Source organism: Ochlerotatus camptorhynchus, unplaced genomic scaffold (genome assembly GCF_037179485.1).
Source record: "Ochlerotatus camptorhynchus isolate MF236.1 unplaced genomic scaffold, CSIRO-AGI_Acam_v1.1 ptg000141l, whole genome shotgun sequence".
Classification (NCBI taxonomy): domain Eukaryota; kingdom Metazoa; phylum Arthropoda; class Insecta; order Diptera; family Culicidae; genus Ochlerotatus; species Ochlerotatus camptorhynchus.
Genome location: NW_027040631.1, coordinates 2,098,789 through 2,387,146, shown reverse-complemented (window position 1 = coordinate 2,387,146; position 288,358 = coordinate 2,098,789). Strand labels below are relative to the sequence as shown.

Sequence of the window (288,358 nt, the reverse complement as noted above, 5' to 3'; positions counted from 1 at the left end):
CCCAACTAAAACCTTATTTACGAAGAATGTGATTGTGAGTTTTATGTATATTTGTCTGTGGTATAGAGTTGATAGTTCCATTAAACGTTGTCCAGACTGAAGAGTTATAACTCTGGATGGGAGCATACCATCAATTACTGTAATTGGTCGAAAGGTACAGTAGCAGCACCTACCCCACCCACATATAGTGTAGAAAACGAGTAAAGGTCAATTTTGAGGATGGCACGAATCGCGTTGATCATTTCCTTTACTAAACTCCCCTGTTGGGGAGGGATTCTGAGGGATATACGTCCAAAGGGACAAGAGGGGGACTTTTGTGGAGCAATTTTCTGTCAAAAGCGAACCAGCGTACGAACGTATAGAAACGCGAGAATTTTTACAACAGGAAATCTATCTTCTTGTATTTTGACAGTCAACCGCGTCACCCATAATGAAATAGTTTTTGCACGGTAGTTTCCGCAAGAGAAGAACAACACGTCACAGACAAAAAGAAGCCAGTTTTCTCCTCTTCCTCTTAGGTTTGTTTACGTTTGATGAACCACCAACTTTGGGCTCCCTCTCCCTTGTTTTCTACATGACTGGTAAATGCTACGTCATTTATGCATCTTCCGTTATCCGAGCAAATATTGTTGGTTGCAACTAAAACTGGACTGCTCCAAAAATGCAAAAAGTGTGATAAAAGTGCACGTTTACGTTAAATCGTTTTGTTGTCTACGGAGCACTTATTTCTTGCTCCATAAGGAATAAGTGCTTTGAAGACAAGGAGGAGGTCACTCTCACATCAATCTTGGGTCATCATTTTTGTCAGTGTGCCACAGGTGTGCCGATTGTGCCGGTCATAGAGCAAGCTGCGATTGTTTGTAAAATACCCATCCCGGCAACCCGGTATTTCTGACACCTTGAATGTTTTTGGTTTGAAATCGCAAGCAAAAATGAGATTGAGTTTGACGCGGGAAGTGGCGGGTTTGCGAAATTGTGGTGTTTTGTGTTCACTGGATAGTAAAAGTCCTGTGTTTTAGGGTTTTATAATGCCTCAAAGGCAGACCAGAAATCTAGCCTTTCATGATGTGAAAAGCAACGGTCTATCATCGACCGGAAAGAGTTGGAAGCGGTGGGGAACATTGTTGGAGACCGACTATAGAGAATGATGAATATGGCTTCTGTAGTTTGTTTTGTGTTAATTGCAGCATTATTTGAATTAAGGGTACTAATGGGGTCTGATTAACTGCCTCTTTCTCTTGAGCCTACTCTAGAACCTACATTTCGTATTTAGATCAATGAGTGAACTGAGTAGTAAACTGCTGGTCGGAGCTCTTCTGGTATTTTCAATTAGAGGATGTTCCTGAATATACAGTCAAACAGTACGTAACGTTATGAAACAACTTCAATGACAGTTTTCCAGCAATGCTCCCATTTTATTTTCAACAATCCAATGACTACGATATTGTGCCGAAGGTATGCCGATGGATGTGCCCAAGCTGTGCCGGATCTAATTTCGGCACAATGTGCTGAGTGGCTTACCCCTTGACCGCAGACAACAAAACGATTTGACATAAAGGTGCCCTTTTATCACACTTTTTAATAAGTGAAAAAGCACTTATTTGTCCAGTTTGGTGGGAAATACGTAATAGCTTTAGCATATTCTCTAATTAGTAGTCTATGGAAATGAGGGCAACGTTAATTTCCAACTGGAACGTAATAACAAACATAAATAAGATGTTTGAATGTTATGAGCTAAAATATTTTTCTTTAAGATTCCGAAGGTTTCAAGAGAGTTAAATTGATGTGCTTAAGATATTTTTAAGAGCTTCTGACAATAATTTTATCCCATCGGCAAGCTTTCGAAGGGACTACGAAAACTGCGCAGATGTATTCCAGATGTAAGCCTACAACCAATCAACAAACAATAAACCACTTAATTCTTAATTCGCCCATCAAGGTAGGCCATTGCTCTCGGTTCGTTCGCCCTGTTCCGGTATGCAACCGCAAGAACATCCGGGTATCATTACGTCCGTTAATGTCAACGATCACTGTACAAAAAGCACAAAGCGAGAAAGCAGTTCTGGCCTCCCTGATCGTAAAATGATCTTAAATGCTACCGCAAAACACAATCAGATTTCGTTGCTACATAAACAAAAATGCCAACCAAGCCCAGCCGAAGCTTATGAAGTTCACAGCTTGTCGGAATGACCGTGACGCCCGGTATAATACGCGCTTGGGTCGGACGATTTTTTTGTTTGGTTCCTGATGTTAATTTGTTTTCATCGATTTTTCAAGAGCCGGAAGAATATATTTTTTCGCGGTAATTGCAATCGCGAGAAAGAGTTGTAGGTTAGGTACACACGGTATGTAATCAAGTCACTCGCTAATACCGGTTTGTTCTTTCAACTGGTGCATACGTCATAAAGGTACATGCTGCTCTCCTCACTAAGATGGCATTGCATTTATCGATCGTCGCTTTTCGTTTGGTTTGCTTTGATTGTGTGTGAAGTGGATTGATTTTATAAGAGTTAACAAGTTGGCCTTGTAGTTCGACAATCGACGGATCCGTAGAAGTGTACTCACGAATATTTTGCAAATTCATGCTCTACGTCTATTCGATAGGTTCTGTAGGGCTTTAACTAGAGTTTCGTCGTCATTATTACTAATCGCAATTAGGGAGTTTGTGTTTTTCAAGAAGTTTCAGGACTCAATTACGGTAGCGAACGGCGGAATCATTGCGAATTTCGCACGATCTCGTTGGCTTTTGTTTTTGAGAGCACTTCTCGGTTCTTGCTGGGTCTGTTCAGTTCAAGTCACAGCAAGCCTTGCCAAGGTCGGCGACTGGCGATGATGGGAAACGAATCATTTGTGCACCGAAGAAACATTATCCCAGCAGGCGAACCGGATTTCGATGGTTCTGGTGGAGCTCAGGCAAAATACCTACCATTGACACAGTTTTCAACCTTGCACCATGACTGCCTACCTGTCTGATGCCGGTCGATGCGCCTACAGCAAGAGAATCGATATCGTAAATATTATTTTCCGACTGCCGAGTGCTTTCTATAGGGCACTGCTGGACTTTGAAGAGCAACATAAATTATTCTTTTTTATTGAAGCATTTCTCATGCAACTCCAATTATGACAATCTGCCTTAAAAAAGTCCGTGTCATTATCACCTCCCTCGCCGATCAGCGGCGGAGGGAACCCAACAGGCCAGCATTTAACGTTTTCAAAAGGGATAGTTTATATATTGAATAGCCGCGTCGTGAATATTGTTTAAACGGACTATTAAGATCCCCTCCCTCAACGTCGTCGTCGTTGCCCTAGCAACGGCGGCGGTCACTCAGTTACATTATGACTCGGCGAGCTCAGCAAGCTGGGTAGGTCAACCACGCTTTATTATTTTACAGGCGTTACAAATTAAACTCTGATCGATCAATTAGTTTGTCGTTTAATAGCGTTCTTACCATAATGCTCGTTTTATTTCGATAGGGACCTTCGAATTAACAAGCCCCAATTACATGGCAATACAATTTGCGCACATAATGGGAGTGTGCGTGGGGCATGAATTTTCGAGACGTTGAGGTTCTCCAATCTGCTAAACACCCCGTTCACACTGCAGTTGTGATATAGGGTGTCTTGACATCAAACGTCATACATATAATTTCCAGTGAAAACTAGATGCAGTGTGAACGGGGTATAAAAGGAAAGGGAGTGTGGGGTGTGCGAGCGATTACAATGATTCATGGTGACTTTGCGTTCGGTACCAAAAAAAAAAGCTCCAAAACAATGATAATCTCTGTTCGGTCGGTGTGCAAAGAGCTGCACGGTTCCATGACATTCACAAAAATGTCATCCCCAAGCCTAATGTGATCACACGTACACGACGAGACAGGGCAAAACGGCAGCGAAAGATTGACGTTTTTTGTTTGACTTGAAACATCTCTACTAAAAAAACCCGTGGATAAAAATGGATGGACAAAAAATTGGGTTCGATCATAAATCCTAACGTAGGACGGAATGTCGTAGACGATGTGGCAGTTGTTTGTGTGTTAAATAGGGTGTAATTATCTTGTTGCACGAGAGGCAAACAAAGGCAGCAACGAGGTGGTAAATGTCACACTAAATAAGAAATATGGCGTGAAGAATTTAATTGTTTTCAGTTTAGTTCAGCAGGGTCAATGAGCCATGTCTTAATTGGATATCGCATAGAAAGGGTTTACTGCACTGAACCACGTAGGCTTGGGAAATTTTCAAACAGGGCATTTCAAGGCTTTTAAAACTTTTCATCTGCTTTCGTCACTATACGCTTGAAATATTGGAACAAGTGTTCGAACAGGAAGCTGCGGTTTAAACATTAGAATAGCATTTACTGCAGCTTAATTGAACCCGTAAAAACCAGGGGTATTCTACAGCTGTCAAACCCCTTATATTCAGTTTGAATCCAACATGAACTTCTGGTACCTATATGAGATTGACGTTTTCGGTACAGAGGCATATTTCGATTCAATGAAGGGGGAATCCTCATGGAATTTTATTTTTCCTGGAAATACCTGGAAGTCTCAGGGAATCTCATTATTACTCAGGGAATCCATTGAACATTGAAGATCCATGACACACATATGAATTTTAAATATTTAAAGGCTTGAAATGTTTTTTTTGGTTATGGAATATGCATATTTCACACACATTTTAAAATTGAACAAGTTTTTGAAATTTTGGACTTAGCTGTGAGAGCCTGAGCATTGACGACCATACATTTCAGTAGAAACTACTCCGTGATTGACCAGATTTAGCGAAATTTGCCATATGAATGGGACTTGGTATTAGCAATCCATTCTCAGTGTGTAAAAATTTCTATACTGGGGTACACTTTGTGAAAACCGAAAATGGAACCTGAAACAAAATTATGAAAGATTTTGAACATTAATAACTCAGCTCCCCTGGACCAATTTCAATAATTTTATCACCAATCGATCAGAAATATTTCTACGCAACAGATGATTTTCAGCACGAAACTATTGAAAAACTGTCAAGCATTGTCCAATGTACAAATAAAAGTGATAATTTTATCACTGTTTTAATGAAATAAACGTTCTTCCCAAACCCAGTCGTCATAATCGAGTACCACTTGGTTGCACATCATTCTGCTTTAACGTGAAAAGATATAAAACAGTGAAAAGAACAGTGCCTAGCCTCACTTCATTTTCGCTTCGGACGCCGTGGTAAGCAGGCAGAAGATAGGGACAGCAGTCGTCTGGCCCGCGGTGGCGGTGTCAAACGTATGTCCGATCTACGAGGTGTGCTGAAGGTGTTCCTGTAAAATGAGATCCATGATGCTGCCACCTACACTGAACACGCCAAGCGTAAGCGGCCATGGATGTGTCATCTACGCTTTGAAGCAACAGAGACGCACTCTGTACCGTTTCGGAGGTTAAATTATCACAAACTTTGGTAACAAACGGCCCATTTCAGGGCCACCAAGCTTATTACAGTAAAGAGTAGGAATGAAATTTATCTACCTGTTTGTCGATATTCAGAACCACACGCCCCCAACAACCACATAAAATGCTCTTGTAACCAAACTTGAAAGCAGGGGTTTAAATGATTTTGATCGATTCTCTTCATCAATTTTCTCTTTGTAAAAAATACCACGAATTTGGAACGCCTACAATTTAAGAAAAAACGGAAAGAGTTAAGATAATCATGATCGATCAATTCAAAACTTTGTCAAGCTTCTGCATTCTGTCTGCACAATCTGTTTTCTAATTGTTCACAGAAGACAGTGCAGTGCAAAACATGTCTGGTACCTCTATATCTGCATTTAGATTAATATTCGAAGTCCCTCCTCTTTTAAACATTCAACACACAAAAAAGCTCACCCCTCACATAATTTTCCGCCGATTTTTTTGCATGGGGCGGGGCAAAAAATATCTTTTGTGCAGAATACTTAAAAAAGGAGGGACTTCGGATGTTAATCTAAATATATATATATAGAGGTACCAGACATGTTTTTTAGTGTCATTAATTAATTAATCATATCGTCCGGCCATTTTCCACAGAGATGGCGCTGTTCCGCTGGTAGAAACAGATAAAAATCCCCGCATATGATTTGTGAGAATTGGGAATAATTCGCTTTCGGTGCATATTCAGGTCAAAAAAAGTGAACGACAACCTAAAGAGATTAGTCAGGGACTTTGTCGTTCAGTTTTTCCCGGAAATTAATGAAAAAAAGATTTTCCCCATACAGCTTTACCTGCTTTACTACCAGTCTCCAGAGAGCTAAAAACATTCAAATTTGAGAGAGAAAATTCTTTCTCACGAGCTCAATCTGTCAACAAGCCATGTCTAAATGCATCTAAATCATGACACTCGATTTGTGATTTTCCTTTCACAGATTACAAAATAGAGTACCTGACACTACAAAACATAGAGGTATCGGATATTCGACGTTAGGCATACGGACGTTAGGCATAATGGACGTTGGGCATTATCTACCCGATGAATTCCAGAAGGATGATAATGGAGACCGTCTATTGATTGCTGACTTCGGTGACAATAATGAAAGAGCCTCATTTTTTGGAACTCATGAAAACTTGCGACGTCTTGGACAGGCAAAGTATTGGGTTACAGATGGTACGTTTGCCACAGTTCCTTGTTTGTTTCGGCAACTCGTCACTATTCATGGAAGTAGCGCTCCCTCACATCAGCAGACAGTTCCGCTAGTTTTCATTCTGATGACAACAAAAACAGAATCGTTGTATCGAAAAGTATGGCAGGAAATCCTGGAAGGAGCAGGTATGTTTTTTTGTTATTGAATGAAAACCACAGAATTCACCATTCTTCATTTCATGAGCTGTTCTTTGAGGAAAACCTTTTCTTCTTTGACAATTGCAATATGTGTGTAAGAATACCAATGTGTGATTTTTTTTTATTTCTAGATGCGATTGATTTCAAGATATAGTTCAAAACTATGCTGAGTTTTCATTGCCAGATTACTTAGCCGATATCGCTACTTACCTTGGATCTAAGTAAATATGTAGTTACGTCACTTATGATATGATAAATAATGGATTCCAAACTGTGCTTATTAAATAAACTATTTTTGTTTAACTTGTATCATTTTTTATTCAACACATAGCCTAATTTAAGCATTGTTTACCATGCTCGAAACAGGCTTATAGAGTTGCACAGCAGCAAGGTATTTTATGCCTAACGTCCATAATGCCTAACGTATATTAAGCCTAACGTCCATTATGCGAAATGACTTTATGCCTAACGTATTTATGCCTAATGGGGTACACTCGAGGTATCAGCTATATATGCATTTAGTTTAACATTTGAAGTCCCTCCTATTTTTCATATTCTGCACAAAAGTTACTTTCTGCCCCGCCACCTCGCCCGCCACATACATAAAAATAGGCGGGAAATTCTTTGAGGGATGAGCAATTTTGTGTGCAGAATGTGAAAAAAGGGAGGGACTTCGAATGTTAATCTAAATGCATATATAGAGGTACCAGACATGTTTTGCTGTCCTCTGTGAACAATTAACGGAAAACAAATTATGTGCAGTTTCCGATTGATGTCACCGCAAATAACAGCAGTGACATCTGATGGAAAATGAATGCAGAAGCTTGTCAAAGTGATTAATTAAAAGAACTAAATGCTCTTCACATTTGTTCTGTGCACTAGCGGTCCTACGTCAAGCTTCCGTTCGTGCCCCTAGACACACACACTTAGATTTTTTTTTTTTTAGGTCAATAACGGCACCGGCCACATCCCTACGGTCATCGGAGAGGGAAAGGACTGTTATTTCGACACCCGTTGTTACTAGAGAGCGAATATACCTCTGCATCTCCACGGTTGTTACGGGAAAGAGGGAAGGGTCAATTAGATCTGGATTCACATTGGAAAGTGATGCGATCTTTTAAAGCCTGGCAAACAAATGACGCCCACAACTAAGTAATGTAAAGGGGCTTGGGTTCTAAACCACAATCTTCTGCTCAGTAAGCAAATACGGTCGCTCTAAGGCCACCGTGCCCCTTACATCATAGCATGCTACGACCGACGATCGTTCAATATCGGTTACAGGAAGCTATAAAAATGAAATGACATCCCCGAAAGCAGTTAACAATGTCTTCCGAACCGGATAAAGCGTACGTCACTTTTGTAAAAACATATGTATTACTTTTCCGAATCGTTCCACCGAGGTCTATTCACGATTTTCTACAATAGAGGCCTGGGATAGATCAACTCCGTAGTGTAACGAGGCTTGGGTTCTAACCCATGATCTTCAATAATCAAAAACGATTGCTCTATAGCCACCATGCCCCTTACATCACAACAATCTACGACCGACTTAACAAAAAGCTATTCAAATGATGTGATGTCCACGAAAGCAATTAACAATGTTTTTCAAACTAGATCATGCATACACCCTTTCCGAGATTCGAAACTCAACATTAGACTGATGCAAAATTTGAAATTTCTGCTCCACAGTGCTCAAACGGTTCCAAATTGGGCCCTGATTAGCCTCCCAAAATTTGAACTCATTTAGTGAGAAACTGACTTGGCACAAACCATTTGAAGTTTGTATGGGAATTACTATACTTCCGATACTCGCATAATTGTCCCATTTTTGCTTGATTTCCTATTAATATGGGACAGTTATGCTTTTATGGGCAGTATAGAGAAACCATAATTTCGGTTCATATCCATCTCAAAATTCACCAGTTCACTCTACTTTAGAAAATGATAGCTGAGCTTGTTGAAAATTTTCTCAGCTACAACTAAGTTGAAGACCACTTTTCGATCAAATGTAAGGAACAAAAATTATTAATGTTTCAAGTTACTGATGTCTTATGATTATGCTCAATCAACTTTTCAGCAGGCAACATTGGTGTTTATGGCGCGTAGAATAGAGGACAGAAATCATGGCTACTATGTCACACTGCAGAATACAGTGTTGCCCACATTACAGTTGCTTAAGCTTACCATAAGATTATCAATCTCTTAAACAATTAATAACTATTTAATTTGACGTTTGGCTGAAAAACGTTTTTCTGCAAAGTTATAGCTGACAAAAATCCCAAAAGAATAGCAATAGATTTTAGTACAATATGTAAAAAGGCTAGAAGACAATGACCAAAAAGTACTTTCCATATAAACTTCAAATGGTTTGTGCCAAGTCAGTTTCTCATCAAATGAGTTTAAACTTTTGGAGGCTAATCAGGACCCGATTTGAAACCGTTTGAACCATGGACCCAAAGGTCAGGACCAATAGCGTGGAAGGAATTTATCGAAAAATCATGGTTCTCGGTAATAGAATGGAAGTGCACGCAGTAGTAGCAACAATCAATACGAAACTAACGATTTTAAATTGGCTCACCACATTAGTAGCCTATTGGTCCCAAGCAAACGATTAACGTACCCTATTCTAGTTGAAATTCTATTACTACACTATGTTTGTTTTGATTCGCTATGAAAGTTTGACAGATAACATCAGGGGTGTGTGGATTCATGCAGAACATGCAGGGGTGAGTGAAATAGCTTGGGACTGCTTGGGACCGTTGTTCTGGTACTGAGTGAGCCAAAAATAATAATGATTTTCTTCGGGACCCAGTGGTCTTAGAGTTACCTCTATGGTAGTAGGTTTTTTAGATTTGTGGGTAGTTATATTTTTGAGTGCATGGGGAATGCTGTCAACATTGCTGTCAGTTTGCTTACCAACAATAGCTGACGTTTTGTTTTAACCTAACTTTTTTCCTAACCTGAACTTCAGAGCAATGCAACGGGACAAGGTTGCAAAGTTGATTGCCCGATCGGGAAGTGCCAATTCCCGGATGAACACAAACACAAAGGCTGACATCACAAGCGATCGGCAGAAATACCTTTCCTACTGTGTTTCGATGTACCTTCCCTTCGGTGTTCGAAATCCTGGAGAAGTACGCTGAGCTATGCATCACACGAACTAGTTGTAAGAACGGAATCAGTCTGGTCAAGCTGGTCGAGATGGTGACTAGCGCTTCGGGTGATCCGTTGGAGTATTTCTTTGTACACATGCAACCCTTGGCCGGGGAGCTGGTGGACGTGATCGGGCAGACCTTGATTACGTTACGAAGCCTCCTGGTCGTGACGCACATTCCATTTGGGGATGCAGAAATGATGCATTTCGTCGGATGCATTCCGAGGTTCCTGTCGCCTCCGCAGAAGATCAAGAGGGACCAGCTGAAGACGTTGACCACTGCAGCGGGTCAGCTATTGGTCAGTGTCAGTGCCAATTTGCGACCAAAGTATCTCGTACAGTTGATAACAGTGACCTGCGGCACCTGGAGCGCCCGGTGGCTTTGACGGTGAGACTGTCCATCTGTAATTGCTTCGTACTACCGTGGGCGGGCTGTAGTGCTGGGGAGCAAAACTTCGAAGGTCGTGCTGCACTTCTACAGGAGGAGAAGATCGTGTCGGTGGCCACAATTATACTTAGCACGTTGCCAGATCTGCTGGAATACTACCAGGAGCAGAGCAGTTCCGTCAAACAGATGCTAGCGGCCGCCTACAGGCCTGTGATAGAGAAAACCCTAGCCATCTATAGTGCAGCCAGCAGTAAGAACTGCGCGCTGATCGAGAAAATCTTCGAATTTTGCATGGGAATTCTCCGGACCCTGCAGGTTCAGTTGGGGCAAGTGTTCCTGAAGAATATCATTCTGCTTTTCCTGGGCAAGACCAAAACGGAACAGATCACTTCGCAGCGTTTCCGTTCGCTGGATATTTTGCTCAAAATGTTCTTTCTGATCGTAGAACAGCCGGGTAATGTTTCCCTTCTGCCGGATATTCTGAACTTTTCGATCGAGCACGTACTCCCGATGGTGTTCTCTTCCGAGTACAGCGGAAAAGGTGAATTAAGTGGCCACGCGGATGTTAGCTTATCGTTGTATCAGCTGTTCAATGGAATACTGCTCCATCGGTGGCAGTATTTCTACAAGTCGAGTGTACTGAAGCAGTTTGCTCCGAGTTCTACGGGTTTAATCCAGCAGCCGCAGTCGGGTCTGGAACATCCGGAGCAGTTTGCGGCCATCATGAACGCATACGGTCAGGCGATCGTATGTTCGAACGATCCTCACGTAACACGTGCCACGCTACAGACGCTGCAAGCGTTGAACGACCGATGGAAGCTCTATCTGAGGGATTTTTTCCGCGAGAATCTACTGCAGTCGTTTGAAGCTGCCATTATCAAGGCGCTGGTGGCTCCGGAGGGCATTTTGCACTACGACCTGTTCCTGGCGGTGCTGTACAGCATGGGAAAGGTGGACATGAAGCGGCTACACGAGACGTTCACCGGAATTGGCTTTCCGGCCGTTTCGCAACAGGTTGAGGAAGTCTGCTTGGTTACGGTAAGGTGCATTTTGAAGCTTCAAGACAATCTCAACTAATACAATTTCACGTCTTCTTTTCTCGCAGGACTACCCAACCTTTGCCCATCGTATGAACCAACTGATTCAGGACACCAAATGCTGCCAAGTGAATGGTTCTTGTATCAGTATCAATACCGATGGTGGAAATATTAAATATTTTAATATGTGTGATATTTGCGAATCTTACACTTAGTCTGACAGTTGTTTTTTTTGTGTTTGACTATTTTTGGTTTAAAGTGTACATTTGACATTCGTTTAATCAAAAATGGATTTCACACGAGAGGCAAGTCATTCCTTGGTGATCTTGCTGGCCAGGGCCACCAAAATCCGCTCCTTGTTCTCATAAATTTGGCATTCTTTGGTAGCTGATCTCAGTGCACATAATCTGGCGCACTTCCGTTCCCAGGAAATAGTCATTAATTTCCACAATCCAATGTTCTGTCCTCCGATGGAACGGGAATCGACTGACTACGGTGCCCCTGTAAACGGAGTCCCATAGTGATGGTTCCGTGGTCGTAATACATTCGCCATGAGCCTGCAATTTGGAGAGATTTGCTGCTGGGGGAACTTGCCTAGTCCAGTACCGTTTTTAACATCAAAAAAGCCGAAGCCGAAAACGATCAGAGCTATCGAAAACAAAAATCTAGGCAAAAATGATGAAACAGAAAGCTGCAGGAACATAAACAACAACGGTGAAACGTCATTGAGTGTATGCGTTAAAGCTACACTGTTATTTTTTTTTTACTTTGTAGCTTTTCACTTAACAGTTAATATCATTAATATTTATACTAAAAACTATAAAAGCTACCAATATGAGCAATTTTTACACCAAATATTACTTCATATCAAGTTGTACTTCCCCTAGATTAGAACCTTTTTACTTATGGTTTGAGAACTTTAATGGTAATGGTTATGGTAGTTTGTAAGGTCCATGAATGGTTTTGTAACATCGATCAACTTTATGTGGAATATATCGCGAATTGGTTGCCTGTAAATGAATGATTATCAATTCACGATATATTCCCCTTAAAGTGGACCGATAATACAAAACCATCCATGGACCTTACTGACTACCATAACCATTACCATTAAAGTTCTCAAACCAAGAGTAAAAAGGTTCTAAAATAGTTCTTTTTCCGAAAATGTATGGAGAAAACAAGAATTTGGAATGCTAATGGTTCTTAACAACCCATTATTTGTAAGGTTCATTTCCAAAATAACCATTATACATAAGGTTAAAACTTTATCACACAAACGTTCATGTAAAGTTCCATAACCATTTCAGTTAAAGTTTAGCAGGGATTAAAATCAAATTTTAACCATTTTCGGTAAGGTCAAGTGATGGTTTGCGTTTATGCTAATACCCCGTTCACATTATAGCCTATATCACGTAATATAGGCTGTCTTGCAATACATCATACATAGGATTTCCAATGAAAACTAGATGTATGAGTGCCCATTGCAAGACAGCGTATATCACGTGATATACGCTGTAATGTGAACGGGATATAAGAGAAGAGGTGACAATACGGGGGCGAAAATGAACCACTTTTCTGTCAAACGTGAACCAGCTCCTGATTGACCGATTTCATGTGCGTAAGATAGAGATAGATAAAGATAGTGATAGATAAAGATAGAGATAGACATAAAAGAGGAAGAAGCCAATTGTCACCTCTTCCTCTTAGCGTTTATGCGGGTTGTCATGCAAACAAGGTCTTCAAGAAAAGATTTTTGTTCAGTGCTCGAAATTCCCAAGCAGCTGTCAGTGGCGGTTGTCAATTTCGGTTGTCAAATATGGCACCAAATGTTAATTTTTCTCTGAATTGGCTATAGTTACTGGATAGTATCCGCACAATATCGGTTGCCGAAAGGGATGGCATCCGGATTATATGTAGTAATGAATTGTTATTTTATATTAAACGAAAATTAAATTAACTATGTTATTGGGCGGCCATCAGGAAAAGTCTCAAATACCCTAAAATATGTTTTTTTTTCCGGAACAGGAACGACGCGTAGATGCCGAAAATCGATATTTGACGCTATTTTGGAAACCAAGATGTAGGCCATAGGGTTCCAGAAAAGTGTTATGGGTATTTTCGGAAAGGGGACACGTAGATGCCGTCGATATCTGACGCCATTTTGGAATACAGGATGGCTGCCATCGGTTTTCAGAAAAAAGTGTAAAATACCCTAAGATATTGGTATTGTCGGAACGGGGACGATGCGTAGATGCCGAAAATCGATATTCAACGCCATTTTTCGGGTATTTGACACTTCTCCTGAAATTTCTTGTATTTCAAAATGGCTGAGGCGATTTTCAGCCTCTTAACGTCATCCCGATTAAAAAAATTCCTGGGTATTTGACAGTATTTCCAACTTTTTTTTAACTGGAAGCCCCATCTTGGATTTAAAATGGCGTCGTTTGTCGTCGTTTGTCGTCGTTTTCGATCTTTAAACGTCAACTTGATTCCAAAACTACCCATATTGATGGGTCGGCATCAGTATTTCCTATTTTTCCGAAATCGGAAGCCACCACCTTGGATTTCAAAATGGCATCGATCATTAATTTCCGGCCTCTAGACGTCATCCCGATTCCAATGATACCCATATTGGTGGGTAAACAAACCACCCAACAGTGATATATTTGACATCCACGTGCACAAATCTATGCGCATCCGCTTAATGAACCGAGTGAGCAATCAACAAAAGTCAATGCGGATGCATCAATGCGAAAGTAAGCTCATTTGACAATGAAAGATGAAATGAACACGAGTCAAGCCAAAACAAACAGCATGAAAACTGATCGAAAGTGGTTCTGTTGAAGGGGGTCTACTCGAAGAGAAGACAGAATTACTTTCATTTGAAAGTGATGGTTGACAGTTTCGTCGACGCTTGACGATTTTCGATTGAAAGTGATTTTGTTGGGCCATGGTGTTTACCATCTGCTAAATATACCTACCAATCGATTCCCAATCACCACCGCGGCTGGATGGAAGAACAGTCGGTCGTGTTTTATTTCAATCTATACAGATTACAACGCAGTACAAAATGGGTCCTACCGTGCGTGGTTCTTCCATGAAACTGTGAAAAAACACGGTCCGGAGGTAAGAAAGATTCGTAACGTAAACATGGGACCGTCGTCTGGAAGATCCTAGCATCCATAGAAGTGATAAATCAATGATACTGATTCTAGACCTCTGTATATATTTTTTAGAATGAATAAGAATGAATTTGGGGTCGTGACATAAACATCGATCCACACAGATTATCTCGGATTCTCAAATCGAAAATCTTAACGTTTTGATTGCAGATAAGTCACAAGACAACATTGTCAAATATGGTGAAATTTGTCTGCCCTAGAAAAAAAAAACCAAGCTTGTAATTACTGTAAAGTTGAATGCGACCTGACATGATCGCATCGTGTGTTCTAGGCTCATAAAACTACATTCAACATTTGCTTAAATCATATCTTGAAAATCTCTAGAACGCCCAACCCTTTATCAGCCATCGTTTGGATCCGGTGATTAGCTCTCGAAACGACAAAAAAAAACCTTTCACTTTACAGCGCCGCAGACTGCATTCGATTAAGACTTACAAAATCGCCGAAGGCAGACAGGACAGGTAGGCCGGTCGTCGCAAGTGCGCACATGGGGGACGAAATTTATGTATCTCACTCTATACGGTGCTGTTGCTGTTGTTACATTTTACATCGTGAGCCGAAAACACGCATGAACAAAATACTAAAACCAGACCCTTCGTGGCCGCCACTTCCAAAGGGGTGGAGAATGGAACAGTTTTTAGTGTCCAAGTTAATCAAGCCCCGCACAGCTCCCAATGACGCCTTAATATGATAATCCAGCAACAGCAGCAGACATACATCATAGTAGGCTTCATGAATGAAACGGCCGTCGCAGCCTGCTGGGATTACGAGCTTTTTGCATCATTCGAAGCAAAGCAAATTCACGTGACCGAAATGGGGGCACCCCTCGGTTGACCGCGTGGGGTCATGTTACAGAGAGAGAGACTTAAACTTGGTGATACATTCCACTCGACATTTCGATTAAGACGTGGCATTAATTTGATAATTTGTTTACCTTTCGTTACTGTGGTCCAAGTGCAGCTTTATATACATTGACGGACTTTGCCGCGATAATATCTGCCGTCGATAATTGCGTTCTTTTGGGTAGCTAATGCTCGGCGAAATCGATTAGCCCTACGGCAGTTTCAAATTAAAATCTGCGCGTACCGGCAAACGTGTCCACAAAGGGGCTTTTGCGCCAAATTGCCCTCCAGGGACGCGGCGTCAACTCCATTGCAAGTGGAATGTATATCCGTTTGCGGACCTCCCGATGGCGGCACGGGAGGTCATCGGAGATATGTAAATCTTGGTTGAGCCACGGGATGTGGCCAAAATTTGATTGCTCTCACTGCCACACTGTGGACATTCTTCAGTGTGGACTTGAAGGTGGCTAGTGCCATACTGGGGTCCTTGAGGGTGTCATGTGCTATCGAGTCGACGGTCGCCTGGCCATGTTTGGGAATGACCAACAAACCAGCCGATGAATCGATCTCATTTGTCTCTTGTCTGTCTTTCGGTGGATTGGCAGATCTTGTTGTTTGCGTCGGGCCAACCTGGTAGACTATATGGGTAGATGTTTTCAGCGGGTAATTTGGAGCTTTATTTAATGAGTATCATAACATGCGGCAGAGCCCCTGCTATGCGTGCAATAATATGGCGCAGTGGGTCACGATTCCAATTCGACACCTGGTTCCGCCGGCCGTCCGTGCGGTAACAATGGGTTGACCTGGTGTCAATCAACAGGCGCCGCAGGGCAGGTGAAGCTTTGATTAATTGTTCACAGACAGGAAACCGAGATTGGAATGATGATGGTGGTATGTCGATGACCATGAAAGTTGCGTGCAGGATTTATCAACGGAAATGGTAAGAAAATATGCAGGTTGGAAATGGGCGGCATTTTTATCCGCTCACCAAAAGTACCTGCTGTTGTGTTCTGTCTTCGTGGCAGTATAACAAATGGTATTGAACATAACACTTATCCCCTTTCATGCTGCGACGCGTCCCTTCAGGTGTGAAGAAGGTGAGACTAAAAGTAAGATATTATCCAATCATAGCACAGCCGACGACTCCTTTCCAGTGATGATTGGAAACTGTAAATCACTTTTTAATTGAATCGGCTCCGATCAGTTAGTGGGCCGCGAACGTTAAGTATCCACTGGTAGGTAGATCAAGTCGATAAACAAATTTTATGTGCTTTCAATTTCAGTCAAGGCCACTGGCTGCAGGACGTTGTTGTGTTATTGCTTATGGCACTCAAATTTGGGTTTAATCCAAGAATTAAGCGATAAATTTTATTGGAATTCATTTCAACGAACTGCCACTTACTTTCGATCCGTATCATTCGCCCACCCATATGCCATGATCGCATTTGAAATGAGGTTCACACGATCTCACAACAAGCTGTTCAGAGGTCATTTCGTTCCCGTAAGAAACGAACGACGACGTCGGCGCGAATGTGCATGTACATGTGCAACCGTCGGACTAAGCTGCAATTATAGCATAAATGCTTAATCGATAGTTTGGCAATCCACGGCACGGCCGAGAAGTATCGAAAGTAAACGTTTCAACCCTCGGAAACATCTCTCTCTCTCTCTCTTTCTCTTGCAGTCAAAAACACCTGTCAGCACTTTCTGTCAGAACCTCATTAACAAAGGTGACCTCACCCCGTTCACCTGTCATAATTCTTGACAAGTAGGCTATGCAATCCAGCGCCTGCTATCCGGCATTCCATGCGACATCATTGCACAAAAACATACTGTTGACTGACTGTCGGACGAACACCACAATTATGTATGCACGGTGGTCAAACCCCTTGTAGCTTATTACCATTAGCAGCGGATTTCTCGGTTTCATGCCCCTGATCGAGCTGGGTCGCCGTTGGCTGGTGAAATAAAATAATAGATTTCCACTGAGTGGCAAAAAAAGCAAGCTCAGCTTGCGTATCGTACTTTTACCACAAGACTAATAGATTGGCTATTTTCTAGTCTAGGGGCGAACTGCGCGCAATGACTCGGCCGACAAGGGGACGACGTGACTGGCAAGTACTTCCACCGCATGGTAAACCTGTTTGGAAAGGAAAGAAGAAGAAGAAGAAGACGAAGTGTTGCCTAATACCTAAAAAGTAAACACTTACCCCGTGCATAAGGCACTTTTCTGCAAGTGTCTCCTAATGGCGTGACGTGGTGGTCATGTGTCTTACCAGTGGAAACTAGTGAAGCTTTATCAGTTTCGAAAAAGCAGGCACTGCCTAAATGCCAAGTTTCTCGTATAAAGCAAATTGCCTCGCGACGATCATTTTCAAATGTAGGACCTTGCTAGTTAAACGTAGAACACGGTCAACTTCTGGACGGAAAGGTCAGGTATGGTTTTCGGTTTAAATCCGTTAAGTGGAATAAAGGGACTAGCTTAACCCCTTTTTTCCCCTTCACCATCCCTCTCCAACTGGGGAGTTCAGTAAAGAAAGATGATTAACCCGATTCGTACCTTCCTCAAAGTTGTCCTTGCTCGCTTTACTCTATATTTTGTTGCATACGTGCGCATTTCATCGATACGTCAAATGACGGCGCGATGTTAAATGCCTGTGCTAATTTGGCAACACTGATGCTATGATAAATATGTCAGAAATATACAGAAACAGTTCCGTTGACTCTGGAAGTCTCTTTTAAACTCCGTTAGCATCCGAAGAAGCCCATCTACTGAAATCAGTCCTCATAGTGGAAACTGTCCTCGATCCGCCCAGTGAAATCGGTCTACTCTCGGTCCGCCCAGTGATTGCCGTCCGGTGAAGCACGGACATAAAAGTTGCGACGATCGGAAAACTTCTTTTTCGCGTGCAGTTTCGGTGGTGAAAATATAGCGGCTTAGTGGGGTATCAGCCATAGCTTATAGCAGCCAGTACGGTAAGCAGCACCCGTCATACGCGCCCTACGTAAGGTTCGTCGATAAATTCCATTCCACGGTGATTATTTCATCACAGGTGTGATTAAATCCGAGCACGAAGGAAGTGCCTGAAACGAAAGAAAGGTTATTTCTGAAGTAGTGAAACCCAGAGCGCGGCAGTAGTGCCTGCGACCACGTTCCGGTGTGTAGAGGTGAATTCAAGAACAATCGTCAGTCTCAAGCTATTTTCCCACAAAATTTACGCCATGAGTTCCTCAAACGTGGCCTTTCCATTGAGCCTTATCGCCGGGGGGCTTCCTTAAGCGACTGGTTCACTCGGTTGAAATATTTCATCCGGGTGAACAAGGTGAAATATGAAGATAAGATGGCTTACTTCATAACGTTAAGTGGGCCAGTAATGTTTGAAGAGATTAAGCTTCTCTATCCCGCGGGTAATTTTGAGGAGGTGACTGGTTTCCAAACTCAAAAGTCGCCTCGATAAAATCGACCCAGATTTGATTCAGCGCTATAAATTTAGCACAAGGGTTCCGGATGAAACCATAGAAGATTTTGTTTTATCACTCAAGCTGCAGGCTGAATAATTTTAAAAAAGTAGCCATTGTGGATCGCATCATAGCAGGGATGAAGGACAAAAATTTAAGACAAAGGCTCTTGAGTGAGGATGAATTAATTCTAGCCAATGCGGAGAAGATAATAGCCACTTGGGAGGTTGCCAAAGCAAATGCAGGGACAGCGGAAAACCGCAATGATGGAGGTTTAGTAGGAGCTATTGGCAAAGGCTATGAATATACATAAGTAGAAAGGACTTATGATTTGGCGAATCAGGAAGCAAGCAGTAGTAGAGGACTAGTAAAGAATCGTCTTGGCTTTGTACCTTACCATACGACACCACAAAGGAATGGAAGTAGGAACCCAACGATGGGGTCAAGCGAACTTCGGTTGGCGCAGAGGTTTGCAGAATGTTGTGAAAAAAATGCTTTAAGCTGAAAAATCAACATCGGGACGCAGTAAATCTGGTAGATTCGTTCAGCGGATAGGCTTATCACGGAACTGCTTGAACGGATGCGTACAAACGAATCGGATGAGGAGGATGATGATTCAGGTACGAGTTGGAAGCGTAAGCGCAATGGCGCATCGTACACAGCTTAGGCCTCACAGGGAGGTGGCTTGGCAGTTCCCAAATCTTATCGTAACGGTGACAACACCGGAGGCGGGGACAAGTTGCGAGCCAGATAACCACACCAGAAGAAGATAACAACGGCAAAGATGAAGAAAAGAGGGCCCCGACGGGGGGAAGGAAAAGAAACCATGAAATAATTAAAGTGGAACCAAGAAGATCGAAGAGAGTCAGGAAAGAGAAGAAGTTTGAAGGTTACTCTTACAATTAATACATTGAATATATAAAGTTTTACGAAGGTAAATTTTTAATTAAATGGGGAAAGACTGCATACGTGCGCATTTCATCGATACGTCAAATGACGGTGCGATGTTAAATGCCTGTGCTGATTTGGCAACACTGATGCCAAGATAAATATGTCAGAAATATACAGAGCCCAGCGGTGCCAGATATACAGATATGTCTGTATTTATACAGATTTTTGAAGCCTCCTACAAACCCAATACAGACTACAGACATTAATACAGATTTTTACCAATTGGTTCTTGAAAGTTAACATAAAATAAACAAAATTATTTTCGAGTGTGTGCATCTTGTTATGATTATGGTACATTTCTAAAAGGTGCAAGCACCTAGCAGATTTTGTTTTACTGATTATGGACCTTTAATCGTTAAACGTTTAATCATCTTCTCTTTTCTAGCACACGACGACGGCGAAGAAAGATTTGTTCATCACTATAATCTATTTCCCTGTTGCTCGTGCATCTTTAATTTAGATTGTGCGGACCGAAAATTCAAAAAGTCTTTTTAAATCTCGTGATTTAAAAAAAAACATGCTTTTTAAGTTTTGACTTCGTACACTACTAAAAATTAAAACTGTTTATTTATTCAAAATGCAGGGTGGCAAGCAAATTCCCATTTTGAAATTCCTGGTTTTCCTGGTCAATGATTTTAAAATTTCATGGTTTTAAAAACCATGTATTTAAAAAACAATTTTTAATAAAAAAAAATAAAGTGAATCCTTGTATGCACCATCATTCTTCGCGCAATGCGGAATTTCACAAACCAAAATAGGTTTTAAGGTTCTTGTGAATGTCCGTGAAATCTTTATCTGATTGTTTGCTGTAAAGAAGCTAGTAGGAAGCCTCGCTACTTCGTCGTATCATGGCGCCTATTTCCGTTCTATGTGCTAAAACTATAATAGCAAAGCGTTTTCACTCATGTTTTTGCAAAAACATCTTTGCTTACAAGATTAATTACGATTGACACTGAAACATTTGCGATAACCCATAAAATGAGCAATTTTAGGGGTGTATGACGAAGAAAAGCTGAGATACGACGGACTAGCGCGGAGCCCTAACTAATGTCTGAAATTTAAAGATCTATAAGCCCCTAAATGTTGAGATTTATGTGTTTGAAACTGCGATTTTTTAACTTTATTATTGAGATTTTTAGCCAACGGGCTAGTTTATCTCAAGGTGAAACACAAACCTTTGCTTCTAACAATTTTACGGATTTCCAGTTTGTTTAAATTTTCCACAAATTGTCAACGATTAAGGATCTTATTTAGCGGAATTTTGATTACAACATGATTTCAAAATCATATGATTAAACTATTTCATAAACAACGCTGGTTTAATAAATCTTATTATTAAAAAGACTGACTGCTGAAGTTCATAGAACTACCCTGAAGCGTTAAGGTCTTTCCTGAAGGGTTCATTGAAGTTTGTATTGCCTGAATTTCATGGGACTTCCCCGAAGTTCGAAGGACTTTTTTAAGATCTTAGGACTTCCCTGAAGTTCGGAGTTTTTAGAAATTCATAGGAATTTCTTAAATATCTTAGAAGTACCACGAAGTTCGTAGAAATTCTCAGAAGTTCGTAAGACTTCCTTCAAGTTCGAAGAATTTTCTCGAAGATCTGAGGACTTCCCTGAAGTTTGAAGGACTTAACTGAATATATGAGGACCCTAAATTTAGAAGAGCTTCCCTGAAGTTCATAAGGCTTTAAATATCGAAGGGTTTCCCAGAAGTTTGTGGGTCTTTCCTTAATTTCTTGGAAATTCCGTGAAGTTTGGAGAGCTCCCGTGAATTTCGTAGGACTACCTGTAGTTAAATCGACTTCTCGGAAGTTCTAGGAACTTTTTTGAGCTTGTAGAATTATGTTCAGTTCAGAGGACTTCCCAAGAGTATTAAAGACTTCTCTGAAGCTCGAAAAAGAAAATCCATAAAATTCATAGGATTATCCTTAAGTTTTAAGCAATGCCTAAATGTCGTAGAAGTTACATTAAATCTGTAGAAAATTCTGTAAAATTCGTAGTTATTCCCCAAAGATTAAAGGACTTCCCTGAAGTTCGTAAGACTTCTCTGAAATTTGTAGAACTTCTCTGAAGGTTCGGAGAGATTTCCTGACCGTCGTAGGTCATCACAGTAGTTCACAGGATTTTCCTGAAACTTATAAGACTTTCCCGAATTTTGTAGAACTTGCATGAAGTTCGAAGGCCTTATATGAAGTTTTTAGAAATAGAACTTAATTATTGAACATGTTGAACAGGTACTTCAAAGTAGTTACGCGTCGGCACTGCTTAAGTATGCTATCAATTAAGCACAAATCATACATACATACAACCTATTTAAATTATACAAACAAGATTATTTTCCTGGTGGACTTATGAAATTCCGACTTTTTCCCGGTTTTCCTGGTTCACTTGCCACCCTGAAAATGTTTGAAGTTTAAAAATGCTTATTTATTCAGTGGCAAGCAATTTTATAGCCAAAATACATGTGGGAAATACGTAATCAGCAATAAGGCGATTTTTCAGACAAATACAGACATATTTTTTGACACTCATATAGACTTTTGAAAAAAATCATTTGGCATCCCTGAAGAACCAGTTCAGTTGACTCTGCAAGTCTAAACGAATAACAAGTCTATTCCGTTAGCATGCGAATAAGCCCGCCTAGTGAAATCAGTTCTCGTAGTGGAAACTGTCCTCGATCCGCCCAGTGAAATCGGTCTACTCTCGGTCCGCCCAGTGATTGCCAGCCGGTGAAGCACGGATATAAAATATTTATTCAATTTTCACACTGCCGTACTCTAACGGAACTATCAACTCTATACTTTCATCTCCTCATCTATCGTATAAAAATGACCACATTAGTCTGTTATTTGAAATTAGCATCTTCAACTATGTAAATAGTTAACTTCAGGTAGAAGTAATACAAACAAAATGGTTAAAGATGTTGTTTAAGAGACACGACCGTAGATATGATGTAGGATTACGTGCTCGGTATCAATATTCGGCGACTGTGTTAGGGAAACAACTTTTTCCCATCACGGAAACACATTGTTTTCTGAATACAAAATTACGCATTTTAGTGCATTTTTGGTTTTTTCAGTGGATGAAAAAAACCGAAAATTGTTGAATGACTTACTAGCTAAAATTTTACAATCATATAAATACGAGATTTTTTTGCTTTTTTCTAGCGTCCTGGAAAAAAACCCTACCTTAATTCGAAGTATTTCTGGTTAATTGACAAGGTCATATGGTATTCGGTCATAGTGATAATTTTTATGTATCACTACAATACTGTAACGCATTTGACCACAAACGTTTGGTTGCTGGGTACATTATCAAGAAGGTTCGGGGGTGATGTGGCTGGCAGCAAGGCGGGCGTACGTTCAATGCAAAAAATTACTCTTAAACAACACAGCGACTCACGAAGAGCTACTGAATCCGATCAGAAGCGGTGCGGCTCCTTCCTCCTTCTTCGGTGAATGGACGCTCATGTGGGCTACAGCTCGCTGCTTGTAGGAAGCCTTTTGTTGTGTATTGCATGTTGAACGCCACGCACCGAAAGCACTGCTGCTGCTGCTGATGACGACCGGACACCACCACACCTTACTTACCTTACCAATCAGGCTAAGGCCTTGTTGTCCTCTGCTGTCCGAAGAAGTCGGCCACACTTCGCCAGTCTCGTAGTCTGCGAAGGGTCCGCAGGTTGCCTTCTACTTGGTCGATCCACCTTGCCCGCTGCGCGCCTCTTCTTCTAGTTCCTGTTCGTCGTCGCCCAATTTTTGCAATGTGGACGATGGATGGTTCTCCCAGCAGCTGGTCCAATTCGTGGTTCATTCGCCTCCTCCACGTTCCGTCATCCATCTGCACTCCACCGTAGATGGTACGCAACACCTTCCGTTCGAAAACACCAAGGGCGCGTTGGTCCTCCACGAGCATAGTCCAGGTCCCGTGGCCGTAGAGGACCACCGGTCTTGTAGACAGTCAACTTAGTGCGGCGGCGAATTTTATTAGACCTGAGCGTTCTCCGGAGTCCAAAGTGGACACGATTCCCTGCCATAATGCGTCTTTGAATTTCTCTGCTGGTTTCATTTTCGGCGGTCACCAGTGAGCCCAAATACACGAACTCATCGACCACCTCGATTTCGTCACCGCCAATCTGAACTCGGGGTGGGAGGCTAACATTTTCTTCCCTAGAACCTCTTCCTCTCATGTATTTCGGCTTCGATGCGTTGATGGCAAGTCCAATCCGCCTAGCTTCAGCCTTCAGTCTGATGTACGTTTCCGCCATCGTCTCAAAGTTCCGTGCCATGATGTCGATGTCGTGGGTGAAGCCAAGAAGCTGGATGGACTTCCTGAATATCGTGCCACTCGTGTCTATCCCAGCTCTTTTGATCACACCTTCTAACGCGATGTTGAATAGCAGACACGAAAGTCCATCACCTTGCCGTAACCCCCTTTGTGATTCAAAACCTTGACCAATCGCGTCAGTTAGTCGGAAATCCGTACTCGTGCATAATCTGCCATATCTGATCTCGATTGATTGTGTCGTATTCGGATTTGGAATCGATGAACAACTGATGTGTGGACACGTTGTATTCACGGCATTTCTGCAGAACCTCCCAAATCGCGAAAATGTGGTCCGTGGTAGCGCGGGCAACCATGAATCCCGCCTGGTATTGCCCCCACGAACTCTCTTGCAAATGGTGACAGACGGCGGCATAGAATTTGGGAGAGTACTTTGTAGGCGGCGCTCAGCAGTGTGATCGCGCGGTAGTTGCTGCAATCCAACTTGTCTCCCATTTTGTAGATTGGGCATACGACACCTTCCATCCACTCCTCCGGTAATATCTCCTCCTCCCAAATCTTGGCAATTACCGAGTGCAGCGCTCTAGCCAGTGTTTCACCACCGTATTTTAATAGTTCACTTGGACACCGCCACACACGGTGATTGAATAAGCACACACTTAGATTGTTTTGCCGAGTAGGGCACCACCGAGCAGCTCGGCAATTTATTTTGCTGGATCTCAGTTAACAAACGGGAATTTTGCCGAGGTCTCAGTAAAAAATAAATGCCGAGCCTGCTGGGTGGTGCCAATCATGGGCAAAAAAATCTAAGTGTACACCGTTCGGCGAGACCGGATGTAATTCGATTTTGAAATCTGTGTTAGGGAAAGCGCTTTTTGCAGGAAATCGGTGATAATTTTGATTACCATTGCAACAGTTGGACATTTGTGTAATTTTCTATAGTGACTTATTGAAAATTGAAAAAGTGTTCATTTGCGCAGATTTGTAGAAAAATTTCCAATCGATTGGCTTGTTTAGAATTTAAATGCATCCGCTATTGCAAGAGTTATAAGTGATCAAAACCTGACAATTTTTCGTAACGGGGTCAATTTTGATTTTCTGAAATTGCACCCCCAATATGTTGCCGAAGAACGTAATTCTACGTCAACAGAAAATTGGTTTAAAAGAGAATTGATTGTATTTCTCATAAGATTTTTAAATCAAAATTGTGTTATTGATTCAGATGATTTTCGGCAAGCATCAGTATCAGAGGCTCATGGGCCTCATAGCCTAGTCAGTAAAGGCACGGTATTACCAAGCCGGAGGCGGCGGGTTCGATTCCCGGTCCGGTCGAAGGAATCTTTCGGGTTGGAAATTTTCTCGACTTCCCTGGGCATAGAGTATCATTGTGCTTGCCACACAATATACAAATTCATGCATTGGTATTGGCATCGAAAGCTCTCAATTAATAACTGTGGAAGTGCATTTAGAACACTAAGTTGAGAGCACGCAATAAGCTAAAATGCGCTAAGCAATAAGCTTGAAATGCGAATAAGAAGAAAGCAGATGAACAGTATCAGAGTTATAGTACTGGTAGCTAAGTTCTGAGAAATTTATGATAGTACAATTTAAAAAAAAAATCGTGAGCCCTATGAAGATCAGAGTATTTCATGACAGTTGTATCAACTTCAAGAACTTTAAAAAAAACTTTCAGAAATATTCCGGTAAGTTTAACGATCTATAAAGAAAGGTTTGAGAGTTTCGGGAAAATTTTGAAAAATTCCGGGCAGTTCCATGAGCATCCGACATTTTTTGGGAACATTTGTGCAATTCCAAAAACTTGAGAACCGTTCGATTAATTAAAAAAACTGCAGGAACTTTACAGAATTGTGGAGGTTGATGAACATCCGAAAAACTACGGGATCCTTAATGAAGTTCCGAGAATTTCAGGAAAATTTTGAAAACTCTATTTTAGTTCCATTATGAGGAAACTTCCCGCCCCCAGAAAAAAAAACCTTTTTGATTTTTTTAACAATATTAAAAAAGTGTTTGCATCGACCTTCTCCGAATTTCATGAAATTTTGCATAATTTTTTGTTACGGGTAATGATTTAAATTTTTGCTTGAATTGGCCCATTTTGGATCTTGTACTATTTTCAAGATGACGCCTTTGAAAAATTTCATAAAATTGTAGCACGGAAGTGGCATTTCTGATCGAAATTACGTCTATCCCATTTGGCGTAAAGTCAATTAGCATAAGGATAATTTATGCCAAACGACCTGTTATGTCAAATCTTTACAACCATCAGTTTGCTACCTCTTTTTTTATTAACTTGTACAAACATTTTTTTTCTGAGTTAAGGCACACCGGGGCAAGTTAAAACGGTTAGAATGTTAAGAGCTTTTCAGGACAGTTCCAGAAACACCCTCAAAAGAATAACGAGAACTTCAGAGTCAACATATGTTTTAAGAACTTTAAGGTGAATCGCTGTGGAAGCCATATTTATGATTAATCTCATTTACACCTCGTAATTTTCAAGAACACAAATGTCAGCTCTCACGAAACATACAAAAATGAAATTTGAACTTAACGTTTGCTGCAGTGCAGTAAACAGGGAGTTCCAATTTCATGAGCAGTATCGCAACAGTGTCCGAGATTTGTGCTCTAGAAAACTTGAAGTTAAAAGGCATATCAGCTGTCATGGCGGCCATCTTTGGACTCTTCAAGGAATCAACTTAACGAAGATCCGCGTAATGAAAGGAATTACTTGGGATTTCGGGAAAATTTCATGGACAGACTGTGGGATAATAAGGTAAAATCTGAGATCTTCTATAAAACTTTGGGCAATTCATGGAAGCTTTCAGAACTTCAAGGTGGTTCCATCAGCTTCATGGAAACTGCAGGAACTTTTAAGAAGTTCCAAGATCGTCAGGGACGTCCAGAAAACTTGTGGATAGTTAATAGAAATTCCTTGTGCCCTTTTTGAGAGAAAACCTCAGACAAGCTAGCTCTTGTGATCTTCAGACAAGCTCAGAGATCTTAAGAGCAGTCCCAATAACTTCAGGAAAATCCAAATTTTTTGGGGAGTTTAAAGACCTGTAAAGTATAATTTCTATAAATTCAGGATAGCTCCGTGAATTATAGGAAAATTTTTAAGAAACACTTAGGTCCAGAGTTGGTTGGAAATGATAACATGAAGCTTTAATGTGATAAATTATAAGCTAGAGAGAAGAGGGTAGGTGGATAGTTCCGTTAGAGTACGGCAGTATGAAAATTGAATAGAAGTTGAAAATGAGCGAAGGGCCATTAATGCGACAGTACAAAGTCAAACGCACACCTTTTGCCTAACCCGTACGATGTACGCGGTGATTTGAAGTATCTAGCGACGTTTCATCACTACACACTTAGATTTTTTGCCGAGATGGGCACCACCGAGCAGCTCGGCATTTTATTTTGCTGGAAATTCAGCAAAAATATGTTTGTTAGCTGAGATCTCGGCAAAATTCCCGTTTGTTAGCTGAATCTCGGCAAGTTTTTCACTGAGATCTAGCAAAATAAAATGCCGAGCTGCTCGGTGGTGCCCATCTCGGCGAAAAAATCTAAGTGTGTACCTAAAGCCCCACGTTGCGAGAGCATTTCCAGTCGATGGTGTGTTATAATGCAATTCTTCTTTACCTAACTATTGTGTTGCTCCAGAGAACTCGTGAAAAAATTAGAAAACTTCATACCTATTTTGGAAACACTACAGAAGTCCAGAAATTTTCTGGGGAAGAACTTTATGAGAACTGCATTAACTTCCGGGTAGCTTCAAGAGCATCAGAGAACCTCAGTGCAGTTTAATTAACGTAATTTGATACTCAGGGAATTTATAAAAAAAACTTCATCAAAGTTCTCAGATCTACAGAGAAGTTATGAGAACTATAGAGAATGTTTGGATGAAGGTTCGTATTTGAAGGATGATAGGAGATCTTCAAAGCGGTTTCTTTAATGAATTGCTGGATGTTCACAAACTTCTGAAAAGTCTAGGCTTTTGAAGATCTTAAAATATATCAATTATCATTGGGGTTTCGATCGAGGGGTTGAGATTTTTAGAGAGTTTTAATAGATCGTAACGGACAGATAAAACCTCAATTGGATTAAAGTATATCTCCTGACTCAGTTAAAACGTGCACGCGTCATAGGTGAAGTCTAATCCCTTCTTGCAAATTAGAATATGTCAGATTTACATCAAATAAGAGCTATTGAAAGTCGTACCAATTATCTACAAAGACAAAACCAAAGACGTTCGCAAAACGAATCAACCCTCGAAATTCAAATGCAACATGTCATTACCGAAAAATCAAACTGCTCCTGATAAATCAGTACAGACACTGGGACAATGCTGCAGCGTGCCATTCTGAACACCTTTGGTGTGGTGGGTAGGGCCAACAACCTATCCAAGCGAACAAATGAGCTCTCGACCAACCACCACCGAGTGTTCCTTCAAAAGGACCGTGTGCCGGGCATGCGTATCGAACGACAACGCACGCTCAGCCAACTGCGATCAAAGCGCACTCTGCCAACTTCGTACGAATGAGACAATCTAGTTGGCCATCGATGGATTGGGGTTCCGCCGCTGCTGTCGATTGAGAATAAATTGAAGCTGAAAAGAAACTGGATCAGATCTTGAGCGAGCGCGCGCACATACGAATACTACGCGTGTCGCTCGACTTGTCCACCCCCCGCGTATGTTTATTTGGGTTAACTTAAAGAATAATTTGAAACTGAAAATGAAATATACACTCAGCTCTTTCAAAGCTCCGCGCCGCGTCTTACTGGGAAGGAGAATGTGCGTTATTTATTTATTTTTTTCAATCAACTAGTTAGTCTGCTGGTTGCGCGGGGGTCTGACTACTACGATCTGGGGAATTTGAATTGGTGTGCAGTAGGCCAGGCCACCACATTTGCTCTGCGTGGACCTCCATGGAAACGCAAGGTTTGACTTTGATCTGACTTTGGTTGGCATGCCCATTAGGGGAGCACTGTAGAGCAAAGAAACTACTTTTTCGACCTTCGGGTAAGGTGGGTAAATTAAAGAGTAATGTTAATGTATTCAGATGAACTTGTCGATTTGATGATAAACGAGATTGGATTGGCAAATGCTGAGTTGGCAAACAATGTTAAGAAGGCGTTTTTTTTTTCATAGAAACCTACTGCAGCCTGATTACGAAATGTCAACGGTACATCGAACGTGACAATCAGTTTCTTCATATACGTAGTTTACTCGGTTCGTTGACACGCGGCCAGACCAGACATGGCGCAGACATTTCGCAAAGGTCTCTCTGTCTCTGCGAGACGAGAACAAACTCGCGAACGAGGACGTCAAAAATTATAATTAAATTAATTCGATCCGTGTTTACCGTGTGCCTTCAACGGCGCAAGAGATCTGCGCCAAACCATAGACCACCATCATCGCAGGTACCTTAGAACGTCTCGTTACTGCTCGCTGTCAGGTTGGCAATCGCAATCTGCACTTCAATTTTCCCCATTAGAAACTGAAGAAAAATGAGCATACAGCCTGTGTAGGTACGCGACACTGCCACGGATTGAGGTTAGAATTAGCATAGGCACTTATACTCGGAACACGTGTTCCAATAGTGAATATTTATTTGATGCAACTTAGTAAGTGTATCGTGGCCGACGGTCGAAAGAAGGTCAACAACATAACAACACTTTCTTCCACCACGCCACAGGTAGTGACGCAACGGACTACTTACTATAGGTGATTCCTTGGAATGACCTCTGGAGGCCACTCCGTCAACTCCCTTCAACAGCCGCTGCAGGGTTCGTCGTCGTGTTGGATTTGAAAGTGAAAAGAATCGGATTACGCAACGAAATTGGATGGTCGATTTTTTGCAGTGCTCTCTTCTCGCCGTACCAGGCTACTATTACTAATCACGCCGTGCTACTTGACCTAACCTGCATCAACAGCAGCAAGGCATGCTTTGTGATGAAGAAAACAGCCTGCAAAATGGAGCGAATTGTAGTAGCTGTCAGAGAGCTGTCAAAAACAGCAGCCGCAAAAACGGACCGTTGCGCTGAGTGGAAAAATAATTACAGTTTATCTACGCCACCGGTCCTGACTGAGTCTTCTCTTTTCATGTAACAAAACGTGTTGCGGCTAATCGAAAATTTCACACAGAGCCCTCCTGCTGACCAGACCTTAAGCAATAGGGTTGTACAGTAAATTATATTTGTTTCACATTTGTCAGAGCGAGTCAAGTGGAGTCGATGCTCAATTCTTCGATTGATGGCAAATTCCCCATTCTGCTAGGTTATGTTAACCAACTCTATTGCCAGTCTCATCCCTTCACACACCGTGCGCTGAAGTCGATAATTCTATTTGCTCGCCCACAGGCGTTTGCTTGTCAATCAGTTTCTGTTCGTTATGCATTTTCATTCAGACCTTTTCTTGTGGATCAAGCTTTGGTCCAACACAGACTCCGCAATCTCTTCATTTGCAAATGGAATAGCAAAAATGGACAGCTCACTTGCGAAATAGGGTGGCCTTCTTTGTTCGACGAACCTTCGCTCGGTTTGGTTACATTTTATAACTAATTCCCTGCGACAGAGTGGAAACCGCAAATCGACAAACTATGGTCGTTTTGAGATGAAAAAATACGCACCCAAGTTGCATGATGTATGGTTAAATTTTGCCATGATCATAAATCAATAAATCGATACCTGTTAAATCTAATTATTATATTCCTCGCTTGCTTCTACCAGGTAACGGCGTCGGTTGTGAACCAGCCATAGTGTGTGGCGGGGAGTGCGTGAATGTTAGCCGGTTTTGCGGTTCCTTTCCTATGGTATCGTTCCGCGGTTGATTTATGGCGGATCGGTCCGATTGATATACGAATCGAAAATCGAGCATTCAGTGATTGGCATTTGTAAAAACCCGTAGGCTTTTTTCCATACTACATTTTATTTGAATAGGAGCTTAGAAGTTAATCGAAGACAATGTATCAAGCAGACAAGCAACTTTGCCAGAATCCAAGCGACAACTGCTTTAACAAAAGTAGAACCAGTGAGTGGCGTGGTATGATGGTGGAGGCGAGGGGGACGGTCCGCTTGCGGGTGACACTCGTGAGAAAAATTAAAATTTGTTTTGTTTAGACCTTATATACTATGCCCTCTCAGATCTGGGATTTCTCGGTTATTTTGTAAATTTCTTCCTTTTTGTAACTCAGATCTGATAGGGTTAACTACCCCATTTCCGGCCTATCAAGCACAACCCACACTTAGTCTTTCTTAATCTAGCGCAGTTTAGCACCAAATGGAATGTTATTATTACTGATGGCTTCCAAATTTATTTACTTTTCCGTACGTACCGTAAGATTTGATAAAGAGAAACCATTTGTTGAGATATTGTCAAAAGTCTAACACTGCTTCTTGACGCCAAACTCGGCCTAAAGCATTGAAACGCAATTGAAATGCCAATGAATTCACTTCGGCCTATCGGATGAAGATAAAACATGATTCGGTCGGAGCGGTTCTTTTGTTTTTCTGGAATAATGGGTGCAAACCTTCATATCACGCGTTCTCATTGACTTCGTTCGGTAGCTTATTAACTAAAGTATCGTACCAAACGCATAATTGACTTGTTAACTCTGAAACCATGGATTAATTTGAAGTTTTCTGCTCGATAGGCCCAAAATGGGCGATTAGGCCGAAGTAGTTCTCTACCCTATGGCTCTACAAATAAGAATGTGAATATTTGTAACGTTTAAACATTACAACTATATCCTTCGTTAAGGATAAACAGAGAGGGAAAGCTAAACTTAATCTAGATGCGCAAACATGCCGTAGAAGTTCGGAATTTTCTCACTACGCGGCGCTAGTGTGCATGAATTAATGATGCCCTTGTTTGTGTGATATCATGAAATCCTTGCCATCTAGGAAGTTGCTTTCTTCGGCGAAGTTGTTTAGTGGATCAAGACCAATATGGATGGAATATGGATATTTTCAGAATCGGGATGACGTCAAAACCCATAAATCGATTTCTGACGCCATTTTGGAATCCAAGATGGCGGCATCCAGTTTCAGAAAAAGTAGGAAATACCGCCAAATACCCTTCAATATGTGTATTTTCGGAATCGGGATGACGTCTAGTGACCGAAAATCGATGTCCAGCACCATCTTGAAATCAAAGATGGAGGCTGCCGATTTCAGAATAAGTGGGAAATACTGCTAAATACCCTTCAATATGGATATTTCCGGAATCGGGATGACGTCTAGAGGCCGAAAATCGATATCCAGCGCCATTTTTAAAATCCAAGATGACGGCTTCCGGTTCCAGAAAAAGTGAGAAATACTGCCAAATACCCTTCAATATGGATATTTCCGGAATCGGAATGACATCTAGAGACCGAAAATCTATGTCCAGCGCCATCTTGAAATCAAAGATGGCAGCTGCCGATTTTAGAAAAAGTGGGAAATACTACCAAATACCCTTCAATATGGATATTTCGGGAATCGGGATGACGTCTAGAGACCGAAAATCGATATCCAGCGCCATTTTGAAATCCAAGATGGCGGCATCCAGTTTCAGAAAAAGTAGGAAATACCGCCAAATACCCTTCAATATGTGTATTTTCGGAATCGGGATGACGTCTAGTGACCGAAAATCGATGTCCAGCACCATCTTGAAATCAAAGATGGAGGCTGCCGATTTCAGAATAAGTGGGAAATACTGCTAAATACCCTTCAATATGGATATTTCCGGAATCGGGATGACGTCTAGAGGCCGAAAATCGATATCCAGCGCCATTTTTAAAATCCAAGATGACGGCTTCCGGTTCCAGAAAAAGTGAGAAATACTGCCAAATACCCTTCAATATGGATATTTCCGGAATCGGAATGACATCTAGAGACCGAAAATCTATGTCCAGCGCCATCTTGAAATCAAAGATGGCAGCTGCCGATTTTAGAAAAAGTGGGAAATACTACCAAATACCCTTCAATATGGATATTTCGGGAATCGGGATGACGTCTAGAGACCGAAAATCGATATCCAGCGCCATTTTGAAATCCAAGATGGCGGCTTCCGGTTTCAGAAAAAGTGAGAAATACTGCCAAATACCCTTCAATATGGATATTTTTGGGATCGGGATGACGTCTAGAGACCCGTAAATCGATGTCCAGCGCCATCATGAAATCAAAAATGACGGCTTCCGGTTCCAGAAAAAGTGAGAAATACTGCCAAATACCCTTCAATATGGATATTTCCGGAATCGGGATGACGTCTAGAGACCCGTAAATCGATGTCCAGCGCCATTTAAAATCCAAGATGGCAGCCGCCGATTTCAGAAAAAGTGGGAATTACTACCAAATACCCTTCAATATGTGTATTTTCGGAATCGGGATGACGTCTAGTGACCGAAAATCGATGTACAGCACCGTCTTGAAATCAAAGAAGTGTACATACCGAAAATATATGTCAGACACCATTTTGTAATCCAAGATGGCGGCTCTCAGATTCAGAAAAACTATCAGATTTTGGTATTTGCGTACCATATGCGTACATCCCGAAAATCGAGGTCTGGCGCCATTTTTGAATCCAAGATGGTGGCCATTGACTTCAGGAAAACTATCAAATCCCCTTTTATATGGATATTTTCGGAACGGGGACGACATGTAGATGCCGAAAATCGATGTCCGACGCCATTTTGAAATCCAAGAACCAGCCAGTGACTTCAGAAAAACTGTCAAGTACCCTATAATATAAATATTTTCGGAACTGGTTCGACGTGTACATCCCGAAAATTGATGTCTGACGCCATTTTGGAATCCAAGATGGCGGTCGTTGGTTTTTGAAAAGCTGTCAAATTCTACGATATGAATATTTTCGGTACAGGACGCATGTAGATGCCGAAAATCGATGTTCGATACCATTTTTGAAATCCAAGATGACGGCTCTCAGATTCGGAAAAACTGCCAAATACTTTACAATATGGGTATTTTCGGAACAAATACTACAATAATCAGACATAAAACGCCATTTTATAATGCTACCTGGATAATGGCTAATGGCGGTGGCCATTGACTTCAGATAAACTGTCAAATATCCAGTGGGATTTTTTAAGACGACATGTAGTAGTTAGTAGTAAGTTTTCTGGCAAATGTTGGGGGTTCGTGAGCATTCCTGACATTTCTGAAAATTATGATAGCATCAGATTGCGGGGTTGCTAGTGTAATAGGATGCTTTATTGTTTGTTCATTAACTCTTGATTGCTTAAAGCTTATGAATATTTGAGGTGGACAAAAAGGCGAGCTAAGAGGTGGACGCCTGAGCTTTTCCACATTTATATTGCTGTGAAGCAACTGTAAACTCTAGAGGGAATTTATACCTGTAACTGAAACCAGTTCGATTTTGTTTGCTAACCTGGTTAAAATGTCATATTTAATTATCTTAAAGATGTCCAGTACAAACCTTTGTAGGGGTAAGAGGTGGGACCATCATCATCATCATCATCATCATCATCATCATCACATGTAGATGCCGAATATCAATGTCCGACGCCATTTTGAAATCCAAGATGGCGGCTTCCGGTTTCTGAAAAAGATAGAAATACTGTCAAATACCCTTCAATATGATGTTGCAAAACGACCTCTGCAGGGACAAAAGCATTGGTCGTACCGGCTAGAGCATGAATGACTACCACAACAAAACATACGATAACATAGTGCAAGCTTTATTTCCCTCCCATGTTACACCTAACTCCTGAGCTCCTGTTCTTCAGAATCGCCTAGCTAGTTCTTTTTTCTTCTTCTTCAATGCTTCATCTCTTCACTGGTGTACTCACTGCTACCGGAACATCCGCACATCCTCTCGTTCACAGCTCATCACCGTCGATCTTCGGACTGTGCCGACGTGGAGGCACCGTGCATGCTCCACCGCGACCGACCTCGAGGGCCTGATGACGGTTGGCGTCCACCTCAAAGCGATCGAGTCCAGATCGTCACCCGCTTACTGGCGATGTAGGTCCGCTTCAGTTCGCACACCTTGCACGACAACGCATCGGCACGTACGGTTCAAGCCAAGTTCCTTTGACGGTGCAGCGCCGACCAGGGGGCGACTCAATTTCGGACCGAGTTCACTCAGCGTTGCCGCTGTACCCTGAGCTGGTCAAACTATTATGTCGCTGATTCTTTCGTCGATTCGAGCTGGAAAACAAAAAGCCTTGAGGCAACAACTCGTTAGCCTCCATCTGTCGGCAGTGTACGCAGTGGGCAACTTACTTCGCATTGAAGGCTTTTATCTTTTGTCTTCCGAGGCTGGCCGTATCCAGCCGCCGTGGCCCACTCGATCGACTGTATGTAGGAGCAGATGCTGGAGGAAGGAAAACGTGTCAGCAATGCCATAACAGTCATGAACATGGAAGTGGCTTACCGCTTTTAGTATCGAATCACGACTTTTCTTCTCCGTTCGACTTGTGGCCGCAGTGAATATCGAGTCCCGAATCCAGCAGTGGTTCACGTGTCCCAAGTTGCCTCACGTGTCTTATGTGCACGATGAATCCCGCAGACTGATGTACAAGATGGCGTCCGAGGTCACAGCGTGAGCGCTCGTCTGTGAATATAATTCACGATAATAGCGGTAATCTTTCCGTGAGGTGACGTACTCGACTTACCGTTTCTCGGCGGTTCTGGTCGATGCCGATGTTGTTGCCACCAGCTGCCTACTTCCCCAAGGCAATCGTGTCGGAATCGAACGTCGCTTCAACCTGCCGACAATGGACTGTCGCTGATACTGCGCGCACCCGTCAAAAGAATCCACTCGCGACGACGGCAAATATGGGCAGTGACTGCAAATGACTTTTCGTGCCGTACTCGGCGCTCACAGTCTCCACAAACTGTCTCGATGGCCTCTTCGAAATGCCGCAGTTGCTTTTGGAGCTATTGCGATCGAATCGCGAAAGTTTTCGCGATTTTCACTACCGCGTCGGCGATGGCCGCCCGAATCAGACCACGCTTTTGCACTTTCTGCTGCTTTGCTGCTGCTTGAGCGACGGGCTTCGTTGCGACGTCATCTGCAGTTGTGTTCGTGTGTTGTTGTCGGAAGTGCTATTATTCCATTCGCCCGTGCGGCGATATCTGCTCAAAAAGCTTGCATCAAATAAAACGTAACAATGAGAATTGTTGGAAAAGGAATGACGTCTAGAGAATGACATCTAGAAATAGAAAATGAGTGTCATGAAATTCAAAATGGCAGCTACAGGATACAGGCAAAGTTCACACTTAATCTAGCTCGGTAAAATCTCCAACAGCCGATTACCTCGGCATTTACTTTTGCTGATATCTCTGCAAAATATCTGATAGGGGAAATGTTGGCTTCGGTAATACCTTAACCTATTATCGTCAGGGGGATAAACAAAGTCCTAGAGCACTCAAATTTGGCCAATAGTTGCTCTTAAACACAATGTATCCACATGCCAAAATTGAGCTCTCAACGCCGTTGTTTACCCCCCTGACGATAATAGGTTAAGGTATTGCCGAAGCCAACTTTTCCCCTATAAAAGCAAAATCATATTTGCTTGCTGAGTCTCGGCAATTGTTTTACTGAATCTCAGAAAAATAAATTGCAGAACTACTCGGCTGTTGGAATCTCAGCGAAAAAATTTAAGTGTGTTGGGTATGTGGGATTCGCGGTGATAGCTACGGCAGAGACGTCGCGTGCCTCATTTGTTTACCTGTGCAACAAACTTTGTTCGTTATAGTTTACCACCACATATTAGTTTTTGTTTTTTTTTTCTATGCTCCATGAATTCGAGGGATAATTCTCACTTACTATATTAAGCACTACCTAACTTAACATTTTTAGGGCCTAGCACCTTGTGTAAACAAAACTTGTATGGTCGTTTTCGCGCCAACCAAAGTAGGAGGAATTGCAAAACTTAACTAGCTCTCGTTTTTATCACAAGGCTAACTCTTTCGACTGAAGTGTAATAAAGAATATCCGTCAAACATTTCCACAAAACAGTGTAAAATCTAGAGAAAATTCAAGAAGTCCCCTGGGTAGCAAACTTGATTATTGAATTATTCAATCAACTCTTTATTCATCAGAACAACACTATCAGAATGAACCAAGGGAAGCTCATAAGTTTTGACAGGCGCACCGGCGCAACCATCGGTAATTGAGAGATTTACAACTGACAAGAGAGTGAGAGCGAGCTTTTCCGCTTTCTTTCTCCTCTACTCTCTTTTCCTGCAATCAGATAACCAAGTGCACAGCGAGAAATGCACGCTTTAGGCACCCATACATCACGAATATTCTTCTAATTTAAACTCACACATTCATACCGGTCTGCAAGTATGATACACGTCCATAGCGTACCAGACTGCTGTTTCCGTGTTGTTCCCATTTGACGCGTGACTACTGAAAGTTTCAATTACAACTAGTGGTGCAAACCGCCATGTATTGCGGAAAATTTGTGGCATGTTTCAAGAGGTGGAAGAAGGTCTGCTTGGCTTACATCAGGCATTTGACCATTCACAAACTTGCCACCCGCCACTCAAAAAAGTTCGATTTTAGGTGCACTATTTAACGAGTTTTGTCATGGTAGTGATATCGACATGCTTAGAAATCAATACATTAGGGATTAGGCAGACCATCCGAATTGAATTTAATCCTTTTTGAAGCAAACCATGGTCGAAGATTTGATTGAGCCACACTATGGTGTATTCATGGTCACTTGTGGTCTGGAGTAAAGAAGTAGGTACAGCTATAATGTGACCATAAAAACTATAAAAATCTAAACGCATTTTTTTTAAATTATTTACACCTGTGTCGTGCACAGGTTGCACATGTGGGCGCGACGCCACTGAGCTACAAACTAGCAATTACTGTCCGATGCCATATTGAATTCCAAGATGGCAGCTTCTGCTTCCATTTATTAACGTCCTTTTAAACAAACCACCTTGAGGAGGTGGAGATAGTTCATTCAGGACGGCCAAGTCGTAACCAGACCCAGTCGGTTAGCATCCCCAGGTAGCGATAATCACAGGCTACTTAGAGTTGGCTATAACCTTTTTGCTCTGTCATCGTCATCACGGGCACTACCGATGTATTGACAATAGTGCTTTGGTGACAACGATGATCCCCCGTTCTTGTTCGCATTACTGACGGCAAATATCACCGCCAGCAACCCCACCGGGCACCGCGTGGAGGTAAGAATCGGAGTTCAGGTGCACAGAGGTCGCAAATCGCCGGTCAGGGCAGAACCCAACAACCATTGATAGGCGTTCTTATGCACCTGCTTTACCCGGCTGGCAGCTTCTGGTTACAGATAAACTGGATAGTAATGTTGAATACCCCCACAACATGGGTGTATTCGGAATGGAGACGATATATAGAGGCTCAAAATCGATGTCCGACGCAATTTTTGAATCGAAGATGGCAGTCCTGTTTTTAAAAAACTGTCAAATACCCTACAATAGACGGAAAATTGCGCGAGGGGTGACTCTATCTGCGATGCAGGAAAATTTTTGATTTGCTGTGGTTAGCTGCGCATACGCTGACTAGATAGAAAGAAGATTGGTGACGATTCTGACGATTTCCTGCCAAAAGACGATGCTCGATGCAAGATGATGCGAAAAATGATAGAAATTTTTTCGATGCCATTTCGGCATTTCAATTTTCGACATCTGCATGTCATCTTTGTTGCGAAAATATCCATATTGCAGAGTATTTACAGTTTTTTCCACTTTTTTCTAAAACCGGAAGCCGCCATCTTGGATTTCAAAATGGCGCTGGGCATTTATTTTCGGTCTCTAGACGTCATCCCGATTCCGGAAATACCCATATTGAAGGGTGTCGGAAATCGATTGATGGGTCTTAGACGTCATCCCGATTCCGAAAATATCCATATTGGTCTTGATCCACTGAACAACTTCGCACAAGAAAGCAACTTCCTAGATGGTAAGGATTTCAAGATATCACAAATTCATGTACACTAGCGACGCGTAGTGAGAAAATTCCGAACTTCTGTCCACCAACCTTTAGGTCTTGATCCACTGAACAACTTTGCCCTTTGCCTTCTATATGTCCAGGATCACGAGATATTCCATGTTGGTCCCTATTAGATCAAATCCCATATGCTACGTGTGCTCACGCTCTTCGGGGGAAAGTTGTATGTGAATATCTTATGGTTTGGGTCTTAAATTAATTGCCTCGCGGTAACACTGGTGTTATCATTCACCGCCTCGTATGAAACTGGGACCATATGGGATAATGCAACCTCTATAGCTGGATGATGATTATCGATAGAAGTCAGTGGTTCGATGGCTTCTGACACCGTACAATAAGGCAAAGCTATGTCATTTGCAAGTATTAGGTCGAGAATGCGGCCTTTTGTATTTGCAATCTGGTTGAGCTGTGATAGTCCATGTAAGTTGAATCCGTCCACCAATGCGCATCTGGGCGAACATTAGAGCCATTTCTCCTAGCTCAAATAGGTTTCAAGCATTAAACCTGCAACCTGATTTTAGTAAAATATGTTCAATAAGTTGATTTTTAAGCGTGGGGCCACATTATCCCTATGACGAAATTGCCCCACTTTCCCCTACCAATAATTGTGCCACTCACTGTATGCGTATAGGATATGGGAATGGATCTACTTAACATTACAATCTGTTGATTTTTGAATTTCAAACATCACTTTTGAATCTCCGTCTACAATTCTGCTTGAATTGACCGAACCTCAACTTGAAATTTAGTTCACAAAAAAAGCTGACCAAGATGCAGATAACTATGCTCGTTAAAACCATCATGTAAGTATTATGTAACCATCATCCTCCTCTAGAGCCGAAAGACCTCGCGGTCGAGGGGTCATTTCGCAAAACAAAAACTGAAGCACTTTGTATCAATCTCGTATTGTGAGCTTTTGGGGCTCATGAACAACGAGATGAATGAATGGCGAAAAAACGTTGCTCAGCACTTTCGTTCGTACTCTCCAAATCAAGTGGCAGGTACGTAGGCTCATAGATAGCACTCCATTCAAACCAACGACAAAGACAATGCGCATCACGATCGTCGCGTTTGGTTGGCAAAGCACTCCGTCCACGCGGTTAATGGTAACAATAATCGGGAGACAGCGAGTAGTGCTACACGTTGGATTGAATTTCCAGACCGTATAGCAACTGAGAAGACCCAGAGTTGAATTGCGGCTCAAAAATTGTCTCATTACTGTTCGTTGTAAATCTAAACAAATCGTGTGGTTATTTCACGCTACTTACCAATTGGTATTGGGGCAACCCTGACGGAGCCAAATAGCAGATGGGTTTAGTCTGATCAGAAGGAGAAGGTTGGTAGGTAACGCCAACATGTGTACATGGGCATGAAGAGTCGAGCGCGCAAATATGCAAAGATATAGGTTAACGATCGACGACGTAGAGCTGTTGTCTTTGGTCGCGTCGAGTATGACAAATTGATTGTTGTTTTGCAAAGCGTTTGTAAATATAGGCATGTCCCGAGCAAAGTCGGTTAACAAAATGAAAGCAAATCGGTAGTAGCGTTTACAGTTCCTATCATAATGAAAACTCACGTTGATTGCAATTGTCTTGACATAAGACTGGTATCATATTGTGCTTTCATAATGCAGTCAAGACTTTTTAAATGAAAGTAACTTAACATGAAGTTATGCTAATCACATCTTGATTAACTTGAGCTATTTGTTTGTGTTACTTCTGCGTGAAGTTAACGATTTACATAGTTGAAGATGCTAATTTCAAATAACAGACTAAAGTGGTAATTTTTATACGATAGATGAAAGTATAGAGTTGATAGTTTCGTTACCATCTTATGAAGCGCGCTGCATGCTCATCAATATACTTCATTTTAATTTTCATTTTCAAGCACAGAAGGGGGCCATAGGGCCAGGTCTTCAGTAAAACATCACTGTCCATACAGCACAAGGGTAGAGGTAAAGATTTGGCACCACAGAATAATTATCACAGGGATTAATTGAATCCTGCTTAAGATGCCGCATAGGGAGGAATAAAGGGTGATACGGTCAAAATTTGGTCAAGGGAAAACGCGTGTAAATCGGTGAAATCGTTTATTTAAAAAATCAAATTAAATTTCTTTTTCAAGTTCAATTAGTATAAAATTCAGGAAAAATATTCAGTTAGGCTTCCGCTTTTCCAAATCCGAATTGCCGGGCCTTACGCTTGACCCCTGCCATCAGATTTTGTACAGCCACCTTGTCCACCTTCTTCGCCGCAGAAAGCCAGTTTGACTTGAACTGCTGCTCGCCCTTAGCAGTTTTTTTGGTCTTCTTTAGGTTCCGCTTGACAATAGCCCAGTATTTCTCAATTGGGCGGAGCTCTGGCGTGTTGGGAGGGTTCTTGTCCTTGGGAACCACCTGCACGTTGTTGGCGGCGTACCACTCCATGGCCTTTTTACCGTAATGGCAAGATGCCAAATCCGGCCAAAACAGTACGGAACAACCGTGTTTCTTCAGGAAAGGCAGCAGACGTTTATTCAAACACTCTTTCACGTAAATTTCTTGGTTGACAGTCCCGGAAGCTATGAAAATGCTGCTTTTCAAGCCACAGGTACAGATGGCTTGCCAAACCAGATATTTCTTTGCGAACTTTGACAGTTTCATGTGCTTGAAAACATCCGCTACCTTTCCCCTTCCTTTTGCCGTATAAAACTCCTGTCCCGGAAGCTGCTTGTAGTCGGCTTTGACGTAGGTTTCGTCGTCCATTACCACGCAGTCAAACTTCGTCAGCATCGTCGTGTACAGCCTCCGGGATCGCGCTTTGCCCGTCGTATTTTGTTTATCATCGCGATTTGGAGTCACTACCTTCTTGTAAGTCGATAGTCCGGCTCGTTTTTTGGCTCGATGCACGGTTGTAGACGATACACCCAGCTTATTTGCGGCATCTCGGAGAGAGAGGTTAGGGTTTCGCTTGAAACTACCGGCAACTCTCTTTGTCGTCTCAGCGGCTTCCGGTTTTCGATTTCCCCCCGATCCAGACTTCCTGGCTGTCGACAAACGTTCCCCAAACACTTTAATTACATTTGTAACGGTTGATTTGGCAACTTTTAGCGATTTTGCCAACTTTGCGTGCGAGTAGCTCGGATTTTCGCGATGCGCGAGCAAAATTTTGATACGCTGCTCTTCTTGCTTGGACGGCATTTTGACAACTGAAGAGTGAATTCCAAAATCAAAATAGGAGCAACATTCTACACACACACACCTTCAAAATGAGGGGTGTTCAGGTTTTTTAAATGCAAAATTGAAAGAAATACGTCAAGTTGATATTGACCAAATTTTGACCGTATCACCCTTTAGTGTTTCAAGTAGGGGATAGTCGGAGTAACAGTAGTATTAGTAAAAGTTGGAAAGTAAATGTACAGAGGACTATGTTTTCCAATACCTGTAATTCTTGATTTATGATTTCATTTACTTGTGTTATTGATTAGTTTAGTGATTGATAATGTACTTACATTTTTTCACCACATCCATCGAATTTCGACAATCGTACATCATCTTCCGTGTTTTCCGTGCTCACGGAATCTTCCGAATCTTCATAGTCAGACTCGATAAGTGCGTTGAATATTTTCTTTGTGGCCGTCTTGTACACGGTTGTATGCCAATTCCCTCCAATGCGCCGCTGTTGTGTTGCTTCTTTCAAAGTCCTGTTTGAGACTCGTTTTCCACGTGAAGCAGGGTCGTCCTAGTTTCTTTTTTTTATGCACGCGGTAATTGAGAGCTTTCCCTAGTATTCCTTGGGATGTGTCCCTTACCACATGTCCAAAGTAGTTTAGCCGCGCCACTCTAATTTTATTGTTGATCGTGTGGTTCCCCAGTTCTCTGACTGCAATATGTTGGGACTGCCTTCTTGCGCTTTGTGAGTCATTGATAACAGTTTGCGATGGCATGCACTTAGGCAAATGGACCTAAGAATTTCATAAGGCTCGACTTATGAACAACATATATGAATTTCATTAGCGTGACAAATGAATGATTTTCTTGTAACATGAGGTAGCTCTTATACGCCTTTAACCATTTCATTTTCCCAAGCGTTGAAAAACGAATGGTCAACACACGGGCCCCCTAACCTCAACGTCTATTTTCCGGGTCCAGTCTGCTCAGATTTTTTATTTTTTTTGCAAACATTATTTTTCATAAGCAAATCAATGAAATTCACACTCATTTCTTCTTCTTCTTATTCGCATTTCAAGCTTATTGCTTATCGCATATTAGCTCATTGCGTGCTCTCAACTTAGTGTTCTAAATGCACTTCCACAGTTATTAATTGAGAGCTTTCGATGCCAATACCAATGCATGAATTTGTATATTGTGTGGCAAGCACAATGATACTCTATGCCCAGGGAAGTCGAGAAAATTTCCAACCCGAAAGATTCCCTCGACCGGACCGGGAAACGAACCTGCCGCCTCCGGCTTGGTAATACCGTGCCTTTACTGACTAGGCTATGAGGCTCCACATTCACACTCATTTCTTATGGCTAAAATTCATAAGTGTTTCTTATGGAATTCTTACGTTCTTTTTCCTGCGTGTGGTTTAGCTTATCGAAGGCAGCTGACAAGTCGGTATATATGACGTATGTTTGAGTTCTCTCTGCCATGCTTTCCGTAAGATACGATGTCAAACATAGTAGATTTGTGGAAGTAGATTGATCGGAAGTGAAGCCGTGTTTATCATCTCTTAGATACGGCTTGCAATGAGATAGCAGAGGCTCCATGATGACTAACTCGAATAACTTCGAAACTGCACTCAACGACGTAATTCCACGATATCCACATCCCGTTTGCTGCCCCTTTTGTGGATAGGAAACATATGTAAGAATTTCCAACAAGATGGAAATGTACCACTCGATATAGACAATCGGAATAGGTGATGCAACGGCATCAGCAAGGTGGCGATATGCTTTTTCAGGAACACGGACGGAACGCCATCGGGTCCTGGACTGAATGACGACTTGAGTTGGGATGCGGCAGTGGAAATCATCTCGACGTTGACAGCCATTGCACCCAATATTTGATCGGAGAGTGGAACATTACTAGCGTGACGTAACGTGTTCGTCGGTTAATCTCTCATTCGAGAAAACACTGGCGAACTTCTCAGAAAACAAGCGGCAGATCAGCTGAGGAGTGGAAGCAACTGTCCTATTCAAGACCATTGAAGGTAGGTCGGATTCCTTGAGGTGCTCAATTACGTAATTCCAGAATTACTTGCGACGCTTGAACTCATAATTGAGCAACGTTGTGACGCTTCAGGAATAGCGGGTGATACTTAGTGAATTTTCTTATTGCGGCTCTCTTGGTCGACTTCAACCTACGCAGTTCACTCGTCTGCCAGGGAGGATGAAAAATTTCACGGTGAACTCTTTTCGTAACGTGTTTTTCAATGACATAAGCCAAGACATGTGAAAATATTTAAGCAGCGGTTTCTACGTGATCAGGATCGAGGATGCTCTCCCAATCTATATAAGATAGCACGTTGACGATACTACGATGATCGGCTTTCCGGAAATCGTATGATATGGTCGAGGAATGTCGTTAAAGACCCGATCGTAATTGTCATCAACAGTGACAACCAAGGGAGGGTGATGATGTACTTGGCTTTACCAGTGGAGAAGGTGCCTTGATCCGATCCGAACGCTGGAAAGCCAAGTCTCGACAAGAACGATAACATCGTAGCACCGGTCCGATACAGCTAGGTGGTAAACGTGAACATCAAAATTCATTCCGCCTACGTTTGGTAGCAGAAAATGATGACATGTTTACTACGCTTGGTGGTCGCACGACGTAAGGCGTTTTCCCTGGAAGTCATGGAAACATCAGGCGGCGAATGGACATTAACAATCTCAAGTTGATACTCGCCACAGTGAGTAGGTTGGAAGACCCCGTCTCCACATCCAACAACAGGCCAGGAACATCTCTGAAGATCGGAGGCGGCAGATGGCAGGACTGGGTTAAATGGATTGATCTTTGATTCACTCTGAAATTCTCTTAAAATTCTGCGTTAGCTGTATTACCAAGGAATTTCGAAAGAATTCTCCTGAAATAACCTCTCCTCAGTATCCACTAACTATCCTCCTAAAATTTCCAAGGAATTATCTTCGGAATTTACTCTAATTTCCACACAGAATTCTCTTGGAGTTGAAATACACCTCACACCTTCCAAGGAACTCTTTTGTCTAAAAATTATTACAGAAATATCGCGAAACTATCATAAGTATTCCTTTAAAATTTACCTCAACGGGTCTAAAATGTTTCCATAAGGTACAAAATTATCAATTGTTACGAAATTCTAAGATCCATTCGAACTTTTTTTTTTCTATGGAATTGCGGATGATGTTTTCTGCGCGATAGGCCCAAAATGGGTGATTAGGTCGAAGTAATTTTTTACCCTACTCGCTTCTTTGAATAATAGAAATACGGAAATTTTTCCTGCTTCGAATATTTACTAAAGAAGAGAATACTAAATATAGGGCAAGGTGGATCAGCTAGTATATTAATTAATTTGTTTGTTTGTCAGTACCAACAGGTTCAATGTAACCCGGAGCAGATTGCTTTTTCGGAACAGCATTTTGTGTATATTGAGTCTGTTGATGTTGGCAATCAAAAAAATAAGTAAACCAAGTAGATGACCCATCTTGCCCCACCATCCCCTACATAAAAAAATTCTAAATGGATTCGGGGTAATATCATAGAGTCGTTCTAGACATGCATTTATTCCTTTTCGGACAAATTTCGGTAGACTTTAGAAAGAAACAAGACAGTTTAGAATCTCATAATTTTAAAGACCTTAGCTTCATTTTCCTACTTATGCCTTACATTAGAACTGTTCGTCTAGAGCAAGCTTAAATTTTTGATTCATTATTTGTTTTAATAATTATCCATGGAAAAGTTATCATAGTTAGCATTATTTGTCCCATCTAGCTGAAACGATTGAATATTACACAAATTACCTACTGCTTTCCGGTAATGTAAAAGATCAAAGTACGTGTCTGTCCACCCACTTTCTATGAAGGTGGAGGTGGAGGGGGTGGCGCACTTAAAAGATGAGCCGGTGGCAGCCCGGTTGGCATGGGTGGCGGTTGAATGAAGCCTGTACCGGGAGCGCCACCTGGGGGTTGCCATGATCCTGGTGGCATTAGAGGTGGCGGGCCACCCGATCCGCTGTTCCCGCTCCAAGAGGGCATTCCGACGGGGGCAGTGCCCGGCGCTAGGGGTTGCGATACTCCCGGGGGTGGTGGTGGATAACTTTGAGGGTATCGAGGCAGAGGAGCTGTGCCTGGAGGGAGCATATCTGGACTACCACCTGGAGGAGGTGGTTGCTGTCCCCATGCCATGAGTGGGGTTACTCCTGGAGGTGGTGGTGGAGGACCAGGAATCGGGGGCATGTTCCATTGGCTCATCTGTGGAGGCAGAGGCATAGGAGCGCTGGTGGTTGGTGGCGCAGGTGGAGCCGGATGTGGGGGCGGCAGATGCGGCGTTTGCATGAGAGGACGTGGAGCTTGTCTGGGTTCGAATAGACCGTAGGATCTGGATGCCTGTGAATTATGCTGGTTGTTCGACTCTGGTGGGGGTCCTTCACCGAGTTCCGCCATCAAACTCATGTATTCTTCATCGATCTTGGCCTGGTTGTTGCTCGCTGGTGGACCACCCTGTCCCGGACGTTTGCTACGACAATCCTTAGCAATATGTCCTGCCCCACCGCACGAAGAACAAACTATATTGTTCGTAATGTTCGGCTTGTCCGGACAAAGCCAGGTCTTGTGCTCGTTGGAGCCGCAGTTGGTACAACGAGGACCGTCCGTTTCCCGCAGAGTTCCATTCAACTGAGCCAGTTCTCGCAGTTGCATTCGCCGGAGATCGTTGTGACCTTCTGGCACTTCGATGCCCTGCCGGATGACATCCTTAATGCGATCGACAGCCTTCTTGACCGCCTCCGGATTGCTGGCAGTGATGAAAGCATGCAACGGTTCATCCTCTCCCGGTAGCGGCTGACCATCCTTGCGTCCAACTTTGCCTTCCTTCACGGAACCCTTGCCACGGATGATGATCTTGGCACCGGTGTCCTTCTCCATGGCCTTCAGGGTGTTTCCACGGGGCCCGATGAGCAAACCGACAAAGTTGATGTCCGGATGCTCTTCCTGGGGGATGAGGACCTTGTCGCTGACGCGAATCACCGGCGGCCTGTGTGGTACGGGAAATTGGGGTAAGCAATTTTATTTATAGCAATCGAAACTTATGAACATAAACCAAGTTGATAAGAGTACTTCCCGAACACAGACATCAAAACCAGGGGTCGTCTGGAAGCACACGCACAGCTCAAAATAATGATGTGCTGTGCACTCGATTTTTTTTTTGAGAGCAAGATAGGTACCAGAGAGAGCACGCAAAAATTTGAGAGACGTGCAATTTGGGTGGGAGCGCACAAGATCCCTTTATAGGGTAAACACTCCTATAGTTGCTGTACGTTAGAAGCGTTGGGTTCTTATAGTTGTGTATGGAGACTCAATGCACAACTATAGGAACCTAACGCTTCTACCGTACCGCAACTATTGGAGCGTTTACCCTAAACATATGCATGTTGCGACCATGCAACGACGCCTTTTTCAACGCGGTTAATGTGAATCGTTTTCGATGCGATATTACAAAATATGTTTCACTGCGCTGTGAAGGAACCTACTTGTAATCCGACGGTGGCTTGAAATCCGGATTCATGCACTGCATCCTTTGGATTAGCAGATGACGTTGTTCTTCCAGCTTCTTCCGGGTGCGGAACTCGCGGGTATTCAACCTCTTGCCATCGCTGCTGTAGATCGGCTCCGGTGACGGTGATCTGTGAATAATCCAGGAAGAAAAGAAAAGAGAAACGACATATGAAAATTCTGCTCTGATAGCTGCCGCGGTGGGTAGAAATAAGAACTTATGGTCTAGTTGATGTTTTGATTATTTTCATTAATAGCTGCTTTTGGTGGAAAAACATGTTCATTAGATCTTTAAGAGTGAGATATGTTTCCTATATGGGAAAAACGATCATTAGTTTGACCTGCTAAAGTTCAAGTGATTATTGTTCTTCATTTTTTTTCAGATTAGCCCGCCTGCTAAAACCTACAAAGTTCAAAGTTTAGGTTACTGCAATTGCAATTTTCGTTAGCTTTTTTGTGTATGAAATGAGCTGTAACGGCAAAAATTTCTATTATTTCCTAATTTGTCTCGCCTTGCAACAACGACGACAACAACACACGGCTGGGAAAAGAGAAAAAGAACCATTAATCACATCACTGTACGGTTTTCTCTCATTACAAAAACAAAGTACGGACGCCATCTTCAGCGGTTTCCACACTACTACCGGTTCCTCTCCCGTTTCACACACACATCGACTGGTTTCAAGTGTCACGAAATGCGAGCCACTATCCACCGGTGCACTTCTGACTTTGCCTCACAACCCGCTCCGCTCTTCTTGCTTTGGCATCATGAGGCGGTTCAACTGAACTTACTTTCACTGTCTGTGGGTGGCAGGTTTCAGAAGAAGTAGAGGCTTAATCTTCCGGGGGGGTGAAGATGCTTATATTTGAGAGGGGGGCCTAACAAAAGTTATCAGTAGTTATGATTAATGTTGGAAAAAAGTTATCTTACGAATGTCGAGACAGCACATGGCAAAGTGCTCAACTCCGAGAAACTCGCAATAATGGTTTTTAAGTCTAAACCTGAAATAGGGGTCAGTTTTTTTTCGTTTCGTTTTTTTTTTTATTAGTTTACCATATCTCACTGCATTGTCTCGTGCACTTGATGACGACAACCGTGATACACGGTGGATCCACAGCTCTAACCGAAATCGCTTCAAATGAAAAACTCATTAGTAATTGTGATTTTTGTTTTGTTTTCAACTAACGTTTAACTGGTTTCCTAATACTAATTCTATTTACCAAAGACTTGCTGGTTGGTTAAAAAGTAGCTAAAGCTACATGATTCAAATTTCTGACTACATGTTACCATATGAATATAGGGTTGGCAACAACATATTCAAACACCAAAATTTGATCACTGCGCAGAAGGTGGTGCTCCTCGAAGCCAATGTATTGTTTGCACAAATTTACTCATTATTAAATGTAAAACCGCTGTGTCTGTAGGGCAAATCACTGGTATTCTATTTTTGCTTTCCGACTAATCAAATCAGATTGCGGAATCGAATGTCTAAATTTTACTAGTTCTACAAGTGATTAACTAACTACCTGAAAAAAGCTTAACAAGTCCGTTAAAAAATCATAGACTTGACTATTTCCTTCATCTGAATTGAAACTCAACACGTATTGGAACAATCTGCAGTGTAAAGAGATGTGCTTGAAACCATTTCACTGCACTTCATTTATGAATCCAGAATATTTGAGGTTAGGTAAAATCCTGAGTTAGTATGAAGGTTCCGGAGTCGATGAGAGTGAAGGCACTCCGGGACTAGACTCTACGGGCTTCCACTGCAAACTAGGAAGTCTTTTGTGGCAGATTGAGGTTTCAAATATGTGCTCTATTTGTCATATGAATTTGCTCTTGAGTTTTTGATCAGTCGGAGTCTGGAGGATTTTTTAACTTGTGCCGAAGATCCTCTGGGTTTGTCCTGAAAATGATGCTTATAACAAAACGATTAGATTGAAATTTATAACAGTACAGACAACCTTCGCTCGTTGGGCTAAACCTGTAGCCCACTTAGTGAAAGGCTTTCGTTAGTTGGGCTGAGCTGTCAGTGTGAAAAATTGTTGAGGGATACACCGATTATTTATTATCATCACTATCCTTTAGCAACTATCCAAACTGTTCATACATGAGCCCCTCGAAGAGGAAACAGCTTTGCCAGAAATGACGTTTGACTTCGATTTAGGTGGGCTACAGCCCAACTAAAACGTAGCCCAACGAGCGAAATTGGACTGTATCGAGCTCTCTCCCTCTCTCTCTCTCTTTCACTAGACGGACATAATGGATGTTAGGTTCAAAATCTGCTTGTTATTTTATATAGACGTAGGACTAGGTCGTTGCCGATAGTATGGGGTTCCATTTCATCGTACCAGCGTCACGAAATCATTTAAGGTTTTAAATGGTTATAACTTGGCTAATTATGGATGGATTTTCACTGTTAATATATCATTTGAATTAGATTTGATGTAAGTCTGACGATTCAATTTGCCTGCTTGTCATGGCTATCGAGTGAAGATAGACTTAGTGGATCGGATAGCGGATCATGGACATGGACTTCAATTCCAGATATCAAAACAAAAACACAAACTTAAATTCAACAACAAACACAAAACTCAAATCTCGTGTAACATTTGAAAAAGGTCTATGTTCAAAATGCAAACAAATCGTTTTTTTAATACCATTCTATAACAACGCTAAATAGCTACCAATCCAGCGTGTCGACTCAATGAAGAAAACCAAATTTCCTGATAATCCCTGATTTTCCAGTAATTAAAAAACCCCTTTTTAACAATCCCATCAGCTATTACTGTCTTCAGTACTATACTAGTGCTTTCTGGACATTTTTTCATGAAATACCACATGGACCTCTAACCGATAAAGAGGGATCCAGCACAATTTCAAATTAAATAAAGCGTTCGATAGAATGCAAATAAGACATAAATTGCGTGTTGCCAAAACACGAAGGCAGCGCATTTTTATAAATACACACCATTTAAACGTAGTAAACGCCAGCTAATCAGTTCAAGCAGAAACCGGGATGTTATGGGCGTGTAAAGGAAACTGAAACCATATCGACATAAATCTACTTTCCTGGATCTTGAATTTGGCTCTACGACACGTTCTAAGTATTCACAATTTGCCTATGAAAATTTACTCAAAACTTAACAGACTTTTTTTGTGTTCTAAAGCATTTCCTTTCACAAAGTTCTTTTCAGAATTCTTCTCAACCTGAAATAAGAGCACTCCACAAAAAATTCTTGAAAGGTTTAATCTGGGAATTCACCTAATTCTTGACCAACAATTGAAAATGGCCTATTAGCATTTGAGAGCAACATTTGTAATCTCCTTTCCCTGCCAACACCATCCAGCAGGGGCAATTCTGCCGTCGAGAATTGTCTTCAAATTTTGCTCAGAATTATCTTGGAGTTCCCCTCTAAGTTCTTCTAGAAATTGTTTGGAACTTTCCTTTAAATTATCTAGTAATTCTTTTCGAAATGTGCATGGAATTATCAGCAGAATTTTCTTTGGAACTGTACCCTCAAAATTCGATTCCCTTGGTATTTTTTTACGAATCCTGAAATTCTCTTCACAATCGTCATTGAATTTTCCAGGGAGTTGCTTAATTATTTACTCTGAACTCACTCAATTGACTTGGGACTTGGGAGTGCTAAAGCCTGTTCCAGTTAGTATTTGGCCGCTTATTTTTCATTACTGTAGCGCCTCTAGTTGTCGTAGCAAGAAACTATTGAAAACGTTTTGATCTGGAAGGATTGTTTATTTATTAGTGAAAAATTCATCAGGATTCATATAGTTGTTCAAAAGTCATCGAAGATGGAACGTGACAGAGTTGAAAAATTCTGCACACTCACATTTTGATGGACGATTAAACTTACGTAAAAATGGACTTTGGACAAATCCCGGGCCAAACATCTTACTTTGCTAAACGTACACGCAGAGAAACAAGGCGTATTAGAATCAAATACATTGCATTTGCATTGCAGAAGAAAAAAAAAATCTTTGTTTCTAATGTATAGCAGGGTTCATTCTACAAAGTTGTTATTAGAAACAAAGACTTTGCTTTTTGATTAAAACAAATCTTTTGGAAATGATCTGATTTTTTGTCTCCTAAATTGACTCCCGACGAAAGTAGAGCAGTTGAGCTACGTTCACTATTTCCGAGTGAACCACAGGTATTTTTTTCGAATGACACTTTTTAATCACTAGTTAAACTAATTTTCAGTCACTCACGCAAACCAACAACATCATCCGGTAGGGGAAACCTTTAACCTTCCGGATGTTGGTTTCCGTGGTGACCTTCGGTTGACGAGAAAAGGGCCAAAGTAAATCATTTTTTTTTATTTAGATACTATAATTTTGTAAGTATTGTTTGACATCCTAAAAATGATTTTATTTTTTGATTTCAGCTAAAATTAAAAGAAACAATAAATATGGAAAATAAATCAAATGTCAGGTTATTTACATCAAATGTTCTTTTTTTTTAGAATCAATAAAATATTATCCCAAGCAAATCGATTAACGTGCCCCATTATAGTCGAAATTCTAGTACTACACTATGTTTGTTTTGGTTCACTATGAAAGCAAAGAAGAATACTAAGATGAAACAGTCGGAAGAAAAACTTTCTATTTTAGTGTCCTCTTTTACGGTCCTTTTCATCCAATGAATACCCCCCGTATGCAAGGTAATTTAGTGGTTTTGCTGCCCCCTCGGTAGAGATGAAATTTTGCGCTCTTTATTATCAAAACAATCACACCAAAATCAGAGATGTCCCATTTTTTAAATTATTCGATTAACATCTAATCGATTATTTTTTGTTCGCTGTGCTTTTTTTCCACCAATGAGAGTGCAGCATATGTTCGAAACGATGGGTGATGATCCTCTGGAGAAGTTACTGTTACGAATGAAAATCAGCCATCACTAAATGAATGTAAAACGCCATTTCAAATTTAAGGCCGTACATAAATAATGATACAATTTGAAAAGGGCCGGGGCTAATCACAAATTACGTCCCCATGGTAACTGAAATAAACACGAGTGCGGACCGGTTGATCAATTCGAAACTAACGATTTTAAATTCGCTCACTACTTGACTAGTCTATTGATCCCAAGCAAATCGAATAACGTACCCCATTCTAGTCAAAATTCTAGTACTACACTATGTTTGTTTTGATTCGCTATGAAAGTTTGACAGATAAAATTCCTATATTTCGAGGGGTGAATCGATTAGCGATTAGATTAGATATGGTACTACCATAGAGGTAACTCTAAGACTTGTAGGTCCCGAAGAAACGTGCTCAACTTTTTGGCTCAGCTCTGGTACTATCTTCGGTCTAAAGCTAATCGATTCACCCCTCGAAACATAGGAAAATCCACGAACCCCTCATTTTATCTGACAAACTTTCATAGCGAATCAAAACAAACATTGTGTAGTACTAGAATTTCGACCAATAGGCTAGTCAAGTAGTGAGCCAATTTAAAATCGTTAGTTTCGTATTGATTGTTGGTACTACTGTGCAAGGCATGATGAGATGTATTCCGCGAAAAGATCGAAAATTCATCCGAAAAGCTGACGAATAATTTTTGTTGTATTTTTCCCTTAAAGCTAAATAAAAATCAAACAAAATGATCTTTAGCGTTTTTGTACTTTATTTCTTCTTGGAGAAATGACCTATTTTGTGCGGTCAAATTCTAAATGGAACAGAATCCCTAAAGATGTTCTCTGAAATCCATTGGTGTTATCTCTAGAATTCATGCTAAAATCTGTTCAAATTTGCGTTGGAAAAAATTCTAAAATCCTCTCACAGTTCTTCGAATTGGCTATATGCTGAAAATCTAGTTCAGTCCAACGGTCTTCAAATATCTTTTTTTTCGAATATAGCTTTCCCGATTTTTCATCGAAATTCAATGGATTTTCCCGGTGACTTCAAATTCCGGCTTCAGTCCAGTTTTCTAGGTTTCCCGGGGACCCCTTCATTTTACATATGAAAAACTTGTCTTTAAGGGGAAGCTCACCGGCCCAAAAATAAAAAATATTTTCGGTACGTTTTTATTTTTCTAAAAATATTGGGAAAAATTATCAAAAATCCAAGAAAATCAGTTTCTTCCTTAGATTTTTGTCAAAAATTACATGCAAAAATTTTTTTTCTATCCCATCATGAAAAAAAAATTGGACTCTCAGAAAAACTGAAAAGTTGATGTTTTGTGGTTTTTTGAGTCCAACTTTATGCCATAATGACTTATAAAACATGTTTTTGCACGTGAATTTTCTTTAAAAAATTAGAAAAAATGTGATTTTTTTAGATTTTTGATACTTTTTTTTTCAATATTTTTAGAAAAATCAAAACGTAATTATTTTTTCGAAGCGGTGAACTTCCCCTTAATAGCATTATTTAGTTTTTCCTGGAGCTCTTTTTGAGACCCAGCTCTGCTAGAAAATTATTCCGGATAATACGCGGGTGGATTAAGGAAATCGTAAAAAAAAACAGCGCTTAAGTTAATTTCTTATCAATTGCAATAGCAGCATCATCACAATACTAAAACTTCACTGAGAAGTTGATTTTACAAGCTAATCAGGTTTACAATGAAGACCTGACTGCCTATGATTGCAAATCAGTCCCATATGGAAAAAGTAGGCATTGAGAAAATGTCAGTCAAAGTTACGAAGTGCAATTCTCATGTAAATATTTGAAAAATCATAGTAAATATATTGATAATTTTTTCAAGTTAAAATCTGTCACAATGAAGCTTGCATGTTTTGTTATATCAAAAATATGCCAATTCGAAAAGCAGAAGTTTATGAACTATGGACGATGAATTTCAGGATGGGACTGATATTCGATTACTTTGCTTGATGGGACAAACTGACTTGATGTCGTTTTCATATTCTTCATGATCAAAGTCCATAGTTTTATCACATAATATGAAAGTAGATACATTCAAAGTGTTTTTATGTTACTTCATACGCGAAGTTTGCGACTTTCAGAGTTGGTTGGAAATGTAACAACTCAAGGCGGGAGTAGCCGTCAACAATGCACGCAACAACCACCTTACTGCTTTCTCTCTGAGATGACCACGTTGGTCATGACGAGAGGAGCAACACAATAGTTGGGTAAACAAGAATTGCATTCCAGTGAATTCTGGCCGAAGGCCGCCCACACAAACTAACATCATCATCGTGTAGATAGAAGTTTCCTCTATCCGATGATGGCGTTGGTTTGCGTGGGTGGCCTTCGCTTCATGAGTAAAGGGCTTTGGAACGGTTTGTTTACAAATGCTGATAGGCCCTTTTCTATTGTTGATCCAGAATTTTTATATTAAAATTCCAGGTTTTTTTCCCGGTTCAAATCTCAAAATATTCCCGGTTTTTAATATATTTAGTAAAAAATAATGATTACACTATAACGCTATTTTCAAGGTATTTACACACTAAGATTATTTCACCGAAATCTCAACAGCTGAACGTTTGGGTAAACAGTTCGGTGATTTTTCACAGATTTCCTGTAATTTTTCACCGAATATCTGTAAAAAATACAGGAAATTTGTGAAAATCACCGAACTGTTCAGCTGTTGAGATTTCGGAAAAATAATCTAAGTGTGTAGAATCAATTTGAATAACTTTTTTTTAGACTCGAGTAAAATACTAGAATTTACAAAGTAACAGAGTTATGGATTTTTTAAGGTCATTATAAACTAAGAAATTGTTTTAAAAATCTTGAGCTCGTTACGGCGCAAGACATTTTTGTAAAGTATCGTGATCTGTACGAATATAAATCTTAAAAACAAATGTAATCTTAAGAAAAACTTTAATTTCTAAGATTCTGAAGCTTAGTTTTTATAGAGTCTTAGAATATGCTATTTTTTTAAATTGTTTTTTTTTTATATCTTTATTAATGAGACTTTCAGCCCTGGGCAGATTGATTGAAATTTGTGACTTATGAAAATCTATCCTCGATTAAGAAGAAAAACAGGATTGGATTTTATTCCAACAATTCTGAGAAAAATACTCAAAATGTGGGATTTTGAAAATGATGCTAGATCCCTGATTTAGATTTTTTTTCGAGATACCAGATTTGGAAAAATACAGTCCCTGGAAAATTCTGTTCGATTGGAAAAGTGTTCAGGGTTTTAATAATTTGAAGAACTTTTTATAAAATTTTGAAAATTCAAGATTCTGAGAAGAACTCGGAGAAAAATTCAACGGAACTCTGACAAGAATCCCAAACTATTTCTACGATTAAGTCCTGACGAACTCGTAGAAGAATTACAAAGGAGTTGTGAGTAGAACTTCAAGGAGAGTTCCTAGCTGAAGAGAATTGTATGGGGTGGTGAATTTTAAGGAGAATTTAAAAAGAAATATAAACATAATTTAAAGGGTTTTCTGATAATAATTTCAAAGGAATACCGAGGAAGATTCACAAGAGAACTTTAAGCAAGACCTGGGAAAAATGCCGAAGTAATTGTATTCTGTGTAAATAAAGAAAAATGTTGAAGAATTTAAATTACATTCTTATGAAAGTGTCAAGAAAATTCAGCGCAGAATTCCAAAGTATTTTAGTGAGGAGAAATTTGCGTAAGATCAAATAATTTCAAAGGTTTAAGATGATTAAGAACTGAATAAACCATTTTTGAGCTGAAGAAACATCTGTTTGCTTGATTAAGCTTAAGCTGTTATTCAACTTTTAATGTTTGTTGCAATATGTTAAGGTTTATTGATTTTTCTCGGTTCTCCCGTCAAATTCCCGGTTTTCCCGGCTGCTTTTCAAATTCCCGGCTATCCCGATTCGCTGGCCACCCTGTGCATTATAACACACCATCGACTGGAAAGGCGGGCGCACACTTTTTGCCTGTAATTTGAAGACATACTTCAAATCTCCGCGTACATCGTACGGGTTAGGCAAAAGGTGTGCGTTTGACTTTGTACTGTCGCATTAATGGCCCTTCGCTCATTTTCAACTTCTATGTTCTCCAGACTTTCCTTCGTATGTTCTCTGAACTTCTCCTCGGATGTTCGCTGAATTTCTCCTAGGAAGCTTTTAACTTCTCCTCGAAAGATTTTTGAACTTCTCGCCAGAAGTTCCTTGAACCTCACCTTGACAGTTCTCTGGACTTCTCCTCGGAAGTACTCTTGACTTCATGTCGGAAGTTCTCTGAACATCTTGTTAGAAGTACTAAGAGCTTCTTGTCGGAAATTCTCTGCATTCCCCGTCAGACAATCTTGGAATTTCTCAACGGGAGTTCTCTGGACTTCTCGTCGGCAGATCTCCAAGCTTATCGTCGGAAATTCTCAGAACCTGTCGTCGGCAGTTCTTTCAACTTTTCAACTTCAGGGAATTTTAATGAAGTTCTATGAAATTTTCGTCAAAAGTTCTGTTTGCTTATAATCGGATTCTGACATCGAAAAATATTAAGAGATTACTAAAGTTAACACAAAATCACAAGTCTAAGGTTTGGCTTAGACATTGTTTAGGAATCTCACTTGAATTATTAAGGAAAATTATCATGATTTTTGGACCATCGCAATTTTTTTTAGATCTCAGACTTACACCGAGGCAAATAGACTTGAGAATTTCATAAGGCTCGACTTATGAACAACACATATGAATTTAATAAGAGTGATTTATGAATGATTTTCGGGTAACATGAGGTAGTTCTTATATGCTTTTAACCATTCCTTTTTCCTAAGCGTTGAAAGACAAGTGGTCATCATGCGGGCGCCATTATCTCAACGGCCATGGTTCGGTTCCAGTCTGCTCCGATTTATTATTTTTTTGTCAACATTATTTTTCATAAGGCAAATCAATGAAATTCATACTGATTTCTTGTAGCTAAAATTCATAAGTGTTTCTTATGGAATTCTTACATTCTTTTACCTGCGTGTAATTGTTTGAATTCCATACTAAGGAAAACTTGAGAATTTCGCTTGCAATTTAATGTTCTTTAAAAGATTTCAATAGATCAAATAAATGGTCGATCGAATATACCATGAACACGGATTAAGGATCTTGAAATGATCCACAACCTTATTTTTTTTTTTCCGATTTGTCATCGAAATTCACGGGCTTTTACGGGTGATTTCGAATTCCCAACTTGTCACCCTGCGCTGTGGTAAAAATTTGTTCACCTACCCTAGTTCATAGGGAAGACTAAACTATCAAACAAAGACTTGTTTTGGGGCCTCTTCTAAATCCGGAGTAAATTACGAGAATAGCGAATCCCAACTGAAAGATTTTTTTGAAATTCAACACTACTATTTCGAAAAGCAAGGTCCACACCATTCTAGAAATTTACCTCCGGAAGTGCAGTATCAACCAAATTTCGGCATTTGAGTTCTGACAAAATGTTCAGGAACCAAAAATATTTTGTTTTCTTCAGAATCGGGGATCAGATTTGGATTCCATCAAAAATCGTTTCAATTAAAGCTTATCTAGAATAAACGAACGTAGAATAACAATAAGCAAACCTTTCTTCCGGATTTTGCGGTATCATCATGTCCCCGGTGCGCAGCTTCCGGCTGATTTCCTCGATCTGTAGTTGAACTAAAAGTGATCCGAAGAAAGAGAGCAGAAAAAGATTAGATCGAGGGTAAACCCCCCGATGTTAGATTATTACTGGTAATTAGCGAGGTTGGGAGTTGGTCAAAATTTCGATCATCTATAATAAGAGAGCTAAAGACGAGAACAGAAGAACATCATCCGTCGTGGATGTTCGAAGGATCCCGAGTAGATCTCGAAGTTTGCTGTGAAGAACTACTTACGGCGCTTTGACACTCGTCTTACAATCGCTGGCTACCACCGGGAACAGCTGCGTTGCGCTACGGTGACTCTGAAACGCGAAAAGCCTAATCGCTTTTATCAAGGTTTTTTGGTTCTTATTTTGGGAGAGAAAGCATGTGTCATTATTGCGCTCTTGTGACTGTTATATTGTTTATCAAAACACGGCTATCCGGAGGAATTTTACAGCAGGTCAAATCCCAGTCGATGCTTCCAATTTGGAGGTTCCGTCAACCTAAAGCTGAAAAGAAATACAATCTGTCGAAACTGCACACTAAACTCACCTAGATATGCTTCCTGCTGATCCTGCGACATTCCGGGCGGCAGAATGGTAGGCATTCCGGGAATGAATGTTTTGTCGTGGTCTCCTCCGGCCCAGCGAGATTTCTTCTTTCTTCGCCGAGCATCACCTTCACCGCCGCTGTTGTTTCCACTGCCACTTGGACCGTCTGTGGATAATTCTTACTTAGGAAAATGTTTTCATTTTGAAATAAGAATCCTCAACTTACCCTTTCCAACATCCGACGATTGACTGTTTTCATTGTGCGCCTCCAGCAGTGCCTTCTGGGCTTGTATCTGCTGCTGTTGTTGTTGAATTTGCTGCTGCTGATTGTAACTATTCAGCAACTCGGCAAAACTTTTCGCATTCGCCGCAGTCGACATCATCGATTCGATTACACTCTGAGTGAACTCGATACCTTTGTAATCGTAAGCACTGTCCTGCTCGCGGGTTTCTCGCTCTCGGTTCGTGCGATCCGAAGCACGGCTAGTGCCCCGATCGTAGCGCTCACGTTCCCGCGAACGTCTGCGATCACGGCTCCGAGACCGGCTACGCCGTCGTTTATCCTTCGATCGGCTTCTGCTGCGCCTCCGATGGTCGCGGTCACGTTCTCGTTCCCTATCCTTGTCACGGTGCCGGCTTCTGGATCTACAGTGAAAACAAACACAGAAAATTGATAACGTAAACAATCCCGAGTCATAACCTCACTTCTGTGAGTAGGCGTTACGGCGACATCCGGACCGAGACCCCGGTGGCATAGCGCTACGCACACGAAATGGGGCCCACCAGTAAACTTACCTGCGACGGTCGCGGTCATCACGTGATTTTCCATGTGAATGACTCGATTCACCATCACGATCCCGATCACGGACCTTATCCTTATGTTTGGACACCATTTTCACTCGAATAGTTGCTAATTTTCACCAAAAAATCACAATTTTCCACCAGCACGAGAAACTTGTGACGCGCACAACCAGGAGGAAAATTTATGACAGCAATGGTGATGGGCGTTACGTGCATGTTGACAGCAGTCGCAGCGTTGGCCTCATCGGCCAATAATGCGGCACGTAAGGAAAGACAGGCCAAAACGGGCCCCTGGGGGTAAAATGGCCCCGCGCGGTTGCTTTTCCGAAAAGAAATAATTATAATATAACAATTAAATTACAATGATTTTTACTGTTATGTTTTGAGTACATTAAAATTTATTGTTAAAATATTGTACGGGAGAAAAAATAGATTTCGATTTTTAACGATACAATGCTCTAACAACGAAAATTAGTGTGATGAGATCAAATTTGTTCGCGAATACCATGATTTTCATTGTTGTGAACCATGAATTTCGTTGTGATTTTATGGTAATGGACAAAAATGTCCAATGTTTTGACAGTAAATATCATGGTTACAATGACAATGAAAATCATTGTATTTTTATTGGATTTTTTTTACGGGTTCCCATTTTATTATTGCGCATTTTGCACCTTATAAGGTATACTGTATACTGGACTCCGCACTTTGAAAGTGCCGGGATGAAATAAGTGCAGGCCATGCGTATGATAGATAGAGTTGTAAAAGTGACTGATTTTTGTTCGGAATCAAAACAACAAAAAAGTGTCTGTTTCGGTTTTTGCTGTTGTACTGATTTCAAGATCTGACACTCTCATTGCATTCTACTCGAAACACGTGTAAAAATAATTTTGCAAAATATTTGCAATTTTGCAAACAATTCTAAATTACTTATTTGTGAACAATTATATGGTTTTCCAAGTATGAATTAGATTGAAAATGATTTTGAGACGTGTTTAAATTCAAATGGTACACCTTTTTTGTTTCCAAATGTGTTAAACTCAATAGCGTTCTAGGCGTGAAATAACCAAAAAGTTCGTTGTTTTTCGTCAGCGTACCATCAAAGTGCGACTCAAAATATTCCCAAAAATCCAGTCACCGAATTTTTTTTAATGTTTAATCACAGACAAACAGACATAACACTCGAAAGTTGTTCATCGAACAAGCATTTAACGGACAATTTAAAAGTATCGTAGTTGGTAGTACCGCCACCTGTGGCGCGCATAGTCAATTCCCTTGCGTTTGACGTTTACACACTACCACCATCTGTTCAGCGTAGTGCCCACCACAGTGTACTCAACAGATGGCGGTAATGTTTTAGCGACGATGTTTTACAGTGAGAAATATTCAAATGTGTTATGTCTGTTTGTCTGAGGTTTAATGTAGAGTTTTCATTTTAGTTTTGCACATGAAAATGTTTTAAACAAACCTGCTATTCCACCAGAACATGTTTTTTGCAAACACCTACTCAAAAATCGGTCGATCAACAACAGAGGGATTTTTGAACGATTTATTTCATTTTTGAAGCTCGTTTCGAAGCGATGGGGACGACTCTATCTACGATGCAGGAAAGATTGTGTTTTGCTGTGGCTAGCTGCGTGCACGCTGAGTAGATAGAAAGAAGATTGACGATGATTCTGAAGATTTCCTGCAAAAAGATGATGCGCGATGCAAGTAGATGCGAGAAATGAAAGAAGATTTTTCGAAGATTGATTCGCTAGTGTGAGATTTGTTGAGCATCTAGACTTTAGATTTAGATGTGTCGCCCCCCTCGTTTCAAAGTGTCAATTTCAAGTGAAAATTCTCCAAATGGAAAACAGTCTTACATTACAGCCTGTATCATGTAATATAGGCTGTCTTGCAATGAGCACTCATACATAGGATTTCCAGTAAAAACTAGATGTATAAGCATAGACGTAAGACCAGAAGGTCCCGAAGAAACCCCTAATAAAAATAACAATAAAAGATAGCTTAACGACGTGTTCGGGGTATCATCCAAACCATTTAAGGGATAGTTTACCAATCCGGGATACAGTTCGTTTATGGTATTTGTTTATTAGGGACGTGCTCAACTTTTTGGCTCAGCTCTGGTACTCTCTTCAGTCCCTAGCAAATCGATGCACCCCTCGAAACATTAGAAAATCCACGAACCCCTCATTTTATCTGTCAAACTTTCATAGCGAATCAAAACAAACATAGTGTAGTACTAGAATTTTGACTAGGATGGGATACGTTAATCGATTTGCTTGGGACAAATCGGCTAGTCGGTTAGCATAGAAGTATAAGTGTGACCATGGATGTGCTCATAATTTAGGCTGTGTTCCATTTGGTGAATTTTCACTTAAATTTGACACTTTGAAAATAAATTATACTCTTCGAAAATCCCTCTCCTGCTGATCATCCCATTTGCGAAAAAGTGTTGGTCAAATTTGAGTCCTGATCTGTCAGAAGAAAGTCTGCTCAAATAGCAGGTTGTAACCGTGCGGGAAAACTTCCTGAGATAATTCTAAACACGGTGGCTTAAGCGCCACTCTCACGAAGAGAGACCACCGGTCGTGTTAAAATTGCCCGACACTTTGAAACTAAAGCTCAGAGGACTCCCGTACGGTACGATTCTCGAAGTACCTCAACGAATCAACCCCGAATTTTCGCTAACGCCTGAGATCTAATGAACACTTTTATCCGCACTTCCTTTTATCACGAAAAACCTGCAACCCCGAAAGGATCCAAAATGCCCGGGACGGGACTTGACAATCCAGCTTCTCACTCTTCTTAATGTTTTTGATGAATGTCCGTCGAAAATTACTGCATGGTGTTTGACGGAGTTGACCAATGATGCCAGGATTGAAAAATGATTTTTCTATTTTAATTTTAATTTGATTCGGAGTTTCTACCAACAATCAATACGAAACTAACGATTTTAATTTGGCTCACTACTTGACTAGCCTATTGGTCCCAAGCAAACGATTAACGTACCCCATTCTAGTTGAAATTCTAGTACTACGCAATGTTTGTTTTGATTCGCTATGAAAGTTTGACAGATAAAATGAGGGGTTATTGGTTTTTCTTATGTTTCGAGGGGTGAATCGACTAGCTTGGGACTGAAGAGAGTACCAGAGCCGAGCCAAAAAGTTGAGCACGTTATTTCGGGACCTTCTAGTCTTAGAGTTACCTCTATGTTTCTACCGCAGCTTAACACCTTGTACATCATTTTTGTTTAACACAATAAAAACAACCATAAACAAACAAGAATATCCATCTCTGAAAGCACGCCCTGGACCCTATTTTCCAACTTTCCTTTCGCAAATATAAACAATTAACAACGCCATTGACGTCAACAATGATTCCGGCATCACTGCCAGACAGATTGATATGATCCCTATGTTCTTTTTATTCCACGATTGCTACTGTCAAATCGACCAATCAGCAACTGGCTCGGATTTGACAGCAAATTGGCTCGAAATCGCTACCCGATTGTCAAGTCCCGTCCCAGCAAAATGCTAAGCTCTATCAGCATAAACACAACGAATCGGGTTAAAAACAAATATGTATGAATAGAGAGAGATCTTACGAATGGAATACACAGTGATGTATGAACCAGCTAAGAGACGCAACGGTAGGAAGGAAAATTATATACTTTACAACAAAAAAACAACCAATTCAAACTATATTCACGTATTTGATAATTACATTCGTGTTGTGTTGGACAAACCCGATAACAACGGAAAAAACTAAATTCTTGGCTATGAAAACAAGAATACGGACATACCTGCGCAGGATTTAGGTTCCGTGAGATGCAATGCGATGCGATGTGATGCAACGGCGACGGATGAAGCGGTGATGGCGACGGATGGATCGGTGATGGCGACAGATGGAGCGATAATGGTGGCCGGAGACCTTACCAAGGTCCTAACGATGGCGACTGTCGACTGTCTCGGAATGGCACCGATCTAGCTGCGGAAATGGCGTGCAGCGACGAAAAGTGACCCGTGTGCGGTATGGCCAAAATTAGAGGTGCGGAGGTAGTGGCGGCTGGACGGAAGGCTTTCGATTTGCTTTCTAGAGAGCTGAGCATCGACGGAGTCGAGCTTTTCCCGGGAGATTCGCTCCGCGGAAGAGAGAGACCAACGTACCGTCGCACGGCTTCACGTACTATGTTTCCGCTTTGACCGCCCGAGATGGAATGAAATCTTCTCCTCTTTGGTTAAAATCCGAACCGAGGTACGCGATTGGCTTCGTAGTCCTACGGTCCAAGCTCTCGAATGTCACGGTCCCCGGGGTTGTAACGGGATGGGGACCTTACCGACGGCTTTTGGCGACCGTCGGGAAACAATTCGCTAAGCAGAAATTTAGCGTCTTCACTCTCCTCCGTTTGACTACCTACGAGAGGCGGGCCTTCGCTGTGCACACGGGTCTGATCCGTCCTTCACGGACGAAAAATGTGGCTTTGATGACGCCACGAAGCCAAAGTTCCGGCGATGATGACTGCCGAACTCGTCAAAAATCCAGCCCGTACAAAAAAGCCCGTTGAACGAGCTGTCCAACGCGAAAAACACGAAATTACAAAAATGCTAATGTTTAAAAGTTTTTTACAAATTACCTTTTTGTACGATAAAACACTAAAAACGCAGATGTCTGCAACGCAACTACTTTGAACAGTACAATTAACCTATACGTACAAAAAACACGTTAAATAACTGAGCTGGCTCAATTAACTCCTTTTATACTAATCACCTTAGAGTACGTAGATTACTTTCACAGAGTCCACTTTACGAACTTAAAAACCGCGTCACACACATCTGCTTTCCAGCCGATTCGTTAGCGAAATGGACGAGATTAGAAGTTTTGTTCCCCAAGAAACCACAGGTTTTCTTCAAGATAAAAGGATCGGATATGGCGCGAAAACATATGTCGATTAGCCATCTTATTTATGTGTTCATTTGAATCCTATCTCTTTCGCGTATTTAGCAATTCTCCTCTTTAGCCATCTTATTTATTGTTCCATAAAAAACGCTAGCTTGCTATAAAACCTTACAAATGTATATACAAAGCTAAATGTAAAACATAGCTTAGACACAAACCAGCTTCTTCGCACAAGATTACAACCTGTATAACAACACCATAGAGGTAACTCTAAGACCACTGGGTCCCGAAGAAAATCATTATTATTTTTGGCTCACTCAGTACCAGAACAACGGTCCCAAGCAGTCCCAAGCTATTTCACTCACCCCTGCATGTTCTGCATGAATCCACACACCCCTGATGTTATCTGTCAAACTTTCATAGCGAATCAAAACAAACATAGTGTAGTAATAGAATTTCAACTAGAATAGGGTACGTTAATCGTTTGCTTGGGACCAATAGGCTACTAAAGTGGTGAGCCAATTTAAAATCGTTAGTTTCGTATTGATTGTTGACAACACGTGTTACCTAATATTTACAACTTATACAACTCATCCCTAATATTTACAAATTCCATTCTTTTCCACAATCTTTACCGCCAACTCAATTGAAAACAAACGCACAGCGTTACAAGGTTTATTTGAAAATTTTCCATTTGTCAAATTTAAGTTAAAATTCACCAAATGGAACCAAGAATGGAATACAGCCTTAGTATAAAAATAATGTTCATGTTCATAGTTCGTCATACAAGCACAGAGAACAGACGTTGAGGCTCGAACTAAATTTCTGAAAAAAATAACTTGTGTAAAGATTCATATTCGACTTAAGGCCCAAGCGCAATGACAGCGGCAACGGCAGCGGAAAAGCCCGATCTGAGTAAGCCTACTTGTCGGATTGAAAACTAGTTACAACCAAATCGACTTCGGTTAGGCATCTTGATGTCATTTGTGACAACTGTCAAACTTTCCGTTTCCGTTCCGCTTCCGCCCACATTGCGTTTGGGCCTTTAAGCGCCACTAACGCCGACTTCCCCACTTAAAAACCCTCTTTGACAACATGATGGCACTGGTGTTGCACAACTTACACTAGACACTAAGTGCCGGTAGCGCCGAGTTGTAATTTTCAACCGAAAATTTATCGATATTTGTAACCTGCGTGTTACAATTTAACTCGTTTTGAGTAGTTTTTCCGCTGAGTGTAATTTAGCCGTGTTTCACATGAGCGTGTGCCATGTTTGTTATGTTATGTTATTGTTGTCATTTCACGGTCGGCAACGTACTCACCGAGGTACTCACCACTCGCTCACCACTATGCCTTCGTGAATAATTTTAATTTGTAAATTTTGCACGTTATTTTATTCAAAAGTTAAAACAATCTACCAAATGGTTCAGAGCCTTAAAATGTATCGTGCCCCAAATAAAATTAGGCTCCAAAAGCTCCTCCCGCTGCAAAAGAAGGCGAAAACATAATCAACATGACAGTCGAGCGTGGCTGGAGGACGAAGGCGGACGAAGGCGGTTTTTTTGTTATTGCGGAAGATTGTGACGTTGTGAACGATAAATGAGAACAATTCGAGCCACGATGGAGTACGGGTGTTCTTCCATAGAGGTAACTCTAAGACAAGTAGGTCCCGAAGAAACGTGCTCAACTTTTTGGCTCACCTCTGGTACTATCTTCGGTCCCAAGCTTGTCGAATCACCCCTCGAAACATAGGAAAAACCAATAACCCCTCATTTTATCTGTCAAACTTTCATAGCGAATCAAAACAAACATTGCGTAGTACTAGAATTTCGACTAGAATAGGGTACGTTAATCGTTTGCTTTTGACCAATAGGCTACTAAAGTGGTGAGCCAATTTAAAATCGTTAGTTTCGTATTGATTGTTGGTTCTTCTGCTCGGAGTCCTATTATCGTTTTTAAGTCCCGAGAAAGTGACTCCAACTGGGAGAAAAATTCCCAATCGCGTCGGGAGTGCAAGTACGCATCTTTCCAGTGCACCGCGAGTGAAAGCCGGCTCCGTGGCTGCGAAGATCACAGTGCTGTGCTGATAAAAACAGTGCTGATAGCACAAACGAAGTGACAGACGGAGCGGCTCGAAAACTTTGGTGACGCACCTGCTATTGCAATTTTTCAGTGTACCACATGGCAACACCACTACTACTGGATTGTAGCACATGGCAACACTACTAATGGATTGTACCACATGGCAAAACTAAATTTACTATAGAATGTTTTGGTTCTATCTCTTTCACTCTACTCTAAACTGAAATGCATAAAAAAATGACAAAATGATACACTCTTTGCACACTGTCAAAGATCATATTGCACACAAAATCAACTATGTTCAAATCAAAACAAAAATACTAGCCTCAGCGTTGCCAGATATACCGATTTCTCGGTATTTATACCGATTTCTAAACTATATACCGATACACAGATAAGGTTCCTCAGAATACCGATTTTTAAAATTTTATACCGATTTATACCGTTTTTTTTAAATAATCCAAATTGCGCTCAAACTTCGGAGAAAATTTTTGTGAGAGACTTGTATCTTTTTGAATACCTCATATTTTTTGAGCCTTCAAAATTCTAAACAATCATCTCTTACGATGCCTTCCCAAGTAACATTGCAAGTTTTATCACGGTGTTAAAGCATCCTACAAGTCTAATTCATAGTCTACAGAACCCTCATAAAACTCTAATTGTTACTTGAGTTATGCTTGCATATGTTATGTTTGCATTTCCTCACTGTTTTTGGCTACCTATCAATCGAGAAACAGTCGATGGCTCTTTCCGGTAATTCCTAGGGAATCGAGAAAATTTCTTTAATTATAATTTAATATATTTTAAACATTATTTAACTTCCGGAAGTTTTTATTCATTTTTAAACTTTCTGAAGTTTCATCCAACTTTCCCTGGAATTTTCTTCGAAATGTAGTAGGCCACGCTTGAAAGCTGACGTGTTTTTCTTTTGCTGCGTATTTTTCGTCACCGCATTGAAAATTTTTTGCTTTAAATTTGTTAATTTGTGTTTTGAAATTAAGTTTCAAGTGTTCATAAAGTTATCATTTAGTGACATATCGTGTTTTGCCTGTGTTTGCCTTGAGTGACTCGGTTGACCTTAAATCTAACCTCCAAAATCTACGACGCAGCTTCAGTTTCATTGTTCGGTGCCGAAAATTGCCTGCTGGGAGCCCGGTTCTCCGAGTTCGGATGCCACATTTTCGACGTGTAGTTCTGTTCTATTGAGAGATTCGTCACCGTGGGCGATTTTGAACCCGGTCGGTTGATGAATTATTCCGGAAACGTGTTGATAAAGTGTCAGCGAGTTTTGGTGGTGATTCGGTGGCCGACGTTGCCGTGAATCAGCAAGTTTTCCGCTTGCAAAAGTGCTCGGCTACTGGTCTCTAGCCGGTGTCGGAGATTGCGAGTAATATGAAAGATGCCTCAGTGCATACGCCCAAGACTGAACGGGTGGTAGATGGCGGCCGCGAAAGGTTCCTGGGGAAAGCACCAGACGTGAACATCCTCCCAGATGACCAAGGCAATGCAAGACAATTTGTGTTCGTTGAAGTAACTATTACGACAAAGATGAATCACAAAATGAGATGCAAAACGTAGAGAAAACTACGGAACCCATGGATTGGAGGATCAAATTAACATGGTGAGACCAGTCCAAATACATTTCACAATTAAAAAAAAAACATAAACTAAATACGTGCCAGGATACTAATATCCAATTGATAGAGGTAATACATACATGCGGGGCTTATTGTAAGTGAAAGCAACCTCAGAATGGGCGTGACTCTCCAGACATTCTGAAATGGGTTGCTGTATCTACAATAGATCTATCACCGCCTAACTCCCGGACTAAAGCTGCCTACAATGACCATAAATGCAACATTGTAGAGAGAGTTCTTCCATAATAACACTGCCGGCCAGTGGGGGTTAGAGGGAATACACACACACACACACACACACACACACACACACACACACACACACACACACACACACACACACACACACACACACACACACACACACACACACACACACACACACACACACACACACACACACACACACACACACACACACACACACACACACACACACACACACACACACACACACACACACACACACACACACAATTTCCCTGGAATTTTCTTCCACCTTACCTTGGAAGCTTCTTCAGCCTTCGCTCGAATGATTCTTTCATCATCTTCTTCCGTTAGTTTTTTTTTTAACTTTCCTAGAGTTTCAGGGATGCTATCAGATTTTTATTGCGGATCCACACTAGCTGCAGGCATATTTAAGAAGTTCTGAAACTTCAGAAAAGTCCAGACTTTTGTGTAAGTTTCGATAAATTAAAGACAGTTTCATTAACATTAAATTTGAAAACCCAGAAATTTCAGAAAGGGCCAATGAATTCCAGTGAACTTTAGGAAACATCAAAAATATTTTGGAAATTTCACAAGACCAAAGAACTTCAGGGGGAATTTAATGGTTTTCAGGAACTTTAGTAAAGTTCAGAGAACATCAGGACAGATCAATTAATTTCAATGAAATTGCTGAAATTACAAAGGAGTTCCGAGAAACTCAGGCAATTTCCACTTCAGCAATCAACATGCAAATTTAGGAAACGTAAGGGAAGCTACATGCACATTAGATCATTGTGAGAACATTTTATGGGAAGTTCTATGCTTTTTAATGGCAGTGTCGATAACTTTTAAAAATTTAAAAAATCGGGAAGATCAGAGAACTCCAATGTTGATGTTACAATAAATTCAAAAAAATTGTAAGAGCAGTTAAGAGATTTAGTAATCTTCAGAAAAGTCCAGAGACCTTATCAGATGATTAAAGATATTCCGGTAGTCTTATTATAATCAGGAAAGTTTTGAGCGCTTCGAGGATGACCAGAGAACTCCAAATCAGCCCCTAATTTCAGGAAAATTAAAAGAATTTTTAAGGAATTTCGGGGAATTATGGAATATTCCTAAAATATTCCATTTCAGTAAGGTTCCGATAACTTCAGAAAAATTTCGGAGTCTTCAGGGATGTTTTTTGAATATCAGAAAAATTTCCTGGATCATTAGAACATCCTCCAGGAATCTCTTTCTTCCGGAATTATGTTCTTGTTTCTTTCGACTGTTCCATTAGCGCTCTGGCTTCCGACTTTCTTCAGATGTTTCTTTCAATCTACCTTAGGAAGTTTCTGCCAGCGTCTCCAGAAAGTTTATTTCGTTTTCTCAAGGAAGTTCAATTAATTCTCCCAGAAACTTCTTTCGTCTTCTTCTGGAAGTTTGACCATAAGCCAAAGGTTTTTTTGTTCAACTTCTATTGGAAGGTTTTTGCGAGCTTCTTCTGGCTTTCCCTGGAAATGGCTAATTCTGGACATTTGCTTCCGGTTTTCGAAACTTTTCTGGCTTTGTATGGATGTGACATCCGATTTTTTTTCGATAGTTTATTTAAATTTTCGCCACAAGTTTCTCAATTCGTGTCTCGGAAGTTTCCCGCAGGTTTTGCCAGCTTTTCTCTAACTTTATCCAGGAGAGCTTCTTTCGTCTTTCTCTGGATGTTTTTTTCCATTCAGAAGCTAATTCAAACATTCCCCGGAGTTTTATTCTGGGATTTTACGATCATAGTTCAAAAGCTTAAATTTTGCTATGATTAACGGCTTTCTCAGTCTTAAAACACTGCAATTACCGAGGCAATTACAACGATTTAATCTGCCCGACATTTCGGTCGTAGGTTGTGGCTTTTTTGTTTTATCGATGTTGTGGTTGATTTTCCGTATTTTGGTTTCATTTAATGATATTTAATTGAAAAAAAAACACTACTTGGTCACAATTTCGATCACCTTTTGAGGACACCAATAATTAAAAAAATTAAATTAAAAAAATAGAGATTTAAGGCTGAGAAAGCCGTCAAACAAAGCAATTCTCCCTAAATCCCAGTCGTCACCATCGTTAAAATTTTCGCTTTCAAAAACGGCAAAAATATAAAATTAAATAAATAATAAATACCGATAAATACCGATTTTGTAATACCTTTGATACCGATTAGCTTTAAAACCATCTGGCAACGCTGACTAGCCTATCTGGTGGCTGATGGCATAAGCTTATAAGAAAATTCTATTACAGCGAACCACAGTATTTTAATTGATTTCTTCGCTAGTGAGTCGTCTGTCACTTCGTTTGTGCTGATAGTGTAGTGAAAAGGGTGCCGTATCGTAATTGTGGGAAGCAGGAGCTATTCGCTTCAAAAAGGATCCGGTAAACACCCGCCGTCCTGACTGCGGTGGCTCAGCCAATAGTGCCAGTCTCGCCACCGCAGTTAGTCGTCAAGCAGAACGAAGCAGGCAGTTCCAGAGGTGAGGTCGCCTGGGCAGAAAACACTGTGGTGTCTGTCGGGGTTGCCTATGGTGAGTAGGCAATCCAGTGATTCGTCACCATCGTCGCCGGGGGCGTTCCGAAAAAGGAGCCTCGCTTATCCCCCCGCTAAACGCGAAGGACCGCTGCTAGGCAGCCAAAAGTGAGGCCTTAACTTACATGTCAATCTGAGGGGTGAACCATTTAAACTATGGCCAGCGCTAAAAGCTGGATTCAACAAAACTTCATTGAGTAGGCAGTTCCTCAAAATCCATTCTCCAGGACGATTTGGAGTTCTTTTGATTCCATGTAAATGCTGTTTTGAATTTCATATGATGTGTTTAAAGCTCTGCGAGCATTTTTGAATGCATCAAAGATCAAAATTTCTGACTAATTTGTACTAGAACATCCCAAAAAATGGAATTCCATTGTTTTTACATTTTTGTAGAAGTACGCCAAATTCGTCCAAAAAGTGTTAAAAGATCCTAAACGCATAACAAACCATTGGAACTGAAAGAGTTTAAAGGAAGACTGATGCATGCTTTCGGCACAAGAAAAACACATCGAAGACGGATATTTTTGTTTGTTTTCAAGACGAATTTGCGAGTTTTCTTTTTTATTTGTTGTATATTCTACTAGTTAAGTACAACATTATCATCATCATCATCATCATCTTCATCTTCATCGTAGTGTGGTTGTTTCGAATAGTTTAGCTTAAAATCGGGGAATTATTTACATGTACAATGTTGTTATATTTTCTCATCTCTTGTCCGTCGTCCGTCCTGTCCTGCCACTCGCTTACTTTTGGGGGCCTCAAAACTGGTTATTACCTCGCAATTTCATATATCATGTCTTATTTACTGTTTAAATCAATTCTACATTCCTTTCCGTTTCGGTTTTACTTGGGGTTTTCATTTCCATCAACATTCCAATATGTGTGTGTGTGTGTGTGTGAATGTAATTGTTTGTTTGAGTGAGTGTATAATCATATAATACTTCTTAATGCTCTTCAATAACTGGTTCAGAATTTGATTCTCTAGTTCATTACGCACACACTTTTGAAAGCATAAAGGTATTTCCTTTTTCCGGCTAATTTTCGCCACGTTTCGTGACTTCTTCCATCCATATTTATCGCATCTAAATATGTAGACTCTAACAATGACTTTTCTTAATTTTTATTTGTTTTTGAGAAATGGCACCGTTTACATGTGTGATTTTCTTTTCTTCTCCTCTCTATATTAAATACGCGCTTAGCGTTGTATTCAATAATGTTGTTAATTAGTGTATATAAATATAAGTATATGTAGAATGTAAAATTTTCGTCTCTCATCTGGTTGGTTTTCCAATTGTTTTCTTTTGTTTTAAACTCTAAATCGTATAGCTACAATACGAGGGGTAGAACACTGCTTTTTTGGGTTTCCCTTTCGATATCGGTACCGGTTCGATTCGAGCAGGAGAGAAAGCAGCTTTCTATATTTACAGCAACATCGATGAACTAGGTTTAATGGAATCTTACCTCTTAAACTATGCGGAGCGATCAACTCCAATAAATAATCTTGCTTTAACGTTTCTGTGTTTAACTGTCGTCGCCACTTTATCGGAAAGATGGCGACTAGTTTTGGGTCTTCATCTTCATTTTGTTAAGTCTTTTTCGAACAATTTTTTGGGGAAAAAGATTCGTACAATTCCGATTTATGTTGAAGGGCGTTTGTTTTTTTTTGTAAGTGGCAATCATTGGGGATTGAGGTTATGGACGATCGTCGCGCATAGCCTCAATTCTCACAGGGCCTCTTCTCACTTACATGAACCCTCAAACGTCCACGGGCGGCGGTTCATCGATCGCGTCGGCATCTCCTGCTCCGGTGGTTTCGATTCCTCTGGTTACGATCCCGATCCCACTGGAGATGCTACCGCTGCGACTGACGGAGCAACACGTGCTACTTCCTCCGCCACCGTTGGCGTAATATCATATGCTGCTGGACCGGCCGTTGGCTGTGCAGAAGCCGGAAGTGGTGGTCGTCGTCGTCAGGGTGATCTGCGTGGCCTGCAGGTGCTGTGGGGTCGTCGTTGCCGTCGTATTTGGTGTCGTGGCCGTTAGGAGGTGCTGCTGTTGCATCGTTGCACTCGGCGAGAGGCGCTGGCTTTGGATCGAGTTCGGATGGAGGAGCGATCCGTTGCCAGGGGAATTGCTGTTTGCTAGGCGGCGCTTGCCATTGGCATGGTGGTTGTGATGATGGTGATGGTGGTGATGGTGATGACCGTTGAGCATCGATCCGGGCGGAAGGTGTTTCATCGGGAACTGTGGAGGGATGGAAGGGGATTCTATGTTTAGCAACAGTACACACTGGTAGAAAAAGAATAAGGTGGAACGATAGACTAACACTAGTACCAACCGGTGGATACTAACGATTAAAAATTGGCTCTTTACTTGACTAGCCTATTGGTCCTAAGCAAATCGATTAACGTACCCCATTCTAGTCGGAATTCTAGTACTACACTATGTTTGTTTTGATTCGCTATGAAAGTTTGACAGATAAAACGAGGGGTTCATGGATTTTCTTATGTTTCGAGGGGTGCATCGATTAGCTTGGGACCAAAGATAGTACCAGTGCTGAGCCAAAAAGTTGAGCACGTATCTTCGGAACCTGCTGGTCTTAGAGTTACCTCTATGGTTCAACCAAATCCGTAGGGAACGTCCGGAATCACTTCGTGAACGTCTGGGTTAATCGGAATAATTTAAAGAACGCATGGAATCCGGAAACGTTTGGAATCTCCGTCGGGAACGTCTGGAATCCATGCCAAAACCATAGAGGTAACACTAAGACTAGAAGGTCCCGAAGAAACGTGCTCAACTTTTTGGCTCAGCTTAGGTACTCTCTTCGGTCCCAAGCTAATCGATGCACCCCTCGAAACATAGGAAAATCCGCCAACCCCTGATTTTATCTGTCAAACTTTCATAGCGAATCAAAACAATCATAGTTTAGTACTAGAATTTCGACTAGAATGGGATACGTTAATCGATTTGCTTGGGACCAATAGGCTAGTCAAGTAGTGAGCCAATTTAAAATCATTGATTTCCACCGGTTGCCAAAACCGGTTGCCAAGAGCTCGGCGGGAGAGTTTGGTATTTCAACAGTGAAGTTTGGAATCCTTGTTGTGAATGTCCGGAATGCCATAAATAACTAAAGGCCCAAACGCAATGTGGACGGAAGCGGAACGGAAACGGAAAGTTTGACAGTTGCCACAAATGACATCAAAATGCCTAACCGAAATCGATTTGATTCCAACAAGTTTTCAATCCGACAAGTTAGCTTACTCAGATCGGGCTTTTCCGCTGCCGTTGCCGTTCCGCTTCCGCTGTCATTGCGCTTGGGCCTTAAGGGAACGTGTAGAGTACCTGTCGAAAACGTCTGGAATCCATATTGGAAACGTCCAAAATATCTATGGAGCTACGCCGAAAACGTCAAGAATAACTTAAAGAACGTCTAGAATCCAAGTCGGGAATGATTGGAATACCCATCATTAACAGCTGGAATTCTAGTCGGGGTTGTCTGTCATATCTGTCTTAAAGAATGCATTGAATTCATGTAGGAAATGACTGTCATCCTCGTCAAGAACTTCTGGAATCCACACAGGAATCGTCCAAAACCTCTTCGGGAACGTTTAAAGTGCCCTACGGAAACGTCTGGAATTTCAACCGGGAACGACTGGAATCCAAGTTGGGAACGTATTTGTGGTGAACGTCTGGAACCCCCGCTGGATCTGTAACCCCCACCGGAAACGTCAAGAATTACTTAGGAAACGTCTGGAGTGCCCGTCAGAACTTTTGGAGAGTTGAAACGTCTGGAATTCTAGTCGGGGTTGTCTGCCAAATCCGTAAGGAGCGTCCGGGATCACTTCGGGAACGTCTTGATTAATCGGAATCATTTCAAGAACATATAGAATCCAATTCGGAAATGTTTTGAATCTCCGTCGGGAGCATTTGGAATCCTCGCCAAAAACGTCCAAAATCTCTTCGGGGTGCCTCGTCGGGAACGTCCGGAATCCCATAAATCACGTAGGAAACGTGCAGATTACCTGTTGAAAACGACTGGAATCCAAGTCGGGAACATCCAAATTATCCGTGATAAACGTCTGGAGCCCTTCCCGGAAACGAATAACTTAAGGAACATCTAGAATCAAAGTCGGAAATGATTGGAACACGCATCAGGTACGTCTGGAATTTTAACCGGGGTTGTCTGTCCGGAATCACTTCCTGAACGTCTGGATTAATCGAAGTCATCTACTTTCAAGTCGGAAATAACTGAAATCTCCGTCGGAAACATCAGGAATCCAGGCCGAAACGTCCAATATCTCTTCGAGAACGTATAAATTGCCCTTTGAAAACGTCTGAAATTTCAACCGGAAACGACTGGAAGCCCCGCCGCACAGGAGTGGAAATTCGGATCAGAAGGTGGCTCCACTTGTCATTTGCGAACACTAGCGCACCTATGTAGCGGTAGAAGGCATCTTCTGCCTGCAGTTAAGATAGGCAGCATCCTATGATAGTGTGAGGGCACATAGAAAGCCCGTGTGGAACGGTATCACAATACATCGCTCGTTGAGCAGAAAAACGAACCACCTTTTGATTCACCGATTTGTTTGCACTTCCCCTTCTGTTCTGTGCTCACCGGGAACATCTGAAAGCCTCATCGGAAACGACCTGAATCGCTTTGGGTACGTCTCGAAATCAAGTAGGGAACGTCTGGAATTTTCACTGCGAACGTCCGGAATGTTTGTAGGGAAATTGTGTAATCCTCGGCGAGAGAATCCGGAATGTCTGTCTGAAATCTCCATGGGGAATTGCTGGAAATAGCGCTGGAAATGTTCGAAATCACTTCGGAAACGCCTAGAGTACCTACGTTTGAAATTCAAGTCGGGAGCGGCCGGAGTGTCATGAATTATTTAGGGAATGACTGGAGTACTCGTTGGGAACGTCTCACTTCAGGATCCTCTGGAATCTAAGTCGAGAACGTCCGGAATATTCACCGGGAACCTATGGAATCTCCATCGGAAACGCCCTGAATCATTTCGGGAGCGTCTGAAAAACAAGTAGGGAACGTCTGGAATCTCCATCGGGAAATGCAGGAGTCTTTGTCGTGAAAGTCCGGAATCACTTGGAGAAGGTCTGGAATCTCAATTGCCCACGCAGCAGTGTTGATTAAAGGCATATTAAGCCCATTTAAGGCACTGGACTAATGGTTCTGATTACTTGGGTGCTTTGGAAGTTCTGTTCAACCGAGGGTGACGACTCTATCTACGATGCAGGGAATATTGTGTTTTGCTGTGGCTAGCTGCGCGTATGCTGAGTAGATAGAAAGAAGATTTATCACGATTTTGAAGATTTCCTGCAAAAAGATGATGTGCGATGCAAGTAGAAGCGAGAAAGGTAAGAAGAGTTTTTGAAGATTTATTCGCTAGTGTGAAATTTTTTGAGCATCTAGAATTGAGATTTAGATGTGTCGCCCCCCTCGTGTTCAACCCACACATAAACTTGTATCACATTTCTTTTGAGAATTCCTTTGCAAATTTTGTTAAAATTTGTTTCTCTCGTAAGTCGCCTCAGATATTTTGTTAAAAATTCTCCTCAAAAGTTCTTTGGAATCACCCTCCAAAATTCTCTTTGAATTCTATTCTAAATCCTCCCAAGATATTCTGACAAGAATTCACATCCGATTCTCCTCAAAATCCTCAAAAAACCTCTCCCTGAGGATCTTATGAGTCCATCTCAGATTTGTGCCAGATTTTCTAGAATTCCTTCGAATGTCTACGTTCCATACAAATTTGCATTTTTTATTTATTTGTATGCACTAGGCTGCGGGACGGAGTGTTCTAAAAGGAAGCTATGGAAATGTAGTATTAAAACGATAAAATGCTCCTTAAACTTTGGAACAATGCTCTTTTACTGCATAGCTACGAAGATTTACTGTCCTGTCCGTATTTTTTTGTCAGAGGAGCGGAGCGACGGACAAGCGTCTAGCTTCCAAAAGAAGCTATGTTAGAATTTTCTTAAGATGCTTCTTTAGAAGCCTCTTTTAGAATCTTCTTTAGAAGCTGATTTTAGGCGCTTTTTCTTTAGAATCTTCTTTGAGAAGCTAATTTTAAACGCTTGCCCGTCGCTCTGCTCCTCTGACTAAAAAAAAGCGCATTTTTCCAAGCTTTAAGGAGCATTTAATCTAAAGCGTCTAAAAAACAGCTTACGTAGTTTATGAACAGCCCCTATCAATCTTACTTTGGAAAAGCTCAAATCAATGGCAAAATTTGACAAACGAAAATTTTCAATATTCCAATAATTTATTTTGAGATTGAAAGAGAAAAAATGCAAACCCCCAAACTAACCTCGCTTCCTCGGTTGTAGAGTGGCTTCTCGAACCACGGCCACCGGATCGTCCGGAACAGGGTGTTCCGGAAGTCTTCACTGAACAGACAGTAGATGTAGAAGGTCAGCGAGTAGTTGATGAGCTCCATCAGATTGGCGAGGGCTCGGAAAAGCTAAAATGAGAAACGATTTATTCATTCAATCGGAAGTTCCAAACAGTTCACGCGGAAAATTCCGAACCAACCTGGAAGGAATAGCTGGACAGATGTTCCGGTGATAGCGTCACATGGAGGAGAGCCATCGGGGAAACACAGATCAGAAAGAGAAGCGATGTGCTACCTGTGGATTTACGGGGAAAAAATAGAATTAAGAATGAGGTTGGTGCTAACGGTCACAGAAAACCCTAACCTAACAACATCATGAGCCGCCGCTCCTCGGCAAACTTCCGCGGATCCTCGTCCTTGGTGTTGATCCGGGATAGCGTCATCCGGCGGCGCTTATCACAGGTACGACGATACACGATCATTATCCTTAGGTTAAAACCGGCTATTAGCACCGTCGGGGCCAGCTTGAAGACAATCTCCAATATCACCTTGTAAATCTGAAAAAAAAATGTGGTCATTCATCACTAACGCCGTCTTTCGAGGTTAGATGGTTGCATCACTCACCGAATAAAATAACGAATCTAAAAACTTCATATTATCGCGCTTATGATACATTATTGTTCCATCGGATTGTAAGACACATTTAACGACCTCGCCGCGCAGCACCGACGGCAGGTAGATCAGAAAGGTGAGCACCGGTATCAGCGCGACGGTGACTCGCGGCGGGCAGAACCGCCGGATGTGGCCCGGATGGCACACGGACACGTACCGCTCGATCGTCAGCACCAGCAGCATGATCACACCGACACCTGGCGGCGAGAAAAATCAATCACTGTCGTACGTCATTTCGAAATTTGATGCAAACTTACCCAAGCAACCATTGCCGAGGAACAGCTCCAGATGGGCGGAGTAGAAGGCTTGGCTAAAGTTGCGCCACCGACCCGAGTCCCGGTGGATCAGCATACGCATGCCGAACGGAATGGCGAAAATGATTGCCAGCAGAGCCGCGGCCGAGTATCCTGCGAAAAAAAAGCGAACGTGCACATTTTATTTTCCATTCCATCTGTTTTGAAAATTGTGGGAAAAAGTGGCATTTTTATCATTTCCTCGAGGGAGAGCGAACCGAGCAATCAGAGTCTGTCACTGTTTATTTTTTTGTTCTGTTTATTCATCCTGTGATGGTAGTCAAGAGATAACACCCCTGAAACCCAACGAAAACAAAAAAGCCTTTGCATCGCCCTACTCCCATGCATGAATGAATCAAAACCGAGTCTCGTGGCAGGCGTTGGGATCGGTCATATCGCGGAACATTTATCAAAATAAATACAAATAAATTACACACGGCTGTGTCGTTTTCATTTCTACCATTCATCCATTTTCCGCGAGCCTGACAATCAACCGACATAGCAGGCTGAGCGATGATGATGGTGTTGTCTCCGGACACTGAGACCGACAATAGGATATAAAAACAAACACAGTAGGCCATGCTTGTGCTTGGACACGTGATTTTGTCGGTTGGCTGGTTGCAAAGCAATTTGGACAATCTAAGTAGGTTCTCCCGGCTTTGGCAGAAGCAAAGGTTGACATAAGGACGAGGACCGGGAAAACGATGATGATGAGGATGCTCATTTCAGCGTGTTGACACTTGGATGAAGGTGCTACTGCTGGAAATAGCAGCGTGTCAATATTTACCCTCTGCGGCGACTATCGCCTCGTCCGTTTTGCGGAGTTGGGCGTCGAAGGAAAAAAAAAAACAGCGAGGGTTGACGATTCAAACCGATGATTGCCGTAGACATCCGCTGAGGCGTCTTTTTACTTACACCAACAGATTGAATTCCCTTGTTTCTAATTTTGAACAACGTTCCAAAAATAGCCACGATACATGGTCGTTGAATCTGACTCATATTCGAGGTTTCGTTCACTCAAATCGTAGATTGAGTAAAATTTCCGTCGATTTTCCTCGTATTCGAGCAGATTTTTGAGGAAAAGCGAGGAAAATTTTACTCAGTCTATGCTTGATCCACGTTGTTTGCTATTTTAAGTGAAAAGCCGCTCAATTTACAATCCCAAACCACCGCCTCCTCCCCCGAGCCGAGCACAAGCTTAACTTCGCAGTTACTTAATTCGAAAACTGATCCCAGTAGTCCACTTACCGCTCCTCGTCTATTAACTGAATAATAATAATCCGATGCCTGCTTCGCTTTTCCGATCAAGCTCGGCTTCTCCACCAACCCCGTAGAGTAGAGAGTGTGTAAATCTAATCAAGCTCCGCCTTCGCTCGTTCCTCTTTCACCGCTCCATTATTTGCGCTTGGAGGAAGAAAGTAGGCCCAAGTTACAAACCTACTCTGCTATTAAGGCGAGCGGCATGTCCGCGTCCAGTAGAAAGAGTCCCGAACCGGAAATAAGGGGGAGACGACAAGGCCATTATGATTTAGGACTACTACGGCTTGATTACATTTACCCCATGTTCTAGAAGAGTAGTTTCGTGTAGTGGGTTCTTCTCACACTCCTCGCTGGCGCCAGGCTCCAGGATTTTCTGGAATTCCTGTGCGGCGGATTTGTTTCTTCTTTTTTTTTCCTCTCGTGCATTTTTTTTTTCGCTCATCTAACCCGAGGGAAATAAATTAAACGCGTAATTGAATAAGTTAGTAATGGCCCTTTCTCCCGGTCCGGTCAAACTGAATGCGGGCGACGCAAGGCTGAGGGAGGTTGTGCCGGCAGGGACGGTTGATTTACACCTGATGGGAGGACCCCGGGAGGAAAAGTTTATTGCTTTTTCCCGTTCGAATTTCTTCCTGCTTCCTGGAGTAGGTACGAAAATTAGACACAAAAGTAGATGCGTAATAATGTCCAGCCCTGTGTAAGGTTCGATTACCGTAGTCATTTGTCTAATTTTACCTTTTGATTAATGTCCTTCCGAGAGATTGCAGGCGGGGGAAGCAGGCGAGAGAGCGGAAATGAGTTTCCCGTGACGTGCACGAAGAAGGGAAGAACAAGATCGATGCGATGCAATCGGAGTAGGCCGTCACCAATTTAAAGGGACTTGTTATTTAAAAGGGTGTTTTTTGCAAACCATGACATCAACCGGTTGCTTCTTTTAAGTTGTTATAATCACTTTATTTAACACAGATCAGGTCGTTCGCGATTTGAATTCCATCCCCATCGCTTGCTACTTGGCAATCAAAACTATCCCAATTATTTCTACGTATGGCTGAATATTAGTGCAAAGGGGAAATCTAGAAATTCGCTGCCAACATTTCAAAGGGGCGTAATTGCATTTGTAAACAATGACTTTAGCCATCGATTTCTCGCGAATAAAAACACACTCATGTGAAAATTAATGACACCAGCAGGTAAAGCCGTAAAGCTATGTTTCATTTACGAACTCGAATAGAGATTGCTGACGTTCACCGTACGCACACTACGTCACGTATACGTATACGCAAAAAAATTTCATCGGGAAAAAAAACTTCTTAGCGGAAAATTTTCCCGATGAAATCCTTGACACAATCACACTTTAGCAATCTCTATTGTTAATTTCGAGGAGTGAGCTTTAATTGGCGAGAAATCGACGGCTACAGCCATTGTTTACAAAAGCAATTATGCCCCTTTGAAATGTTGGCACTGAATTGGTCTTTTTGAAAATTTTCATACTACGATAGCGATTTTGTCAGAAGAGACGAATGACAGATGGAAAGTAATCGAACTTTTGGTTAAAATTTGACAGATGGAAAGTTATCGATTAACCCTGCTATCCGAGCGTGGTTACTTCTAACGGACAAGACGTTAAATTTTGACAACTGTGGCTGAGTTTTTCTCGAAAACCGGTCGATTGACAGCATAGGGATTTTCGAACATAGAAAATAACTTTAGAAATGTCACTTTTAACCATGAGTTAAATTTAACTCGACAAATGGTTCACAGCCTTAATGAATTGAATTTTATGAATTAGGTCAGAAAAAAAATAATATTTTTACTTAAGACCGACAATTGAAAAGGCCTGAACTCCTTTTTGTAAACAAACCTTGTAAGGCCATTTTGTCGCGAACCAAAGTCCACCAACGCAAACCAACTAAATGAACAGGTAGGGGAAATTCTTCTCTACTCGATTGTGTTTTAGGTAAGCCTGCTGAAGCTCCTCAAACTCACAGGAGGTTTTAAAACACTCTTGTCCTCCGAGTTTAGCCAGCCCTCACCGGCGGCAGGAATATGGAAGAAGTAAACAAAAACTCCTCGAGAGAGAGAGGGAGAGTGAACTTCAGCGAGAGGATGATTTGACGTGAGGTGCGCTTTTCGAGACTCCTGATGACTTTTTTGTACGACGCAAGAAGCTCAGAGTTCACCCAGAGTGAGAGTAAGAGCGTGTGATAGATAACATGATCATGAATGGCAGCAAACCTAACTCTCATTTTATCCACCTTCGCTCACAAGCTCTGAAGCTCAGTGGAATGATTTGGCAGTAGGCATTCTACTCCTCAGAAAAATGCTACGCTCGGCTCATTTCAAACTCGTAAGTGAGGTTCCATCAAGCCTGGTTTTAGGTTTGCGAATGTAGGTTTCGGCTCGCGAGAAAATAGACTTACAAGGTTTGTTTACAAAATTGAGTTAAGGCCTTTTCTATTGTTGGTCTTATATTAGATGTATGGCAACCCGGTGTTTTGACACCTTGAATATTTTGTTTTGCTTGCTGAAACTGCTGAAACCCGAGATGATAATACTAACAGTTAAGAGCTGGGTCTGGCGAAGTCGAATCGCAGCCAGCTTCAGACACTATCCAAGACGCATTGCAGCAAGCTTTACTCTGATCGAACGGTTGTCAAATTGATAAACAAAGCAAATGTGTGCAATATTGTGAGTGACTCTCTTGAAATATCGATTGGTAGTTGAAGTCTGTTGTAGTTCGTTGTTATGTAAGTAGCGGCTAGCTAGAACCGGGTACTCTTACCTCTATCTCAAGGCCGGCTTCCTGTTCGGTGGACTCACAACCCACTTAATAATCGAAGGGGACAACAACAACACAGTCGGTATACATGCAGGGACTTCCTATTGAGGGATAGTGGCACAAACACAACAAATTAACTCAATTACATTTTTTTTATTTCTTCAAAGTTACATTTTGTGAAAGGGGGTTCGTTGTGGCCATGGCATGCATGCTGAGAGAGAGAGAGAGTGTGTGTGGTTCGTGGTTACCTTAGATACTGTTGGGCTTCAGGACTTTGGGACGGGGAACTGGTTCGATGTTTCCACTGCTGTCGACGTTCCTCGTGCTCGCTGCCGGGGCGGTAGCTCATCGGATATTGGGCACTAGCAAGCGGGGGCGAACCCACCTGACCTCGCTAGACTCTCACCTCCAAGGCTTCGGCTACCACTCACCCGACGCGTGTGGTACGGCAATGGCACGACGCTCGTCCACCACCAGCACGGGACTCGCCGATTTCTCGTTCCTCCCTTGTTAGGGGCTGGTTCAACTCCACGTGGTTTCCGTACCTTCGGTCCGACGTCCCTAGTGCTCGCTAACGGGGCGGTAACGTATCGGATATTGAGTCCGACCAGCGGGGGCGAACCCACACGGACCTGGCCAAACTCTCACCTCGAGAACGTCTGTTACCACTCACCCGTAGCGTGTGGTGCGGCAATGGCACAACGCTCGTCAGCCACCAGCACTGGGCTCGCCGAACAACCGTCGACAATCACTACACCGAGGATCCACTCAACAGGTATGGTTCGATGATGTCCGTAACACACGTCTCGTATCACACGTCTCGAACTGAGAGACCCCGGGCTGACCAATCACTCGCGGGGGAACCACTTTTCGAAGAAACCGTACTTCCAGTCACTTATCTTCCTTCTGCTTCAGTCGTTTTTTTCTTAATCGTTTTCCTTGTGATCCGTCTTCTGTGGTGGTTGGAAACTGTCTCCTCGTTTTTTTAGCAACTAGCTCTCGTCTCCCTTTTTGTGTTTCACCCTCTCTCTCCCTCGATCTACTCTTCTTCCTTCTCTCTCTCTCTCTTGTCCGGATATTTCGACAGTGAGCATGCATAAGGGCCTATACGCGATGATCGATTCTCTTCATCGATTTTCTCTTTGCATTGCTACAGCTAAGCGCAACAATTTTGTAGAATTTATTCAATGTAGAGTTGTAACAGGTTGCATTGGCTATCAAAAGCAACAGCAAACGCACCGACAAACGTTAAATCTAGCGAGTTATTAACAAAAGAGAAAATCGATGAAGGGAATCGATCATCGCGTATACGCCCTTATGAATGCTCACTGTCGATTTATATGCCAAAATAAACTGACAGGTCAATTACGCCTGCTGATGTGTAGGCAGAGATGTAAGCCATCTTTATGGGGTGTTTGTACCTATTTTTGTTTCCTTTTCTTTTTACTTTAATTTTAACTCCTAATCTAATGTGCCACTAGTTTAATTTATTAATAACTAATCTAATATAATTATTTTATTTTATTGAGTTGACTATGTCCACCTGGATGTAGCATTTGACTGCAAGGAAATGTTACCAGTGTATTGGTAACAGTTATTGTCGGTCGCGTTTGTCACCGGAAAACCCCACACCCGACTTTCGATTTTACTCTCGTTCTGTACAACAACAAAGCGTCGGACATGGTGTGCATTATGGCGCATCATTGTACAAATACAGCACAGTATGTCCGACGTTATGTTTTATGTACAGATTGAGAGTAAAATCGATTGGCGCGTGTCGAATTTTCCGGTTTTCTACTGTATCAATAATATTTGGTTTTCATAAAAGTTCCTAAGCAGTTAAAATGCGATGTTACGCAAAGTTTTGCAGCTACACTGTAAGTGCACCGGTGAAGAGAAGTTTATTTCGCTTTCCGAAGGATCGTTTCTTGCGCCGCGCGTGGTTAATTTTTTGCGAGATTGATCCGGAAACCCCAGTTCATCAAAACTATGAATATGTTTCCAAACTACGTTTTACTCAGATTACAATACTCCCTATCTGTTTCTTCCATATGAGCTCTTATAAGAACAGTAAAAAATGGTTCGATTTTGAAAGTTCAAATTGGTTCGAAATCCATTACAAGTCCGCCAGACCCAAGTTAAGAGTACGCGAACCGAGACGTGGACGCTGCGGGATGAATTTGCCACCCGTTGTAAATTTTTAATGCTGAACGACATAATGAACGGTGCAGCAGTGGTAGCGGCAGCAGCAGCAACAGCGGCCATAAAGGGAAGTAATCAGCCATTGTGCATCGGAACGATTGTCAGCCCCGAAACGAACTTTCACGTAGATAAAGGGTTTCCCACATCAAATTGCATCACGGAAAAAAACGTTGTAGAAAATTACCTAGTTGACCGATCCTTTTCAAACTTTCAGACAATGAAATATAACCCAAGCTTTTGGCATATTTATTTCATTCAACTTCAATACCCATAACCTTACGCTTAACTCCACTCATTCGGTTCTGTACAACATCTGGCTGCAGCTTCTTCTGTACGGAAACCTACTTTTTCTTCATGTCTTCCTCAGATTGGACCTTCTTGGGATGCTTCCGTAGTTCCAACTTCATAATAGCCCAGTATTTTTCGATGGGCCTTAGTTCCGGTGCGTTGGGAAGGTTCATGTCCTTGGGTACAAAAGTGACCCCGTTGGCTTCATACCACTCCAGGACAACATTTGAATAGTGGCACGAAGCTAGATCCGGCCAGAAGATCGTAGGGCCCTCGTGTTGCTTCAACAGAGGAAACAGACGCTTCTGTAGACACTCCTTGAGGTAGATCTCCCTGTTTACAGTCCCGGTAGTCGCGAACGGCGCATTCCGTTTGCCACATGAGCAGATCGCTTACCAAGTCATGTATTTCTTGGCAAACTTTGAAAGTTTCTGCTTCCTTACTTTCTCCGAAACATCAAACATGTGCTGGGCGGTCCGCTGCCGGAAGTCCGCCTTGACGTTTGACTCATCATCCATGATGAGACAATGAAGCTTCGTCAGCATCCGGCAGCCTTCTGCACTTTGTACGTATGCAGTCCCTCCCGGTCCTTGGCTCTCTGAACGAAAGACTTGGACAGATTTAACTTTTTGGCCACATCCCTGACCGAAGCATTGGGATTCCGCTTAAATGCTTTCACGACACGCTTGTGATCATGGACCCAAAGGGTAAGGACCTCCTTCACGCGATTTTTTTTTGGTTCACCTAGCTGTTTTTTTAGTGTACCTAGTGCACCCGGTACTAGAGCAAAAGACAGCAATTTGTACCAGAACAGGTGTCAAAAGTGACACAGACAGCACAACTGCCACCAAAAGCGCCAGCAAAAAAAAAAAGCGCGGTACCCGCTGCCGTGGCAGTCAGATTGAGGTGTGTCATATCCCTTAGCACGTTTCTTTTTGTTTCGCCATTTTGAGATATGAACTCGTGACTTTGGCGTGAGAGGCATGGATGCTAACAAAAAAAAAAAGCGGAACTAGTTAAAATAGTTAATTATCTAATCTAATAGTTCATTAGCTCCAGGGCCCTTGAACATCATATATTTGGATTGTCCCCAGGAGGATTGTCCGCAGGAGGATTTTTCGAAGAACGATTGTACCCAGGAAGATTGTTGGAATAAGGATTGTCCGCAGGAAGATTGTTCAAAGGAGGATTGTCCACAGGAAGTTTGCTCGGGAGACGGTTGTTCGCAGGGAGAATTGTCCGCAGGAAGATTGTTCGGAGGAGGATTGTTCGAAGGAGGATTATCAGCAGGATTGTTCGCTACCGACTAGTCGAGGAGAAAGATTATCCGGAGGAAGAGGATTGTCCGTGGGAGGATTGTTCGAAAGAGGATTGTTCGAAGAAGGATTGTCCGCAGGAGAATTGTCCGGAGGAAGATTGTCGACAGGAAGATTGTTTGGAGGAGGATTGTCCGCAGGAAGATTGTTCAGAAGAAGATTGTCCACAGGACGATTGTCCGCAGGAAGATAGTTCGGAAGAGGGTTGTCCGCAGAAGGATTGTTCGAAAGAGGATTGTCCGCACGAAGATTATTTGGAGGAAGAGAATTGTCCGCAGCAGTGATGGAAAAGTTTATCAAAGTTCCCTATGACTCGCGAACTTTTCCCTTGGTGAACTTCGTGAAATATCGCGAACTTTTCCAACACTGGTCCGCAGGAAGATTGATCAGAGGAAGATCATCCACTGGACGATTGTCAGCAGGAAGATAGTTCCAGGAAAGATCTTCAGAGACAATCAATGACGTTCAAGGAAAACGTTGGGGAACGACACTCATCCTGATGCATGTTGCTTCAAAAAAGATATGGCAACACTGTGACGGCATGCGAGTTCTGATGTTCTGGATATATAAGCAGAATTTTATGGATAAATTTGATGGGGATACAGGATGCATCCGAATGTATCGTTCCCCCTGGAACATATAAAGAGCTTCAGAGTTCCGGATAATCTTCTTCCTCCACGTACTCCTTGACTCGTCGGTAGCAGACAATTCTCCTTCAAACAATCCTCATGCGGACAATCCTCCTTTGAACAATCTTCCCGCGGACAATCATCTGACTGGCGGGGTCTGGTCCATTCGGTCCTCGCTACACAAGGATCGTACCTGGGTCCGCCTTGCATGATTTATAGTTGGACCCCCAACAATTAAGTGATAAAACTGATTCCATTTTGATCAACATCAACAATGACATTAATCCTAGCTTTGAAGTTCAGGTTAGGAAAAAAGTTAGGTTAAAACAAAACGTCAGCTATTGTTGGTAAACAAACCGACAGCATTGTTGACAGCATTCCCCCATGCACTCAAAAATATAACTACCCACAAATCTAAAAAACCTACTACTGCGTGCACTTCCATTCTATTACCGAGAACCATGATTTTTCGATAAATTCCTTCCACGCTAATGGTCCTGACCTTTGGGTCCATGCTTGTGATTCTGATCACCATTCATTCTGACCGCATTTCTCGTTCCGTTCGATGCTAAGAGTTTCATAGTAACGTTTAATCACACGACTCACCGTTGACTGTACGATTCCGAGTTGTTTTCCAATGATAAGAGAGTTGAAGATTTTCCAGGTGCTTGCGCAATATCAATTCGCGAGGTTGCTTTTCGGATGACGCCATTTTTTCCAACTTTCGAAAAACTGACAGCGACAAAAAATACAGTGTAAACAGTACACTCTAAACTACTTCTACTCAAATTTTCAAGAGAAAATACCCAATGGGTAATTTTCTACATCTTTTTCTTCCGTGATGCAATTTGTTGTGGGAAACCCTTTACAGACCTTGGCCATGATTTCCTGGATTTTATTGCAATGTGACGTTGCTCGCTTCTCGTTCGTAATGTTTTTCTGTCCCCGTGGCTTCTGTGCTCGCAGTAGCTGAAGTGTTTCGCAATTCTTTGTACAACTTGGGCAATTCACAAACGTCAGAGAAGTCTATACTGAGGCTGTGTTCCATTTGGAAAATTTTCAGTTAAATTTGACAATTCTGTGTGGCATATATTAGTGCTAGTGTAAGCAGGTCTTAACTTGACGCTTAACAAGTCAGCAAGCCATGTGTGCAGCCCTCCGTTGTAAGCGCAGCAGTTCAATCAACAATCAATACGAAACTAACGATTTTAAATTGGCTCACCACTTTAGTAGCCTATTGGTCCCAAGCAAACGATTAACGTACCCTATTCTAGTTGAAATTCTATTACTACACTATGTTTGTTTTGATTCGCTATGAAAGTTTGACAGATAACATCAGGGGTGTGTGGATTCATGCAGAACATGCAGGGGTGAGTGAAATAGCTTGGGACTGCTTGGGACCGTTGTTCTGGTACTGAGTGAGCCAAAAATAATAATGATTTTCTTCGGAACCCAGTGGTCTTAGAGTTACCTCTATGGTTCAATGCTGGTAAACAGAGGTATCTATGGCAACGCTTCATAAACACACACGGGCAACTCTCCACTCACTTTCGGACCAGCTCTTCACAAGGTAAGTTGCACATTGGCGATCCTGCCAGATTTAACTAAGCCATATGGAATCTTCCATAAGCTCATTCTATCAAAAAGAGGCCACGCTAATATCAATCGGTTTAGAATAACCGTAGCCTTCACGCACCGCAAAAAAAAAGTAAACTGCTAGATCCGGTTGATTCGTTTATAAACGACGCCAAATCTGCCTTATTCGTCTCACGACGACGCCATTGCGAAAAAAAAACTACCGAGCCTGCCTTAATCGTTTCAAAACGACGCCATTACAGAAAACGCAAAATCTTCCTAAATCGTTTCAAAACGATGCCAATACCTAAACAAAATGCAAAATATGCTTCAATCGTTTCAAAACGACGCCATTACAGAAAACACAAAATCTGCTCAAATCGTTTCAAAACGATGCCACCGCGAAAAAAAAAACTAAAATAAATAAACTGCTAAATCTGCCTCCAATCGTTTCAAAACGACGCAATAAAATAAAAAAAAAGCCTTAATCGTTTCAAAGCGACGCTTTTGCAAAAAAAAAAATCAATTGGCCTCAATTACTTGAAAATGACGCCACGATCCCTATTACAAAACAAAAAATAACGCATACTTTACATTTTACCAGCATTATCTAATGCATATCAGTACGGATGCACCAACAGAACTGTTTGACACAGGAAATCGACGTCATGGACAGTAGCACTAAAAAAAAAAAAAAAAAAAAAAAAACGGAAGGCAACCCCCCCCATCAAGGGTGCCCTGAAGGTTCGGTCGCTATCCAACGACAAAATGCTGGTGAACGACCATCTGGCCAACTTAATGTTCTCCACACCGGTGTCCTCGCAGAAGATCCGCCGTGAAGCTGGTCAGCTGGCGAAGTTGAAAAGCAGCCGCTTTGCACTGCCTTCGTCCATCTAGCAGCTGAAGAATGCTGAAGCTTCTAATTGTATTCAACCTGCCATTGTATGAAGGGCCAAAAACGGTTTGGGTGAATCCGTGAGCAACATTGCCCACTTGCATCCACGGAATACATGAGAATCTCCTTCCAACAACAGGATCATACAACCGGTCAAAAAACAGGCCATCCAACAGGAGGATGTTCCAATGAGTAGGGGAGAAGAGTCCACCTTCTTTTCACGAAATGTAAACGACAGGGAGTTGGCATTTCGACTCTCCCCATCTCCCCATTTCGCGTCAATCGGGTGCCCTGGTGGTCCTGTCCACAACATGTCCACAACATTTAATGTTTCATATAATAATGGAATGGAAATAAAGGATTGATATCACCCGGTATGTTACCAAGAAATCTATGATATCACGTTAATCACGAAGATTTCTAAGAGCTCCATAGATATGCTGCCACTATATCTTCAACAGGTGTTAAAAACAGCACTCTCGCCTTTCGTTCCTCACAGCAGCGTAAACCCCCATCAACCACGAAACACACTCTAGCTGCTCCAACTAGAGGGATCGCAGCAGAGAAAACAAGGCCTGCGTCCACTTTTCATTTTCGTGGCACAACGGCTTCAGTTCACCAGTACACAGTCTACCAACATTTTGTTATACGGCAAACATCCCACATTGCGCCCCAGAAGTCTTCGAATCCAATCGGGTCAATTTTTCTCCGAGCAACTATGAGATTAATTGAAAAATCATCCATTTCGATTTTCGAACGAGAGATTCCTAAGCTCCCTACCAGCGCTCCCATTGATCTTCATGATGATGATAATGATGTCAGAGCAATGGTGTATTCACGGTTGAAAAGGAAAACCGGGTAAAATTCTTTTTTTATGAGGAGAGAGGGACATGTGTGGCATATATTAGCGCTAGTGTAAGCAGGTCTTAACTTGACGCTTAACGAGTCAGCAAGCCATGTGTGCAGCCCTCCGTTGTAAGCGCAGCAGTTCAATACTGGTAAACAGAGGTATCTATGGCAACGCTTCATAAACACACACGGGCAACTCTCCACTCACTTTCGGACCAGCTCTTCACAAGGTAAGTTGCACAAATTCGAAAATAAATTAAGATGTTCAAACATCCCTATGTTGTTGATCGTTCAATTTTCGAAAAAGTGTCTGTCAAAATTGATTGCTTGTCTGTCAGAAATAAGTCTGCTGGAAAAGCAAGTTTATTTGAAAATTTTCCATCTGTCAAATTTAATTGAAAATTCACCGGATGGAACACAGTTAGAAATGGTTTTGTGGAAATTCCACGACAAGAGCCAAAGGATGAGACAGCTTTACCAACAATCATTACGAAACTAACGATTTTAAATTGGCTCACAACAACTAGCCTATTGGTCCCAAGCAAACGTTTAATGCACCCCATTCCAGTCGAAATTCTAGTACTACACAATGTTTGTTTTGATTCGCTATGAAAGTTTGACAGATAAAATGAGGAGTTAGTGGATTTTCCTATGTTTCGAGGGGTGAATCGATTAGCTTGGGACTAAAGAGAGTACCAGAGCTGAGCCAAAAAGTTGAGCACGTTTCTTCGGGACCTTCTAGTCTTAGAGTTACCTCTATGGCTTTACTCTGAGTTGCTTTTTTGCAGCGAGTAACTCGCGAGTAACTCACTGTACCTCACAATTTAATCGACGTTCATCGATATTTTTGTCTGGTTACTCCTTGGCTTACTCCGTTTATCGCTTTCACACATAAGAAGTAAGTCTTGTTTGTGAACAAAATAGAATTGTTCGGCTATTGAAACGATGTGAATTTCAGATTTTGTTTATAAAATGGCTTGAGCGATGCTGGAAAAGCTTCAAAAGGGGGCGCATTGGCGTGGATTTTCATCTGCTTCTCTGTGCTGATTGGCTGCTGCTGCTGCTGTTATTGTTTTGGAAGTGATTTTTGTTCGTAATCCTCCGTTTCAAAACGTTGAATGTGAATTAACTGTAGGTAGGTGGACATATGTGATTTGTTCTCGTAAAATAACCACAGGAATCGTTTTCAGATATCCACCGAGGAGAACGTGAAGTCGTTGTGGAAAATCACTAGCATATACAAGAAATATCTCCCCTGTTGGGTAAAAAACCGATTAGGGCTGATGCATATATTATGTCACGCTCGAAGGGAGGAGAGGGGTCTAAGATTTTGTGACAAGCAATCAGCTGGCTGGCATGCCGCCATGTTATTGAAACCAACATCTGAAACGTCACAATTCCAGTGTGAACTGCAAAAATGGCGTGACTGAATTGTCTTATTTTTATCAAATGAAATTATTTTCCCTTTTATGCCATATAAATGGTTGACTTCGTGGAAGAAAATCAGAAAATAATATTTTATGAGTCCTAAGTTTATTTTTCACAAAATGTAAGCAAAAATATTATGAATATCCATAATATCAGTCACGCCTTTTTTGAAATTCTGGCTTGAATCTTCTATTTGTTTACAAATTATAAGCTGTCAGTGGGGCCCGCAATTCGCGGGTCCGCAGCGATGTTAGCTCTTTTCAAGGCAAGGCAAACAAGATAGGGATGCCAGCTAGCTGCAAGCAATGCATTAGGTATAGGAAAAACGTCATTATAGGGGGGGAGGGGGTAATTTTTTGCTCGATTTAGCGTGACATAATTAATGCATGGGCCCTTAACGCCCGATTCACAATTCCTGAGGAGGAGGACGATGAAGACACAATTACCAATGTTTCCGGTGAGTACGATCCTCATCCGGACTTCAAACCCATCATCGATCTAACCCGACGAAATCGAAGTGAAAACCGGCGAGGAAGACGAAGAGCAAATGTTCTGCGTTCGTTCCAAGCTACTGCAGATGGTTCATAGAGAGTGGAAGGAAAGAGTTCTTGGTGATCTGAAGATTCTCAAGAGTAAATCCGATCCAACCAAGTATAGACTTTGCTGACGAGAAACCAAAGAACGAAACATGCTCCGAATATAATGAATAATAGTAAAAAGTAAACTTTTTTTCCTTGTGGATCAAATATTTTGTTTAAAGAAGTTATGTTCAACTTCAACGGAGACTTCCTTCGACGGCCGCAGCAGAATCTCGATGGTGTATCGCAGAAAACGGGCCATTTCACAGTTTCATCTAACGGCAGGTTGTTGAGCGATGGGAACGGGATCGCTTCGACGAGTATCGGATGGGCGGCGGGGTACGTATAATTAGCCGGATCTGGAGTATTTGGTCAGGCGGATCGAGTTCTTCTACCGCATCAAGCCGGTTGTTTGTTTTTGTTTTGCTTGACAGCAGCTTTTCGGCTTCACACCTTCATATGTCGCTGTGATGTAAAAAGTGAGAATGCAAATGACAGTGATCCTGATCACTGAGCGATGTGCCTCAAAAGCAACTCTAAAATTGCTCATTATTAGAAGCTCTCTTACCCCTTGACAAGAGCTGTTCCAGTAGACTGGAATTGGAGAGGTACTTAGGTAGCTGGTTAAGCAAACCCCACACGCATCAATATAATGACGTGAAGGGGAATTATTGACAATAATATTGATGATGTGAATTCAGAAATATTGTCAATCTCGATATATTGACGTCAATATAGAGAGTATTGACAATACGATTATTGTCAATAAAAGCAATCGTGTAGGGTCCACTTTAGTCTCATTGAGATAACATTCAGAACACCTACACCAACAATCAATACGAAACTAACGATTTTAAATTGGCTCACCACTTTAGTAGCCTATTGGTCCCAAGCAAACGATTAACGTACCCTATTCTAGTTGAAATTCTATTACTACACTATGTTTGTTTTGATTCGCTATGAAAGTTTGACAGATAACATCAGGGGTGTGTGGATTCATGCAGAACATGCAGGGGTGAGTGAAATAGCTTGGGACTGCTTGGGACCGTTGTTCTGGTACTGAGTGAGCCACAAATAATAATGATTTTCTTCGGGACCCAGTGGTCTTAGAGTTACCTCTATGCCTACACCGTGCGATTTTTGACAGTTCAGATTTCCCCAGACGGAATAGAGTAATCCGAAAAGTTGCGATGAATAGATCCGATCATCTAGTCACGTTTCCGTCAGTACGATCAAATCATATTAAGGGCATCCGCTAGAGTCGGTATATAATGAGTCATGCCAAGAGTGAAGCCAAGTCTACCTATTGAACTGTCAAACCGGCTACCTATCGTGCAAAGTACACAAACATTACGATGCTGTCAAAGATCCACGTAAGGTATTGCAATAAAATATAAAATATAATCGAAGAAATGATCATAAATTGTCATGGGATACGTTTGGTAATGATCAGTTATGAGAAAATCTACTATTTTTTTTGGTTTAGATAATTTGACAAAATCACTGATATAATGATTTACTACAGCCGCTATTTTTATTTATGGCTAGAAGTTATTTGAAGTTGATATAGAAGTCCTCTGTTGCCAAGTGAAAAGAAACGGAATCTTCCGAAAACCGTGATGCGAGTTAAACTGTTTTTCTCTTGGCGTGACTCATTATACACCGACTCTAGCATCCGCAACAGCCAAGAAAAACGAGTCCATTTTAGTCCCACGCACGGTTTGATAATAAATCCAGAGGCCAATCGAGGAGCGGTCCCGGGAGCTGGAAACCCGGGAGCTTATGAACCGAAAGCTCAGAACCACAATCATACTCGCCTGGAGTTGCAGGCCGGAAGCCCCCGATGTTTGTTGTTGGTTTGCTTGACAGCAGCTTTTCGGCTTCGCACCACCATATGTTGCTGTGATTAGGGTTACCATATAAAAAACTTGAAAAGGAGGACATGTCATTTGAGCTTTGGAGATTAAGGAGGACACTGATTCCTTTCCTAACATTAAAGAAGGACACTGAGTTTTTATTAAACGTTTTAATAATATGTGCACTATCACAAAATTCATGATTTGCAAAGGTTCAATTAAGATTGTACATATTTGTAGTCGTTACCAATTCAATTCATCTTCATACATACTTCTGAAAAATGCATCAAACTCGACGGGGACGACTCTATCTACGATGCAGAAAAGATTGTGTTTTGCTGTGGCTAGCTGCACGCACGCTGAGTAGATAGAAGGAAGATTTATGTCGATTTTGAAGATTTCCTGCAAAAAGATGAGGCACGATGCAAGTAGATGCGAGAAATTAAAGATGATTTTTCGAAGATTGATTCGCCTGTTGTGAGATTTTTTGAGCATCTAGAATTGAGATTTAGATGTGTCGCCCCTCTCGATCAAACTAGCCTTCATAATTAATTTTTTATACTTGGAAATGATCTAGTCTAACTGATTTGCATGAAAACTACATCATACTCCAATCCAGTTGAAGTTATTGTTCTATCGGAAAATGGAAATGCCTCCCCCGGAGAACGTTCTCGCTCAAAGCTTCGATTCGGTGGCCGAGGCCGTTGGTTATTAGGTTCAGTGTAGTCCTTTTTCGATAGAATTTGGGAGCAACGATCCGAGAGTCACGACAGTTAGGAACTGGGATAGGATTCCACTGCTTGTTGTATTGTTTCTTCAAAGCAAAACGTGTGAACTGTCAAATTAACCGGGTTGCCAAACATACCATTATACAAACAAAAAAAGCAGTCTGATGACACTCTGGGCACTGCCGGCACACGTGAGGCACACTGAGATAAAAATAGTCGCAAAATACGTGTGTAGAGTCACCACCCTTTGCTGACACTTTGAAAATAAATTATACTGTAGTATACTCCTAGTCCCACCATCGAATGGCATTTGCTAGATGATATGAGGTTGCGACATAATTAAACAAATAAGCTTTGCAAACAACGCTCCTTGAAAACAGTTTTATGAATATGTTACTGGAAAAATGTAAGTATTTAAAAGGAGGACATTTCCGGGCATAAGGAGGATGTAGAAAAAATATTGAAAAAGGAGGACATGTCCTCCTTTAGGATACCATATGGTAACCCTAGCTGTGATGCGAAAATTGTGAAAGCAAATGACTTGCCCCTTGGTAGACGGGACATCTGTACAGGGTTCAATCAGTTCGTCCATTCTCTGTTGGTTTCTGGGTCAATTGATGAATTGATGGAACGATATTTCAAAATTATGTACATACAGAATCATGACCTTCCTGTTCGGCAATTTTGTAAGTTTTTTACCTGGTTTATTACTGAGTTTTCAAACAGTTGAAAAAGTCAGTTAACTATAAAACAATGTAAAAAATCATTAATAACGAAAATGAACTTTTATGATAAAAAAAATATGTTTCGTTTCATTGCTTACGTGTGACGGTTATTTTTGGTCAACTGACTTTTTCAGCCGATTGAAATCCCAGTAAAAATTACTGGTCCCAGTAAAATAATCTTTACATGTGTACATAAATAAATTTTCAATTAAGACCCTATGTTTTCGAGGTACAAGTAGGAAGAATATCAAAATATTGTACCACGGCGAAATTCGAGTGGTAAGAAACGGATCCATTGAATTGTGATTTTGCAGTTGCAAGGTCACGCAATAAAAGCGATTACTCGATTAAAAGAACGAATCCAAAGACAGCATCTACCGAGGGGTTAGCAGTAGCAGACAGTAAATATTTGCGTTCAATACTAAACAGAAATGACGCTATACATATTGAGCAACCATATAAACACCCTTTGGTCGAATAATATGTGTATGACAGACGGTGGCCGCACATATGGTCCGTCAAGTCATGCCCTCCTTCCGACACAATGCGTGAAAGAAATTCTCCTAAGTTGCCATATCACCGAAAATCATATTGCCATAATAAAAATAATAAACATACCCGCAGACGACTGACCCGCTGTTTTCCTTTTTTTTGTGGAGCCAACCATGATGGTGTTGACTTCTGTCGCTCCTTGAAAAGGCAGCTTGCTTTGTTGAATGGGATGTTCAACGAGAAGCTACAACCCATTATACAAGCCATAAAGCATCAATCCGTCCTTATAAAATTCAATTTCCTTCCTCGTATTTTCCTCCGTGATAAGTGCAGCAAATGCACACAGTGTGCCTTGGATTTCCCGCGTGAAACTGCTTCAGCAGGCGGAAAAGAAAACGAGGTGGTAAGTCTTTTTTCTCTGCAATCAATCTTTCCCTGAATCCCTGTTAATGTGTGGAAAAATGCGAGTAATCAAATCACTCTTTGGCCGCTCGATAAAGTACATGTATCTAAGCTTTAATTACGACAGAAGAGCCAACTGGATTATGTTTGTCCTTTCTCAATATGGTAACAACAGGCAGCAGGGCTTACTTTGTGGCATTACTATGGTCGGTTAAACCAGTCCGGCAGCATGGCAAGCTGTGACGGGACAAATAAAGAACAGTAATCATCTAAACGATGGATGGCCAAAGGCGAAGACGCAGGTGCTGACTTTGCTGCCGATGGGGAAAATCTACGCCGGTCTTGCTTTGTTGAACAGTTGGAGCTTTGCGGCAAACTGTTCTGAGGAGTAACTTTGGATCGTTACTCGATGAAATGTTTCAGCGCTAATCTACTCGCCCTTGGAATGGATGGAATCCATTCAAGAAAAAAATTCCACAGCATGCTATACCATCATCTTCGTTATGAGCCGAGTATAATCCTCCACATTCAGCAAACGGAGCTCGACTCTGAAATGCAATTAATTTGATTCGATTTCATTTTACCGAATGAGAATAACGAAGAAATTTCTGTTATTGATCTGGTTCGTTCGCCGATGGAAAACAACCCCCAAAGGAAGGGAAATTAACTGTATCATGTTTTATCTCCTCCCCTTCCCCAGCCTCGATTCCGGGCGTGAGTGTAGAAAGAAAATTGCAAAAATTGATATTCTAGAGGGGAATACGAGAAAACATTGTACATTATTATGCTCCCAGATGTTTTGATTTCATTCCAGATTAAAACCATTACCAGAGTGGCTTCCCCAGCTCTTCTCGGCCTTGAATTTGCCCGTCGTCGTTGCTTTCACCTCACATAAATTGTATCATGTTTCTTACTCATTTAGCACTCGGGCACACAACGCACTAAACGAGTAGGAAGAAATTGTCGCTAATTGAACATTAATGATAAATACATTTCTTTATAGCCTCCTTTGTGGCCATCCACAACACACCAAGAATAAAGACGAAGGAAACCAGGCGGCTCCATCTCGTATTGTAAGTTGGCAAAAACATTTCCGCTCTACGCGCCTTGTGCGATTTTTATTCTGCCATAAACCAACACACTATTGTTGTATTCATGCTCGCTTAATTTGCGAAAACAGCGTCGTTAAGTGATGCATAAACCAGATGACTTTGTTTGCCAGCCGCTTGAAAGAAGAAAGGGACGGTAAATGTAAACTGCCAAATTAAAGGGGCGAATTTCTGAGTTCATCCTAGTAGGCGTGCGTCAACTATAAAGAAAATTAAACACCTTCTGGGTAAAGCCCTCTAGGAAAAGTATGGACGACTTACACCAGAAAACTGAAAAAAAGTTGTCGGAATCGAACAAATCAGTGCATTTTGACAGTTTCTATTGGAAAATGGCTTGCATTATACATTATACAGGGTGTTCGCTTCCTTAATGGAAATAATTTAAGGGGCGATAGAAGATCATATTTGAAGTAAAAAATTGTTGTACGCATATGATCAAATCTCAAAGATTACTGAGTTATTGAACTTTTTTCTGTTGTGGTCTATGCTTCGTATATATCAATTGTTTGCAGATGTACAGCTTTGCTGGTAACAGTATACCTCTATTGCTGCGTCATCTTTGGGACCAAAACTTGAACTATTTTTATCCACCAAATTGTAGTCCTAACCAAGCCAAGAAACTTCACTGAAAACATCAACTCAATTGGCTGAGCAATGGAAATGCAAGGCCCACCTGGGCCGAGATTGTAAATTTCGTCATGATACTGGATGCGAGTGCTCCTGAGATGGGATCAACTTACCGGATTCTGGAGGAGAAACCACTTTTCGTAAAGTTCAAGTCGGAGGAGTCTATCCTTTATGCTTTTGGGAACAACTGCGATTAATTAATTTTCCATTATGGCGGGACCTGCGGCAAATCAGCGGATACCGACACTTGACTACAGTTTTCTCTACATGCGAACGGAAGAGGAGATTTTCAAAAACATCCCGATATAGGTTACTTCGGCGGACCACTCAACCCTTGTGCCATCCATGATTACAGTACAAGAGGGAGCCGGTTTCAGTTTGGGCGATTGCCGATGAAGGAACATGATTGTTTGTGTTTTGGAGACATTGATTTTGATTTGAGGCGTCAAGACATCGTTGGAGCTTGTTTGTTATTTCGCGAGGCATCCTAGCCTTGACGGTTATTGCGGTATCATCTGCGAACAGGAAGAACACGCAACCGTCTCCGAGGGGAGGAATGTCTAAAGCAAGTAGCTTCAGCTGTAGTCAGCTGTAAAGCAAAGGGCTCAACAGACTTCCTTGCGGAACTCCTGCTGGGATGGAGAACGTGTTTGAAAGGCAGCCATACAACGGTACCTTAAACGACCTTTCTTCTTCTTCTTATTCTTCTTCTTCTTTCCTTTATTTAACGTCGGTCTCTGTTCCGCAATCTAGTGCCAATCACCGACGGACATCGATTGCCATCCATTGACGGCAATCGAATGTTCAGGAAGGCAGCTTCCACACCTGCGTAGGATATCGCACCCATTCAACACACATGGGCCGGGACCAACGGCCTTATACTCCCCTTCCGAAGGAAGACGTGACCAGAGATTTTTATGCCTCAGAAAGATCCCACCGACCTCGGCTGGGATTGAACCCAGACCCATCGGGGTGTTAGAAAGCAGTCACGCTTACCACTACACCACCGGCACCAGCTAAACGACCTTTGCTGAAGGTAGTTACGGATGATTTTAACAAGATGCAAAGGAAAGTTGAAGTTACAAAGAAAGTCTTTGGCACGTAGTTTGGCAACGCAAGACGGAACCAGGAGCAGGGTACTATTAGCCACAGCGATCATCATCATGGTGAACGATAGTGGCAACGAGCATCCAGTGCGAGCTTTGTTGGATTCAGGCGGCGAATGCTGCTTTGCATCAGAACGAGTGGTGCAACACATGAAGGTTCGGCGACATAAGGTGAATCTCCCGATCGCAGGGATTGGTCAAGCGTCTACCGAAGTCCGCTGCATGTTCCACTCGATAGTGAAGTCTCGGATATCCAAATTTTCCACCACCATCGACGCCTTCATTCTTCCCAAGGTCACCGTTGATCTGCCTTCAATCTCCGTCGATGCGTCGAGCTGGTCGCTTCCGACAGGAATCCAGTTAGCTGATCCGTCATTCTATCAGTCCGGAGTCATTGATGTTGTGTTAGGGGCCGAGGTATTCTTCGATCTCTTCAATGTTGCTGGTCGAATCACTTTAGGCGAATCTCTTCCGTGTCTGGTTAATTCGGTTTTCGGTTGGATTATCAGCGGCAAAACTTCTGAACAACATTCAAGATCTTCCGTACATCCATCGTGACATGGAGCGATTTTGGACCATCGAGGACGATTCAACGGTCGTTCACTCTGCATCCGAAGCCTTCAGCGAAACTACTTGTCGCTGTGAGGATGGACGGTACATGGTACGAGTACCGTTCAAGGAAGATGTTTTGGACAAACTAGGAGACAATAAACGTACTGCACTTCACCGTTTTCGCCTGATCGAGGGTCGTTTCGGACGCGATCCAAAATTAGCCGCCGAATATCGTAAATTCATGGACGAGTACGAAGAGTTGGGACACATGGAGCGAATTGATGAATCAGATGCAGCGTCAGGGCCTGCATACTTCCTTCCACATCATCCAGTCATTCGCGAGGAGAGCAGTACAACCAAGGTGCGTGTCGTCTTTGATGCTTCTTGCAAGAGCTCCACCGGAATTTCCCTGAACGACGCTATGCTAGTGGGTCCAATTGTTCAAGAAGATTTGCGGTCCATAACGATGCGATCTCCCCTGCATCCTACCATGATGATTGCTGACGTCGCCAAAATGTACCGGCAAATGGTTTTGTTTCCCAGAGACTGCCGATTTCATTTGATATTCTGGCGTCCTTCACTATCAGAACCGATCCGCATCTACAAATTGAAGACCGTAACCTACGGCACCGCTTCAGCTCCGTATCTAGCCACTCGAGTACTGAAGAAGCTAGCGGAGGATGAGAAGGAGAGGTATCCCCTAGCAGTGAAGGCAACCTGTGAGGATTTTTATGTCGACGATTTCTTTTCGGGCGCACAGACTGTCACCGAAGCAATCGAACTACGGGAGCAAATGGATGCCATGTTCAACTCAGCTGGAATGCAGCTACGAAAGTGGGCGAGCAATTACCCTGCAGTACTAGAAGGAGTTCCGGAATACAACCGTGCCTTGCAGCCTTCGATGGATTTAGACAAGGATCAGGCCATAAAGACACTGGGTCTACACTGGGAACCCTGTTCTGACCAGTTGAAATACGTCGTTCCTGAAGCGACAACCAAGTCCTCAACAGTCGTCACGAAACGAAGCGCACTTTCCTGCATCGCCAAACTGTTTGACCCACTTGGTTTGGTGGGTCCGGTCGTAGTCATCGCAAAGACCTTCATGCAAGCATTGTGTGGATTGAAAGATGACAGCGGAAAGCAGTACGAGTGGGACAAGGAACTACCGGAGCAGATGAAGAAACGTTGGGTCGAATACTACACCGAACTTCCCCGTCTGAACGCTCTGCGAATTGATCGATTCGTCATACTCCCAAATACTACTTCTGTGGAGCTGCACTTCTTCTCAGACGCCTCTTTAGCTGCATATGGATCGTGTGCCTACATCAGATCGTCGAATGAGTCAGGTGAAGTCAAGGTCGCTCTATTAACGTCTCGCTCGAAGGTGTCTCCACTCAAACAGCAAAGCATTCCGCGCCTAGAGCTTTGTGGCGCACTTCTGTCTGCTGAGCTCTACCAGAAGGTCTCCGAAGCACTGCGAATCACGTCCAAAGCGTACTTCTGGGTAGATTCAACCACCGTTTTGAGCTGGCTCAAGGCTACACCATCCACCTGGTCCACTTTTGTCGGAAACCGAGTATCCAAAATCCAGCAGAAGACGGAGAACTGCGAGTGGAACCACGTAGTAGGACGAGAAAATCCCGCGGACATCATCTCGAGAGGTCTTCCAGCTGCAGACTTGATACAGTGTAGACTGTGGTGGGAAGGTCCTCCATGGCTTCGAGGAGAAAAAGAATCGTGGAAGGTTCCAGTTGACGCATGTGTTGACAACGAGGCAGCCAAGGAAGCAAGGAAATCTTCGTTTGCAGTCGCTTCTTCTTCGCCATCATTCGTCGAGGAATACGTAAGCAGTTTCTCCAACTACCAGCATATGTTACGCATCACTGCCTACTGGCGGCGGTATTTCAAAAACCTTCGACTACCCAAGGCCGAGCGAACCGTTTCATCACCGTTAACAGTAGCTGAAGTCCGTAGCGCTGAATTAGAACTCGTTCGACTTGTTCAAAGGGACAGCTTTCCTATGGAATGGAAGGCACTGCAGGCAAATCAAATGGTCTCCTCGAATTCACGACTTCGCTGGTTTAATCCGATGATTGCTCCTGAGATAACGTTTTACGCATCGGAGGACGATTGAGTCGTTCTGCACAACCGTATGATTCTCGCCATCAGATACCTCTGCCAGGGTCGCATCCATTCACGACACTTCTCGTCCGTTGTCAGCATGAACGCCTTCTGCACGCAGCTGTACAGCTGCTTATCAACACTATTCGGCAGCGGTTTTGGATCTTGGGCGGCAGAAACATCACTCGTCGCATTGTTCACGGCTGCGTCACCTGTTTTCGAGCCAAACCGAAGGCAATCGAGCAATTCATGGCTGAACTTCCCACTCATCGTGTTACCGCTTCGAGACCTTTCTCCTTCGTCGGTGTTGACTTCTGGGGACCGATCTACCTCAAGCCTCGTCACCGCAGAGATGCACCTCCGAAAGCTTACGTCGCAGTATTTGTGTGCTTCAGCACAAAGGCTGTACACCTGGAGCTCGTCGTGGACCTAACTACAGTCAAGTTTCTCCAGGCTTTCCGTCGCTTCGTATCTCGTCGTGGTTTGTGTTCAGACGTCTACAGCGACAACGGTAAAAACTTCGTTGGGGCAGCAAATGAAATCCGGAAACTACTACGTGACAAAGACTTTCAGCACACTTTCGCCAATGAATGTGCTACCAACGGAATTCATTGGCACTTCAATCCGCCCCGTGGTTCGCATTTCGGAGGATTATGGGAAGCTGCAATCAATTCTGCACAGAAGCACTACGTCCGTGTGCTCGGAGATCGTAAGCTAGCCTTCGACGACATGGAGACACTCCTCGTACAGATTGAAGCTTGTCTCAATTCACGGCCGCTCACCAAACTATCCGAGGATCCGTCAGACCTTCAAGCCCTCACACCGGGACACTTTCTGATCGGTTCGTCCTTGCAGTCCGTCCCAGACGTCGACTATGAATCGATTCCAGCAAACCGTCTCCACCAATGGCAGCTAATCCAGAAACTGCTCCAGGATATCTGGAAACGCTGGCACGTGGAATACCTCGTTTCGCTACAACCACGTAGTAAGTGGTGCAAACCGCCTGTACCACTGCACAAAAACCAGCTCGTAGTAATCGTAGACGAGAACCAGCCACCGATGCGCTGGGCCACTGCACGAATCCACGATCTACACCCAGGAAAGGACGGCGTAGTACGAGTAGTCACTTTGCAAACTGCAACCGGATTCCTCACTCGTCCTACGGCAAAAATCTGCGTACTATCAATACCACCATCAGTCGACGATCAGCCATCAACGTTAGCATCACCGCAACCGCGGTCGGGCTAGAGGTTTCCTTTGTGGATCAACCTGGCCAACAGCATGGTTTCTGCAGAAGCAGATCAACCAAGCTCTTCAAACTTGCTGGAAACGCAATGAATTCAAGGCCCTTAATGGGAAGGGTCCAGGTGATGACCTTTCCAATAACACATGCCTTCTCGAAATTGGCTACCGAGTCTTATTCACATTCCATGTACCTGCGAGCGTTTCCCACTATACTCCACGAGGATCGGATCAACTGCTAGTGCTGCTGTAAATGGAATCGTACCATCAACTCCACAACGAAAGCGATAAATAGCGAGGACGTCACGTCAGCCGGGGGCAGAACTCATCGTAGATTATCAGCATACAAGGCCCTCGAACAGTAGGGTTCAGGTAATGACCTGTCCAATCTCTTAAGTTCTATTGGGAAGTTCTACCGGGTCTTAATTATTTACATGTTATCGAGATAACCTGGAAGCCGGAGACTTCAGAAATGGTCATTTCTGCCGGGGGCAGGATGTTCGATACCGAAGTGACCACATCGCCATCTGGATGTCGATCATCAACGGACTCCCCACTGATCACTGTTCGACAGCCGAACCGCAGCATCTCCACCACTACCTACCGGAATATGTGACGATGAAATGGACCTAAACGATCGATCGTGTATCGAATACATTTCAGTGCAACTCGAGCCATATACTAGGCAATAGCATGCCGGAGACGTCCGTCGCGTGTTTAATTTAATTTGTTTATGTTTGTCAATGTAGTAATTAAGATGAATAAAGTTATTAAGTTAAAATGTTAGCAATAATAAACGATTTTGTGTTTATGTTGGTGTGAAAATTAGTGTATGATCCGGAGAACACCCTACGCTGCATCCATCAAGAACAATCTGCAAAGGCGTCAAGACATCGTTGGAGCTTATTTGTTATTTTGCGAGGCATCCTACCCTTGACGGTTATTGCGGTATCATCTGCGAACAGGAAGAACACGCAACCGTCTCCGAGGGGAGGAATGTCTGAAGCAAGTAGCTTCAGCTGTAGTCAGCTGTAAAGCAAAGGGCCCAACAGACTTCCTTGCGGAACTCCTCGCTGGGATGGAGAACGTGTTTGAAAGGCAGCCACTCAACGGTACCTTAAACGACATTTCTTCTTCTTCTTCTTCTTCTTCTTCTTATTCTTCTTTCCTTTATTTAACGTCGGTCTCTGTTCCGCAATCTAGTGCCAATCACCGACAGACATCGATTGCCATCCATTGACGGCAATCGAATTTTCAGGAAGGCAGCTTCCACACCTGCGTAGGATATCGCCCCCATTCAAAACACATGGGCCGGGACCAGAGATTTTTATGCCTCAGAAAGATCCCACCGACCTCGGCTGGGATTGAACCCAGACCCATCGGGGTGTTAGAAAGCAGTCACGCTTACCACTACACCACCGGCGCCGGCTAAACGACCTTTGCTGAAGGTAGTTACGGGTGATTTTAACAAGATGCAAACGAAAGTTGAAGTTACAAAGAAAGTCTTTGGCACGTAGTTTGGCAACGCAAGACGGAACCAGGAGCAGGGTACTATTAGCCACAGCGATCATCATGGCATGGACGATAGTGGCAACGAACATCCAGTGCGAGCTTTGTTGGATTTGGGCAGCGAATGCTGCTTTGCATCAGAACGAGTGGTGCAACACATGAAGGTTCGGCGACATAAGGTGAATCTTCCGATCGCAGGGATTGGTCAAGCATCTACCGAAGTCCGCTGCATGTTCCGCTCGATAGTGAAGTCTCGAATATCCAAGTTTTACACCACCATCGACGCCTTAGTTCTTCCCAAGGTCACCGTAGATCTGCCGTCGAGTTGGTCGCTTCCGACAGGAATCCAGTTAGCTGATCCGTCATTCTATCAGTCCGGAGTCATTGATGTTGTGTTAGGGGCCGAGGTATTCTTCGATCTCTTCAATGTTGCTGGTCGAATCACTTTGGGCGAATCTCTTCCGTGTCTGGTTAATTCGGTTTTCGGTTGGATTATCAGCGGCAAAACTCCTGAACAACATTCAAGATCTTCCGTAGTCTGCAACGTCGCTACCACTGCCAACATTCATCGTGACATGGAGCGATTTTGGGCCACCGAGGACGATTCAACGGTCGTCCACTCTGCATCCGAAGCCTACTGCGAGAAATTCTTCAGCGAAGCTACTCGTCGCTGCGATGATGGACGGTACATGGTACGAGTACCGTTCAAGGAAGATGTTCTGGACAAACTAGGAGACAATAAACGTACTGGACTCCACCGTTTTCGCCTGATCGAGGGTCGTTTCGGGCGAGATCCAAAATTAGCCGCCGAATATCGTAAATTCATGGACGAGTACAAAGAGTTGGGACACATGGAGCGAATCGATGAATCAGATGCAGTGTCAGGGCTTGCATACTTCCTTCCACATCATCCAGTCATTCGCGGGAAGGGCAGTACAACCAAGGTGCGTGCCGTCTTCGATGCTTCTTGCAAGAGCTCCACCGGAATTTCCCTGAACGACGCTACCCAAGTAACCATAGGCACGTTATTTCGCCTTTTTGGCTATATACGGACCTCATCAGAACTTGCAAACACTGGTATAGCCGTTGTTCAGCTGTATATAGCCAAAAAGGCGAAATAACGTGCCTATGGTTACTTGGGTATGCTAGTGGGTCCAATTGTTCAAGAAGATTTGCGGTCCATAACGATGCGATCTCGCCTGCCTAATGATAATTGCTGACGTCGCCAAAATGTATCGGAAAATTGTTTTGTTTCCCGGAGACTGCCGATTTCATCTGATATTCTGGCGTCCTTCACTATCAGAACCGATCCGCATGTACAAATTGAAGACCGTAACCTACGGCACCGCTTCAGCCCCGTATCTAGCCACTCGAGTACTGAAGAAGCTAGCGGAAGATGAGAAGGAGAGCTATCCCCTAGCAGTGAAGGCAACCTGTGAGGATTTTTATGTCGACGATTTCTTTTCGGGTGCACATACTGCCGCCGAAGCAATCGAACTACGGGAGCAAATGGATGCTATGTTCAACTCGGCTGGAATGCAGCTACGAAAGTTAGCGAGCAATTACCCTGAAGTTCTAGAAGGAGTTCTGGAAATCAACCGTGCCTTGCAACCTTCGATGGATTTCGACAAGGATCAGTCCATCAAGACACTGGGAACCCTGTTCTGATCAGTTGAAATACATCGTTCCTGAAGCAACAGCCAAATCCTCAACAGTCGTCACGAAACGAAGCGCCCTTTCCTAAATCGCCAAACTGTGCGACCCACTTGGTTTGGTGGGCCCTGTCGTAGTCATCGCAAAGACCTTCATGCAGGCATTGTGGGGATTGAAGGATGACAGCGGAAAGCAGTACGAGTGGGACAAGGAACTACCGGAGCAGATGAGGAAACGCTGGGTCGAATACTACACTGAACTTCCCCGCCTGAATTCTCGGCGGATTGATCGATTTGTCATACTCCCAAATGCTACTTCTGTGGAGCTGCACTTCTTCTCGGACGCCTTTTTAGCTGCATACGGATCGTGTGCCTACATCCGATCGGCGAATGAGTCAGGGGAAGTCAAGGTCGCTCTATTAACGTCCCGCTCGAAGGTGTCTCCACTCAAACAGCAAAGCATTCCGCGCCTAGAGCTTTGTGGCGCACTTCTGTCTGCTGAGCTCTACCAGAAGGTCTCCGAAGCACTGTGAATCACGTCCAAAGCGTACTTCTGGGTAGATTCAACCACCGTTTTGAGCTGGCTCAAGGCTACACCATCCACTTGGTCCACTTTTGTCGGAAACCGGGTATCCAAAATTCAGCAGAAGACGGAGAACTGCGAGTGGAACCACGTAGTAGGACGAGAGAATTCCGCTGACATCATCTCGAGAGGACTTCCAGCTGCGGACTTGATACAGTGTAGACTTTGTGCCAGATATTGTCGAACGCTTTCTCAACGTCTAACAATGCCATGGCTGGCTGTGGACTTGGATACAGCTTTGTTACTTGGGATGTTATTCATCACCCGTACTAGGTGGTGATTGGTGGAATGCCCCTTTCTGAATCCAAACTGTTCCGGAAGGAGAATGTTATTTTCCTCGACAAACTTGAGCTAACGATTGAGAATGAGTTTCTCGAATAATTTGCTCAGCGCTGAAAGGAGGCTGATTGATCTGTAGCTTGAAGGCAATGTTGGATCCTTACCGGGCTTGCGGATTGGTATGATTTTTGCTACTTTCCAGATGCTTGAAAAGTAGTGCAGTTCCAAACATCTGTTGAAGATAGCGGTTAGAAGAGACTGCACTTTCATGCTGAGTCTCTTCAAGATCAAGTTGAATATACTGTCAAACCCGGGAGCCTTCATGTTCTTGGTGCATTTCAGCGCTGAGCAAATCTGTTGTACTGTAATCATATCCGCCGGAGGCACGACACAAGGGGAGGCATCTAGGTTTTGAACGCATCGCGCAACCTGATCATCGAGCGGACTTTGGATAGTCGAGCCAAGCGAATGCGATGAAGCGACATGCTTGCCGATCGCATTTGCTTTCTCCTGTGGGCTGATTAAAAGCCGATCGTCATCATTTTCGACTCTGAGAGGTGGAACGGGTTTGGGATGAGTTTTCAGGACCTTGGCTACCTTCCAGATTGGTCTGGAGCGGTCGTCCAGATTCTGGACAACACGCCCGAAGCTTTCATTTCGAAGTGAGTCCATTCTGGAAGCAATCTGCCTGTTCAGATCGGCCATTTCACTTTTTTTGCCCAGATCTTCAGTTCTCTGAAACTGGCGTCTACGAACATTTCTCAATAATTGGGTGTGGGAATCAATCGCAACAACCTTCCAACGTCTGGTCGATGTCATCTACGGTGTCGAGCGGTGGATTTTCATTGATGTTGCTGTCCACCATTCATCCGTACTGCACCCAGTTGACATGGTGGTAGCATAGAGGTAACTCTAAGACCACTGGGTCCCGAAGAAAATCATTATTATTTTTGGCTCACTCAGTACCAGAACAACGGTCCCAAGCAGTCCCAAGCTATTTCACTCACCCCTGCATGTTCTGCATGAATCCACACACCCCTGATGTTATCTGTCAAACTTTCATAGCGAATCAAAACAAACATAGTGTAGTAATAGAATTTCAACTAGAATAGGGTACGTTAATCGTTTGCTTGGGACCAATAGGCTACTAAAGTGGTGAGCCAATTTAAAATCGTTAGTTTCGTATTGATTGTTGGTGGTAGTCTTTACGCAGGCAGCTTCTAGCAGGAACCACGTTGACACCGACTTCAGTCATCACCGGTTGGTGGTCGGAGCTGAGATCGTTGTGCGCCTCCGGCTTGGATAATCCGATGTTTAACAGAAAAAAGTCCAGGATGGAGGGATTTCCCGCCGGAGAGATGAAAGTTGGTTCGTCCGGAAATTGCACACTGTACAGTCCATGTTGTGCGTGGTCGAACAATAGACATCCGTTCCGGTTCCTCTGGTAGTTCCGCCAAGCATCATGGCGGGCGTTCAGGTCGCCCCCAACGATGAATCGGGAGCTAGTACGAGTGATAGCGGTCAGGTCGTTCTTGAATTGGATGCCTAGGCCGTTGCTTGTGGTACACTACTGGCGTGGGCAGTAAACAGCGATAAACCGGACGTTTCCAGTTGGTGATTCCACCTCCACACTAATGGCCTCGATGATAGAAGTGCGGATGTGAGGCAGAGTGCAAAACTTGATTCCCTTTCTGGCGATGACCGCTACACCCCCCCCCCCCCCCCTGGAGCTGGTGCGATCAAGCCGGATAATTTTGTGGTCAGGCAACCAGAAGCTGTCACCGGACTTTAGGTGGGTCTTGGTTAGAAGACCCACGTCGATGTTATGCTTGCGGAGGAAGTCGGCAAGCTCAATCTGTTTAGCTCTTACAGAGCAAGCGTTCCAGGTAGCGATGGTTAGCGTTTTAGACACCATATTGGATGATGAACTTACCGAGCACTTGGATCTGTTTGGGCTTATTGCGGCACTTATGTAGAGCACCGGTCATGTTGATAAAAATCTCCATCAGTTCATCTGCTGAGAACAGATCGGGATTATTTGTTTGAGCTGTTGGTTGCCACCAGAATCCAGGGGGGATGGAGAGCTTTGTCCAGCAGAAGATCCAGACGTTTCTTGAGGGGGCACGGATCGCACCCTTGGATTCGCTTGTCCATGAAGAGGCGGAAAGTCCTCCGTCCTGAAAGCCGGGGCCTTATCCTTCCTTCGTGCTGGTTGCTTGTTGGTGGATGCCTGATTTCGGATGCGCTTGAAATCCTCGCGTTTAGGGCACTGCTTGTTGGATCCTTGGTGAACACCACTACAGTTGGCGCATTTTAATGCCAGGGCTTCATCCGCAGGGCAGTTGGAAGTGGCGTGGTCTTGAGCGCAATTGCCGCAGTGTGGTTTAATGTTGCAGTTGCGGGTACCGTGTCCGAAGTTCGGACACCGTTGGCACTGAGTCACATCGCGATGGCCGCCACGGTATGGCTCCCAGCGGACGATGATGGAATTGATGGAGCGGATGGCTTTCAGCGCGTTGAGCGTCACCGTTCCCTTCTAGAAGTGTACCAGGAAAAGACAATCCGGATACGCCTTCACATTTTCGTCCTTCCTTGTCATCCGATAGACGGCACTTGGGGCCAGCTTGTACCGGTCCCTGATTTCAGCTACGATAAACTTCGGGTCGAAGTTTGGTATGCCCCTGATGATGACCTTGAATGGTTTCTCACCGGGAATGTCGTGGGTGAAGAATTCCACCTTGGAAGTCCTCAGGTGGGCGACGACCAAGTCATACTCCGCTTTGGTACGGAGCACTACCTTGGTGTCGACTCTGCCCAACTTGTATTCGGCTTTAACGCCCAGCGTCGCTAGATCCGCGATTAGCTCATTAAGATGTGCATTTTTCACTACCAATGGAGGTAAATACAGTGCAAATTTTAAACCCTAGCATACACGCCACATATATGTGAAAACCCACACCCACACGCCACAGAAAAGGGCAAATAAAGGTTATAGAAAATGTGAATATTCCTGTTTTCATACTTTGTCCGCGTAGCCCCTCCGAATACCCAGTAACATGCAGGCCCTGCGACACAGTTCAGGGGTCTCATGCTACTGAGCTAGTTACCCGGGAGTGTCTGGTCAAGCCATAGTCACAATTAAAAAAAAAATATCCATTTCAGCAGATTTTTAATGTAATATCCTATCGATTGACGTATTTGAATTTTAATTTCATCTATAAATGGCAAAGTTACAAGCGTTTAAAATCTAACACTATTTCACCCAAGGGGTAAGTCACTCAGCTCAGTGAGCCGAAAGTAGATTCGGCACGGCTAGGACACATCCATCGGCACACCTTCGGCACAATCTCGTTGGCATTGGATTGTTCATTAAATGAAATAGGAGCACTGCTTTAAAGTTGTCATTGAAACATACGCTAATTGAATATACTAGAGGAACTCAGAACAGCAATTTACTTCTCGGTTCACATTTAAATTCGAAATGTAGGCTTCCGAGGGCTGTCGATTGCTATCGATGCCGGTCAGAAGTCTTTCAGCTACTGTACGCAAATGGTGTGTACTACGAACCGGAAAACTAGACAAATGTGGATGGATTGGATCATGCAGTGGTGGCGGTTTTAATTCGGAAAACTAAAAGGAAAACATTACTGGCTAATCAAGAACTCCTGGTCCAACTACTGGGGCAACGATGGATATGCTTTGATGGCGGTGAAGGGTAACAACTGTGGCCTTACCACCGATGTGACGTATGTAAATTTGAAACGAGATTTCTGTTTTAATTAGAATTAAGTAAAAGAGTAGTTTTATTTTCGGCCACATCCCGAGCCGTTCCCTAATAAACAAGTACCATAAACAAACTGTATCCCGGGTGGGTAAACTTTCCCACAAATGGTTTGGATGGTACCCCGAACACGTCGTTAAGCTCTCTTTTATGGTTATTTGTATTAGGGTTGCCTCAACGTACCATTTTATCTCAATCTCTTAAATCAATTGGTCATCTACCAAACCAAACTCACTCGAACAATACCGAACTACTTTTCACGGCACAATCAAACGGAATTTTTAATGCTACCACTCAACCTAATTAACTCACAATTTTTTAAACCGTTCGAAATCTCCCGGAACTCCAACCCGATGGCAAAACCGAACGTCTAAGCTTGAGATCCTCCTTCTTGGCATAATACATTCTGACGTTGAAAACCTCCGAGAGCTTCTTGACCGGGATCGTCACCTTCAGCAGTTCCTATTCCAGATTGAGCAGAAAGGTGTATTGCTTCTGAATCGTTTCCGTCGGTTTAACTAGCAACGTTCGGGCGACATTAGAGCAGAAGGACTTGTAACGCGCACCCAGAGCATAGATGATAGATCCGAAGTGCAGATAGTGCTTGTCGCTGAGTGCATTGAACTTCAAGCTGTAATTGCCACCCGACTGAATAAGCACCGGGTAGCACGTGTCCAGCTAGTTGGTATCCACACCGGAGACGTACCTTTTGTCCGTTTTGACATGTTTTACTTTCTTATCTGCATCAATAATCTCCATGATGTGATCCTTGAGGTATTTGTTGGATACGTCTACCGTCAGCTGGCAGGCCTTCTTGATATGTACCCGATTGGGACGCGATGTCCACCGTGTCGAAGCCCTTGTCCTTGACGAAGACTCGCCATGATTCACAGAATTAACCCGGGAAGTTGTCCTTGAAGATGATGCCCAACGTTTTACCATCCTTGGATCCCTTGATCGCCTCCAGCAGCTTTTAAAAATTGGCCTTGTCTTTGCCTTTCTTATCCCGAACCAGCAGTTTCACCGACGGAATGCCATCATCACCGTCCTTCTCGACCTGCTTCAAGAAGTCGATGTTCTTGCTGGTCAGGAAAAAGATGGACTTTTCGCACAGCACCGTAATCGTATCGATCAGCTCGTATTACAGCAGCCAGGTCTGCTGCGATGTGGATTTGCTGTAGATGATTTCCTCGTCTACGCCGACCGTCGTCAGAATGTAATTCACCTTCTGCAGCGAATCATCATGGGAAAAGTCTGGTTCCTTCCAGTTGGCATAGAGGCGTTTTATTCGTCGGTAGAAGGAATCCTTATCCAGCACGATATTCGACATTTTCGTGGCCGTTGCGATTGGAAACCAAAACATTCATGCTGTCAGAAATACCGGGTTGCCCAAGGGGTATCTTTTTTGTCAGTGTGCCGCAAGTGTGGCGATTGTGCCGGTCATAGAGCAAGCAACGATTGTTTATAAAATACCCATCCCGGCAACCCGGTATTTCTGACACCTTGAATGTTTTGGGTTGAAATCGCAATGATAAATCGGATTGAGGATAGCGCGGGAAGTGACAGGTGTGCGAAATTTTGGTGTTTTATGTTCATAGGATGATAAAAGTCCTGTGTTTCAGGGTTTATAATGCCCTCAAAGGCAGACCAGAAACCTAGCCTAACGTGCTGTGAAAAACAAAGGTCAATCAGCTACCGGAAAGAGATGGAGCCGGTGGGGAACATTGTTGGAGATCGACTATAGAGGATGATTAATAGACTTCTGTAGTTTGTTTTGTGTGAGTTGCATCATTATTTGAATTAAGGGTACTAATGGGGTCTGAATAACTGCTTCTTTCTCTTTAGCCCACTCTAGAGCCTACATTTCGGATTTAGATCTATAAGTGAACTGCTGGTCTGAGTTCCTTTGGTATATTCAATTAGAGGATGTCAAACAGCACGTAATGTTGTGAACAACTTCAATGACTTCCAGCAGTGCTCCCATTTTTATTTACAACAAACCAATGCCTACGAGATTGTAACGAAGGTGTGCCGATGGATGTGCCCAAGCTGGGCCGAATCTAATTTCGACACCATGTGCTGAGTGTCTTACCCCTTGGGGTTGCCAAATATACCATAGTATTCGTATTTTACAAAAAATCGCAGCTTGCTCTATGACCGGCACAATCGGCACACTTGCGGAACACTGAGAAAAATGTTGACTCAAGATTGGTGTGCGGAAGAAGCAGAAGATTGTATGGTGGCTTATATTGATGATCTGATCCTACCAGGGAAGAATGAGGAAGAACTGTTGAAAAATTTCGACACGCTTTTGGTAGTGTTACGGAACGAAGGATTTACCATCAATTTGAGGAAAAGCATTTTTGACGTAGGACTACGTCTTTGATTTCTATACGGGGGTACACTTTGTGAAAACTGAAAATGGAACATGTAACAAAATTATGAAAGATTTTGAACGTTAATAACTCAGCTGTCCCTGGACCAATTTCAATAATTTTATCACCAATCGACCAGAAATATTCCTACGCATCTCCTACGCAATTTAAGACTTTATCATTTTTAAAAATGTCACTATTGAAAAATTTACGAATGTGCAACTGTTGCTATGATATCGGTGATCTTAATATCACCGATTGCCTGCGAAAAGCGATTTCCCTAGCACAGATTTCAAAGTTGAATTTCATCCGGTCTCACCAAACAGTGTTTATTCAATCACCGCGTGGTGAGTGGTGGTGTTCTCCGGTACACAACGAAAAGCTTCCCGCAAACAGCTAGCGATCAAGACTGACCTCAACGGCTGATCGGATTCAGTTCCAATTATCGTGTGTGGTGATGTCCGGTCGTCAGCATCCGCAGCAGCAGCAGTAGTGCTTTCGGCACGTGGCGTAGAACATTGTTCTCCAGTATACAACGAAAAGCTGCCTGCAAGCAGCGAGTTGCAGCACACATGAGCATCCATAGAAGGAAGAAGAAGCCACACCGCTATTGATCGGAATCAGTAGCTCTTCGTGAGTTTCTGTGGGCCATCTATGTCAAGCGCGTCATACTAAAGAGTATAAACAGAGAGAACCCCGCTCAAATTCTTGTTCCTACACAAAACACAAGCTCCTGCTGCAGTTAACAAATAAGATTTATTATAGAAGAACACGTAGTACTACGTCGCCATTGCGTACAACCCCATAGGGCTGTCCCTTGTAGTTTTTTTTTTCAAAAAAATCTTTGATTTAGAATGAAACAGTTGTTGATAGAATGCTATTTGCTCGTGTTATATGATCCCAAGGCTGACATTGAGCTTCACACCCATGCCTCAAGTGTTTGGCAGGTATTTTGTTGCAGAAGCTACGATTTTCGAATTGAACACCGGTGTATGACGAAGATGCAAAACGTTGACGCTCTTAGGCGAACACCGATCGAGGAGCCGATGGAAGTCGAAACGGTAGCGGAGAAATAAATGGTGTTGGAAATTTCTGATAAGGATTTCCGCGTGAGTACGCAGAGGCACGATGAGCGCTTGGTGGAGCTTGGAGATCTTCAATAAACTCTCACGGGATCCGTTGTGTAACGAAGACAGGCAGATTCACGATAACTACGAGTTGGAGAAACATCATTTGTACCGAAAGGTGGACGGGCGAAAATGTTGGGTTGTGCCAAATAATGTGAGATGCAGGATTGTGAGAAGCTACCACGACGACAAACGGTCACTTCGGAGAAGATAAAGTTTTGGCGATGATGCAGAAATTGTCGAGGGGGGCGACACATCTAAATCTCAAGTCTAGATGCTCAACAAATCTCACACTAGCGAATCAATCTTCTAAAAATCTTCTTTCATTTCTCGCATCTACTTGCATCGCGCATCATCTTTTTGCAGGAAATCTTCTTTCTATCTACTCAGCGTGCGCGCAGCTAGCCACAGCAAAACACAATCTTTTCTGCATCGTAGATAGAGTCGTCCCCCTCGGAAATTGTTTGGTTCCCCAAGATGCGGAAGTATGTTCGAGCTGCTTTTCCCAAATGTGCATTCTTCAAATCGAGGCAAGGCATGCCTGAGGGTTTCCTGAATCCGATTCCGAACACGCCCATACCGTTTCATACGATACACATCGACCATCTGGGTCGTCGAAGGGAAATGAGCAAACCCTTGCTATTGTTTGTGGGTTTAAGAAGGTTTTATTGGCAATGCCAGTGAAATCCACAATGGTTTGAACCCGATGAACTTTATAGCACTAATACCAAATCAAAGTCCAAAGTCTATTCCAAGCCTCCTGAGTATAGCTTCGAATACGAAACTCGCGTGATTAGGCCCAGTGCACGGAAACGATTTGGCGTGGTACTAACATCGACCACTAGAGGCGCTAACGATACAAAAGAGTCTCGATATTGCTGCTTAATTGACAAGAAAATTTGAAACCATCTCTTCGAAGCGAAATGAAATTCAATCGAAACATTAAAAATCAGACAAATCGTTCCACTCTTGTAACCACGTTACACATGTTCCAATTATGGTGTGTGGCAGTTTGGGGATAACTTTCCAATCAAGGATTTCCGCGAAATAAGAAATTTATTGTTTTCTAGCCGAAGCATCAAAATGCAAGAGTAAGTGCCCTGTTAAATTATAGATCGAAGACCAGACAAAGGAGCCAGATAAACGGCCGAGTTCGAAGGTCAATAATTTTTATGCGAAACTATCTTTTGCCCAACCATGCTAATAAAAAAGGAGAGCATAGAAACAGTCAACTCGATCGCAGAATCAATGGTCGCCCGAAATCGAAAAATATTCCATTTCCACTTTTATCGCCAATAAACACATTCCAAATCTTGACCGTAAGGGAGTGGCGAATTACAACCCGGTTAAATGTGATAAACCGATTCATTCTCCCATCACTACTGCTTCTCCATATAAGACGAGATTGTCACGCTATAGCCACACAATAAGTAGGCCATTTCTTCCATGATTGTTGCGTCCATTTGTTTTTATTTTCCGCATCCCTTCCGCAGAAGGGATACGATCCAAGGCCTACTATAATAGGTGCTGCCATTCGCCGTTCTCCATGTCACGTAAACACGTTTTTAATACAGTCTCTCGTTATGTCAATGAACCGCGGCAATAAATGAGCAAAGGAAATTCATAAGGAAGTAGCTAGTAAACAAGAAAATTTATTACAATATCACAAAAATGACCATATAGATTCAATCTGAAACGGTTCGCGGTTGACTATACACGTATCACCGCAAATAGCCTACCGCAATTACGCGTCCACTGACCAAAGAGATAAATGGACTTATTCCATTACCGCAAAAACACAGTTTTACACTTCGGCCCTCGTGCCGATGAAAGTCACGTCAAACTGTGACGTGATTACCGAATACATTCATCTTCGAACCAAACAAAGCCTCATAACAACGGTCATATTCGTCGGGTCCGTTCGCCGTTCGCCAACCTTGTGTCATTGTTTGGAGCGAGCCGGGAAAGTTTTCCGGAATTCAACCCCTCGTGAAAGGATTCGTTTCTCGCGTAGGCTGCCTACTTTGAACATAACTTTTCCCTAAATTTTTACACAACAAAAACTTGCTTCGGAGTGATCTATGGCACCACGACCGGAACGGCCAGACGGGAGCTAATAATTGTTGATTTATGCCCATTTTGGGTGAAGATTATCCTTCGTGTCTTTAGATACTTACTTCCTGCCGGGCCGCGCCGCCAGAGGGGCAGGAAAGCAGCGATAATCCTACACCGCTGACTTTAGTTCGGGTGGTTTTTGGGGGGGTTCGGAAGGATGCCCGTTTTTCACACATCAGTAGGCGCTGCTGACAGTCGACGTGTGTTTTATGCCGCCCAGTAGGCGATCACTGTTTGTGTGTTGCCAAGGGTGAAATGGAAATTGGATAGAGAAATAAACAACGCTCACTAGGTTCTTGAGGTTGTCCATTTTTTTTATATATTTCGATTGGAATGTGACAGAATTGGCTCAAGGTCACACCATTTTATCAATTTCGTCTCGGCAGTCATTGTCGTTATATTCGTAAGGAAAATTCCACCGGCAAAAACGTTGATTGAATTAAAGAGGATATGGGGTGGTAAGTTTAGGTAGCCCTCTATTCTCTTCTCAGTTCTTTTAGTTTCCTGTGGTATCGTGAATCAGTGATAAGTGTGAATATTTTACCCCGAACAGTCTATTTTAGTCACAATCCAAGGTGGTATGCACGCATCGGGAAAAAATCACTCAAGCATGCAGTGTAAACAAAATCATTCTTCCGAAGTGGCTTCTCGTCTTCCAAGCATGAAACGAATATCAACATTCGCGGAAGGCAGATTGGTCCCAACGCTGTGAAGTTGTTTGGTTGGAAGCTCACTGATCCTGAAAATTTGTCACAGTACGAAACACCGAATCAGGAGTGGTGCGTTTATTTCCGTGCGGAGTGTGTTGCTCCTTTGAGCATAAATTAACTCACTCCCGGAATCGACGTCCTGTGTATGTAAACATTTCCCGGAACATGATGTTGTTCGTCGTATTTAGAAGTCAATGCGCTAGCCTGAACGAAAATTACGTCTTTCAAGCTTTGATCTAATTATAATTTCTGCCCCATGTCAATAGTATGGAATCGGATTCCAGAAATCTCTGCTGGCCAACTTCAAAGATCGCATATTTTACATGCTTTTGCCGTTCAACCGCAGGAGCAAAAAATTACACACTTGAAATAGCCATTTAAATATGCAACTTTTTTCACCCTCTCTCAAGCTCCTCCGGCATCTAAGTAACCTTCATTCCTTAGAAGAAAAATAAATTCTCTTTCAACCACTTCTCATCGCAGCAGCCGCAGCATGCTAATGCATCGTGCGAAAATTCTCGATCCAAGCAGCCCACACACAGTCTTCTGTTGGTGCTAACCTACCTACCTACCAACCGATGATAGAAGAGGAAAAGCACGGCGGCAGCATTGGCTTACTACGTCGTCTGGGGATTTCTCGCCGGGGTCTCGACATCCACCCGGATCTGTTGAACTGCGGCATCATGGAATGCAAAATTAAGATCCTCAACCGAGGTTGTCGGGGCCAGCCGGTTGTTGCTTGCTTCAAGTGTGCTTGAACGCTCCAGTGAGCGCTGTAGTAGCTGAGTTTCCGTTTTTTTTCGATTAATCCAAGCAAACTCAAACAAATGCTGCTGCTTTCGGTTGTTTTATCGGGTTGAATCGCCTTCCCCCTCCCCCCCGCACCGAGAGTGCGGGCTTTGTCTTTAGGAGGGTTGTAGGTACTGTACTTTACCCGGGTTTTCCGGAAAGTTTTGCTCGAAGTGGTTCTTTGTTTTGAGTTATATTTCCGTCATCGATTGGAAAAATTTCCCGGTATCCGGTGATGAAGAATGCATCAACAATTGCTTGTCTGACTCGCGTGGGTTTTTTTTTCTCATATCGAAGGTCGTGTGGTTGGTAGTGTGACGTTTCACACTTCTACGGTTGCAATGCCGAGACTGATTGAATTTCGTCAGAAAAGAAAAGCAATCGATGCAGGTCCCCATGGAGACGCGTGGTGATCCAGCCACCGCCGCTTGTTGGGTTCTTTATGAATCATAAATTGTAAAAAAATATCGATCGGTTGTTGGTATGGACACATTTATTTGGAAGTGGCAAAAACAAACGTGACCCAAATTTGTTTTCCCAAAAGATGAAGCAAAACGGCATTTCAAGCTGAACAATACATTTGCTCCTGAGTAACATTCATCGACTATCTCTTTCGTTAATAACTTGGGTACAGATCCGTTTCTTGTCGTGTTTGTCATATTGAAAGCTAGATAATAGCTTCTTTCGTCGATCTGTGTGCTGAAAATAGCTGGAAATGCCTTAACATGACCGTGACGATGCAAAGAGAAAGTCGACAAAGAGGACCTTATGCATTGTTTTGCTCGATTTTTATTTAATATGACGATGCGGTTACACACGAAAATGACAATATCAATTACACAAACAATCATCCGTCAGTCGGTGGCTGTGGAGTCTTCCATCCGGTCTGATTAAAATTCCGATCACATCATTTTTCAAACGTATACGCAGTGGCAGCAGCACAAGCATCAGAGCCTACTTCGACTGGATATACCATTGTGACTGACATGAGGGTTAACTTGAGTGATGCGGGATTTTTGCAGGATGCTTGAGTTGTTTTTTAGGTTATGATAAATTAAGCTGGTGGTGTCGCACTTTCGTGCATATTTTGGTGAACATATTCAATGAATTTCAATTCGAATTAACCAAGGGATTTTGCGGCGGCTCATCAAATCGTTTGAAACGTCGAGGGGTATTTCAACTACTTAAATTCAGATTTGTCATGGTGGTTACTCATGGTTGCTCCATGAGTAATTAGCTCTAAAACCGATTTGCATTTTTTTTTAAATCAAACTGGGCGCTTCTCTAATAAAAACACCTTATATGCTTTCAATAATGTCAACATTGTAATTATAGCGCTATATATTGGGAAGTGTGGATATTCATTTCAATTGGGTTCTTTAACGGTATTGAGGTAAATGCAAATTCGTAATCTGCATTAAAAATGGAACCCAAACTAAAAATTTCATCAATTTTGGGACCCTGGAACTATTTTAAATAAGTACGATTACATTTGCAAAAATCACCTTATTAGCGCCCCTCGGTGTCACTTTGTATGGGAGCAAGCTGGCAGTTTGTCAGTTTAGTGTCAAACAGTGAAGTTATTATTTTGCTTTAAATCTTGATTTAAAAATCGAGATGAAAGTGTGTGGGTTCGAAAAAAATATCGCTGTGCTCAGAAGGCGAAGCTCTTTCAGATGATATATAAAAACCGATATATTTTTCAAAATTAAAGAACCCAATTGTTGTAAACCTCTACCCAAATCAAAGGAGTGTAGTTCAGATACTTGTCAGATGGCGTTATTGAAAAACTGAAATGTGTCGGTTGTAAAATATCTTTGGATAATTCTTTGAAAATTAGTAGTAGATCTCGTCTTCAAGTTTATCGTTTGAAATCAAACAAAACGCCTTCGAACGCCTTAACAAACAACAGTCTTAAAGTGTATTTGTAAGTCAGAGCAGCATCGCAATACAAAAATTTGCTAGCCATATTTTTATAACTTCTAATAGCAAAGGTCATTGTGATGCGACCCTTAAGAGAATGGCAACTCGAGCAAGTTTAGCCAAGCACCATATAACGAACCTTCAACAACTGATGACTGAGCAAATAGTCGTAGAGAGGATCTTCAAACAAAACATGACATTTTGATATATTTCTACGGAAGGCCAAGAAGGCCGAAAAGGAATTCGATCCGATTTTTAAGAAAGTATAACTAATTCCTGGATCTAGAAAATATCATTGTTATATTGCAGTTTAAAACAACCATATTGTAATTAAAATATTCTCTTATTCCAATGATACGCCCAAAATATTCAATTGATTCAAATGATAAAAAAAAGATACTGTTTCTTATCTCACCAATACGAATCTTTCATCTGACAACATCAACTTGTTTGTCTTCCCCTGCGCCAAGATAGAAACGGGCAAGTCTGACAGTCACCATATCTGAGAACGAAATTGTTTGTTATTTAATATACAATCATGGAAGAAACATGTTGTTGCTGGACATCGCGACTAACATTTGGAAATGATCTAAAATCATGAAATTCATAATTGATCATTTTGTCAAGCTTCTGCATTCATGTTCCATCAGATGTCACAGCTGTTGTTTGCGATGACATCTATCGGAAACTGCACACAATCTGTTTTCCTATAATTTTTCACAGAGGACACTGCAGTGCAAAACATTTCTGGTACCTCTATATATGCATTTAGATTAATATTCGAAGTCCCTTCTTTTTTACACATTCTGCTCACAAAATAGCTCGCCCCTCACAGAATTTACCGCCAATTTTTATGAATGGGGCGGGGCAGAAAGTATCTTTTGCGGAGAATATGTAAAAAAGGAGGGACTTCAAATGTTAAAGTAAATGCGTATATAGAGACATGTTTAGTAGTGTCATGTACTCCAGATCAATCATTCGCTGCCAGACTGTTGAGCAGTTCAGTCGATTTTTATTCTCTCTCGTTTCGTTTGTTCGTTCGTTCGCAAGTCGAATTAGCTCCGCGTTGTGTAGTGACGCTCTCGCTGACCCAGCCATGGGTAAGAAATCGCGCGGTAACGCAAGTGCCGGTTTACTGGGAAAACAGCCTCTCCCAGGAGACGGCGCGACCACCGAGCCTGCCCAGAAGAAGCAGAAGAAAACCCCATTGCCCGTCCCGACGGGCGTTGCGGACCCGCAGTCGGGGCCTCCCGGAACTAAACGACCCAGACCTGAGACGGTGCCGAAAAAAGTGAAATTGCCACCCTTCTATGTGAAGGGCTTCCCTCCCGGGCTATGGACAGCTGGATTACTACATTAAGGAGGGCCTTCGTTGCACCATTCAACGGTGCACGGAAGGCTTCAAACTGATGGTCTCGGCCGAAAATCACTACAACGCAGTCCAGGCCCTCTTGGACAGGGTGAAGCTGGAGTACTTCTCCCACGACGTCGAGGCCACCAAGCCGCTGAAAGTGGTGATGCGCGGGCTCCACGACATGGACACCACCACCTTAATGGACGAGATTAAGGCGAACGGCCTCAAGCCGGTCGAAATCTACAAGATGACCCGCAGCAAGGTCATCAAGTATCGTGACCAGATCTACCTGGTCCATCTGGAGAAGAACTCCACAACCGTGAAGGATCTCCAGACGACACGCACACTGTTCCACATCGTAGTGAAGTGGGAGCGGTATAAGCTGACCCACCGTGGCGTCACTCAGTGTTCGAACTGCCTATTGCGGCAAAAATCACAAGATCGACGACTGCGACAGCGTCGAGGAAGCCACTCTCACATGCGCCAACTGCGGTGCCGCCCACAAGGCCACGAGTAAGGCCTGTCCGAAGCGGGCCGAATACGCCGAGATCCGGAAGAAGGCCTCGTTCAACAACCAGCCCGGTCGCAAGAAGGTTCCGGAAAACAACGCGCAGAACTTTCCTCCGTTATCACCGGTCCAACCACGGCCAATTCCAGTGTTGCCGCCGCTCCCGCTCAACCAACAGTTGGCTACTGCCCAGTCGGCTGCCGCTGCAGTACCCGGTCAAGCCTCCGGGTCATCGACGGATCCCCCTGCTCCTGGATTGGCCGGTACAACCGGCGAAGCTACAGACGATTCTCCGCTGTCAACGGATGAGATCGTCACACTGTTGGCCCAGGCCATCATCATAAAGGGCACCTGCGCTACAAGAACACAACAGCTACAAGTTATCATCTCCGTCGTCACTAATTATGGACCGTGAAGCCATAAAGATCGACATCTGGAACGCTCGCTCGGTAGTGGCGAAAAGAATTGAGCTTGCAGACTTCCTCCGCAAGCACGACATCGACGTGGGCCTTCTCACCGAGACCCACCTGAAGACCGGTGACAGCTTCTGGCTGCCCGACCACAGCATTGTCCGGCTTGATCGCACCAGCTCCAGGGGGGGGGGCGGTGTCGCGGTCATCATCAAGAAAGGCATCAAGTACTGCACCCTACCCCACTACCGCACTTCCATCATCGAGGCCGTCGGCGTAGAGGTGGAAACATCGACCGGAAACATCCGGTTCATCGCCGCCTACTGCCCCCGGCAATCTACCATTAGCAATGGTACAGCACATCAGTTCAAGAACGACCTTGCCATCATAACCCGCACCAATGTCCGCTTCGTAATCGGAGGGGACCTGAACGCCCGGCACGAGGCCTGGCGAAACTACCAGCAGAACCAGAACGGCCGCCTACAATTCGACTATTCCCAGCATGGTCTCTATTCCATCTGGTTTCCGGACGAACCAACCTTCACATCACCGGCGGGCAACCCATCGACGCTGGACCTGTTCTTGGCAAACACCGGATTAGCCTAGCCGGTTGCCGTCAACGAACTGAGTTCGGACCACCAACCGGTGCTGACCGAGCTGGGCTGCAACGTGGCCCCTGCACCGTGCCTGCGGAAGGAGTCAACTGGGTCCAGTTTCGGCGCGTGGTCGACCGCCACATCGACGACAACCCACCGATATATATCATATCACTGCTTCTGTTACCGGCAAACATCCAAGTAATTAGAATAAGATTGTTGTTGTTTGCACAATAGCTTGGATACAGACGCTAATTCGGTCTTATGGTTATTCCGATGTTGACGGTTTATGATAACCGAGCGTTCCCATCGAAATTTGGAGAGCAGAACAATGGCTCGTATCTTTGTGATCGTGATCGATGATCGTTAGGGTAAATTACTAAATTGAGGAACCAAGAGTTTAAAAAACTCAAACTCTTTGGCCAATGATTAAGACGGAAGTGTTCTCCAGAATATCACCTTTCTTGGAAAAAGTTTGAAAGGTCACAAAACAAAATAAAATAATAGAATAATAGTCAACATATTGGGGGCGACCCCGGCATAGTGGTTAGAATCCATACCTCTCACGCCAAAGTCACGAGTTCAAATCTCACCCCGGACAAGTCACGATGTTCTCTCGATGATTTCTCGGAAGCCATGGCTTTCCCTGGCAAATAGACATCACCATCCAGTAGAAGAAGACTTTTCGTACTCGATGGATATGTTGGTTTGTGTAGGCGTTCCGTGAATTCCGAGAAATCAACGAGAGAAGTAATTGTTTACAAAGGCTGCTACGCCCTAATTCCAGCTCTATCTAGAAATAGGAACTCAAGCTCAACGCCGTCTGTGTTTCGTGAAGACTGGTTACTAATCGTATTTTTGGGAAAGTCAGTAAGATTTGTCAAGAAGTAGGCTTTGAAAAGCTGACAAGCGCTAGCGGACGAGAATTTGAATCAGATATTGTTGACGCTTAGATTCAAGAGATCGCAGCATGACTATTGTTTGTATACCCGGATTGACGAGAGGGGAACGATGATGTCTACCTTGTCATATGCGTCGATGACCCGCTGATCATGGGAGTGCAAATCAAGACGGTGCACAGTGGGGATTTTGGCAGCAAAAAGGCTTGAAATTGACTGCCGTTCAGACCACACATTGTAACCTATGACTTTCTTTGGGAAAAATGTCAAGAATTTTTTTCTGCATATTTTCAATTGGCGCACGCGGTGATAAGTGCATGTGTGGAGCCTATTTTGCCCCAAAATCCCATATTTTTCTGTAGTTCTTTACCATTATGTTACTTCACTGATTCAAATAGTCAGTACCCTTTATCAGAAGTAGCCATTTAAAAACTATTGATAACATTTATAGGAGATAATGGGGTCAAATAAGCCAGATTTTGTAATAAAATATAAAAATTTCCGAATTTAAAATCAATATTAAAAAATAAAAAAGAGATGCTCAGAAAGTGGATTGCAAAAGTCTAAAGAACAAAACTGATTCAAATGCATGTTTTGAGCGTATTTTGCCCCGGTATCTCATATAAAAACAATTAACTTTTTTTGAAAGATTTCTTATGACTGAACACTTTCTGCCGCTGTGCTTGTTTTCATACTGTGTACGGACAAATATATACATGTTTAACGCCTGATTTACCCCAAAATCCTCTATCAATTGAAAACATTTAAACTGGTTAATTGGCTTAAATAGAAAATAACTTTCTTTGGAAATTTCCATATATACCATATAAGCCAGTAAGTGGGCTTTGATTAACTATTGAAAACATTTATAGGAGAATGTGGGGTCAAATAAGCCATGTGTCAAATATAAAAGTTTGCTCATGTTGAATGGCATATTAAAAAATAAATGTGATCGCTGAACAAAATGCTCAGTAAATTGGTTGCAATAGTCTAAAAGACCAAAATTAGGCATGTTTAAGTACCTTGAATGAGTATAAACCGCCCAAAAATCGGGGGCAGTGGGAGTAGTAACAATTGTAATACCAACAATCAATACGAAACTAACGATTTGAAATTGGCTCACTACTTGACTAGCCTATTGGTCCCAAGCAAATCGATTAACGTAACCCATTCTTGTCGAAATTCTAGTACTGCACTATGTTTGTTTTGATTCGCTATGAAAGATTGACAGATAAAATGAGCGGCTCGTGGATTTTCCTATGTTTCCATCGACCGAAGATAGTACCAGAGCTGAGCAAAAAAGTTGAGCACGTTTATTAGGGACATTCGGTCTTAGAGTTACCTCTATGGTTATACTCTGAGTGGTGCAAAGACGGACCTCAAAATCGAACCACTTTCGAGCTGTCAAATCGAACCACTTTTTTATCATTGTGGTTCGTTGAAATAGATAGAAGTATTGTTATCGTCCAAAATAAAAAATAAATATTTTTCAGTAATGTTTTTGATCTTTTAAAAACGTGATTCGAAACGACTCAAACAATTAAAAATAACAGTATTATTGCGTATTTTGGACCAAAGTAGACTCCTGCGCTGAAAAAAACCCCTCCGATTTTTTTTCGCTCAGGAACGACTGTGACTTCGGAGAACGTTCTAAGGAGATTTGTGATGATAGTACAAAAGTTCCAGGAAATTTCAACAGATTTTTCCCGCGACAGAAGAGGTTTCAGTGGATATTTTAGTTGCTGCCAGCGAGGTTCTACGGGGGTTCTATAGAGTTTTCATGTTCGAGTTTCACACGATTTGGAGGGAAGTAAAATCGTTGCCATTGGAGGTCCCAGGGAATTTTGACAGCACTTCCATAGATATCGTCGGCCACATTAAATTTGCATCTGATTTGCAACAATTTACATCGCCAATCTTCATCGTTAACAACTTTATCACTTTCGTCAATTGTTTCACTGATAAATGGACCATCATCATATGTTCGCAGTGTAGGGATTGCATTTTTATCACGATAAGCAACTGAATTCAGATGTTTTACACAATTTTTATCAAAATGAATACTGCACAACCGGTCACTGGGTTTGATTTGAAAATTGAGATCCACCTCACAGAAACTGAGCCACTCTTTTCGTACTGCTGAATCCTTGGGAAACCTGAATAGGCTTCGCTTTTCGTCGTGTCCATCTTTATAATTGCAAAAGTGAGCAAAACACTTCATTCTGAATTTTATTCCACTCCGTAAAAACTCCAGCTATGAACAAACAAACAAACAAACAATCACAAAGTCACGAATCGGCTCTGCACAAAAAGCCGTTTGACACTTCTCTCTACCAACCGACGGTGATGAAACGTTTATTTCAACACTACCAACATGAAGAAAATTTCACTTCGCACCACTCAGGTTATACTGCGAGAAAACTATTATCAGACCCAGTCAAGTTTGCTGAAGTACTGAACATCGACCTAAATTTAGTTGAAAATCTCAAATTGATAAGCTGTCTCGCTCGAGGGTGGCGACTCTATGTATGATGCAGGAAATATTGTGTTTTGCTGTGGCTAGCTGCACGTACGCTGAGTAGATAGAAAGAAGATTTATCACGATTTTGAAGATTTCCTTCAAAAAGATGGTGCGTGATGCAAGTAGATGCGAGAAATGAAAGAAGATTTTTCGAAGATTTATTCGCTAGTGTGAGCTTTTTTGAGCATCTAGAATTAAGATTTAGATGTGTCGCCCCCCTCGGTCTCGCTTTATCAGACAGAAAGCTTGATCCGGATAAAGTGGCCCACCTGTACGCAGAATTCAAACAGCAAGTTGTACATGAGTTTCCGTTTGTGCGTAACCTGCCGCCATGCATCCACAAGTACCAACATTTTGCGGAGTTCATAAGACAACTGGTAAGCTTAGTAGTATATCTTAGTCTATAACTGTTTAGGATTTTTTTCAACAGCCTTTTCCTATGAATTTTGTGGATGAGCTGTCTTCTCCACGCTGCCATAAAATTTATAAACATATCAGACCAAATCTGGCACGTCAAGTTTCTCCTGAGGCAAACCTGACAGATATGATGAAGACGGCTCTAGCCCGGTCAGATCCGAAGATCGCGTGTGAGGTGGTACAGCATACGGTCCATCGGAGGACAAAAAAGTCTGATGATGCATTTGAGGCAAAACTGCAACAGTTCATAGTAGATTCTGATGTTGGAGTGGCCTACGCAGAAAACTATGGTGATGTTGATGACCATTCCGATTGGATCAGTGACAGCGATGATAACGATGATCCAGAGTAACAGAGAACCGCAAAATCCTAAATAATTATTTTATTTATAATATCACAAATTAGCTTGTCAAGGGAAATTGTTTTCAATTGCACCATGTTCGCCAAATAAAGTCTGCTTCAGTTTTAATGCGCACATAGAAAACAGTCGATGTCGAGAATGGTTTGAAGTAGACGAAAAACAATCGCATTAGATGGTTTTAAATGAAATTTCAACTAACCAGAAGATTTTCGCAAAAATTCCCAAAAAGTTATGTTTCCATTAATATTAAGCAAGCCTCTAAAAAAAGTGGAACGGCAAACTTGAGATGTTTCAAAAATCATAGCTTAGCCATTTTTTGACGAATTTCACGATGCCGCTGAAAACTACAAAACTTTTTCTCCATGTTAATGATTTATTAGCGAGATTTCTAGACTTTGGCTGGTTCATCTCGAATAATCATGAAGTGATTTATATGCTCTGCCAATCAAAGATTGTTATCACTGCTCAGTGACAGCATAGTCTAAATATATTGCTAATTTGATAGACTATTGCAACCAATTTACTGAGCATTTTGTACAGCGATCACATTTATTTTTTAATATGCCATTCAACATGAGCAAACTTGTATATTTGACACATGGCTTATTTGACCCCACATTCTCCTATAAATGTTTTCAATAGTTAATCAAAGCTCACTTACTGGCTTCCAAATGGTATATGGGTCATTCCAGCTCAAGTGGGTACAGAATTTAAAAACAAACAAAACAAAACAAAAAATCCCGCGAATGGTGAAAATAGGCCATTTTTTGACAATTTGGATACCTTCCGGTTATCAGTCTGTTTACTGTAGTTACTCTAACAAAAACAAAAAGTTTTTACACATATAAGAATCTACATTAAAAAACCTTCAAGTTGACGTTCTAAAATCACGAATAGCTTATTTGGTTGTGGATTAATCTCTTCTGAAAGTTGAAATTTTTAAAAATCTCGAAAATCCAGGGTTGAAGCCCAGAAGGATTTAGGCACTTTAGAGCAAAATAAAAAAGGCATTTGTTGAGAATTCCAAAATAAGCATTTTGGCCAAGTTTGGCTCAAATCGGTGACATCGACCACAGGTGGTGTACCCGCTTGAGCTGGACAGACCCATATTTAGAAATTTCCAAAGAAAGTTATTTTCTATTTAAGCCAATTAACCAGTTTAAATGCTTTCAATTGATAGAGGATTTTGGGGTAAATCAGGCGCTAATCATGTATATATTTGTCCGTACACAGTATGAAAACAAGCACATTTGATGCATATATTCCTTTTTATCGCAAGAAAATCTAAATCTCGTTTCAGCGGCAGAAACTGTTCAGTCATCAGAAATCTTTCAAAAAAAGTTAATTGTTTTTATATGAGATACCGGGGCAAAATACGCTCAAAACATGCATTTGAATCAGTTTTGTCCTTTAGACTATTGCCTTCCACTTTCTGAGCATCTCTTTTTTTATTTTTTAATACTGAGTTAAAATTCGGAAAACTTTTAATTTCTTAAGTAACATAATGGTAAAGAACTACAGAAAAATATGGGATTTTGGGGCAAAATAGGCTCCACACATGCATTTATCACCACGTGCGCCAATTGAAAATATGCAGAATAAAATTCTTGACATTTTTCCCAAAGGAAGTTATATGTTACAATGTGTGGTTTGAGCGGCAGACAATTTCATGCCTTTTTGCTGCCAAAATCCCCACTGTGCGGTGGAAGAAGTGAAGAGACAGTTATCGCAGTTCTGACGGATTGAACAACATTTTCTTGGAATGAAAACCGTGTATGAGAGGAGAGCGTGAAAATGCACTTATCGTAAGAAGAAAGCATTGAGTACGTCTTGAAGAATTTCAATATGAATGATTGCAACCCAACAAAAACGCCCATGGAGAAAGCTGATACAGCTGATCGATAGTGACAGTGAAGCATGAATCGTTGATGATCCATACCGTGAAGCTCTGGGCAGTCCAGTAGGATATCTCGGACGATTTCAGCAGCAACCAGAACAACCACATTGGACTGCTTTGAAACGAGTGGGGAGGTACATGATAGGTACAAAGAATATATGTTTTTGGAATATTCTCGTGACAAGGATTTGGATCCATTAGTTGGATTTACTAACGCAGACTGGGCAACGGATACCATGGATCGAAATTCGATGGTTGGATTCTTATTCCAGGTGTATGGAAACCCAGTCTCGTGGTCAAGCAAGAAACAAACGTAGCACTGAGCGCTGGTGTGGCAGAAACAATTTGGCTATCTGGACTCTTGTGGGACCTGGGTGTGAAGATATCAAAACCTGTAACCATATATGAAGACAACCGTGGCTGTATAGGGATGGTCAAAAATCTGGAGTGCAAACGAGTAAAACCACCTTGTGTATAGGTGGAGCCTTTTTGGACAGCCGAACAATTGGAAGATATTTACACGAAAGCTTTGGACGTTGGAAGATTCGAAAATCTACGTCAGACTATTGGACTCCCCAATCGAGAGGAGGTGAAGAAGTAGGCTTTGAAGAGCTGACAAGCGCTTGTGGAAGATCAAAAGGTGGCATTTCCAAACTAGTTCCCAAGTTATGAAGACCACATTTAGAACCTAATAAACGTTAGTTGAAACGACTGCGTTTTTGCCTGTCTCTCCATCTGCCTAGTCCATATATGACAATAGTTTGATAGTAAGCATAATGATATGTTTGACTCGAACCGGTAAATGAACCGGTTCACTAGCAAAACTCCTTTTACTGGTCCTAAAAATTTTCCATAAATTGAAATCATTTAATTTTAACTGGACGATAAACAGTTCATCTTCGACTTGCTTACAGACAATTTTGCTATCATCGGTGCTTATCTTCCGGGAATCGAACCCAATTTGCGCAACCAAATCGATCTGAAAGCAACAAAAATAGTCCATCAAACATTGAAAGCTCCAATCCAGTTTCCAAAAACCAGAAACCATCTGCAACTTGTCCGCCTGGCGCTCGGCTTGCTTCTTAACTGTTTAATCTTTTCCATCCAGAGGAGCAGATCTATATCTATGAACCAATTCGATTAACCTCCCGTGGATGTTGCAACAGCTGGCCACGATGGACAGCCCGACGGACGCAGTCCGAAAAGTCATCAGACTGTGTATGAAAAGATGATTAATTGCTTCTTGCATTGCCAACGTGCGGCCGCCTACTGAGTGAGTGCGGTTTTGCTCTTTGTTCCGTTGGGTGGGTGACTCAAGCGTAACCACACAACGGTCCGCAAGATGGCGTGCGAAAGAAAAACAAACATTAATCTTTAATTGAAGAATCCTGAAAAGTCATCAAAGGGGTATCAGCAGTAAAGTATTTTAATTGATTCAAATTGGATTTAAGTGGAGAGGATTTTGCTGCCGTCGTCGATGAAAACGGGAAAAAAAAGTCAAAGGTTGCCAGAGGAGTGAGAAGCTTTACATAATCCACTTTCCTGGAAGCTAACTTTTTTTACGGGCAATGGATCCGATCAAAGCAAGAACGATTGCTTTCCGCACACTTTCGAACAGCTGGCTGATGTAAGCAACTTTAGCCGGTTAAATTTATTCATTCCGCTGGTTTCTCGATTCCTGGCACTTATCAGTCGATGACGTGGAAATAGATACAGGATCGCAGTAGCAAGCCATGGAAATTTCCTCATTCTTGCACGCGCTTACTACATATACGATGACGATGCGAAGAGAAGCAAAGCGGAGCATATGTGTGTGTGTGATAAGATCGAAAGCGTGATGCAATCACTGAGTATCTCCCTCATCCTTCTGGAGATTTACCAACTCTGGATAAGCATGCTCTGAAGGTAGCAACTAGTTTTACTTCATGGAACAAATTGAGGCAGCTCTAGCTCCCCTCCCGGAGGAAAACTTTCAACAGATTGCATGCACTTTACTCGTTCGTTTTCCCATTTCCCGGTCGGTGCAGCAGCTTCTTGTAACCATCGACATCCTTGACTCGGTTTTTGCGTAAGTGGGTGGTGATGATTAAAATTTCTGGTTGCGAAAGAGGTTATGTTTCCATAATTTCAATTGCACATAAATTTGTTTGTTTTTGCATAAAACCAACAACACCACCACCGTTTACGTCGAACTGAGCATCCCTTATTTTTTTTGCGAAAAGCAGATGCAGAACCATAAATGATGCAACTCACTCATTCGGTAAACTAGTTTCCCACAGCTCCCTGTGACCATGGAAGCAGAACGAACTTTGTCCCATCCTGTTGCTTCTTCTGCGACAAGGATTTCTCTAAATGAATCCATTTGCTGGGAAGAAAACAACATTCGACCACATGTGGGTAAATACAATTTTAATGCAATTTGAATCGCAGCAACCGGATCTAGTTTGTAGGGAAGAAGTGTCGTCGCCATCTGCGATTTGTGTCTGAAGCTGCATGCTTTTAATGGAGAGAATCTGGAAGCATTAAGATTAAGTGCTTCTGATATAGAAACAGAATGCGCCGTTGTTTGCGTACTTGTGAGTTGAGCATTTTGAGGGTGGGTTGTTTTTCCCGAAAGTCGCTAATCGGATTTTGGTTCACTGCGAGCCGGGAGAGGTGTCGCCAGAAGCATTTACAAAGATTACATTTTTCACACGTATTCCAGATGACTTTTGGGCGCGATTTGGGATGTATCATACAAGAGCAGACGCTCAATTGTGTGTACAGTAAAGTGGAAGGACCCCATAACTGTGTTTTCGGTCGATTAGCACGCACTTTCCAAATGCTCTCCTGCGCTCCTACTTGGGTTGTTTACATTTTACTGCTGTTTGTTTAGCCTTTTCCTTCGTGGCTTTTTTTATGTGAAGCCGATGCCAGGAAGCGCCATCTCCCCGAGGGATAAATGCCATATTTTGGGAAGTTTTTCGTTTGTAACTTTGTGCCCGGGGTAGTGGTCGATCGATAGCTTGCTTAGCTTCAAGTGACATGTGTGTGTGTGTACACTTTGGCTGAAAGTAATGTCTCTAAGAAAGTAGGCTTTTTCTTTTACGATTGTCAAGTATAGGGATACCATTTGGTGAAGGTTCAAAATCAGGAAATTTTGAAATTGTTAGCAAGAGCCTAAGGGCATCCCACTCTAAACTTTGTATTTCTCGCGTTCTGCACAGAAAGTCCTTACTGCTATCTAAGATACCTAGAAATACTTAAAAATACTTAAGAAATATTTAGCGTTAGTTTATTACCATCTAGGTTATCACGGGTTGCTATACAAATTTAATTTGTTTGTTTATCTAATATCGTCTAGCATTTTTCAGCGAATATTTTTAATGTACCCATTCTTTGCAAGATATTCAATCATTATAATGCCTTACATAAAGTGACGGAATGTTATCCCGATTATGGCTTCTATTTAGAGAAAAAATTGAATGATGCCACGCTGCAAGCACTCAAACATTTCACGTTATGGTTTAACTCTGTCTAGCTGACAGTCGTGGGAATCTTCCATCCGTTCCTCGTTGATTTTAATTCCATCATTGTGTAATAGGTGATAATTAGGCTATTGACAGTGTGACATTAACTGAAGTAATTTAGGCTGATCGGAGCTGAATTAGAAGTTGTGGAGGCTTTCCACACCATTCGCACCTTACTTTAGCATCCCGAGAATCACATCTCATAGCTTCCCGCCGAATGTGTTTATCTAAAAGTGGAGAATAATTTCTAGTATTTGGAACCTTCGACGATCTTATTCTAAACCGCAATAAACGGAAAGCACATAAAAGGAATTAGGCGATGTAGACCGAGCTGATCTGTGGGACAAACAAGCTAATGAAGTGTCCTTTTTATTGTGAGAATTGCATAAATTATTATTTCTCAATATTAAAATGTGTTTCCCCCCTTGACAAACTTGGCAGACTTCTTATTCATCGAGTCATCTGGTTGCCTCTATAGAACATAATAGTAATGAAGTGAATGTTTTGCAATCCTCAATCATCATCCGAAGCCTAAAAGCACGAAATCAATGTAGAGTTTAAAAAAAAAATCATTGTATCCTAGTAGGATAGTAGAATCTTAACTTTCTCGCTAGTACGGCGTAATCCAGCAATGTATGCTCCTCAAATAGTGGCACTATGGGGAGGTCCACCATCCCAACGAATAATTCATGCTGCAGCATCTGTAAATGGTACGCTTCACTATCGTGGTTCACTAGCAAATGTGCAGCATAGCTTCGGTTTATTTGATCTGCTTGAGCATTGTCTAGAACTCATACAATTCTCAGGCGAAATAATATGAAGGAAACTCTTGGTCGAAGACCCTGGTGATTTGATTGGACAGGTCAGAATAATTCCAGTTTCACGTCCTTTAATGCCTTCGAAATTTTAATGTTTGGTAACGCATGGAACAGTCAGTTAGAATAAATCAGCAATTCGAATCGGATGATTGAAAACAGTCCAATGAATATTCTGCCTGGTTAGCTGAAATTTTTTTACTTTGTTACACTATTTCATAGCTGAAATTAAAATACTTACCCATTAATTAACATGATTACACATATAATTTAAATTAAAACGGGGTAAAATTAGTATCAATTCCACTAAATTCGAGACGAAAAGTCATAAATCGTCCAAGTTTAAACAACAAACAACTATACTAGCCACCGGTCACAGCGATGAAAATTATCTAGGATTGAAAATACTTAAAAATACCATGGGGAACGACACTCATTTGGATGTATTTTTTCAGTCTAGTAATTACTTGGGATTTTCAGGGAAAAACATAATTGATGGGATTTTTTTGAGTGTGTCGTGTTGACGATAATAGAGCACGGATAGAAAAAATAGATGGGATAATACGTTTATCCTATGATTTTATGTTTGATTTATGTGTACTTTGGTTTTCGCAAATCGATCTAAAATCGTTCATTATATCGCTGATTGTCATTTGATTTGTTCATATTCTAACAGATGATAAATCAAATGACGGTCCTCTCAAAATCATCTGATAATAGTTATAGGGCTTGAGTGAGGCACATCGGCACAAGCTCGTAGGCATTAGGCTGTTGTAAATAAAATGGGAGCACCGCTGGATAACTGTCATTGAAGTTGTTCACAACATTACGTGCTGTTTGACTGTATGTTTAGGAATATCCTCTAATTGAATATACCAGAGGAACTCAGACCAGCAGTTTACTTATAGATCTAAATACGAAATGTAGGTTCTAGAGTGGGCTCAAGAGAAAGAGGCAGTTATTCAGAACCCATTAGCACCGTTAATTCAAATAATGATGCAACTCACACAAAACAAACTACAGAAGTCTATTCATCATCCTCTATAGTCGGTCTCCAACAATGTTCCCCACCGGTTCCATCTCTTTGCGGCCGCTGATAGACCGATGTTTTACACATCATGAAAGGCTAGGTTTCTGGTCTGCCTTTGAGGGCATTATAAAACCCTAAAACACAGGACTTTTATTATCCTATGAACACAAGACTCCAACATTTCGCACACTCGCCACTTCTCACGTCATTCTCAATCCGATTTATCCTTGCAATTTCAAACCAAAACATTCAAGGAGTCAGGAATACCGGGTTGCCGGGATGGGTATTTTACAAACAATCACAGCTTGCTCTACGACCGGCACACTCGGCACACCTGCTGCGCACTTGCGGCACACTGACAAAAAAGATGACCCAAGATTGGTGCGCGGTGTGACCTACCCCTTGGCTACAGCTCAGTTAACGAACGCCCAGTTAGCGAACAAGTACTGTGTCGGTAAAGGGAGAATTTCCCCTACCCGATGATGTTGTTGGTTTGCGTGGAAAGGGCCTTACAACTTGTGTTTACCAAAGCTTTTGCACCGGTTTAAAATGTTACGCATGAATTTTAAAGTGTCTTCGCTCCAAACACAAACGAAGTGATAGACGGAGCGAATCGAACACTTTGGTGACGAACCTGCTAAATTGCAATTTTCAGTGTACCACATGGCAACAATGTGGATTTTCCTATGTTTTGAGGGGTACATCGATTAGCTTGGGACCGAAGATAGTACCAGAGCTGAGCCAAAAAATTGAGCACGTTTCTTTTGGACCTTCTGGTCTTAGAGTTTACCTCTATGCTACTACTGGATTGTACTAGCATTTTCACCAAATGTACTAGAATGTTTTGCTTCTATCTCTTTCACTCTACTCAAAACTGAAATGCATAAAAAATGACAAAATGATACAATCTTTGCACACAAAGATCATTGCACACAAAATCAACTTTGTTCAAATCAAAACAAAAAAACTAGCCCATCTGATGGCTGTTGGCATAAGCGTCTAAGAAAATTCTATTACAGCGTACAACATTATTTTAATTGACTTCTTCGCCAGTTAGTCGTCTGCAGTGCTGCAAAATTTCGACAATACACGGTGATATTGACAATCCTGCTTTGGTCACTCATTTGAGCTAACAGTCACAGTCAAGGAAAACCATGTCAATTGTCAATGACAATGCTGTCAGTGACAAACATGAGTAGATTTTTTTATTAACTAAATTTTTAACAAAATTAAATGACTTGAGCAACACAATTACATGGAGCCGTTAACGTGAACAAGCATCTACGTCCTGAACTGCTTGGATAACATTAATGTGACACAGAATGTGCGATATTACACTTTCTGTTACCAGGTGAATCTTTGTCATTGACGAAAAAATGAATGAGATTTTGACGAAGGTATTTTGAGGATCAAGTCTGTCAGTGACTATGTGACGAACAATTTTGTCAATATCGCGCGAAAGTCTGTCAATGACAATGACAAATCTCAGCACTGGTCGTCTGTCACTTCGTTTGTGCTACACTGAAACCTCCGTTTACGAAGTGTTTTTTTTACGCAGTATTCAATTTACGTCCCTCTTTCTACGAAGTAAATTCCGAATAACGTGTTTTTTTTTTGCGATTTTGGGAATCTGAGAAAAACAGTGAAATACCCCACAATATGGATATCTTTGGAATCGGAGTGACATGTAGGAACCCTAAATCCATTTGACGCCATTTTGAAATCCAAGAAGACAACATTCGGTTCATGAAAAACTGGAAAATACTGTCAATACTCCACAATATGGGTGTTTTTGGAATCAGGGTGACGTGTAGGAACTTGAAATCTCTGGAAATGGCGTCAGACATAGATTTATAGTTCCTACACGTCACCCTGATTCCAAAAATACCCATATTGTGGCGTATTGACAGTATTTTCCAATTTTTCATGGACCGGATGCCGCCATATTGGATTTCAAAATGGCGTCAGGCATGGATTTCCGGTGCCTACATGTCACTACGATTCCTAAAAGACCAATATTGTGGAGTATTGACAGTATTTTACAGTTTTTCATGAACCGGATACCGCCATCTTGGATTTCAAAATGGCGTCAAACATCGATTTCCGGTCCCTACACGTCACTCCGATTCCAAAAATACCCAAAAATACTGTCATTCTAGTTTTTCATGAACCGGTGCCGCCATCTTGGATTTCAAAATGGCGTCAGACATAGATTTCCAGTTCGTACATGCAACCCTCATTCCAAAAATACCCATATTGTGGGGTATTTAACAATATTTTCAAAATCCTCTTTTAACGAAGTAAATCCCAAATAACGAGATTTTTTTTACGAACTAATTTGATTTACAAACCCCCGGTTTGGTTCGTACATGGAGGTTCCAGTGTACTAAATACGTGCCAGATTTAGAAAAGCCAAAAAGCACTCAATTTTGAGTCGATCTCATCCTTGTGTCATTGGAGAGGTTTCGTATAAAAGGTCTATGGCGAGAGATTTGTTGTTTATAACTGTTACAGCCTGGCAGATCATCGGTAACGCGCTCAACGCCACACGCAGCTCTTCTGGAAATGGTCGCACCCTGAGTAGTATCTCACAAAACAACAACCCCTCCGTTTTCCGCAAACTAGCCGTCAAGTCGATCGTCATGATCTAGGAAGAGTCCCTTCCCGTCTTGAAACGGCCAAAGGAGTGGCAGACATCCATGCGGGCGCAGATGGAATGGTGCGCGTGGCCTCACTTCGGTTGCCATCCGGCGCTCAATTTTCAGGCTGTGTACCCAAGTAACATTGCAAGTTTTATCACAGTCTAATTCATAGTCTACAGAACCCCCATAAAATCCTAATTGTTACTTGGGTATCCTTCAAATCGAGGTTGATCCAGCGCTACTGCCAGGTCCAAGTGCAGGTCGCAAATTCAACAGTCAGTGTCAACAGATCAACCCAACCTCTGCATATGCAATAAGCCCAACCCATGACACAGTCAAATTTCATCAACGGTCCATAAACCCGTAGAAATTAATCTATTCTAGAAATCGAATCCCTGAGTGAAACCTGAATGCTATTCGATTGTCGAACTTCCCCAAGTGCCAAAAAGACCTTCTGATACAACTTCGGGACATTTTTAAAATTAGTTTTTGACGTAGGACTACGTCTGCGATTTCTATATGGGGGTACACTTTGTGAAATCCGAAAATGGAACATGTAACAAAATTATGAAAGATTTTGAGCGCTAATAACTCAGCTGTCCCAAGACCAATTTCAACAATTCTATCACCAATCGATCAGATATATTTCTACGCATCTGTTAAATTTTAGACGTTGTCAATTTTCAAAATGTCACTAAGAAAAATTGCACGAATGTGCAACTGTTGCTATGATAATTAAATTATCACCGATTGCCTGCGAAAAGCGATTTCCCTAACACAAATTTTAAAGTTGAATTCCATCCGGTCTCACCAAACGGTGTTTATTCAATCACCGCGTGGTGAGTGGTGGTGTTCTCCAGTACACAACGAAAGGCTCCCCGCAAGCAGCTAGCAACCAAGGCTGGCCTCAACCGCTGATCGGATTCAGTTCCAATCACCGTGCTCTTGAATGTGATATGGCCGTAGACCGGATTTACTACTACTTGAAAATACGTCTTAGCTTGATGAGAGACAAACTTGGAATGGCATTTTATTTCAAACTATGAGAATACATTTATTTGTAGGTTGCTTCGATTATTCGTCGCTTGCTAGGTTTCTACCTCCAACACTCCTCCTCGACGAAAGAATCATGGCTGCATCTCGAAACCCCGTTTGCTTGATACGTTGAAGAGGCTTCGTCATCATGTCTGCAATCATTTCGTTTGTTGGAAGGTACTGTGGACTGATGATTCCTTGCTCCTTCAGTTGACGCGCATAGTGGTACTTCGTGTCAACATGCTTCGAACGTCGCTCGCTGGAGTTGGATTCGAGTAGCTTGATGGCGCTCTGGTTGTCCTCGTTCACAGTAACCGGAAACTTGGTGTGGATTCCCAGATCGTCGAATAGTCGTAATATCCAGCATAACTCCTTGCAGCTCTCCGTTATAGCAACGTACTTGGCTTCCGAACTGCTCAATGTTACGCAATCTTGTTTCCTGGAACACCATCCTATCATACCACCTGCATACCGGATCAGGTAGCCTGTGGTTGACTTGCGATCTTTGGTGTCACCAGCCCAGTTGGCATCTACGTACACCTCCAATTGCGTAGAATCGGCTCCCAGAATTAGCTCGTGGTCAATAGTACTTTTTAAGTACCTCAGGATACGCTTCGCCTCCACCCAATCAGCCTGTGATGAGCAACTAGTTTTTCTCCCCAGGATTGAAACAGCTGCTGCAACATCAGGTCGAGTACACATGGCCACGTACAACAACCCACCAATCAAGCTGGCATACTGATGGTTATTGGGCAGCGGGATCTCCTCCAATGGATGTAGGTGGCCTGGGTCCAATGATATAGCGGATGGCTTCGCGTTTTCCAAACCGAATTTGGTCAGAAGCTTCTGGATGTAGGCTCTCTGACTTAGTGCAACGTGTTTCTCGGAACGGAAGACCTGGATACCAAGGAAGTGCTGGATATCCCCGAGCGACGTCACCGTGAAATATTGGTTCAGCTCATTAACGATGGCCTTGTAGTTGTTTTCAGTCTCGCATGCTATAATGAAATCGTCAACATATACCGCAATATAAGCGATTTTACTTCTGTTCTGCATGACGTAGAGACAACAATCGTTCTTGGACGGCTTGAATCCCATTTGTATCAGCGTTTTGTCCAATTTGTGGTTCCAAATACGGGCGGCTTGCTTCAACCCGTACAATCCTTTGCGAAGACAAAAAACCACGTTTTCTGCATCCGCTGTGCATCCAGGAGGCAACCGCATGTAGACGGGTTCTTGTAGCTCACCATTCAAGTACGCTGTCTTGACATCTGCATGTTTGATGAGAAGTTTCTTCTGGCAGGCGACGGAGAATAGTGTCCGGTACGTTGTTTGCTTCACCACGGGAGTAAAAACTTCGTCGTAGTCGACTCCATATTTCTGCGTAAACCCTTGAGCGAAAAGCCGCGCCTTGTACCGGATGACCCTTCCATTCTCGTCCGTTTTCTTTTTGAAGATCCAGCGACATCCAATGGTTTTCTTACCAGTCAACTCCCACACGTTGTTCTCGTACATCGATTGCAATTCATCCTGTATGGCTTGCTTCCACATGTCTTTCTCCGGACCAGTCACAGCTTCTTGATAGGTGCGTGGCTCGTCATTGTCGTGATGTGCAACCCGACTGTCGGCACAGTAGCGTTGAGGTGGAATACCCTTCGTCACCCTGGTTGATAGTCGCTGTGTACCTACATCTTGCTCTACGTGGATTGGTACCGGCTCCTCCTGTGACTCACCTCCATCGAGTGCTTCTGCTTCATCAGCATCTTCGTACAGGCTTTCATCCGAATGTTCTTCAACACCGTGGAGATCTTCCTCTTCCATGATTTCACGATCGATTGCTGGTTCAGGTTGCCTCAGCTCCTCCGGTGTATCCGTCTGACTACGGTTTTGATTGAAACGCGATAACGGAAAGAATAACGTATCTTCGTCCTCTGTGAAAATTTCCCCCTTGTCGATCATCGAAGGCAGGAAACGGGCATCCCGGCTAATCGTCACTTTGTTCGTCTTCATGCTGATGAAACGCCACGCTTTGTGTTGCAACGAGTAGCCGACAAAAGTAAGTTTTTCGGCTTTGGATTCGAGTTTCGGTCGTTTGACTTCAGGAACAAATACGTATGCTGATGTTCCGAACACTTGCAGGTTCGAAACGTCCGGCTTGACTCCATGCCAAATCTCGTACGGATTTTGATTAACCGCTTTCGTTGGCAACATGTATTGCAGATGACTTGCTGTGTTGATTGCTTCTCCCCAGTAGCGATTATGCATACCTGCTTCCAAAAGCAAACACCTGGCCATCTTCACCAAGCAACGGTTCTTTCTTTCTGCGACTCCGTTCTGCTGCGGTGAACATGCTGCCGTAAATTGTTGCTGGATACCTTCACGCTTGAGGAACGTCATGATCTTCGAGCCACGATATTCGCCTCCCTGGTTGGATCTCAGCACTTTCGGCGGTCTGCCTAACTTCGTCTTCATTTTCTGCACATAGTCCTGGATAGCGTCAAATGTTTCTGATTTTTCTCGCAACAGATACAGCGTTGTGTACCGGCTGTGGTCGTCCATAAGCGTCAGGAAATAACGACGACCACCCGGGGTCACCGTCCTCATTGGTCCACACAGGTCACTGTGTACCAGGTCCATCACAGCCGTCGTTTTCTTTGTTGCTTCCTTTGGAAATGGCAGTCGTGCCATCTTTCCCTGCAGACAGGTCTCACAAGGCAAAACCAAACCGCACTGCTTAATATTGATGCCCGTCGCCAATTGTCGTTGCTCCAGTTCTTGGACTGCCTTGACATCACGGTGACCGAGCTTACGGTGCCAGTCATGCAAACAGTTCTTCTTATTGCAATGCTCAATTGCCACACCCACTCGTTCCTCCATCTGCAAGTGGTAGAGACCGTTGCTACGCCTTGCTACATCCACAATCCGTGTACCTTTGACAATCGTACAGCCATTGTCGTTGAACTCTACCGCTGTGCCTTTCTGGACGAGTTTCCCGACGGAAACGAGGTTCATATCCAGATCTGGGACGTACAGGACACCGGTGAGCACGATTTGCTTCGCTTCGCTGTCTTTCCCGTAGCAATGGATCTGGCATTCCCCAACACCTTTCACGAATGCTTTCTTCCCATTAGCGACAGTAACGAAACTTGGGATATCATCTCGTGGTTTCTCAACGGATACGAAAAACTTTCGATTGGCGCACATGTGGGAGCTGGCTCCAGAATTCACGATCCATTTCGTCACTGGTCCTTCACGAGCGCTGAAAACGAAATCCTCTTCAGTGGACTCCGTTTTTCTTGCATTTGCCTGTTGCTTGGCAAACTTCTTGGTTTCCTTGGCAACCGATTTTTCACTTCGAGAAACTTCATCCTGGCTCTGCTTCTGCCAAATTCTGCAGTCTCGCTTCTTGTGGCCGACCTTCTGACAATGGATATCGATTTCCCGGCCACCTTCAATACCGCTGAATCCGCCGGAACAGTCCCTTTTCGCTTCTGCACCTCATTGATAATTTTATCCTTTACAAGGGCCAGCGTCAGCTCGTCCTCCGACCGATTTTCGAGGGTAGTCGTCAGCGCGTCGAAAGAGCTTGGTAGAGTGCGGAACACCAGGATTACCTGCAAATCGTCGTCGAGCTTCGTACCAGCGTTGGCCAGTTTTTCAAACAAACTCTTGAATTCTACCAGGTGGTCCTCGATGTCGTCTCCTTTCTGGAACTTGAGATCGCAAATCCGCTTCAGCAGGTGAACCTTCGACGTTAGTGACTTCTTTTCATGTTGCTTCTCCAGATTCTTCCATACTTCCTTTGCGGTTTTCGTAGCCCAGCAGCAGTCCAATGGTCGCACGCGCTTTCTGATCCCCTTCGTCCCAGGCAATCAGCTCCGCCGCGTTCGCTCGGTTTGCAGCCTCTTCCGGCTTGACTCCGGGCACGATGTACTTCCATAGTCCTTCGCGAACCAGCAGGAATTCCACCTCCAGCTTCCAGGTTTCGTAGTTTTCGTTCGTCAGCTTCGTTATTCCGGATCTTTCCATCTTGAACTTCTTCTAGGCCCATAACCTCTTGAATGTGATATGGCCGTAGACCGGATTTACTACTACTTGAAAATACGTCTTAGCTTGATTAGAAACAAACTTGGAATGGCATTTTATTTCAGACTATGAGAATACATTTATTTGTAGGTTGCTTCGATTATTCGTCGCTTGCTAGGTTTCTACCTCCAACACGTGTGTGGTGGTGTCCGGTAGTCTGCATCAGCTGCAGCAGCAGCAGCAATGATTTCGACGCGTGGCGTTGAACATTATTCTCCAGTACACAACGAAAGGCTGTCTGCAAGCAGCGATGGCCCATAGCTACCTTCGTGAGTAGCTATGGGCCATCTATGGCAAGCACGTCATCCTCATTCCAAACAACTTACAGCTCACCAGCCTCATCTGTGTTCAATACCCCGTTCACATTACAGCCTATATCATGCAATATAGGCTGTCTTGCAATGAGCACTCATACATAGGATTTCCAGTGAAAACTAGATGTATGAGTGCTCATTGCAAGACCGCGTATATCACGTGATATACGCTGTAATGTGAACGGGGTATAACACCCTAATAGCTCAGCATTACTCAACCATCACGACAAAACGGTCCTTTTCAGGATCACCATAAATTTGTAAGAGAATAATTTTTAGATATTTGTCAAGGTCATCAATTGGATATCAGTTCCCATATCAAGAATGACTTCTTTCGATGATGTCTTGAAAGTCAAGGCTCGCCCACGCAAATCAACATCACTATCAGGCAGGGTAAGGCTTCTTTTACACAACGGAAATGTTGGTTTGCGTGGGCGTGGCTTGAATTCCTAAAAATCATCGAGAGAAGTAATTGTTTACAAAAGCTGTTACGCCTAATTCCAGCTCTATCTAGACATGTTTATATCTAACATACCATGTACTTTAAGGCAACATTGGGGGTGAGATTTCAAAAACCAAAGACGGTTGGGGCATGAAAGTGGTCTGATTTGGATCCAGAGATGACGGATTTTAATTCTTAATACGCCAATCGATAAGAATGTTTTCTACGAATCTGTTAAGATTAAAACTTTATGACTTATTGAAAATTGCACGGATGTGCAACTGTTGTTATGATACTTAAAATTATAAGCGGCGCCGGTGGTATAGTGGTAAGCGTGATTGTCTCTCACCCCAGCAGGCCTGGGTCAATCCCAGTCGGCGCCGCCGGGATGTTCTAAGGCATAACATCTCTGATCACGCCTTCCTTCGGAAGGGAAGGAGTTAGTCCCCGGTTCATGAGTTGATGGGTCGATAGGTACGGTCCAGGTGTGGGAGCTGCCTCCCTAGCATCGTGAGCATTGGTGCTCAGCACGGAAAACAAGATCGACGGAAAACAAATCAAGGAAAAAAATAAAATAAAATTATCACCGATTGCCTGCGAGAAGCGATTTCCCTAACACAGATTTCAAAGTTGAATTCAATCCGGTCTCATCAAACGGTGTTTATTCAATCACCGCGTGGTGAGTGGTGGTGTTCTCCAGTACACAACGAAAGGCTGTCTGTAAGCCGCGAGCTGCAGCCCACATGAACATCCATAGAAGGAGGAGGAGTGTAGCAGGGTCCTACACAAAACACAAGCTCCTGCTGCAGTTAATAAATAAGATTTATTATATAAGACCACGTTGTCCCACGTCACCATTACGTACAACCCTTTGCAACGATTCAAACTGCAAAAAGAACTTTTCCCACTCCAAGGCCCATCTAAGTTTATTAAAATTCAATACCGAAAGAGGATAATTAGATTCATACTACCGAAACGTGCCGGACAGGATCGCCAAAAACCGATCCCAATCGAATACAAAGCAGGCCATTGAGTCCCCCCGTTGCCAGCCGCAACCAGCACGTACAGTGAAAGCATTCCAGAAAACCAGTGCCTCCTTTGTTATTATTTACGAGTAGAAAACTGTTCTGTTCCCCCATCGCATCGAGACAGTGCGCCACATGCCATGCCATCGTCAAAAGAAAACAACATCCACTCTGGCTGCGCTCCCTTAAAAGCGCATCCAGAACATAAACAGCAGGAATTGGCATTTTTCCAGTGGCACCCATTTCCGGATAGGTTTTTAAAGCCAACAAATCTTCAACAACTGGCAGAGAAGTGGAGCAGTTTGTTCAGTTGGAACGGAGAAGGCAAATGCACTCGCGCAATTCGGGAATGTTTACTCGCTCTGATATGAATTGGGTTATTCCCCCGGCCGCTATCCCCCTAAACTGGACCGAAATATGTGTGTCAGATTTTAAAGAGCGCCTTGGAAAATGGGGCACAAACTTACCCCTCATGTAGATGTAGGCCGTCCCGCGCATATTTCGCCTCGTTAGCACCACCAGATTCAGCACGTTGCCGACGATTCCCAGAGCGCAGATGATGGGCAGAGCGATGCCGTAGGAAATTTTCCGAAGGTATTCTATCCGCGGGTCCTCATACAGCTGTCAAAAGGAAAGAAGAGTTGATTTGCAGGATCAGCATAGGAAAATACAACGGTGATAGTATAGGCGGAACTCACCCCACTTCGAAGCGTCCCGCCATAGTTGATGCTGGCGGCCGAGTTGAAGTTGGTGCTGCTGCTCCCACTAGAGCTGTTCCCGTTGAAAGCTCCCCAGTAAACTGAACAAAAATGCGGTTGCTCCTCGAGCGGATACAGCTGGGTCATACTCCTCCTGCTCACGGATATCGCAACTGAAAATCGAAGCGCTTTCGGGTTGCTGCGATTCGTAGTTTGGTTTCGGTTTCGATTGCTTGCTGTGATGTGTACTGAGCGGTTTTGCTTGCGTTTCGAGCTTTCTAAATATTTATATTCTATGGGTTTGGAAAATTTGAAAGCGAGTTTTTGACTGTTTGACCTCTCCTCGGACCTGACCGGATCGCAGAAGGGAGTTTAGGGTTATGGATTTTATTAGCTGTCGACAGTTAAGACAGAATGGAGCTAGGGTTGAGAAGGCCTAATCACTGGTTTAACCATTCGTGTTTGGATGTTTGACTTGAAGTCAGTATCACATTGTTTGCTTTATTCCTCTACAGGGTGGTAATATTTATTATATACACTCTCTCGTGTCCAGCTTCATCGTCGTCCTCTTCGTGAGTTTAGTCTGCATCATCACTGTGGGCCGGTGATGATGAGCCGTGAGCATCGTAGCTTTGCCAGATCAGCACTAACCCAGGTTGATGAAGACAAATGACAGTATCCGTTACTATGGCAGCAACCTTCCCGGCCGCTTCTGCTGATCGTGCTGCTTCTGGGGCTGCTATATCGTTTCTTGTCGCTCGTCGTTGGCAGTATCGGCGGTGCTCGATTGTGACTCATCTCGCGTCGTCACCAACGGCAGGTCCCAAAAGTAGGCGATGGGTTCCAAACTAATTAGTGGTGGCGCACGCTACGATTTCTCGGATGTCGATCCTGAAAAAAAAATGGAACAAAGAGAACGAGAGAAGGGCGGATGAGAAGAGATTAAACTAATTAAAGATATCCGTTTTACACCGAGTTGTAGCTGGGGTAAGCCGGAAGAACGGACAAGGGAAGTGACGCTGAAATTAATTCCTAACGATTCACTCCGTCGGTAACTAAGGCACGAACGCGTTTTCGTTTAATTTAGTTAGAAGCTCCGAGTTGTTACCAAAAATAAATTAGAAAATAATTTGCATTTTCTGGTGTCGTCTTCCGGTTGTCCCAAGGGAGGTGCTGGTAGGTTTGGTAGTAGTCACCAAGTGAAGTGTGGGTGACCGTGAAATTTTCAAGTTGTTTGAAACGTGATAGTAAATAGGTTGTAAGCTAAGATGTTTGCATTTGTGTTTTTTTCATTATTCTGAGTGCTTCCTTCTAGATGACATTGATTTAAGAATCTGAGTATATTTTTTTTACTGAGGAAGAAGTGCTTATCCAGAGTCATAGATTTAATAGATTAGGAAAGCGGTGTCATTTCATACGCCACTGAATGTATCTACCTAGCGTAAAAGTTTCTTTGATATCCAATCTGATTTTGACAATCAACAAATATGTATTCAATAGAAATATCAAAATATACTCAACAGAAGAACACAACAACTGAAGACGGCGGTATCTCATCTAGTCACTTCCAAACAGTGATACAATAGAATCAAAACAATCCACTTTCCACTTTACTCGTTATTCCAAGAACTCACATTTCCTGATACCCTAAATTCAACAAAACAGAACTCCATCACATTCACGAAAGGAATTTCTACCGAAAGCCATGTTTCCTCCGAAATCACATTCACTCCAGGCCGATTTCCACCTTCCAACACCTCCTTGAGGTTGTTGTTCGGTCATCCAGTAGCCCATTTATACACAGCAAAAAACAGTCAATCATTCGATGAGAGCACCAAGTAAACAACTGCTTCTCAACGCTTGCTCAACATTCCGACAAAGAAGGCGGAGGAAAATTGCGAAAATTAATAGTAGGCCCTCCACTTATCACATTCAGCTCCCACCCTTCCCGTGTTCGCTCATCCGCCAAACTGATTAGGATCTGAATCGAGCAAGGATTGACAGATTTCGTGTATTCCGTTGCCAACCACCCCAACCCGCGCGTGGTCCGGAAACGGTGAAATCCGAGCGATGGTCGTTTATCATCCGGCTTTTGTCTTACCCCTCTTGTAATGTCAGGTAGGTGTGCTTGATTGCTTGTTTGTTTATTTGTTCCGGCAGTTGTCCTCCAGTTGTATTGCACAAGGACCTTTAAGGATTGTAATTCAATGTGAATTGGCAGTTTCCATTAATGACACTGTAGCTCACACAAAAATGAAGGGTTCAACGAACTTGCACTCTTCCTCCGCTTAAAGCCACCGATCTAAATTGATCCATCCGGATTGCTAACTTAATTGGTTTCCTCGGAACTCAAAGTAAGATAAATGGATTTCAAATAGGCCCCCGGTTTGATGAACTCATTACAGCTTCCGTGCATCTCATTTCCGGCGTCACTTCAATGGCATGCCACTGAGGACTGCGACACCGATGTTGGATTTTCAGCGGTGCTGGAGAAAGAGAGCAAGCTGCAGAAATCCAAAATAATTTACACTTTGTGCCGGATGTGGGTGTTTGTCGGCACAAAGGATTCCACCCGGAAAAATTTGCAATACCCATTGCTAAGTGCTTGTCTTGTAGGTAGCAGAAGGATGATGATGGAGTATACCATCGCAGCTCCGTCAGACACACCGAATTCTCGAAAGGTCTTATTCGCTGCGCTTGAAATAGAATCCAATTTCCAAGTTATTGGTAGCTTCTTATGTACAGTCATTGGCTTCGAAGGTTACTTTGTAAGAGCAATTATTGACAGAATTGTCTAGAAAGGTGGCAACTTTTGGTTCAAGGCTGAGTGATTTGATCTTCCTTGGAAGAGGTTCATAATAAATTGGGTTTCTGCGCGAGAGAGAAGCTTTTATGAAAGGCATCCTTCGATACTGGTGCATCAAAGCCATCGGAGAATTTCGCCTACTCAGATGCTGATCGGGAATCTTTTTTCACTTGTTGACAGATACAGGTTCGGTTTTTCTGGAATTGATTTTTTAATTGCGTTTTAGCTTGAAACAATGTGCCCACTCGATAACATAGTTCTAGAAAAGTGCAAGTGATCGGGTGAAATGCATTGCAAGGTGATCTTATTTTATCAGCATCCTTTTCGTCGGAACTGGTATTCGATGATTGTCAGGCTGGTTTGATGGTTTTGATAAGAGGCGGAATGATGAATCTACGTTACGGTCGGCCAGCAGATGGAAATGATGTGAAAATGATAATGACGTTTTGCTAGCTGTCAAATCGTATGGAATATTTTTTAGTACATCATCACTTTTGTGGTTTTGGATTTCAAACCTAGGTGTCGCATGCACTGGTGCAGTTTCGCGTAAATTCATCAATTATAGGAGTAAAAAATATAATAGATGATCCCTAGTAACCGTAGCTCTTTTTCTTGCGTTGACCACTGAAGAGAGTGGAAGTGCGCGACGTGTATAAAAGTAATGAATTAAAGCGTTGTTAAACGCTGTCCAGACTGCAGAGTTATAACATGTTATAACGGTTTTCAAATAATTGCAACACAGAAACCACCATCAAGATAGCGCTATAACATGTTATAACTCTGTAGTATGAACGTTCTATAAGATAGAGAAGTGCTTCTCTTTGAGTGTGTAGTAATCCTCGAACACGTTAAAAGAGGTTAAAAGTAGGCTGTGTTTGGTGAACAGTGTTAAAAACGGTTAGTTAGTACGTTCCTGAATGTTTAATTATGTCCCGGATAAGGTCCGTAGTCGGGCCTTTTCTTTTTCTCCCCTTTGGGATCGAATCCTGGAGAATATTTCTCAGCAGAAAGGCCAGAATTGCAGAAGTTCCATCCGTCGATCAAGGGATTGACGCCCGAAGCAAGTTGGTGGTCAAACGAAGCGCGTGGCCATCCCGGACGCCATCTTGGAATGGATCTCCACAAAGGGTCGATTGTCGAGCACTGCTCGGCCATTTTCAAGAAGCCATCGTACCACGTGCCCAGATTCAACCAGTGGTAGCAACAAAGACGGTGTTGTAGAACCAGGCTAGGCTCCCCGGCGGTCAGACGAGACCCCTACTGCCAGCTGGTTCCAAACAAATCAATTGATATTTTTCCGCTCTCATGCGCTCGCAATATCACGCATGATATTAAAACAAAATATCATGCTTGATATTGATTTTACAAGCTCCTTTGATATTGCGAGACTATTCACAACGTGCAAAAATCAAGCTGAGAGTTGACTCGACACAAAAATGATTCCATTCCACATCGTTTTCTTAAAAAGAGAAACCATAGTTTGCTATATCTTTATAATCTTAACCGATGGCAGGCGTGAAGGGACTGCTGCAAGCCATTATGGAAGTTTCGGTTGCATTCGGGTGTAAAGCAAAAATCATTAAGCTCAATCTCACCACACTTTGGTGAGATTTGCAGTTGGTGAGTTTTGTTAGCTTGATATTCCGAGTTGCGATATCACAGCTTGCAAAATCATCCGCAGTTGTTTGCTTGTTGATTTTTGTCTACGAAACTCAAACGTGATCTTAGGCGTTGGTGAGATTTGATTTTTTGATATTTTCTCAACACTGGCCGCGAGTCCCGCCACTGATTGAACCGACGCCGGATCGGCCGGACAACTGCAAGTTGCCCTTGACGCGCCCGCCCATCGTTTCGTCCGCCAACGCCTATGCATGCCAACGTAGTTCACCGTCATCAAAAACAAGCGCAAGTACACCCTCATTCCGTCTCGCACACTGAGCCGGTGAAGTCGCATCGGTCTCGTTGTACGACACTATCATTTGAGTTTCGAGTTTTTCCCCACGCGAGGGTTTTTTCTCGCCAAAGTTAATTGGCATAGTGAAACACTAGTGCAACTAGACAACTAGTGCGCGAGTGAGGAAGCCGTTAATGATATGCCGAGTGCTTTTATTACGGTCCAGCTTTAACCCAGCATCATCGCAACATCATCAGCAAAATCATCACCACTATCGGTACATCACCCCATCGATAGCAACAACGAAAGAGCGTCATATTGCCTACCGAGTCGACCGAGGCACACCAGCATCGAGGTTATTGACTCTGCAGCCGTTGGATCAAACAATTATATCTCTCCAGTCTGCTGCCGCCTCAGTGCGATAGGTATAAATCGTGTCGTTTGTATTGTTCTCGCCAGTATAGCATCTCCCTTGTTTCCCTGGTCCAATATTAGATTGGTGTTTAATTAGGGTGATCAAAAAAATCCAATTTTTTTTTCGCTTGATTTTTTTTCGTTTTTTTTTTTTTTTTTTTTATTTTTTTGTAATACTTAGGGTGATCCAAAACTCTGTAAATAGTATATAATCATTATTTTTTTTATTTTTTTTGATTTTTTTTCTTTTGCATGTATTACTCGTTAGTAGAGTGAAACTATATCAACTTGTTTATACATATATATTTATAATTTTTTTTTTCTATTTTTGATATTATTTGAAATTACTGCAATTATTTGTAAATTTTTTTTACAAAAAACACCATTGCGGCGATATTTAATCGCAATGGATGAAAATGATAAAGGCGGGGGATGGTCGCTTTCCATCTCAGACGACGAAACTCTTAATTCCACCTCACACGAAAGTCTCGAGGAAGTTGTGGAAATGGAAACCCTTGACGTTCCAGTTGACTCGCTCTCCAGCAAAAATACTGGAGCATATCCCAAGAAAAGGTATCGCCCACAACCCTCTCCCCCACCATCTCCTCCTCGTCCACCTGCACCCCCCACACCATTGCCTCCAAAAACCTCTGCCCTCCCCCGCCTAAAGGCTTACCCAGAAGCCTCGAAAGGCCCATGGGTTGTTTTTTTCCGGCCCAAACAAAAACCTTTGAACATTCCGAGGATCTCTAAGGATCTAACAACACATTTTTCGGCCGTTACCGATATTTTCAAGGTAACACCAATAAAACTGCGCGTTACCGTTGATGACCGGAAGCAGGCTAACCAAATTGTTGCGTGCGAGCTTTTTTCATTGGAATACCGAGTCTACATACCCAGTAGTGAGGTAGAAATTGAAGGAGTGGTCACCGAAGAGAGTTTGACTAGTGATGATTTCTTGGGTGCCGATTCCTTCGGAATCTTTAAAAACCGTGCTCTGCCGAAGGTGAAGATATTGGACTGCCTTCAAATGCAGTCAGTATCCGTAGTAGGCTCCAAAAAAACTTATTCCTTGTCAAACTCGTTTCGTGTGACCTTTTCGGGTTCAGCGTTACCTCACTAAGGTTCGGCTGCCTGTACGCCTGTTTGTACCTCGGGTAATGAACTGCTCGAAATGTAAACAACTTGGTCATACATCGGACTACTGCTCGAACAAACCACGCTGCGATCAGTGTGGCGAGCAACATCAAGAGGGCCCTTGCGGTGCTCCACCAAAATGCGTGTACTGCAAGGAGAGCCTGCATACCCTGACTAACTGCCCGAGGTATAAACAGCAGGGAGAAAAACTTAAGCGGTCTCTGCAAGCTCGCTCCAAGAGAACACTAGCAGAACTCTTGAAGAATACCGCTTCATCTTCTCAGACCACACCAAAAAACAGTAACACGTTCTCCATTTTGCCAGTTGATGACCTAGACTCTGACTCAGAGGGCGGTGAGGGTAGTCCGTTTGTCTTTAAAGGCAATACGAGAAAACGAGCAAAACAACACACCACCGAAAAGCCTCGTAAGGCCACTCGTACGGACCACTCTTCCACCTTGGAAAAATCAAGAGGTAACGGAAATACACCGAAACCCATTCCACCGGGTTTTAAACCTTGTAATTATGACAAGAACTTTCCGTCACTTCCAGGATCATCTAAAACCCCAGATGTCCCAGTTTTTCGGCCAGAAAATCAGCTGAATAATCAGCAAGAACATGCCCCCATGTTCACGTTTTCTAGTATTGTGGATAGCTTCTTCAGTATATTCAATGTCTCTGACTCAACGAGGAGCATTATTAATTTAGTGCTGCCAATGGTGAAAACTCTTTTGAAGCAACTAGCTTCTAGGTGGTCCTTCCTTGCATCGATCATATCTTTCGATGGATAATTCTCCGAATGAGGTCGGCGATATGATCTCTGTTCTTCAGTGGAACTGTAGAAGTCTTATGCCAAAACTTGACACATTTAAATTTTTAGTTAACAACTCACTTTCTGATGCATTTGCCCTTTGTGAAACATGGCTCTCTTCAGACAACGATCTTGCTTTCCACGATTTCAACATTATTCGCCTTGATCGGGCAGATTCGTATGGAGGAGTGCTTCTGGGGATCAACAAGCTACATTCCTTCTACAGAATCGATCTGCCTTCGGTGACAGGCATTGAAGTTGTTGCATGTCAGGTTAATATTCGAGGTAAATGCCTCAGTATTGCCTCAGTATATCTTCCACCGCGAACTGCGATTTCTCGTCAAAGTTTCTCGGATATCTGCACGGCTATGCCGGAGCCACGGTTGATCTTGGGATATTTTAACTCTCACGGTACAGGCTGGGGGGAACTGTATGACGACAACCGCTCAACCTTGATATACGACATGTGCGACTTCTTCAAAATGACAATTCTGAACACCGGGGAAGCAACACGAGTAGCCAAATCTCCAGCAAAAATAAGCAGATTAGACCTCTCACTTTGTTCGAGTTCACTATCGTTGGATTGCTCGTGGAAAGTAATTCAAGATCCCTACGGTAGTGACCATTTGCCAATCAAAATTTCTATTACCATTGGTTCATCTTCTACTCGTTCGGTCGACATCGCGTACGATCTTACGAAAAACATTGACTGGCGAAAATTCGCGACCGCGGTTCTTGATGCCAGTCAATCGGTCGACATACTTCCTCCGGTGGACGAGTACTCCTTTCTCGCGCGTGTCATCATCGATTGTGCACTGCGAGCACAGACGAAACGTGTTCCGGGTGTTTCCGTCCGCAAGCGACCTCCCACCCCGTGGTGGGATAAGGATTGCACCGACGCGAACAGCGAGAAGTCCGCCGCGTTTAAACGGTTCCGCAAACACGGCAAGGTCGGGGATTTCGAGCGGTACACCGACCTCGAGAAAACTTTTAAGGACTTAATTAAAGCAAAAAAACGCGGTTACTGGCGTCGGTTCGTCGATGGTTTGTCGCGAGAGACTTCCATGAGAACACTCTGGAATGTCGGCAGGAGAATGCGAAACGCGTCATCACCGATTAACGAAGACAAGGAGTACTCGGACAGTTGGATATTCAGCTTCGCGCGGAAAGTTTGCGGTGTCGGTTCAAACCAACGTTCGTGATCGTCCGTCGGGTAATAACGAAATAGATTCCCCGTTTTCGATGGTGGAATTCTCACTTGCTCTCCTTTCATGTAACAATTCAGCTCCAGGAATGGATAGAATCAAGTTCAACTTGCTTAAAAATCTCCCAGACGTCGCGAAGAGACGCATGTTGAACTTATTCAATCAATTTCTGGAGCACAACATTGTTCCGGATGACTGGAGGCAAGTAAGAGTTATCGCCATTCGAAAACCTGGTAAACCCGCGTCAGATTATAACTCGTACCGTCCCATCGCGATGCTGTCTTTTTTTTTTTTTTTTTCCTTGTATTTGTTTTCCGTCGATCTTGTTTTCCGTGCTGAGCACCAATGCTACCGACGCCAGGAAGGCAGCTCCCACACCTGGACCCTACCTATCGACCCATCAACTCATGAACCGGGGACCAACGGCTTTACTTCCCTTCCGAAGGAAGGCGTGATTACAGATGTTATGCCTCAGAACATCCCGGCGGCGCCGACTGGGATTGAACCCAGGCCTGCTGGGGTGAGAGGTAATCACGCTTACCACTACACCACCGGCGCCGCCATCGCGATGCTGTCCTGTATACGGAAATTGTTGGAGAAAATGATTCTTTTTCGTCTAGACAAATGGGTCGAGTCGAATGGTTTACTTTCAGATACGCAATTTGGATTTCGGAGAGGCAAAGGAACGAGCGACTGTCTTGCGTTGCTTTCAACTGAAATTCAACTGGCCTATGCGCAAAAACAACAAATGGGTTCAGTTTTCTTGGACATTAAGGGGGCTTTTGATTCTGTTTGTATCGATGTCCTTTTGGATAAACTCCACGATAGTGGGCTTTCACCAATTATGAACAACTATTTCAGCAACTTGTAGTCTGAGAAATATATGAGGAAACTCGACAACTTTACGAATTAGTTACATGGGTCTCCCCCAGGGTTCATGTTTAAGCCCCTTCTTTATAATTTTTATGTAAAATACATTGATGGTTGTCTTGATGAAAATTGCTCGCTAAGGCAGCTTGCAGATGACGGGGTTGTTGTTTGTTTTTTCTAGGAAGCATCATCCTGCACAGTTACAGCTTCAACTAAAGGGTAGAACAATCACTCAAAGTATATCTTTCAAGTATTTAGGTGTCTGGTTCGATTCCAAAAGCACATGGGGAAAACATATTGCGTATGTGAAACAAAAATGCCAACAAAGAATCAATTTTCTTCGTACAATTACTGGAACTTGGTGGGGAGCACACCCGGAAGATCTGATCAGGTTGTACCGAACAACCATCTTGTCGGTTCTAGAGTACGGTAGCTTCTGCTTTCAATCCGCGGCGAAAACACATATCTTGAAGCTACAACGGGTTCAATACCGTTGCCTCCGAATCGCGCTTGGCTGTATGCACTCGACGCATACGATGAGCCTCGAAGTACTCGCGGGTGTTCTCCCACTGACAGATCGTTTCGCGGAACTGTCCTTCCGGTTTCTTATCCGTTGTGAAGTAATGAACCCATTGGTAATAGAAAACTTTGAGAAGCTGCTCGACAGAAATCCTCAAACAAGATTACGAGTACATGACGCTGGAGATTGGCCCTTCTTCATTCAATTCCTCTCGTGTTTGCCTCCAAGACTTTTATAGTTCCTCCACAGACAAACAGACGTAACTCTTTGAAAAACTTGTTCTTGAAAACATAGTATCTCAAAACATATAACCTCAGTAACGACATCCCTCTGGCTTCTCGCGGAAAACAAGCTTGCTCGCTAACTCGTAAACAATATTGCATTAAAGTTCTATAGAATGTATAGAAACGTCAAAGTGATCTGATGCCAGCGCTGCGGCGAGTAGTTCGCGGAACTGATAATATTCAAATCAACCGTTAAATGCATGAACGAAGATACACAATGAAGAATTACGTCTGTTTGTCTGTGGTTCCTCTGTAAATTTTGATCTGACCATGTTGCAAGAAATCCGTGGAATACCAGATCACCATCGGTCGATGGTTGTTCCCTTAATTTTTGCAAACAAGTACCACCATGTCAGTAACAATAAGAGTTTTTTCACAGATGGGTCAACTATAAACGCTTCCACTGGATTTGGAGTATTCAACGAATTTCATAGCGCCTCATATCAACTGCAAAAACCCTGTTCCGTATACGTTGCGGAACTAGCAGCCATATTCTACGCAGTAGAGCAAATTGCCTCACTACCATCTGATCACTATTTTATTTTTACTGATAGCCTTAGCTCGTTGGAGGCTATTCGATCAATGAGGCCGATGAAGCACTCCTCGTATTTCCGGACCGAAATTCGAGCTAAATTGAGTACTTTATCTAACTGCTCCTATACTATCACCTTAGTTTGGGTCCCATCTCATTGCTCAATTCCGGGTAATGAGAAAGCGGACTCGCTAGCTAAGGTGGGCGCTATGGAAGGCGATATTTTTGATCGACAAATCGCCTTTGCGGAATTTTTTTCAATTACCCATCAGCACGTCCTCACCAACTGGCAACAAAAATGGAATGAGAGTGATCTGGGAAGATGGTTACATTCTATTCTCCCACAGGTGTCGAACAAGCCATGGTTCAAAGGATTGGACATGAGCCGTGACTTTATATGGGTCATATCAAGGCTCATGTCCAATCACTACTCGTTAGACTCGCATTTCTTCCGAATCGGGCTCGCAGGCAGCAATTTGTGCGCTTGTGGTAATGGCTATCACGATATCGACCACGTGATTTGGTCATGCACCCTACATTGTGTTGCTAGATCCGAGTTATCCGCATACCTCAGGGTTAGAGACATCTTGGCGAGCCGAGATTTCGAATATTTTAATTTAATTTATGTGTTTTTAAAACGGTTCGGCCATCCATTTGTTACAATTTGTTACCCCTAACCTCGAGATAGCCGCGAGTAATCGGCCCCCGCTTTACTAACGTTAGTTTTAAAAAGTTTTGTCATCCAAACAATGAATATCGGCTCCGCAAAGCTACGGCATATGAGCCTGGAAAAATAAACGCATTTAAAAAAAAAAGCGCAAGTACACCCGAATGTCTCTCTCTAAAACCTCTCTCTAGAGCCCATTGTGGGCCGAATAAATCATACATGTAAACCTATTTGTCGGCTACTATTACTTCAGGAAGCACTCCCTAGGTTCTTTTTTTCTTTGTTCTCGATTCTCGTGCCCAAAAAGAAATGTACAAGCCTCGTTCTTTTTGGTCCGCATTTAGAACCGCTACATTGGATCATCTCCACCTAGTTTCTAAAAATTGATTGGTTGCTATCCGTTTAGGAACTGTCCACCGACAATTGTGTGGCTCCTGCCAAGGTAAGTGACTTGGGTTGAAGTTGCGTAACAGTGTTTAAGAATAAGCGACCCCGTGCTCTGCGAATATTCTTCGTAAGAGAATTCTCTTCGGAGCAGCCTGGGAGGTAACATCTTTTAAGATCCGATGGAATGTTGTGAAATGTTGAGTCTGAATTACAGTCTTTAAAGTTTTTGCTTCACGAGCAAGCTATCGTGCATTTGGTGAGTTCGTTCCTGTTTATGTATTCACTTGTTTCGGTACCTTTTATTAGTTTTCTACACACAGTCAAATCCTATAGTGAGATCCGGCATTAACGAATACACGTACCATACGAAATTGTACGGCAATTTGAAGAGATAACTTCCTGATGTCTTTTAAAAAGTTGTTAGGCAGAAAATTGACCACCTTTTCGGAAGAATCAGTTTCCGGTTGAACACAAGTCTGGTCCTGTGGAAGATCTGACATCCGTAAAAGTGGTTAATTCATGAAACTGATCCTAGAGCTCCGTGTTTTTTTCGAATCCACTCATAGACGTCTTATCAGAATGAATTCGGACTTGTGTTCTGAATATGGACTCTGGAGACTACGGGATGGTCCACCGAAAGATCCGGAACATCCGTGAAAGTGGTCAATTCATGAAATTGATCCTAGAGCTCTGTGTTTTTTTTAGAAACCACTCATAGACGTCTTATCACAATAAATTCGGTGTAATGACCAGCAAATGGACGCTGAGGACCCCGGGATGGTCTACTAAAAGATCCGGAATTTCCGTAAACGTAGTCAATTCATGAAACTGATCCTAGAGCTCCGTTTTTTTTTTTCGAAACCACTCATAGATATATTATCACAATAAAATCGGAGTTGTGACCAGAAAATTTACACTGAGGACGACGGGATGGTCTACTAAAAGATTCGGAACATCAGTAAAACTGGTAAATTCATGAAACTTATCCTAGAGCTTCGCGGTTTTTTCAAAACCACTCATAAACATCTTATCAGAATGAATTCGGAGTTGTGTTCGGAATATGGACTCTGGCGACTACGGTCGTCCACCTGAATATCCGGACATCCGTAAAAGTGGTCAATTCATGAAACTGATCCTAGAGCTCCGTGGTCCACTCATATACGTCTTATCACAATAAAATCGAAGTTGTGACCAGAAAACTTATACTGAGGACCACGAGTTGGTCCACTAAATGATCCGGAACATCCATAAAAGTCTCTCGTTAACTTGTAACTACAAAGAAAGATCGCCAAGAAGTCAAGAGAAAGAAGTCCAAGAAATTCAAGGAATAATATTAAAAAATTCCGTTGCTGTCAAACCGTCAGTTTGAGGTATATAGATATATGGGGAAAGTTGATTCATATTTTTGGTCGATTATTTTATGTTAGTGAAATTAGGGTGGTTCATAAAATTGGTGAATTAAAAAAAAAAATCATTTTTATTATTTGAGATATGGTCTAAAAAGTTGCAAAGTAATCAATTCGAAGCAACTTTCCCCAAGACACCAAATTTCTAACTCTTATCATGAACCATAAGTTTGAAAATGATAATTCAGCTCTGTAAAGTTTATTCGATTGAGCCTGTACAAATAAAGTAATTAATAAACAAAACATGAAACATAAGAGTTATGTTTTTTTTAAACAACATAATTTTTTTTTTGAATATCTTTTCATACGTTAATTTCTAGTAAAACCGTTGTTTTGAAAATATTTAGAACTTTTGATGACGTACATGTTTTTGTGAGCAACCACGTTGCTATCTTTTTTGATTAGAAAGTTAATGGAGATTTTCTTCGAAAAAATGGTTCTTTTCAATTGTCAATATGGGGGCGACTCTGGCGTAGAGGTAAGCATCCATACCTCTCACGCCAAAGTCGCAAGCTCAAATCTCACCCCGGACAAGTCACGAATGAACCAAGAGCGTTAAAGTGACCATAATAAAAAAAATGTGTCAATATCTCTAAATGGAGCAAACCGATTTTCAAACTATTGATTCCATTTCCAACATCGTGTTTTTGGTGAAAGAAAACTGTAAGAGCGTTTTTTTGTTCAAAGCGTTTAGTTTAATTTAAAATAAGTCATATTTTTCAATAAAAATAAGCCATAGCTTTTCAAATTAAGGAGATAACAACTTAGTTGCTCGAGCAAAACTATACGTCTTACGAAGTTCTAAAAGACCATTAATTCATCTTCTCGGATAGTCTCAGTTCGATTGAGGCTATTCGGTCGTTGAAACAAGGTAGGCACTCATCTTATTTCCTTTCAAAGGTAAGGGGGCAGATGAGTGTGCTGGTCGAAAGATCATATATGATTACCTTTGTATGGCCCGAGTAGCACATTGTCATCACAATAAGTTACAGCAACTTGTTTACGACTGAAATAAGTCGTATATAAGTTTCTACAGTTGATCTATGACAAGCGTGCTACTAGGGAGGTCCCCTCACATTGCTCAATCCCAGGCAATGAAAAAGCAGACTCTCTCGCAAAGGTGGGCGCACAACAAGGCGAGATTTATGATAGAAGAATTTCACATGATGAATTTTTCCCATCAGTACGTCAGAGTTCTCTTCTAAGTTGGCAAAACGGTTGGACAAGTAATTCTCTTGGGCGGTGGTTACATTCCATTACTCCAAATGTTTCTTGAAGAGCGTGGTTCAAAGGTCTGGATGTAAGTTGGAGATTCATTCGCGTGATGTCAAGACTTATGTCCAACCACTACTCGCTAGACGCACATCTCCACAGAATAAACCTCGTTGACAGCCATATATGTAGGTGCAGAACCGGTTATGGTGACATCGATCACGCAGTTTGGCATTGTCCGGGTAATGAAGCCTCCAGAGCACGACTATTGGATACCCACGACTATTGGATTTTCCAGAAATTGTGTCCCAGTCTTATTATCCACCTGTTTCTGTGCTACTTCCCCCGGCTCCGGCCAGCATTTGATCAACCGTTCGAGAGTAGTATCTGAAGGAGGCTTCAAAAACCTGTTTCCTACCTAGTTCCTTCCAATGGAAATTGTTACCCATTAACATGGATCCGCCACGAGTAATTGGTACATAATACTAACGTAGATTACTGCTGTTTAAAATTTTAATTAAAAAATTACGGATTTTTGGCTCCGCAAAGTGTCACACACGCCTGAGCCTAGTAAATAAACGAACTAGAAAAAAAGTTCTGAAAATAAAAATATTGAATACTTTTGTATTACACCGGGAATTTTTTGATATTTGAACCGCGAAAACCGGGAATTTCAATATGAAAATTCACCCTGTTTGGTGCTTGTTGCGTCCAATTCGGTTCAGTGATTGCCGAGAAATCCTGTTTAAAAATACACCGTCAAAGAATGTTAACTGTCTGCAAAAATGAAATGAGAAAAACTTAAATTTATCAAAATTATCTACACCACATCCCAGTACAAACATAAAACAAACCACATTCTTTCCCGAAATAGAAATTCACCAACGCCAAAATCTATCCATCGGGACTCGTTTTCTCCGTCGAAATGCCGTGCCTACTTGGATGGCAGCGAAAACCCATCCGCGAAGAAAGTAATCCCAAAACAATGCAGACCAAATTAGATCGGCGAAATTTACTCACACCCGAAACGCGGCGAAGCCGTGGTGAAAACCTCTGCTCTTCGCGTTGTGCTTTTCGCGGCATTATTACATCAGAGAGGGGATTCCTGGCAAGGCGCAGAGATGGACACTATATTCAACAACCATAACAACAGCAACACCAACAAGAGTAAGCGAATGAAGGGTAATGGTTTGTAACAGGATGTGATGAGGAGCTTTCCCTGATGTTGTTATCTGGCCGGCCGGCCCATCATGCAAGTGGCAAGTGGGAATCCAAATAAAGACCTAACATGGATTGGTTTCGGTGCGTGTCTCCTTGAGCGAATCGTTTCACGTGATCCGTGTGCCCGGTCTGCAGACGTCGTCGCGGTGCTCCGAATGACAGATTTTATTATTTTAATCAAGAAACCGATTATCGGAAGGATTAATCCAAGAAAATCGCTACGCTGTAATCGATGTATCCCCTGGAGACTTGGCGGAATGGAAACGACGAACCTTAAAATGTAACGCCAATAATTTCGTCTCTAAATCGAACCGCAGTAGACCGCGCTTTCTTAAGTCAGTCGCCTACACTGAGACGAAACGATTGCGAAACGATTTGGATTGTTTGACTGCCGCCGTTGGCTTTTCGATGGATCATAAAAAAAAGGTCAATAAAAAGAGCCGGCCGCCGCGTACCACGGATTGGTCGTGGGTGTCGCGACATTTGATTTTCTCGTTACGGCCCGTCGATATCAATCATGTTAGATTATGCCGGGATTTTTCCGGCAGCCGGTGACGATCGACGAACGACGCATGGCCTACAGCGGTTTCAGATGCGAGTTCACCACCATGGCGACAGCGATTATGTTGCTTGTCTGGTGCGAATCGTGTACGTGAGAATTCCCGCTAAATGCTTCGTTTTGGTGGAATTGAGTGGCGTTAAATGAAATTGGAAACTCCGCTTCGTTAGCTTTTATCGTTCTGATGGGAAAAGGGATTTGATAAATTTTAAATTCCAAAAATCAAAACTAAGGTTTTCGAAGCTCAATGAAAGGTAAGTTCGCACTTTCTTCTCTTGTTTGACAGAGGTTGTGATGACATATACCCTCGTCAATCAAGCATAATTATTGGTTCCCGATAGCAGTGTCATTTTGTTGGACGAACTAGAAAACGGAACACTACCGAAGTAAAGAATGAAAAAAAAATGAAAGCATTATTTCAAGAACAACATGTGGAAAGGGCATACAAGTTGCTTGTATACAAACTTTTTTTATGCCCTTTTAACGCTACCCAAATGACACCCACGCAAACCATCAACATCACCGGGTAGGGGAAACTTTCCCCTTCCCGATGCTGATGATGGTTTGTGTGAGCGACCCTCGGATGGCGAGAAAAGGCCCTACAAAGGTTTGTTTACAAAAAGCTTGTATGCCATTTTCACATGTGGCTCTTGAATTTGATACTATGATATAATCGTTCATGATAACCCAATTTGAGTTAACTGTAATCATGAAAAAAAAAATCGATCTAAATGGTGTATGAAGATTATCAAAATAATTACAAATCAAGAGCAAATTTTCATTATGTCGTCAAAAGTAACATTCGCACCGATCCGAAAAAAAAAATTGGTTTGATGACCGAAAAGTTATTCTTATTTCCAATTAAACACATATCTAGACCAACAATTGAAATAGGCGGAACATACCTTACCTTACTTACCAATCAGGCTAAGGCCTTGTTGTCCTCTGCTGTCCGAAGAAGTCGTCTCCACTCTACTCGATCCATGGCCACAGTTCGCCAGCCTCGTAGTCTGCGAAGGGTCCGCAGGTCACCTTCTACTTGGTCGATCCACCTTGCCCGCTGCGCGCCTCTTCTTCTTGTTCCTGTTGGGTCGCTTTCTAGAACCATTTTCACTGGGTCGTCGTGCGGCATTCTTACGACGTGCCCAGCCCACCGTAGTCGCCCAATTTTGCAATGTGGACGATGGATGGTTCTCCCAGCAGCTGGTGCAATTCGTGGTTCATTCGCCTCCTCCACGTTCCGTCATCCATCTGCACTCCACTGTAGATGGTACGCAACACCTTCCGTTCGAAAACACCAAGGGCGCGTTGGTCCTCCACGAGCATAGTCCAGGTCTCGTGGCCGTAAAGGACCACCGGTCTAATCAGCGTCTTGTAGACAGTCAACTTCGTGCGGCGGCGAATTTTATTCGACCGGAGCGTCCTCCGGAGTCCAAAGTAGATATTTTTGATTTTTTATCGAGGAATTTGCGTTTAAAGCCATCATTGACGTTTGGTTATACCACCTATTTCAATTATTGTTGTAGATATAATCTCATAGTGATAGTAATTTTTAACATATTAAGCAGGGTTTTAATCATACAAAGCAGATCGCTAGCTTTCATGCTAAAAAACACTGGTTTTTTGAGTCAAAAGTTATTGTACGTCGTTTGGTGACCCCTAATGTTACTTAAGTCAAAGTTTATCTACCAGAATATTCGAGATAATTATCAATCACGTAGATCAAAAGATACAGCCAATCATCGCCGACAAGGCGCTTCCGGTACAAGCACGTGTTCGCCTTGCATTGTTCGAAACCCAAGCTCATTAAAATATCGGTAATTGTCATATGCCAAACCCTGGCCGCTTGTTTGAGGCCGTAAATACTTTTATGCAACCTACAAACCTGATGCTCTCTTCCTTTGACGACAAACCCTGGTGGCTGTCTCATGTAGATTTCTTCTCGCAACGTGCCGTATAAATAGGCCGTTTTAACGTCCAGATGTTTGACGATCCAGCCACGCTGGCCCGCGACAGCCAGAAGTACGCGGAAAGTACACTGCTGCGCCACTGGAGCGAAGATCTCGTCGTAATCTGAACCAAAACGCTGGGAAAATCCCTGAGTGACGAGTCTCGCTTTGAACCTGTCCACGTTGCCGTCAGAGTCAAGCTTCCGCTTGTAAACCCACTTGCTTCCTATGATGTTTCGCTTCTCTGGGGGGTCCACAAGCCCCCAAGTTTCGTTGGACATCAAAGAACGATACTCCTCCGTCATCGCATTGATCCACTCCTGCTTATCGACACCGTTGACCGCTTCCTTGAAAGTCACCGGTTCATCCGGTTCCGTCGCTACCATTCCCATCACGTAGTCACTGAACCTCGCTAGCAACGCTCCACGGGATGAACGTGGCGGCATTTGTCTTGGCTCCGGTTGAGGAACATCTTCTTGTTCGGTATCACCTTCTTCGTAGTCGCTTTGTTCTTCACCGTAAAATTCTTCCTCGGCAGATTCGTACCCCAGGAACTCTTCTTCGTTATCTTCAGGATTTTTGACAACTTTCGGCTTCGGCAACGGGTCCAATTCAACCGTCGAATTCTCCGTTTCAGATTCCTGCTCGGGCTTTCCCGATGCCTGCTTCGCACCAAAATCTAGATCTTCCAAGAAACGAACGTTCCGGCTTATCGTTATCCTTCCGCTGTCCTTATCGAGAAAACGGTAAGCTCTCTGTTGATTGGAGTATCCGACGAAAACTATCTTGCGGGCTTTTACCTCCATCTTCTTCCGCGTTTCCGCTGGAATCTGCACCCAGGCTTCACTTCCGAAGATTCGCAGATGTTCGAATGAAGGCTTACGACCGTACCATCGTTCGTAGGGACTCATACCAATCGATCGTGATGGCAATCGATTTTGAATATGGGTGGCGGTCAACACTGCCTCGCCCCAGTATTTCATCTCCAAGCCGGCTTCCAATAACATGCACATCGTCATTTCTTTGAGATAGCGATTCCGTCTCTCCGCCACCCCATTCTGCTACAGGGAGTACGGAGCAGTCAGCTGGCTGATTATCCCTTCGCTTCTCAGGAATCCCTGCAGTTCCTTCGCGACATATTCTCCGCCGCCGTCTGACTGCAGCACACGAGGAGTTTTCCCGACTTGAGTTTTGCAGAAACGAACGAAATCCTTCACCTTCTCAGCGACCTCCGATTTTCTCCGCAACAGGTACACGAAGGCCATGCGAGAATGATCGTCGATGAAGGTCAGGAAGTATTGATTGCCGCTGGGAGTAGCAACCAATGGACCACTGACGTCACTTTGGATGACATCCAAAATCTCCTTCGAACCACGGTTGACAGCCTTTGGAAACGGGGTCCGGGACATTTTCCCCTCCAAACAGCACTGGCACACCGTTCGCACTCCACAATCGACCAACTTCATACCTTCAGCTGTGCCGTTCCTGTGGATTGCCTTGATCACGTCCGGGTCCCGATGGCCGAGCCGTCGGTGCCACGTATGCTGGCAGTTGAGCGTGTGGGACAGCTGGACGCTCACCATCGCTTGATTGGCAACCCGTAACTTGTAGAGACTACCGCAACGATCGGCCACAACCGCAATGTCAGCACCGGTTTTGCGGATCTCACAGCCGTTTTCACCAAACAGCACACAGAAGCAGTTATTTGCGAGGGTACTCACCGAAATCAATCCACTTGCTAATTTCGGAACATACAGCACGTCAGACAACACAATATCCACCGGACATCCGTCTACCTTCACTCCGGTAATCTTCCCGCTGCCTATGCCTTCGACGGCTGCCTTTTCACCGTTCGCCAGCATCACGCTCATTCCCTGCTGCTCCTGTAGAGATTCGAAGAAACTTCTTCTTCCCGTCATGTGCTTCGAGGCTCCACTGTCCACAAACCAGCTTCCATGTTCTGCATTCCCAGCAATCCAAGCAAGCGGGCCGTCGAAAACGTTTTGCACCTGCTTCGCCTTTGTTGCGTCTTCCCTCTTCGGCTGGCTCGCTGTAGCTTCATCCTGCTTCTTCCCGGTGGCTTTCTGCAGACTCCGACAGTTTCGTTTCAGATGACCAGGTTTCTTGCAGTGGAAGCAAATCCGTGTCTCTTGACTTCCACTAGCACCGCCATCGCTCCGTTGCTGCCGACGAGGCTGGTGACGATATTCCACCTTCAGCGCTTTTCCTCCTGCAGCAGCAGCTGGTCCGGAACGTTCGCGTCGTTTCTCGGCTTCGGAAAGTAGTTTGGATTTAACTAATTCCAAAGTTAGCTCGGCACTAGGACGTTGCTCGAGAGCTGTCACTAAAGCATCGAACGAATCCGGCAATGAACAAAGCAACATCGCCACCTTCAACTTGTCCGGGATTGGATCGCCGACATCCGCAATACGCTGCAACAGGTCGGTAAACTGCTGCAAGTGTTGCTCCATGTCTCCATCTTCGCAACAAAAGGCTCCCCGTGAGCTGCTAGCTATCAAGGCTGCCCTCAAGAGCCCTCGATTGACTGAAGAAGGAGGAAGAAGCCGCACCGCTACTGAACGGATTCAGTAGCTCGTTGTAAGCCGCTGTGGGCCATCTATGCCAAGCGTGCCACCCTCGTTCCAAACAACATACAGCTCGCCAACTTCATCCGTGTTGAACACCCTAAAAGCTCAGCATTATTCAACCATCACGACAAAACGGTTCTTTTCAGGACCAACATAAATTATTGTTGTTTAAGAGTTAATTTGTAATGAACGTTCACTCGCCTTCCTGCCAGCCATATCACCCCAAAGCTCTTTGATAATGTATCCAGCAACCAAACGTTTGTCAATTAACCAAAAACACTTCGAATTAAGGTAAGGTTTTCTCCAGGACGCTAGGAAAATCTCGTATTTATATGATTGATCGCGAATATCTCGCGATGGGAAAAGCTAAGCAAGAAATTCCGCTAATCAATTTTCGCTTATTTATTATCTATGGAATAAACCAAAAATTTCGTGTGTTTTCCGCACGAAAATGCGTAATTTTTTTTTCAGGCGTTTCCGTGATGGGAATAAGTGGATTCCCTAACACAGTCGCCGAATATTGGCGCCGTGGTGGGACTCTTATTATAACATTGACTCTGTTCGTAACTACTCGCTTCATAATCCTGACAGTGGGATTGGCGCAAACAATATCTAAACATGAATTCGTTCTTATTAAAAAATAAAAGAATATCCAGAAATGTTATCAACATGTTTTCAAACACATAATTTAATATCATTTTGATAATATTCTGATGTCTTACTTTGCTCGGGCACCACTAGACGCCAACCCCATCGAAGCAACCCTTGCCTGTCCAGATGGAAACGAATGTAGATAATAGGGAAAGTCATGGAAAATGAAAACACGTGGAAGCAACAAATTCAATCATTCCCACCGGTGGTAGCCTGCTCTGTCAGCAGACCGAAGAATTGGTTTAGTTTTCGAGCCCCAAGGTGAAAAACGTGTGATGCCGTTTCGTGTGCGGGGGAGGGGACATGAACCTGAAGGTTTCTTATGTGAGTTCCAGTGCATGCTTGGATTGCGCTATAGCGTCACTGAAACTCCCTCGGGTTCATCCTTCGGAAAAGTGAAAACATTCACTAATGAAACAATATTTATTTTCGGATCAAATGTCGATTGGTCTCTTGTGAGGCAGTGCTTTTGTTTTCTTCCCATTGTAGTTTTCCCTTAAAAAAGCTACATAGTAGTACGTACATGTTTTCAATGCTGTAAAACTTCAAAATTGAATTTCATCCTAAACGGAAACTTTTCGGCCTTTCCACAGACTATTGCTCTAATGCCCCGTTCACACTATAGCTTATGCTACGTGATGTAGCCTATCTTGATATAAGAATCTAGTTTTCATTGGAAATTACTTGTATGACGTTTGATATCAAGATACTCTATATCACGGAATATAGGCTGTAGTGTGAACGTGTTATAAATTTCCCCTGTGCTTTAGGATAATCAACTTCGTCGTGAAAGTTCGTATCGGTCTGCCACCTCCATAGCAAACTTTGTGTAGGCACCTTGGTAAATACTTTGTTTACAAAATTCTCTCACGTCTCGTAAACATAGGGAGGTACAAATATGTCGATATGACGAGATCCTCCGTGAACTAAAGCACTCTAGTAAAAGTATGGCCGACTGTCACCACAGAACTGAAAAAAGTTGTTCCAACCGACCATTTTGACGGTTCGATTGGAACAACTTTTGGCAGACGACCATACTTTTACTTAGAGGACTTTACCGTGAACCGCACTGCTGCTGATACGGTTGGTGGGCTTGACTCGACCGGCCACCCAACAAAGCGGGCCGGTTTCAAAGCAAAACTTTGGCTTACATTGCTTTGGTAACCCACCTATGCTGACCGCATTTAATATAGCATAAAATCCGAGCCCAAACCTTCAAGCACGATCTCACGTTATTATTTTGCTGTTGCCACCGTGTTTATCCCAACACAATTTCGTTCGTCGGTTCGTTCCTCCTATTGATTCCATTCAGTTGCGAACGCTCACACCAGTTCTAAATTAAAATAAGAAAACTTATCTCTCGTACTTGACTGCCTTTGCCTTTTGTTTGGCCTTAAGCTTCTTCTTTTGCTTGCCTGCCACTTATCACCCCCTGCAACTTGTGCTGACACAGTCTTACCCCCACCCACCACTCTTCCCACAAAACACCGCATTCATGCCAATGACAGGAGTGAAAAGTTTGCTCCCCTCAAAGAACTAGCAATAGCGGATCCGATTTTCTTGCGAAAAATCAGCACCGAAAAGTAGGTAGCTACCGAAGCACATCGAATGCGCTTCGAGCATGCACAAAAAAAAAGATATCGGAAAAGCAACATAAACTGATTTACAAACTTCCAAGTACCGTATATCCGAAGCGCGTCAGAAACAAAGTTTTCGTTTTGTTCAATGTGCACGGCCAATGAGAACGACCCAAATTTGAGTTTAGTTAACTCATAATCGCCTAAAGTGCAGGAACTCAGCGATGAGTAAATTTGCCACATGTTTTCCTGTGGAAATCTTGAAAAATCTGCCGGAAAATTGATGAGTACCAATGGATTGAGTAAGTCCAATCCTTACTTTTTCAATTTTTTTTCTGGACAAACCTGGAAAACCCTGGAAAAACCGAGGAGGCCGACTCTATCTACGATGCAGGAAAGATTGTGTTTTGCTGTGGCTAGCTGCGCGCACGCTGAGTAGATAGAAAGAAGATTGACGACGATTCTGAAGATTTCCTGCAAAAAGATGATGCGCGAGAAATGAAAGAAGATTTTTCGAAGATTTATTCACTAGTGTGAGATTTTTTGAGCATCTAGAATTGAGATTTAGATGTGTCGTCCCCCTCGAGAAAATCAGGAGGCACATTTACTCATCGCTGAGTTCCTGCACTTTATGTGATTATGAGTAAACTAAACTCCAATGTGGGTCGTTCTCACTGACCGTGTGTACTTTTTTTAGTGATATGGAATTATGTCAAAGTGTTTGTTTACATTTCAACACTTCTTTGCGTGCCAACGCCTCCTACGATGGAAAGTTGTGAACGAAAAGAAAGCAGCAGTTTGTTGTCCGTCCTATAGAATGAAGTTTGGTGGTGCTGTTTCCTGAATTGGAAAAAAATAGACAGCAGTAGGATTTTTTTTTAAGTAAACAAACAGCTCACCACTGTTTTGCAGTGGGTTTTGTCTGCGCTATTATTATAACTTTCCTGAGAACTTTGTGGTGGACAATCTTCCCTCTCAGACTGTCCTTCGAAATGGCTTATAAAAGCCTTGCATATCGAAGCGAGGAAAAATGCAATGTTAAAGGTTTTGTTGGTACAGTAGGTTTTACTGGAGAATGGTAACTTTTAAAATGCGTATGATACTCATCGTCTAGGTCGGTTCGATTGAAGCGTGGAATTAAATAACTTATTTTCATGAATAAATGCACTCCGCACACCAATCTTGGGTCATCTTTTCTGTCAAAGTGCCGCAGGTGTGCCGATTGTGCCGGTCATAGAGCAAGCTGCGATTGTTTGTAAAATACCAATCCCGGCAACCCGGTATTTCTGACACCTCGAATGTTTTGTTCTGAAATCGCAAGGATAAATCGGATTGATGATAACGCAGAAAGTGGCGAATGTGTGAAATTTTTGAGTTTTGTGTTCATAGGATAGTAAAAGTTCTGTGTTTTAGGGTTTTATAATGCCCTCAAAGGCAGACCAGAAACCTAGCCATTCATGATGTGAAAAGCAACGGTCTATCAGCGGCCGGAAAGCGTTGGAAACGGTGAGGAACATTGTTGGAGTCCGACTATAGAGGATGATGAATAGACTTCTGTAGTTTGTTTTGTGTGAGTTGCAGCTTTATTTGAATTAAGGGTACTTATGGGGTCTGATTAACTGGCACTTTCTCTTGAGTCACTCTAGAACCTACATTTTGTAGTTAGATCTATAAGTAAACTGCTGGTCTGAGTTCCCTTAAGTGGGGCCTCATAGCCTAGTCAGTAAAGGCACGGTATTACCAAGCCGGAGGCGGCGGGTTCGATTCCCGGTCCGGTCGAGGGAATCTTTCGGGTTGGAAATTTTCTCGACTTCCCTGGGCATAGAGTATCATTGTGCTTGCCACACAATATACAAATTCATGCATTGGTAATTGGCATCGAAAGCTCTCAATTAATAACTGTGAAAGTGCATTTAGTAGAACACTAAGTTGAGAGCACGCAATAAGCTAATATGCACTAAGCAATAAGCTTGAAATGCGAATAAGAAGAAGAAGATGGTCTGAGTTCCTCTGGTATATTCAATTAGAGGATGTTCCTGAATATACAGTGAAACAGGACGTAATGTTGTGACTTCAACTGTGCCAATGGATGTGCCCAAGCTGTGCCGAATCTAATTTTGGCACAATTTAATGCGTTTATTTTTCCAGGCTCATTTGCTGTAGCTTTGCGGAGCCGATATTCATTGTTTGGATTACAAAATTACTTAAAACTAACGTTAGTAAAGCGGGGTCCGATTACTCGCGGCTATCTCGAGGTTAGGGGTAACAAATTGTAACAAATGGATGGCAGGGTAGGGATTGTGAACACAAGGTTTGGAGAGCAATGTGCTCTTGATTTCGAACTAAGCGACACTCTGATGAAAAAGACAAACATGAGGGTACACCGATGGGCAGCTAACAACTTGGGAGAACACAAGATGACACTAACTACTATATCCTCAGATCTATCCGCTTTAAAAACACATAAATTAAATTCAAATAGTCGAGTTCTCGGCTCACCAAGACATCTCTAACGGGTATCGCGGGTTGTTTTCCTCTGAGGGATGTGGATAACTCAGATCTGGCAACACGGTTTAAGGTACATGACCAAACAACATGCTCGATATCGTAATAACCACATAATTTTGGTACAATGTGCTGAGTGACTTACCCCTTAGTATTTGTTCTATCGCAGTTGAGCAGTTCCACACTGTAGTATCCACCCCTAGCTACACCACTGGCTGTCTGGAACAGCTGTGCATGTGTCGATGGTTGTTTATTGTACCAAGATCGTATTTTTATTCCTGCTAGTTTGCAAAAGCAGATGTTGAAGTTGTTGCACAAGAATCACTCCGGAATTACGAAGATCAAGCAGATGGCAAGAAGGACGGTTTACTGGTATGGTATGAACAGTGACATTGAAAGTTTTGTCAAGTCATGTAGTGTGTGTTGCCAGATGAATGTAGTTCCTATATCAGTTACAAATTCCAGTTGGATTCCTACGACTAAACCATTTACGCGTATACATGCGGATTTCTTTTACTTCGACAAGAAGGTTTTCCTGGTTATTGTGGACAGTTTCTCGAAACGGCTCGAGGTTGAGTACATGCAGTTTGGAACAGATTCCAGGAGAGTTAAATCGAAGTTCATGAGCGTTTTCGCGAGGTTTGGGTTACCAGACGTAGTTGTTACGGATGGCGGACCACCGTTTAACTCGAAAGATTTGATCGACATAGCATAGAATTAAGGTGATGAAGAGTCCACCTTACAACCCGTCGAGTAACGGTCAAGCGGAGCGCATGGTTCTAGTCGTTAAAGAAGGTTTAAAGAAGTTTTTACTAGATCCAGAATTGGCTGGTTTGAGTACTGAAGACTTAGTTTCGTACTTCTTGTTTGGCTACCGGAACACTTGCTTGGAAGAGGATCATTCGTTTCCTTCCGAGAGATTGTTTAGTTTTAAACCAAAGACGCTGTTGGATTTAACCAAAAAAAGAAAAAAATCCTAGAGAAGATCCTAGAAATAGTTTTAAGAATCATTCGACGAAACCCAAGAAAGTGGATAATCGTGTTGTGTTTAGTCCTAGTCCTAAGAAACATGCCTGGATTGACAAGTTACGTCCTGGAGATATAGTTTATTACAAAATTTTTAGACCTACTGATATTAGACGATGGTTTTTTTTCCGTGTCGTGGACATTTACCACTGCGACCAGTGTTTTGATCTATTGTGGTGTATCCTCTTTTTACTATTTGCCGTGTGTTTTGATGATCAACCACTATGTAGAGTGATCTTCATCATTGATCATCGGCATTATCCCAATATGGAATTGCACTTCGAATGAAGTTTACAACTTTATTGGGTATACTGGTCCAAATTTCTTCAGGTACGGTGAGTCCTTTATCAAGAAATCTGCATCGTTTATTAAATAAAGCAGTGCAATCACACAATAAATGCTCAGAGCTTTCGCTCTCCAAATAACAAAAGCGACATCTATCGTCGCTAAGCTTTCCAATTTTTTTAAAATGATATTTACTAGGACAATGTCCTGTTATTAATCCAGTGTAGGTGCTTAAATCTTTTTTGGAAAGATTGAGTAACCTTTGCGTACTCAAAACGTTGGGCTTAATGAATTGTTTAGATTGCCGGGCTGTTGAGGTATTATTCCAATTGGATTGTACCTTGCTTTTTTCCCAGTTCTTTAATTCCATTTTCAGATTAGAAGGCGATAGACCAATAAATGGTTCGGGACCAATAAATTTCTGGGATGAGCCAAGCTTTGCTAATTGATCAGCTTTTTCATTTCCTTCAATGCCGCAATGACCAGGAACCCAATATAGATTTACCTTGTTACGACAGGACAATTTCTGAAGTTGATTATAGCATTCCCACACTAACTTTGACGTGTAGATCATTGATTTAAGGGCATTCAATGCTGCTTGACTGTCCGAAAAAATGCATATGTTTGCATTCCTATAATTTCTTTTTAAACATATTTCTACACGTTCTAGAATCGCAAATATTTCTGCTTGGAATACTGTTGGCCATTTACCCATTGCTACAGAACAGTTAATTCCGGGACCTGTTATTCCTGCCCCTACCCTGTTATCCTGTTTTGAGCCATCCGTGTAGAATGTTATAGACCCAGGACGAATCAACGGCCCTCCAGTCTCCCAATCATTGCGTGTTGTATTAAACACATTAAATAGATGGTTGAATTCATGAGTTTTTGCCATAAAATCTTCATTCTTTAAAATTAGTGGACTTAATTGAATCTCTTTCAAGATGCTCATATGATTTTTAAGATCTCCTTCAAAGAGCTCTTTTGTTCGTCTGAGTCTGAGAGCATTCTTCATTGCATCCAGTTGAATGAATTGATGTAAAGGAAGAAGATTAAGCAAAGCTTCTAAGGCTTTAGATGGAGTACTGCGCATTGCTCCAGTTATGGAGGTAGTGGCCAACCTCTGCAGTTTTTCAAGTCTTTGTTGAGCTGTTTTTTGCACTGTTTTTGGCCACCAAACTAGTGATGCATAAATTATTCTTGGTTTTACTATAGCCGAATAAATCCAATGTAACATTTTAGGTTTGAGTCCCCATTTCTTACCAAACGTCATTTTACTAATCCAAAGAGCATTGGTTGCTTTTTTTATTACTTGTTCTAAATGTACATTCCAATAGAGCTTGCTATCTAAAGTTACTCCTAAATATTTTACTTCCGAAGAATATTTTAATTCTGTTCCTTCCAAAGAAAGTTTTGAAAATAAGACTTTTCGTCTTTTCGTAAAGGGTACAATCGTTGTTTTTGAAGGATTTATTTTCAATCCTTCATTCTTGCACCACAGTGTAGCTACATTTAATGCCGTCTGCATTCTGCTTGATATGATTTCATCAAATTTTCCGCGGACTATTATCACTATATCATCCGCAAACCCAATAATTTCAAACCCTAGCGATTCAAGACTAATAAGAAGCTCGTCTACTACTAGCGACCATAGAAGAGGAGAGAGGACGCCTCCTTGAGGACAGCCTTTAGCAGCTGTTACCTTTATGGTTGACTCTCCAAGATTTGATGTTATTTCACGATTCGATAACATTTCTACTATCCAATATATTACGCTTTCATTAAACCCACGTCTTTTCATGGCAGTTTCCATTGATTTAAAAGATGCATTATCAAATGCTCCTTCAATATCAAGAAAGGCAGCCATTAATACCTCCTTTGCTTCGAAGGTTTTTTCGATTTTTGAGACAAGAGTGTGTAATGCTGTAATTGTTGATTTGCCTGGTTGATAAGCAAATTGAGCTTTACTCATTGGTATTTTTGGAAGAATTTCAGATTTGATATGTTCATCTATTATCTTCTCCATTAATTTAAGGAAAATTGACGACAAACTGGAATGATTTGGGAGAAGACTTGTCTTTTTTATTAGCCTTTGGTATAAATACTACTCGAACTTGTCGCCACGTTGTAGGAATGTATCTAAGCAAAAAGCTTGCTTTAAGTAAACTTACTAAGGCCGGAATCAATACTGTTTTACACTTTTGAATTAAAATTGGATAAATTCCATCCAAACCTGGAGATTTGAATGGTTCAAAAGAGTCTATAGCCCATGCAACTTTAGAATTAGTAAACATTACACTAGCTAGATTTTTTGCCTCTTCATTGGACTGTCTTGATCCATTTACTGAGTCATGACCTCTAGCGAAATTTACAACAGATATAGTGGAAGTAGTAGGCAAATACCCTGGGAAGTGAGATTGCATCATTACTTCCAATGTTTCTTTAGTAGTTAAGGTAAAAGAACCGTCCTCTTTTTTAAGGGCTCCTAAGCCGTTTGCATGATCCTTAGAAAGGACTTTTTGAAGTCTTGCGGTAACAGGAGTACTTTCAATGTTTTCACACATATGTCTCCAATCTTTACGTTTGGATCTTCTAATTTCTTTGTTATAGTCAGTCAAAGCCTCTTTATAGGTAGACCAATTTCCTATTATTTTAGCTCGGTTAAATAGTTTACGAGCCTTTTTCCTTAGCTTTTCTAATCTGTCATTCCACCAGGATACATCTCTATTAGTAGAGCGTTCCTTTATAGAACAACTTGCATAATACGCTTGTTTAATTTGTGTTACTAGGCATTCAGATGCCTTTTCCAACTTATCATTGGTGCTTATATCCATAGAAACATCCCATTGTACGGAGAGATTGGAGTTATACAGCTCCCAATTTGTTTTCCTAGGATTACGATAGGTTTCCTTGATTATATCACTTGCTTTATATTCAAATAGAATTTGTCTATGATCAGATAATGAAATTTCATCTGATACATGCCAGTTTATTACCCGATCTGAGAGAGCAGAGCTACATAGCGTTAAATCCAAAACTTCCTCTCTTATTGCATTAATAAATGTTGGAGAATTACCCCTATTACATATATCGATATTTTGTTGTGTAAAGAATTCAAAAAGAGACTCACCCCTTTTGTTGATTCCAGTACTGCCCCAAATAATATGATGAGCATTTGCATCACATCCGATGATAAAGGCCTTGTTTTGGCCTTTGCAGTATGAAACGAATGCTGCAATTTCTGGAGGAGGTACGTCATCAACGTCACCAGGAAAATACGCCGATGCAACGTAAAGCGTTGTTTCCCCCCGCGTAGTTGGTACCTCTATAGTAACTGCAACAATGTCTCTGTTGATGAATCCTGTAATTGGGGTCATTTTTATATTATTATTTATAAGAATAGCAGCTCTTGGTAAGAGTTGTGAATCGTCATAAATTAGCTTACACGATTGTGAAGGCATTCCAAAAATCCTGCTTTTGTGTGTCCATGGCTCCTGGAGGAAAGCAACATCCAGTTTGCTTTGAACAAATGTTTTGCTGAATATAGCTGAAGCTCCCTTTGCGTGGTGAAGGTTTTCTTGTATGAATTTTATGCTTTGTTTCGTCATCGGTTTAATTAGTGTTTCATTTTATTGGGCATTTTCTGCTCAATTTACATGGTATTGTGATTACCCGTCAGTTTGTATTGTTTTGTGTGGACTTGTATCTCTCGATATTTTTGTCCAGTATTTTCCGATGCATTTTGTGTACTTTGGAGGGCTAGTTTTTTTTCCATTTCCTTCGCTTCTTTCTGAAGTGGACTTATTTGAGCGACAGCAATCCATCTCAACATCATTAGAAGCTTCGCTAGTCTGTCTGGTCTCCCGGATTTTAATTTTGCTAGCTTCTTTATTGCATTGATCAGTATTGCCATCACCCTTATCCACAATTTCAGAATTCTCGTGGATCTCAGGAATTTTAGACTGTTCTTTATCTCCCTCGATTATTCCATCACTATTTCGGATTTCTTCATCTCCTGCCTTTGTTGGAATTTTTTTCCTTATAAAAGCACTACCAAACTTGTAGTCAACCGTAAAATTGCATTCTTCTAGGGTTTTCATGGATACAGCATCAACAGTGAATACGAGTTCAGTGTGATGCTGTTTGACGATATACCTTTTGAGGATTCGCCAGGCATCAACCATTAACCCCTCATTCTGGCTTTCCACCAAAGCAAGAATATCTTCAGTGCTATCCTCTGCACTTCGCGGGAAAAAGCCCAATAAAATTTCAGGTCGAGGTATGTGTTTCTCGTCGACTGCAACGAGACAGGCATTTTCCCATGGTCTGATACTGGGAACTTCAGCCTTTAACCAGTCAGCCGTTTCCTGGTTCTTGCAGATGAGAATCATATACCCCGGTCTGAACAAACAGTTCCCAAATTTTGGCTTAACTTTTTCTTTTCTTTGCTGAGCCACAATTTTCAGTATTGCTTTTTGAGTAGCAACCAATTGTTGAGTTGTAAGCTCAGTGTTTGGATAATCTTGAGGCATAATTCCAATTTTTTCAGAGCTTAAGACATCTCTATAGGACGGTTTGTTGTTATCTTTGTTTGTGGACCCGTTTGATCCCGAATTTCCTGTTGAGCTTGATGATTGATACGAAGATCCTGCTCTAGCTTTATTCAACCTGTCTTGTACCGAGGACGATCTTTTGGGTGGATTTCCTCTCTCATCCTGGCGCGCAATCCTTTTCGGTGGATTGCTGTCGCTACCATTTGACGCATTGGGATCTGCATTTCTACGCCGCTTAGCTGGCTCAACAAACGGCGTTCTAAATGGCTTCTCAGCCAACATACGGGCATCTTCAGGTTTGTGACCTTGAGCTAAGAGATATTTAAACCTCTTCTTTGCAGCTCCATTCAGTCGCTTGATGGGTTTCATTTCTGGCGGGGCGTTCCTCTGATCTACTCCCTTAACACCATCCTTCTGTTTATTAAGGACATTTCCAGGCGTCGACACTAAAGTCACGTTAATACCGTCCTCAAAATCATCATCGTCGTCGTAATCGTCTCCAGTTCCTTCACCTTGAGGAGTATCAAGGATGGATGAGGAACATGAAAGCACATCCTCTAGTGAATTGCTTCGCAGCTGATCCTGTACCGCATCCATTTCTCCATCGAACTCCATAGTAATTCAGAATTTTCTTCTGTAAATGTAAGAGAAAGAGGTTTGTTGCTAAGCCCTCTATCAAACAAAACCAATAATTTTGTAATATTATCAATACAATTAATAATATAATCATTTATATGTGATAAAAAAAAAAGAAAAGAAAAACACTATGATATCATTTATTTATAAACATAACATAATATTTATCATTTGATTTTTATCTTTAGACGAGACGGTAGATGTGAAACCCATTTTTCACCCTACTGCATACCGTTCTGTATTTAGAAGATCAGTTGTATCTGATCTATGGTTTGCACATGCGCACAATACTACTGTGGAAAGAAAATACAAAGATTGTTCACTAAGGGATTTTGTTTACTTCCCTTTCGGTGAACCCAACCGCTCACTTATTTATCTCACACACTTATTATCACACAAGCAAAAAACGAAACCTATAGCTTGTAACAAGTATCTTTATATACACATATAATATTGTTGTTCCGAGTCTTTGGGCTCGTGCATTGACATTTGCTTGTCAAAAGCAGCTGCTAACACAATGGTAGTATCAACATACCCAACACTGTTCATTAGTAAAGAACTTGTGTGCAAGGCGGGCTTTATAAAATGAACATTTGCTCAATTGCTCCGCTTGTCCTTTGTTTCCCCCTTAATAGTTTCGCAAAGCGAAGTACTGGGGAATTTTATTACCGTTTTGTATCGGAAAAACATGCAACTCCCTACCTTACTGCACTCTTTTTCCACGTATATCCACTTTATTGCACTATTTAACGACCGTCCGCGAATATTTAACCGTTACGATCCAAAATTAATGAAAAAAAAACCGTGGAGCACCGTGAAACTTGCTTGCAGTAACTTAGCAGGGTTGCCAATAAAAACTTGACGATGGTTAGAAGCCAAGTTTCTTAAACGTATCTCCTCGCATGTTTTTCAGGTTTCCGTTGGAGGGAGAGTTTACTCTGCTCACCGAAATCAGCTGAAGCTGGTGGGTACCCCAAAGCGCCGAGGTTTGTTCTTGGGGAGGAGCGAGAGCAGTCAACGGAGGAAGCGTGCTAGAGAAGACGATGACGATGACGATAGACTTAGCATCAACAAAGAGGGCGATTTTTACGGATTCGCCTCGGATTCTTTCATATATGGTGACGGGGATGGTCGCAACAGGGTTACCGTTCGTGATCCTGGGTCGATTGACCGTCGAAGTTTGTCATCTGTGGGAGATGATGCGCAAGGCTCATTCAGAATTCCACCCGAGGAGTTCAATCCGCAGGAAGGCCCATCGAACGGAGCTGTGTGTCCATCGTCGCAATCGAAGAATAGTCTGGAGATTGTTAGACGTTCAAAGCGATCTAAACTTCTGAAGAAAGATGTCGATTTTGTGTATTTATAATCCATTGAGTTTGTGAAAATGTCAAGAAGGCATTCAAAAAAAGAGTTAGTTTTTCGGTAGTTGGTTTATGCCGATTTCAGAAAATGTTTACGGTAGTTAGGTATTGCCGGTTGTTTAAAAATTTCACGGTAGTCGAGTTTTGCCGAATGCTTGATATGTTAAAACTAAAAGGGGGAAAACTGTAGTATCCGCCCCTAGCTACACCACTCGCTGTCTGGAACAGCTGTGCAGAGAGAACAATAAACATTCAGTTTATATACTGACTGCACTACCGGACAGACGTGCGTTTTATTTTATCGTATCACGGTATTCCTTATCGGTCACCTAACGTTTAGAACCCGGTCCCACAAGATATTTCACACACTAAATGACGAATCGGAAAAACTCGACCTTCTCCGATTTGCACGAAACTTTGCGTAATTGGGTGTTATGGGCAATCAATCACATTTCAGCTAAAGTTCGGCAATTTTGAGTCTTGATTTTTTTTTTTTTTTCAAAATGACGATTTTGACATTTTTCAATAAATTGTAGAACGAAAACGTCACTTCCGATCGTAATGTTGAGAAAAATAAAGTCTTCAATGGCGAAGAAACTGGCCACACGGTTTGGGCCACATACCAGTCTAGTGACAACGCCACAGCGTTGCCAGATTGTTGACCAGATTGAAAGCTTATCGGTATCAAAGGTATTGAAAAATCAGTATTTATCGGTATTTACTATTTATTTAATTTTATATTATTGCCGTTTTTCAAAGCGAAAATTTTAACGATGGTGACGACTGGGATTTGAGGGGAATTGCTTTGTTTGACGGCTTTCTCAGTCTTAAAACACTCTTTATTTTTTTTTAAAATATTGTTTTTAAATTATCGTTGTCCTCAAGCGGTGATAAAAATTGTGACCAAGTAGCTTTTTTTTCAATTAAATATCATTAAATGAAACCAAAATATGGAAAATCAGCCTCAACAACATTTAAACTATTGATAATAACGACAAACAATATTTTCCCTTGAAAAAAGCCACAACCTATGGCCGAAATGTCGGGCAGATTACATCGTAGTCGTTACAGTGTTTTAAGACTGAGAAAGCCGTTAATCAAAGCAACATTTTAGCTTTTGAACTATGATCGGAAAATTCCGGAAGAAAACTCCGGGGAATGTTTGAATTAGCTTCTGAATGGAGCTGAAAAACATCCAGGGAGAGCCAGAAGAAGTTCGGAAAAACCTTCCAATAGAAGTCGAACAAAAAAACCTTTGGCTTATGGTCAAACTTCCAGAAAAAGACGAAAGAAATTTCTAGGAGAATTAATTGAACTTCCTGGAGAAGACGAATGAAACGTCCAGGAGCCGCTGGCAGAAACTTCCTAACGTAGATTGGAAGAACCATCTGAAGAAAGTCGGAAGCCAGAGCGCTTACGGAACAGTCGATAGAAACAAGGACATAATTCCGAATGAAAGGGATTCCTGGGGGATGTTCTAGTGATCCAGAAAATTTTCCTGATATACAAAAAAAAACATCCCTGAAGACTCCAAAGTTTCATTGAAGTTTTCAGAACATTACTGAAATGCAGGAATGGAATATTCCATAATTCCTTGAAATTTCTTAGAAGTTCTTGTAATTTTCCTGAAATTAGGGGATGTTTTGGAGTTCTCTGGTCATCCTCGAAGCGCTCGGAACTTCCTTGATTATAATAAGACTACCGGAATATCTCTAATCATCTTAGAAGGTCTCTGGGGTTTCTTGAAGATTACGAAATCTCATAAGTGCTCTCACAATTTTCTTGAATTTATTGTAACATCAGCATTGAAGTTCTCTGATCTTCCCAATTTTTTTTTTAATTTTTAAAAGTTATGGACACTGCCATTAAAAAGCATAGAACTTCCCACAAAATGTTCTCACAATGATCTAATGTTCATGTAACTTCCCTTACGTTTCCTAAATTTGCATGGACATTGCTGAAGTTTTCGGAAACTGCCTGAGTTTCTCGGAACTCCTATAATTTCAGCAATTTCATTGAAATAAATTGATCTATCCTGATGTTCTCTGAGCTTCACTAAAGTTCATCGAAAACCATTAAATTTTCCTGAAGTTCTTTGGACTTGTGAAGTTTCCAAAATATTTATGATGTTTCCTTAAATTCACTGGAGTTTGCTGGACTTTTCTGAAACTTCCAGGCTTTCGAATTTTAACAGAAGTTAATGAAATTGTCTTTAATTTATCGAAACTTACACACAAAAGTCTGGACTTTTCTGAAGTTTCAGAATTTTTCAAATATGCCTGCAGCTAGTGTGGATCCGCAATAAAAATCTGATAGCATCCTTGAAGCTCCGGGATAGTTAAAAAAAAACTGGCGGGAGAAGATGAAAGAATCATTCGAGCGAAGGTTGAAGAAGCTGCCAAGGTAAGGTGGAAGAAAATTTCAGGCAAAGTTGGACGAAACTTCAGGGAGTTGAGAAATGAATAAAAACTTCCGGAAGTTATATAATGCTTAAAAAATATTTCTCGATTCCCTAGAAATCTCTTATGTAATAAATTTTATTTGTTAACTGCAGCAGGAGCTTGTGTTTTGTGTAGGAATAGGAATTTGAGCGGGGTGTTCTCTGTTTATACTCTTTAGTATGACGCGCTTGGCATAGATGGCCACATCTACTCACGAACAGCTACTGATTGCGATCAATAGCGGTGCGGTTCTTCCTTCTATGGATGCTCATTAGAGTGATGCAAATTTTGAAATTTTTGCTCCACAATACTTAAACGATTCATAATTGGATCCTGACTAACCTCTCAAAATTTGAACCCATTTGGTGAGAAACTGAGATGGCACAAACCATTTGAAGTTTGTATGGGAATTACTATGGTAAAACCAAGATTTTTGTGCATGTCTATCTAATAATTCACCATATCGATCTGCTTCAAAAGCTTTCAATTTTAATTGTAGGAAATTTTCCAAGCTACAACTTTGCTGAAGACCACTTTTTGATTAAATGCAAGGATCGAAAGTAATCAGTGGTCCAATGCGCTGATGTCTTATGATCATGCTCAATCAACTGCTCAGCAGGCAACATTGGTGTTTCTGGGGCGTTGAATAGGACACAAAAATCATGGCTACTATGTCACACTGCAAAATACAGTGTTGCCTACAGAGCAGCTGCTTGATCTAGTCATAAGTTTACCAATCTCTTAAATAATAAATAACTTTTTCCTGTCTCGTTTTGCATAGAAACGATCTTCAACAAAGTTGTAGCTTTCTATAAGAATGGTTATCGAACTGTTTCGCAACTTAATATGGAAAAAGACTTGAAGTCAATGAACAAATAGTTGGGATTTCCCATAGTAATTTACATGTAAACTTCAAATGGCTTGTGCGAAGTCTGTTCCTAACCAAATGAGTTGTAACTTTGGGAGGCTAATCAGGACCCGATTTGAAACCATTTAAGCACTGTGGAGCGAAAAAGTCAAATTTTGCATCAGTCTAATGCTCATGTGGGCTGCAGCTCGCTGCTTGCAGGCAGCCTTTCATTGTGTACTGGAGGACAATGTTCAACGCCACGTGCTGAAAGCACTGCTGCTGCTGCTGCCTATGCCGACGACCGGACACCACCACACATGGTGGTTGGAATTGAATCCGATCAGCGGTTGAGGCTAGCCTTGATAGGTAGCTGCTTTCCGGGAGCCTTTCGTTGTGTACTGGAGAATACCACCACTCACCACGCGCTGATTAAATAAATATCGTTTGGTGAGACCGGATGAGATTCAACTTTGAAATCTGTGTTAGGGAAATCGCTTTTTGCAGCCAATCGGTGTTAATTATAATTATCATAGCAACAATTACACATTCGTGCAATTTTCAATAGTGATATTTAGAAGAAGAAAATTGATAAAATCTTAAATTGATCAAATGCGTAGTAATGTTTCTGATCGATTGGTGACAAAATTATTGAAATTGGTTCAGGGGCAGCTGAGTTATTAAATTTCAAAATCTTTCATAATTTTGTTACATTTTCCATTTTCGGTTTTCACAAAATGTACCCCCATATAGAAACACAGACATAATCCTCCGTCAAAAACCGAAACTAAAGAGCTTGAAATGTTGCCAAATGAGTTAGTCAAAAATAATTTATTTTCATGGATTTACTAATGTACTTTATAAATAGTATTGATCGATGTTCAATTGCTCAGTTGCAAAATTGGTGTGAGTTTATTTTTGATGATTTAGAAATTAAAAAAAAATACTTTCCAAACCATTCGAACATGGACAGTAAATGCTACCCACATTTGAGTTCAGATTGCTTAAAATCGCTAAAACGTAGGTCACTTATAGTATGAGTAAATTTTCCGACGCTTTTCCGAAGAAAACTTCTCGAATATGGGGAAAATTTAAGAAAATTGTACTCAGGTTAGAAGTGAGTGTACTAGTGGACAGACTAGAACCACAATCAGAAAAGCTTCGGAATATTTACTCATTCTATGAGTGACCTACGTTTTTGCGAATTTGTGTAACCTGAACTCAGATATGAGAAACTCTTACTCAATTTTGATCATTTTCATTGGCCGTGCATGCGGAATTTGATAAGAAAAGTATGTCAAGTAATAAGCAGGGGGTGAAGTCATATGGCAAAGTGTTACAACCCTTTTATCAAGTATAAGAAAAGTACGTTATGTAGCGGTGGATAGTAGGGGAATTTACGTATTCTCGGCAACCTAAGCAGCGACCTTCTTTCTATAGCCTTTTTCTCTAAGGAACGCACACATATGCAGTATTGGTTTGTTTACAATCTTTTGCTGCTAGCTGCTCTAACAATTCCAGTCGAAAGAATTGTCAAAAACTGTTTTGAAACGCTTTTACAAAGCTCCAATCTTCTCTAGTGAGAGCGAGTATTGTCGGCAACCAGTTTTTCTTCGGCAACCGTTCCATTTGAACTGCATGTAAATCTGCTGCTCTATTATCGGCAACTCGAAATCAGCTACAATTTGTAGTGCGTGTGTTTCATTTCAAGAAAACCTTGCTAGATTGCTTTTTCTCAGTGGTAAAAATATAGTCAAATTGAAGCTGAAAGCATAAAGAATCGTTTGCATGCATTCAGCGAAGTGTTTTCGTAAGAAAATTCAGTGAAAATAGTGTTTCAATTTGGGTTGCCGAAAATAGTCTGGCATGCCGAAGCCGTCATTTCCCCTATTTAAAATCAATCTGTTTCATTACACAACATTTTAATGGGCACTAGGAATTCTTTCTTCTATTGAGCCATTAACGGAAACATATTATGCGTAGTTTCCAATAGATGTCACCGCAAACAAATGAAAGCTTGACAAAATGGTTAATTGAAAATTTGATTAATATTTAATCGAATAGCTGAAAAAATCTTCCGATTAATCGTTAATCGAATAATGGGATTCTTAGGCATCCTTAGAAAATAGTGCAATTTAATGTATTTTGGTGATCCTTCGAAAATTTCGAACAGCCGAATTGCAACCAGCAAGTGTAACCCAAGAACCAAAAGTGGTGTGAACTGAACTGAATTAAAAGGCTTAGAAGCAGAGGGGTTAAAGTCAATTCTCTTCATCGATTTTCTCTTTTGATGACCATGCCTTTACTAACCTTTTTCGCACTATTTCTGCTATGCTCTTCTATCATCCAGAAGAACAAACGTATCAATGAATGTGTTTGCCGTCGACTTATTAACGAAACAGAAAGTCGATGAAGAGAATCGATCAAAATCACTACAAGATTACAACTATGGAGAGCATTTTATGTGGTCGTTGAGGGCGTGTGGTTCTGAATATGGTGATGACTGTGCAAAATTTTACGCAATTGCATCCTCTCTATTCGCACACGCCCGAATATCGGAGGTGAATGCCACTTCGTCTACTAACGACTCTCTGATGACAGTGTTGGGGAAGCAGCAATGCTACATCCACCGACAAACCGACATGAATGACCATAGCAAAAACAATAAAATTTCTGACCAAAGCACCCTACTCACATCTGGCTCCATGTTCTCGATGTGAGAAATATTTAGCTAGGTCTTGAACCAACATGAAAAAGTTCGTGAATTGGTTCGTGTCTGATCTATTTTGGACAAATAATTTTTATCTAGATCAATAAATCCTATGGATTTGACAGTTCGGATCACTGCACATTTGAATCGGCCGCTTAAAATTTTCGGGCATAAGTAAGAATTAAGTGTCATGTCGGTTTGTCGGTGTTACATCGACATGTTTGGTCTAGAAACGATTATCTGATGACTGTATATGCATGTACGTTGGTGGATTTGTCCCAAGAGAAGAGGTGACAATACGGGGGCGAAAATGAACCACTTTTCTGTCAAACGTGAACCAGCTCCTGATTGGCCGATTTCATGTGCGAAAGATAGAAATAAAAGAGGAAGAAGCCAATTGTCACCTCTTCCTCTTAGGGATTTGTTAATAATTTCGACGCTTTTGGACAATGCTTGACATTTACCACTTCTCAATTGTTTATTGATAAAAAAAAAGGCAGTTAAAAGCATTGCTATCAATGCGTTGAAATATTTCTGATCGATTGGTGATGAACTTATTGAAATTGCTCCAGGGGCAGCTGAGTTATTACTGATCAAAATCTTTCATAATTTCATTACATGTTCCATTTTCGGTTTTCACAAAGTATACGCCCATCTAGAAATCACAGACGTAGTCCTAAGTCAAAAACACATGGTCACATTATCTATACTTGTTTCAATTTCAACAGAACTAAGTCTTTACAAGTTCAGAATAAATTTTATGATTTTTTTAAATTTTCCATAGATAGTTCCGCAATTCAAAAATCCAGTAAAACCTTACTGACTGGATTAGCGTGACTGGATTCGTTTTTACTCTGGGAACTGAAAAACTTGTTCCTTTGGTTGTACTACGGTTCCATCCGTGATTATAGGAAGGCGACAACTCACTGAATAAATTGTTAATGGCTCGCAAGGGAACCGAAAGTTTTTCAACCATCACGAAGAGGCACTGTAATTGCTAACTTGAGCTCGAACCACCACACGCATTTTGTTCGATTTAAGGCAATGTCAACATTGATTATTGAAAGTTTCATTGTCAAACTCCGTGGTAACGGTTTGTACTCAGTTAATGGGCTGGAACTTGACATTGACGGAGAATGAAAGTATAGCTCAATAAGCGAATGTCTCTCCTTAAACATATTATAGGCCAACTGACCAACCTTTCTCACGTACAACATTTCTAAAGCTCAGAACACTTTTATCTGCAACAAAATGAAACGTGAAATGTACAATTTTCCGTTTATGCTACATTCAGTGCACAGAATCAAAGCCAAGGGCCAAGGAAACAGCTTCCTTGGATCAAATTGCACACTACCTGTTCGAAAATCCCATGGCCGCCTCGGATCGACAGCTCTCTGATTGTGCTGGTAGGTGTGTGTGGTATTTATCTTTCATTTTTAATGTATTCATGGCCAGCCACCACCGATCCGAGCATGTTCCGGAAGTTCAACTTTGTTGAATTGATTACAAATTTTCCTTCTTTTTGTTACAGGCTGCTCAATCGAGTGAAATTGTTACCAGTTCCCAGGATGGAAGACGTGTTTCCGATCTTGGTTTACGGTGTGTATGAGAACAAATTTAATTATGATTCACTCGCTTTTTGCTGCATGTAGAAAATTGGTATGCAAGGGGACTCGGTTGAACAGAAATGTGGTTACCTACCAAGGGGCAAGGTGTATTGAATTCTCGATTGTTATTTATATAGACGTCATATCATACTTTTCTTGTTCAATAATTTGCAGTGCCAGTGGATTTCGATAAATTTATCAAATTCCCTTTAATTAAATGCAGCCAAAATCATTCGGTGTAATCAAATAATTAAATTTTCCATCACAGTAATGGCAATAATTAATCTAACCATTCCGAGAATTTCTGCAAACATCGTCTAGCAAAAGCGCAAACAAGTTGACAAATTAGGATCGCGTTGGGAAATTTGTCTTGCGCCAGGTGCCACTGAAAATAGGATTCATTGAAACGAAACTCTCGTTGCTCATTAGAAACTCCATCCATCGGGAAGGTTCATGTGGGACAGGAGTATCAACACCGTTGAATGGACGGAAGCTTCGATCCAAATTCAACAAAAGGAACTATAATTTGTAAGCTTTTGGATTGGGACCGGCCATAAACTAGACTTATAAAATAAATCACATAACCAGTGGAAAATATCCATGTGAATTTCACATAACTTTCATGTGATCCAATAATTGGAAATTGCACCTCTAAATCACATGAACGTTATGTGTCCATTGAAATCTATATGATTGCTCACATAGAAATTCTGATGTCATGTGATATTCAGATAACAATCATTATTTTTGTTATTGGAAAAATATTACGAGCGTTCCTAATAGAAACTATGGGAAAACTTTTTTCAGTGCACCTTCAATTTTATTTTTTTGTTAAATCCATGATCTTATATCCTGAATCTGCTCACGACAAAAAGAACCAGGAAAGTATGTTTTTGACAAAAACAATTCAAGATGAACAATGCATTAGGTCCTAAATAACATTGATCGATTCTCTTCATCGGCTTTCTTTTTCGTTAACAACTTGGGTACAGAACTGACTCTTGTCGTGTTAGTCGTATTAGAAGCTAGATAATAGCTTCTTTCATTGATCTGTGAGCTGCACATAGCTGGCAGTGTCTTAACATAGCCGTGAGGATGCAAATAATAAGTCGACAAAGAGAATCTGTCAATGTTACTTAGGACCTAATGCATTGTTCAGCTTGAATTGTTTTGGTATCGTTCAAACTAAGGATCATCGATTTCAGGAATATATTAAATTTGATTGAAATAAGTGATTCCAATGGATTAAAAGCATGGTTAATTATTGCAACAGGTGTCGTTAGCAATAAAAAGATCGAAGTGTGCCCTGCGACGCAAAAGTTTTTCTGTTGTCAAATTGATCGTCTATGTTTTTTCGATGCGTTGTTTTCGATTATTGGCCGGAGGCGCTCTGTCACTCAGTGTTGCCAGATATACGGATTTATCGGTATTTATACCGATTTCTGAACTAGACAGATACCGATATACAGATAAGGTAACTTAGAATACTGATTTTTGAGGTTTTATACCGATTTTTTTTTTTTTAATAATCAAAATGATTATTGCCCGTCCGCGCTCAGAATTTTGGAGAAAAAAGAAACTTCTGATCAAATTCAAAACCTGGAAATTTCGGAAAGCGAACTCCAGTCGTAAATATTTTGGATACTTCACAAATCCAAAAAAAAATCTGGAACATTTAAAGGTTTTCAGGACAGTTTAGTTTCAGGAGAATTGAGAACATCAGGACAGATTATTAAATTTGCGGAAATTGCGAGAGCACCTAAGAAATTTCTTAATCTTCAAGAAAGTCTAGATACCTTCAAAGTTGATTAGTGATATACCGGTAGTCTCATTATAATCAGAGAAGTTCCAAGTATTTCAAAGATGATCAGAGTACTCCAAAACAGCCCTATTAACTTAAAGAAAATTAAAAGAACTTTTGAAGAATTCCGATGAAATATGGAATATTCCTAAGTACATTTCAGGAATGTTCCAAAAACTTAAGGGGCATTGCGAGGCCTTCAGGGATGTTTTATGACCATTTGGAAAATCTTCTGGATCATAAGAACATCCTCCAAGAGCTCTTACTTCCGGAATTATGCACTTGTTTCTTTAGATCGTTCCGTTAGCGCTCTGACTTCCTCTAGATTTTTTTTCCAATCTACCTTAGGAAGTTTCTGCCAGCGTCTCCAGGAAGTTTCTTCCGTCTTCTCCAGGAAGTTCAATTAAACTTCTCGCAGAAATTTCTTTCGTCTAGTTCTGGAATTTTGTACAGTTGTTTTTTTTTTCTACTTCTATTGGAAGGTTTTTCCGAGCTTTTTCTGGCTTCCCCTGGAAATGGCTACTGCTGGAATTTATTTCCGATATCCGAAATTTTCTGCCTTCATTTGAATGTGAAATCCGATTTTATTCTGAAATTTTCTTTAAATTTTCGCGAGAAGTTTCTCAATTTATGTCTTGAAAGTTCCGCGGATGTTTTTTCGACTTCTCCCAGAACTTTCATTAAAATTTCCTCCAGGAGAGCTTCTTTCTCCTTTCTCTGTATGTTGTTTTCAGCTTCCTCCAGAAGCTAATTCAAAGTTACCCAGAGTTTTCTTCTGGAATTTTCCGATCATAGTCCAAAAGTTAAAATCATCGCTTTCAAAAACGGCAAAAATATAAAATTCATAAAAATAGTAAATACTGATAAATATCGATGATTTAAAACATTCTGGCAACGCTGCTGTCACTTGATATCATTTTTCTAGAGAAGTTCGCGAGTGCAGCATTTTATGGCCAAACTAAGGATAATTCCAGGTGCATTTTCAACGGAATTACGGTTGTTAAAGCTGTGATTCGACTTCCGATGTTTTCGGTTCCTTCGGGAGTGTAGTATTTTCTCCTGTGTGAGCTGTGATAACTTATGCTTTCCGCGGGTAACGGATTGTGATTATTTTCATCTGGAGGATTCACAAACAATTCCTGGCCAAGAAAGCATGTATTAACGTATTGATTATTCTGGCAATCCAAACTAATTGCATTTGAGAAAAGAACTAAAGCTCTGTTCAATCCATCATTAGTAATCATTAGATTTTATTGGGATTCGGTTGCCGGAATGGAACTCGAAAGAAAAACGGGAGAACTACTTGTGCTAAACTAAACTAGAGCTTTATTTAAACACGTCTTGTTCGTACGGTTTGCACGTTAGGAATAAGAAATATAAGTCCCCAAGCAAAGTCGTTGCTAGGGAACACGCGTTGATAGGCAGGGTGGTTTGAGCAACCAGAATAGCCGATTGCTACTTGGATAACACCCCCTTTCAATCCGCTATTCCGAGGCGTATTTCAAGTTTGTCTAGGCGACCGGCTTACATCGGTTTGGTGAAGAGGACCACCAGTTTGGTTTTCGTCCCCTTGATGTACCGAACCACACGTTTTAAACTCCGGCAATGTGGTGTTGTTGACTTCTACTGGAATCGTCGTAGGAACCCTACTGGATAGCAGATATCCGATCTAGTACACAGCATCAAGTACATTAACGATCCGAGAACTTCCCTGTAAGGCTGGCTTGTTGGTTCTCGTTTTCTCGTCAACTGGGTTCCTTTTTCCATTGGACACTTTACTGGATTGTAACCCGCCATCTCGAAGCGTACCCAGGGCTTGTTCACATTTTCAGCTTGCGACAGTCAGTGTGCAGTAGTTCTCACGTATACCGAGGGATTGCGTAACTGCTCCACAGTCAAACATAGCAAATGTTGCCGTCAATTGCTCTTTAGCATCATGATGCTCTTCAGATTTCTTCCGCATATGAGCAGTTCATCCACGTACAGGGCTAAATATATATCGTCCCCGTCCTGAATTTGCGTACACAGACAATAACGGGAACGTTCGAAATCCAAATTTAACAACTTTTCATTGAGTTTCTCGTTTCACCATCTCGGACACTGATTTAAGCCGTAGAGTGAATTCAGCAGCCTGCTTACGGTGTTCGGTGGTGCCTCAACAGGATGTCCTGTCTCAGTTCGCCGTACAAGAACACTGTCTTCACGGCCATATTGTGGAGCATGAAGCCCTGGTTGACACCTGCTGCAAACACCGTTCGTATTGTGGCAAGCTTCGCCACTGGAGCAAATCTTTCCTCGTAGTTCGGGCCAGCTTTTTGAAGAAACCCTTTAGCCATCAGTCGCGCCTTGCATCGCACTGTAATTCCCTCAGCATCGTCCTTATTCCAGAACACCCACTTGGCCTTAAGGGGTTTCACGTTATCCGGGCACTTGACAAAGTGCCACTCATAGTTTGCTGCCATCGATTGAAGCTCGTCCTGGACTGCACCCAGCCATTTACGCTGATCGTCATGTCGCATGATGTCGTTGTAGCTTATGGGAACATCTGAGGGAATCAAATCCAGGAAGCCTGCGTTCCCGTTCGCTACGCCTCGACAACGACTCATCATGGATGTAATGTGTCTTTCTATTTGCGAAGGGAGCGCGATTGATGGCAGGATCTTCATAGTGGTCCTTGTCTTCGGTCGAGCAGAAAGCTGCCTCCTCGCTACCGGAACTGCTAGCTTCATCATCAAGAATGCCAGGAACTGCTTAATTTTCTATAGTTTCACCCTTTTGCTCGAACGAAAAATTCACCACCAACGGGACATCTTGACTCGCCTTCAGCTACGGGAACGAACCTTCATCTAATTTTGTCCCGAGCAGTTATCATTGCCGATAACCATTCGGTGCGTAACCGATCATAATCATCTCACGGCTCATTGGATCCGGTGCTGACTTGGGACCCACGCAAAGCATCTGCAGCCGAACACACGCAGCTTGTCTAGATTAGACTTCGAACCATACCATCTTTCAGCAGGCAGGACATTCGGTTTAACAGGTACACGCACGCCAACGCTTCCTCGGACCTCGGCACTCCCGAATCAATCAGCACAGCACGAATCTTCTCCTCCAAAGTCCTGTTGAATCCCTCAGCGACTCCGCTCTGCTGCGGCGTGTAAGCAACGGTTACTTCCAGCTGGATGCCTTTCTGCTTGTAGAACTGCCTCTGCTTAGAGTAGTATCAACAATCAATACGAAACTAACGATTTTAAATTGGCTCACCACTTTAGTAGCCTATTGGTCCCAAGCAAACGATTAACGTACCCTATTCTAGTTGAAATTCTATTACTACACTATGTTTGTTTTGATTCGCTATGAAAGTTTGACAGATAACATCAGGGGTGTGTGGATTCATGCAGAACATGCAGGGGTGAGTGAAATAGCTTGGGACTGCTTGGGACCTTTGTTCTGGTACTGAGTGAGCCAAAAATAATAATGATTTTCTTCGGGACCCCGTGGTCTTAGAGTTACCTCTATGGTAGTATTTTTTTCCTGGCAAACGATCATCTTCGAAATCGACAGCCCGAATGCTGCCGTCACTGTGGCTTCATACTCACGGAACACCTCGAACACGCCAGCTTTCTTCTTCAACAGGTAGATCATTGCAAAGTGGTTGTAGTGGATACGTTCCAAAGGCCGACTAGCACGACTACGCGTTCCGTTGAACGGCTCACAGCACTGCTTCCTTGCACACAAACTTCACAAAAAGCGACTGGAGTCGATTTATTGATTCCGTTAAGCATTCCTTCACGGATCATAACGATCATACCGTGCTGGCTTATATGACCCAACCGCCTATGTCACAATTAACTTCGTTCCGCATTACAGATATTGGCACAAGCTTTGTCCAACGTCAGCACGATTTCGTACAAGCTACCATTCATCTTGCCGGTTACCAAAAGGTCTCCATCTCTCTTCAAGAGCATCCTGTGGCCAGAGAACACAACATCAATACCGGCTGCTGTCAACTTCTTCACGGACATCAAGTTCTCCCTCAGGTCCGGAACGAGAAGGACATCTTTCATGTGGAACAGGACATCTTTGTTGCTGGTAGCATCAACCGTCCCAATCGTCTTGGCAATCATCGCTTGGCCTTCTTTTGCCACCTTGATCTCGATGGGATCCACCAGCGCTTGAATAGAGGAATATATTGTAGCGCTTATGTTAAATTCTCATTTGTGTGACGGTCGAAGCACGCCGCTCATAATCGCGCTGCAACACCGCCCATAAGGATTATACACAGGTGTGTAACTTAGATAGTGTTTTATGGCAACGGCTTGAGGGGTGAATCTTGGATAAAGAGCCGCCGTGTTTGTACACCACTCTGTTGGGGATTTTATGCGTCACGTTTGCAGTGTCTGCCATAAACGTTACTGCGGTCCTTTTGACACACTTTCGCCGTTTTCGTTTTTGCGGTGTAGCACTGGTGTAATGTAAGCAGGAATAAGCGCGAGTCTTTGACAGCTCAACATCATTTATTTGTAAACAAAGGTGCATCCTGTATCTACACCCTATATTATTTCGGTGTACGTCAGTGTAGCGCCGGCGTAGCTACACCGCAAAAACGAAAACGACATTAGCTTCACCATTGTCACGCTGGTTGTCATACCCGTTGCTACGTTGGTTGCCATGCCCGCTACTACATATACCCTTAGCTATGCCTATTTGTCACAACCGTTGTTTGGTGCTATGGCACAGCTTGTACATCATTTTTGCTCCACACAATAAAAAAAACATAAACAAACAACAATAAACACCGCTTAAAACACGCAGTGCACACAATTTTTCTACTTTCCTTTCGCAAATATAAACAATTAACAACGCCATTGACGTCAACATTGATTCCGGCATCACTGCCAGCCAGATTGATGCGATTCCTCTGTCCTTTTTATTCCACGATTGCTACTGTCAAATCGACCAATCAGAAACTGGCTCAGATTTGACAGCAAATTAGCTCGAAATCGCTACCCGATTGTCAAGTCCCGTCCCAGCTGTAGCCATGTGCCCACGAATGCCACATTTGTGACACTTTCCGTTGAATTGCTTTTGACTGCTTCCAGAAAATGCAGCCCAATTTTTCCCTGGCAGTGTTCTCTTGGCGATCCGTCTGTTTGGGTTCCTCTGCCAGTAGCGTCTACTTCACCTGATCGAGGGTCAAATCTTCCTCGCTCACGCTCTCTACCGTTGTTACCAACGGGTCGACAGTGTCGACAGCAGGGTCAGAAAAAGTTTAGACACCAGATCATTTTGCGCTTCCTGACCAGGCTATCGAACTCGACCAAATGACCTCGCATGTTACTTCCTTCTTTCATCCGGAGGCGATACGCCAGTGGTTTTGAAGTACAGCTTTACCTGGTAACTCCTATTCTGGAACTCGCTTCCATTCCCGCAGAATTGCGGAATTCCGAGCGCCAACTTCTTCTGTGTGGTGCCCATAACCTATTGGGATTCGGATACCGGAACGGGACTCGAAAGAAAAACGGGAGAACTACTTGTGCCAAACTAAACTAGAGCTTTATTTAAACACGCCTTATTTGTTAGGAATTAGAAAAAATAATCCCCTAACAAAGTCGTTGCTAGGGAGCACGCGTTGCTAGGCAGGGTGGTTTGAGCAACCAGAATAGCCGATTGCTACTTGGGTAACAGTTTTTTCAATAGTTTTCTCTCGATAGGGGCTAGTATAAGAGAGGGGCGGATTCAAAATAAACTGCCTTGGCAACCTATGCCTAGGTGAATTCTAGCAACACTGCTAATGCAATCAAGATAGGCGCTGCTCGATCGACACTGGCTTTGACAGTTCGTTTGGCTTAAAACCAGCCAGCCCGCTCCTCTCTTAACCCTCTCTAATTTTCTCCACCGATATGTATGAGAAACCGAAAGAGGATATCAATTTGTGTGTTTGTTTGTTTGTAGAAGGCAAGGAGTAGGTCACTCCGCACACCAATCTTGGGTCATCTTTTTTTTTTTTCAGTGTCCCACAGGTGTGCCGATTGTGCCGGTCATAGAGCAAGCTGCGATTGTTTGAAAAATACCCATCCCGACAACCTGGTAATTCTGACAGCTTGAATTTTTGGTTTGAAATCGCAAGGATAAATCGGGCAGCATTTTGAATTTAAATCTTTAAGTGAACCGAGAAGTGAACTGCTGTTCTTGTCTGGTATATTTAATTAGAGGATGTTCGAGAATATACAGCCAAACAGCACGTAATGTTGTGAACAACTTCTGTGACCAGCAGTGCTCCCAATTTATTCACAACAATCAAATGTCTACGAATTTGTGCCGAAAGTTGCCGATGGATTTGCCCAAGCTGTACCGAATCTAATTGCGGCACAATGTGGTGAGTGACTTACCCCTTGGTAGAAGGTAACAAATTCGGTGCACCTAATCTATCTCCCACCTAACTGGAAATCAAGTCATTCCTAGCAGTGCTGCAACATCTCGACAATACACGGTGATAGTGACAATTCTGCTTTGGTCACTCATTTGAGCTAACAGTCATCGTCAAGGCAAACCATGTCAATTGTCAATGACAATGCTGTAAGTGACGAGCATGTGTAGATTTTTTGACGTAGGACTACGTCTATGATTTCTATATGGGGGTACACTTTGTGAAAACCGAAAATGGAACATGTAACAAAATTATGATAGATTTTGAATGTTAATAACTCAGCTGCCCCTAGACCGATTTCAATAATTTTATCACCAATCGATCAGAAATATTCTCACGCATCTGTTAAATTTTAGACTTTATCATTTTTGAAAATGTCACTATTGAAAATTGCATGAATGTGCAACTGTTGCTATGATAAGTAAAATTATCACCGATTGCCTGCGAAAAGCGATTTCCCTAACACAGATTTCAAAGTTGAATTCCATTCGGTCTCGGTGTTCTCCAGTACACAACGATAGTGTCCGGTCATCGGCATCAGCTGCAGCAGCAGCAGTGCTTTCGGGCGTGGCGTTGAATATTGTTCTCCAGTACACAACGAAAGGTTGCCTGCAAGCAACGAGCTGCGCCCACATAGCCATAGAAGGAGGAAGTAGCCGCACCGCTATTGATCGGAATCAGTCCCCCCTATTCTGCGAGTCACGTGACTCTCTCTCACCGGTGAAGTGACAATAGTCACCTCGTGTGAGGTGACTCTCCATTTGATTTACATGGAGAGTCACCTCACACGAGGTGACAATTGTCACCTCACCGGTGACAGAGAGTCACGTGACTCGCAGAATTAGGGGGAGTAGCTCTTCGTGAGTCGCTGTGGGGCATCTATTTCAAGCGCGTCATACTACAAAGTATAAACAGAGAGAATCACGCTCATGCTGCTGCAGTTAACAGATAAGATTTATTATATAAAACCACGTACTCCTACGTCACCATTGTGTATAACTCCATAGCTCTGTCTCTTGTAGTTTTTATTAACTAAATTTGTAACGAAATTAAATGACTTGAGCAACACAATTACATGGAGCCGTTAAAGTGAACACGCATCTACGTACAGAACTGCTTGGATAACAAAAATGTGACACAGAATGCACGAAATTACACTTTTTGTTACCAGGTGAATCTTTGTCATTGAACGAAAATCGAAAATTTTGACGAAGGTTTTTCAGTGACCACCTGGAAAACAATTTTGTCAATATCGCGCAAGTCTGTCAATGACAATAACAAATCTCAGCACTGACTCCTCTTTTTTGCTATACGTAATATTACAACGAGCCCTTAATGTCGCCAGGTGGTATCAGTCAGTCCATACCACACCTAACCAGCTCAGAAAACACCAAACAATCCAATTTTCCTCCTCTCAGGCACTTTCTAACGGATCGCACTCAGACTTAAATTAAAGAGACTTATATCAAAATATATTTTCGAGAATTCGAGCTGGCAAATCATGTACTCCAGAACATCAGAAGTTGGAAAAGAAGCCACCCAAGAAGCCAATAGACACCAAGTGGTGCGAAAAATTGTCCCGTCATCGCAACCCAAGATAAGAGTATCAAACGCCAACAAGACGGCCCCCCGACGGATCCCACCTCGCTTTTCTTCGTTTTCCACATTCCGAGATAATACATAGGTATCTGTTTCATTTATTTAGTCATCCGCATTTGCCATCCCACCGTTTTTCATTTTCATTTGGCTTACACGCACGTCATGTGTAATTTTGTTCCGTCAGAAAGAGGGCGAGGGGCGAACAATTTCATCGGAATTGGTGAGGGTGGCGCACAGTATGAACACAGCAACCTAGGTCTGGTGGGGTCATCCAAGCAGGCCGAAGCCGTATCACAACAACAACCGGCAGTAAGCCATTTTCGGAAAATTTTCTCGGATGAAGAGGGCAAATGCGAATTTCACGTCCAGCAAAATTCGTCGTTGGGTATTAAGTAGTTGAAGCTTGGAGAACGTCGGTCCGCTCTATTAGTAGGAAATTTAATCAAAGTGTGCGTTGTAGTTGCTCATATTGAGGCGCGTGACTTCGGTGAAATATGAGAAGCTTCGAGGGAAAAAGAAGATGCTGTTGAAATCAGAAGATGACAGCGTGTCAGACACTGCAAAACATGCACAATGACAACCTCAAGCATTTCGTTGACAGCTCTCCGAAATCGTTTGAAAAATGGACGTCATTTGGAAAATTTCTCCAGTAATTGTACCCATCTGAGTTCCACTATCATTCAATTCTGAATGCCGCATATCGCTCGGTTAGTTGCGTTCCAAGCGGAAAGCTACCCAACTCCACCGATTCGCCGAAGGACGGCCAGACGCCTTCGGATTCCCGTTGTCCTTCAACCTTCGTCAAAGAGAAGAAAAAACAATGTAAGAAAAACACTCCCGAAACAGTAGAAGCTGTACCAGCAAGGACCCATTTTTCAATTCTGACGGCGGAAACGACAACTGAAATCGAGAGAAACCAAAAGCATACCGTTGGGGGGGGGGGGGGAGTTAGCAAAGCGATCCCAGTTGATTAATCCGTCGCATCGGTCGGCCGACTTGGGTGGCAAGAGTACATTTCATAAATCTTCTCGGGTAATCCCACTGCCGCCACCGGCGGTCGTGCTCTTCGCCAAGTTCACGGTCAGTTACTTTCATATCAATTTGGCTCCATCTACTCTCTATGGTATGCACTCCGAAAAATCTTCACGCCCGATTTACGTCGAATGTATCTGATCTGTAGTTAGAAAATCTCAAATGTTACGTGACTTTTGTCCGGTTCACTAAAAAATGTCGGTGAAATCGACATACGTGAACAGATTCAATGTATTTATGTCTAGTGTGTTTGGGACTTCGATATCTCCGCGAAACCGAGACTTACGTGATTTTCAGGTATGCAAAAAAAAACAATATGGCGTGTCCGAGTGTGGTGGCAGATCTACTCAAAGATTTAAAATTTACGAACACTTTTGGCATTAATTTCGGAAGATGACATCGGCATTTTGAGTCTGCTAACAGTTCCATATTTTGTCGGATATAATAGACTCATAAACATTACTACCTCATAATAATCAAGCAATCAATAATTTGTCATTTTATGAGCTGATATAAGTATCAATTGAAACACATGGAATTTATATCTGCCCTATGTTCCATTATTTTCATCCTAAATTCACGTACAAACTACAAAATGGAACATCACTTAAATTTTGCTAGTTTTCTAGTAGTTTTCACCCCAATTTCACGTAAGCGGTACGTGCAAATCAGGTCTTATTTACCTGAATAATTACGTAGATAACTGAAGCTGAAGTTTTCTCGGCTACATGGTAAAAGTTACGCGAAAAATAGGGTGGACAAAAACCACCAAAACATTTTCACGTAAATCGAACGTGAAGATTTTCCACAGTGTAGGCATGTGCCGTGGTTCATCGGTCGAGTGGGTGAACAAGTTTCAAGGATTCCCGGAGTTTACTCGAAACAAATTTATCGCTCCCTGGGAAAAGTGTCTGCTTGTTTATAGTGTTGTTAATTAGAGTCAAAGTTGGCGGGTTGTTTGCTCTGTTCGGACAGCAGATTCGGTGTAATCGCCCGAAAGCTATCTAACCTAAAAATTTGCTCCACTGGAAATTCAATCGACTTTGTATATTGTGAACGGGCAATATGACCCGAGCACCTCTTTTGATCGAGGTCCGATTGATTCCGTGACTGGGGCGCTTGATTTTGCTCACTTCGACCGGTACAGACTTTTCGCAAACCTTTTTCACACTCTGTTTCACATTTCGAATCAATAATTTATTCGTTGCACTAAAGCGAAATATTTTCTGAAATTTCAAAGAACATGACCTTCTACGATAAGTATGTTTGCATTTACAGACAGCAGCAATGAAAGGCTTTCACTATTTTCCACCTTTCAAATAAGTCAATTTACTGGAAGAAGGGATCTTTTGCTCCATGTGGCGTGGCGAAAATGTAAAAAGAAACGCGCCACCTGTCGGCGTCATCGCCATACCATCTCCACCGTCGTCGTCGTCGTCGTTGGGTAAAAGTGGGTTATAAGTAATAACAACTCTGGGGCTTTTGAATTTTGAATTAGTACTTTTGCTTTGTGTTGTTTGAAGCTACAGAGCGTTTTGAAAATCCCGTCCGTCGCACGTCGTTTCTTTTACCTCCTTTCTAATGAGAGAAGTGCTTCGTTTGTGCGGTGCTCCGGTGAAATATGAATCATGCTTAAGTGAAGGGGGATTAACTTTCCACCTGACGGTGACAAATTTCTCCGTGCGGTGCTAATTTGTTGGATGATGTTGGCGAAAAATCTTTAAACGCTGAAAAATTATAAATATTATCCATTTACTTATGGTGACTTAGCTCAAGTGGCTGTCAGGGTGACTGGTGTGGCAATGGTGTCCTTAGGTAGGGCGCAATTCAATGTCTCATGGTAGGCGAATTGATTTCCCTTTGATCCTTATGGGAAAATAAAAGCTAAAGTAAAGGTAGATTTCATACATACTCTGCATTTTTTCTTCTCACAAATGTACCGGTATTGGAGAGCGTTCGGGGCCAGTTGTTGCTAGCGAAATCCGTACCGAAGGTGATCTTCAAGCTGCGTCAACTCTACGGTCGTCCGTATTATGTATGTTCATTTCATTTTTCATGTAACGTTTTCAATCAGTGTATGCTACGTTTTCAGTCAATAGAAGAATATAAAAACCGCGAGTTCGATTTCGAATAGCTTTATGTTGAAAGCTATATTTCTATTTAAAGTCCCAATCAATAAAGTTAATTCTCGCGTTAGCAGAACCGGTTTATTACTTTCCTCACAGAAACACCCACTGATACGTAATATTTGGTGTCAGAAGTGGGATAGTTCGGGAAAACCTTAAGCGTTCCGAATGTGAGGTTAGAATCGTCGGAAAAATTCATACTCCGGAAAACCAAAATGGCTCAAGTGACTCCAAATGATCGCGCATCAAGAGAGCATCAATGGGAAGTGTCATCCAACAAGCGAACCCGGATCAGGCAGGAGAAGCTGCCGCTCCGTCGCCCGAAGGTACCCCCGTTCTCCATGTCAGAGTTCCACTCCACGGAAGAAGCATCCGTCGCTGACTACTTCAAGAGGTTTAAGTGGGCATCGCAGCTGAATCACATTCCGGAAGCTCAGTACGCGAATTATGCTAGAGTACACATGGGGACAGAGCTCAACAACGCATTGAAGTTCCTTTTGAGTCCCCGTAACCCTGCCGGGATTAGCTACGATGATGTATGCGCCACTCTCACCGATCATTTTGATCGCACCAAGAACAAATTCGTCGAGAGCATCAAATTTCGACACATCGTACAGAATAAGGGTGACTCTGTTCCCCAGTTCGTTCTTCGTTTGAAGCAAGGCGCTGCATACTGCGAATACGGTGAATTCTTGGATCGGATGCTGATTGAACAGTTTTTGCACGGGCTAGAAGCTAGGGATATGTGCGACGAAATCATCGCGAAAAATCCGGCATAATTCAAGGCTGCGTCCGACATCGCGCACACGCTGGAAGCAACCCGTAACACAGCAAGTCGTCACGCATCAACACCTCAACATCAGTTGTACCAGCGGGGACCATCGGATGAACAACAAACTCACAGCAAGTAGTACAGTGGATCAAGTTCCTGCAACGGATGTGGTGGGCAACATATGCGGAATCAATGTCGTTTCCGCAATGCAAGGTGTAACATGTGCAATAGAAAAGGCCATATTGCCAAGGTGTGTCGATCGGGAAGGTCGAAGTTACAAAACTCTTCCACTGATCAAGTAGAGTCGTCGGAGAACCCAGCTACCGAAATCGTTGTGGTACAGTCACTGGGTCAAGTTGACGACAAAAGTCATTCCAGGAATAAAATGATCGACGTTGTAATCGATGGCCTACACCTTCAAATGGAGCTGGATACTGGAGCACCGTGTGGAATCATTTCGGAATCGAAGCTGAGAGGAATCAAGGCAAGATTTGCGTTGCTGCCGACAGGCAGTTTTCAAGCTACTCTGGCCACAGCATCAACTGCCTTGGTCACCTTCCTGTGCATGTATCCGTAGGATCAACATCGCGCAGACTGAACGTGTACGTGGTGTCAGGAGATTCCGACCCTCTCTTTGGGCGCGAGTGGATCTCTCAGCTTTCTGATCAGATAAATTTGAACCAAATGTTCACTGTCAATACGGTTACATCCACCGAACTTACTCCAAATCAACGAGCGCAACTGTCAGGACTACTGGACAACTACGAAGAAATCTTCAGTGAAGTTCCCGGTGAACTGATTGGACCGCCAGCAAAAGTGCATTTGAAGTCAGGAGTAACTCCATTTTTTGCAAAGGCTCGGCATGTACCTCTTACTCTGCGTGATCGCTATGCAGCTGAAATCGACAAGAATATCTCTGCAGGATTTTACGAAAAGGTGGACTTTTCGGAATGGGCATCACCGACTCACATCGTGGTGAAGAAAACCGGAAACATTCAGATCACTGGGAACTATACACCTACCGTCAATCCTAGGATGATAGTCGACGAGCACCCAATACCGAAGGTCGAAACAATCTTCAACAAAATGAAGGGTGCCTCTTTGTTTTGTCATCTGGACCTGACCGCCGCCTACACCCCTCTACCGATCGACAGTGTCTTCCGTCATGTGCTTACACTCAATACTGCAACGCATGGGCTCATTCGCCCCACGAGAGCTGTTTATGGTGCTTTTCCGACGACATCATCGTTTCCACAGACAACTTCGATGATCTTTTACTAGCCCTCACAGCTACCTTGGACAGGTAGAAACAACACGGACTACGACTCAACCGTTCGAAATGTATTTTCGCTACGTCGTTTCTCGAATGCCTGGGTCATAGATTTGATCGCCACAGTCTGCACAAGTCAGACAAGCACATTGAAGCAATCCGTGATGCGCCACGTCCGGAAACCCCAGAGCAGTTGCAGCTTTTCTTGGGTAAGGCGACCTACTATAGTGCTTTCATCCCGAATCTCTCATCTAGGGCTCGAAGTATGCGTGATATGCTGGCTAGTGACACATTTGGATGGACATCTGAAGCTGACAGAGCATACCTAGACCTGAAGCAAGCCCTTGTCTCACCGCAAGTTTTGATGCCGTACGATCCAGCATTACCGGTAATTTTGGCGACGGATGCGAGCAGAACAGGACTTGGTGCCGTCCTTTCACATCAGCTGAGCAACGGAACGGAGCGGCCAATAGCTTATGCCAGCTGCACGATGTCGAAAACGGAGCAACGGTACCCTCAAATTCACAAGGAGGCCCTTGCGATCGTGTGGGCGGTCAAAAGGTTCTTTCATTACCTGTATACCCGCAAATTCACCCTGATTACGGACCACAAGCCGCTAACGCAGATTCTGCATCCGGAGAAGTCGCTTCCTACGCTCTGCATCAGTCGAATGGCAAACTACGCTGACTATCTAGCACATTTTAACTTTAACGTCGTCTTCAAGCCAACCAACCTGAACACCAACGCGGATTATTGTTCCCGAATACCGAGTAGAACAACTCAATCCGATGTCAACACCGTATGTACCGAGGGAGGAAATATCGAGGATGAATTCGAACAGTTTGCTCATCTCCAAATACAGCAACTTCCTGTGCGAGCCGAAAATATAGCACGTGAAACACGGAAGGAATCGTTCGAAATCGTTCGAGAATTAGAATTTGGTCGGAATCTTGCACAGGCAGGCTTCAAAGCTCCGGAAGTTAAATATACAATAGCTGCCAACTATTTGCTCTTCAACCACCGAGGTGTCATACCAGCTGTTCTTCGTCAGGCAATCCTAAACAACCTACACGTAGCACACAACATCACATTACTGTTAACTTCACCTTTATCATCATCAGCAACATTACCATCAACTTCAATAATCCCATCAACATCAGCCTTGACATGAACTTCAACATCGTCATCAACTTCATCATTTCCATCAATTTCAACATTGAAATCCACTTATACATCATCATCAACTTCAACGTTGCAGTCAACGTCAACATTTTCATCAACTTCAACATTGACGTCAACTTGAACTAGCATTATCTTTAAAATCAAAACGGTCATCAATTTCAACTTTGTCATCAACTTTAATATTACCAACAACATCAACATTATCATTAATTTCAATATTGCTATCAACTTTAACATCGCTATAATCTTAATCATGTATGTCAACATCAACACTAAATACCATCTTTTTTAAATAATAATATCAACTTCAATTAAGCCATTAACTTAGCTCAAGTTGACGAAGAATACTGCAATAATGCGAACATTTTCAATATTGTCATCAACTTCAACATTACAATCAATGTCAACATTGAAATCGAGTTCAACACCGCCATCATCTTCATTCATTAGATCAACTTCAACATCGCCGATACATCTCCGGCAACTTCAAAATGACCATCAACATTAACATAACATAAACTTCAATATTGCTATGAAATGAACTTAAAAATAGTCGTCAATCTCAAAATTCACTACTATTGCCAACAAGTTCAATATTGCAATCAAGGTTAACATCACAATAAGCTGAAAGATTAACACCAACTTCAACATTAGCGTCAACACTAACATTACCATCTTCTGCAATAATGCCAACAACTAACTTCGCCATCAATTTCAACATAAACATTACCATCATCAACATTGTTTTGTCTAATGGTCTACTCCACTGCCTTTCCGTCAGGGAGCCTACCGAGGATATTTCATTTTCCGTTGGCAATAAGCGAAGCGCTTGCGTGAAAGCTCCCTCTATGAGCGTTCTATGGAAATCGCTCAAACCTTTTTTTTTTCTTTGGTTTGTTTTCCGTCGATCTTGAGCACCAATGCTACCGACGCCAGGGAGGCAGCTCCCACACCTGGACCTTACCTATCGACTCATGTACTGGGGACCAATGGCTTTACTTTCCTTCCGAAGGAAGGCGTGATCAGAGATGTTATGCCTCAGAACATCCCGGCGGTGCCGACTGGGATTGAACCCAGGCCTGCTGGGGTGAGAGGTAACCACGCTTACCACTACACCACCGGCGCCGTTATCAAGATTCTTGACTGACTCTTTGCGGCGTATGGAGCACCTATAACACTTACTGCAGCGGAGTTCAAGGCGTTCCTAGTGAAGAGTGGAGCTAAGTACCACAAACTTTCAGCTCCCTACCATCCGGCAACAAATGGTCAGGCCGAGCGCTACGTCTAGACTGTCAAAAGTGCACTGAAGGCGATGAGCACAACGAGCGAGAATTTACAACGCAACCTAAACGTGTTCCTGCTGCAGTACCGTAAAATTCCTCACACTGAAACAGGAGATTCCCCAGTGGAATTGTTTCTGGGACGAAACATCCGAACAAGATTGGATCTCGTCAGACCACAGGATACCAGCACGCTACACAGCGGGAATCGAACAGTGAAGACGTTAACTTTTCTGGACGAAGGAGCTTCAATCACGTTGGTGGAGCGATCGTTGACTGACCGACTAGGGGCAAAAGGAGCTCTCCATCCACTCACGATCAAATGGACCGCTGATGTGACTCGAGTTGAAAAATACTCAACGAAGATGAACCTGTGGATATCCGCCTCCGGAAGCGAAAAAAAGCTGCTTTTGAATAGCGTACATACCGTGGAACAACTTCTTCTGCCGAGACATTCACTGGACGGCGCTGTAATGTCTACTGCTTACCATTTCCTCCGCGATCTATTATTATTATTATTTATCTTTATTAGGGAGGCTTTCAGCCTTGGGCTGGTTCGCCTCCAAATCCGCGATCTACCGATTTCTTCGTATCCTAGTCAAAGACTCGGTATGCTCATCAGTTTGAACAACCTTCACGCCATCGCACCAATGGAAGCTAAAGTCGGAGGGCAAGGAGAGCCAACCGCAGTACTGTGCGATCCCGGCTGGTCAATTTACGGTCCTATGGGAAGACAATCGAAACGTCGGCAGAACTTAGTAGGGTATCATCACGAAATCTCGAACGAAGACCTGCACAACCTGCTGAAGGAGCACTACGCGGTGGAATAACCGGTAGTTGCTGTATCACGGGAGTCGAAGGATGAGAAACGAGCTCGAGAGATTCTAGACCGAACTACGATGCACGTTGGCGATCGCTTCGAAACCGGAATGCTGTGGAAAACCGACAATACAAAGTTTCCGGACAGCTACCCCATGACGGTGCGCAGATTAAGGCACTTGGAGCAACGGTTGGAGAGGACACTGGATCTATATGAGAACGTGAGAAATCAGGCGCACATCTGGCGATGCCGGAAGAATTGGATACGTTCGATCCCCAGGAGTCCTGGTTCCTTCCCATCAACGTAGTGCTAAATCCGAAGAAGCCTGGGAAGGTACGACTGGTGTGGGACGCAGCAACAATGGTGAACGGTGTTTCGCTGAATTCCCAGTTGCTCACAGGTCCAGACATGCTCACTCCACTTCCGGGTGTTCTAAATAGTTTTCGAGAACGACCCATCGGCTACGGATATTCGCGAAATGTACCACCAGTTACTGATGCGAGCGGCAGATAAGACGGTACAGATGTTCGTGTTCCGGAACTCCCCACACGAGCCTCCAAGCATATATATAATGGACGTCGCAACGTTTGGATTGAAATGCTCATCGTGTCAAGCACAGTACGTGAAGAACAAAAATGCCATCGAGTTTTCCACGGAATTTCCAGGCAGCGGCGATCATAGAAAAGCATTACGTCGATGACTACTTCGACAGCGTCGATACGGTCGAAGAAGCAATCAACAGAGCGAAAGAAGTTAGATACGTTCATTCGAAAGGAGGTTTCGAGATTATGAACTGGGTGTCGAATTCTGGAGCGTTTCTCGAGGAACTGGGAGAGGTCAAGAAGGAACAGTCGGTGAATTTCAGCCGGGACAAGGAAAGCGGAAACGAGCGACTGCTGGGTATCATCTGGGATTCAAGGCTGGACGAGCTTTCATTTTCAACGGAGCATCGGCAAGACGTGAGACCGTATCTGATGGATGGTGAGCGTCCTACGAAGAGGAAAGTTCTGAGCTGTGTAATGGGATTCTTCGACCCATTAGGCTTGCTCACACCGTTTACGATCCACGAATGGGACGACGCAGTAGATGACAAGAGGTTCGAAAAGTGGGAACGCTGGACGGGTCTGTTGCCGCTGTTACTTCAAAGACGTTCGCTCATCTTCAATCAACTCCCTGGAACTGCATGTCTTCACGGATGCAAGCATTCACGCATACGGTTATGCAGCCTACTTCAGAGCAGTAATCGACGGAAACGTGAAGTGTTCGCTGGTGATGTCACGATCAAAGGTAGCTCCACTAAAGCTACATTTGGTTCCACGTCTCGAACTGATGGCTGCTGTTCTCGGGGCCAGGATGCTGCATACGGTAACATCCAATCATTCTTTTCCCAGAACCGTTCCGTGGAGTGATTCTCAAACGGTTCTAAGTTGGATCCGGTCGGAGTACAAGCAATTCGTTGCTTTTCGAATCGGTGAAATACTGGAGCAGATTTCCACAAACGGTTGGAGGTACGTTCCGTCCGATATGAACATCGCCGACGTCGTAACGAAGTGGGTACAAGGACCGCCACTAGAATCAGATGGTCCATGGTTCAACGGACCGCAGTTCCTGTACGCATCGGAGTCCGAGTGGCCTGAGCAGAAGAAAACGGTGTTCGACGTCCCGGAAGAGATGAAAGCGTGCTTTGATCAACGTCCACGTAACGTCACGTTGGTCAAGGCTGATACGTATCGTAGCCAGCATAGTTCGATTCATTGCCAATTGTCGGAGAAAAATAGCTAGAAAGCCAATCCTAGCGTCGATGGCTGGACGCTACTTGGAGCGTTCGGTAATAGCCAAGCCGGAACCCATCCGGTGGTCGCTTTTTCAAGAAGAGCTTCAAGCTGGAGAAAGCTTTCAGGAGGAGGTGACGATTCTGCAAATCAGATGTGAACGCAACGCAAGTCAATCACCAGTACTCGTTGACAAGTAGAGCTGGCTCTACAAGCTGAGTCCCTTCATCGATGCTGACGGAATCGTTTGAATGGGAGGAAGATTGGCGCTGTCGGAAGCAGTTCCTTTCGACAAGAAATTCCAGATAATCCTTCCCAAGCGACACCAGATCACAAGTATGATTATACAATAGCCACCCCTTCAGCTCGGTCGGAATTGATTACCTGTGTCCTGTTGAAGTGTTGGTCGGACGTCGAAGAGAAAAGAGATGGGTGGCTCTGTTCACTTGCCTTGCGGTACGAGCTATTCACCTCGAGGTGGTGCATAGCTTGACCACGCAAGCTTGTCTGATGGCGATAAGGAGATTCATCTGCAAGCGAGGGTCACCGGACGAATTCTTTTCGGGCAACGGAACCAATTTCAAGGGTGCAAGCAACGAGATGTCCAAAGCGAAGCAGAAGATCAGTGCGGAATGCGCTGAAAGCGTCTCAAGTTCGGCAATCAAGTGGCACTTCATCCCTCCCGGAATACCTCACATTGGTGGAAGCTGGGAAAGAATGGTGCGATAAGTGAAGGAGGCGATGAGGGCATTTGATGACGTCACATTGTCCGAGGCGGACGACATGGTAAATTCTCGTGCGTTGACTTATCTTCCACAAGATTGGCAGAGGTGGAGTAATGAATACCTGCCCAGTATCAATCGCAGAACGAAGTGGTTTGAAGAGCGAAGACCATTGCAAGTAGGAGATTTGGTATTCCTGGTAGATGGCGCACAGCGGAAGAACTGGGTCCGCGGAATAGTAGAAGAGGTCGTTGAGGCTGCAGATGGTAAGATTCGCCAAGCCAAGGTAAAGACTAACAGAGGCGTATTCAGGAGAGCAGTGGAAAACCTGGGACTTCCGGCGGAGCGAAACCGGAGCTACGGGCTGGAGTGTGAAGAAAACTGGGAACACGGCTTGGGCCGAAAACCAGTCTAGCGAACATGCTACGTCGCTATCAGGTAAACGGTAGAATTGAATTGGAGGAATGTATACAAAAACAAAGTCGTTCATTAGTGCGAAAAATTATGGATTGCGTTTAGCAAAATTAGTTCATATTTCGGTTGAAAAAATAATCAAAATTACTCAGATTAGTGAAGAAACGTTTTGAGATCGATAAATCACCGCAAATCGCTCGTAGCAAGAAGTGTAGAGAAGAAACTATCTTTTGTAAGTAGAGTGTTAAATTTGTGCATCGTAAAACACTAATTCGAATATTTAATTTGCAGTTTGAACTGCGTCAATCAGCTGCTACAAAACGGGGGTGTAATTTCTTGAAAGTTTTCCCAATATTTCTGGTTGACTTAATTTAGCACTAATCAAAATTCATCTAAATGTTGTATTGCATGATGCATGATAGTGGTCTACCACCCATTGTAGCACGGAAACTAAGTCCAATAGCAATGGGCTCTCTTCTCTGTTTGTCTTTATCAAGCTTAATAACCTCTGATTGTCCTCAAGATGTCGCTGTATGAAGGGCCAAAACGGATTAGGTGGATCGATAGGCAAAGATACCTATACGCATCTACCGGACAGTAACGAATCTCTTTACAGCATCATAATCACACAATTGGTCAAAATGACGAGTCCCTAAAGAAAAAGATGCCAAAATGAGTGGGGAGAAGAGACCTCCCTTTATCCACGAAATGTTATTAACAGGGAGTTAGTAGGCATTCTCACTCTCTCCGTCCAAATCACTTCAATCGGTTGCCCTCATGTTCCCTCCCAATGTCAGCATTGTATTGTATATCTATATAGGGGAAATGGATGTAATGTCGGCCTAAGTGCCCCTAATTTAGGCCCATACATAAATTCAAAAATCGACTAAATTTTCAATAGCGACCAAAAATATCCATTAGTACCGTCCCAATGACGCGTTCAACTAGATAAAATTGACTGGCCTTATTCGTAAAGGAGGGTCCCTTCTCGGCTCGACCAAGGTGGCCATGTCACGGTCAGCTGATTTCGCCAAGGAAGGAAGACGCCTGCCAGCCAAACGAGCCAACAACGCCTGCTGGGCCGTTCGTAGTTGAAGTTGGCCAATTTATTCCTAAATTATTAAATAAAAAATGTTTATATAAAGCAAGTGAACCTCTTCGCAATGAATGTTGTGAGATAAGACAATTCCCCAAAAATACGTTTATTTTGAGCACCAATGATGCGCAACTAAGTGGTGCTCGATTATGACGACTGGGTTTGCGAAAAGGTTTTTTTCATGAACACAGTGATAACATTATCACTTCTTATTGGCACATTTTTTCAAAGTTTTGAGTATTTCAGCAGATTTGTAGAGTTATTTCCTTTCGATTGGTGTACCTAGATTTTAATTTCATCTATAAATGACAAAGTTATAGGCGTTCAAAACCTAACACATTTTTGTGACGGTCGCCAATTTGAATTTTCAATTTACCCCCTTTAACAAAGGGAATTTCGAAGGAAAACAAAGTGGACATCAATGACAATCAGTGGGAATTTGGGTTTGCAATTTTTGTGCGCAGCTGAAACTAAAATTCAATCAGGATACAAATGCTTCCTCAAAAAAAAAAGTATTACGCTTACACCCTATACTCATCGTTCCACTCAATCACCAACTGATTGGTCTGAGCGTAACTCATCAAACCGTGAAATAGACTCCCCATCATCAGCTACACCACTCTAGTTTCCCTTTTCCTTCTGCACCTCTCGCAGACTTCATGCCCGATCACCGGGAACTACCAGAGGATACAAACCTCACCACAAATGAGGTGCTTAATTTCGTGATGTAATTCAATTTCCCATCACGGGTGCTTTAGTCTGATGAGTACTACTATGAAGTTGTAGTTGGTTGTGATGAACTTTACGTAGGTGTCTGGCGAATCCCCCCTGGCGTCCGGATGGGTGAACAAGGACGAATAAAGAGAATTTTACGTGTCTGTACACCGTTTGAAGTGATCGAATTGGAAAAAGGATAAATGCAACGTAATAACTTTCAGACGTCAGAAAGGGACCGGACCGGATTCAGCTTCCTTGACCTTATGCTTTGAAAAATCTCCGGGGGATGCTCCCAGTAGGCCGACCCCCTTCGCCTACCTTGATGGATTGAAATTCTGTAATTCATTCACAACCAGTCGGATGAGCCCAGTAGGCGTAAAAATCACACACACACATAGCGCTATCTATAGAGGAAGCAGAAGAACCCGAAATCCTCCGCACGTGACCTTGATACCGGAAAAATATTTACCAACCCGTATCTCAAAATCTACCCTTCGGAATTTCCGCCTGTCAGTCCAGAAAATCCAGCGGAACAATTCCCTCCGCACCACGTTGCCAACATGTGTCGGTGTGATATGTACCAAAATTAGCACCTGCCATATCAATCAACAGCTGCCGCCACCCGCCCACACCAACCGTGCGTCGGTATTTAACGGACGTGCCTGTTATAATGTTACTAGACTTATAGCATAACCACCAAACCAACCTGTATCACTAGCGGCAACCTATGCTTGTATCATCGACCACAGCCGACGTGATGAGATAAGAGCATATTTTCGAAGCTTACACGTCTGACTTAAAACCGGCACACACAGTCGATTTTATCACCCAAGGTCACGCATACAAGCGTGGATGGCAACACCGCTAGGTACGCATTTTAATTGAATCCACCTCCGCACGACCCGACCCAACCTAACGCAACCTATTCGCCGTTAATCCGCATTACGAACGTCATCATAATCATCCCCTCATCATCATCATCATCATCACCGGGTTCGAACTCCAACGGGTAATGACAGTCGAGCCGGGCGCGCAGTTGGCCGTGACAAACGAAGCGCCTCTCACCGCCTACTTCTACAACCAGCTGCCATTGCCAACTGCCATTCACTATCAAACGCCCATCGGGACTGAGGCAGCGACAGGTGTGGATGGATGGTGTTTCGCACCTTGCGAGAAAATTACTTTTTAAACTAGGTCATAATCGTAATAATTTCTTCTTGCAATCTTACCACTCGCTGCATGGAGGTTGGAAAAGGAGCTCTGGGATTCTGCGTGACTGGCTGTAAGTTTTATTCCTCCTCCATCCACTAACTACTGCTGCTGCTGCAGCGTAAAATCCCATTTTATACAGCGTTTCTTGATACGCTTTTCCGTTCGAGTTCAATCACCGCCCTCTCCCGTCGCATTCGTGGAATCGTCGTCGTCGTCGTAATGATCCTTTTATTCGAAGGAGGTTTAGCAACATAAAATGGGATTTGTGCAGGTTCAAAGAATGGTGAAGGGTTTAAATTTTGGTTGACCGGCGGCTCCGATCCGGGCCTTGCATAATCTTTCCCCGTCGATGGCTGGTCGATAATGGACTTATAAAGTAATGCCCCGTTCACACTACAGCCTGTATAGCGTGATTTAGCCTATCTTGATGTCAGAATGCAGGCATCAAGTTTTCACTGGAACTAATATTATGATAGGCTGTAATGTGAACGGGGCTTAAGACACATCGCATCAGTGCAGCAGCGATCAAAGTAGGCACCGGTGTAATCAAGTGAGGGAGAGAGAAAAAGCAAAACGTAGACGGAAAGGAAATTGCTTTGCTGTCATGTTTTGCAAGGTGGCTTTGCGGATGTAATTTATTGCTGTCAGCGGTTGTTTGGTACGTTTACTGCCGCTGTAAATTTAACATGCACAAGCAATGGGGATGTTTTGCCAAGAAATGGTTTTTATTTGCTCTTTGACGTGCGTCTCCATATAGACCGGTTATGCTGCTAGAATAATTTTCAAAGCTTATGGGCATTTGATGGAGTCGCGTCATACTTGGCCAAGGAATTAAATGCCAATTGCCATTGATAGCTTTTATGTCTTACAATAGGGTTTTTTTTTTCTTAATCTGATAAGTTCGATGTTCAAAACCATAATGACCCCCAGTCTCAGTTTTATTCCGACTTCTCGACTTTCGACTGCGAATCGTCTAACGTTTGTTCATTACAAAATTGTCGCTCTGTTCTTTGACAGCGATCGGGGTACGTTCGCTAGTGCAGTACACGTTAAAGACAATCTACTCAAAGAAGATTGGTACATAACAATAGTCATCTCTCAATGGTTCATCCACACACACACAGTCTGAGTAAGTGTTCTACACTATTCTGTCCATTTGATCCATCATTCAGGGCCCCAAACAGAAGCTATGAAAGATTTCAAACAATAATCGAACTCGAATGTGCTCAGCGACGCAGCCTGCTGGAGACATCTTCTGCTCTGGTCGGGGTGAAGGCGAACAAAGTCCATAATATTCGGAAGCTCTGCTCCCTTCACAGAACTATTAATATCGCAAAGAAACATTTGTTGGAATGCTTTCTTACATGGAATTTCTCTCCCATTTCAAGGTAACTTTCACATGCAAAATAAGCTCAACTTGTTAATTACTTTTGCACATTGCAATGGTAAAATATTTTCACATGTATCATCAAAAAATTGTTTGAAAAATAGACGCAAGATGGAACTGGCCCGGCATAATTGAGTACTAGTGTCCACCATCAAATCCAACAGATGTTGCCCTGCCAGTGGTGGTTAACCCAGTTTGGCTGTACAGAGAGTTTTGAAAAATCGTCGATTTCTCTTCAAACCATGCTTCTCGCGGTGAAAAAAAATTCAACATTTTGTTCGTTTTAAAAATAGCGACATTATGTACAAGTAATATATCGGACAAATAGTACCATTATTGATATTTTTAATCCACATAGCCCAACATGCTTTTCTTCAGCAAGAAATTCGTCAACTATCGATTTGGTCTTAACTGATTCATGTCAACTTTGTAGCCAATTGGTTACCCATGCTAACTTCGGTTCTGATCACCTTCCCGTTACTTTTGAAATATCCCAGGAAATAATTTCTTATCCCAACAGCTCTACCTTCAATTACTGATTGGGAGCAATATCGAACATGCCAAAGATGAAATTGAGTTGAATCTCTGACTACTTCTATAATTGAAACATTGTGCCTCAGTACCAAAATGCGAGGTTAAATACGATTCAATTATAATAGACGACGATCTTCGGCTCTTGATCCGTCTGAAAAATGTCCATAGGAGGCAACATCTAAGAACACGCGATCCTACCATGAAAGTTATCTGGCAGGTTTTGCAAAAACAAATTAAAAAACGATTCTCTGCCCTGAGGCACAGAAACCCTTTTGGAAGCTCACAAAAATTTTGAAAAGAAAACCTCAAAAGCCTATTCCAGCGCTTAAAAAATGAAGTTAAATTTTGAACACAAATTTGAAAAAAAGCTCAGAAAGTGTTTCATCCAATAATAACGAAATTGCAATCGCAAAAGCTGACCAGGCCGGCTCACCAAGGGCAAGGCCATCAGACTGTAACGACTTGTGTCGGAGGGCTTATCATGTTCCCTGAATTCATATCAGCCGATGTGGATCTTTTTATGGGGCCTCATAGCCTAGTCAGTAAAGGCATGGCATTACCAAGCCGGAGGCGGCGGGTTCGATTCCCGGTCCGGTCGAGGGAATCTTTCGGGTTGGAAATTTTCACGACTTCCCTGGGCATAGAGTATCATTGTGCTTGCCATACAATATACAAATTCATGCATTGGTAATTGGCATCGAAAGCTCTCAATTAATAACTGAGGAAGTGCATTTAGAACACTAAGTTGAGAGCACGCAATAAGCTAATATGCACTAAGCAATAAGCTTGAAATGCAAATAAGAAGAAGACGATGTGGATCTTTACTGTTTATCTTTCAGTTGTTGAAATATATTTTCGAAAACAACTAAAACATGAGTCCAAAGAAATAAATATATTTTCCATATTTGTATTGCATTTGCTTGCCAAACCAACAACAAGCAAATAAAACTGACAGCAAGGGAAGCAACAATGAAAGCTTGCACGAATAAAAAAACGCTATGTCACAGAAGAATACATGCCCTTTATAAATCCCTAGGAATAAACATTTTTTATACTAAGTTAGTAATCTCTCTCTTTATACCAATCTATGCGTCAGGCAGGAGAGTTGCGATTTAGCGTAACTTTTATACTATTTAGATTTGAAATTGTTTTGAGTGCACCTTTTGGGCTAAGTCCGTTCCTACACTGAACCAAAACATCTGCAATACTTCGAATGATTATTGCATTGCTCAAGCTTTTTAACAATTTCGGATGATTTTCTTATGGTTGAATTCGTCGTCAGATGATGAATCCATATGATTGTCATCCAAATACAGGATGATTTTCGTTTGAAAATTGGCTATAAAACATACGGCACTCAGAGGACAGAATAGTGTGACATGCAAGAGCTTTTAATTAGATTTATAATATGATTATCTAAATTTCCATACTGAATAGCCATAATCAGCCATTTCAGCCATTTATGGATACAAAAAATTCTTCGATGGTAGAGGAAACTTCCTCCACCACGAATTAGACAAAAATTGGTTTTCACGCTTTACCTATGTTCGTAACAGCTCTGATAGCGATGGCCATGCTTCCACTTCGTTTGTCAGCTCAGAACAGCAAATAACGTTCGATATAATTATTTACATCATCGTTTTTAAATGATTTGCGTTATGGGGCTGAACGAATACCATATGTATTTCCATTTAGTATGACAATCATTCTGCAGAGAGCATTACGCATTTCAACTGAAGGCCCTATCCCTTCTTATAGTTTAGTTTTCTTTATTAACGAGACTTTCAGCCTTGGGCTGGTTCGTCTCGTATCCTTTCTCAAAAAAAATTTCATCCTGTAGTCGAGAGGATCATCAAATCATCTGATTTCAAAACAACCGTCATCCGGTTGCAGCTATCCATTCGAAAAACTACAAGGGACAGCCCAATGGGGTTGAACGCAATGATGACGTAGAACTACGTGGTATGATATAGTAAATATTTTTGTTAACTGCAACAAGAGCTTGTGTTTTGTGTAGGAATAGGAATTTTAGCGGGGTTCCCTCTGTTTATATTCTTTAGTATGACAATGATTGCCCTGAAAAAAACCTTTTGATATGAATTTTAGTTGGGACATGTTCAGAAAATTAACTCTTTTGGAAACTGTTGGTGGCCCTGAAAAGGGCCGATGGCAGTACAGGCTTAAAGCCTTTGGAAGATGATGATGACGTGTAGGCAGCTGCGTATTCAGTGACGGCATCACGGAACACATTTTTTCGACACACCTTCAGCACACCTCGGGTTTCCTCGTACATCAGACCGGAGATGAGCTTGACACCACCACGTCGAGCCAGACGACGAATGGCAGGCCCTGGATGTTATCACACGATGACACTTGGCGACTCCTTCACTAAATCCTTTGCCACCCTTGCCACGACCAGTCATGCCTCCTGGTTGTTTACCGTTGAACGGGTGAAATGCGAAGGCCCAGCTATCTGTTAAACGCTGTACAGACTGGAGAGTTATAACATGTTATAACGGTTGCCAATTAATTGCAACACAGAAACCACCATCAAGACAGCGCTATAACATGTAGACAACTTCCTATTGGCTATACACAGTAACCAATGAGAAGTGAGAAAATACGACACCGACAGAGCTGGTTGTCTATATAACAGGTAGCTAACTGCGCGTTCGCATTACATCGATTCTCTGCTTGAACGTCAAGCAGTTCAGTTCGGTCTTTGCTCGCTTTGTTCGTCAGTAGTGTCGGTCGCATCGCGTGATGGGAAGACAGCGCTCTCGGAGCCGACTTCGTGACCAAGCGGAGAAGAAGAACAGTGGTAAGGGTAGCTCGGTACCTACCTCAAATAGGTAAGCTACTCTGCCCACCGATGTTGGAAATACCAACCCAGTCCCGGTGAAGCGGACGAAAAAGAGGAAGAAGAACCAAGGACAGTCCGATGGTACGAGCGGACGCGACGATGTTACCGCGACGAACGTCAGCGACATCGGTGATTTCGGCGACGCCGTCGAAACCGAGAATTCTGCCGGCCCGAGTGCGGCGAAAGTCAAGCTTCCTCCACTGGTGGTGAAGCAAGTACCACTCAACACGCTTATTGGCGATCTCTCATCGCTGGGAGTTGCAAGCTGAGTACAAGATCAGCAGGATCGGCACTAAGGTGATGCTCCGGACGAAAGCGGAATACGAAATCGCAGTCAAATTCCTGAAGGATTTTAATGCGGAATACTTCACGCACGACATCCCCGGCGAAAAGCCCATCAAGGTAGTCATCAGGGGTCTACCGGATGTTGATCCCAAGGCGATCGAAGAAGAACTCAAGGACCGGTACAAGCTGGCACCAAATAGCTGTCTTTCGGATGACGAGGAGAGACGACCACGTGAAGACGTACCCAGATTGTCTTTTCCTGGTGCACTTCCAGAAGGGAACGCTGACGCTGAATGCGCTGCAGGCTATCCGCTCCATTTACTCCATAATCATACGATGGGAGCCATATCGTGGAGGCCATCGCGATGTGACCCAGTGCCAACGATGTCTGAACTTTGGACACGGCACTCGTAACTGCAACATTAAGCCACGCTGTAGCAACTGCGCTCAAGAACACGCCACTTCCAACTGCCCTGCGGATGGAGCCGTGGCGTTAAAATGTGCCAACTGTGGTGGTGCTCACCAAGGTTCCGACAGACAGTGCTCCAAACGCGAGGACTTCAAACGCATCCGAAAACAGGTGGCAACTAACAACCAACCAGGACGCAAGAAGGACAAAGTCCCGGCATTTCGGACGGAGGATTTCCCGCCTCTTCGTGCTGCTCAGCAAAGGCAAGAAAATCCCGCTCAAGCAACTTCCGGTGATTCTGCTGGCCAAAGCTCTCCATCCCCCCTGGAGTCTGGAGACAACCAACAGCGCAAAACAACAACCCCGATCTGTTCTCAGCGGATGAACTGATGGAAATTTTCGTCAACATGTCCGGTGCTCTTCGTAAGTGCCGCAATAAGCCCAACAGATCTAAGTGCTCGGTAAGTTCATCATCCAGTATGGCGTCTGAACCGCTATCTATCGTCACCTGGAAAAAGAGATTGAGCTTGCCGACTTCATCCGCAAGCACAGCATCAACATGGGCCTTCTAACCGAGACCCATATAAAGTCCGGCGACAGCTTCTGGTTGCCTGACCACAACATTATCCGGCTTGATCGCACCAGCTCCAGGGGGGGGGGGGGGGGGTGGTGTTGCGGTCGTCATCAAGAAAGGATTAAAATACCACACTCTTTCCCATATCCACACCTCTATCATCGAGGCCTTTGGTGTGGAGGTGGAGTCGTCTTCTGGATACGTCCAGTTCATCGCCGTCTACTGCCCTCGACAGTGTGCCGCCAGCAGTGGACTACCGGCTAAATTTAAGAAGGACCTGTCCACCATCACCCGTACCGGTTCCCGCTTCATAGTTGGAGGAGATCTGAATGCTCGCCATGAGGCCTGGCGGAACTACCAGCAGAACAAGAACGGTCGTCTCCTGTTCGACCACTCACAGCATGGGCTGTACTCCGTTTGGTTTTCGGATGAACCAATATTCATTTCACCGGCGGGCAACCCATCGACGCTAGACCTGTTCCCGACAAATATCGGCTTGTCCAAGCCGGTAGTCTTGAACGAACTCAGCTCCGACAACCAACCGGTGGTGGCTGAACTGGGCTACAACGTGGCCCCTGCTCCAAGTCTGCACAAGGACTACCACCGCGTAAACTGGGCCCAGTTTGGACGTGTGGTAGACTGACACATCATCGACAACCCACCGCTTAACACGTGGAGGACATCAACCGAGCGTTGGAGGAACTCCACCAAGCCATAACCGTAGCTGACGAGGCGTGCGTCCGACGAGTTCCTGTGAGGGGTAAGTTTATTGCCATTGATTCCCACACCCAATTCTTGATTCGCTTCTGCTGTTGACACCGACGACCGGACACCACCACACACGGTGATTGAATGAGCGCCGTTCTGTGATACAGGATCGAATACGATATTTAAATCTGTGTTAGGGAATGCGCTGTTTGCAGGCAATCGGTGATAATTTTGATAACCATTGCAACAGTTGGACATTTGTGTATTTTTCAATAGTGACCCTTTTGAAAATTAAAAAAGTGTTCATTTTAGCAGATTTATTGATAAATTTCCGATCGATTGGATTATTAAGAATTAAAATCCATTTGCTATTGACAGAGTTATATGTGGTCAAAACCTGACCTCTTTTCGTAATGCGGTCGATTTTGGTTTTCTGGAATTGCACCCCCCAGTATGTTGCCGAAAGACGTAATCCTACGTCAAAATCAAGAACAGGAGATTTTTATCGATGGACTCAATCCATAGGCCAACCTAAGAGCCATTTCTTATCTTATCATCTTATAGTTATCTGGCGGAAAGTTGCAAAAACAAATTAAAAAACGATTCTCTGCCCTGACGAACAGAACTTTTGAAAATAATGTTTCGAAATAAGACCGGAGTTCCAAACCCTTTCGGCAGCTCACGAAAATTATGAAAAACCTTAAAAGTCTATTCCAGCGCCTAAAAAAGGTGGTTAAATTTTGATCACAAATTTAGAAAAAAACCTCAGAAACTTGCTAAGCAATTTGAAAGTTCCCATAATTTCAGTTTGGGTCTTTCTAGTCCTAATGAGAATCAGATTGCTCGGGATTATCTGAATATTTTCTTTCGGGTGAAAATGTTTGATGATTCCTGGGGGACTGATTTGGACGGATTAAGCACCTTGCATTTCTTGGTAAAATTATTTAACAGATGTTGTTCTGGCATCACTGCAGCACTTCACGCACACCTTTTGACCTAAGTGCGTTCCTACCCGTCAGCCGAGAAACGACAACGGCAAAGTGAACAGTAGAAGAAAGAATAGTGAATTGATAGGCGGTTTGGATTTCATTGCAGCTCATTTTTCTGGAGAATTTGGAATTTCTTGCAGAGGTGAGATGGAATTATGCTTCCCCAGGTTGAAGTTAAATTATCCTGTGCGATTTAGGTTCTGCGACAAGATTGTCCCATCTGGCTCTATGGAAGTGAATCAGAGTAGCTTTAGTAAGGAGAAAACTAATGTAAGTTAGCCTTTATATTGTTTTGCATTGTTTCTTATAAAAAATGAATTACAGCTTTGAGCTTTTGTCTTATCGGGAAACGGTGTCTGCTGCAGAGACTTTTCTCTTTAAACCATCCGAACATATGTTTTCATTTGTCTTACTTTCCTGATAAATGGAAAAATGCAAAAGTTGTTCCAATTTTGTGAAAACCAAGCAACCCGCGATTTTATTACATTAGCAAGTAGTTAGAGCATAAACGTTCATTCCAGTTTGCTCCTTCAATCCTGAAGCACTGTTCTTTCTTTTAACTTGGAAAGAGGTTATGGTCCCAGCACCTAACCGGAGGAAAATAATAGAATAAGTTTTTTAGCATGTCTATGGGAGCTCTTCGAAATCATCGTGATGTCATGGATTCCTTTACAAATCAGGGGGTAAGTCACTCTGCCACCTTGTGCTAAAACCCACAAAAACACACTTCAAACACCCTTCCGCCGCATGGAAAGCTATTTTTTTTTCATCAATTCTGGCACCACTGCCAATAGTGTTTAGGTTTTTTGATAAATTTAGTTGTTGTTTTTTTTTTTCTTGCAAAGGAGAGAGAACCACGGCAGTCGGTTTGTTGGATTGCACCGGACCTCGATGAAGAAAATCACTCGGGATACGGAAGTGACACGTACATCGTATTTCGCGACCTGGAATATCAATGACTGGATACGATCGGGCCTAAGAGAGGCAGTTGGCAATGCTGCGTTTCGGTATTCGTTGAAATCCGATGTGCCTGGGCACTTTCATGCGTGTGAATGCGAGTTATTTTCTTTTGCGCAATGTAATCAATATCAACTGTGGAGGAGGAATGGATGGATGATCCTTGGGAATGAGTGGATGAGGAAAACCAGGATTACGTTTGACTAAATAAATTACAATTTCAAAAAGTAGAAAAGTCTGTCTAGATCCGTCAGTCCACCTCGCCTCTGCGGTCGCGCTCCTTGTAGTGGTTAATGGTAGTGTTTCGTTTATGCTTTGTTGCCTTTTAGAGTTGAATTTTGAACATCTTGATGAATTGAAGTAGCTGTTTTAGTTCGCCTTGCACATTTTCCTCGAATATCTTCGGTAGTGAATCAGATGTACTTTGTTGTTGTAAGCAAACAATAGCGAAGGAGTCACTGGTGGATCAGTCATTTTCAGCGTTTTGTTATGGTCGAGGATATGGTTGCCAGTAAGCATATTTTTTCGGTTGAAGTTTTGACAGCTTGGTCGACACGAAGAAACACCTTCCGACACCCAAAAACACACATGCAACACAATAAGCACAGACACAATGTGGCAGAGTGACTTACCCCCTTTTACAAACACATCGGGTGAGATCGTTCCATAACTTTTCTCTTAACTTTCATTCCATTATTATATGAAACATTAAATGCTGCACGGCGAATGAGAACGACTCAAATTTGAGTTTAGTTCACTCATAATCGCCAAAAGTGCAGGAACTAAGCGATGAGTTAATTTGCCTCATGTTTTCCAGGATTTTCCAGGGAAAAATTCCCGAATTTGAGAAAAGTAAAGATTGGATTCACTCAGTCTATTGGTACTACTCCGAGACTGAATAAAATTTTCGGCAATTTCCTCATTTTCCGGCAGATTTTTTAGGTTTTCCACAGGAAACCATGGGTCAAATTTTACTCATCGCTGAGTTCCTGCACTTTTGGCGATTATGAGTGAACTAAACTCAAATTTGAGTCGTTCTCATTCGCCGTGTGGATACGAGACGGTCCACCAGTGCACCCGATTGAAGGCAAAATGGATGGGAAGAGTGGAAATGCCAGCTCCCTGTTTTTAACATTTCGTCAAAAGGGGCGGGCTCTTCTTCCCACTCATTGGGACATCCTCCTGTTGGATGGCCTGTTTTTGACCAGGTATATGATCCTGTCGTTGGAAGGAGATTCTCATTTATCCCATGGCCCTTCATACAATGGCAGGTTGAGTACAATTAGAGGTTATTAAACTTGATCAAGTCGAACAGCGAGAATAGTCAACAGTCTACCGACAGTTGTATTGCTACAGTGAATGGTAGTTCCATAACATATCATATTAAGCGTGATGGTCCATGTTCCGAAGATGAAGCGTAAAAAGTTCGATCCAAAGGCGGGGGAAGCCGTGTTCATTGGATATTGCGAAGATTCCCAAGGGCTATCCAATCCGGAGCGAAACGATTTCATAATCAGTCGGGATGTAATCGTTATCAGCGAAAGCATTCCAAAGTCCGTTGTAGCTTGTGAACGTGATTCGAAACCAGTCAAATACATGGAGTTGTTCCTATCGAATGTTCTGATGAGACCGAAGTCAGCTCTGACGACGAGGAAGAACGGCAGCTCAAGCACTTCTTGTGACGCACCGCACCGCAACCAAGACGCAAGACCAGTTGAAGAAAGTCAACAAGGGTTGAGGCGCAGCGCTCAGGGGGCGCGTATACCCAGGCAAGTATGTGTGATGATTTTATTAGTTACGGTTCCTTTTGTGGTGATGATTTTCTCACCCAGCCATCCGATCTACCAACGAACGATGTTTCCATGGAGGACGATCCACAATCTTACGACGAGGCTATGCGGCGACCTGATCGAAAGCTGTGGATACAAGCGATGAAGGAAGAAATCGCACCGATCTACATGATGAACGTAAGGCAATCCGTAACAAATGGGTCGTGGACCCGACGGCAACATACAGCAATACAAAGCGAGACTCGTGGTGAAGGGTTCAGGAATCGACTATGAAGATATATATTCGCCAATCATACGTTATTCAACAATTCAACATTTTGTAACAAACGGGAATTTTTTCCGAGATCTCAGCTAAAAAACATAAATTTTGCTGAATCTCGGCAAGTTTTTCACTGAGATCCAACCAAATAAAATACTGAGCTGGTCAGTGGTGCCCATCTCAGCAAAAATCTAAGTATGTAAGAAGTTGCCTGACCTTCTACAAAGTTGCCTAAATTTCTAAGAAATTGCCTGAACTTCTACAAAATTGTCTGAACTTCTGCGAAGTTGCCTGAACTTCTATGAAGTTGCCTGAACTTCTACGAAGGTACCTGGACTTCTACAATGTTGCCTGAACTTCTGCGTAGTTGCCTGAACTTCTACGAAGTTGCATAAATTTCTGCGTAGCTGCCTGAACTTCTAAGAAAGTGTCTGAACTTCTAGGAAATTGTCTGAAGTTCTACGAAAATACCTGAACTTCTACGAAGTAAAAATCAATTCTACAAAGTGCCTAGATGCCTGAGCTTCTACGAAGTTGCCTGAACTTCTACGAAATTACCTGAACTTCTACGAAGTTGCCTGAACTTCTGCGTAGCTACCTGAACTTCTACAAAGTTGCCTGAACTTCTAGGAAATTGTCTGAACTTCTAGGAAATTGTCTGAAGTTCTACGAAAATACCTGAACTTCTACGAAGTTAAATTAATTTCTACAAAGTGCCTAGATGCCTGAGCTTCTACGAAGTTGCCTGAACTTCTAAGAAATTACCTGAATTTCAGCGTTGCTGCCTGAACTTCTACAAAGTTGCCTGAACTTCTAGGAAATTGTCTGAACTTCTACGAAATTACCTGAACTTCTACGAAGTTGCCTGAACTTCTGCGTAGTTGTCTGTACTTCTACGAGGTTGTCTGAATTCATTTCTACGAAGTTGCTTGAACTTCTGCCTAGTTGCCTGAACTTCTACGAAGTTTCCTAAACTTCTGCGAAATTAACGGAACTTCTGCGTAGTTGCCTGAACTTCTATGAAGTTGCCTGAACTTCTACGAAGTTTCCTAAACTTCTGCGAAATTAACGGAACTTCTGCGTAGTTGCCTGAACTTCTACGAAGTTGCCTAAATTTCTGCGTAGCTGCCTGAGCTTCTACAAAGTTGCCTGAACTTCTAGGAAATTGTCTGAAGTTCTACGAAAATACCTGAACTTCTACGAAGTTAAATTAATTTATACAAAGTGCCTAGGTGCCTGAGCTTCTACGAAGTTGCCTGAACTTCTACAAAATTACCTGAACTTCTACGAAGTTGCCTGAACTTCTGCGTAGTTGTCTGTACTCCTACGAAGTTGTCTGAATTCATTCCTACGAAGTTGCCTGAACCTCTGCCTAGTTGTCCGAACTTCTACGAAGTTGCCTGAACTTCTGCGTAGTTGTCTGGACTTCTACGAAGTTGTCTGAATTTCTACAAAGTTGCCTGGACTTCTAAAATGTTGCCTGAACTTCTACGAAGTTGCCTGAATTTCTGCGTAGTTGCCTGAATTTCTACGAAGTTGCCTGAACTTCTACGAAGCTGCCTGAACTTCTGCGTAGTTTTCTGAACATCTACGAAGTTAAATTCATTTCTACAAAGTTACCTGAACTTCTGCCTAGTTGCCTGAACTTCTGCGAAGTTGCCTAAACTTCTACGAAATTACCGGAACTTCTGCGTAGTTGCCTGAACTTCTATGAAGTTGCCTAAATTTCTGCGTAGCTGCCTGAACTTCTACAAAGTTGCCTGAACTTCTAGGAAATTGTCTGAACTTCTACGAAGTTGCCTGGACTTCTACAATGTTGCCTGAATTTCTACGAAGTTTCCTGGACTTCTACAATGTTGCCTGAACTTCTGCGTAGTTGCCTGAACTTCTACGAAGTTGCCTAAATTTGTGCGTAGCTGCCTGAACTTCTACAAAGTTGCCTGAACTTCTAGGAAATTGTCTGAACTTCTACGAAGCTACCTGGACTTCTATAATGTTGCCTGAACTTATGCGTAGTTGCCTGAACTTCTACGAAGTTGCCTGAATTTCTGCGTAGTTACCTGAACTTCTGCGAAGTTCTACAAAATTCACTACTTTTCTCTAAAGTTCCCTAAATTTCTACCAAGCTCAATGAATTTCTACGAAGTTAACAGAACTCCAACAAAATTATTAACACTTCTTCGAAGTTCTCTCAAGTCCCAAGAAGTTCACCGAGCTTTTACAACATTAGCTGACCTTGTATTTTATTTGCTGAAGCCAGGCATGGAAAATCATTTACATTCATTTCATGCATTCATTTACATTCATTTGCCTCTAACTTTTTTCATCAATAGTATTCCGCAAAATGATGTACAAAGCGTTAGTAGGTTTTGTTATTAGCTACAACTTTTGCTCATAACTTAAATCTGGATCTCTTATGCATCACGAACTAGAGCGGGCAGAACTTGATACGGTTTTTCAGTGAATGTAAAACACATTCACTGAAAAACAGTAGTGACTTCTGTTCGCTCTGGTTCGTCATGCATAAGAGATACGGATTTGAGTTGTTAACAAAAGTTGTAGCTAATAACAAAACCTACAAAAACTCTAGTCATAATTTTGCGAAATTCTGTTGATGACAAAAGTTAGGGACAAATGAATGTAAATGAATGCACGAAATGAATGCAAATGATTTTCCATGCCTGGCTGCAGCTCTAGAAAATTGTATGATCTTCTACACAAATCTGCGAACTTCTACGAAATTTCCCAAACTTCTACGAAGTTTTTCAAAATCAAATAATGTTCCATGAACTTCCCTAAACTTCTGTAAATACTCAGCATTAATTAAAAGAAATAACTTGCGGTCGCAAATTTGAAAAGTAGCCTTTTTACCAGTCGTTGATCAACAAAGGTAGACGTTTGTTCGAAATCGGATAGTAAAGGGTGATACGGTCAAAATTTCGTCAATATCAACTTGACGTATTTCTTTCAATTTTGCATTTAAAAAACCTGAACACCTCTCATTTTGAAGGTGTGTGTGTGTAGAATGTTGCTCCTATTTTGATTTTGGAATTCACTCTTCAGTTGTCAAAATGCCGTCCAAGCAAGAAGAGCAGCGTATCAAAGCCGACTACAGCTTCCGGGACAGGAGTTTTATACGGCAAAAGGAAGGGGAAAGGTAGCAGATGTTTTCAAGCACATGAAACTGTCAAAGTTCGCAAAGAAATATCTGGTTTGGCAAGCCATCTGTACCTGTGGCTTGAAAAGCAGCATTTTCTTAGCTTCCGGGACTGTCAACCAAGAAATTTACGTGAAAGAGTGTTTGAATAAACGTCTGCTGCCTTTCCTGAAGAAACACGGTTGTTCCGTACTGTTTTGGCCGGATTTGGCATCTTGCCATTACGGTAAAAAGGCCATGGAGTGGTACGCCGCCAACAACGTGCAGGTGGTTCCCAAGGACAAGAACCCTCCCAACACGCCAGAGCTCCGCCCAATTGAGAAATACTGGGCTATTGTCAAGCGGAACCTAAAGAAGACCAAAAAAACTGCTAAGGGCGAGCAGCAGTTCAAGGCAAACTGGCTGTCTGCGGCGAAGAAGGTGGACAAGCTGGCTGTACAAAATCTGATGGTAGGGGTCAAGCGTAAGGCCCGGCAATTCGGATTTGGAAAAGCGGAAGCCTAACTGAATATTTTTCCTGAATTTTATACTAATTGAACTTGAAAAAGAAATTTAATTTGATTTTTTAAATAAACTATTTCACCGATTTACACGCGTTTTCCCTTGACCAAATTTTGACCGTATCACCCTTTAAGCTGAAAGAATGGAATCACGGAATCTCACATCCACTTCCACCCGTTAACAGAAGTGTGTGACAACGCGTTTCATTAATTGTTAATAGCCTGAACTGCGACTTCAAATGACTCGATTATCACGAAAAGACGTTGCTTGCTTGCTTGCTCGATTACCGACAACACGCGTGTTGTTTGATTTATGGTAATTTCAACATTCTAGATGCACATTTCAAAAGGTCCAATCTGCTTTGATCGGTTCTCTTCATCAACTTTCTCTTTTGATAACTACAGATGTCGTGTCATGCTTGCCACTTAATTCGATACAGAAGGTTCTTGTCTAGCGCCCAGAACGTCAAACACAACAGGGAATGTCACTAACGAAAGAGAAAGTCGGGAAAGAGAATCGATCAACGCAGATAGGACCTTTCTGAAATGTTCGTCTAGCATTGATTATGTTGTAACTTTCACTGTCGCAACCTTCGGCTGCACGACAGCAGCCGTGTCCTAGCATGCGATGGTAGGTAGCATATGCTACCGCGACGATTCACCCTCCAGTTCATGGAGTAAACTCTGAAGGCGAAAACAATTTGTCTACCCCCCGGCATGTCTTAGCCCTGAATCTGAAACCGAAGGAACTTTGCCGTATTTCTCACGTACAAAATCTCCTCCACTATCAGGCGGCAACGAGCGTGAAACGTGAATCCACTTGTACTCCGTTTAAGCGTTTGAGGCCCTCTCTACCAACGCCAAGGACCAAGGCAGGCGGAGCGAATAATTTACATAGTACTCACGTCAGGAACGACCCCACGCATCGTCAATAAATTCGAACGCTTACTTGGATTGAATTACACCGAGTTGAATCTTTTTTCGATTGCTCTCCGATTAAACCTTTAATTTGTGTAAGGAAATTTTTTGGTATACGGCAAAGCAGTCTGTAAATTTATTAGAGTAATCGTTCAGATTTCAATCGTTTAAAGTTTGGAGACTGCTTAGCCGAAAATCAAAACATCAAGTAGGCGACTGTTGGAGCCCAATTTATATGCGATAAGAAAAGCAGAGAACGAATCCCACCGACACTGCCGGTGATGACAGATAGGATTTCAGCCAGTTTTTGAAGGTATACGAGCTGAGATGCTTGTTAATAGGAGACAGTGAAGGAATTTAATCATTTTCCTTTTGATGAATGACATCAAAAATGGAAAAAAAATATGGGTTCGGTTGTGTACAATCAAGGGGTGGGACACCTTGGCTGAATATATCAAAATATTTTTTTGATATTTTCCTTTTCTCGACTTAGAATTCAAACATAAGTATCCGTTGAACAAAAATTTTCGAGCATAAAAAGCACAAGAAGGGGAATTTACGTATTCTCGTCAATTTGAGAATGTATCTGCTGCTTCCTTATCTATCCATTCCAATCGACAGAATTGTTCAAAACTGTTTGAAAGCGTTTTTACAATGCTCCATACATCTCAGGTGAGTGTGATTATTATTGGCAGCCTTTTTTTCTTCGGCAACGATTCCATTTGAACTGCGTGTTAACCAGCTGCTCTATAGTCGGCAATTCGAAACCCGCATTTTGTAGTGTGTGAATTTCATCTAAAGAAACATCTGACATAACCGGATTGCTCAGTCGTAAAAATTTAATCATATTGAACTTGAGAGACTAAGGTGTTTTGATGGGAAATACAATGAAACTAACGATTAAATTGTGGGTACCGAACATAGTCAATGGGTGGCGAGGCCGACATTTACCCTATAAGTTTTTGAAAATTATGAAACAGTTTCGTTGAAATTTTGAAATATTTGAAAATATTTTCTAATATATCTAAGCTGTCTTGCCCCTTGGGTACAATGTTGTTACCTGGAAATGGTGAGCAAGAATTTGTTTGTCTAATTCCAGAGAAGTTTTTTTTTCGTAAGACGCATGGCTTTGTATAACAAAGTTGGAGATTAACGATCCTACTGAAACGTGATACTTTTCATAGACGAAACACTTTTCAATCTATGATATTGTCGAGCAGTTTTGGGACGATCTTATACCAGAGATTTCAAGAAAATGTAGTAATTCTTTGCAGATTTTTCTAGCTTATCAAAATATTGTTCCATTGTCAAGTTCTAGTGGTAGAGTGATCCAATCGCAAAAATTCCAGATTAAAATAAATTAAGTCAGAAGCTCCCAGTAATAGTTATTGTATGATTGAATGGCATAAGATTGAAAGATCTACACCTTACTTAAAGTCACTTCTTCATAAACGTTCTTCTCGAGAGAAATTAGGCTAATATATATTAGGCGAAAAGGTCTCTTCCGGGAATTGCTGTAATCCCACAACATTATCGTTACGGTTAAATCAGATCTACATACCAGATTGTGCTCCAGAGTGAATCCTATCGACGTCTTCGGTAGCTACTCCAGGCAGACAGGCAGGCAGGCAGGCAGACGATACACACAGGATCGCTTTTCACTTCCACCCCGAACCGACCGTTTCCATGCTCTCCCTTACAAAATTGCTCCAAATTGCACGCCTACCAAACACCCTTTATCGGTAATTCAATCCTTTTTCCACTTTAACTCACTCCTCTCGTCGCTCCCCAAAACGACCTCCAACTCTCTGCTCGGAAGGCAAAGTCCGCAAAAATTGATTCACTTTCCAAAGGCTTCCTCTTCGCTTGCAACAATGCTCGGCCCGACTTCCGCTGTCGCCATCAGCGTCTTCTTCATCGCAGTAGGCTACCAGAGATCATTATCACTTTCACCGACTGCTCCCTATCCAAAGTACACTGGCCCTATTAGCAGGTTTCCGTCGTTAAATACTTTACTATTTGTTATTAGATGCCTCCTGCGCCCTATACCTTCACTTGTTTCATCATTATCCTCCCTTTGGAGTAACCGATAAATTTTCATTAGACCTCTCGGGGCACGATAAAAATTCATTAGTCTTCCCAATTCTTCGCTGGCTTCGTTCGCCTGGGCTGGCTGCAACCTTCACTGCACTGCCCACGCCATCCAAGCGAGCTCGCGCGATGCTAACTAGATCGACGCTAACTGTTGCTGTTTTTCACCCCGTTTTCCTTCTCCTACCTGACAGGAGCAATTAAATACACTTCACTTACAATAATCGCATGTCGTGTTTAACGCCCATTTTAAAGGCCATTCCTATCCTGGCTGTCGCGCGCGACCGCTATCGCTTTCGGTTGGAGTTGTTTATTTATATCATCAACCCATATCTTTCTCCGAAAGAGAAGGGTAACAGTCTCGGGAAAGTACAAAAATATTAAAGCTCTCCAAAATTAGCTCCCTATTCAGGTGGAGCGGCGGTGTAAAGACTAATCACCTTCCACTTGGTTTGCAGCGAAGCAGCACAAATAAGCAGAGCAGGCAAGCATGCGTTTGCAGAAAACCAAAAACCTTGTATTCCTTGTTTTCCCTTCCAAGAGGGGGAGCAGCTCCCGAATGTATACAACCGTCGCGTTCGAAGCACCGTTGCAGACTGACGATGGTTGCATAGTAGGCGCGTAACTTTGTACCTCGCCATGTCAACCAGCCCAACCATCCAGCACGAGACTCAACGTCATCAAATGCCCAACGAAGAATCCTTTTGCCATGGGCGCACCACCACTCGCAGCATAGATTGCCGTCATGGCAGCAGCACAGGGCTGCGTACGAAGGGAGCGGGACAGGAGTAAACACAAAAACACGGCAGGGAAAACATTGGCACTGATAAGCGAGTGCTGATGGGGGTTCGGAAAAGCGAGCGGAAGCATAGTTGAGAGAGGAACTCAGAGAGAGAGAGAGAGGGAGAAATTTACCACGAGGTCGAACGAATCTCACGCACTGGAAGGGAAGAATGCACTTTCTGCTGGAGGCTGCAGCAGTGGAGCCAACTTTCTTCGATTGCTTCTGATTTTGGCATAGGACTACGTCTGTGCTTTCTATATGGGGGTACACTTTGTGAAAACCGAAAATGGAACATGTAACAAAATTATGAAAGATTTTGAACGTTAATAACTCAGCTGCCCCTGGACTAATTTCAAGAATTTTAACACTAATCGATTAGTAATATTTCTACGCATCTGATAAATTTAAGACTTATTTATTTATTTATTTATTATTATTATAGTCCATCTGACTTGATAGTCTCAATGAAACACTTAAATCTAAATGAAGTCACTCATTGAAAATTAAAAATTGGCCAACAGCAAACGATGACGAAACATCGAGGCATTGATGTCAAAGTCAAATAGGTCAGAGGCTTCGTTGGTTGCATGTACTACTTCATGTAGTAAGGTTCTCGGACGGAGTGTTCGGGCAGGAGCATACAGATTAATTTTGGCCAGTAACTCAGGAACATCATATTCTGCGAGTAAAACTTTAGCAACGAAGACGACCTGCGATATGTTTCGTCGCTTAGCAAGAGTATCCAAACCCAGTAAACGACAGCGGTCAGCATACGGTGGTAAATTCAGCGGGTCACTCCATGGAAGATAGCGCAGTACGTATTTGACGAATTTGCGTTGAACAGCTTCGAATCGTCCACTCCATACAGCTTGGTAGGGATTCCAGACAACACACGCGAATTGAGCGTACCAATGAACAGTAAAGGGCTTTAAAACACAGAGGATCACGAAATTCCTTAGATATCTTGAACATGAATCCAAGCTGTCGATTAGCTTTGTCGATCGTGGTTGAGAAGTGCCGAGTGTATGTGAGCTTTTCATCCAACATGACACCGAGGTCTTTAACGTGATCGACACGTTGAACTGCAGTTCCAGTAACGTTATAATCAAACAAAATGGTACGACTGAAACTAATTACGCAGCACTTTGAGACGCACAGGACCATAAAATTACGTTCACACCAATCATTAAAGATTTCAAGAAGGTTTTGTAGTTCTAAACAGTCGGCATAGCCTCGAACGACTAGATAAATCTTCAAGTCATCGGCAAAAAACAATTTACCTCCTCGTAGTAGAATAAACGTTACATCGTTCACAAATAAAGAAAAGAGCATTGGTCCCAAAGTGCTACCCTGTGGAACTCCTGATCTGTTCGAGAAACAGTACGATGAGTAGTTTCCAATGCATACAGTAACTTCACGTTGCACGAGGTGCAGCTGCAGAAGGAAACAGAACATCCAATTTTTTCAAGCTTTGCTAGCAGAACGTCGTGCACAACTCTATCAAACGCAGCTTTAAGATCAGTGTAGATGGCATCCACTTGAAGTTTCTTGCATACATTTTCCATACAGAACGACGTAAAGCTGACGAGATTAGTTTCCACGGAGCGGCCAGGAAAGAAACCATGTTGACATGTACTTTTGTAATGCTTGCAGGAAGCAAACAATCTCTCATTTATCAGCGACTCAAACACCTTAGATTCAACCCCAAGCGAGGTAATCCCACGGTAGTTTTCCACATTGCGTTTGTCTCCTTTCTTGAAAACAGGGAACATAGTAGACCGTTTCCATAGTGCGGGAAATTTCTGTTGACGAAGTGACAGGTTGAAGAGCAAGGACAACGGAGCAGCTAAGATATCGGAGCATTTTTTTAGGACTGCAGATGGAATAACACTCGGGCCTGGTGAAAATGATGATTTGGTTTTACTCATCACAGAGAGAACCATTTGTACATCTACGGCAAAAACATCCATGTTTACGACGTCGGTTGGCACATCACGGACGGCTCGCTCAATTTCTGCTTGCGATGGGGAGTCATTCGAGAAGACGCTTAAGAAGTGCCTAGCAAATAGGCTGCATTTGTCCTCAGTTGTCAATGCTACGTCATTGCCGAGAAACATTTTTGACGGCAGTCCAGTTTCCTTCCTCTTAGTATTCACAAACGATCAGAATCCCTTGGGGTGGCATTGCAGATTATGTTGAGTACGAATTACATACCTCTTGTAAAGAAGCTTGTTGTAGTGGCGATAATCATTGCTGGCAATTGAAAAATTTCGCTTGGTAAGGGTACATCGTCGATGAGTGAGAGCACGGAGAGCTCTAGATCGCACTTGTTTCAGGTTGCGGAGAGTAGCGTTAGACCAAGGCGGTTTTCTTGGAGGTTGGCACTTCGGTACTGAAGCACAAACACAGTCGCGCAAAAGGCTATTATAGCGAGCGGCTGCTGTATCGATATCAAGGTCATTCAACACGTTCCAGTTGATCCGGGACAAGGAACGTCTCAGCAAACGGAAATCGGTCTTCCGGAAATTGAGCCGAGTGGCAGTCATGGTTTCATCAAAACGAATTTGAGATCCGTTCGCGATAGATATATCCAAAGCAGGGTGGAAATTGTCAAGAGGAACGATGACATCAGGCGCTTCAACGACGACACAGTCCAGAAGTGCACTTTCGCTAACAAAAACCAAGTCAAGAAAACGAGACTGGAAATTAGGTTTATCTGGCTCAGTCCATGAAAAGCCGTGCCGTCAACAAGCAAGCGGCTGGCAGGAGTAGTTGAAGATGCAATCGGATCTGGAAACGCATAACCCTGGCCTGAGGGTGACCACTAAGCCCAGGCTGATTAAAATCACCAAGCAGAAGAAGCACATCCGTTATATCAGCCATGGACGATGCAAATTCTGTAGCATCCAGATGAAGCTGCATTGTGGTGCAGTCATGTCGACGTTCAGGGGGAATATACACCGCTCCAATGAGGATGTCCCGCGAAGTGAGGCTGACCTTAACCCAAACCGCTTCAATTGTAGTAAATAGTTCGTTGGAGATTACGCAGGAGGCGAATTCGTTGGAAACAGCGATGGTACTGTTGGATGAATTACGGTCTAATCTGTAGACAGTAAAAGAGTCACCAAACAGTTGCACTGAATTGATCCTCCCATCGAGCCAAGTTTCCGTGAATTCATAAACGTCATATTCCCCGTCAAGCGCAGCCAGATAAACATCGTCCAATTTAGTCATGAGCCCCCTGGTGTTCCGATAGTAGACACGTAAACCGCTAGAGGGTTTGGTGCGAGCCATGTCAATGATAACTTGTCCAGGATCCGCACGAGAGAACGGTGAACTATCAGGCAGCGAAAGATCACCTGACGTAGAAAGGCGATTTCCCTAACACAGATTTCAAAGTTGAATTCCATCCGGTCTCACCAAACGGTGTTTATTCAATCACCGCGTAGTGAGTGGTGGTGTTCTCCAGTACGAAGGGGGGAATCAGTGTCTGTCTGTCTGTCTGTCTGTCTGTCTGTCTGTCTGTCTGTCTGTCTGTCTGTCTGTCTGTCTGTCTGTCTGTCTGTCTGTCTGTCTGTCTGTCTGTCTGTCTGTCTGTCTGTCTGTCTGTCTGTCTGTCTGTCTGTCTGTCTGTCTGTCTGTCTGTCTGTCTGTCTGTCTGTCTGTCTGTCTGTCTGTCTGTCTGTCTGTCTGTCTGTCTGTCTGTCTGTCTGTCTGTCTGTCTGTCTGTCTGTCTGTCTGTCTGTCTGTCTGTCTGTCTGTCTGTCTGTCTGTCTGTCTGTCTGTCTGTCTGTCTGTCTGTCTGTCTGTCTGTCTGTCTGTCTGTCTGTCTGTCTGTCTGTCTGTCTGTCTGTCTGTCTGTCTGTCTGTCTGTCTGTCTGTCTGTCTGTCTGTCTGTCTGTCTGTCTGTCTGTCTGTCTGTCTGTCTGTCTGTCTGTCTGTCTGTCTGTCTGTCTGTCTGTCTGTCTGTCTGTCTGTCTGTCTGTCTGTCTGTCTGTCTGTCTGTCTGTCTGTCTGTCTGTCTGTCTGTCTGTCTGTCTGTCTGTCTGTCTGTCTGTCTGTCTGTCTGTCTGTCTGTCTGTCTGTCTGTCTGTCTGTCTGTCTGTCTGTCTGTCTGTCTGTCTGTCTGTCTGTCTGTCTGTCTGTCTGTCTGTCTGTCTGTCTGTCTGTCTGTCTGTCTGTCTGTCTGTCTGTCTGTCTGTCTGTCTGTCTGTCTGTCTGTCTGTCTGTCTGTCTGTCTGTCTGTCTGTCTGTCTGTCTGTCTGTCTGTCTGTCTGTCTGTCTGTCTGTCTGTCTGTCTGTCTGTCTGTCTGTCTGTCTGTCTGTCTGTCTGTCTGTCTGTCTGTCTGTCTGTCTGTCTGTCTGTCTGTCTGTCTGTCTGTCTGTCTGTCTGTCTGTCTGTCTGTCTGTCTGTCTGTCTGTCTGTCTGTCTGTCTGTCTGTCTGTCTGTCTGTCTGTCTGTCTGTCTGTCTGTCTGTCTGTCTGTCTGTCTGTCTGTCTGTCTGTCTGTCTGTCTGTCTGTCTGTCTGTCTGTCTGTCTGTCTGTCTGTCTGTCTGTCTGTCTGTCTGTCTGTCTGTCTGTCTGTCTGTCTGTCTGTCTGTCTGTCTGTCTGTCTGTCTGTCTGTCTGTCTGTCTGTCTGTCTGTCTGTCTGTCTGTCTGTCTGTCTGTCTGTCTGTCTGTCTGTCTGTCTGTCTGTCTGTCTGTCTGTCTGTCTGTCTGTCTGTCTGTCTGTCTGTCTGTCTGTCTGTCTGTCTGTCTGTCTGTCTGTCTGTCTGTCTGTCTGTCTGTCTGTCTGTCTGTCTGTCTGTCTGTCTGTCTGTCTGTCTGTCTGTCTGTCTGTCTGTCTGTCTGTCTGTCTGTCTGTCTGTCTGTCTGTCTGTCTGTCTGTCTGTCTGTCTGTCTGTCTGTCTGTCTGTCTGTCTGTCTGTCTGTCTGTCTGTCTGTCTGTCTGTCTGTCTGTCTGTCTGTCTGTCTGTCTGTCTGTCTGTCTGTCTGTCTGTCTGTCTGTCTGTCTGTCTGTCTGTCTGTCTGTCTGTCTGTCTGTCTGTCTGTCTGTCTGTCTGTCTGTCTGTCTGTCTGTCTGTCTGTCTGTCTGTCTGTCTGTCTGTCTGTCTGTCTGTCTGTCTGTCTGTCTGTCTGTCTGTCTGTCTGTCTGTCTGTCTGTCTGTCTGTCTGTCTGTCTGTCTGTCTGTCTGTCTGTCTGTCTGTCTGTCTGTCTGTCTGTCTGTCTGTCTGTCTGTCTGTCTGTCTGTCTGTCTGTCTGTCTGTCTGTCTGTCTGTCTGTCTGTCTGTCTGTCTGTCTGTCTGTCTGTCTGTCTGTCTGTCTGTCTGTCTGTCTGTCTGTCTGTCTGTCTGTCTGTCTGTCTGTCTGTCTGTCTGTCTGTCTGTCTGTCTGTCTGTCTGTCTGTCTGTCTGTCTGTCTGTCTGTCTGTCTGTCTGTCTGTCTGTCTGTCTGTCTGTCTGTCTGTCTGTCTGTCTGTCTGTCTGTCTGTCTGTCTGTCTGTCTGTCTGTCTGTCTGTCTGTCTGTCTGTCTGTCTGTCTGTCTGTCTGTCTGTCTGTCTGTCTGTCTGTCTGTCTGTCTGTCTGTCTGTCTGTCTGTCTGTCTGTCTGTCTGTCTGTCTGTCTGTCTGTCTGTCTGTCTGTCTGTCTGTCTGTCTGTCTGTCTGTCTGTCTGTCTGTCTGTCTGTCTGTCTGTCTGTCTGTCTGTCTGTCTGTCTGTCTGTCTGTCTGTCTGTCTGTCTGTCTGTCTGTCTGTCTGTCTGTCTGTCTGTCTGTCTGTCTGTCTGTCTGTCTGTCTGTCTGTCTGTCTGTCTGTCTGTCTGTCTGTCTGTCTGTCTGTCTGTCTGTCTGTCTGTCTGTCTGTCTGTCTGTCTGTCTGTCTGTCTGTCTGTCTGTCTGTCTGTCTGTCTGTCTGTCTGTCTGTCTGTCTGTCTGTCTGTCTGTCTGTCTGTCTGTCTGTCTGTCTGTCTGTCTGTCTGTCTGTCTGTCTGTCTGTCTGTCTGTCTGTCTGTCTGTCTGTCTGTCTGTCTGTCTGTCTGTCTGTCTGTCTGTCTGTCTGTCTGTCTGTCTGTCTGTCTGTCTGTCTGTCTGTCTGTCTGTCTGTCTGTCTGTCTGTCTGTCTGTCTGTCTGTCTGTCTGTCTGTCTGTCTGTCTGTCTGTCTGTCTGTCTGTCTGTCTGTCTGTCTGTCTGTCTGTCTGTCTGTCTGTCTGTCTGTCTGTCTGTCTGTCTGTCTGTCTGTCTGTCTGTCTGTCTGTCTGTCTGTCTGTCTGTCTGTCTGTCTGTCTGTCTGTCTGTCTGTCTGTCTGTCTGTCTGTCTGTCTGTCTGTCTGTCTGTCTGTCTGTCTGTCTGTCTGTCTGTCTGTCTGTCTGTCTGTCTGTCTGTCTGTCTGTCTGTCTGTCTGTCTGTCTGTCTGTCTGTCTGTCTGTCTGTCTGTCTGTCTGTCTGTCTGTCTGTCTGTCTGTCTGTCTGTCTGTCTGTCTGTCTGTCTGTCTGTCTGTCTGTCTGTCTGTCTGTCTGTCTGTCTGTCTGTCTGTCTGTCTGTCTGTCTGTCTGTCTGTCTGTCTGTCTGTCTGTCTGTCTGTCTGTCTGTCTGTCTGTCTGTCTGTCTGTCTGTCTGTCTGTCTGTCTGTCTGTCTGTCTGTCTGTCTGTCTGTCTGTCTGTCTGTCTGTCTGTCTGTCTGTCTGTCTGTCTGTCTGTCTGTCTGTCTGTCTGTCTGTCTGTCTGTCTGTCTGTCTGTCTGTCTGTCTGTCTGTCTGTCTGTCTGTCTGTCTGTCTGTCTGTCTGTCTGTCTGTCTGTCTGTCTGTCTGTCTGTCTGTCTGTCTGTCTGTCTGTCTGTCTGTCTGTCTGTCTGTCTGTCTGTCTGTCTGTCTGTCTGTCTGTCTGTCTGTCTGTCTGTCTGTCTGTCTGTCTGTCTGTCTGTCTGTCTGTCTGTCTGTCTGTCTGTCTGTCTGTCTGCCTGTCTGCCTGCCTGCCTGCCTGCCTGCCTGCCTGCCTGCCTGCCTGCCTGCCTGCCTGCCTGTCTGCCTGCCTGCCTGCCTGCCTGCCTGCCTGCCTGCCTGCCTGCCTGCCTGCCTGCCTGCCTGCCTGCCTGCCTGCCTGCCTGCCTGCCTGCCTCAGTGATGAAAAATATCATGACACTCATTCGACACTCGTCAACGCATCAACCGACTATCGCTGACAGAACGTTTTGTAACGCAGTGAGAGGCAAAGCCACGGCAAACAACAATCACCAGTAAAGGTCGGTGCTCACAGGCTAAACGGAACACTCGCTGCTGAAAAGCACAACGAAAACAGTGAAGACTTCTGCAGTACGATGATGAGAAAAATCGAAACAACAGAAGAAAATGAAAACAATGCCTACGTATTCCATGTTCCTCTCGGTACGCGCGACTGTGTGAGTTACAAACAAAGCTGGCCAAATTAAACGGTTGGGCTCACTCACCAACACACTCACATGAGCAAGCAAAGCAGCAACTGCTTTAAAACAAGCACAGATGAGTGTCGTGATTGTCGGCAATGACCAGATCGGTGATGGATCACCACCGAAGACGACATTCACCAGCTGCTTTTAACTTCATTCGTCAACTTGATGGATGATCATGAAGAGTGCTTCGACATGCACATTGATAGGAATGTATCAAGCGTTCCTAACATCAGCTGTTTGACGATCGTGATTGTGATAGGTCGCAACTCTGGTCGTCACCGTTCCGAAAATACCCATATTTCGTCTGGAGACCCTCAGGGAGATGATCTTGGATTTTTTGGAACTACTCTAAATTTTTGGATCTTCTATGACATCCTTAGAAGTTTTATAAAACACTCAAAACTTCTTAATTTATCCCATTAATTTTCCTGAATTACGTTTCATTCAGGAAAATTATTGAGAACAATTATAAGAATATTAGGGTCGTTTAGAGAACTTTCTGATGGTTCATTGGAACTTACCCATTAGGGTAATTTAACTTCCCTGAAGCTCTCCAGACGATCCTGAGATTTTTGAAACTGCTCTGAAGTTTTCGGATCTTCTTTGACGTTCTTGGAATTTCTATAAAACACTCATAGCTTCTAAACTGCTCGTAATAATTTTCCTGAATCATATTTAATTCATGAAATTTTCCGGTAACAATATTAAGAATTTTTGAGTATATTATAAAAGTTCCAATAACGTCAAAAAATATCAAGAAACTTCAGAGTAGTTCCAAAAGTTTTATGATCGATCGTCTGGAGAGCTTCAGGGAAGTTAAATTACTTTAAATCGCGAGTTACAATAGCTTCAGTGAACTACCAGAAAGCTCTCGAAACTTCCCCAATGATCTTATAATTGTTCCCAATATTTTTCCTGAATTAAATATAATTCAGGAGAATTATTGGTATCAGTAACGAATTTTTGAGTGTTTTATAAAAGATCCAAGAATGTCAAAGAAGATTCAAAACATCAGAGTAGTTCCAAAAATTTCAAGATCGTCTGGAGAGCTTCAGAGAAGATGATCTTGAAATTTTCGGAACTATTCTGAAGTTTTCTGATCTTCTTTGACGTCCTTGGATCTCTAATAAAACACTCAAAACTTCTTAATTGATCCCAAAAAAATTACTGGATTATATTTAATTCAGGAAAAATATTGGCAACAATTATATGAGCATTGGGGAAGTTTTAAGAACTTTCTCGTAGTTCTGGGAAGCTATTGGAACTTACGCTTTAAGATAATTTAACTTCCCTGAAGCTCGCCAGAAGATCTTGAAATTTTTGGAACAACTCTGAAGTTTTTATTTTAGTTCTCAATAATTTTCCTGAATTATATTTAATTCAGGAAAATTATTGGGATTAATTAAGGAGTTTTGAGTGTTTTATAAAAATTCCAAGAAGGCCATAGAAGATCCCAAAACTTCATAGTAAATCCAAAACTTTCAAGATCGTCTGGAGAGCTACAGGAAAATTAAATTTCCTCAAAAGGTAAGTTCCAATAGCTTCAGTGAACTACCAGAAAGTTCTGGAAATTTTCCCAATATTTATGATGGTCATGGACCTTCCCTGAAGCTCTCAGAACTTTCACGATGCTCACGTAATTTTTCTTAAGATATCTAAGCAATGAAGTTTTCTGAACTTTTTCTTCTTTGTTGTTATGACATCTATAAAGTTCCCACAATGTATCTGATGTTCATGAAATGACTCGGCAGTTCTCAAAAGTGTTCCAAAGATTTCTGGTCATATTTCAAGATATTTAAACATACCTGAAGCTTCCTGAAGGGTTGAAGCTTGGAGGGGCCACGGTATTACTAAACCGGAGGCGGCGTTTTCGATTCCCGGTCCGGTCCAGGGAATCTTTCGGGTTGGAAATTTTCTCGACTTCCCTGGGCATAGAGTATCATCAACCGGTGGAAACTAACGATTTTAAATTGGCTCATAGGCTATTGGTCCCAAGCAAATCGATTAACCGAAGATACTACCAGAGCTGAGCCAAAAAGTTGAGCACGTTTCTTCGGGACCTTCTGGTCTTAGAGTTACCTCTATGGTATCATTGTGCTTGCAATACAATATACAAATTCATGCGTTGGTATTGGCATCAAAAGCTCTCAATTAATAACTGTGGAAGTGCATTTAGAACATTAAGTTAAGAGCACTCAATAAGCTAATATGCACTAAGCAATAAGCTTGAAATGCGAATTAGAAGAAGAAGATGAAGCTTTCTGAAATTCCATGAAGTTCTTTTAACTCCTGTAAAGTTCCTGCATTATTCATATCTTGGACCCCTTCTGCATTGAAATTCAGATCCAGATAGCAATCCAAATTCAGTCCAAAACAGCAACACTGGCAACCTATCCCTCGCATTCCATCCTCCTCATACACTCTCCCAGTCCCATCCAGCGTCCCTCCTGATAGCCCCGAAACCCCCGATCGTTTCCGATGAATGCAATTGATGCTTTCCGTATTTTGTTTCGGATTTTCGTAAACAGCTTTGCGTGGTGCCTACCTTCCAGGCGCTCGCTCGCTCGCTCTCACTTCCATTTCAATTTTCCGAACTTCGCTCTCCCTTCCATCGGACGAGAGACTTGAATTTTCCCCGAAGCACACAATCAATGGTTCATTGGAACTTTACCCGAACGCAGCAGCTGAGCTGAGCCTTGAGCTGTCCACGAGGTCTTTCACATTTTGCTTTTCGCTTTACAACGCACCCCCCGGGCAGGTTTCAGAAAGGTGGGTGGGGTGTGGGGTTAAAGAAAAATTGCATTTGATAAAGCTCTAGGGATGGGAGGAGAGTTGATTTTCGGGGAGTACCAGCGTACTCTCACATACAAACGAGACAAATTGCATCATACCAACCATCGTCATCAGCTTCTAGTAGGCATGGGCGGCGGGATAAAGCCACTCTTACCGGTCCCCTCCTTCACTCGCCGCCCGTCCGCCACACGAAGCGAAGGATGCACCCCATCCTTTCAGCTTTTCGTGTTTTTCCGACTGTGTGTATGAATGCATGCAAAATTTAAATGGAGCGACTGAAATTAATTAATTTACTATTGTTTTCGTTTTTCCCCTTCCTCCCAAACCGTAGCCTGTGGTTGAACTCACTTTCCTTGTTTTGACAAATGCAGCGTCCCTAATTAAAATGGGTACAATGAAACCCCATTTTCTGGGGCCGATTTTCGGCACCCAGTGGATTCCATTTGCCAGGAATGACACTTTAATGTGTGTTTAGGAACTTTTCTGGACCTGTCCGGTTGCCGAACGCGGTTTGTACCGATTGGAAGTTGTGAACTTGTGCACAACAACAATAACAAAAGAGACCATAGTAGGGCCGGAAGTTATAATTTGCGGAAAGCAATGCCTACTGAGAATAAATTTTCGCTGCGAGCTGAAACAAATAATCTTCCCGTAAAACCACTGAAAACCAAAAGAGTGTGGTTACGGAACTTTTTACCACCGAATAAAGAAGGAAGTGCAGTTCAGAAAGTTATGCACAAGGCAGCTTTAGGGTTTACCATTTAACGGCGGGTGGCAAGCTTTACATAATTTTCCTCGGCGGCTATCTGAAATCGCATAAATTTGACAGAGTTGTTATACGTGCCGTGCTTCAGGAGGGTGTCCTCTTCCGCGGCTCATACGAGTAGGGCTCATGAAATCCAGCTATTTATAGAGCCGAGATAGGGGGGAATGGTTGCTCTTTGTAGTGCCGCTTATGATGAACTTTGATAGCCCATCGACTAGGCGAGCGGTGCTTGAGATAAATCGCTCAACTTCTGCAACAGCATGCCGGGGCGTTCCCGGAAAAGAGGGTATGAAACAAATTGTGCGGTAATTAAATTCAAATAATGTTGTTCATGTCACTACCGCTGGCTTGAAAATGTCGCAGCGTTTCTTCTTCTTCGCATTTCAAGCTTATTGCTTATTGCATATTAGTTTATTGCGTACTCTCAACTTAGTGTTCCGCAGGTGCACTACTTTCTTAGTTAGCTTTCGATGCCTGTACTATTTTTGCATTGGTATAATTGTGTGGTAAGTAACTGAAAAATTCCTAGACCGAACCGGGAATCGAACCCAGCCTCCTTCAGCATGGTCTTGCTCTGTAGCTGCGCCTTTACCGACTGAGCTAAGGGAGGCCCCATGTAGCGTTTCTAACGGGGCTAAATGGAACGCCAACGCCAACATAGCTAAATACGCAGGAAGTGGGTTATTTATATGCATTAACCTGCAGGAATTTATGCATTACTACTTAATTCGGGTGTTTGACACCATTTTCGAATGACGCAGCAGCTTTTCTTGAGAACACAGGCTGACTACGGACGAGTGGCAGAGAAGTATTCTGCTAGTCACGATTCAGCTTAAAAATTTTCGAATCAGGAAGCTGTTGATGCTGGTGCAGTACATCAGGAAGGCCAGCACTGGCGGCTCCAGCGGTGAGCGCAGGAGGGGGCACGATGCCGTGTGCTCTATCTGTTGTGGTTTATCATGACACTATTCACTACAAGGTTGATAAACATTGTTTATATTGCACACATTTTTATACTGTTTGTCGGTTTGAGGAAAAAAGGTCAAAGGACAAATCTTCGAAAGGACAAAAGATCGAAGAACAAAACGTGGAATGGACAAAAGGTCAAAGAGACAAAAGATCGAATGAACAAAAGGTCGAATGAAGTTCAAATGCGAAAAAGGTCGGAATGGAAAAAAAACGTTGGAGGTAGAAAAGCGAATACGTGTTTGATGATATTCTCCAGTGCTTGATTATCCATCCCAAAATTTTCAAAAATCAGAAATGATTTTTGGCAAAAAGATTATTTTGAATATTGTTGACTCCAGAGCCTAAAACCGGGATTTTATCATCAACTCAGCATGAAGCAATAATTTGTCATCGGCTTGTGCGTAAAGACTTACACAACGCGTTCTTCAGCGCTATATTTGTGTGAAATGAAAATAATCATTTTGCATTTGATCCTCAAAATTATCCCCACCAAGATGAAGATGAATATTAATATTGACCGGTGGAAACTAACAATTTTAAATTGGCTCACTACTTGACTAGCCTCGTTGGTCCCAAGCAAATCGATTAACGTACCTCATTCTAGTAGAAATTCTAGCACTGCACTATGTTTGTTTTGTTTCGTTATGAAAGTTTGACAGATAAAATGAGGAGTTCGTGGATTTTCCTATGTTTCGAGGGGTGCATCGATTAGCTTGGGACCGAAGAGAGTACTAGAGCTGAGCCAAAAAGATGAGCACGTTTCTTCGGGACCTTCTGGCCTTAGAGGAACCTCTATGATCTTAATATTGACAACAACGGAGGCGATAATGAACATCCAGCCACAAATGAAGAAAAACAAATCAGGAGAAACATATCAGAAGGGTATAACTCGAAACGTAAACAATGACTTTGAACGTCGATTTCTCTTGAATGACCAGTACCACACCAACGGAATCTGACTACACCAGCTCATAGAACGAACATTTCTCTGTCAGTTGATTTAGTTAGTTTGAGTGGGTGTGTTGTCATTCGTAAGAAACCGACCATCCAAGTCATTGTTTACGTTTCGAGCTAGACCCTTCTGACATGTTTCCTCTGTAATGTTGATTACGATACTCAGAGGTTGCCTTGATCAAGAGAATGTTGTTATGTCAAAATTCAAATTCATGCAAATAGTTGGACTATCTGTTAAGGTTGTTTTCATTTTCAGCAAAGTTGAGTGTAGAAGAAATGATTTTTATCAGCACTGATATCAAGTACAGCGTCTCCTGTGAGGGACACAAGGGGCACATGTGCTCTATCCGTGGTTGTAGGATAAAAGGTCAAGGACAAGGAGATTCTTATCCGACAAAAGGTCGAATGCTTAAAAGGTTGATATGTTCAAAAGGTCAGTTCACTTATACTGGATCAAAAAAAAAAAGGTCGGAAACAAGCGGAAGTCGCTTAGAACAGTGTGCCAGGCACAATTCAGTCGAGGCTTAATATGTTTCACAACAACGGAACATCCATTTTCAATTCATAGACTTCTCTGACGTATGTGAAATGCGCAAGTATTAGTGCAGAACTTGGGATAAATTATATGTATTAGTGCAAGAAAACCTTTGAACTCATCCAAAGTTCTGCACTAATACTTGTGCAATTCATAAACGTCAGAGAAGTTGTTACGTATACGTTTGTTGGAACCGAATCATTTCGAGTTAGGATTAAGTCGAAGCAACTGTAATCGAAATATTTCACGCGTAAACACAAGTGAGAGAAGAACAGGGCTGTCATGACACACACCCGCTGGAAAACGTCGCACATACTAGGAATTTGCTTGGTGGATGAAATCCCTCACGCACATCAACAGCAGGAAGATTTCCGGTCAGCAGAAGGTTATTGTTCGTCGGTGATTGAGTCGCTCGCACCGAGCACAGTTAACGAAAAACCAAATTAACTGGTCGAAAGAAGCGCGTGGTGTTAAATTGTTCGGTGAAGAAGTGCGGTTTCCCGATTCTCTACGACGGGAGTGCGATTGCCAATCCGCGTTTGATCCATCGTCATTTTGCACGTTAGCCCAGTGACATTTTGCACGGTGAGAAGAATTTCACCTGAACGACGTCAGTGTGGTTGTCCAGCAACGTTCGTCCGGCACGGCGAGAACGCATCCCGGGAGGAAAGTTGCAACAAATCGAAAAAGGTAATACGCGCATTTACTGCGATTTCCAACAACGCTCAAAACATGCTTATTGCTTCACAGCAAACGCTCCGGCGATCTGCGATCTGCTAATTACTGCAGTCTTCAAATTATAAGGTAACGAAAACCATTCAGTCATTCGCCTTTCAACTAACGTGTTTTCCTGTGAAATAGAGCCAATTGCTAACGCAGAGAAGCGAGGACCAGACCGGATTCAGAGCAAAAGAGGCCCTTCACGGAGGTAAGAAATAACTCGAGGAAAATGCCTTCAGACAAGTAAACTAGCCCACTTTTCTAGGGTTCTTTTTTCTACCTTGGCTTGAACAAAGCACCAATACCAGGCGAGTGCTTTCAGGGTCTTAGTCCCGCGACGTTGGCGTGTCGTGCGAGACCCACCTCGGAGCTGTTTCGGCGATAGGCCATCATCGGAGTCGTCGAGAATAGATCAAGGCAAGAGAACGGCGCTGTGCTGTGTGTCATGTGTACGGCAACGAAGATGGTGCCCCGCACCGAGAAGAAGAAGATATGTATGTGAATAATATCGATAAGCTAGGAAATTAGTAGAGACAAAGGAAGAAGGATAGGGAGAGGAAGGTGGCAGGAAGCGTGATTTAGGAGAAGGAATGTGGGAGATTGGGTGCGAATAAAACAATGCTAAACTAACATTCGGCCCCATTTTGTTTTGTTGGTACACTTGCCCATTAGTGTTCTGTTTTGTGTGTCCGATGGTAGCTCAGCTCTACCGCTACCGGGGAACCCAGTCATCATAAACAAATACCACTTGGTTGCACATCATTCTGCTTGAACCTGAAAAGATATAAACCAGCGCTGCTATCCTGCCTCTGCTCATTACCGCATCGGACGGCGTGGCACTAGGTCCTACAGCAAGCAGGACCAAGTCAGCTGCCGAAGGTGGATCACGGCGTGTCCACCACAATGAGGAATGAGACTTGAAAAAACGTGCAACCTCTCAACAACCTCTCCTCCTCCCCCCTTAACATAACCCAAAAATGACATGGACTTTGACAATCATTTTTTCCGGGAAATAAATTTTATGTATAAACAATAATTTTTTTACATGCATAGCCAACATTTAAAAAAATGCTAAACAGGAGACATCCACTCGATGAATTACCAACAACTGACTGTAAAACATATCTGGTACCTCTATATATGCAATTATATTAACATTCAAAGTCATCCTTTTTTAAATATTCTGCACAAAGCAAACTTTTTGCACCGCCCCATTCATAAAAAAAACGGCGGGAAATCCTATCAGGTTCGGAAACTGAAAAGATATAAAACAGCGCTACTGTCGTGCTTTTGCTCATTGACACAATGAGGAATGAGGAAAAGCAATGTATGTAACAACAACTAACTGTAAAACATATCTGATCTGGTATGATCAACAACTGACTGTAAAACATATCTGGTACCTCTATACATGAAATTATATTAACATCCAAAGTCCATCCTTTTCTTTTCATAATAAAATGGCAGGAAATCCTGTCAGTTGCGGGGCTTTGAAAGTATGTTTTTTGCAGAATATATAAAAAAGGAGGGACTTTGGATGTATTTTTTCTGCAAAATATGTAAAAAAGGAGGGACGTCGGATGTTAACCTAAATGCATATAGCATATATCATAGATAGAGATAGATAAATAGGTTCTACGTCATACTGCGGTCGTGTCTAGGACACAACCCTTTAATTTTTTTTTATCAAATTAAGGGGGATTTCCGGTTCAATTGACCTAAACTTTGGATTTTTTTTTCCAGGGAACTGGTAAGAGTTAGAGACCTGAGTGTTTTATCAAATCTTTATTCATTCTTGCTCTACAACTGGGAATTTTTTCAAGTCCAAAAATCCAAAATGGTGTCCAATATGGCGGCTGCCCTCAAAATTTGACGAAATGGCGGTAACTAGGTAAATGACTTTTTTTCAAATGCCCGTCATTTTGTCAAATTTTGAGATTTTTCAAAGATTCTAGTTCATTCCATTCTCTGAACTATACTCTTCAAGAAACTGAGCCGATTTTCTTTCTAGGTGACGATTTGCGACCTCTAGGCTGCTCGCAGTTTTGGGAAGTACCCGCCGGGCAGCCGCCATATTGGACGCCATTTTAGATTTTTGGACTTGAAAAAATTCCCAGTTGTAGAGCAAGAATGAATAAAGATTTGACAAAAAACTCAGATCTCTAACTCTTACCAGTTCCCTGGAAAAAAAAATCCAAAGTTTAGGTCAATTGAACCGGAAATCCCCCTTAACAGTGAAAAGTGATCTACGAAAATTATGAGGTAGAACATTGGATGACGTATGTAACTGATTCATTAAATAAGCTGTTGAACAATGTCTCATTTCATTCTTAATTAAAGGCATATTTTTGAAGCAAACTAGAGGCTGAATATGGCGCTATCAATCGGCTTTTGGCGTACATTGTTTCTTCGAAACGCTCTCAATCTGTCGAAAGATGGTGCACAATTAGGCCACTGCATCACAGAGTACAGTTTGCACTACAAAGTACTTTTTGTAAAAATCGCAATCATTGTTTTAACCTGGATTTGCAGGAGAAATATAGTGCGATGGGGTCGTCATTACCTGATATTTCTGCCATTGCTTTCGGAAAATAAATTTAGGTAGCTCGTCTTGTTGTATCGTCACCTGATAGTCCTTGATATATTGATATTCATAAGGTATAAAGTGTGCTGTTGAATCTGAATTAGCTATGTAGTTGCCATTGTTATAATCTAAATGCATTATTCTCAGCTTTATTGTGGCGGATACTGCTGCTGTTTCCAGGCCTGGAAATACTAGTTGGTGTTCATGTTCTATTTGGATGGAACGACATGATGTTGATGTTATTGTGGAGGTGCAGGCACCGACGAAGTGCAAGTGTCCTCTGAGTCGAAGAATTGGTGTTTCCATCAATCACCCCATTCGTTTTTGTTATTGTTGGTCAATGCTGTTGCAGCTGATAAAGACACTGCCATGTTTCTTGAGTGACATTTATTCGGCTGAAACACGTCTGTAGCTGATGCTGACACTAGCATCATTGATGATGTTGGCTGCATTTCTCCAAGTTGATAATTTAGATATACTTGTTGGAGTACGATAACTAATCGCCTCTAGATGGTTGAAGTAGGTGCTTGCGCTGGGTACAACAGGTTTAGCAGCTGACTTGCACCAATCAAATAGTACTGATGGTTACAATGCACAAAATGACTACAGAAACGGTCCTTGAATATGCTTCCAGAACTACGAATAAAGATGTATGCACCGAATGTCAATTCAACTGTTTCCGAATAAGTTACAGAAATTATTTTTCCTACACCCACAGATTTAAATTGTCATCTGTTGTGGAAATCAAAACAAATGCCTGGTTGCCAGGCATAGCAAAACCATAATAATTGAACTGTCAACATAGTGGCACACATCGGAACATCAGGGCACATCGTAACACTTGGAGACACACTTAAAAAAATGGCACAAGGGGTCCCGGTACGTTAATCGTTTGCTTGGGACCAATAGGCTACTAAAGTGGTGAGCCAATTTAAAATCGTTAGTTTCGTATTGATTGTTGGTAAACACCTGAACATGAAAATAAACACCGAATAAAATTGAACAAAGCCCTTTCACACGCATAAATGACTACCGTTTAAAGGCTACGATGCGATTGATATTGCACTCTCTCTTTGAAGTACCAATTAATAAGTATAATTTCACCCATTTTATGGAAAAGGTGAAAAGGTTTTTTAGTTATCAATGAGTAACTATTATGAGTATCTGTCACCCATTAATGGGTAACAGTTACTCACTAATTGATAAATATTTTGCCCATTTAACGAAGGGGGTGACTCTACCTGTGATGTAGGAAAGATTTTGTTTTGCTGTGGTTAGCTGCGCGCACGCTGAGTAGATAGAAAGCAGATTGATGACGATTCTGAAGATTTCCTGCGAAAAGATGATGCGCGATACAAGTAGATGCGAAAAATCACTTTCAAGTTACAGTATGTATGGACGATGCACCCATGAATTTGAGTTCATGCACTGACAAAAAATAGACAGAAGAGCGGAGCAATGGTTACTAACCCGAATAGAAATTGTAATGTAGGAAACATCAGCAGACATCTTCAATACATTAAATTTTAATGTGTATTGCTGTACCCTTAATGTATTCAGACTTCAGTGTGACATCCAAGTACATAAAAATACATTAGCCTCAAACGTTACATCAGAATCAAACGTCTTGACGATGTAAAATTTGACATCAGAATACATCCAATGACAACAGAACCAAACGTTACATAAGAATCAAACTTCATCACGATGTAATTTGTTGCACGCATAAAACATCAGAATACATCCAATTACAACAGAACCTAACGTTACATTAGAATCAAACTTCATCACGATGTAATTTGTTGCACGCATAAAACATCAGAATACATCCAATGACAACAGAACCTAACGTTACATTAGAATCAAACTTCATCACGATGTAATTTGTTGCACGCATAAAACATCAGAATACATCCAATGACAACAGAACCTAACGTTACATTAGAATCAAACTTCATCACGATGTAAATTGTTGTCCTTCGGTCCCTCGTCGCATGCAAAGTTTGTTTTGTCCTGAGTCAGCACTACACGGCGAATGAGAACACCCAAATTTGAGTTTAGTTTACTCATAAATCGCAAAAAGTACAGGAACTCAGTTTTGAGTTAATTTACCTCTGTTTTTCCAGGTTTTCCAGGTTTTTCCAGTAAAATTTTTCCGAATATAAGAAAAGTAAAGATTGGATTCTGTGGATTTTCGTCAATCCTAATTTTCCGGAAGATTTTTGAAGTTTTCCACCGGAAAACATGAGGCAAATCTCGAGGCAAATTTACTCATCGCTGCGTTCCTGCATTTTTTGCGATTTTGAGTACACTGTATTCAAATTTGGGTTGATCACATTGGCCGTGTACAGTTTTTTTTTCGCGGTGTCCGTCGCGAGTTTTGGTGGCGATTCGGTGTCCGGCGTTGCGGCAAATCCTTTGGTTTGTTTTTTCCGTCGATCTTGTTTTCCGTGCTGAGCACCAATGCTACCGACGTGCCAGGAAGGCTGCTCCCACACCTGGACCCCCGCCAGTTTCGCGAGTCCCGCGATCGCCCTTGGAAAAGGAAGGCTGTTTTTCAGGTAAGTAAAATTTAAAATTTTAAATTAATGTACTGTAATTATGTTTTTTTTTTAGGAAAGTGCACCAGTGCGAAGCCGGATCCCGGTAGGGAGTCCGAAGCTGGATCCCGGCGGGGAATTCGAAGCCGGATCTCTCTGCAGGTTAGTGAATGTGTTTATTGTTTTTTTTTTATTTGATTGACAAATAAATAAATAAATAGGGGGAAGAGGGGCATAGTGAGCATCCCGCAGTTTGGCTTTGGATCTCCAGCTGCATGAAACAAATCAACTGGTAGTAGGTTCAATATCATTATGATATTGATCCTACCACCAACAATTTTTTTTTCCGAACAGCCGGAAGTTCAAGCTGGATGCTCACTATGCCCCACCTGTTCACTATGCCCCTCTTACCCCTACTAAAAGCTAAAATAAAGTGGAAAATGACGGGTTCCGTAGGCGGATCCCGATGACGGGTTCCGTAGACGGATCCCGATGACGGGTTCCGTAGACGGATCCCGATGACGGGTTCCATCGACAGATCCCGATGGGGAAACCTAATACGGGTCCCGATGGGGATTCCGTAGACTGATCCCGATGGGGATTTCGTAGACGGATCCCGATGGGGAAACCGAATACGGATCCCGATGAGCAAACCGAATACGGATCCCGATGGGGAAACCGAATACGCATCCCAATAGGGATTCCGTAGACGGATCCCGATGGGGAAACCGAATACGGATCCCGATGGGGAAACCGAATACGGATCCCGATGGGGAAACCGAATACGCATCCCAATGGGGAAACCGAATACGGATCCCGATGGGGAAACCGAATACGGATCCCGATGGGGAAACCGAATACGGATCCCGATGGGGAAACCGAATACGAATCCCGATGGGGAAATCGAGTACGGGTCCCAATGGGGAAACCGAATACGGATCCCGATGGGGAAACCGAATACGGATCCCGATGGGGAAACCGAATACGCATCCCAATAGGGATTCCGTAGACGGATCCCGATGGGGAAACCGAATACGAATACCGATGGGGAAACCGAATACGGATCCGGATGGGGAAACCGAATACGGATCCCGATGGGGAAACCGAGTACGGGTCCCAATGGGGAAACCGAATACGGATCCCGATGGGGAAACCGAATACGGATCCCGATGGGGAAACCGAGTACGGGTCCCAATGGGGAAACCGAATACGGATCCCGATGGGGAAACCGAATACGGATCCCGATGGGGAAACCGAATACGGATCCCGATGGGGAAACCGAATACGAATCCCGATGGGGAAATCGAGTACGGGTCCCAATGGGGAAACCGAATACGGATCCCGATGGGGAAACCGAATACAGATCCCGATGGGGATTCCGTAGACCGATCCCGATGGGGATTTCGTAGACGGATCCCGATGGGGAAACCGAATACGGATCCCGATGGGCAAACCGAATACGGATCCCGATGGGGAAACCGAATACGCATCCCAATAGGGATTCCGTAGACGGATCCCGATGGGGAAACCCAATACGGATCCCGATGGGGAAACCGAATACGCATCCCAATGGGGAAACCGAATACGGATCCCGATGGGGAAACCGAATACGGATCCCGATGGGGAAACCGAATACGGATCCCGATGGGGAAACCGAATACGAATCCCGATGGGGAAATCGAGTACGGGTCCCAATGGGGAAACCGAATACGGATCCCGATGGGGAAACCGAATACGGATCCCGATGGGGAAACCGAATACGCATCCCAATAGGGATTCCGTAGACGGATCCCGATGGGGAAACCGAATACGAATACCGATGGGGAAACCGAATACGGATCCCGATGGGGAAACCGAATACGGATCCCGATGGGGAAACCGAGTACGGGTCCCAATGGGGAAACCGAATACGGATCCCGATGGGAAAACCGAATACGGATCCCGATGGGGAAACCGAGTACGGGTCCCAATGGGGAAACCGAATACGGATCCCGATGGGGAAACCGAGTACGGATCCCGATGGGGAAACCGAATACGGATCCCGATGGGGAAACCGAATACGAATCCCGATGGGGAAATCGAGTACGGGTCCCAATGGGGAAACCGAATACGGATCCCGATGGGGAAACCGAATACAGATCCCGATGGGGATTCCGTAGACCGATCCCGATGGGGATTTCGTAGACGGATTCCGATGGGGAAACCGAATACGAATCCCGATGGGGAAACCGAATACGGATCCCGATGGGGAAACCGAATACGCATCCCAATGGGGAAACCGAATACGCATCCCAATAGGGATTCCGTAGACGGATCCCGATGGGGAAACCGAATACGAATCCCGATGGGGAAACCGAATACGGATCCCGATGGGGAAACCGAATACGCATCCCAATGGGGAAACCGAATACGGATCCCGATGGGGAAAACGAATACGAATCCCGATGGGGAAACCGAGTACGGGTCCCAATGGGGAAACCGAATACGCATCCCAATGGGGAAACCGAATACGGATCCCGATGGGGAAACCGAGTACGGATCCCGATGGGGAAACCGAATACGGATCCCGATGGGGAAACCGAATACGGATCCCGATGGGGATTCCGTAGACCGATCCCGATGGGGATTTCGTAGACGGATTCCGATGGGGAAACCGAATACGAATCCCGATGGGGAAACCGAATACGAATCCCGATGGGGAAATCGAGTACGGGTCCCAATGGGGAAACCGAATACGGATCCCGATGGGGAAACCGAATACGGATCCCGATGGGGATTCCGTAGACCGATCCCGATGGGGATTTCGTAGACGGATTCCGATGGGGAAACCGAATACGAATCCCGATGGGGAAACCGAATACGGATCCCGATGGGGAAACCGAACACGCATCCCAATGGGGAAACCGAATACGCATCCCAATAGGGATTCCGTAGACGGATCCCGATGGGGAAACCGAATACGGATCCCGATGGGGAAACCGAATACGGATCCCGATGGGGAAACCGAATACGAATCCCGATGGGGAAATCGAGTACGGGTCCCAATGGGGAAACCGAATACGGATCCCGATGGGGAAACCGAATACGGATCCCGATGGGGAAACCGATTACGCATCCCAATAGGGATTCCGTAGACGGATCCCGATGGGGAAACCGAATACGAATACCGATGGGGAAACCGAATACGGATCCCGATGGGGAAACCGAATACGGATCCCGATGGGGAAACCGAGTACGGGTCCCAATGGGGAAACCGAATACGGATCCCGATGGGGAAACCGAATACGGATCCCGATGGGGAAACCGATTACGCATCCCAATAGGGATTCCGTAGACGGATCCCGATGGGGAAACCGAGTACGGATCCCGATGGGGAAACCGAATACGGATCCCGATGGGGAAACCGAATACGAATCCCGATGGGGAAATCGAGTACGGGTCCCAATGGGGAAACCGAATACGGATCCCGATGGGGAAACCGAATACGGATCCCGATGGGGATTCCGTAGACCGATCCCGATGGGGATTTCGTAGACGGATTCCGATGGGGAAACCGAATACGAATCCCGATGGGGAAACCGAATACGGATCCCGATGGGGAAACCGAATACGCATCCCAATGGGGAAATCGAATACGCATCCCAATAGGGATTCCGTACACGGATCCCGATGGGGAAACCGAATACGAATCCCGATGGGGAAACCGAATACGGATCCCGATGGGGAAACCGAATACGCATCCCAATGGGGAAACCGAATACGGATCCCGATGGGGAAAACGAATACGAATCCCGATGGGGAAACCGAGTACGGGTCCCAATGGGGAAACCGAATACGGATCCCGATGGGGAAACCGAATACGGATCCCGATGGGGAAACCGAATACGGATCCCGATGGGGAAACCGAATACGAATCCCGATGGGGAAATCGAGTACGGGTCCCAATGGGGAAACCGAATACGGATCCCGATGGGGAAACCGAATACGGATCCCGATGGGGAAACCGAATACGCATCCCAATAGGGATTCCGTAGACGGATCCCGATGGGGAAACCGAATACGAATACCGATGGGGAAACCGAATACGGATCCCGATGGGGAAACCGAATACGGATCCCGATGGGGAAACCGAGTACGGGTCCCAATGGGGAAACCGAATACGGATCCCGATGGGGAAACCGAGTACGGGTCCCAATGGGGAAACCGAATACGGATCCCGATGGGGAAACCGAGTACGGATCCCGATGGGGAAACCGAATACGGATCCCGATGGGGAAACCGAATACGAATCCCGATGGGGAAATCGAGTAAGGGTCCCAATGGGGAAACCAAATACGGATCCCGATGGGGAAACCGAATACGCATCCCAATAGGGATTCCGTAGACGGATCCCGATGGGGAAACCGAATACGAATCCCGATGGGCAAACCGAATACGGATCCCGATGGGGAAACCGAGTACGGGTCCCAATGGCGAAACCGAATACGGATCCCGATGGGCAAACCGAATACGGATCCCGATGGGGATACCGAATACGGAGCCCGATGGGGAAACCGAATACGGATACCGATGGGGAAACCGAATACGGATCCCGATGGGGAAACCGAATACGGATCCCGATTGGGAAACCGAATACGCATCCCAATAGGGATTCCGTAGACGGATCCCGATGGGGAAACCGAATACGAATCCGGATGGGGAAACCGAATACGGATCCCGATGGGGAAACCGAATACGCATCCCAATAGGGATTCCGTAGACGGATCCCGATGGGGAAACCGAATACGAATACCGATGGGGAAACCGAATACGGATCCCGATGGGGAAACCGAATACGGATCCCGATGGGGAAACCGAGTACGGGTCCCAATGGGGAAACCGAATACGGATCCCGATGGGAAAACCGAATACGGATCCCGATGGGGAAACCGAGTACGGGTCCCAATGGGGAAACCGAATACGGATCCCGATGGGGAAACCGAGTACGGATCCCGATGGGGAAACCGAATACGGATCCCGATGGGGAAACCGAATACGAATCCCGATGGGGAAATCGAGTACGGGTCCCAATGGGGAAACCGAATACGGATCCCGATGGGGAAACCGAATACAGATCCCGATGGGGATTCCGTAGACCGATCCCGATGGGGATTTCGTAGACGGATTCCGATGGGGAAACCGAATACGAATCCCGATGGGGAAACCGAATACGGATCCCGATGGGGAAACCGAATACGCATCCCAATGGGGAAACCGAATACGCATCCCAATAGGGATTCCGTAGACGGATCCCGATGGGGAAACCGAATACGAATCCCGATGGGGAAACCGAATACGGATCCCGATGGGGAAACCGAATACGCATCCCAATGGGGAAACCGAATACGGATCCCGATGGGGAAAACGAATACGAATCCCGATGGGGAAACCGAGTACGGGTCCCAATGGGGAAACCGAATACGCATCCCAATGGGGAAACCGAATACGGATCCCGATGGGGAAACCGAGTACGGATCCCGATGGGGAAACCGAATACGGATCCCGATGGGGAAACCGAATACGGATCCCGATGGGGATTCCGTAGACCGATCCCGATGGGGATTTCGTAGACGGATTCCGATGGGGAAACCGAATACGAATCCCGATGGGGAAACCGAATACGAATCCCGATGGGGAAATCGAGTACGGGTCCCAATGGGGAAACCGAATACGGATCCCGATGGGGAAACCGAATACGGATCCCGATGGGGATTCCGTAGACCGATCCCGATGGGGATTTCGTAGACGGATTCCGATGGGGAAACCGAATACGAATCCCGATGGGGAAACCGAATACGGATCCCGATGGGGAAACCGAACACGCATCCCAATGGGGAAACCGAATACGCATCCCAATAGGGATTCCGTAGACGGATCCCGATGGGGAAACCGAATACGGATCCCGATGGGGAAACCGAATACGGATCCCGATGGGGAAACCGAATACGAATCCCGATGGGGAAATCGAGTACGGGTCCCAATGGGGAAACCGAATACGGATCCCGATGGGGAAACCGAATACGGATCCCGATGGGGAAACCGATTACGCATCCCAATAGGGATTCCGTAGACGGATCCCGATGGGGAAACCGAATACGAATACCGATGGGGAAACCGAATACGGATCCCGATGGGGAAACCGAATACGGATCCCGATGGGGAAACCGAGTACGGGTCCCAATGGGGAAACCGAATACGGATCCCGATGGGGAAACCGAATACGGATCCCGATGGGGAAACCGATTACGCATCCCAATAGGGATTCCGTAGACGGATCCCGATGGGGAAACCGAGTACGGATCCCGATGGGGAAACCGAATACGGATCCCGATGGGGAAACCGAATACGAATCCCGATGGGGAAATCGAGTACGGGTCCCAATGGGGAAACCGAATACGGATCCCGATGGGGAAACCGAATACGGATCCCGATGGGGATTCCGTAGACCGATCCCGATGGGGATTTCGTAGACGGATTCCGATGGGGAAACCGAATACGAATCCCGATGGGGAAACCGAATACGGATCCCGATGGGGAAACCGAATACGCATCCCAATGGGGAAATCGAATACGCATCCCAATAGGGATTCCGTACACGGATCCCGATGGGGAAACCGAATACGAATCCCGATGGGGAAACCGAATACGGATCCCGATGGGGAAACCGAATACGCATCCCAATGGGGAAACCGAATACGGATCCCGATGGGGAAAACGAATACGAATCCCGATGGGGAAACCGAGTACGGGTCCCAATGGGGAAACCGAATACGGATCCCGATGGGGAAACCGAATACGGATCCCGATGGGGAAACCGAATACGGATCCCGATGGGGAAACCGAATACGAATCCCGATGGGGAAATCGAGTACGGGTCCCAATGGGGAAACCGAATACGGATCCCGATGGGGAAACCGAATACGGATCCCGATGGGGAAACCGAATACGCATCCCAATAGGGATTCCGTAGACGGATCCCGATGGGGAAACCGAATACGAATACCGATGGGGAAACCGAATACGGATCCCGATGGGGAAACCGAATACGGATCCCGATGGGGAAACCGAGTACGGGTCCCAATGGGGAAACCGAATACGGATCCCGATGGGGAAACCGAGTACGGGTCCCAATGGGGAAACCGAATACGGATCCCGATGGGGAAACCGAGTACGGATCCCGATGGGGAAACCGAATACGGATCCCGATGGGGAAACCGAATACGAATCCCGATGGGGAAATCGAGTAAGGGTCCCAATGGGGAAACCAAATACGGATCCCGATGGGGAAACCGAATACGCATCCCAATAGGGATTCCGTAGACGGATCCCGATGGGGAAACCGAATACGAATCCCGATGGGCAAACCGAATACGGATCCCGATGGGGAAACCGAGTACGGGTCCCAATGGCGAAACCGAATACGGATCCCGATGGGCAAACCGAATACGGATCCCGATGGGGATACCGAATACGGAGCCCGATGGGGAAACCGAATACGGATACCGATGGGGAAACCGAATACGGATCCCGATGGGGAAACCGAATACGGATCCCGATTGGGAAACCGAATACGCATCCCAATAGGGATTCCGTAGACGGATCCCGATGGGGAAACCGAATACGAATCCGGATGGGGAAACCGAATACGGATCCCGATGGGGAAACCGAATACGGATCCCGATGGGGAAACCGAATACGCATCCCAATAGGGATTCCGTAGACGGATCCCGATGGGGAAACCGAATACGAATCCCGATGGGGAAACCGAATACGGATCCCGATGGGGAAATCGAGTACGGGTCCCAATGGCGAAACCGAATACGAATCCCGATGGGCAAACCGAATACGGATCCCGATGGGGAAACCGAGTACGGGTCCCAATGGCGAAACCGAATACGGATCCCGATGGGCAAACCGAATACGGATCCCGATGGGGATACCGAATACGAATCCCGATGGGGAAACCGAATACGGATCCCGATGGGGAAACCGAATACGCATCCCAATGGGGAAACCGAATACGGATCCCGATGGGGAAAACGAATACGAATCCCGATGGGGAAATCGAGTACGGGTCCCAATGGGGAAACCGAATACGGATCCCGATGGGGAAACCGAATACGGATCCCGATGGGGAAACCGAATACGCATCCCAATAGGGATTCCGTAGACGGATCCCGATGGGGAAACCGAATACGAATCCCGATGGGGAAACCGAATACGGATCCCGATGGAGAAACCGAATACGGATCCCGATGGGGAAACCGAGTACGGGTCCCAATGGGGAAACCGAATACGGATCCCGATGGGGAAACCGAATACGGATCCCGGTATTAAATATTAATTTCTTTAAATTAAATCAAGAACTTTATTATTCTCTTCCGCAATCGTGGGGATGGGAGTGATAGGGCTGCAGATAGCAGTGGTGGGGGACTTGGTGACTAATCCGATGAAACTGTTACTTCTTGATGCTAATCTTTTTCGTATTTCTTTCATTCTCTTTTCGCACTTTGCATATGACACCATCTATGTACATTGATATCTACATATCTACATTGATCCTACATTGATTCAATGATGTGTGGAGAGCTCATTCCGAATGATCAGTGGACCAGCCTCATCCCAGATGACCATGGCAATGCAAGAAAATTAGTTTTCATTGAAGGAAGTATCACAACACAGGTAACTGCTATTAAATATTTTTGTAGACAATGACAGATGGTGAACATGACGATCCAGTTATGCTGTTATATAGTACTATACGTACATTTAAAATTAACCATCAATCGCAGAAACTATACGAATTATCGCGTATCTCTGTTGTTCATTACATACCAAGTGAAAACCTAATCATATATTGTCGTGGAATCCCGCATAAGCGCGAACCATAAATTGACCTTACCGATAATGGTTATAAATTGTTTATAATCCCTGCTAAACTTCAACTGAAATGGTTATGGAACTTTACATGAACGTTTAATGATAAAGTTTTAACCTTAAGTATTATAGTTTTTTGGAAGTGGACCTTACAAATAATGGGTTGTTAAGAACCATTACCATTCCAAATTCTTGTTTTCTCCATACATTTTCGGAAAGAAAACTTTACTAAAACCTTTTAACTTATGGTTTAAGAACATTAATGGTAATGGTTATGGTAACCAGTAAGGTCCATGAATGGTTTTGTAACATCGATCAACTTTATGTGGAATATATCGCGAATTGGTTGCCTGTAAATTACTGATTACCAATTCACGATATATTTCACGTAAAGTTGAGTGATAATACAAAACCATTAATGGACCTTACTGACTACCATAACCATAACCATTAATGTTCTCAAACCATAAGTAAAAACGTTCTAATATAGTTCTCTTTCCGAAAATGTATGGAGAAAACAAGAATTTGGAATGGTAATGGTTCTTAACAACCCATTATTTGTAAGGTCCGCTTCCAAAAAACCATAACACATAAGGTTAAAACTTTATCACACAAACGTTCATGTAAGGTTCCATAACCATTTCAGTTGAAGTTTAGCAGGGATTATAAACAATTTATAACCATTATCGGTAAGGTCATGTGATGGTTCGCGTTTATGCGGGATGTTGGCAAACGTATAAGATACTTACTTTACTTTTGCTGGTCCGACGTCCCTCAAGATTTGACCTGTATAACAAAGTTGCGCCAACTAACTCGGTCCCTGACTGCTTGTCTCCAATTTCTCGAGCATCCCACACTTCCTACATCTTGCTCCACTTGGTCTAACCACCTAGCACGCTGTACTTTTCTTTGCCTTGTACCGGCCGGATTTGAGGAAAACACCATTTTTGCGGGATTGTTGTCCGGCATTCCTAAGCACGCGTCGTTCGAAAACTCCCAGTGTTCCTCGAGCATTGTACATTGTCATATTTTTCATGCACAATAATTTTGTTTATTATATATTTGCAGTTCGTCAATTAGGTAGAAGACTGGTAGCCCAAAACTTTCCGCATTTGTGGATCATCCCGATCCACGTCCAAAGTGTCATGCATTATTGACAAATTGGCACAGCGGGTCGATTTAAAGGGAGATCTGGAGGCGCAGCGATCTTATTGTCATGATTGTCTGGTAGTTCACTCAAAAATGCTATAACAATCGCCAAGCTTGCTGTAATGTCACCAAGTGCCTCGTCACCCACGAATAGGCGCCTATGTCAGTGGTCTAACAACTCTTAGCGCGCTAATGGCATAGTTCCCCTGCCGCATAGAGAGTTGCCACAATGATATTAGGTTAGCTAAGGTCAGTTAACTGACTGGTGGGAAACGGGAGCTTAAGCAATGGCTGTTCTGTATGCATTTAAGAGATAGTCTACCAGAATGGATGTTTTTTTTTGTACTATTTTATGTTTTCTGATGGTTTCGGTTATGCAAAACATGAGAATTAACTTTTCCAATGCTTTCAATTGTACAAAGCATTAGAGCTAGAAACATGATCTTGTGAACACTACACACCTTAACTGGTAGTTTGCTAAAAAAATGCTACAACAATCGTCAAGCTCGCTGTAATGTCACCAAGTGCCTCGTCACCTGCAAATTGGCGCCTATGTCAGTGGTCTAATAACTCTTAGCGCGCTAATGGCATAGTTCCCCTGCCGCATAGAGAGTTGCCGCAATGATATTTGGTTAGCTAAGGTCAGTTATCTGACTGGTGGGAAACGGGAGCTTCAGCATTGACTGTTATGTACGCATTTTTATGATGTTATCTAACAACAATGGTGTGTAGTGTTTACACGATCATGTTTCTAATTCTAATGTGTTGTAAATATAATTGAAAGCATTTGAAAAGTAAGATTCTAGTGTTTTGTATATCTAAAAACATTAGTAAACATCTACATTTGAAAACATTCAAACAACGTTTACTTTAAACGTTTTGTACATCTGAAAACATCAGAGAACAACAAACACGAAGTACAATTGAAAACATCCGAACAACGTTTAGTTCTAACGTTGTGTACATCCGAAAACATCCAAAAAATGTTTGGTTCTAGCATCGGGAAACATCTACGTTAGAAAACATCAGAATACATTTACATATAAAAACATCCGAACAACGTTTAGTTCTAACGTTTTTTACATCCGAAAACATCCAAAAACGTTTGGTTCTAACATCAGGAAACATCTACATTAGAAAACATCAGAAAACGTTTACATTTAAAAACATCCGAACAACGTTTAGTTCTAACGTTTTTTACATCTGAAAACATCCTTAAAACGTTTGATTCTAATGTCAATAGATTGAAATTTTTGACGTCAGACCGACATTAGAATGGCAAAATTTTGTTCCAAAATTTCTGATGTATACACCATGTTACGTTGCTTAAATACAACTAAATCATAATGTTTTCTAATGTTTGACATCAGGCATACATTTGATTTCGATGCTGATGTAGACATCAAAATCAAACGTTGGGCTAATGTAAATTTCTATTCGGGAAATCTCAAGGGGTAATCAACTCTGCACACTGTGCCGAAACACACCACGGCACGCTAGGGCACACATTGACAAGAATGAGACAGAATATGTTATAAAACGGCATCACTGGTTTTGCTGACGATTTTCCAATAGTTGCTAAGGTTTCGCACTTTGTTGACATACAGACAGAATTTAATAAATCCATCGGACTAGACGATCGTATCCCGGATTAGAAGTCAAACCTATAGGACTTTGCTCGGATCTCTTCTGCAGCCAGTACTTCGTCTAATTCCCTGCAAGAGTGTGGTGATAAACATCAGCGCCGAGATCATAACCATCAATAGCAATTACTAGATCACCCTCAAGGCCCAAACGCAATGTGGGCGGAAGCGAAACGGAAACGGAAAGTTTGACAGTTGTCACAAATGACATCAAGCTGCCTAGTCGAAGTCGATCTGGTTCTAACTTGTTTTAAATCCGACAAGTAGGCTTACTCTGATCGGGCTTTTCCGCTGCCGCTGCTGTTTTGCTTTCGCTGTCATTGCGCTTAGGCCTTCAGGGTCATCCACTTTTGCAACCAACGTGATTGCTTCGGTTATTGCAACAATTGCTTGCCGTTTCCCGTAGCGACAATATCGGAAATCACGGCTTACATGGGTCAATTCCACAGGCACGGTACCAAATACATAGCGTCATACAAAACATCCTCCTCGGATGAGCGCTCTTCATAGCCACCGGTGGTTCACCCTGTTTAAGTAATCGGGATTCATTCAATAAATATTATGATACCCTATCGTTATGTTTATGTTTTATTCATCTAACAATACAGGTATACCTCAATATAAAGTAACACTTTTGACTCCCATCGTCAATATCTCGCAAATAATAATTCAATTATTCAAATTGATTTAATGATTGTTGGCTATAAATCAGCGATGGAAGTCAAAAGTTACAGTTACGTTACATCAAGGTATACCTGATTACATTTCAACAACCTAAACCCGATAATTAACCCCCTTCCCCTTGGCATACAACAGAATCACATTGGACACCTCGAAGTTGTTCACCTCGAGGAAATCGACAAGCTTAATTTTTTTTTCAAAATCCCCGTTAATCTTCATGTAGCCGTCCTCCGTTAGCAGGCGATTGAACAGCTTCACCTCCACTTTGCAGTTGTTATCGTTGTTGTACTGTTCCATAGTCAACGCCACGGATGAAGAAATACATTCAGCTTTCCGGAATCCATCCGACGGAGTATAGCTAAGGAACCGGCATGCACCAGGGCTACAATCACTCTTCTTGGAACAGACTTGGTTTGCTTTGCTTATTCTAGTGAAATTTCCGTGCTGCAGCCGTGATTTTAGGCTGCATACATAAATTTATTGTTATTATGCTTCGTTTTCTTGCACAATCACAAATAAACAATCACAAACAAACAATGTCATACTCATGGCGTACTTGATTGATACGCTTCGGCACAGCAAAAACTATCGGCACAGATTGAGGTGTGCAGAGTTGATTCCCCCTTGCTAAATGTTCATTAAAGGGTGTCCACGATGAAATTGCCACACTATGAAATTGCTCTAACTTTTTAACCGTTGGGTAGAATTTAATGAAAAGTTGGGTGGTTTTAGTTCATAGTGCATTATTTACATCCTGCAAGTTTTAAAGTCCTGTGATCAAAACTTGCGGAAATGGAGTCAAAAGAACAGCTCGTGCGTGATAAAATCTTGCGCATTCATCACGAGAACAAGGATCTCTCGCATCTTTCCATCGCTAAAACGTTGGGAATCGCGAATTCCACGGTGTCGCGAGTGATTAAGCGGTTCGAGGAACGGTTGACCACCGATCGGAAGCCCAGAAGTGAAGGAAAAAGTATTCCGTACAACACCAAAAATCACAACCGCGTAGTTGGGGCCTTCAACCGAAATCCGAACGCCTCCGTTAGGGATGTGGCTAAGAAGCTGCACCTAAGCCGAAGTTTTGTCCAGAAGGCCAAAACTAAGGCTGGGCTTCGAACGTTCAAGGTACAAAAGGCCCCTAATCACGACGAGAAGCAGAACAAGTCCGCCAAAACCCGTGCCAGGAAGTTGTACCTCAACATGCTGACGGAAGTGGAATACTGCATCGTGGACGACGAAACATATGTGAAGGCCGACTTCAAACAGATCCCCAGCGTTCCGGAGCATGTCCGCACTCAGAAGATGTCCAAATTTGCGAAAAAATTCCTGGTTTGGCAAGCCATCTGCACGTGCGGGAAGCGGAGTGCACCTTTCGTGACCCAGGACACGATGAACGGACAGGTATACATAAAAGAGTGCCTCCAGAAGCGGCTGCTTCCTCTCCTGAAGGCCCACAACGTCCCAACAATCTTCTGGCCGGATTTGGCCTCATGCCACTACTCCAAGGACGTGCTGAAGTGGTATGCGGACAATAAGGTCAATTTCGTGCCGAAAATGTTCAACACTCCGGAGCTCCGCCCCATCGAGAAGTACTGGGCGATTATGAAACAGCACCTTCTTAACCCTTAAATGCATGATTTTTTATTTTGTGGTGATTTTTTTTTCTTGTAGTATATATTGCTCTTACTATTAAAATGTTGTTTCACCATGTTTAAAGACCAACATAGGTATGTTGCCAAATGGCAACACTATGCATTTAAGGGTTAAACGACCTAAGGTAGTGAAGACAGTCGAGGAACTGAAGAAAGTATGGGTTTACATGCAAAAAACGGTTGATTCACAGGTTGTGCAGAATCTTATGGCCGGGGTTAAGGCCAAGGTGCGGGCATTTGCGTATGGACTATAAATAAAATACGAGTAAAATGGTAAAATGAAGTTTAATAGTTATATCTCAATCCCTGAAAATTTGATGGCAATCGGATGAAAACTCGAATTTTGCGAATCAATTTTGTGTGTGGCAATTTCATCGTGGACACTCTTTATTAATGAACATTACCCCGCTCACCTGTCAAATTTCCATCAGTGCAACTCAAATTGATTGGTGCAGCCATCTATCGTCGTGTTGGAAGAAGACACAAGCTCAATCGTAGTCGTTGAACGGTATGGACGAGTGCACCGATGGATTTGAGTTCACGCACTGACGAAAATTTGACAGGAGTGCGGGGCAATGTATACTAAAAATGAACACTAAATGTTCATTATTAATAAACATTGCCCCGCTCTCCTGTCCAATTGCCATCAGTGCATGAACTCAAATCCATCGGTGCAGTCGTCTATTCATTTTTGCGTGTGACAGGGCTTCGTTCAATTTTATTCGTACTGTATTTTCATATTCAGGGGTGTATCTGAGCAAGATTCGTGAGTTGGTTACACGCTCAAATAAAATAATATTCGCTAAATCCACCACAAGCACCTCGTTGAAGTTTGAGCACAAGTTCATAAAACTAAAATTTGGCAATTTGAGTAGCGTTTCGAGGAACTTTGTCAAAAATCAAGTTCAGTTACTATCGTAAAAATTCGGCAACCTTTGTAGAAGCTCAGTAAGCTTCTTAGAAATTCGAGGAATTCCGTATCGGCTCCAAAAATACGAAAAAGTTCAGGAACCTTTTTATCTTAGAATTTCTGGGATCTTGGTTTCAGTTTGAGGAACTGAGCAATTGGGTTCTTTAAGGGTATTGAGGTAAATGCTAGGTGGACGAAAGTAATCCATTCTACATTTCATTTAACAGATTTGGGGGCGACCCCGGCGTACTGGTTAGCATCCAAACCTCTCACGCCAAAGTCAAGAGTTCAAATCTCACCCCCGGACAAGTCACGAATGACCCAAGAGCGTTAAAGTGACTGTAATTAAAAAAAAAAAAAAAAAAAAATTAACAGATTCAACTAAAATTTGTTAAATAATTCCAATTTTGTGATAAACTTGATTCATAATTAATAATAACAGGCGCCTGCCGATATCATCCGATTTCATTCACTATTCTTTGATAATCTTGGATGAGTTAGAATTATCTATCTGTTTACTCTAATATGTTTAAGTGTGTTTATGTGTACTGTCACTTTCATGATCGCACGGTTTTCGCATTCGGTCAATCTCGAAAAAAAATCGCAAATCGAGCCACTACACGCTAACTTGAAAGTACCCATTAAATGAGTACCTTGTACTCATTTTTAAATTTATTCTAAGCTGTCAAAAAATGGGTATTTTTGCAAAATGAAAATTGTATACTTTTTATTCATTTTTGAGAATATCTTCTTGAAATAAAATGGGTAAAAATTCATTCATATTTCAATGGAGAAAAGAGACGTCATTTTCGCATATCAGAAGGAATTTTTACGTGATCGGGAGTTATCGCGAGTTTTTCAACTATGGAAAGAGCAGCACAGCTAGTTGTTACAAGGTAGGGATTATATAAAAGTGCGATATTTGGTTAATTGTTCTTATAATGTGTTTCGTTTCAGGTTTGCTGAGATCTTCGAAGAAGTTCACTTTCACAAGGAACCGGACCCATTCGATAGCAGCATCCATCACGAAGACAGTCCTTAAAAACAATCATTTGTTGCTGATCATGCTGAGAAAACTGCATGAGCTGCAACCGACACATCGAAATCGTGATTGGATGGTGCAGGCCGTTGAGTGAATGTCCAGCACAACATTTCAATGATTTTTTCAGGGAGAAGCTTCTGCCAGGTGAATTTTTCATCTACGGTCTTGAGGACGTGGATGGAGCTCTGGAGAGGTCTTCCGCCCATTTAGTCGTAAATTCAACCAGAAAATTGAATTGCAATTGTTGATGATCATATAAAGTGTTTCAATCCTTTTAATTTGTTTTTTTTTTCACAGTGTATTTCTTGGTTATATCTCTGATGGCAGGGTGCCCCACGAAGCAACATTTTTAATAAAATGGGTACTTTCTACTCATGTATAGAATAAACATGAAGAGTGAAAAGTATCAATTTTTTAAAGTATTCCTTGAATACTCATTAATGAGTAAAGCCGGTTTTACTCATTAAATGAGTTAAGCCACTTTTCTATGAAATTGATGAATTTGTACTCATTAATGGGTACTTTTAAGTTAGCGTGTACTCTTTTCTCCGGAATAACAACAAAAACCACCCTCACCTGCCAATCTTCCGTTCAGCAAAGCAGTTCCGTTTAGTTGATGTAGTCTTGGATTCCAAGCAGTGGCAAACGATTGGATATTGGAAACATGACCGGAAAACAGATCCTGCAGATGCACTTTTCAGTTCTCTAAATTGAATTCCAACGTCTGAAAGAACTCATCGAGGACAGGACCCCCCGGGGTCAAGTTAGCCATTCTGGTATCCGGCTTAAATACTCATCCCATCCGTCCTCTGTCTCTGGTCCATGACCGCCGTCCCATTCTCTGACCATAGATTCTCCGGATCGTAACCCATAAACAGCAGAAGAAGAGGTTTAACTCCGGCACTCCGCCTATACCGCTCCTAACCAACAACCTCCCTCGCAAGATCCAGACAACCCCTCACCCAGTACTCCCGAAATCCAGCCGTCAACCAAAAACTCGTTTGGTCTTACCGAGAGTTTTGCAGCCACCACAGCCTCCCACTCGGAGGATGCTCAATTATTTCATGATTCTCAGCCATGCAAGGATCCAAGCAAACCTGGTGCTGCTCGGTCAGACGTCGGTTGCACCTATTTGGACAAAACCCGTTATCCAGGTTGCGATTCGTAAACTCGAAGCACCTACATTCCTCATCGAACTCTGACGAAATCCACCTTAACATCTCGACACTGAGCGTTCATAAGGGCCAATGTTGTAATCGTAAACAATGGCTTCGTTCTTAAATTTTCCTAATTCAAAGTCTATCCACGCAAGTCACTAATTCTATCCAATAAGGTGACTCTCCCTTTTCACAATCATCTTGATATTTTACTTGAGCGAGTTTTCATCTTCGAGAAATTCGCGGAAGAAGTCATTGTTTACGTTTGCGACATTGGCCCTTATGTAAGAGCAGCAGAGAGTTGTTATTTGTACACGGCAAAAAAAAACATCATGTTCATGTAAAGTAATTTGCTGTTGAATTTGCACTACTTGCCAAACATATCAGATCGATGTGCAAATCCCTTGGAAGAGATCATATCGAAGCACGATGAAATCAACAGCAAATCCATTCATTTTAGAATGTATAGCACATCGTTGTTGATGTGCTGTGCTTTGAACTCGAAATGTCAAGCATACTGATATTAAAAATCTATCGAGACTTATCACTTTCTTGCTCTTAATTAAATTGTTGTTGAACTTGCCATCTTGGCGAGGAATGTTTGGCATGTGCGTTTTTGACATTTGCTTCCAAAAGCAAAATTAATCAAATTCAATGGATGAAAACAGTGGGGCCAATTCAAATGATAATCATTTTGATTTAAAGTAAATATACAGTACATATTTTTCAACGACAAATCACTTTGTTTAAAAACGCAAATCACTTGAAAATCAATGATAAACCACTTCGATTCGTAGTGCCGCATGACAGACTGAGTCAAGTGCAAGAGCATTTGGATTAGATGTGACAACTTTTTACCGTGTGATGATAAATAATCTGTCATGTGATAGATAGAGATGTGACCCGATATATTAGAGATGTGATCGAGAAAAAGACGATATTTCGGATAAAATAAATTTGAATAAATCTGGGACTTTCGTTCCCCTCGGGTAAATGCATATTGCATATTCATAATCTGCATTAAAATTGGAACCGAAATTCTAAATTTCATCAATGTTGTTGCTCTGGCACTTTTTTTTAAATAAATGCGATTGCATTAGCAAAAATCACCAACTTAGGCTGTGAATCATTTGCCGAGTTAAATTTAACTCGTGGTTAAAAGTGACATTTCGAAAGTTATTTCTTATGTTCAAAAATCCCTGTGTTACCGATCGATCGGTTTTCGAGCAGAACTCACCCATGGTTGTCAAACTTTAACTTCTTGTCGGTCAGAAATAACCACGCTCAGATTGTAGGGTTAATCGATAACTTTCTTCTGTCAAATTTTAATCAAAAGTTAAAAAATCCGCCAAATGGTTCAGAGCCTTAGGCTGTATTCCATTTGGTGAATTTTGTACCAGACTTATTTCTGACCGACCAGGAATTCATTTTGACAAACATCTTCTTGAAAATCGGAAGATCAACAACAGAGGGATTTTCGAACATTATAATTTATTTTCGAAATGTCAAATTTAAGTGAAAATTCACCAAATGGAACACAGCCTTAGTGCCCCTTGGTGGGACTTTGTATGGGAGTGAGCGGTCTTTTTGTTAGTTTAGTATCAAGAAGCGAAGTTATTATTTTGCGTTAAATCTTGATTTAAAAATCGGGAAGAAAGTCTATCGGTTCGAAAAAATATCATTGTGCTCAGAAAACGAAGCTCTTTCAGATGATGTATAAAAACCGATTTTTTGTTTTTTTCAAAATTATTGAACCCAATTAATCATATCGTCCGGCCATTTTCCACAAAGATGGCGCTGTTCCGCTGGTAGGAAGTGATAAAAATCCCCATGTAGAACTTGAGAGAAGTGAGAATAATTCGCTTTCGATGCATATTCAGGTCAAAAAAGTGAACGATAACCTGAAGAAATTAGTCAGGGACTTAGTTTTTTCCTGGAAATTAATGTTAAACAAGATACAATTCAATAAAAATGATTTTTCCCCGAACAGTTTTACCTGCTTTACTACCAGTCCCCAGAGAGCCAAAAAATCAAATTTGAGAGAGAAAATTCTCTCTCATGAGCTAAATCTCTCAACATGCCATGCATTTTGATGACACTCGATTTGTGATTTCCCTTTCACAGATTACAAAATAGAGTACCTGTCACTACAAAAAAAAATTGGTACCTCTATATATGCATTTAGTTTAACATTTGAAGTTCCTTCTATTTTCCATATTCTGCACATAAGATACTTTCTGCCCCGTCCCATACATACAAATCGGCGGGAAATTCTGTGAGGGGTGAGCTATTTTGTGTGCAGAATGTGTAAAAAGGGAAGGACTTCGAATGTTAATCTAAATGAATATATAGAGGTACCAGACATGTTTTGCACTGCACTGTCCCCTGTGAACAATTAACGGAAAACAGATTATGTGTAGTTTCCGATTGATGTCACCGCAAACAACAGCAGTGACATTTGATGGAAAATCAATGCAGAAGCTTGACAAAATGATTAATTCTCACTGAAACCGGCCTACTTAGTTAAGTTAAGTTTTCTTTATTAGGGAGGCTTTAAGCCTGAGGCTGGTTCGCCTCCGTACCGGCCTACTAATTTTTCGAGGTTCCCAAATACTGGATGATTTAAATTAGGGTAGAGCACTACTTCGGCCTAATCGCCCATTTTGGGCCTATCGAGCAGAAAACTTCAAATAAATCCATAATTTCAGAATTGACGAGTCAATTATACATTTGGTACGATACTTTAGTTAATAAGCTACGGAACAAACTCAATGATATCGCGTGATATGAAGGTTTGCATCCATTATTCCCAAAAACAAAAGAAGCGCTCCGACCGAATCAATGTTTATCTTCATCCGATAGGCCGAAGTGAATTCATTGGCGTTTCAATGCGTTAGGCCGAGTTTAGAATCCGTAGGCCGAGTTTGGCGTCAAGAAGCAGTGTTAGACTTTTGACAATATCTCAACGATTGGTTTCTCTTTATCAAATATTACTGTACATACGGAAAGGTAAATAAATTTGGAAGCCATCAGTAATAATAACATTCCGTTTGGTGCTAAGTTGCGCTAGCTAAAGAAAGATAAAATGTGGGTTGTTCTTAATAGGCCGGAAATGGGGTATTTAACCCTACTATACCTCTAACAATTCTTGGCGGGTTTCGGAAAATGTCAATGTTTATTGCCTCCTAGACTCCGTTTGTCAAGAACACTCCATCATCTAGGTTGATTAAATATTATTCTAAAAAAAAAAGCTAATTTTGATTACATCATTCGTAATCAACATTTCCAAGAAGAAGCTCCAAACAAGAAGTCGGCCTTTTAATTTCCATAGGAACAAATTTCACTTGTCTACTAAAATCCAAAAAAGCTTTTGGAAGTCTCACTTTCAACAAATCTTCAAAAAACTTTACAAAACATGAAATGTCTTCAAACTGTCTCCGGGAAAAAATGTCTTCACAGAATTTCAAATGCCCTCATGGCATCCCTGCAGTACAGCTCACCGATTCCAGGGATATTAAGATCAATGATGGATATCATGAACTTGTTTTGAATCGTTTGACGAATAAATAACACTCTTTCAAAATAACTCCCAAATGTTTAACCAATGTCTCCCAATACTGTCATTTTATCAAAACGTCCCGTTTTTTGTTTTTCTTTCAATGTCAAAGCTTTTTTCCATTTACTCAGCCGTCAGTCGTTCCCGTCATTGTAAATCATTCCCAATTAAAAGTGCTCCACCCCGTTCCAGGTAACGGCAAGCAGGTCCGTGCAGTGTCTAGACGATGTCACTGGACTTACAACTGGACTGGGCAAGCCAGAAGAATAATGCACTTTGCTACGCTTCGCCACGCTCCTCAGCAAAAAATAAAGATTACAATCTTCAATATTCGTGTGAAAACATAGTTCACCTCACCGTTGGTTGCTGCACTGCAACCATGGAGACGCATCGTGGCCCACATCGTTCAATGTCGGAGGTTTGCACCCGCAACAATTATCACGAAATCGACCGCATTCAGAATTTAAGATTAGCATTGTCAAATTGAAAGCGAAATGTTTGCACAAAACAATAGGACACCCATTCCCCCTGGCCATTCAGCTGAATAATGCAAACTCCATAATTTCTCTCATTTCCCAATTTCACATTTCCATAAACATAAAAGCGAACCAAGGGGGAGGCCGAGTCCGACAAATTTATCACCCTGACAGCTTCATCGCCTACTGCTGCTCCGTCAGATTGTTCCCTGTTGTACATTTTTAATAGCCCTTCGGTCTTTCATTATCTCAAGTTTGCATCCAAAGTTCTAGCGAAAAAAAAAATGTAGGTAACTACCAAGCAAGGACAAAAATTACTGCAGGTCGTAAACGGGTGCTCCATTTTTCCTTGGTTCCTCGGTTTCGCTTGGACACACGGACGGTCATTATCCTCGACCGTTCCGCAGCTGGAAGCCTTTTGTATTAAAACAACCAAAGCGACTGCTGAGGCTGAGATCATGACGGAAACGGAATCAAGCGAGCATGGCAAAGCGAAACGAAAATAATAGGAAGATAAAACTCTTCCTGTTCCACTTGAGAACAAGGAGGATGGCAATGAGGAGAAATTGGGGGGCGGGGCGGAAAGGCGTTGCTGATGCTGCAACTCTTGTCGACTCGATTCCAAACACACAAGCATTGCATATTGCATACATCCAGAGGCACGAACCAAACGTACAACCGACCGACCGAACGAGGGGCAGCATGGTCGAGTGAAAAAATATAATCCTGGCGCCTAGTTGATCCAGTTTCCCAGGATAGTGCAGCAAACACACATTCGCCTAGAAGAGTTATGCTACACGCATTGCATACGCAATGTCCTGGTTTGGCCTGTCGAGGGGCGGTCACGCAGTGTCAATGAACTTCTTTTCTTTTTTTCCTTTCAACATGTGAGTGCGGTGCAGCAAGTGTCACTTTTCCTATGGCCACTTCGACAGACGACGACGTCATGACAACCAATTCCCGCGGGTTGCTTAAATCAACACAGCGTCGCTTTTGCTCAATCGAGGACACAAAGCAGGTGTTTTCGCATATTCAGTGGTATAATGGAGAGCATAGTTACAAGATAGTGGATGGCAAAGATAGTGAAAATATTTGTCGCAAAGATGATCAAACAAATGTCTAGACACACGTGCTTGCATGTGCAGCTACACAAAGCGTACATAATTCAGCAGTTGAACGACGTGTGATGGTTGTCAAGAAAGGACGAGGCGTCCGGTGGACGTTCTTGTTGCTTGTTCTGCTCTGGCTCTTAGAATCTAGTGAGGGAGCTTAGTTGTTTGCATCTATTATTGGCATCAATACTGGCATCGATAAATCTTGCCGTTGCGAACAACAAACCGTTCAGTTTGGTGAGAGGTGAGAGGTGAGAGCATTCGGAGCTGGTTTCCAAAGATAATTCATCGGAACTTAAATAATTCCTACCACGAATCTAAAAGAATAACTATTTCAAATTTATCAAGTTTAGTGCTTACCCAACAAACATTGAAAGCTAAATAAGAGCTTATTCAGACAAAAATATGCTTCTTCATCTTATAAATGGCTTATTCAGCACAAATTGTTTGTTGGGTAGCGCTAATGATTGTCACTCAGGTGTCCAAAGTTCAAGTCCCGATCATAAGTTTGGGGAACATGAAAGTGAGTTATGTCCATATCTCAGCCATTTTACGTCTTTTTTTTTCTTTTTTTTCTTTTTTTTTCATTCATCTGACACTTCTTTGTCTTAATGAATAACATAATGTAGGGTTCATACAAATATACATAAATAAAATTACACAAATTTAGTCAAGTATTACGAAAATGGTCAGTAAACCGTCGTTGCAGCGTGGACACCGGTACGTTGAAGTCGAATAAATGAAAAACTTCATCAAAGGTAGCTGACATAAATCTAACCGGATCATGCTGTCCATATAGGGTATTGCGGGGTTCAAACTGTAGGAAATTTCGTCGTCGTAGTAAACGTTCGGGGGCGTAGATATTCATTCTTGCTAGTAAGGATGGTGAGTCAATGTCATTCCTGAGGATTTTAACGACGAACATCGCTTGAGCAACTTGACGTCTATTTTTCAGCGTTTCTATTCCGAGTAGTTGACAACGATCCTGGTATGGTGTCAGATGCTGAGGATGACGCCATGGAAGGTTCCTGAAAGCATAACGTACAAACTTCCTCTGTACAGATTCGATTCGTGTAATCCAACTATCGTGATGAGGACACCAAACGATTGCTCCAAATTCCAGAATTGACCGTACTAGAGCACAGTACAATGACCTCAAACAGAAAACATCACGAAATCCACTAGCAATTTTCATAATGAATCCAAGCTGCCTGTTTGATCTAGAGATGATGTCATCATAGTGGAACCGGAAAGTGAGTTCTTGATCGAGACTAACTCCCAAGTCTCGAATACGTTGTACCCGCGCTAGAGGTTGCCCGGATAACGAATATGGATATACGATTGGCTTGAACTTTCTGCTGAACGTGATTACCTGACATTTCTCGATGCTGAGAGTCATACAGTTCCTTGTGCACCAGTTTTTGAAGGAATTCAAGATATTCTGCAGTTCGAGACAGTCTTCAAAGCTGTTTACAATGACGTAGACTTTAGCATCATCAGCATAGAAAAGTCGCACTCCTGGTGGCAGAATCAGTGACACATCGTTGATAAACAAGGAGAACAACAGTGGTCCCAGGTTGCTCCCTTGTGGTACGCCAGATTGATTAACGAACATCTCCGATTGACTTGAACCGATTTTTACACACAAGGATCTGTTGGTTAGGTACGACCTGAACCAATCCACTGAAGCAGACGTTACACCAATCTTCTCTAGCTTCTTCAAAAGGATGTTATGATCAACCCGATCGAAAGCAGCCTTCAGGTTCATGTAGACAGCGTCCACCTGCTTCCCAGAATCGACTGCTTGAATGCACAGAGAGGTAAATTCAGCAAGGTTTGTAGCAACCGACCTTTTTGGATAGAATCCATGCTGATCAACCGAAATGTAATGTTTAGAGCGGGCAAAAAGAACGTCGTTCACGATGATTTCAAATACCTTTGAACATGCACACAAGGAGGTTATGCCACGGTAATTGCTGACATCTCGTTTATCCCCCTTTTTGAAAACTGGAAACAAGAATGATGATTTCCAATTCGAGGGAAACACTCCTTGTTGAAACGAAAGGTTGAAGAGTTTCATCAAAGGTTGACATAGCGCAGAAGTACATCTTTTCAGCATCGCTGAAGGAATTCCGTCAGTTTCAACAGATAGCGAGAATTTCAGTTTACTTATTGCTCTCGCAACCTCATTTTCATCGATGTAGAAATTGTCGAAGTCCAAGACATCCTGTGGAGTATCTCGAACTGCCTCTTCAACTTGAGCAGGTTGCGCAGCGAAATTATTGAAGGACACTTTGAATTGGGATGCAAAGAGTTCACATTTTTCAGCAGTTGAGTCAGCAGAGAGATTTCCTAGATACATTGACGAAGGAAGACCCTCTTCGTTACGTTTAGATTTGACAAACGACCAAAATTGCTTCGGGTTGGTACGTAGGTTGCGCTCCATCCGAATTATGTACCGAGCGTACAAGAAACGGTTGTGGTTCCTGTATGCTTGGCTTGCACGATTGAACTGTAGTTTTAAGTGCAACGAACGACTGCTGCAATATTTTCGAAGGGCCGAAGAGCGGTGGCGTTTAAGCATTCGCAAGCGATTGGTTGACCAGGGTGGTTTCTGTGCAGCTCCAGCAAGAGGTACATGTTCAGCGATAATAGTGCTTACAGCGTTCGTGAAAAAAATCCACAGCATCATCCAAGTTCTGGAATGAATTAAGGTAACTCCAATCGATAGCAAGTAGAGCTTGATTCGTCGCAGCAAAATCAGCCTTTCGGAAATTGAAACTGGTGTTATCATCATGCACCGCTTCGTATGAAACTGGGACCGTATGGGATAATGCAACCTCTATGGCTGGATGATGAATATCTTTAGAAGTCAGTGGTTCGATGGCTTCTGAAACCGTACAATTAGGCAAAGCTATGTCATTTGCAAGTATTAGATCGAGGATGCGGCCTTTTGAATTTGCAATCTGGTTGAGCTGCGATAATCCATGCAAGTTGAATCCGTCCACCAATGCGCAGCTGGCGGTTGAAAGACGGGAACGATCCATGTCCACAGAAGAGTAACCGTTTTCATTTGATATCCAAAATACGTCTGAATGATTGTAATCGCCAAACTGAAGAGCCATGTCGTTAGCTCCTAGACCAGCGGCGACCGCACCAATTGAGTCTATGTGCAGTTGAATATCGTTGAGATCGTTTTTCCGATCGGGTGGAATATAAATAACTCCGACGCTGATGATGCAACCATTCATATCAATTCTCACCCAAATTTGCTCTAGTGATTTGCAAATGGTTGATGAATCTAAACAGCTACTAAGATGTGTAGAAACAGCTATGAGAACTCCACCTCCTCGATTTTTTTCACTGTTGAGTGGTTGGCGGTCAGTTCTAAAGACAGAAAAATTATTCCCGAATAGCTGCGATGAAAAGATGCACTCGTCAAGCCACGTTTCCGTCAAAACAATGACATCGTATTCTTTTTCGCCAACAGCCAGGTAGAAGTCGTCAATTTTTGTCCTTAGTCCACGCACGTTCTGGTAGTAGATTCGCAAGTTTTGGTGGAGATCATCAGAGTGGCGAGTTGCTGAGCTAGAACATGCAGGCACATCAGGCAATGGAACAGTTCTATTAAACGCATACTTGCCAGTGTCAGGAGGTTGGAAGACCCCGTCACCACTCTCAACCACAGGGCCAGAACGACTGAGGCGACTGGAACCAGCAAGCACGACTGGGTCAAGAGGGCTAGGGGCTTCCATAACGCAATAGGCAGTGCGTTCTGGTATCGGTGATAGGCCATTAGAGATGTCATCGATGCACATTCACTAGGTTCGCCGTGTCTGCATCCAATATCGTCAGGCGAAGGCAAGATGCAGTGTTCTTGCAATCCTTCTGAAGTGGAAGGTTAGAAGACCCCGTCACCAGGCTCAACTGCAGGGCCAGAACGTCTACGATGGCAGCAACCAGCAAGCGCGGCTGAGTCGAGTGGATCAGGGGCTTCCATTAGGCAACAGGCCGTGCATTCTGGTTTGGAGAGTTTATTCGTGTGATGATAAGCTTTGATGAAATCGGAGAGGCGAAATGCTGTGCTGGAACACGAAAAGTCATCAGGCAATGGAATGATTCTATCGAACACATACTTGCCTGAAAAAGGAGGTTGGAAGCCCCCATCACCTTTTTCGACCGCAGGTCCAGAACGGCTAAGATGACAGGAACCAGCAAGCACGACTGGGTCGATAGGCTTAGGGGCTTCCATAAGGTGACAGGCAGTGCGTACTGGAATGACATTTCGAATGACGTTTCGATCTCTTTAGATCATTTGAAAGGTATTGAATGGAACTTTCTTTGTAGGTAAATGGCTCAATTTAATTTTCCAATTTTGTATGGTTCGAACCTGACGTTTGCTTTTTCAGTGGAGTTTTTTTTTTATCTATAATCGGTTGCTGATTTGGCCATAACCAGGCCCACGAGACAATTTCTAGTTCCTCATTCTAGTTCCCTATTATTTGCCGCTGAGAAACTGTTCCGAAGCCAAGTAGAACCTCCACAATGCGTCTTATCATAAGTTCCATCATTCGTTGAGTCGCAGCGTTAAACCTGACTATTGGCCACGAAAAGGATTGCCAATGCACATCAAAAATCGACTACATACATCCAACCATTTGTTTATCTCAAATCGACGGAAGACATTCCGCGCAACTACCATAAACCGAACTAGTTCATGTTGATCTTCGTCAAGCTTCGTCTACAATTTGGACTTCTACATCAACACATGTCAGGCAGCCATCAGGTTTAATTGGCTAAACTTCGTTACATTTTGTAAATTTTTATCTTTTCAAACTAGTAACGTTGGGAGATCACCTTTTTGTGCTGCGTTACCGGTATAAGATCTACCACCGAACCCTAGTCGTGACAACTTCAAACTAGGGAGTCAGGATTTTCCAGTAATCAAAGGATCGCATTTTAGTCCTTGTTACTTTTTATGACTTGATAATAGTGACAAGACTCGGGTAGTGACCACCGTCGTTCTGCATTTCTATATTGTGTATTTCAAATCAAAAATATTGTTTATGTTCATAGATGTCACATAATCCTTTTCCGTTCCCTCTTCTTTTTTTCAGAAAGCGAGTAATGGCGCTACAACCATAAGTCATAAAATGCTAGGACAAGAGTTAATGCGGAACGTACGGTACGAGATGTCCACGTTTCATCCATTTATTGGATTCTGAAGCATCGTGTTTAAATCTTCGATTTAAACAGGCCCGATGTTTTCTGAATCATCTTGCCCCTTAAATGCTGCACAGTAGGCCTGGCCATTTTGATATGTGTGACGCATTTTCGATGTGAAACATATAGCAAATAGACAAGAAAAATTATGGAGGTATATATCATTAACCAGGATGTTTTCAAGAACTGGCTGTGTTGGTATTAGATTAGATTAGATAAAATTTTCCAATTTTGTATACTAAATGGTCAACCAAAATTACAACATTTTTCAAAATTTACTCTGACGTATCATGACTGATTTCTGCTCTGGATGATTCTCTGCTTGCCCCTCAAGCAGTTCAGTTCGGTTTTAGCTCTCGAGTTGTTCGGAAAGTTCGTTCCGATAGTGTTCGCGTTCTCTCTTTCGCGAAGTTTGTGTGCGTGCTCCGAAATGGGAAGGCATCGCTCGTGAAGCCCGGTGAAGGAATCTCGGGTGTACCTACATCCAACAGATTTGCCAACTGTGACAGAAAAGCGCAGCAAAAAAAGGAAGACGAATCGGGGCCAGTCCGATGACACGATTGGTCGCGACGATGTCACTGCGACGAATGGCAGTGATGTTGGAGATTTCGATGACGCTTTCGAAACCGAAAATGCTCCCGAAATGAGCGTGGCAAACGTGAAGCTACCTCCGTTGGTAGTGACAAATGTCCATCTTAACGAACTCATCGTGGATCGGGCGTCGCTGGGCGTCAAAGCGGAATTCAAGTTGGTGCTTCCGTACGAAAGCGGAGTATACCTTGATCGACACCCACCTGACGACTTCCAAGGTGGAATTCTTCACCCACGACATTTCCGGTGAGAAACCGTCGTCAGGGGTCTACCAAAACTTCGACCGGAAGTTTATCAAAGCTGATATTAGGGACCGGTACAAGCTGGCCACAAATGCCATCTATCAGATGACAAGGAGGGACGAGAATATGAAGGCGTATCGGGATTGCCTTTTCCTGGTACACTTCCAGAATGGAACGGTGACACTCAACGCGTTGAAAGCCTTCCGCCCTATCAATTCCATCATCGTCCGCTGGGAGCCATACCGTGGCGGCGACTCAATGCCAACGGTGTCTGAATTTCAGACGCGGCACCCGCAACTGCAACTCAAGAAACGTCTAGATCTTCTGCTGGACAAAACTCTCCATCCCCCCTGGATTTTGGAGACAACCAACAATGCAAAACAACAGTCCCGATTTGTTCTCAGCGGAGGAACTGAGGGAAATTTTCATCAACATGATCGGCGCTCTTCGTAAGAGCCGCAATAAGCCCAAACAGATCCAAGTGCTCGGTAAGTTCATCATCCAGTCAATTTTGTCGAGGAAAATAACATTCTCCTTCCGGAACAGTTTGGATTCAGAAAGGGGTACTCCACCAATCACCAGCTAGTACGTTAAAATCACCCGTAACTACCTTCATCAAAAGTCGTTCAGGGTATCGTTGGCTGGCTGCCTTTCAGACACGTTCACCATCCCAGCAGGAGTTCCGCAAGGAAATCTGTTGGGCCCTTTGCTTTACAGCATCTACACTTCCGAAATTTCTCCCCGCGGAGACGGTTGAGTGTTTTTCCTGTTCGCAGGTGATACCGCAATAGCCGTCAAAGGAAGGATGCCTCGCGAAATTAACGAACAAACTTCAACAATGCCTTAACGTCGTTGCTGAATATGCCAACATGAGGAAAATCAAAATCAATGTATCTAAAACTCAAACAATGATGTTCCTCCATCGGCAATCGCCCAAACTAAAACCAGCTCCCTCTTGTACTGTAATCATGGATGGCCCAAGGGTTGAGTGGTCTACCGAAGTTGCCTACCCAGGTAACAATTTGATGCTTAATAAGTGTTGTTCAATCGATTTTAATTCAGCCTTAGTTTGAATAATTTTTGAACATAGACCTCGTTAACCTTTGTTCAGCTTCTAAACTTCTAAATCTGGTGATTTTCATCAGCCAAGAGCTTAACAGTTAAATAAATTATAAGCTTTTTAAGGCATTAAATAACAGTCTTTTCAAACCTTTGCTCAGCCTTCTAGTTTTATTTAGAAAAAAAAATAATGGAAGACCGCTTCATATCTTATCTATTTTTATGGGACTGCAACAAGGTGCTGACTAATTGGATTTACATATTATAATTTATATTTACATATCATAAGTCTAAAAATTACCTTTGCATTTTGGGATTCGAACCGGCAGTCGCTGATTCACAGGCATCAACCATACTTACTGGACCACTTAAGCATATGTGTGGCAAAAGGTAGTATCATTAACTTGAAACACGTCAAATTTTAGTTTAATAATAGCAACCGGAGTTTTATTCAGCAATGCAGAATTGTAAACAACAACTGGTGACAGTAGGGTAAACATGACTCTCATTTTCAAGTGTAGTTAACACAGCATGGACACAAGTGCGCGATTTATTTCGCTCGTCATGTGGAAGCTGTTTTAGTGCCATATTTGAGTTATATTTTTAGAATTCTGTCTGTCACAGAAACACAAATGTTAATGCTTCCGACGTCGTCGCAGCCCACGTCTACCTAGAGCTATTCTTTAAAAGCTCCTCTACCTAGTCTCTATTACTGCCGCTGCTTGGGTTTAGAAATGTAGACAATGATTTTAGAAGAATTAAAATGCCGGAAATGCAACGAGTGACACTGACTACATTTAAAAAATTAGGCTATCAAAATATTTGTAGTGCATTGCTGATTTGTGGAGAAGTGTTAAGCTAAAATAAGGCTTGTTCAATCTTTAGATCAGCTAACTTATTGACGTTGAATTATGGGGGTACAATTAGCTTCATGCACTACTAATCAACTATATATTCAGCCTGCTGTTAATCAGCTTTGTACACCTTAAATCAACCAATAATCAGCTTCTGTTCTTACTGTTCAGCTTGAATTGTTACTTGAGTATCTCGGGATGTTGTTCGATGAAAAGCTTCTTTTCCGTTCGCATGTAGAGAAAACCGTAGTCAAGTGTTCTGCCTTGGTTAGGTGTCGGAATCCGCTGATTTGTCGCAGATCCCGCCTCTCAAGGGTGAACAAACTGGCTGTCTACAAACAAATCATAGCACCTGCGATCCTCTACGCAGCTCCGGTGTGGGAATAATGTGCACAGGCTCATAGGAACAAAATCCAGGTCACTAGAATGCTGAGGATGATCCTTGATCGTCCCTTCGACACAAAAATTTCCGATCTCCATCTAGAGGCAAATGTTCCTAAATTAGATTTTAAAAATGATGACATTAAGACTAAGTTTGTGCAGAAATGCAACACATCTGAACATGCTTTGATAAGCAATTTGTATATAGTAGTTGTAGGTTAGTTGTAGTAGTTGTAGTTAGTTGTAGTTATAAGTAGTCTCCTTTTTCTCCAATTCTAAACAAACCATCCCCCAAGGTGGTCATTAGACTGATGCAAAATTTGAAATTTTCGCTCCACAGTGCTCAAACAGTTCCAAATTGGGCCCTGATTAGCCTCCCAAAATTTGAACTCATTTAGTGAGAAACTAACTTGACACAAACCATTTGAAGTTTATATGGGAATTACTATGGAGAAACCATAATTTCGGTTCATATCTATCTCAAACTTCACCAGTTTACTCTACTTTAGAAAATAATAGTTGAGCTTGTTGAAAATTTTCTCAGCTACAACTTTGTTTAAAAACCACTTTTCGATCAAATGTAAGGAACAAAAATTATTAATGATTCAAGTCACTGATGCCTTATGATTATGCTCAATCAACTGTTCAGCAGGCAACATTGGTGTTTATGGCGCATAGAATAAAGGACAAAAATCATGGCTACTATGTCACACTGCAGAATACAGTATTGCTTACAATACAGTTGTTTAATCTTGCCTTATGATTATCAATCTCTTAAACAATTAATAACTATTTAATTTGACGTTTGGCTGAATAACGATTTTCTGCAAATTGTTAACAGTACAATATGTAAAAAGGCTAGAAAACAATGAACAAAAAGTTTTGTTTTCCCGTAGTAATTTCCACATAAACTTCAAATGGTTTGTGCCAAGTCAGTTTCTTATCAAATGAGTATAAACTTTCGGAGGCTAATCAGGACCCAATTTGAAATCGTTTGAGCACTGTGTAGCGAAAATTTCAAATTTTGCATCAGTCTAGTGGTCATTCTCTAAAACAAGCTGATAGAACTATTCAAATGAACTAAAGTTGAAAAGACGCATCTGTGACACTTGATAATTCATACATGTAAACCACACAAATACAAGAAATAAATATCATTTCAAGTCAAAACAGTAACGATGACTAGATGCCCAGCACTGCATAACAGAGCAGGCCGTGTTTCGCAGAAGTGGTAAGCCCATGATAAGTGTCAAAACTTGCAGCGACACAGTTAAAATTTTCAAGGCGAAAGTACAGCAAGCACTTTTTCATGATCAGAATTTTGGTTTTGAACGGAATGTTTTTTCATAAAAACTGTAAACGACATTTGGAAATCATCTAATAGTTCATTTCAGAAGTCAGAAACCATCATCACAGCCATAAAAAATGAGTCTTTACCAACGACGCAATACCATACCGCTGAATAATCATAAACTCCAACTCTTAAGATACTCAATGCCTCAATCAACAATCGCGCATTCCGTTATCCCGTCCTGTCCTGCACTCATAGACTCTCCACAGGGAACTCGTCGAGTATACTTCACTTCAGCCTCCGCCCCCTTCTCCACTTCAGAAAATAATGTGAACGACATCCCCTCGCCGGACTAAAAATAAACCCGAAAAAAGGACCCCATTGTCCATGTTCAATACATTCCATCTCTTCCAGGACTTATCCTACTACGTTCCCAATTTGCATAATCCGACGATATCCGAAACGGCATCGAATTTCAACCCATCGCCCATTCGGCCATTTTCGGAGGGTGGTATTATCCGCTGCTGACCATACTGCTGGGCTGTCAAATTGAAAATAACCACAATCAAAGTAGCCCGTGGCGGCAGTATAAATCATCTTGGGAAAAGAAGAAGAAGAAGCAAACCCATTATTTTGCTTCCTTATTCCTGTTATTGGTGTGGCTGCTGCTGCTGCTGCTATAGTTATTAACAGACCAGCCCTCCGATCAAGTGCCTGCAAAGCCTACTACCGCTCTGTTGTATTACCTACTAACCATGTGCTTGCAAAACATTGGGTAAGGAATACAAGAAGGCACTTCTGCCATTGGAAGCTGTGACCTAGATACCACACGTTCCTTAACCCCCTTCTCCCTCCCTGTTTGCCAATCTTTTTGAAAGGCAACGGAAAAGTTATCCCCATTGTCCTTTCCATTGGTTTGAAGGGTTCGGAGATCCAACATGCCAATCAAGCAAATAGCGCAAATATGGGCGGAAGCTGACAGTTCCCGAAAAGTTGAAATTTCTGCTTCCTATCCTTCCCTCTCGCTCCGCTATATATTTATTTATACATTCTACCACGGCCATCATCATTACTATTAATACGACGGATCCTGTTTTTGTTGGCCCTTTCTGTTCTTCACACACCGATCCCGAACGTGGCAATTTATTGCGCCCCGTAGAAGTTCCTGCGGGACTCCCGGGTCGGGGTTTTGTTTACTTCGAAAGAAAGGAAAAAGGGACATTCACACTTGGAGAAAGAATTGTGCTTCCGTTACTCTCTATTAGTTTCACGGTTTGGTCATTTTTATTGACAGTTGTTTATCAACACTGGTATCATTTTGACGTGTCTTTTGTGCCTGGAGGTTCGAGGGTGAGGGTACTCAAGGACTTGTTTTTATTTCGGCTTTCTCTAGCTATGCCATCCGGAATTCCAAGGAGCTCGTTAATGGCTTTATTTTCGGGAGTTGAGGGTGATTTAGAGCAGTCAATATGAATGAAAAATTGATAACAATGGTTCCGCTTAGTGTGAAATGCACAGGGGGGGGGGGGGGTAAAGTGACCATGAAAGTGGAAGTGATGGTCATCGATGGACGAATGGCAGTGGGCGCTGTTTTATGACCGACTGAATTGATGAAATTTTGCGTCGTAGTTTGTAGATGGCTACTACGATCTTGGTTGGACAAGACAATCAAAATGCCAATTTTCGTATGTTTACCCAAAATTTACGGTACGAATAACAGCGTTGCTCTGTGCAGTTCCAACAAAATAAATGATGCAATGAGAAAACTTGAACGCCTTTCTTATTCGGAGAGCACAGAAGAGTTGTATTCAAATTTACTTCCGTTGGATCATGAACTACTTAGGACATATAGGCAAATATTTACCATTGCACCAGATTCCGTTCGTTCCACCGTTAGAGGGGGTGTTAGTGGAAAAATACGTGACAAACAGCTGCTGCTAAGCAGAATAAGTGGTAGTAGAAGCACAGATAAACAGACGTACTTCGCTTCAAAGTGTTTTTTTTTTTGTTAATTCATACATGAAATTTACAATTTGCAAAAGTTGGTTGGAAATTCTATACTAATATCAACATGAAGCTTATTCCCCGTTCACACTACAGCATATATTAAATTATATGGGCTATCTTGATATCAGAATCCTACAAAATGGTGAGCTGACAACCATGAAAGAGCGCTTAAGTAACATTGCACATTTTATCGAGGTTTTAAAGCATGCTACAAGTCTAAATCAGGGTCTTCAGAACCTTTATAAAACCAAAATTGTTACTTGGGCGGAACACCTAACTTTGGTCCTCACAAGTTCCTACCTCACGCCTCTTCGAGCCATATGATAACAAAAAACTACCAGCTGAAACATGGACACAGCTGGGTTGCGTCAGCTAGCTGGCATCCCTATCTTGTTTGCCTTGCCTTGAAAAGAGCTAACATCGCTGTGGACCCGCGAATTGCGGGCCCCACTGACAGCTCATAATTTGTAAACAAATAGAAGATTCAAGCCAGAATTTCAAAAAAGGCGTGACTGATATTATGGATATTCTTAATATTTTTGCTTACATTTTGTGAAAAATAAACTTAGGACTCATAAAATATTATTTTCTAATTTTCTTCCACGAAGTCAACCATTTATATGGCATAAAAGGGAAAATAATTTCATTTGATAAAAATAAGACAATTCAGTCACCCCATTTTTGCAGTTCACACTGGAATTGTGACGTTTCAGATGTTGGTTTCAATAACATGGCGGCATGCCAGCCAGCTGGGTTGCGTAGCCTGGGCAATGTTGCCAGTCCGGCAATAGCAAAGTGAAGAGGTGCGACGTGAACACTGGCGCGGTAACCATAGTACGGTGATAGAGGAAATGCTTCACCAAACCCGAGCGTCTGTTCACCACGGAGGTGCGGCTCAAAACGGCGTCTGTTCTCCATGTTAGGAGCGGCTGATCACCGTCTTAGTGCCAGCGTGGGACTCTAAACAGAGCTGTGCACGATGGTCCACCAGCGAGACAGGGGGTTGGGGCAGGCCCAACAAGCCGCCCTGGAAAAATGTAAAGTTGCTAATACCGAAGAAAGAAATACGGATCGGAACAATCGTCACAGACCTACGTGACGAAATAAGCACTACGATTGGAAACTCGGAACATGGAACTGCAAATCGCTCGGCTTCCCAGGACCTTTTTGGACGGGAAAAAAAGGTATGGAAAAGCGGGCATCTAGCGGCTACTTTCTACCAGAGCTGTGGCACCACCAACGAGCTGGGAACCGGCTTTGTAGTGCTGGGTACGGTGCACCAACGCGTGATTGGTTGGCAGCCGATCAACGAGGATGAGCAAGTTGAGGATTAAGGGCCGTTTCTTCAACTACAGCATCATCAACGTGCACTGCCCACACGAAGGGAGACCCGACGACGAGAAAGAAGCGTTTTATGTGCAGCTGGAGCAGGTGTTGACAACGGAACGTCAAAATCGTCATCGGCGATATGAACACTCAGGTAGGACGGCAATCGGGCCAAACAGCCTGCAGTATCGAACGACAACGGCCAACGATGCGTGAACTTTGCAGCCTCTCCGGGGTATGGTAATCCGAAGTACTTTTCTCCTTCGCAAGGATATCCACAAAGCCACCTGGAGATCCCCTGACCAACACACAGAACAGCAAATCGATCACGTTCTAATCGACGCTAAATTCTTCTCCGACATTATCAACGTCCGAACGAACCGCAGTGCGAACATAGATTCCGTCCACTTGCAGTATGCATGCGCTCAAAACTCTCGACGGTGCATAACACCCGTCGAAGTCGAACGCCGCGATCCCTACATTGGGTAATTACGGGACGCCGGATTATGCCCAGCAACTGGAAGCTGCACTACCCACGGAAGAGCTACTCTTCAAGATGGCTGGAGGGACATCGGTACTGCTGCAGCGGCACTAGGTACTGCCATCCCGGACCGAAGAAATGACTCGTTTGACGGTGAATGCAAACTGTTAGTAGAGGAGAAGAATGCAACACGGGCGAGAATGCTGCAACACCGCACGAGAATTAATTTGTGGATCGATACAGACAAGCGCGGAACAGTGTTACCGGCGGGTGTGCGGTGTTGAGTACCCCCGCATAGAGATGCTAGCCGTTCCCTACCTACTACCAACATAACCCTGCGCACACCACAGCAGACGTGACGGGAGACGACGAGAGCACGCAGCGATCGTCTCTCTTCCTCTTCCTCATCGAACCGTTATCGCGTGTGGACGCTTGGGTAAGTGGCTGGCAAAACTGGCAACCGGATTCCTCAGTGAACGGCCGAACTTTACATTGGCGATCCTGCCAGGTCATTCCTGGGACTATTACTAACGGTTTCACATTTTCATGCAGTTCGTCCGAAAAAAAAACAAGTGAAATTTTGGTTGTGGTTAGGAACGCCACAAGGTGTGTCTGGAAGACCACCGGAGCTTTGATTGAAAGAATTGTGAATTCTGGAATGAAGCATTGTGCAGATTTTTTGGTTTGTGGTTAGGAACGCCACAAGGTGTGTCTGGAAGACTACCGGAGCTTTGGTTGAAAGCATTTCGTATTAATTGTACAAATTTCTGGTTTGTGATTGAGAACCCAGCAAGGTGCGTCTGGAAGACCACCTGAGCATTGATTGAAATCGTTTTGTAGTCTGGCATGACACATTGTGCATCTGGAAGACCACTGAAGCATGTGCAGTATTATTGTTGATGTATGTGTCTCGAAAAGCATCGAAAATCGACATAACAAGAACAAAATGCAGGTGCGTCGGAAAGGCCATCTGAAAATTGATCGAACATGGTTAAATAATCCCCTCGGGCGGGTTGCATTCATCACTTGACGTTACTGTTTGACCAGACTCCAATGTAGTTGTGAATTGCAGTACTACTTTGTACACAAATAAGGTCACGAAACCACAAAAAAATCATTACTTTTGACAGATGCTTTCTGTGAACACGCTTAAAACAGTATACCCAGCTATGAGCAATGATTTAATTTCGAATAAATCCAGAATATGAGCTCAACGAATCGCTGAACAAGAAGACGTATAATTTTATGAAACTTATTTACATAAAGTTCAGTCAAATTCATTGACGATACAATAAGCAAGTGGTATGTCTGACAAAGTGGGATTAATTAAGCCCTTTAAAAACCGTACAGAAGCAAATTTAAAATACGGGTTAAGCGGACAAGGAGGCTTATAGTACGTTCAGACTACAGAGTTATAACATGTTATAGCGCTATCTTGATGGTGGTTTCTGTGTTGCAATTAGTTGACAACCGTTATAACATGTTATAACTCTCCAGTCTGGACAGTGTTTTAGGTATCTTAAGCTGGACGCAAACAAAGTAAATAATCTAATTGTCAAACGTACCAGTGAAGGAAGATGATGGCATAACATCTGTGATTGGTTGGTCCCCGGTTCATGAGTTGATGGGTCGATAGGTAGGGTCCAGGTGTGGGATGCAGGAGCTGCCTCTGTGGCGTCGGTAGCATTGGTACTCAGTACGGAAAACAAGATCGACGTAAAACAAAGCAAAGAAAATCAAAAAGGAAGGCGACCATCCCAAGTAACCGATAAGCATTAAAACGTAGCCCTAATTCTACTTTAAATCCGAATATGAAGCAGCCATTTAATGCATATGAAGTGTTGTATGCTAATATAGAGCTGATATAATGCTAAAAAGGCGAAATAGCGGGCCTTTATAATGCTAGTATGGTAGCCCGTTACTAGCACTTTTCATGCTTACTTAGAGCTGATGTGAGAAACGTCAAAATTTGAGTAAACAAATACCACTCACCGCCCCCGATGCCAAAAATAAGAAGACTCGTAAACGGAACAAAAAATGAAAACTAATGATTTCTTTATGTTCCGATACCTTTTGGATCAAGTATCATCATTTGTGTTTCATATTTATGATTATGATACGGATATAGATGCTATAAAACTTACCTCTAATGAGACTCGAACCTGGACATTCTGGAACAACAATCATGTGCCTGTACTCCCTTAGCTATAGATCATGATGGTTATTGCTTTTTAAATTGGCTTATTTAAGCACACGATTGGTAGAGGTCATCCATTTCGCGTTTTCATGGTCTCGGATCTCATCATCAAGAAGCTGTGAGGATCTCATAATTTAATTCTATGCACACTTTCCTGATGCAACACTGAGTTTTATTTTCAAATGCATACATTACGTAGATCTAGAGATTTAAGGATGAGAATATACGAAGTGGTTAAACAAATCGCGTGTGGACGCTTGGGATGGTCAGTCTCTATCCCGATAATGTGGAGCAGTCACTCCGATATATTTCTATCTCGTGGTTAAATGGCCAACCAGGCAGCATCTGGAATGGACCATATGTCTAACAAAACAAAAACTTCAAGAGAATCTCCCGCTTAAGGAGCTCTTCTGTGAAAGCATGTTTAGTCACAAATCGTGGATTTTCTGATATTCTCCATACTGCAAAAATTTTCCAACCACTGAAGGGGCGACATCTCTCGGATCTTCAGTATAGCTACTACTCAAATCATATAATTAATTGAAATGGCGTTCTGGACTGACGATTGGATCGCTGCGTGCTCTCGTCGTCTCCCGTCACGTCTGCTGTGGTGTGCGCAGGGTTATGTTGGTAGTAGGTAGGGAGCGGCTAGCATCTCTATGCGGGAGACGTCACAGCGGGTAACATTGCTTACTTAATAATTAAATGACACGGAAGAGTAAGAATGTTTATATTAGGGAATTGATTTATTCCGATTTGCAACGGCTAGTTTGAATGTGTAAAATCAGTGAGTGCTAGTGATGGGTGGATGGAATACACTGAACCTAAATGAAGTTTGGGCGGAAACTCGGGGCGGAAAGGGGAGAGCCAGTGAGCGCATGATGGGGAGCAGAGAACGACGACGGGGCGAAGGCAGTCGGGATCCAGCTACGGAAAGGAGATCACGGAATGAACTTTGATCGTGGAGTTTACGGACGAAGAGTGTAGTCACCAGTTTTGCCGACCTCGACGTCGTGGTCTCGCCTTCCCGCGAACGATCTTGGAAAAACCATTGTTGGATAACTTTCCGTGCCTGCTCCTGGATTCGCTAAGCGGGATCCAGCCCGCTTCTGGCCTTAGGCCGGTCATCCGCGTACACGTCAGCCACCGTCGCCACCACCATTGTTTTGGCTGTTAATATTGTCAAGCCCTGTCCAGTCCCCGCCGGCCAGCCGCCACCATAGCACGCCGTGGTCGGAGCCACCGCCTTTGTGTGGGTCGCTACCGAGTTACTGACGAGAAACACTACTGGTCACTGCGTCACCGAGTACCACCTTTCCAGCGAAGTCTAACTAGCTCCGCCAGCATCAAGAGATCGCCGTGGTCGTGGCCATTGTAGTGGCCACCATCACCTTCATCTCCCCTTCCGAAGCCACTCCCAGCAGGGACGGCGTCCTCTGGACCATCGTCACCTCCGAAGTATCGCCTGCACCATCGCCATCGCCGCACACGGCCCGCAATGTACCGGCAAATCTAATAAACAGGTATTTAACCGTTTCTGTAGTTTTGGTTAGGTTCTCCCATGTCCATGAAGTTTCCCACGTCAATACGCCCTGAGACCCGGAAGCTGCCGTTGGTCAGCAGCTTGGGGCTTTGGGATAATCATTCTCATATTGGCGCCCAACGAAAATATCCTTAAGAAGGTTCTTAAGAGAAAAAAAAATATCTTTCGGGGACTTTTCGAGAAATGGTAATTTCTCCTCATATTCACAAAATCACCTTAAATAGCTTGGCAGATGATCGACCTTTTTGACATTCCGGTAGATGCATTTCTCGATTGCGGCAGCAATTAATCTTTCATTAACTCCTTTTTTATTTCATAAGCTAAGCCGTCTTAGAAAACTCGCTCAGGCGGTGAAATTGCGGGCGGCGACGGTTCTCGTCTGGAAGTCCTTGGGGAAATTCTTATCCCTTATACTTTCAATGGTAAAACTTGCGAGTCTTGCCAACCTTGGTCGCATCCAGTTAGACCAAAGATTATATCCGGCCATCGCTTCCGTTTCAGGGATGTATACAGCAGCAAAGCCCAATCGGGAAAGCCCTGAACCTGGATTAACCGAATCGCAATGTGAGAGGTTAGATGAAGTTAAACGGAGTTTCAAGATAGCCAGCTCTGACACGCTTGAAACCACTTCGCTTTATGAGCATAACATCGTACTTAAAGAGGAGTTTAAGTCAAGCAAACCGAGTAGACTATATCCATATCCTATTGCTCCGAAAATACAAGCCGGTTTATTTGCAGAGATCGACCGACTATTAGACCGTGGGATCATCGAGGAGTCTAGTTCGGATTGGTCATTAAACATAGTTCCAATTCGAAAATCTACCGGAGCCATCCGACTTTGTCTCGATGTGCGGAAACTCAATGAACCGTACGTGACGCCTATCCTCTTTCCCACCCTGGACGAATTTTTGGTCACTTACCTCGAGGGAACTTTTACAAAGGCCTTTCCCTTTGGCTCGGGGATCCCGAAAATATTGCTCGTTCAGTGTCCAAGGGATGTTCCAGTTCCAGTTTATCCTACGTGAACGAATTGTTGTTATTGCCAAGCACACATCTGGTGAAAGGACGGTAATAGACGGACATAGAGGTGTTGAATTCATTTTGATTATGTTATTGATTTTGGTTAACAAATGCCTACAAATTACCTTCGGCAGAACAACAGCAATTGGAATAGGCTTTGAAATCGGTGAAAAATGGAACGCGTTTGAAATCACCAGCTCTAAATTAATAGGTTTACTTCCCAAGTAACATTTTAAGTTTTATGAAATACTACAAAGCAACTATAAAACAACATTCATAAAACCCTGGTCAAGGCTATTTTGTCATTAATGCATCCACCAAAACCTCATTCTGACTAGAATATGTCTAGTTGGCCCACCCTGGAGAAGGTTCTGTAGGGTGTATTCTCGAAGCTCTTCAGGATTGATTTACTGAAAAAGGTTGTATGACGAACGCATTGAGAACCATTTGAAAGCTACAATAAAAGCTATTTAGCAACAATAAAAACCCTTTCCGAGCCATTTCCCCTAGCCGCATGCTGAATCCCCTAGGAAAGCATCCATCAAGGTAGAAAAGGATTTATGATCCGATCTTATCAAAATAATTAAAATAGTAACTGATGGTATAAAAATCTTGTTGAATATCCAAATTTATTACAATAGTTCTCATTAAGTGGCCTAGTTTTAAGTGCCATATTAAATTTTATGTGAAATGTACCCTCGTAAAACGTCGATTTGAATAATTATTTAACATTGAAAAAAAAATATATTCTTCAGATCGAGCTTGGCCGAGATTTTTTTTTTTTTGTATTTTTGCATTTAAATGTTTACTCATTGCTAAATTTACCAAAATATAGTTATATAGATTGAAAATCGAAGATTGTAAAAAACAAGCAAACTAATTGTAACATGGCGGTGGCATAAAAGTTAATTTTGATGGGTCATTTGTGAAAAAGTTGTT

At 42.8% G+C, this 288,358-nt stretch overlaps 2 protein-coding genes and 1 pseudogene across 2 annotated transcripts; 1 reads left to right on the top strand and 2 right to left on the bottom strand.

Annotated features, from left to right (window-relative positions):
• Positions 1–9,767: 9,767 nt before the first annotated feature.
• Positions 9,768–11,892, top strand: LOC135700680 (exportin-6-A-like; annotated as a pseudogene).
• Positions 11,893–45,891: 33,999 nt separating this feature from the next.
• On the bottom strand, positions 45,892–59,851 carry SF1 (splicing factor 1). Its single transcript, XM_065221348.1, has 6 exons — positions 59,657–59,851; positions 59,088–59,506; positions 58,863–59,027; positions 58,269–58,344; positions 47,786–47,938; positions 45,892–47,289 (listed from the first exon to the last, which is right to left on the bottom strand). The coding sequence occupies exons 1-6, from the start codon at positions 59,752–59,754 to the stop codon at positions 46,113–46,115; spliced, it is 2,088 nt and encodes a 695-aa protein (XP_065077420.1). The 5' UTR covers positions 59,755–59,851; the 3' UTR covers positions 45,892–46,112.
• An 11,981-nt stretch (positions 59,852–71,832) lies between these two features.
• Positions 71,833–227,416, bottom strand: LOC135700747 (probable G-protein coupled receptor B0563.6). The gene is made up of 9 exons (XM_065221376.1): positions 226,306–227,416; positions 144,509–145,399; positions 144,278–144,431; positions 78,312–78,461; positions 78,007–78,251; positions 77,747–77,939; positions 77,583–77,677; positions 77,359–77,511; positions 71,833–73,279 (listed from the first exon to the last, which is right to left on the bottom strand). Exons 2-9 carry the CDS (start codon positions 144,653–144,655, stop codon positions 72,947–72,949), a joined length of 1,470 nt encoding a protein of 489 aa, XP_065077448.1. The 5' UTR covers positions 144,656–145,399; positions 226,306–227,416; the 3' UTR covers positions 71,833–72,946.
• Positions 227,417–288,358: the final 60,942 nt, after the last annotated feature.

What these genes read in the sequence shown, in the direction of transcription:
- LOC135700747 (XM_065221376.1), bottom strand. Translation starts at nt 144,655, where the DNA reads ATGACCCAGCTGTATCCGCTCGAGGAGCAACCGCATTTTTGTTCAGTT. An exon ending in GCGGGACGCTTCGAAGTGGG is followed by an intron (nt 144,432 to 144,508) that starts GTGAGTTCCGCC and finishes TCCTTTTGACAG; the next exon opens with CTGTATGAGGACCCGCGGAT. An exon ending in TGTCCAGCTATTCCTTCCAG is followed by an intron (nt 77,512 to 77,582) that starts GTTGGTTCGGAA and finishes TTCTCATTTTAG; the next exon opens with CTTTTCCGAGCCCTCGCCAA.
- SF1 (XM_065221348.1), bottom strand. Translation starts at nt 59,754, where the DNA reads ATGGTGTCCAAACATAAGGATAAGGTCCGTGATCGGGATCGTGATGGT. An exon ending in GATGACCGCGACCGTCGCAG is followed by an intron (nt 59,507 to 59,656) that starts GTAAGTTTACTG and finishes TTTTCACTGTAG; the next exon opens with ATCCAGAAGCCGGCACCGTG. An exon ending in ATCGTCGGATGTTGGAAAGG is followed by an intron (nt 59,028 to 59,087) that starts GTAAGTTGAGGA and finishes AATTATCCACAG; the next exon opens with ACGGTCCAAGTGGCAGTGGA.